Source organism: Python bivittatus, unplaced genomic scaffold, assembly GCF_059951505.1.
Source record: "Python bivittatus isolate LINGU-HERP-01145 unplaced genomic scaffold, Pbiv_v1 ctg000700_np1212, whole genome shotgun sequence".
In the NCBI taxonomy this organism is placed as follows: Eukaryota; Metazoa; Chordata; class Lepidosauria; order Squamata; family Pythonidae; genus Python; species Python bivittatus.
In genome coordinates this window covers 83,439,794-83,728,151 of record NW_028277098.1, presented here as the reverse complement: position 1 = coordinate 83,728,151, position 288,358 = coordinate 83,439,794, and the positions used below count along the sequence as shown (strand labels likewise).

General features: G+C 39.3%; 6 protein-coding genes across 8 annotated transcripts; 3 read left to right on the top strand and 3 right to left on the bottom strand.

The window, feature by feature from the left end:
• Positions 1-18,962: 18,962 nt before the first annotated feature.
• Positions 18,963-47,270, top strand: LOC103058737 (thyrotropin-releasing hormone receptor-like). Its single transcript, XM_025167738.1, has 2 exons — positions 18,963-19,772; positions 46,890-47,270. The coding sequence occupies exons 1-2, from the start codon at positions 18,963-18,965 to the stop codon at positions 47,268-47,270; spliced, it is 1,191 nt and encodes a 396-aa protein (XP_025023506.1).
• A 49,718-nt stretch (positions 47,271-96,988) lies between these two features.
• Positions 96,989-168,782, bottom strand: JPH2 (junctophilin 2). 2 transcript variants are annotated; one of them, XM_007420825.3, is made up of 6 exons: positions 167,628-168,782; positions 158,561-159,344; positions 113,765-113,883; positions 104,192-105,069; positions 103,043-103,140; positions 96,989-100,766 (listed from the first exon to the last, which is right to left on the bottom strand). In XM_007420825.3, exons 1-5 carry the CDS (start codon positions 168,004-168,006, stop codon positions 103,060-103,062), a joined length of 2,241 nt encoding a protein of 746 aa, XP_007420887.1. In that variant the 5' UTR covers positions 168,007-168,782; the 3' UTR covers positions 96,989-100,766; positions 103,043-103,059. The 2 variants fall into 2 exon arrangements, with proteins under 2 accessions (XP_007420887.1, XP_088009421.1); XM_088153295.1 differs by lacking the exon at positions 167,628-168,782 and adding an exon at positions 163,809-164,195.
• Positions 168,783-171,690: 2,908 nt separating this feature from the next.
• On the bottom strand, positions 171,691-189,981 carry LOC103055968 (oxidative stress-responsive serine-rich protein 1). 2 transcript variants are annotated; one of them, XM_025167762.2, is made up of 5 exons: positions 189,837-189,981; positions 189,504-189,711; positions 177,385-177,477; positions 175,072-175,182; positions 171,694-173,082 (listed from the first exon to the last, which is right to left on the bottom strand). In XM_025167762.2, the coding sequence occupies exons 3-5, from the start codon at positions 177,444-177,446 to the stop codon at positions 172,404-172,406; spliced, it is 852 nt and encodes a 283-aa protein (XP_025023530.1). In that variant the 5' UTR covers positions 177,447-177,477; positions 189,504-189,711; positions 189,837-189,981; the 3' UTR covers positions 171,694-172,403. The 2 variants fall into 2 exon arrangements, with proteins under 2 accessions (XP_007420888.1, XP_025023530.1); XM_007420826.3 differs by lacking the exon at positions 189,504-189,711 and having other exon boundaries at positions 171,691-173,082; positions 189,837-189,949.
• LOC103056357 (oxidative stress-responsive serine-rich protein 1-like) lies at positions 189,951-204,375 on the top strand. The gene is made up of 4 exons (XM_007420828.4): positions 189,951-190,061; positions 197,821-197,941; positions 200,105-200,203; positions 200,642-204,375. Exons 2-4 carry the CDS (start codon positions 197,865-197,867, stop codon positions 201,327-201,329), a joined length of 864 nt encoding a protein of 287 aa, XP_007420890.1. The 5' UTR covers positions 189,951-190,061; positions 197,821-197,864; the 3' UTR covers positions 201,330-204,375.
• Positions 204,376-209,253: 4,878 nt separating this feature from the next.
• Positions 209,254-268,299, top strand: GDAP1L1 (ganglioside induced differentiation associated protein 1 like 1). Its single transcript, XM_025167785.2, has 8 exons — positions 209,254-214,682; positions 215,796-215,951; positions 218,355-218,496; positions 241,042-241,234; positions 246,402-246,575; positions 254,536-254,633; positions 256,050-256,164; positions 264,560-268,299. Exons 2-8 carry the CDS (start codon positions 215,860-215,862, stop codon positions 264,901-264,903), a joined length of 1,158 nt encoding a protein of 385 aa, XP_025023553.1. The 5' UTR covers positions 209,254-214,682; positions 215,796-215,859; the 3' UTR covers positions 264,904-268,299.
• Positions 268,300-278,878: 10,579 nt separating this feature from the next.
• On the bottom strand, positions 278,879-282,926 carry FITM2 (fat storage inducing transmembrane protein 2). The gene is made up of 2 exons (XM_025167789.2): positions 282,676-282,926; positions 278,879-280,826 (listed from the first exon to the last, which is right to left on the bottom strand). Exons 1-2 carry the CDS (start codon positions 282,831-282,833, stop codon positions 280,214-280,216), a joined length of 771 nt encoding a protein of 256 aa, XP_025023557.1. The 5' UTR covers positions 282,834-282,926; the 3' UTR covers positions 278,879-280,213.
• Between the last annotated feature and the right edge of the window lie 5,432 nt (positions 282,927-288,358).

Genomic DNA, 288,358 nt, shown 5'->3' with positions numbered 1-288,358 from the left:
CTTCTCCACTCTTAATATTCTAAGCTATCTAAAAAAATAGAATGTTAATAATCTTCAATCTTATTATATAAACATCAATGTACTGAAACAACACAATGTATTAAGATTTATAACAACATAATAAAAAGAAAAAATATTTTAGGAATGTAATTTAACCTCACCTTTATGTTTTTATTATTTTTATTTCCAAAACTGTATTAACATATGCTGTGATTTGAAACCAGAATGAAGCTGTGGCTGGACAAGACCAAATCATATGAGTTAAAGAGACCTCAATTTTTTTCATTTATTATGTCTCTTCCAGTGGTGACACAAGCATAGAAGGGGCAGGACTTGCATGTCTGCCATCTTGCCAATGTTGAGCCCCTCCCCCCTATATAGACACTGTTGTAGAGTAAGGAAGGCAGTGACCATGATATTTGACTTCGCTTTGTGTGTTGATAGTGAGACGTCCTCAAAGTCACAAAACAAAAACAATACTTTGACCAGGTCATGCTTTGGCTGAAGCCAGATACATTTTTAATCCAAGAGCACTATGATTTTGCCAGGGATTATTTTGGACTGGGCTTTGATTTTATGGCTCCTAGTGATAAAGACTCTTATTTGGAGATGTCTGTTGGGAATTAACATTCAGACTTCTTGAAAAACATCAGTGTCTTTTTTTTAAAAAATGCATAAAGTATAATGATAATATTGAGTTTATACCAGCCTTTGATTGGGTCCCAGAGAAGGATTTTGCCATGGGGAGTCATGCATTTCTAGCAGCTTTGAATTCCATGCCTGTGTGATCCTAAGTTACAAATGACAAAGAGGGAATCATTGGAACAAGCATAGGGGTATCTTCTGGGTGTGGTCAAAAAAGTCAACACTGGAACTACAATGATGCAATCAAAGCTCTGCTTGAAGTGCCAGAGCTTTAATTGCACCACCATGGCCCCCATCTTGACTTTTCTGACTACACCCTCAGATATCCCTGAACACATATATAGTTTCTGTTGGTTTTATTTTTATAAGTGTGGTATGACAAATAAACTGTTGAAGGTGCTTAACGGTAAGAAGAAATGGCATGTTAAGTAAGAGGTGAATCATACAGGAAATGAGAAGAATATACATAATGCACAACAATTTCTCAGTTTATGGTACCTTTAGTGTCTCAATGATTTTTTTCATGGCACTCCTAGGCCAAAACTGTGAACTACCTCAAGCTAGTAATTCTGCAATCCCGCGGCATCCCTGTGAGTTCACTGTGGCACCAGGGGGTGATGTGGATCACAGTTTGGGAACCACAGTTCTGAAATGTTATGAAATATTTATTTTTCTTTTATTTGCATAGGTATAGTTTGTGACTGGCAGCTACCCAACTTTTAAATGGGATAAATGATGTCGGATTGTTGTAAAGGCCTGTGCCACAGCTTTTCTAAATATAAAAGGGCAAAAGGCCTGTGCCACAGCTTTTCTAAATATAAAAGGGCAACTGCGATGCAAATAATCTTTTTCTCCCTAATGTTATGTTATTATGTGGTTTCTTTTATAAGCAGCAAAATCAGGTCTGGTAATATGAAACAATGTCTCAGATAGATAGAAATTTCATCACTCTCATGTGATTTGTGTATCCTTTGTTCAGAACTGTTAATTATTTCTAACCCATGGGTCCCACAGTAGGTGGCCACACTTTGCCAACCATGGCTGACCTCAGAGAACCTAAGGATGGTCAGACCTAGTTAAAACTTGGATGAGAAATTGCCAGTAAGTTGAAGATCTGGAGCCTAGACTGAGAAGTAATAGCAGAACAAAAATTTTTAAAAAAAACCCTATAGAAGGTGTAGCAAACCGCCTCATTATTGCTGCCAAGATAGATGGTACAGGTGTGTCTATGAAGACACCAGGAGTCAAGCTGGATGTAAGAGAATCTTTACCCTGAACCCTTCTGCAGAATCAGACCATATACATTTGTTGCCCTGGTCATCCTGTCTTAATGTATCTTCTTATTTCTTCAAAGGGTAACTGACCTATAAGGCTCTTTCACAAATAAAGATATCCCCCTCAAACTTTGTACAGCTTTTAAACCCACATATATCCTTATCTTAGTCCCTAATTCATTTTACCAAAATAAACAAACAAAAAATAAACAAGGTAGGAGAAACACGCAGAGCATGGCTTCCGGAATTTTTTTCAACCTCTTTACCTGCAGTGGCCATAAGGAAGTGCCTGTATTTTATTCTGGGTAAAGAAGCAACATCTTTTCTGTGGGTAGTGGTTTCTGCTCTCTCCTTATGTTGCATTTACACAGAAGTGTGCTTGTATGCACTGGGAAACATGGGGGGAATACATTGACTCTGCTCCGGATGGTGCGACTGGGGGAATTTACAATGAAGCACCACCGGTCTCTCACATACAAATACAATAGGAAAATTTCCAAGATTTCCCTCCCCACATCCCCTGCTCTGATCCAGCCCATTTTTTAACATTATCTTTTCTTTCTGGCTTCCTCTCAATCTCCTGCTCCTTCCAAATTTGTTTCCATTCTGCTCAGTTTGGAGACAATTTCATTCTGACAGACTGATAAATGGGCACATGCACAGAGTTCAAAACTCCTTTACCTAATTTCCTATCAACATTCTGTTGGGCTGGAAAGGATAAAAATGATGTGGAGGTGACATATTTATCACATATTTCCAGACCTATCCTATGACAAATTAAAATATGTCACTAATGAAAATAAATGATACAATTCTGCTTTATAAGGCTGTGGTTTTACAGGTAGTCCTTGACTTACAACCACAATTGGGACTGGAACCTCTGTTATTAAGCAGTGCGGTCATTAAGTGAGATGTGCCCAATTTTACCTTTTTTGCTGCAGTCATTAAGCAAATTCAGCTCCCCCGTTGACTTCGCTTGTTGGAAGCCCCCTAGGAAGGTGGAAAATGGCACTTACATGACTCTAGGACACTGCAACCATTGTAAATACATGCCGCTTGCCAAGTGCCTGAATTTTGATCATGTGACCACAGGGATGCTGTGATGGTTGTAAGTGTGAGGACCGGTTGCAGGTCACTTTTTTCAGCAACATCATAACTTTGAACAGTCGTTAAACGAATGGTCATATGTCAAGGACTACCTGTATACTAACTGAATTCTACTTTTCCTTATCTTACAGCATAATACTGAACAACTTTCAACCCTTCAGTTTAGATGCTTGGTTAGGGTAATACCTGATTTTTATGAAAGTTGTATTTTCTATATAACAACAGTATGTAAGAAAGCTGATGTGGCGAATACCAGTCTGCATCCACAATGCTCTAGAGATTATCAGCTTCGTGTCAGATAATCAATCAACATTCACTTCAATGAGACATGGCTTTGGGTCACATATAGAGACAGATTGCAGGTAATTGTGGCTTTTTAAAAAAGTGATGATGGAGGGAAATCAATTCTACTCTCAAAGTAACATTGTGAGCCCTCCTCCCCCCATTCAAGCTGATGCTATTGGACTGGCAACCAACAACAATTAAACCAATTTAGGACCTCTGTCCTCCACGGGCACACCAACCACAGAAGGCAGCACAATGCCTTTCAACAATAGGGTTAAGGATTCAATTGCCCTTTAATACACTTCTCAGCACCAACTGCCCAGTGAGAGCCACAGTTGATCCCACTGCTTTTTCAGGGGGGTAATATCAAGCCCCATGTAGCTGGCAAAACAAAGAAGTGAGAACCACACAGACTTCAGAAAGGCATCTTTAACACTAATCAGAGGTAAAAGCGTGTCACAAGTTCATTTAATATCCAAGGGTGGATTACCCAGACTCACCAAGATCTTCCCAAGGAGATGCTGCACACACAGACTCTCCTCTCCCCTTTTTATATTGGGGTTTCTTTACTTATAAAACCAATATTCACAGTACAAAAGTGTTCTTTTTTTTCTACCCAGGTATCCCACTAATACAGCTTTCACCTAACCTATATTTCTATTGCTCAACTTATTATTATACTACTCTAACTATTAAACACTACTGCTAACCCTAGAATATCTATTACTATTCCCAGGTACCAATGCTCCTTTATAAGGACAATGCTCCTGGCCTTTCCACAAACCTTGACTGCTGCTTTCTCCCTTGCTTCTTTCTGCCTCTCCTCTACACACCCAGCACACACTACCTCACCACCACACCCAGCTGTTCCAAACACGGGGCTTTTCAAACAATCTCTCCCCCATCTGGACACTGAGGTGCTTTAGAAAAAAAGGGGAAGGTACGCACTTTCAGTTGCCTACACTCTTGTTACAACCCATCCTTCCACAAAGCGTAACTTCGAAAACTGTAAGAATAAATTCTCAGGCAGACTTAGAGTGAACCAGTTAAAATGGAGTCTCTTTGAAATGCTTTCTTCCCGTTGCCTCCCCATCAGGGCTGTGTGGCCTGTTCTCCCATAAACTGAACTCCTCCACGCATTCTCTCACAAATAAAGAGGGAGGCACCTGTGTCCTAATTAGGGCTACCAGCAATGTGTTGTACTGTCCCCCAGTTCTAGGGAGCTGCATATTCAAGTTAGCAAATGTTAATGCAGGAGAAAATCAACTCAGCATGAGGAATGGAACAGAGTTATTCAATCTCACCAATCTTCATCCATTCATGCCTTTCCTCCAGCAGTGTTCCTATTCCTGTGGTACTTGAGTGAATATGGTTTGCCACAGAAGGATGGGCCACAAGACCATTCTTCCTTTGGTTTATTACACAGCCAACATAGGTAAATCACCATTGATATCTGAGCAGAATTCTCTGATAAGAAGCATGTCCTTCTCCACCCTAGCACTGGGATCCTTAGATCCAGAGCTTATAGAGACCTTTGGCTCATTCATCAGTGTAAGGACTGTGGTTCTCACCCCTTCTCTAGTTCTTCTTTGAGCATCAAATGCATCACTCACACCAGCAAAACACAATTTACTTTCTTTTACTTAGGGATTGTTCAGTTAAAGTTTACCTGTATAAGGAAAAACAAAATCAAATTTGATGGAATTTGAATTGGATGGAAATGTTTTGAGTTTTGGAAGCAAATTTAGGATTGGTAGCCAAAAAAAAAAAAAAAAAACCCACCCTGCAAAAAACTAACAAAGAAATAATACCGGGATAGATTTTCTGCACAGTACTAGTAACGTTGGGAGAAAGCTTTTAATAGTAAAAATTCAGAAAGAAAAAGAAGTCCTCTCCCTTCTAAGGCCTCTCCCTTCCAGAAAGTCTACAGAGATGGCCAGCTATCTATATATTGAAGGTATTCTAGCTCTGGTGTTCCTGTGTTTACCTGAATTGTCATGGCAAATGCTCATGGCAAATCACAACATGATGAGAAGCTTGCTGAGTCCAATCCTGAAAGTCAGGCTCTTGCACAGAACTCATGGCAGAAGCAACTCCTGCCAGCTTTCATGTGGCTTTGGACTACTATCCTGACAAGCCTACCCATCTGCCAAGCCTGTAAAAATGTTGACTGCACTGAGTTGAGAGTCCAAGGGCAGGGAGAGGGTGGAGTGCCAGACTTCAAGGAAAAGAATTGTGAAAGTAAGAACCAGTTACTTCCTCCTAAGTAGAAAGCTCTGCATGTTAATTCAGGATCTATTTCAGTGTTTCAAAACCTTGGCAACTTGAAGATATGTGGACTTCAACTCCCCGGCTGGCTGGGAAGTTCTGGGAGTTGAAGCCTACACATCTTCAAGTCGCCAAGGTTGAGAAATGCTGATCTATTTAGTACTGGGCATGGTTGGAAGTTATGAAGCTTTTTTTATAACAGCCTTATTTATGATGAATAAGTCCCTGGAACAAACTTAGCAACAACCTTTCGTTATATCCCTTGAGTGCTGAACCTGAAACTTGTAACTTGACTTCTTGGAGAAGTGAATGTTGCTATTGCTGGGACCATACCTTTCTCCTGGAGAAAGCTACTCCTTTGTGTAGCTCAAACCATGGGTCGTTTATTGGCCACATCTTGCCCCATCGGTTCCATAGTGAATGAAATTGGTAATTCAATTCATAGGTTGCTTGCATATGCTGTACCTTGACACCATATTGTTGGAAGCTTAAACTAGAACAGCAGGATGGCTTACAAAACCCCTCTAACTCCATCATTCTCTGATTCCAAATGCATGCCATTTTCTTGCACACTTGTCACCACTTTCTTCCTGGATCAAATTCTGGAGTGTTAGCTTATCAGATCAGATCCCTGGTCTCTGGTCTTTTTAAATACAGCTACCAGATCTTGGCTGTTTAGTGGACAAAAAAACAGATGTCCACTAAACAGTAGCAAAGACATCCAGCCAGCTCCAACTATTTGCCATCTGGTTTTGAAACTATTCACCATCAAACAACTATTTGCCACCTAAGTTTTGAAAACATCATGATGATGCTTAATAATAAAATCACTGCCATAGAATCTCTTCTGAATAAACTCACATGCAGTCAATCCTATGAATGTTTACTCTAAAATCTGTCTCCATTCAGTATGATAAATTCCTAGTGCATAGATTTGCAGCCATTTATTGTTGGCAGCTCTTTCCTTCTTTGTCTTAATAAAATAATCTTGCCACTTTTAAGCACACAGTACTGAATCTGTAAACATAGTTAATATTTTTGGAGTTATATAACCACTCAGTTAAATAACGCATTCCTAAAAATCCTCTCAAACATCTCACTGAAATCAGTCTAGTTTTCCTCCTTTATCTGTTTTTGATAGGTTCTTATTGGAGTCCTTTTTTAAACCGAGGATGTGCCTGGAAAAATTTGGGGCTGGGGGGGGGGGGATATAAAATCATCTTCTGAGATACGCTTTCTCTCTTCACTCCCTTTCAGTGCAGAGAGTTGCTATAAGCAGCAAATTGCCATAAGGATCCACAGGGTGGAAAGCAAGTGCTAAGGTCATTCTTTTCAAATGTTACTGCAGTTTTCTTTCACGTGAGTGAATGGCTGGCTTTTGCACTCTCTGGCAAGGTGTTAGGGACCTGATTTCTCAAGGCATGATTTATATTTGGTGACTCCCTCTCTTTCCACAAACACAGACATACACACATAAATCCAGAAGAGGGAACAAAACTAGCTAAAAGTTAGACATTTCTGGGGGATGTTCACTTAATGCATCTTCCCAAAAAGGACACATATTTGCATATAATCTGCATAAAATTATATGATAGATGGAAGTTTATAGAGGCACATTAATTTTTCCTTTTAGGGTAGGTCCAGCTATTCTGGTTCTCTAAACGCCAGTTTGGTGTTGTGGCTCTACTCCAGCCTTAGGCACAAAGCCAGCTGGGTGACCTTGGGCCAGTCACTCTCTCAGCCCTAGGCAGGAGGCAATGGCAAACCACTTCCAAAAAAACCTTGCCAGGAAAACTGCAGGGACTTGTCCAGACAGTCACCAGGAGTCAACAGTCACTCGAAGGCACACACACAGAAAAGACAGAGGGGCTGTAGATATTCTGATGCTAATACACATGCATTCAGTTAAATTAAGAATGGTGAAATGCAAAATGCACAAGTGTTTTTTAAGAGAGCCTCCTGAATAAAACAGACATTTCCTCTTCTTTTTAGCAAAGGATTTTGTGACCCAGCATATCTAGACAAGGAACTCCATAGAGGGCTTGGGAATACAACTCCTAAAATTCCTAGCCAGTGTGGGGAAAAGCATTAAGGGAATTGCCATCTGAATGCATCTGAATAATGCTAGGTTGGGAAAGGCTTGCCTTATTTTTTAGGTTCATCTGAATCTAGATATAGGCATGATGAATGGAGCTGACTCCAAATGTGGTTTGCAGCCTTATTAACATCAGTATTCGGTCTGTGGAGTCAGGGAGTTGGCCAGAAATGTAATTGCTGTTGAGGGATTTTTACCATCACAATCTGAAACACACTGTAGACATTGTAGACAAGAAGGGAGTAGGGACTACAACTATGTCCTATGAGTGTACCTGATCCCTTCTCATCTACAGTGTGTTTCACTTAATCCTTTTACTAAGTTATATCATTCCCAGATCAGTATTTCATAAAAAGAGAGCTGGGGAGGAGTCAGGCATATCTATTGTACCTTCCCCACCACCATGGCTAATAGCAGTTGTGGGGAAAGTGGATGGGGCAATTCCTTACTCCTTTGTCCTCTTGCTCCAAAATGTAGGCTATCTTATAGCTACTTTAGCAAAGTAAAGGATGTTGAGAGGTTGATTCCCAAATTTGCCACGTCTATAAATGCATAACCCAGAGTATCTAGTCTAACATTCTAGTGTTGGGTTTTCTTTTTTGGTTTTGCATGCATATCTATCATGTTCTCCTCTATAGTTTTTTTCTAAGCTTAAAAACCCAGCATATCATATCACTTTGAAGCTGGAGTTATTTTTGACAGAGACCAGTCATTATTTTTGTTTCTACTTGTCCATAAAAACTAAAGTCTCCTTCATGTCCAGCTTCACTCTTGGTGAATTCCTATAGATGACTTGGCAGAAATGCTTCAGTGGTTTACTGACGTTCTAGGCAGACCACCTTTATGAATATTACACCATGTTCTGAGAAAGGCAGATTTTTCTGTGAGCTACTAGAGGAAAAACAGAAAAGATAGGGAAAGACAAGCATTCATATAATTAGATTTACAAATACATTTAGATAAACTTTTGGGGGAAAGTGAAACCAGTTATGGTTCATAAACACTTTAAGTCATGGAAATAAAACAGCTTTTCAAAGAACAACATATGCTTCATCCTTGGGAAAGAAGCAGCACAATATACTCAATCTGTGAGATTTTACATTTTAATTTCTTTTGATGCAGATAATGCAATGCTGTGTTTAAACTGAATTACACATATATTTTGTTTCAACAACAACAGTAAAAAGCATAAACTGCTTTTAAACGGATCCTTTGTTTGTGGTTTAATGCTGCATTTAGTAACCAAACATAATAGCTATTTTGCCTTTTCAGCAGAATAAAGACAGCTAGTTAATTGCTTCCTAAAGAATATAGTAATGTTATGTGAACTCTTCAACAAAAAGGAAAAATGCAAGTATTGAAACTAAGCATAGTTTATACTTCTTGAACTATGTGGATTAATTCTCTACTTTTTAATGTACTTTATGAGCCAATGGCTTCTCCTTCAGATGATCAAAACCTCAGTGCTGCACAGGATGTTACCCTACATACATGCCTGAAACACACAGAGGGAGAGCAGAATTACACCCATGAGGTCTGTCACTAATGTGGGCGTCCACACTGTCCTCACCTCCAACCACTGTGCAGTCTGTACTAATGTAAAAAGAACTCTCCCAAGGTGAGAGCTAATAAAGCAACTGTACTGAATTTGTGAGGCTTCATTCCTGATGTAGAGAAATGGCTGACATGTTGGAACCATGACTAAATATTGAGAAAGTATCTCCTGATTGATTTCTGAATTAGTAGGATAATAATAATAATAATAATAATCAAAAAATAAATAATAATAATAATAATTATTATTATTATTATTTACTTAATAATAAATTAAACTTGTATGCCGCTGGAATTAATAGGAATCCAGAGATAAATGAAGAGCTGGCAACAATGGAACTTAATGAAAAGAAGAGGGGATAGTTGCTGGATATGGAAAGATGTGAAGGTAAAAATGGGATCCATTGGTTTTATGAAAGTGATAACTGAAAAACTGCAACAACTTTAGTCCTATGCTATAGGAGGAACTTCTGCTTTCACATACCTCTTTTTAAGATGTTCCGTATTCTTTGTATAATTAGTTTAAAGTTGCACAATGCTACAGTAAAATCATCAGTTGCCTTTAATGGGAAAGGAGAAGCGTGAGAACATCATTTATAAAAGGAGTAGGTGGGATCAATGTTGTGAAGAGTCAAGACAGGGTTAAGCAAAGGAATTAATGAGAACCAAGCAATACTATCAGTTTCAGTTCAGTCACTTTATTTATTAATATTTATTGAGAGTTTTACATAAAGTAAAAGACAAATCTAAAAAGAAAGAAAGAAAAGAAAGAAAGTTATGAAACATAATGACTTCTGACCTTCTCATCAACAGATTATAAGATTACAACCTTATAATCCCCCCTCCCTCTTAGATACACTTTCCGTTCAGTCACAGTGAAGATCTCGAAGACTAGATCTCAAGACGGTTATCCTGAACTGCCTAGCAAAAGTCCAGATTGTTTATGTTAGTAAGGGTAATAACAACAGCAACAACAATAATAATAAGTTAAACTTGTATGTCACCCAACTCCCAGCGACTCTGGACCCTTTCTGACACAACAGGCATAATTTCACTAGGATTGTCTGTCACTGTTTCTTTGAGTTCTTGTAAGGTCAAGTTTGTGTCCTGTGTGATCATACTGAGCTCCCTCTCAGCTGCCTTCAATTTTCTGAAGCATCAGGGTCTTCTTCCATGGTTCTTGCTTTTATATTGTGTCCAAAATTGCTTTAGATTAAATAATAGTGTTGTAAGGGTTTCAGACAGCCATTTTTGTTCAGTAATAATTGTATTCCCTGATTGTTTTTCACCTTGTGGGGCAAGGTCTGATCAACTTAGAAGCAATTCATTATAAGGCAGCCTTGAAGAGCAATGCACTCTACAGTACCTGAAACCAATAAAGTTGTTTCCTGTTATTTTTTTTTATTATATGGTCAAAAACTCACAAATATTGTTTCCTGCTATCACCTGCATGCCAGTTTTTAAGTGCACAGATTATGGATCATGGGTAGATCCACTTTCCTGGAATTTAGGAACTTCAGATCTAGCTTTTTTAAAAAAAATTGCGTTACAGAGCTAGAATGCAGAGTGACAGATTAGAATCACCTATCCTACCATGCCTGGTGCCTTGAACCATCTAGAAGAAAAGGTTATAAATGGAATAAGCAAGGAGATAAATGTACTCAGCTGGCACAGGAGAGAGACAAACAGTGTCTACAACACTACCACAAAACAGTGGATTGTTAAAAGACAACTGGGGAAGGCAGCCCCACCAATTGTAGATAACACTGGCTAGAAACTCTAGATCAGTTTTCCCAAGCCTAGTGTCCTCCAGATGTGTGGGATTACATGAAGCTAGGATGATGAAATTGTAGGCCAAAATACTTGAAGGGCACCAGGTTAAGAACATTCCCAGAGTGGTCAAAATCAAGTACAATTCCTGGTGACTGTGTGGGCACATCTGTGTAGTTTTCTTGGAAGTGTTTTGCCATTGTCTTTCAAGAGAATGTTTTTTCAATCTCCTAGGCTAGCTTATGGCACAAGAATTCTCAGGGGGTCTCCTGTCCGAAGTGCTAAGCAGCCAGATACTGCTTAGCATCTAAATCGAGACAAGGTTATTGTACTCTGTTTCAGCCAAACATAACCAAACGAAACCCCAAGGCTTTAGACCAATACATTCCTGAATTATTAATTAATTAATTAATTAATTTACAGGACTTGTATGGCCACCTATCTCATACAATGACTCTAGACAGCTCTCAACAATCCATAAAACATAGTTAAAAACATATCCTTTCCCCTAGTTGCTAGACCAAGCACCCTCACAGCTCAATCCCCCCATCCAAGAACTAATCACTTCTTGTATCATTCAAAAGTGACAAACATCTGGCTCTTTTTTCCCCACTGTCTTTCCCTCCCTCCCTTATACACAAGCCCTCATACACACTTCCATCTCAACTCAGCTGAAAGCCTATTGTAAGCTTTCTTCTCATGAACATAAAGATACCTGCCTTGTCAGAGATCATTCTCTAACTCAGTGTTTCTCAACCTCAGCAACTGTAAGATGGGCGGACTTCGACTCCCAGAATTCCCCAGCCAGCATGGGAGCATGGGAGTTGAAATCTGCCCATCTTAAAGTTGCTGAGGTTGAGAAACACTGCTCTAATTATTGCCTCCTGAAGAGCAACAGAAATCGTCCCTGGAAACACTCTCTGCCAGCAAAGGAAAGGTTTGGTTGTACATCTGTCAAAGCCATGAAGATAGATGCATCCATGGGCTTATGGCAAGCTTAACTCAGTAGAGGAAAGCAGGAGCAGGGAAGGGAAGGCATAGAGTGAAGCACTTCTTCTATCATTATTAGTGACATCTTCTGAATCTCATCCCAGAGCCTTGAAAACTTCTCTGGGATGCAGGCCATTTCCTCCCTAATGATGTCTAGCATTATCCAAACATTATGTTGATATAACAATAATAAAGACAGGCTTTATACAACATTGCACAGTCTCTGCTGTAGTGATATAAAACTTGGTTTCATTGTGATTTGTAGACAACATTATAAGATGCTACAAATGAGAGTAGAAATGGTCTCAGTCCCAGGAGACCTGAAGCATGAATTCTGCATTGGCAGCTAAAAGAATATTACAAAACCACTACTATGGAAGAATCACAGCTGCTGCTGCTGCTGCTATTATTGTTATAATTCCATATAATTCATGATGATGATGATGATGATGATGAGGAGGAGGAGGAGGAGGAGGAGGAGGAGTGGCATTGAGTCTGGCAGTCCTGCATGGACAATAGTTCCCCATTTTGCTTGGCTTTAATCCAGGGTCCCCAAACTCTTCAGCTCATCGACCCCTTCATGAAGTTTCAGATTGCTCATCGACACCCAGTATTTATTATATTAAAATAATTTAATAAATACTACTTTAACTAATAGTACTATGAATAATAACAACAACAACAACAACAATGGATAGTCCCATCAACCCTTGGGGGTCAATACTGACCACTTTGGAGAACCTGCTGTAATCATACACTAAAGCTTTTTAAAGGACTTTTCTGTTCATTTCCTTGATCCCATTCCTCTACTTATCCATTGTTTTCTTTCCTTTCTTCAAGTTTCCTCAATTTTGTCAAGCATAATTGTTTTTTCTAGTGCATTCACGTGCCTAAAATATGTGAATTTGCAGTCACTTGGCTGAACGATTGGTCCATAATTGAATGGCATCTACCTATTTTTAGCTGCCCTTTCTCAAGGACCAACTTTCACAACTGTACTGTACTGTCAGAAAGACCACTGCTTTTGTTACTGTCATCTTTGCTGTCATTGAAATGTCCTTTTCCTCATGATCTTGTCTGGGTTTTTCACTTCCTTCTTCCCTGAGATAAATCTCTTCCAGAACAGTTCCATCATGACCTCTCCTTAAGCCCTAGAAAGAAAATTACCTACCACCTTCATTTCTTTGCCATTAGTTGTAAGTTCATCATATTAGCTGACCTTACTTTTGTCTTCTTAAGATTTAACATTAACCCGGATTTTTTACTTACTATTTTTTATTTTCATAATAAATATTCTTTATTTTTAGTGAACAAAGTAATAGTCTAATAACTCAGATTGTTAATGTTTGGGTTTCTAATTTTGATTTCAGATGTCATCTTTTCCAGTTTTGTTCTTCTTGTAATATATTCCATGTATAAGCTAAAAAGACAGGAAGACAATATGCATTCTTGTCACATTCCCTTCCCTATTTCTTTTTTCTCCACATTCCCTTCCCTATTCTTTTTTCTCTAAACTCCAAGCTTTCTCTAACAATGTTCATTGTAAATGTTCCTCAAATGAAAATCAGGTGTTTTGACAGCCTTTATATATTCCACATTAGGACACGAGTTACACAGTCAAAGGCCTTATTGCCCTCAATAAAACGGATGCAACTTTTCTCAAATGCTCTTGTTCTTTCATCTGGCTTCCCTCTCCCATCTCTGAAATCTATCTCTTCCTTTGGCATTTCTCTTCCTAAGTATAACTTTATTCTTCTTGTAAGAACTCAAGGAAAACTTTGCTTGAGTAAAGAATTAATGCAATGGATTAGTAATTTGCACAATCTCTTACATTTCCCAGCTTCAGTACAGATCCATATGCTGACCTTTTCCAATATCCAGGCCACAGCAATCCACATTTTCCATATTTTGTTTCATATTTTTTGACAAAGAGCTGTTACCACTTTTATTTCTCTTCTTTTGCAGTTTTAAATAGTTCAGAGAGTATTTCATCTGTACCTGGGACTTCCCTATTTGACAGCCAATCTATTGCCTGTTGTGCTTCACTTTTTAGTAGAGGTGATTTATATTCTGCAAATGTTTCTGTTATTTAAAAATCCTATTTGTAAATGGTTCAGCATAATATTTCCATCTTCCTTTAACTTCCTTTGTCTTTATTAGAACTCTTCCATGATCACTGTATTCCTACCTTAGCTATGCATTTTCCTGTAATTTCTCGGATCTTCTTAAAGATAGGGTTACCATACCACAGATGGGTTGCAAATGTCCAAATCACCACTAGGAGACAGCAATGAGATACTGAAAACTTAGTAGTTGCTGCCATCTAGTATTCAACTGGATTTTTGTAGCCTAGGTATGATAACCTTAATAGAAACATGCCTCATTTTCTCTGTTTTTAACATTCTTGACTGAGATCTTTCCTTGTCCTTTTTTACTTGACAAGACTTTCATCCTTCATCTTCCTTTGGCTGTTGTCAAAACCATTTGGATCTTTTCCTCCTTCAGTTTTGAATATTCAGTAATCACAATATCTCTTATCTCTTCCCATAATTTATCATGTTCTGTTTCACATATGTTAAGCATATTGAATCTATTATTTCCATTGTTGTTCAAGTCAAATCTTGTACAGTACACCTACTGTTAGGTTCCTAAATTTTATCTTAAGTTTGACATGGAATCTGCACTTGAAATTATCCTGGATTGCATTTCTCCATCTCCTGGTTTTTGTTTTTACTATATTTTCAACTGAATTCTGATTTTCTCTACCCAGTGATATCCATGTATAGAGTCTGCATTTATATTGCCTGGAATTGTTGTTGACAATTATCAAAGAATTCCCTTTGTAAAACTCTATTAACCTATTTTCTGCTTACCTTATTGCATTCATCCAGTTCAAATCTTCCTGAAATTGCAGGTTCCTCAATTTCTCCAATGTTTGCATCCCAATTATCCATTAATAGTTATGCCTCCATTCTTGCTGCTTCATTTAGCACCCCACGCAATTTGCCACAGAATAACTCCATGTCTTCCACTATTGCATCTGTGGTAAGTGCATATACTTGTCTAAAATCATTGGATATCCATTAATTCTAATGGGCTGGATCTAATTTGGGGGTTATTACTGAACACATATTTTGCTATGTCTATTCTGAGTATCATTGCCACTCCATTCCTTTATATGGTGTTATCATGCCCCAAAGAAAGTTTCAAGTAACATCTGATTTAGTGGCCCATTCTGGTCCACCTAACTAAACTTTTTCCTAAAACATCCAGTGTAGTGTGCTTCAAGTGTGCTTTGACATTTTTCAAGTTTCTTTGGTTCATGCATCTCATATTTCATGTTCCAGTTACAAGTGCCTGGCTCTATCAATGAACAGATTCTGTTGTGGCTTAGCTCAGTGTTCTTCCCCAGGAACTAGAGGAATGCCTTCTGACCTGAGTGGGAGGGCTATCTCATCATCTGGACCCCAAACTTGCTTAAACATTTCAGGCACATCAATACAATTTTCTTGGCAACAGTACCAAAGTGATTTTCCATTGCCTTCTTCTGGAGTTGATTTCATGCCTGAAGGACCACATTTGTTTGCATCCCCTTTGTGGGTTACTTCTCTTCTTTTGACTGCATGGGCATCAATGGTGCTAACAGGATGCTCCTATCACTCCCAGGGTCCCTGAAGCGCTTTCCTTAAAGGCAAGGCGGAAGTCCCTTGAAACATATTTAATATTACATTTATTGATACTTTTCTCTTAAAGATGCTCCAAACAGTCCATAGTACCAAAACGATTTAATAATACAAAGAAGCATCACAGTCATTTAGCACTGTAATAATTATCCCATTTCTCCTCCCACCAGCTGAAGTGAGAATGCTGGAGTTTGTGGTTTCCCATCAGGGCACAGTAGCTAATCACAGCCAGTCCACCATTGCTACACGCTTCCATAAGCAGCCTGAAACTGAGTATGTCCATTCCTGGCATTAGGGCAGCTACATCTTTGTGTGCTGGGAAATAGGCATACATTCAACAGGTGATGCTTTTGCTGGCAAGAAGTCACAGCAAAGTGGGAAGGGAAGGGAGCTGTCCCTCACCCGCCAGCTTTGCCTGTCTGTTTGGCAGGTGATTGTTCGAGCCTTGCCAGAGAAGAGATGTCCCAAGGTAATCAGGTTAGTGGACTGAAAAAAAACTGTTGCATGAACATTAAACGATTTTGTTCCAAAGGGCATTTTCCTTCTAGAGTCATCCAGCCATCCTCCTGCCAGAGCCTTGTAGCACCTTGAAGGCTAACCAGATTTATTAGGAGGAGACTTGGGACCTCTTTAAGGCTAATCAATTAAAAACGACGACGACTTAGGGGGCATCCTGCAAGCTAATTTGATGGGGCGTAAAGTTAGGGCGTAGGATCGGACCCCACTCAGGAGCCGTGGAATCGCGCACCAAGTCCTGGCCGGGGCGGGAGTGGGGAGGCAGCCCAGGGAGACCCGAGGAGCTCCCGGACTCCTCCCGGAGTGCCCTACCCTGTCGCAAGGCGGCAGGGAGCGCTAGGACCCCGCTGCTGCTGGCTACCTACCCGTGGACGGCAAGCGGAGGCGGGACAGACTGCAGCAGCGCCGGCTCCCTGAAATAAATAAGCGAAGAGAGGGAAAGGCGGCTGGCAGGCGCGCCACGAGGCTGGGTGGAGAACGTGCCGGCTCGGCGTCCGCAGCTCCGCGCTTTCTCGTTCCTCTCGGCTGTGCGATGGTAAACTTTCTGGCTTCTTTCCCCGCTTCTCCTCCCTGTCCCATTTTATCCCCTCCGTTTGTTAACCCTCAGAGGAGAGCCTCTGCAGCCGTTTCCGACGCTCCTTCCTTCCTTCCTTCCTTCCTTCCTTCCTTCCTTCCTTCTTTACCCCCAATCCCACCCGGTTGGCTTCCGCAGCCAGAATCAAGACGCGCGCCTTCCAAAGTGAATTTCCGTAGAGATCAAAGAAGCAACGGCGGGGAAGGGGCTAACGTGGGCGCGCGAAAATCCCCGCAACTGCGACTCTCGGCTTTGATTCGAGACCTGCAGCAACTTCGGGCTGAGGAGGGCCCGTGCCCTGAGCTTCTAAGGGTCCGGTGAAGTCAGTCCGTTGTCTCTCGAAGCCCGCCCTACCCGTCCTGGCTAGTGTCCGCTCTAGCAGGTGTCGGTCGGAGCTTGTCCTCTCCAGCTCCTGCCTGCTAAGCCGGTGTTTTGCCTCTTCGCCTAGTCTTTATGCTAAGTCCTTCTACTAGTAAGGAAAGGGGTTGAGGAAGGCTTTTGACAGCATCTTTCCTTCAGCATCTGATGCGAGGAGACCGAAGACCTCCAGAATGGTGCTGGCGCTTTAGGGCTTTGCCACACGCACTTCTTGAAGGTGTGACAAGCCGTTTTAAATCGGCTCAGCTGGGCTGCCTGCAGATGAGCAAAGGCTTGCTCAGAAGGAGGGCGTCCAACTGCAACAGTCATTTGGAACAGGCTGGTGCTGCTGGTAATGTGGCGCTATCGTTTCCTCATGAGATTTCTGCAAACTGGCATCTCCCAGAGAGATTCGACTTCAATTCCTATAATCCCCAGCCACCATCACCCTGTTGGGTGGAATTTCAAGGCGTTATAGTTCCAACTCATTTGGAGAACACTGGATTGGGAGAGACCACTGTACCCAGGAGGCTTGTGCAAGGAGGCATGATCCATCTCAGCTTGAAGACAACACTGGCTGTTCCAGTGGTTAATGTGAAGTGTCAGAGGCTGTATTCTTCACCTCACCAAGGGTCTGCCTCAACCACCCGCTTTGTTTTACATGCACAGAAGATCACTGAAGGGCCACAGAAATTACTTAATTGGCTCAATTGCTCTGATCTAAGGCGTGGAAGAACCATGATGCTTAGTGGAGCTGCTTCGGTGGGGTGATTTAATCAAACCATCATTGAATCAAATTAGTTCTTGAAGCTTTGAACAGTCCTGGTGACCAGTAGATATTAAGAGATACCAGGGCTCACTTCATAGTATCACCCATTTTCATATGAAATATGTTATTTTAGGTACGGGTAAGCTATATTTACCCTGTAGCAAGTATTAAGTTGATCTCTTGAGTCCAACTCTTGGATCAACTTAATCTGTAGTTGCAGTATCTGCAAGCGTTCCTGTTTCTTGAGCTTTGGAACTGATAAATACCCTTGTTTTCTTCTTGTGGTTGAATGCATCACCCACACCTTGCTGGGTCATTAAAAGAATTGCCTCCATAAACTGAATTGTGGCCCCCGATCTATGTTTCAGTATGGATTGCATGTCAAGATTTTCAGGTCAGTGATCAGTCAACCTCTGTTTAGTGGTGTAGCTGGTATATCCTACTAGCATATCCTGCCATTAAATGATGTATGGTGGGAGGTATGATTGTATCTTTCCACATGCCCAAAACATGTGGTCATACTTCACATTGGGTCATCTGAAAAGGGATGGTGAAATGCTAGGTTTGTTTGCCCATAGTTGTAGCTATGATTGTCAGTGTAAGCAAGGAAAACTTAATCCAGAAGGTGACGTAACAGCAGAAGCCTGGTGGAATGATGGAATAAGGCCAGCATTGTGTGATCAAGGGCAACATGAATTTAGACCACTTAATTAGTTTATCGTTCAATTTATTGTTCAAATGAAAAAAAATGTTAATTCAGTAACCAGGTTAAATTCGTTGTGCAAATAGAATAAAAGAGATTTATATAAATCATTTAATGATATATGCAGCAATCCTGAAAGATAGGTTGCCATTATTCCCATATAGTGGTAGGATTGTGAAATAGTAGCCTGCCTAAGATTTGAATCCAGTCTCCCTGCTCAACAGTGACACTCTTATAAAACAGATTATGTGGGCTTTAATCTAACAATCTGAATTTTCTCTTTCTTTCTGCTGGCTTAGGGTACCTATTGAAGTAGTTCTTGGCTTGGAAACTATCAGTGTTGAGGAAGAAAAATCCACGTGAGAGCCACAAATGGAGAATCAGTCTTGGGACTTCTTCGGAGCCCCCATGAGCAATGTCAGCACCAATCAGACTCTTCTGAACAAGATGCCGCAGTTGCCCCTGGAGGTGCAGGTGGTTACCATCTTGCTGGTTCTGCTGATCTGTGGGGTAGGCATTGCAGGCAATGTCATGGTGGTCCTGGTGGTCCTTCGCACCAAGCACATGGTGACTCCCACAAACTGCTACCTGGTGAGCCTGGCTGTTGCCGACCTGATTGTGCTGCTGGCAGCAGGGCTGCCCAACATCTCTGAGGTGGTGGCCTCCTGGGTGTACGGCTATGCTGGTTGCCTGTGCATTACTTACCTGCAGTACTTGGGCATCAACATCTCAGCATGCTCCATCACAGCCTTCACAGTGGAGCGCTACATTGCCATCTGCCACTCCATTAAGGCACAACTGCTTTGCACCGTAGCCCGGGCCAAGCGCATCATTGCTGCCCTGTGGTTCTGCACTTCGCTGTATTGTCTCATGTGGTTCTTTTTGGTGGACACCTCAAAAGCCATGTTTGCTGATGGCACTCAAGTCAGCTGTGGCTACCGTGTCTCCAGGAACCTCTACATGCCCATCTACTTCTTAGACTTCACCATCTTCTATGTCATCCCCCTGGGCTTGGCCACTGTCCTCTATGGTCTCATTGCCCGCATTCTCTTCATGAACCCACTGCCTGCCACACCACAGCATGCAAGCCGGCTGAGCAAACGCAGCAGCTCCATCACTATCTCCAACTCCATGAAGCTGTCTTGCCGGGGGACCAAGAGTGCTTTGAGCTCCAGGAAACAGGTTCTTCTTTTTGCTTATTTTCAGGGCAGGGATGCAGATTAGGTATGTAGATGCATAGGAGTTTAGGAAGCCTTTGTCCAACTAGTCCAGTTTTTTCTCCTCTTAGGAACACTAACTCTCTAGGATTTCAGGCAGAGCTGTCAACACATCCCATCTGATTCTTCTATGTGATGACGATGATGATGATGATTGAAAAGGAAGCCTCTGCTGCTCTTGAGCTATGGTCCTTCCCAAACTGTCTTAGGTTAAGAGATTTTGGAGTCAGAGACAGAAAACTCCAGTATCATCCACTACCATGACTATTTTCCTCAAAGGTGAGGAAAGTGAGGTGATTCACCCCAGGCACCAATAACTGATCATTTCGTGCTGTTTAATATTTCCTCAAGTGCAGCCTCACCTTGATGAACTGTGTTGCTGCCCTAGTGAAAAGGAAAAGGAGAAGGAAAAGAGAAGTTACTATGAAATGTGTTGTGCTGTGCCCTAGCTGTGAATATTGACCCAGAGCAATAATAAAAGGAAGTATTAACATACAAATGTATTGATCCATCTCCCTTTCTTCCACTATTTAGTGCAAGCCCCATGTGCTGTACAAATCACTCCCCATTTAAAGACCCAACCAAATGTCCAGTGTTTTCTGAACCTATTGCGAGTACAATATCGAGTAAATAGGTACTTGTTTTACACCAAGAATCAGGACAAGCTCTTTGCCTATCTACTTTGGTCCAGCAACTTTTCTTGAGTGTCTGAGCCAAAGAAGGTCTTCCCCATTATCTGAATCTTTTAACTGGAGTCACCAGCAATGAAGTTGGGACCTTTTCACCTACTCTGCTATTGAGTTTACCCTTAGTGAAAGATAGGAGATTACGGAGCATTTAATTAAGATATCGGTAGAGTGGGAAATATTATTTATGGGTACTGCCACATAAGTAACAAGGAAAGAACAAATAAAGATAAGTGCTGGAATAATACAGTGTTGGTATGATGGGAAAGAAAAGTGAGTACAAGAACAAATATGGAACATTTGGAAGTTCTAGATTTGAAGTGAAGATAAAAACTGGGCTCTATCAGGCAGAATGAACATTACACATCAATTTAACTTTAGTAAATTAAACCTTTCATTTCATTCTAGGATTCCTTGGACATTCACAGATATAACTTAATATATGTTATCTTTCTATTCTTTTCAAATTATTTTATATACTATAAGAAGCTCAAGCAGACAAGGGTAGTTCTTTTCCTTTCCCCAGTTTAATCCTCCCCACATATCTGGATGATAGGCAAGGCTGAAAGTAAGAATAACAGGTTCAGAGTCACCCAGTGAAAAGGATTTGTCTGTGGATTTTCCCAGCATTACTCTGACACTAACTAGTAGAAATCACTGGATCAGTATGTTCAATAATATATTCGGGGGTGTTTTTGGAACATACTATATTATATTTAATATCTCATGCTAAAAGCAGCAATGCAGCATTACAGACAAATGGCTTAATATATCCATCAAGCTTGTGTATTTAAGAAAAGTCTCTGGCATTAGAAAGCTAATACAATATCAGTTTTGGTTTCCTGGGAAAGGTGGAGGGGAAGATAGGAAAGAGTGGTTTTAAATGGACATGGACATGCAATATTACAGAGCCTTCTCCAACCTGGACCCCTTTAGAAGGGTTAGATTACTATTCTTATCAATCCCAACCATTGGTCATGTTGGATAGCGCTGGTGGGAGAAATTTTCCAAGGCATCTTGGATGATGAACTTTGCATTAGAAGTTCACAAATATGAACAAGAACAGTTCCTTTATCTTTCTCTCTCTTGGGTAACATCTGCAAATCGGGGAAGAAAAGGTGGAATTTCAAAGGCCTATTCATGTGAACATCTTGGCATGTAGAAGAGTGGAGCCGAAACAAAATTATTGGAAAATACGATATAAGCAAAATTATTGGAAAACATATTTCCAATAAATACAATATAGGGAAGCCCCTAGGCTGTGCCAAGCTAATTGTAGGCATGGGCCACTAAGTGTAGAATTGAATTCCAGTTTCAGCTGGCACCAGCAACTGAATGGAGTGCCCCTTTCCTATTTATTGATAGGCTTTTGTTGTTGTTCTCGACCTTGATATACTAAGTCTCTGTTCTGAGGCTTTGGACAACAGAGTATTTCTTCCTTGTCACTGGCTTCAAAGCATTCACTTCTCAGTCATGTCGTTATCGAATAATGGTTAATATGGCCCCTCCCAGACAATCTATTTATTTATTTCATTTATTTATTTCAAGTATTTATAAGGCCATCCAACTCAGTCAATATGACTCTAGGCAGCATACAATAAAAATAAACAATTCAGGAAAAAATACCCCAACATACATCATTGAAAAACAATCCAATATATAAAAGGATGGACTGAACAACCAAAACAACCAAAAGAGGACTCCATTTAACTGGACCCAAATGCTTGGAGGAAAAGCCAGGATGAAAATCAGGAGGCTCTGAATATGCTCTTTCCTCACTGTGATCAGAAGGACAATTTGCAACCCTCTTGCAAATTGCATGCAGGTGGAGAGAGCCCAAAAGGAAGGAAGGAGATGGGAGTTGAATGGGAGGAGCCTGCGGGAGTCTATAGACTCATGGCAAGAGTTACCTATCTCTCACCCACACCAGGGAGGAAGAGGGAGAGCAAGAGTGAATGTGGAGAAAATGGACTTTGAGAAAGAGTTCTGCCTTGTCCACCTCTAGCAAGCCAAATTTTCAAGGCAGGGTGAACAGTCTTCAGTCCATGCGAGTTATGCAGCTCCCAACTGCCTTTTTGAAGCCCATGGAGACTGCCCCCTCCCCCAATCACATTGCCAAAATGTTCCACAAATGATCAAGTATTGGAGACATGACTCCCAACTGAATTCTCATGGGAGATAAGCAAAAAATAAAATGCATTATAGTTGTGAGATGTTATGACATCACTGCTCAGTTCTCTGTACCCTTTCCTGCTACGAAAAATTATAGTAAAAATGTCTATTCTTAGTTATGAAAATGTTGCCTGTCCTGGTTCCAAAGGAATTCAACACTTCACAATAGCCAGAACTCTGCTGTTCTGTTTAGTCATTGTGAGATGATGGTTGTGATCCTAATCCTGTTTACTGAGGCTCGAAAGTCCATTGCTCATGGTGTGATATATGTCTGCAATACGTGACTAGAATTAAATTCTGAGACTGCAATTTTATACACACTTCCTTGAGAATCAAGCTCCTTGACTTGATTGGACTAAGACAGTGTTGTCCAAACTTGGCCACCTTAAGATGAGTGGACTTCAACTCCAATGGCTGGCTGGGGAATTATGGGAGTTGAAGTCCACTGATCTTAAAGTGGCCAAGTTTGGACAACACTGGACTAAGAGAATCACAATTAATGATGAATGTTAAGAGAGGATACATCCAGACTGTGATCTTCATATAATCTACTTCTATTCAGTAAACAGAGAAGGGGCACAGCTATCAAACCTTTCAAGATCTGTTACTATTTGTATCTTCATCTTCACCTGTATTAGTTTATTGGCCTACCGTGCACCGCATACAAAAGGGAAAATGCAATGGATGAATGTTTTCCGATTTTCTTCTGCAGTAAAAATAATTTGCATTACATTTTACTGAGAAAAAAGTGTTTTATTTTTTTCCAAAGATGAAGAAAAAACAATGGAATTTCCATAGGATTCAGCACAGGGTTCTTGCATTCCTTAGTGGGCAGGTAGCAAGGTGCAGGAAGTCGGGACTGGCATTGCTTTTCATCTTTCAGAGAGCCATCTTCTCAATATTGTGAAACCTCCCTGATTCTCACATATTCTAATTAAATACAAATTTAAGACACCATGAGAAAATTCCTCCACTGAGGATTTTGTAGATCATGAAGATGAATAAGCAGAGAGGCTACAGGATGCTGACGAAATGTAGCAAGAACAACAGAGTGTACAACTGACCAATATCCTTCACAACCTTGCAGTAAAAAAGTAAGCTCAAAAACCACCACATAAGTGATTTTCCAATGAAATTCTAAAACAGTCTAAGAAAACATTCTGGAAATTTTCAGCATAGGATAGAGATGTGATATAGAGAAGATGTAGACATGGTTACCAGCCTTAGTCCTATCCATGCCATACATAGCTTTTCCTATTAATGTGACCAGACAGTCTGGGAACATTTCTGACAGCATGCCATAAACACAATCAACATTCAGTTTTATCCTAAGAAGGTTCATGCTATTCTATTCCATGTAAACTAGAATTTGTTATGTAGACACTACCTTGCAAGCCAACATACTGTTGCCTGCATTCCAGAAACTAGGCAGTATATGCTGTATAACAGCTTGCACTCAGGATGGTATAAATACCAAGAAAAAAAATGGATGGAAATGTTCTGAGAATGTAGTAGACAGTGAGACTGCAGTTATAGTTGGTGTAATTGGAGAAAAGTTAAACTATGAATGTGGTTTGGTTATGGGGTAGTTGCACAACTTAATGTAATGTGTGTGAAGAGTAGATCTGTGCCTGATGATTGCAAGAATACCCTTATTGTTCCTTTATCACAGGGAAAGGTAGCAAGACTGAATGCAAAAACTACAGAGAGAATTTAGTTTGTTTAGTGTGCCTGGGAACACGTTAGGCAGAATTCTGTCTCAAACAATGTAAGAGGTGACAATGAGCAACATTTATGAAGTGCAGTGCAGCTTTATACCAGGAGGAGGCATACAGATCAGGTTTTTGCTACTGGGGAAGTTGCTGAGAAGTTATGAACAAGAATATCTAAGTATGAGTTTTTCTTAAGAAATACTGTAGGGAGTGGCAAGGCTCCAAATGCCACTTTCCTCTGTGATCTGCCTATCTCTGTAACTACCATGCCAACCCGCTTCTGCCACTCTCCTGACAAAAATAGAGTATATGTAAACCACAACCCTGACTTAGGGGTTGATGAAGAGGCCCTATGACTAGAAGAAGAATTGTGTTGGCCAACCTGCTTTACAAGCGCTCCTGGCACCCCAGATCAGAGGCAGCAAAGGGCAAAGCAGGGGTCATTCTTTAGTGTCATGCCAAGCTTGGCACCCCAGAAAACCAAATGGGAAACTGGGTGGATGTTTACAACAATGTACACTACTCCATCTCTCCTTTGTATGCCACTCCACCCCTCCTTTGTGTGCCATCCCAGCTTTCTCAATTCTCTCCCACTGTTTCTCCCTTTCTTCCCCATTTGCACCTTATGGAAGAATGCTTTCCCACTAGGACTGTGTCTCTTCTTCTATCTCTTGTACGGACCCAAACCACTGAAGGAAACGATTCCCTAGCAACATATGTATTCCTCCCACCTTTCCAGCAGAAATTTTGCACAGATTGACTGCCTCGTGAGCACCTAACTTCACTCTGAAAATAATTTGATTTTCTCCAGTTCAAGATTAAAGAGAAAAACTGCTTTCCCCACAAAACAAGAAAGAAAAAAGAAGAAAGTTGCCAGCAAAGAGAAGTGTTGTTACTCTGTAATTGCCAATTATTGTATCCCGATGTGGAGAATGTTACGCTGCCACGGCTTGTAAAATATCTCTTACTTATATCCAGTTTTATTAATTCCTCTAATTTAGAATGATGGTAAAGGTTCACATGGACCTGCACCCAAGCATAACCAAAGAACTACAGCATGCAGTTACCAGCTGTATCCTTCAAAAGCCTTTCTGATTATGAGTGTATGGTACAGTAGATGCATTCCTTGTAGGGGGTCCTCAAATCTTTCTCAAAAGAAATAGTTTTATTATTATGTTTTCTGACCAGCCAAAAGGGAAACATTTAGGATTTAGAGAGTTTAAAATAAGAACACCAAATTCTCTGTTTTATATGCCTTGTGTCCAAAGCATCTATAAAGAAAATATAATTGATAGTGGCCCTCTCTCTCTATGGCTTATGCAGTCCCATCTTAGAAGGTGTGCAGTTAGGCTGGGCATTAGGTGTGACACCTACAGGTAGAAACCATATGGATATAAATCACCATACCCATAGAGCCCTCTGGGATCTGAGAACCTCTAGGGGTAGGTTTCTGGATTCCAGAGAAGCCATGTCATATAGGCTTGTGACTGGCAAATCTTGACATCTAATTTGTGGAAGCAGAGTAGAGCTAATTGCTTGATAAGGTTTAATCTATCCAACTACAGTGCCTCTTAATCATACAAATGCCTCCTTCCTATGAGTAAAGCAGAAAGGAGGCAAGAGTCAAATATGGGTCTATGTGTATTTCTATGTGTGTGTAATTATATACACAACACACCCGCATCAGATCAGTAAATTTTGATACAGCTAAAGTTACCATACATAATTCAACTGCAATCAAATCCAAAATCAAGCGGGAGAAGAAAAAAAAAGATAAATAAATGCAACATATACAAGGCCAAAATGATCATGTCCTTTTTTAACTAGGTAAAAGCATATCTTGCAAAAATATTTGCTTCTGGCAGTGGTTGGTGAGATGTTTCTGGCAGCATGAGCAAGGGAGGGAGGCCAAAAGACACAGATTAGTACAAGGATTAAAACATATATTACAAGATGCTTTTGTGGACTGTCTCACGCACACCTGATGTGGACATTATTATAGTGGAGATCTCCCTGTAGGATGAACGTGCTGCTATTATAATTGCATTGTATAGAAGTATCCTGGAAAAAAATGGTTGAGGCTCATTTTAATCATGGGGGGAAAAAAATCCTATTTTCATTTAGTAGAATATATGCATGTGTTTGTGAGTGGAAACGATGGCATTTTTTAACCAGTAGAGGGAGGCCTCCCACTTTTTCTTAGCACCTTGGTTATGGTTCTAAATTCCCCATTCTCACACCACACCCTGACATTTCTAATGGATTAGGTACATTTGGAGAAAGTAAAACATGTTCTGTTTGAGCAAAAGTGACGGAAAGAGTTCCAGTATTTTTTAGCGCCATTAATTAAAACAATTCTTTTCTTCTACTAGTAGAAGCATCATTTTATAAAGGTCTATTGTGTTCTTCTCCTTGAGCTATATAAAGAGATCTATAGCTTTATGCAACTAACAAACAAACAAACCCAATGAACTAACTTCCTGTGTGCAATACTGTAGTCTCTGAGGTATACACATAGGATTTTTTTCTTTAAAATCAAGGACTGAATCAGAAGGCTAAAATATTCATTTACTATATGATCTATAACTACCTTTGATTTACCTAACGCAGTTAAAAAGATATAACATATTGCATTAAATCTCCCACATTGTTTATTGTCCTCTGTAGAGCCTTCCATGTTTAAGATGGCAATATGATTAAGCTTTCTAATTCTTAGTTTGGAGGTAGGAAAGTTGAGATACAGTAATGATACTTGACTCACCTAACACAGTAGGCTTAGATATTATTCCTATCTACAGAGTGGCCATCTGTCCAGCATGACAGAGGTCCGGGCTATAACAGAACAAAAATCTACTTGAAACTTTCTGTTTTGTTTCAAGGATAGTTTTACTCAATTCTGGTTTAAAGATAATCTGGATTTGTATAACATCGTCAACTACAGTAACACAGGGCTGTGTTGTTTATGTTTCCACATGATGTACGTACTCAGACAGTTTTAAGATATTGTGTATCCTACTTTACAGAATAAACTAGGCCATTGCATCTAGCCATAATATAGTTTAGGGGAAGCGTATAGGATACTGTGTGAACACAGCACTTGTGTTTTCTTAACCTTAGTTAAGGCCAGGAGGTATGTGGCTTCCGTTTGCTTAGTGGCCAAACCTGGCTTTGTGAAACATGTTGAAAGCCACATTTCAAAAGTGGACAAGGACATGGCCCATTTTGGGGAGGAGATTTAAGAGGTGAGATGGGTGTCCTTAGTACCTGTTAATGCATAAGGCACCTCTATATTAAGTCAAATCATTGTTACAATAAGTGCATAGGTAGTACTTTCTCTTTTAAAAAGTAAACATAATTCAATAAAAAATGCAGAGGCATCCGAGAGGCAAGTCTTCTGATTGGGCTGGAGTTTTCTGGCATTTTTATGACATTATTTCACAGATGTCTCATGTGGTAGGATAAGCAAGCCCTGCCTTTGGAGGGTGCACTCTTCCCCAGAGTTCATCTGTTTTGAAGTGTATAAGCCAGATTCAGTGGGCTTGGAGGGCTTGCTACTTATTCTGCTGAAAACAGGCTTGCACTGTTGCCTCAAAGACCTGCTCAATGACCCTGCTCCTTGCACTGAGCAGGATGACATGATGAGACATTCCTACCTACCAGAGACACAGTGGAATTCTCTGCTTTCACCAGAGTGGCCAGCCTGCCTGCCTTCCATATCAATGAATTATTTAGAGTTATAGCAAGCAATCTTCCCCATGAATGAGTATTTCAAGAGATTATGGGGACAGTCTAAACACTGCAACCCATTAACATTAATGAGTTTTAAGTTCATGTAACATAAGCCCCCTGATTACATTAGATCTGCACTATGAGTGTAAGCAAGAGTGGATCCAACCTTGTAACTTTTCAAGAAATATCAGTGGCAGAATGTCTGCAAAATTCCTATGTTCAGTCCTGAGCTTGGAAGGTAGGGCTTGGAAGGAGCCCCCTCTGAAGCTATGGAGATGGAATACACAATAGGTAAGATGGACCTATAAACCTGACCCAATATAAACCAGCTTCCCATGTCCTGAGTTTATTAATTGTATCACATTAGGAGTTCCCTGGCCATTCATAGCCTAGGAATTCCTCCCTTAGAGAATGATTTTCTAATGTTGTCTGATACACACTTGTGCAAATTAAGAGCTGTCATCCTGAGAATAAGCTTGGATAGAATGGGGCATAAAGCACAATATAACCCACCATGTTCAAGAAAGAGTAAAAGTTCAATTTCTTAGTGAACCTCATTTAACCCTGTCATATCTATTCCAAAGTCAGCTTCCTTGAATATCATGAGATGTCCTCCCAGATGTGCGTAGGATTGCAGTCCCTGTTGCTTTTCTGAAATTGTTTTAAACCAGTGTTTCTCAACCTTAGCAACTTTAAGATATGTGGACTTCAACTCCTAGAATTCCTCAATCAGCCATGTTGTCTAGGGAATTTTGGGAGTTGAAGTCCACATATCTTAAAGTTGTTAAGGTTGAGAAACACTGCTTTAAACAGTACTATAATTCTTTGTTTCAATACTTTGTTCATTAGGCTCTCCTATGAACCTCTAGACCTCAGAAATGAATGATTACCATAGATACTTAATCAGGGAGAGTGGCTCTGAAGATAAATTAGTTAAATCAGTGTTCAATGCCCTTCTATTTGGAAGGAAATGGAAGGAAGTGCATTTATGAGGCTCAGAATTTAAAGCTAAATAATACTTCCCAGCTTTATTGCCACTACAAAAAGGTAGGAATTTAGATCAATCCACTTGTGTTTCAGTAAAAAATCTTGTTGGATATTTTTCTCTCTTGCCACCAGCTTAATTTTAGTACAGTAATTATTGATTTGCTGAGAGTGAGGAAGTCATCTGGATATTCTCTTTCACATTCATACTTGACTATCACTCTTATCTATCTTTCCCAATTTAATTCTGACCAAAAATAAAATCTTATATACTGTATCCAGCATTTATAACAAGGACTTGTGGAGCATTCTCCAAATACAATAGTCAACCCCTTCCCAAAATGTTAAGTGCCACCAACAAAAGGCAAACTGTGTTTGACTTAAAATCTAAGGTTTCAATTATTGATTTTGGTTGGAGGTTTCTGAGGGAACACACACACACACACACACACACACAATATGAAGATCTTTGATAATTTATTATGAATAGTAACTTTATTCTCCATTTGTCCAAGTCATATAAAATGGTGCAACTTTCCATTTTATTGTAAGGTGCCAGATTTACTATAGCAAAACACTAGACAAGTAAAATATGTCTTTCTTTGGATGAATGGTATTTAAAATTGTGAGAAATACTCTTGGCTGAAATATTAGCAGCAAAGAATCATGAAGATTCCTTTAACTGAAGATTGCTTTATTCACACTGGGTTTCAGTTTTTAAATTTTATCAACAAAGCAAATCCTAGTCCTTGCCTTAACCTGTAAAATTCATCCTTTGTGATCTTAAAGTATATGTGTATGTGAGCACACACACACCTATGTTCCCAAATCAGGTACTTATATATTTTGACATGTGTATTTTGTTTTTCTGCTTTTTTGTTGTTGTGTTTCTGTTTCAGCATTTTCTTGATCAGTAAACCTTTAACTGAAGTTTAAAAAGAAAAAAGAAAATCAGGAATGAGAAACAAAAAACGTAGTGTAAGCCCTAAGCTGAACTAAACAGAATTATAAAAATACTCCTTCCAAAATTAATCCCCTGGAAAATACTGCTGCTGCTTCTTCCCCCAAACTATTCACCTTCTCTTTCTTCCTGTGAGAAACTTTCTGAGAATCTGTTACACTTTGTTACAGAAGGGAAAATATCTCTGAATTATGAATGGGAGGGGCTACTAGATCTGGCTGCAGAAACCTGAGTGACCATTAGATGGCAGGAAAGATACAGTTTTTAAGTGTCTCTTTGATAGCCATTTGTGAGCATTAGATGGCCAGAAAGACCATTACATGATTGGGTGACCATTAAATGGGTGCCCATTAGATGGCAGGAAAAATATAGCTTTAAGTGTCTCTTTGCTACCATCTAGGGATCATCTGGATTTTTGCGACCCAGATCTGATAGCCAGCCCAATGAGGGATAACTCTGCATCCAGTTTATTGTTTGTGAAAAAATATCAGGATCATTAAGCTATGCATGGGGAAATGAGTGACTCCCCTCCTCCCCAGTGTTGAATAAGGAGATGCCTGCTCCAATGAGTCGATGTTTGCCAATGTTTTCCAAAAGGAAATATACAAATGCATCCTTCCAGGTTTGCTGGTAAGGGTGGGCGTGTTTCTTTTTTTGGTTCCTTTGAATCTAAGCTGATGAAGGGGCAATTTCCAGGAAAAGGGTTTGAAAAAGCATATGGTAGTTCAACTACATATGGTAGTTCACAATTCTGAATGGCTGCAAATAACCATTCTTCAAGACAGATTATGGAATAGTGGCTATCTTCCTGAGCAGGAGGGGGGATGGCTGATATTCATGTGTGAATAAGCTTGCTAAGAGATTTAAAGGCATTTACGGTATAATCACCAAGTGAAGATTCTGTTGTAGACTTTTTCTGAGCAAAGCAATCCTGAAGCCCCCATATTTTTCTATTGTTTCAAAGACGCAGTGGCCTAATGTGCATTTAGCTGTTTTCAAAATGCATAGATACTGTGTCAGTAACGCAAGAAGAACCAATAACTTGGAACTGCCATTGTCAATAACCATGTCTTTGTGCCGCTCAGTAGCAGTTCTATCAAGAACATCATCACTTCTGTGTTCTAGAGGTCAGTGAGACTGCCAGCAGGGCTATCCTGATTTCTGGGAAACTTCCCAAGCACCATTTGGAAACCAGATGAATCTTTCCGATAGCTAAGGTAGACTGTCCAAATTGAAGAATAGGCAAGAAGAACTGGTATCAGGCCACTGTGATATATTAACTGAGCACCTTGTGGATATAATCAGGTGTTAGCAAGAGTCACCTTGTTACCTCACTGTAGCAATTACTGGCACTGGTTAACCCCATGGCCACCAATAAGTGACAAAGGAATAATTGCTATCTTCCCCAACACCAGATTATGTCACAACTGCTCTAAGATATAAACATACCTAAGTTTGGCCTTGTACATTGGGCCCATGATGTCCTCATTGTCATCATGGTTGACAACCCATCATTGTCATGGCTGTCATGAAATCCAACCCCCCTCAGATCCCACTCCCAGGGATGGAAGATTGAAATCCTTTAGTATCATCAGCCTGTGTATCCACCACTAGCTCCAAGGTAAGATCGAGCAGCTTGGACAGGAATGTCACTGTGCGTTTGGGAGGACAGTGCAACTGAAGCACCGCTAGTTTGTCCCTCTGGCCCAACTGCACAAATAAGGCTTCACACACAGCCACCTGAACAGCAGAGCTTTTGGTAATCTTCAGGGTCTCCTGATGGACATGCCATATTTACCCCCTCCAACCTTGGGATTGAGCTTAATACATTACCTGAAATCTAGGTGAGCATAATCTGTCAAAGGCACCCTCTTGTCCTCAGCCACCCAGGTTTCAGTGATGCATGCCTAATCTGCTTGAGTGGATCATGTGATCTTATTACAGCTACTTCTGACATTTAGGAGCATCAGTCAAAGACCAAAGTCTCCAAAAACCCAGCTGCTTGGCTGTCAAGGTGAGATCAATGGCCCTGAAGAGGGGATTGATCACAGTTTTGCATCCCCTTTATCCTGAGATGGCCTACCCTCTGTTTCACACCATACCCTTCTCTGCTTGTCTTCCCTGCTCCATACGCCCACCACTATCCCTGCTCCACCTAAGCAAACCCAAGAGTTGATTCTCACAGAATCTCCAATAAAAGCCTTTACCACACACTCCCTCAGAGAATCACCCACTTTTCCTCACCCTACTTCACATTCTCTCTCCCTGCTACTCCTCACCCCAGTCTCATCCTATCCAGGCAAGATACTTAGACAACTTCCTGTTCAATCGATCCTTCAGACCCCACTCCCCACAAGTACCTTCACTCAATCACCCTCCATTTCTCAAACCATTTGTCCAATCTCTCCCCTTCAGCCCTCTACTCTCTTTGATCCACATTATAAAGCAAAAAAAAAAAAAGGCTTCTTATTCCAACAATGAGAAAATTGCCTATATTCCAGGATATATCAGGATGATTATTCATGCTTATGAGGGCAAATGAAGGCGGACATTTTCTGCTGCTTCTTGGTTTTCTTAAAGCCAGACAAAGCCTGCTTGGAATACTGTGAAAACAGACCTTAGGACATATTTCCTTCTGTTTTAGAAACTGATGTCTTATTCCTCATTCTGGATGCTGTTCTGAGGCTCACTGTGAGGGGAAAGTCAGTAAATGAAGGCATGAATGATGAGATGGAAGAAAACAATTTTTCTCTCATAAAAGAACAGAGCTTATTTAATCATATATCATCCAGAAGACACACTGAAAGAGGGCAGGTGATTGTTCAGCTCAGTGATTGGTACCAATGGAAGAATGAAGCCATTCTTGGTCATGGCTCATGATAGCATAATCAAGCTATATCAGTAGTGAATACAAAGTACCAGTGCTAGTGACTCCAAGCCTTTCATATAATGCATGAGGTTTTTTTATGTCATTTCTAATATTGCCAAGATCTGTCCTTTGTTCTGATATTCATGTTTTGAAGACCACCCTCCAGTTTTTGATTTCCACATTTAAATATACATCTCAGCCTGGGAAAGAAGTAGTACAGAATATGCTCAACAGGAGTGAGGAATTTATTGCCACAGAACAACTTTTCTATGATGAAGTGTTGATTACCAGAAATAGGTGGTACCCTTTTTTATTTCGAGAAAAGATCTCTTCTTCCTTTTAATGAAGAAGACTTCGACCAAATGACTTCAGTGGTTTCTTAGTCTGCTAGTCAAGAGGTAACTATGGATGGATCTCTATTCTCCCTTTGAACAATTCTTTATCTTTAGACTAGTGATTCTCAACCTCATGCTGGCTGGGGAATTCTGGGAGTTGAAGTCCACACATCTTAAAGTTGCCAGCGTTGAGAAACACTGCTTTAGATTATACTTGGAATAAACTGTTGTGCAAAGGGAGGTGGTTCTAATAGGGGATTGTCGTCTATCAAGCTTTAAAATATAGGTCTGTCATCTGACAGCGATTTAAATAGACGACTGTAATTTACAAAGGAGAATCCAAGCAAGCTTGTGGCAGAGATTTCTGTCATTTCATGTAAGAGTGAAGTGCTTGAGGCATTATTTGACCAGTCCTCTTTGGAAAACTGAACTTTTTTTTCAATTTAAAAGTTCAGGGACTGATCCTACTGCCCTGAAGAAGTTTAATGCAAACTCTGCACTGGGAGCCTAATTCTTCTTTGTTTTTAGGCAAAAAAATTATTTATTTATTTATTTATTTATTTATTTATTGTCATTGTTGTTGTGTTGTTATTATTACAAGAAAAAAAGAAAAAGAAATAATGCTGATACGAATACACACTGAAAGGGATACAGAAAACATAGTAAGGAAAGAAAAATAAAAAAGCAGTATTAGCAATAAAATATGACTAACAAATATCTAACAGCCAGCAGATAGCTAATATATTCTAATAGAGCATCAACAACTTAGATACTATAAGACATTTCACATTCAATTTCTAGCGAAAACATGTCTCTATTGAACTGTAAAATTACTTGGTTGGCAGAAATGCAATTGATAAGAGGAAAAAGAAAAGCTATACATAATAAACAATGCATTAAAATGCTGTAAATAATGTGTAAGCTATATATCAGATTGAGAGCCAGTTTGGTGTAGTGTTTAAGGCATCAAGCTAGAAAGCTGGAGACTGTGAGTTCTAGTCCTGCTTTAGGCACAAAGCCAGCTGGGTGACCTTGGGCCAATCGTTCTCTCTCAGCCCTAGGAAGCAGGCAAAGGCAAACCACTTCCAAAATCTTGCCAAGAAAACTGTCCAGGCAGTCACCAGGAATCAAAAACTAACTTGAAGGAACAAAAAAAAAAAATAATCATATCATATTAAAATACAAATTCTAGAACTCAAACTTGGGATATGGCAGAATTCCATATGCAGAATTATACTCCAGAAAAGGTTTCCAAACAGGACTGAACTGTACATCAGATTTACTTTTTAGATATGAATTTGTTTTAGACATCCAGGCATATTCCACAGCTGCTGTAACCATTCTTCCATATGCGAAGAATGAAAACAGGTGGAGTTTCAGTTGTACCATCACGGCTTCCATCTTGAATTTCTTGCTGTGCTCTGTGGATGCCCTTGTTCCTATAAAAGAAGTTCTTATCTTCATCACAATTTCTATAGTTTTTTAGCAGTATCCTGCAGTTAGAAAATATCCTGACTCCAGTACCACTCGTCCAGCAGTTCAAATGCTCCTTAAAAAATGTAATATTTACAAAAATCCTTTCTTTCAATACTTTGGATACTTTGCTTGGTTTCTGACTTCACCAATTTCTAATTCCATTTAGAAATGTATAGATTGTTTATAATCTTATTATTTACTGGAAGACAGTTAATTTCATTACTTTACTCTTAGTAGTAGTTGAGAGATAAGACCAATTTTTTTCACTTTGTAACTATCCTTCAGAAATGCCTTCTGAGTTCTCAGCCAGAGATTAGAACATTATGTTATCTTTTACAGTTGAAATAAAAATGTAGCTTTAAACCAAGCGTTCAGAATTTTTACAATCTTCGATATTTGAGCACAAACGTATTATTCATAACCATGGTTAGAAGTATAGCTTTTCTTCTCAGAAACAGGGAAAAAATAGGAAAGTTTTTCTTTGATCATCGATCCAGAGTGCCCATTGTTAAAACAGGAGGAGCTTTGATCGCACCATGACTTTTTTGACGACGCTCTGGTTGAGATGGTACTGGGCAAAAAAGTGTGTACTTCAGCCATTGGCAACTGCTGCCCTCCAGATGTATTCAGCTGCAGTTCCCAGACCTCCCAGCCAGCAAGCCCAAACACCTGAAATTCTGGGAGTTATTGTTCCAATATACAGTATCTGGCAGGCGCTAGCTGGTGTATACACAGAAGTTCTCCCTCTTTGAAACTGCTTTCATTCCTGTTGGAAATGGTCTACCTTCCTCTCAGAAGCTGAACTGGCTTTGTTCTGTTTTATTCCTGAATATACTGAAAGTTGGGGGAATCAGTTCAAACAGTCTTTAATGCTCACTCTAAAAGCGGGAAGTGAAGCTGCTTCTTCTTGAGGATTTCATTCGACTGCAGTGTCATTTCCCCCACCCCACTCAGCCTCTTGGCATTCTCAAAGAAATGAGAATCAACGTTCTCAGTCAGCAATAAGCCACAAAATGAAGCCCCTTTCTGAGTCAATTCAGTAGGCAAAGAGCAATACTTTCCAAATGCTCAAAGGGAACATTGCTCAATAGCCAGAGGAGGGCTAGATTCCTATGAAGCTGTTTCAGAGTATCACCATTGGAATACCTTTAGTCTTTACAAACAGTTTTAAAATAGGTTCTGGTTGAGGATTGCAACAGAATAGCTAAATTCTCTTTGTCCATGCAGGACTGTGTGTTATTCTTTGTCTTCCTGTGTGGCTGAAGGCCCACCTACATCTGACATTATTCATAGTTTTCAGAAAGTATACTTGGTGTGTTTCTGTTTGTTGTTGTTTTTTTGGGTTGGGGGGAAGATAACAGGAGTATAGCATAGTGGTGGCCACCATCTTTTGACTCCTCCCTGCAGTCACCCCTGGAGGATAAGCAGCTGTGGAGCCCTGAGCACAAGTGACTCCCTAATCCAGATGTGGGACCTACCTGACTTGGATACTGAAACATTGCCTCTCCCTGACCGTTAAGACAGCAATGCCAGAAAAAGAAGGGGAAAAATATGAAGTACTAAAGTAGATGGCAAAAACGTATGTAGATTTGCTCTTCCCTCTATATAGGGAGAGAGAGAGAGAATAAGGCTGGATGAAGAAAAATTGAAGTCTTTGAACTGTAATGCTGGAGCAAATGGTTGAAAAAACCTTGGACTGCAAGAAGACCAATACTGGATACTTGATGTGTTAAAACCAGAACTGCTGATTGGAAGCATTAATAAAGAAATTAAATCTTAGATTGTTTTGTTACAAAATGCAGCAGCAGGCATCATTGGAAATACCAGCCTGCTTGGAAAAATCATAGGCAGTCGAAAAAGTGGCCCACAGAAGCCTAGACGGCTAAATTCTGTTAATGATGACATAAGCATGGGCTTCCAAAAACTCAGAGAAGCAGTTACTGGCACATAATCCTGGTGAAATGATGTTCATTGGGTTATTGATTTATTTATTACAATTATATCCCACTGCAATCATATATAGATTCGTAGCTGCTCACGGCATAAGAAAACAGTAAATCACCACAACAAATTAAAAATGCAAAAACCTGCAATAAAAAATACAACAATGTACATCCCAGGCGGCATCTGGTGTTAGCCTCCAAATGCCTTCTGGAAAAGCTCTGTTTTCGGTAGCCTTCAGAAGGCAACTAAATTTGTGGCCAAACATACTTCTCATGGAAGGCCATTACAGAGAGCCAACCCCATGACAGAAAAACAACCCTGACCTCTCAAAAATGGGGGACAACAGCTGCTTCTCCTGGCATGATTGAAGTGTCAGGATGATTCCTGTGGACAGATGCAGTTTGGAAGGTCATCATCCAGTGCCAAGCCATAAAGGCTTTATGGGTTAAAAACGGCACTTTAAATTGCAGTTGGAAGCTAATAGGAAGGCAGCGCAGGTCCTGCAAAATAGGTGTGCTATGTGTCTGCTGACAAACACCCGTGAGCACCTGGGCCACTGCATTTTGCACGGGCTGAAGTTTCCAGGTGGTCTTTAAATGCAGCCCCATGTACGGCATGTAGTAGTAGTCTATGAGCATGGTGATGAGGGCATGAACCACCGTGGTCAGGTCCTCCTGTCCCAAGTCAGGCCGCAACTGGCCCCCCTCGTCACCTTCTGCCATAAATCCAGAAGAACCTCTAAATCATAGACCTGCTTCTTCAGGGACAGTGCAACCCCATCCAGAGACAATAGAGGGACATAGAGGAGCCTCAATGTACAAAGAGCTGGAAATAACTGAATGATTGAACAACTCATATATCTATTTCTGTGTCTAAAGTGGGAGAGATAGAAAGACAGATTCAAAATTAGAGACAATTATTATAATGAAAAGAAAAATAAAAAAAAAACAATAGAAGGCATCAAATATGTACTGAAAATTGAGGGAGAAAGAATATATACTCATGATTTTCCTTCAAAACATCATTAACCTAATCTCCATTGTTAGCAACATTATCTTGTCTGCAATGAACACCTTTCTGTTAAGCAAGAAACTCAATTTTTTTTAATGTCTTTAGGCCCCCCACCATGTTAAAACAAATATTGTAGGTAAAGTAAAGCTGCAATTCTATACCTAGCAGTAAGCCCAGTTGAATTCTCTGAGTATTTTAAGTGTGCCTAGATATGTATTGACAGTATCCTATGTATAAAATTCTAACCTTTGCTAGCCCTATTCTTCAAGAAATAATATTTGAGCATTCAGTTGGAAGTACAACAAATTCTTGTCCTCTCTTGTGGACGATTACATTTGTTGGAAAGTGGAAGAAGGAATAAGGGTATCTCCTATCCTGGACCTAGTCCTTGTTAATCAGGAGGAATTGGTTGAAGAAGTGAAGGTGAGAGGAACCTTGGGGGAAAATGACCATATTACCCTTGAGTTGATGGTATTAAGGAGAAAAGGAATAGAGAAGAGTCAGAGACATATTGGATTTCAGAACAGCGGGTTCTGATGAGCTGAGATAGAAAGTAGTTCAGATGCAATAGCTTGAAATCCTGAAATAGAAAAAGGTCCAGGAAAGTTGGGAAATTTTGCAAAAGAAGATACCAAAGGCCCACTCATAAACAATTCCTAGGAGGAGGAAGAATGGGAGACATCTAAACAACAAATAGTTGTTGTTGTTGTTCAGTCGTTAAGTCATGTCCGACTCTTCATGACCTCATGAACCATATCATGCCAGGCCTTCCTGTCCTTCACTGCCTCCCTGAGTTTGCTCAGTTTCATGCTCATTGCTTCAGTGATGCTATCTAACCATCTCATCCTCTGCCGTCCTCTTCTCCTTTTGCCTTCCATCTTTCCCAGCATTAGGGTCTTTTCCAAAGACTCCTCTCTTCGCATTAGGTGACCAAAGTATCTGAGCTTGAGCTTCATTATCAATCTTTCCAATGAGCAATCAGAGTTGATTTCCTTTAAGATTGACTGGTTTGACCTCCTAGCAGTCCAGGGGACTCTTAAGAGTCTTCTCCAGCAGTGGATACATAGAGAGGTCTTTAAAATCCTGAAAAGGGCCATGTATGGGAAATGGAAGGAGAGGCATATAATCAAAGAAGGATAAGAAGCAATTGCCAGAAACTTTAGGAGTGTTTGTGAGGAAAACTAAAGTTCAGAATGAGGTGAGGCTTGCAGAAAAATGCCCCAAACCATAAAAAGGCTTTTTGAAGTAATTTAAGTGAATTCAACTCTCCGGGGATAAATGAATGATATCCTAGGGTACTGAAAGAACTAGAAGTGATTGCACTATCACTAACTGTAATATTTGAAAACTCCTGGAGAACTGGCAAGGTCCCAGCAGATTGGAGGAGAGCAAATGTTTTCTCTCTCTTCAAAAAATGGGAAAAAGGACTAGAAAATTACACACCTGTTAGCTTTGTTGGGCAAGACCCTCAAGCAGTTTATTAAAGAGAATGTTTGTATTTGGGTAGAAATGCAACAATTAAAAAGAGCCAGCATGGGTTTGCCACAAAGAAGTCATGATAGATTAACTATCTTTTTTTTAAAAATAGAATTACTTGTGTAACATATGAGGAGAATGCATGGAGATAGTGTACCTTGTTTTCAGGAATGCATTCAGCAAAGTTTTTAATGATATCCTCCTTAATAAAATGATGCAATATTATTTTCCCTTCACCATCTTGGTAGTCCTCTCTAAACTTTGATCATTCAGCCAATTACAAGTCCATATAACAATTGCATCAGTTATAGAACTCATAATTGGCTGAATGATCAAAGTTTAGAGGAGGACTACCAAGGTGGTGAAGGGATTGGAAATCAAATCCTCTGAGGAACAATTAAAAGAACTGGATATGTTTAACCTGCAGAAGTGAAGACTGAGGGGTAATATGATAGTAGTCAACAGCTATCTAAAGGGGTAACATAGAGAGGATAAAGTATACTTGCTCTCTGTTGCTCCAGATAGTAGGACCAGAACCCAAGCTAAGGTGAGCTTGTGACACCAATGCTCTGGGCTCTGCACTGTCTATTAGTTTCCATGTGCAAGTCAAAATGTGGGTTTTTATCCTTGGTCCTACAAGGCTTGGTACTAAGGCATCTCCAGAATTCTCCCCTTATCTGGTTTTAGGTCAACTTTTTAGCAACTCCCCACTTTTATGAAGTAAGAAGGGAGACCCATAGGTCTTGTTTCTCTGTCATGGTACCTATACTTTGAAAACTCTCCTTTTGTGAGATTTGAATAATCCCCTACCTTATTAGGTTTTAGGAATGATTAAAAACAGAATTGTTCAAGAGGGCTTTTGACGTCTGAATGTGACCATCTAGTTATTTATCATTTTAGTTTGTTCCTGATATGCTTTAGCAGATCCTGCACCAAAAGAGATGTGTATGGTGTGGGTGTGAGTGTGTGTAATAGATGATCCTTCCAACCCTATGATTCCAAATATTTACATGTTACCATAAAGGAAGATACATTAAATGCTTCAGTGGAGGCAAACAACTCTTAGATCCTTTTCAAATTCAGATGAAAGTGCCAGAAACAAAAAAAATAAGTAGGAAAGCTTTTTTTTTTTTTTTTTAATCTGCGCTCAGTCATTGCTGACCCTGCAGTGACTGCTTGGACGAGTCCTTGCAGTTTTCAAGGCAATTGTTTCTGAAGTGGTTTGCCAGAGCCTCCTTCCTAGAGCAGAGCCCAGCTGGCGAATGCAGGAGGCAGGGTTTCCGTTGCTTCGCGCCCTTTTTTTGGGTGTGCACGGTTTAGGAAAGTCTAAAGAGGATTTTTTCCTATCAGTTAAGGAAATTCAAGGAGTAGAATGGCCTCCCTTTTCATCTTGGAAGGACAGTTGACCTCTGGAAACCTTAGCATTGCCTTCCACTGCTTGGTGCCTCTAGATGTGTTGGACTTCCAAGATTTTCAAGCAGCAACCTCAGCCAAGGTCATTTAGAAGGCCATTCTAAATGAAATTCTGGGAGCTGATCCAATACATCTGCGGGGATCTAGGTTTTCCTGAACATATATTTCCTACTACAATGGTTGGAAATGGGATAAACATTAGAGGATGCCAGCTTTTATTGTGGGCAAATCCAGTTTTTTATATTCCCTTCCACTGTCACGTAGAAAAAGGATTTTTGTTGTTGTTATAGCATTGTGAGGCAGTTTGTTTACTTCTAAAACTATTTCGTTATGGATTTTACAGGCTTTTCCATTCTATACAGTATCAAGGAGGAAACTAGCACAGCAGGAAGACAGATGTGTAGAACAGAAAGGGACATTTTGTAAACAATTTGCAAAGTGTAGCTACCAGTCATTTCTACACCTCATCCTTGGCTTTCCACAAAAGCTCCTAGTGAGTGATTTATTGCAGTGACCGTGGTGAAAGCTTGACAACAATTATTGCTGAAATAAACATATCTTTTAATGATTAATTTCAAGCCTTTCTAGACTCCAGCATGGATTCAGATCTGGTTTCATAAAATAAATTTCTACTCCAACAGTTTTAAAAATATACAATGCAGGAATTGAACAATATGTATATCAAGACTTCATTAACACTCTGAGAACAGTGGAGTATTAAGAATGGAGAGTTAAAATATTGTTCAGAGCAGCTATGCACTGGATCCTCCCACCTTTAAAAAAATGAATTTCATGGTACTGAAGACTCCTAATCACTGTTATATCTACAAAAAGCTGTAGCTGAATGGGTGATTATCACCCAGAGCATTTGTGTTTAATTCAAAACAATGCCCTCAGTTTGCTCAAAAAATACTGTTAGTGCATCATACAGACAAATTAAGTGTAAAATGTTTGTGTATGTGTGTGTGTGTGTGAACACATTTGGCAGAAAAAAACACTTTGGGAGTTATAAAGAAAACACATTAAGGATTAAATTTGATTAAACTCAGTGAGATCTATTTCCAAGTGAACACGCAAAGAGCAATCGAGATGCTGTTCTTAATTTAAGCTCATATTCTCTTGTTGTGCTATGGTTTAAGGCAGATGTAAGGAGCTCAACAGTATTGTTACCTACAAATATTGAAATTCAGGATATTCAGATATTTTGCTTAATAGCCTGGAGCAAGAAAAGGATTGTCTGTCAACCAAACAGCAGATTATCAAAGCACTGTACAGTAGTTCAGTGCAGAGACAAGACCACTTAATTTCTATTGTGGAGGTTTCCATTTACACTGTGAATTCTAATTAAGTCATTGCTAAAATAAAGTAAGCCAGAGTCTTGGATTATGCACGTCAGAATCTCTAGCAATGAGGAATTAATACTAGACAGACTAAAGATCTTCATTCAAATCCGGGTTTATTCATGGAGGCAGTCTGTAGTCTTTGACTAGTCGCATCTCATGATTTGGAATTCCCCAGACTAGAGGCAGAACAGCTTTAGATTTAAATTAAGGAGATTCTGGAAACAAAAAGGAGAGCTGATTAAGACTTTGCTCTTGTTTTATCCTCCAGGAAGGTTGGAGCAGAAATATCCTAGTTTACATAATATACTAAGCCAGGGCTAAGGTACTCTTTCCAGCTGGGGGGTGGACATGCATTTTATGTGTTTATTTATTATAAATGGTTTCAATCAAATGACGCTAAGTGAGTTACAACATAGCATGCAATATGTATACTACATCAAAGTAGAATAAAAATTATCAGAATTATTAGATAATCTATCAACATAGAATCGGCATAATTATAGTGTAACCTTTGCACTCTGCTTGGGGATTGCAAGATTGATGCCTAATTATATAATATTATCACTGGAAAGGGTAGGCCTAAACCTCTTGCCCCCTTTTTAGCCTTAGAAAGGTTAAGGGTAAATGGATGTCTTAAGTCCTGGAGAATAGGAACAATTGGTGTGAAAGAGTTAAGAAGTGGAGTGTTAGCCTTAACTTCTGGAAAGCTTAGGGCATCTGTATGGTCTTTTAAAATCCTCCCACTCACCAACCCAAGACAAAAAAGGTTCCAAAATTGTTGGCACTGCTGATCCCAATGGGCTGGCTGCCCATCCTTGCACTCAGGTGTATGACTGAAGCACCATTGCTCACTTGTAAATGAAGAGCATGGGACGCAAATAGGGCTGGGTGAGGTGTGGTTCAAATGAAGCCTAAGCTTTGTTTGAACTCAATTTGACATTTTAAAGTTGCCATAAACAAAGGATCAAGAATACTGGATGGCAAGACCTGTTAGGACCTGAATCAAATGAAGCCTGAACTGAGCCAACTCTGGATTAGAAAGGGTTGCTTGGAAGGATTGCATAAAAGAAACTTATTGGCCTTCTCTCTAATCAACTGAAAGATGGAGTTGGCAGGCAATTTTAGTTCACTGAAAGGTCTGATGGACAATAAATCATAGTGAAAGCCTACTTTGAAGTCTGAGAGGTGATGATAAAGCACCTGCAATTCCACATGATTAGAATGGCCAATTAAAACCATGAAATGCAGCTTTGATTATAGCAACCCCATTTGATAAAGGAAGACTATAGAATTTCTTAGAATCTTTCTGAAATTATAAAACTAAGAGGTAGAAATAATAAGAAATTCTATTATTGCAACTGAAATACATTTAATCTGTGTAATTGTGATATTAGTATTTTTTGAATATAGTCCTCTTATAATGTAGTATTCAGAGAGAAGCAAGTCTGATTGGATCTGATTTAACTTTGAAAAATGGCTTTAACTTTCATTAGCTGTGGTATACATCAATGACAATATATCAATATATATTTTGCTTTATTAGTATATTGGTATCAGCCTCACTGAAGGAGAGCGGAACCTCCTGCCTTTAAAGAGGCTGTGGTGTGCCCCTTTCTCAAGAGGCCATCCTTGGATTGAATGGTTTTCTATAACTATTGACCAGTGTCCAATTTTCTGTTTCTGGGAAAGGTTGTTGAGAAGGTGGTCAGTCTGCAGGTGGTGAGAACTCTGAAAGAATATCTAGACCCATTTCAGTCAGGTTTCAGGCCAGGATTTAGTGCTGAGACAGCTTTGGTTGTACTTGTAGATGACCTATGATAGAGCCAGAATAGAGGTAGTAATCCAAAAGCCTCTCAGTGGCTTTTGACACCATCAACCATGGTACCCTTCTGAGCCAGCTATATTGGCTGGAGACTGGGGACACTGTTCTGTGGTAGTTCTCTTCCTTTCTCTGGGGCTGGTTCCTTTCTTTCTTTCTTTCTTTCTTTCTTTCTTTCTTTCTTTCTTTCTTTCTTTCTTTCTTTCTTTCAATAAGGAGCAGCCTATGGCTTCTATATATTGCTGGACAAATTTCCATCAACTCCATCCATCATAGTCAATTATTAGAACTGATATACAGTAAGTTGCAGCCTAAAATAAATCTGGAAGTCAGCAGATACTTCATATCTGTTTTAAACTCTACTCACTTCTCAGCTTAATTTCTTTCTGATATTTTCTCCATCTCCTGCCTCCAACTGTTACACCTACTACCTCTTTTATTTTTGTATTTTTCAGATTTCCAATTTATTTGATTTTTGTTCTTGAATGCTTCATCCCGATGGTGTCCTAAATAGACCACTAGGTATATTTTGACCTTTGCCTCCTTGCCCTCCTGCAGATGCCTATGGAGGAGGGTTGTTGTTGAGTATCATTTAAGATTGTTCTTCCTTCTTGATTTAAATGTGGTGTTTAATCTCATTCCCAGAGACAATATTGGTGAGTCTGGCTACCTCCTCTATGACTTCTGTTGTTTTTATGCTATTTTTATTTTATTTGAAGTAAATGTTAGACTAAACATTTGTAATAGGAATGCTTCCTTATCAACTCTAAAACATACTTGTGTGCAATGTTCATCACTGTTTCATATGAGGTAGAAGGTGGCAAACACAAGGCCACAGAAATGATGTCAAATCTAACATCTTGATCATTAAGCAGCTTCAGAGAATGCTTATTCTCTTTGACACTGAGTCCTGACTATTCAAATAAGGGAGGGATATATGCATCCATTCCTAACCAAACTGATACCAGTGTTCATGTGTTGTGAATTATGATGCAAGTTCTACTATTTTAAACTTGCATGACATTATGGGTGGAGTTCATGTCACTAGGTATATTTTGACCTTTGCCTCCTTGCCCTCCTGCAGATGCCTATGGAGGAGGGTTGTTGTTGAGTATCATTTAAGATTGTTCTTCCTTCTTGATTTAAATGTGTTTAATTTCATTCCCAGAGACAATATTGGTGAGTTTGGCTACCTCCTCTATTGATCAGTGCCTTCTTTTCTTGCTCATGTTACTCAATAATGTTTTTATGCACATCTGTTTATGACCCTGCTAGCCTTTTCCCCTTTGAATTCCCATCCAAAGGGAGCTATTGATAGACTAATTTGTCAAAAAATGAGGTGGTAGAGCTGCGGTGGCGCAGTGGCTTAATGACGCTGAAAGTTGCCGGCCAGAAATGGTTGACGCTTCAGCGGTTCGAGTCCAGCCTTCGCGTTAGCAGGGTGAGCTCCTGTTTCCTCCCCAGTTCCTGTAAACCCAACAGTTCGAAAACTCACGTGAGTAGATAAATGGGTACTCTCACTCCGGTGGGAGGAAAAATGCTGGCGGCGCCTTGCAAAAAAGGAGTCGGGAGCAGTTGCCGGTAAGCGCGAAAAACCACGTGCGCCCAAAAAGGGCGCGAAGCAACGGAAACCCCGCCTCCTGCGCTCGCCAGCTGGGCTCTGCTCTAGGAAGGAGGCTCTGGCAAACCACTTTTGAAACAATTGCCTTGAAAACTGCAAGGACTCGTCCAAGCAGTCACTGCAGAGTCGGTAACGACTGAGCGCAGATTAAAAAAAAAAAAGAGCCACATACAAGCTTCTGTAGAGATTATTGCAATCTCCAGGTACAATAAAGTGTTGGAAAGACACAACTTCTTGAATTTTAGTCCCTCCCCCCAAATTTACTCAACAACCTATTTTAGTTCTGCTTTATATTGATGCAGCTATCCTGCCTATAACTCAAGTGAGCCTCAGGTGGAGCCCCCGAGCCTTTGCCTTTTATTGAGGAGAGAAATGACTTACCATTAATTATGATAAAACAAAAGTAGCATTTTTCTCAAAAAGTCATCTACCATCACTCATCCAGTCATCCAACTTCACTCTTGGAAAATTAATGGGTTCTCTATTAAACATATTAAGATATTGAAATACTTTTGCATTTCCTTTCAGTTGTTGGCAATCTGGAAAGAAGCACTAAGAGTAATTTCTCTCTGGGCCCACAGATTTGCAAATGCCATTTTGAAACTTTAATGGTAGCAATTATACACCTGCTGCAATGAAGATCTTCAGATGAAATGTAATTAACCATCTGTTAAACACTAAGCAGTTTTGTAATCCCCATGATTCAAACTTTCTAGCAGTAGTGCAGTACCTTTTTAAGAACTTTGATGTGAGTCTCTAGGTATCTTTCCAATACTTTATTGTACCTGGAGACTGGAATAATCTCTACAGAGTCTTGCATTTGGCTCTGCCACCTCAATTTTTGACAAATTAGTCTTTATCAATAGCTCCCTAGCTTTCCTGACCTTACAGGATAATTACATATCAGTATGGCATAGATTTAGATATAAAATCATGCTCATCCTTGAGAGGGCCTCACTGGAACTGAAGCAGCAGATCTTTGATAATGATTTCAAGAGAAACCTAGGCACGAGTCCATTCTTGCCTGGAACAGTTTGACCGGAAGACCATTCTCCAATGCCAATTTTTGTTAACATTTTATATCCATCCCATAGATGAGCTTTCCCCATTGCCAGACCCAGTATTCTGACCTCCAAATTATTGGAGGAAATTTTTAGTACTCACCTACGCAAGAACATGTATGCCTTTGTTCAGCAGGTGAAATCGAATGCTTCACACCTGCTTCTGTACATGCTGTTTTCGTTAGGTCTGGTGGGCAGATCTAACATTACTGCTTCTAGACAATAGCTATGACAGTTTGGAAGAAAATAATTTTGTCCCCCTTTTAGATGATTGATCTCCAGAATGGTAGCCGAATGTTGTTCAGTCACTATTTCTAGTCATTTTTAAAATTGAAGCTACTTTATTTATGTTTTATTCATGTGTCCATTTATATGTGTGTGTGTGTGTTCTCTCTACTATAATAAGAAAATCTTGAAACTGCTAGAGAAGATGTAAAATCACTTTTTTTTTGTCTTTTTGTCACTCAAAGGTGACCAAGATGCTGGCTGTGGTGGTGATCCTTTTTGCCCTTCTGTGGATGCCATACCGTACCTTAGTGGTGGTCAACTCCTTCATGGACCCTCCTTACCTGAACAGCTGGTTTGTCCTCTTCTGTAGACTCTGCATCTATCTGAACAGTGCTATCAATCCAGTCATTTATAACTTGATGTCCCAAAAATTTAGAGCTGCCTTCAGAAAGTTATGCAAGTGCGAGCAGAAGAGAACTGAAACTGCCACACACTACAATACCCCCGTCTTCTATAGCACCATGAAAGACTATTCTCATGACAGTTCTGAGCACAATGTAACAGAACAAGAAGATCTCAATGGCTGCCCCCCAATAGCCAGAAAAGGTAATCTTTCCAAATAAACATGGCACATAATCACTGACTTTGGATGCAGAAACCACCAATGTAGATAGTTTCAGGAATACCTGATCAGCATGCTAAAGATCTAATATTTCTTTTCTGCATTTGGATGTAATAATTCCATAAAGTTATCTAAATTGCTGTATTTAATGCTAACTTGGGCTCAAGTGTGGCTAATATTAGTTGTGGCCAAGATTTGTTGTGGTACAATGGGATCTCTCACTTTGTATCAATAGCCTTTTCTGAGCATTCCTCTCTCAGAATATGCAGTCACTGGCTACACTCTGTCCATGGTATTCCCACCAGCCCAAACTTACTGTTGTCCATGCTTTGAAAGAAGAGGATCAGGAAATGCGAAGCTTCTTTATCTGAAACTTTTCCCCTGGATCAGGAAGAGGAGGACTCATGGGATGAAAGTCTAGACAGAAGAAGCCTCTTTTATCTTTCTTTGGGGCCTGATGGAAATAATTGGACTGGACCGGACCTATGGGCTTCAAATTTCCCATGTCTGTTCTAAAGGCTGGTTGAAGTATCTCATTGATGGAAGTGGCAGATACTCCTGGAGAAGAAACGGAGACGAAGAAAATTTCCATGAATAAGTTTATCTCTTCTGAAATGAGATCCTAAGTTTTATGCCCTTGATTAAGCATAAAACTTTGTATCTTGCTGACTCAAGGGAAATGTAGTATATTGGGCCTTTCTAGGACTTTTCACAGTGTCTAACTGTTGGCTAATACGGATGTTTTTATTGAGCATGCTCTAGAGATACAGGACAGGCTTCCCTGCGGTTAGAACAGAGTCAGTGGAAAGAATGCTGTCTTTTCATTCATTAGGATTAGGGTCATCTGGTTTGATACTTCTGTACTGACAGTTGTTCTCCAGTTCTTCAGGACAGAGATTATTCCTGGAAATATTGAGGATTGAACCTGGAGCCTTTTTCATACCAGTATGTGCTTTGCCACTGAGCTAGTTACTTCCCATCTGGTTTATTATGAATATGAAGAGGCATCTGAAAGTGTATTATTAATTTTAAGTATGTAAAAGTGAAGTCCGTGCAGGCTGGGAAATCTGGAAACTGATGTTCAACACTCTGGGAATTCCTGGTTAGGAAACCCTGTAATAGAAAAGCCCACCCCCTGGAGATATGATGCAGATAACACATCCAAGGTGCTGGAAGTAACTGAAGTAATGTCTCACATGATGATCTGGTTATACCTCTTTTTGTTTTTTCAATTAACACAAATCTAAGTCTTCAGTAGCTGAGCAACACTATTTACACATTCCAAGTTACGCTTTCAAGTTAATTGTGACTCTATTTTTTTTTATAAAAGGGCCCAAAAATTTCAGTTGAACAATAACTTTGTTCAATTACAGTACAAAATAGATAAAACATAATCCTTAATATGATTTTCCTAGTAGAAGGCCATAGTCCTAGATAAGTCCTGCTTCAGTTCTATTCCTTTTCATTAATATCAAATTTCACTGTATTTCCCCATTTCATATAAACTATAGGAATCTGTAAGTACATAATAAAGAATATCAACATTTTTAATTTCCATACTCTGAGATGATACATCTCTAATAGTACCTGTTCAGCAATGGTGATTAGATGTTACACTCCTTTGGTGGTACTCACTCAGTTCCAGTTTAGGTCTTCTGACAAGTTGATTTTGCTTGACCTTGTTTCTGATTTTTTCTCTTTCAGAATGCGAGGACTGCTACTTCTCTGGAATTCCAAATATCTTCCATTCTTCATGGTGTTTCTGTTAGTCTTAATTTCTGATGTGGAGCTGTTTGGGTCCAAAGTGGGAAAGGTACTTCAGATCTGGTGTGGCTATGTTAGCAGCACTTCCTAATTCCTCAAAGTAGCCATACAAGACCAGGAAAAAGTGCACTTCAGCAAAAGAGATGCTGATAGGGTCCACAAGGTCACTGTAACTCAAACATGTATTTTCTTGGGCTCATGCAGCTAGTGTGGAGGCTATGAAAAGGTGCAACTTCTTAAAGGAGGAACACCAAGTTCACACTGGATCATAAACACCTTTCCCACTTTGGATCCAAATAGCTCTATACCAGTAGTTTAATAATACAGGATTGAGGTGTCAGATGTTGTTCCTGTTCGTCTGAACATCTCTTCTGAATACCTAATTTAATATGCAGTTCTAGGAAAGCCTGAACTGTATGATGGTTATCAGTGGAATTTGTAGTCTCTTCTGCATTTGATGTACATGTCCTTGAAATCAGATCAGTGAGGGTTCAAGTTTGTTTGCAAGATCATTGACCTATTAGTAGCGCTGATCATAGATGGGAGTTCCGCTATAACTTAATAAACATAAACGTCAATCTTCCTGTGGTAGATTTCAAGGTGCAGTTTCAGTTTCTCTTTCTGCTTCTCCATTGGCTTGTGGATGATGGGGAAGAGCAGGCTGTAATATGACTGAAGGTTTCCTTGTGACTTAGGGATCATTAACTGTAACAAGTTCATGGCACTATCCCTATCAAACCATTATGTATATTTTTAAAGCAATTAGTGGCAGTAGGTCTTGCAAGACTGTGACTGTATTTGAAATCTGTAGATACCTGAAAAAACAGTCTGTAACAACTAAGTTATTATGACCTGTAATTTCACAATTATTAGCTCCCATAATTTTCATTTATTTATCTGGCAATGGTGTAACCATCAGTACTTCTTTTTGGCTAATAATGGTAATAATAATAATAACAATAATAATAATAATAATAATAATAATAATAATACACTGCTGGTTGCTAACAGTGCTTTAAGATTTTGATTCCGTCATGGTAATTGAACAGATAGTTTTGCCTAGCCTCTGCATTTAGTGATGCTATCATGATTTTTTTTAGTATGTGTTGTATCTCAGCTGAATACTAATTGCATCATAAAAAAATCATCCTCGTAATATTACATGTCTTCCTCTTTGCAAGCTGCATGCATGTGATGGCCACCTATTTTACATAAAGATCACCATTCTCCACAGCTCTGAATCAGACATAGTGATGCACTATGTATGCCAAAGAGACCAACCAGAAATGGGGCCTGAGGCTTGCTTTGAAAGTAGAGATTTCTTCTAAAAGTTGAGCCTGGATCGGAGGATTTTGATGAGTGCCTACAAGTTTTTTATCTAGACAGTATTTATTATATTTATTATATCTATTAAACTTACTAAGATATTGAAATCTTAGCATTTCCTTTCAGCTGTTGGCAATCTGGAAAGAAGCACTAAGAGTAATTTCTCTCTGGGCCCACAGACTCGCAAATGCCTAATAATAATAACAATAACAACAATAATAATGGCGGTTTGGTGCATTGTTTAAGGTGCTGGCCTACAAATCGGGAGACTCTGAGTTCTAGTCCTCCCTTAGGCATGAAAAACCAGCTGGGTGACTTGGAGCCAGTCACTCTCTCTCTGCCCAACCCACCTCACAGGATTGTTGTTGTGGGGAAAATAGGAGGCGGGAGTATAGGTATGTTTGCTGCCTGGGTTATATATAAAAAAGATGGGATATAAATATAATAGTTATAATAATAATCTTACGATTCACATTCAGCTTGAGAGTTATATCATGTGATCTCTGGTATCTCATTGGTACTCAGTTCAGATTTATATCCTTTGGAATATAAAGGGGCAAGCAATGATTTGTGGTCTCTACAGCTGGGAAGATTCCAGACTAGAAAGCTACTTTGAAAAGCACAGACATGCTCATACTGCTATGAGGCTCTTTGGGTTGACTTTCTGGAACAATATGCTATTGGCTTCTGCTCTTTATCATAGTCTTGAGGCAATGCTCTGTTTCAGTGTTTCTCCACCTTAGCAACTTTCAGTTGTGTGGACTTCAACTCCCAGAATTCCCCAGCCAGCATGGCTGGCTGGGGAATTCTGGGAGTTGAAGTCCACATATCTGAAAGTTGCTAAGGTGGAGAAACGCTGCTCTCTATCTGTTCCATAGCTGCTAGATATCATAGAATGCAGCACTGAGGCTTCAGCTAAGGATGATCTGATTTTCCTAAAAGCTTCCTCTGACAAATGTCCTGAAAGCTTCCATCATATTGGATTGCCAAGTGATACACAATCTCTTTAAAGGACACAGGACTTCTGCTAATTGTGGTCAAACCTTCCAAAGTATTGCACCACGCCCCCAAATTTAACTATGGATTCAGGAAGACTAGTTAGTAAAGTAGCTTCCAATGTCTTCACCTTTGGACTTATGCCATTTATGTGTTATGGGTTAATACCTATGAGCGTTTTCTGACATAGGGTGCATTCAATCTTCTTTTGGCAGGACTGTAGGCAGTCCTTGGCCATGATTATCTGCAGTAAGACTGGAAACCAAAAATTTGTCGATAAATGCTGAAAAGCCCTCCAGATGTTGTTGCAGTTATTTCCATTTGGAACTATTACGCTTCTTTTTGTGCCTATTTTCCTTGTAAAAGGTTATTTGGGTGGTTGGGGCTTTTAGCAACTTCCTCCATCTCTACTTTGATCCTTAATCCTGGCTCTGGCCCTTGATCATCTTTGCAACTCCTTCTAAGATTACAGAAGTTTCCATCTGTGGCTTTTCAGACGGAGCTCTGTCAAAATGCCCAGAACCATCTGTCCTACACATTTATTTCTGCTGTCTGCAAACTCAGTTACCTTTTTTCTGATGCAGCCACCTGATATAGATCTCAAGATAATTCCCAGGTTACTGTGATCTTTGGTGAAAGTAAGCCCTCTCATTGAACAAATTTCCTTTGGGCACAAAATATTCATTGTATGTTTGGAAGGAAAACAGTCATCTTTATGTGCAGCAGGAGCAAAGATGGAAGATCCATCTTTTGCATTTAGTCCAAAAGCAGATCCATGCCAGAAAAACCTCTGCTTTCAAGCAGGATATCCAGCAGACCTCATAAAATCAAATCAAAGGCTTCTAGTGAAGATCTTTATCCATCAGCCTGCAGGGCACACATTTCATTCAAGAACCCCCAAAGCTGATGGGGGGTTTAGAATTCTAGCATCCTGTTTATTCTTTATAAAATGGCCTGAGGCTTTCAGAATAACTACATAATAGTCATTAAGTTTATTTACAACAACAATGTGTCTTACAGCTTGTTTTTCCTAGTAGAAACCACCCTCTTTCCTTCCCAAGTCCTCCTCCTCTTCTTTTGGGGTCCTTGCCTGCCACTTAAGATGGGGGCTCCTCCTTCTTGTGAGAGATCTCATTTCTCTCAGGTGGCTGCTGTGTTTGCTTTTGCTGTGCTTTGCAGCTGGAGTCTTTTCACATTTTCTCCAAGAAGGAGTGTAACTTGGCTTCCTTCTCACTGCCTGTCACGTGGTTCCGGCTGCCATCCTCTTCTGCACCAGCAGCTTTTTCAGTAGTGGATAAAGTGCGTTGCCTTGACCTTCATTCTGTAAATGGCTTATATATAGTAACAATCTTGGCATGCTGGGGGTGGGGGATAGGGAAGCTGAGCAGTGTTTACTTCTTACTTCAGTGAGTGCATCTGATGTGAACCTTTGCAAAGCTGCATTCCCCACCAGTGAAATGGAAGGAAAGCACATTTGCTATTTGCAAATGTTATTTATTTATATTTATTACATTTATTCATTTCTGCCGCCCCTTCAGAAGATCCTAAAGACCTGGTTCTTCCCTCAGGGGCTGGGCCAGGAAGTGAGATGAGTTTGCTGCATGATATGAATTGTGTGTGTCTGATCTGCGGAGCGACATATTCTATCTTATTATGTTTTATTATTTTACTATTTATCTCTTTGGGATGTTTTTAATCCTTCTTAGCCACCCAGAGTCACTTGGTGAGTGGGCAGCCATATAAACTGATTAAATAAATAAATTCATTTCTATACTGCTTTTCCTAAATGGCTCGGGGCAGTTCACATTAAAATGGAAATCATTTACATATTTTAAATAAAATAAGATTACAGGCAACACAAACCCATTGAAACTCATTTAAAATCACTAAAAGTTATATCCTGTCCTTCGTCTGATTCAAACCTATGGTGACTCCCTGCTGTCTTTTTTCTTCTCATAACAGCCAGTGAGGTAGAATGCTGTAGGTTACAATACCAGCTTCTGTTGGCCAAGGATGATGGAAACCGCAGTCCAACAGCTTCCCCCCGAAGATCAGTAAAGAGATCAGAGATACGTTTAGGCAAAGTAGATGAATCCATTCAAGAAAGACAGTGCTTTTGGGCCACTGTTGGTCCTACAATATCAATATATTTATAGAGTGAAAAAATGGATGCCAGTTCTCCAAACCTTTTGTAGGGCACAAATGCAATTTTGATAGTAGGCTGTGGGTGCACTCAGAAAAGGGATGTGGTGGCCAGATTGTGACCACTCATACAGTGGCTGTTGTGTGTGAGAGAAGCACTTACAGCAGTGTTGTCCATACTTGGCCACTTTAAGATGAGTGGAGTTGAACTCCCAGAATTCCCCAGCCAGCCATGCTGGCTGGGGAATTCTGGGAGTTGAAGTCCACTCATCTTAAAGTGGCCAAGTTCGGACAACACTGACTTACACACAGGAGTCTGCAGAGTATAGTCAAAAAAGTCAAGATGGCAGCCATGACAATGCAATCATAGCTCTGCTTGGTTTGTTTGTTTGTTTTTGGTGCATTGCAGAGGAGCTCTGATTGCACTGACATGGCCACTACCTTGACTCCTTTTACCATACCTTGCTTACAAAGCATCGATTTTTCAGAATGAGACTGTCCTTTCCCTGCATACAGCATCCTTGCTGACTACTCCTTTTTCTGACCGCATTAATGAGCAATTCCCTGGGCTGCGCCCACTCATCTTATTTGGGAGTCCAGAGCATTCTGGAAATAAAGATAGTACTTTAGCTTGGCACTTTACAATGTGCCAGCTTCCCATTAAAAAAAAAAAAAATCATTATCTTTTGTGTTAAACGGCCAGGTGGAGCCAAGGAAATTATCTGGAAGCAGATTGGCACCCATGGACACAATCTTAAGAAGCCAAGTCCTAAGGCCAGTTCTGAAATTCTACGGAGTTTTGTAATATGTATTGAGAAGCAAGGAAAATAAAAAGCAGTTGTCTGCAATTCTCTCTCTATGTATCTGAGATTTTGAGCAGATTTGCACATTTGCACCCATTTATGGATGGTTCTTGCACTCTGTTGACAAGTTGAAGAAAATGAAGGAAGTCACAAGGAGAGGAAATAATAAATCTTTAAGCCAAGCTGCACTAAATTATAACTCATTCAGCCCCCCAAAAGTAGAAAGTCATTATGCAACAGAGCACGTGGAAAACATTAGATTGTTTTTGTTTTTAAATATCCTAAGTAAGTTTTGATCCTTGAATAGTTTCATTGAAATCAGTGGGAATTAAATCAGAGATGATTAAATCAGGCAGATTTCAATTGAGCTACTAACAGAAAGACCAAATTGTATTTGCCTATGTCTGCTCAATAAACTATCATTTAATATGCCTTTTATAACAGGAGTGGGAGACTGATGGAGACTTCCAGATTTTTAGGCTGAGAATATAATTCCTGGCCATTGATATGATGATTGAGGCTGAAGGGAACTGGAGACTCCTTTCCTGTTTTAGAGGGGCTCTCACACTTTCATGTTGATTAGTGCAAACACGGCTTGCATGTGACAATTCTTATCTAACCATTGTGCATGTTTTAAATGTGATGTTCCATTTATGGCTTTTGCCCAGTACCTGTGTAATTTATATCAGTAAGGCAAACAAAATTATAGATTGTGTTTTTTGCTCACACTGACTCTTCTTTCTTGTTCTGCAACTGTTTCCAAAGATTTAAACCATTATTATGATATTCTGGTTGTAGGGCACATTGCCTGTGGCAACTTTGTCAGCATTAATAAGAGGGAAAATATCACCTAGAGGGGCCTAATCTGATTTCGAGGTTGGGGTGGGACCTTGTTACTACAGGAGATATGATGTGGCTCTTTAACATTACAATGTGAAACAGACTGAATTCTAACTACAGTAAATGGTTTAACTGTTAACTTTCTACTTACAAACTATTTTTCTTGACACCTAGCCACTAAAGCAAAATGAAGTTCTAAATAACCACAATACCACTGACATTTCTGCTCACTTATCTGAAATTACCTTTAAATTGGATGCTGTCATCAATTATTAAATATGGGGGCTGGGGCGGGGGAGAAATAACATGGCTGAAACATCTGCTGAAGCCCTGGGGGCCACGGTAGCACCATGCAAAGGGGTGGGTTGCTTTTGCCCCCACCCATATTGTCTCTGATTTGGAATTTATTAATTCAATTCAATTCAATTCAAACCTTTATTGGCATTACGGAATTTATTAATAGGCAGAACAGTACATCTCAACATCAAATGCATAAAATGTTCAAGTAGAATGGAAGTGATCGAGATGATGAGAATGCCTGGAAACTGCTGGGCAGACCAAACTGATATGCCTACAAAACTGCTGTCTTCCAAAAGCAGAAAAGCCATTTCTGCAGCTTGCTATTGCTATTATCCTTCTCAGAAGCAAAATACAGATATGCCTTAACAAGTATACGTTGCTTAACTTTACCACTTCAGAGTGGAAATAGCTGTGTGGGACTATAATACATTAAGGACTTCTCCTGCAAAACACATTTATTAAACACATTTCCTGATTTTTTAAAATTGATGGAGGGGGCAGGCTAGAATACTGTATCTACTCTACAGGGAGCTTCCTATATAAGAAACATTTTGTTTGCAGCTTCTCCCATCTAAAGGCATGACCCTGAAACTGTGGAACAGACGTACTATGGCTTTTAGATCAAAAGAAAGAAGTATTGTGATCATTTTCATCATTTCAGCAACTACAGGGAGACTTCTGTGAAAAGGCATGGTTGTGTCTGCCTATTGAGAAGCATTACCCAGAGTTACTATTAAATCTAAAAACTCTTTAGTCTTAAAGATGATTCCACATCTGATCCTTGGTTCACTGGGAATACTCTATGAAGAAGTACTAACTAGTGAACAAATTTGCAGAGAAAAAATATATATATATATATATTCACAGTAATGAGCGGAGGGGGATATTTCACTCAGTTTCCCAGTTGTTGTTGTTTTTTTAATCCCCCAAAATGCAGTGGCAAAATAGTGGTTGCAATTTTAGTAAATCAAATATCATGATGCAAGGAAATCCATGGGTGGGAGGGGGAAGAGTGAGAAATGCCAAGGCAGTTGCCACAGCCACACAACCTAAGCTACATCTTGACTTTTTTTTAAGCCCCTCCCCCTGCATTGCTGATTGCAAAGAGGAGCTCATATTAATATTATTGCATTCCATTTTAACTTAAAGCCATGGGAATGCTAGTTTGTGGAATAGCTTTAATTTCCTTAGGGAAGATATAACAGACCGATTGTATTCGGACATTATTTATGCATGGCTTTGTTAATACAAACTGAACATCCAAGCCCATCTGATGTGATGCTAAATCCACTTGGAACATCAAATTTACAGCAGGTTTGCCATGGTCATGTCGGAAATCTGCCAAACAGATCTAATTATGATAAATACACATCGTTACTTTTTGGAGAAAAGCTAAGGGAAAACAGCTGTTTAAATGTAAATAGGCACAGGGTACTAACAGCTTGGAGCTAATGCAATGTTACATTTTGGAGACCATGCTCTGATGCTGGCAGCTAATGGCCATCTGTAGTTGCAAAGATAGAAATGCTCGGGCAGGTGGGTTACTTGGGACGCTGGGTGGGTCACAGGATTAAAGAGGAAGTCACATGATTAATGTCAGCAGGAAAAAATGAAAAGATGTTGGCCCCAAATGTAGCTTCCTAAAGCTGTTTTGTTGGGCTGATATTAACAATATTAGTAAAAGAGAGTTTTCAGTGTTTGCTTTTAATGAGCTTTTGAGAGCTTTTAAAGGCAATCTGCTTTTAGCAGAAAATACAAAAATGAGTTAAACTAGATATCATTTGAAATAGCTATATTGATAATCAATTAGCTGTCCATTATTATCCATGGTTGCCCAGAAGACTTTCTAAAAAGCAAATAGTCACAGGGATACTACAAACATGTCTTTTTAAAGTTAATAGTTATATATATTTTTTCATCTTAAAAATATGATTGAAAACAAATTATTAGGGGAAGTGACTAATGTCATAGTCTAAACACTGATGGAAAACTCCTTGATGCCCACTCAGCTTAATACTTTAGGAGGCTACAAAATTCTGTGTTCTGACTGGCTTTGGAGCAGCCACTTAAGGTGAATAAGGGGAAATGACAAAGCAGTCCTTCAGGATGTTCATGGAGGCACAGATTTTATTTCCTTTTCTTTTCTGGAAATAATGAGCACACAATGAAGACATCACAAAAATGCCCGTACAGGAGTAATCTTTCACACTGGCCAAAGCAGGCAGGTCAAGTGAATCAGTGAAGAATGATTGCTCCAGTGGGAGATGGAGAAGAATGAAACAGAGCTGGAAATGTCATTGAGACGCCAACTGGCAGAGCAGTGCCCTTCTGCCCTAAACTTGAGTCTCCTTGCTCTAGCTGGCAATTTCAGCTAGATGGAAAAAGATATTGATAAGACCATTAGCAAGTGATTTTAGAGGTAATATAGTGTGATACAAGGTTAGCTGCTTTGTTCCAAAGCTACTAAGGGCTTTAAAGGTAAGTCTCAGTACTTTGAAGTGGTCTCAGAAGCAAATAGCTGGCAAGTGAAACTCTTTCTTATCAGATAGTACTATACAAAACACCCTACAGAAGTCCTAAAGGAAGATTATCAAAATGATGTGTCCAGATTAACTCCATCTTAATTTAAAATACAATGGAATTATGGAACCAGAAATTGTTAGCATTTGGCTGTCACTGGAGTTACTAAGGACTACCATATCTGGACTGCAGAAATCTGGATGACCACTAGATGGTATCAAAGAGACATAGAAAAGTCTAATTCTCTTCGGTCAGATAGTGGTTATTTGGTTTCTTGCCTGAAGAGATATGGTAGCCTTGCATTATTTATGCATTGGATCCATACTTGCCACAATTGAAACACTCTCAATGATTAGCAATACAACCATATGGTAAACAACAATTCAATAAAATGTTCATAGTACAAAATTAAAAATTGGTAAATAATAAAATCAACAGCAATACAAAAAAGTCATCCACAAAACTAAAACCAGTGGAATCAAATAATCTTCCACAAGCTTTCTGAAACAGTTCTAGTTTATATAATTTACAGAAAACCAACAGTGTGGGGGCTAATCTAATTTCCTGAGGGGTGTGTTACTGAGAAGCAGAACCCATGAACTTCAGCCCCTCTTACCTTGCAAAAATGGGGAACCAGCAGCAATTTTTCCTGGGATGTATGAATCCTGTGGAAAAAGGCAGTTCTGCAAGTACCTCAGTGCCAAGCCATACAGGACTTTCTAGATTAAAACCAGCACTTTCAATTGCACCTGTAGGATCGTAGGAAGCTTCTATAGGAAGCTTATTTATTTATTTAATGGGCCACCCAACTCCTACATGATTCTGTGTGACTTTCAACCAAAAAAACCCAACATATAACAAATAAAACCAACCAGGAAAGCAAAATATCAAAACAAAAACAAAACAGATCAGGCCAAAGTAAACCAACAAAGGGATCCAAATCACCCTGTCCCCAAGGCTGGCACGCCAATCAGGTCTTCAATAATTTCCTGAATTAGCTAAGGGTAGGAGCAATGCATATCTCGGGGGGTGGGGGGGGAGGGGAAATAATTAAAGATAACCAGCAGCTTGAATTGCACCTGGAAGCCAACTTGTAACCAATGCAGTTCTCAAAGCAGTAGAGTCACACCCACATAACTCGGTGCCCAGTCACTGCCCATACCACTGCATTCTGGACCAGGTATAGCTTCTGGATGGTCTTCAAGGGCAGCCCCATGTAGAATGCATTACAATAATCCAATTGTGAGGTAACTAGGGCATGAGTTATCCTCTCAAGGGCTTCCTGGTCCAGAAAAGAGTCAACTGGTGCACTAGATGTATCTGTGCAAAGGTCCTCTTGGCCACAGATTCCGCCTGCTCTTCAAACAAGATCTGAGAGTCCAAGAAAACTCCCAGATTGTGTACAAGTCTTGAATGTGGAAATGCAATTGCATTGAAGGTCAGCCACTTCTGGACCTAGTGGGTGACCAAACAGACATAGCCACTTGGTTTTGTCAGGACTGAACCTAACTCTGTTCCTTCCCATCCTGGCCCACATATCCTCCAGGCACTGGGATAGGACTTTGACCACATTGCTCAGACAGTCAGGAGCTGAGATGCATAGCTGGGTATCATTTGCATATTGACCATACAAGACCCCAAACTGAAGGATGACCTCACACAGTGGTTTCATATAGACATTAAACAGAAGTAGAGAGAATATCAAACATCATAGCACCCCCTGAGTGAGGGGATATGGGCACAATTTCTTCCAATCTGTCAACAGCAATTGAAATCAGCCACAGAGAAAGGAAGAAAGTCACTGTAAATTAGTGCCTCTCATCCCAGCCCCTGAAGTTGGTCCAAAAAGATACTGTGGTTGATGATATCAAAAGTCACTGAGAGATCAAGGAGCAAAAGGATGGATGCAACTCCCCCATTCCAGCCACAGGTCATCAAGAAGCACATACAATACTGTCTTCATACTAAACTCTGGCTGAAAATCCAACTGCAGTGAGACCAATTAATCTTCCTCCAGAGTCATCTGGAGGTGCAGCCTGGCCACTCTTTCCACCACCTTCCCAAGAAAGGGAAGTTTGGAGATTGGGCAATAATTGTCCAGGATTGTTGAGGCCAGTGATGTCTTCTTGAGGATAAGTTGCACCACAGCCTCCTTCAAGGCTGAAAATACCACCTGCTCCCTCAAAGAAGCTGATACCACCTCATGGACCCAGCCATAGGTCACATCCCAGGAGTCTTTAATCATCCAAGGGGGGCCTGATTCTAACAAATAAGTGGCTGAGCTAACAGACTGGATAACCTTGTGTACTTCCTTGTGAATTACAGAATTGAAGTTGCTCTAGGTAACTACAGAAGGCCTTGCCCCTCTGTAGTTGTTTATTATCCCTGATTTCATCTCAACTGGATCCATCCAGTCAGAGTCCAACTCTGAGTGAATCTGAGTGACTTTATCTGCCAAACAGCAAAAATATTCCTTACAGCAGATGGTCCTGTGGTTGGCTGATCTAACAGCACTGGGGCCAGGATGCTAATGGAGCTCTGGCATGATTGTATGTGCGGGAACGAGGTGTTTGTGTGTGGTGTTTTTTTTTTAACTGGGGCCTGATCCTTGTATTATGTTATTATTTTCTTTCTTTAAATTGATTTGATTTGATAACTGTAGTGTGTTTGTGTCCTTGTTCGCCACCCAGAGTTTCTCTGGAAGATGGGCAGCCATATATAAATGTGAGAGAGAGAGATGATAGATAGATGATAGATAGATGTATGTATGTGTGTGTGTGTGTGTGAGAGAGAGAGAGAGAGAGAGAATCTTTTAACGGCTCTCTGGGTGATTTATAGTAGATTTGCAGGGATTTCTGACTCTCTGTCATCTAACATCAACCAAATTGCTTCTTTTCTACCTATCAAGAAATTAGGGATAATAAAGTGGGATTTTTGTTGGAAGAATGAATGCCACTCAGCTCTGCTACTGAACTCAGATCTCTGTGTCTATTCAGAGCTGCTACGATGCAGAACTCAATTGTTTTCACGAAGGCTAAGAACTGCCTAAGCATTAAATCCTCCCATCCCTGATCTCACTGTGTTATCGGATGTAATAGTCAGGACTGCACAGTGCATTAAGCCATAGTGTGTTTGATTTTGGCTTTGTGTGCAGTGTGTAATCTGAGCTTTGGTGGTTTAGAAACCATAGTTTATACCTTAGCACTATGTGCAAACTGGTCCACAATGATTTCTTCAACAAACTATGTTAAAACCAACCATTGCTTGATGTGAGGTGTATGAACCCAGCCACTGAATTGTCATTCATGAATCCCTTTATTACATACATGTGTTTTTTCTTGTATGTTTCCACAGAGTCTCTGCTGCAAAATAACAAGTGAATCCCTTCTGCTGTAACACTTGTGACAACCCCACTGACACTCCTTTGAATGTGCACTTTCCTCTCTCTTTCAGCAGCAACAAACAAAACAACCCCACAAAGAGTGTTACTTACCATACAGCCCATATAGCTGCCATAGCAATTGATTCTTGGCACTGTCCATCATCTACAAGTCTGGCTTTCGGATCAGCATCTATCAGGGACCTCAGCACAGAAACACTGCAATGGAACTATCTTGTAGAGCTGCTGATACAGCTTTCTACCCATTCCAGCCTCCTCATCCAGCAAAAACACAAATAGATACGATATTAGATTTAAAACTGGACCGTTCCATTATAGGCCTCTTTCCTTTCAAAATGTGTAGAAGGCATTATGAACGAACACTCGATATTGTAAATTATATTGCTACGCACATGCAACTCACATCCAAGCAGTAGGTTTCAGGTGTGCCTGTGTTTTTTGAATGTTCAGCTGCTATGGCAGGAGGACTTTAAATAAAAATATACGCAGGCTGGACATAAATGCAGCTTAAGGTGCCTTAGCGCTCCTGACAGATTCCATCAGATCTGAAATGGAATCCAGAATGGCAATGGATGTGCTACAGAGAGTGAAGCCACCCCTGCCTTGATTTAGATCTAGTTCCTGCACAGACTGCCTTTCTGCTGCACACCTATCCCTCACCCATCTCTTCCCCTTGATTAGTAGGAAATGAAAGATGAGTCATCTCTGCTCATCACTGGCCCTCCCACTCCTTATTGAAAACATACTTCCAAAATTAGTGGCTATCAATGTTCCTTTGTCATCTATTGTCATCTATCTTTACCGTTCACCTCACCCCCGGAAAACAGCATAAAAATAGGCAAAGTCGAAACCGATTATGTGAAATCATCTTGATCAACCTCAAACCGATAACTTTGTTTACCTACACAAACCAATCTATAATGCAGGTGACACCACTTTATAGCCAAAAGTAAAAAAAAAATAAAAGACCTCATGATGAAAGTGAAAGTGAGAAAAACTGGGTCAAACAACCACTTAATCACATGTATACTGCACGCAGACAGCAAACACAATAGTACCCTGGTTAAGAATGCCTGGTTTAAGGATGACCCATAGTTAAGAACAAAGCCTACTGTAGCAACATTCAAGTTAAATACACAATGGTTCGAGTTAATTACACAATACTACTTATACAGTATTACACAATAATACTGCTCTGGTTTATGTACAAATTCGACTTACGGACAGATCTTGGGAATGGAATTCAACGACTTAAACTGGTGACTACCTGTACTGTAAATTAAGAAGGCAAAGATAAGGTCAGCCTCCATGGTTAGTGAATTTAGCATTTGTAGCAAAGCTACACTTTCATCATGAGGTCTTTTATTTTTTTTTTGCTTTTGGCTATAAAGTGGTGTCACCTGCATTATAGATTGGTTTGTGTAGGTAAACAAAGTGACAGTGAAGTTATATTTCTTTTCTTGGGCTCCTCTCAAGAGGAGATAAACACAGGGGAGGAATGACCAGCTTAACATGAGCATGTAAGACAATTTTATCTCAGTGATGGCAAAGATCAGAATAGTAAAAGCAAAGGTCTTCCCAGTGATCATGTAAGGATGTGAAAGCTGAACATTGAGAAAAAGTGAGAAAAAGAAAAAAGATGCCTTTTTAAAATTCTTTATTTTTTATTATAAGATTACAAAAAATAAACAGAGTATCAGACTACAAAAGATAACAAATAGAAAAGGGCCATGCAACAAAAGTTAACAACTATAAGCAGTTAATAAACAACAGCTAAATAAAAACTGAACCAAGACAAGAAAAAAAAAAAAGACTCCCTCAAAAACTTTTAAAGACCCTAACAAAACTTAGCCAACTGCAATTCTAAACATCTAAAATATATACATTTAACATATAGATGTCACTGGTTTACAAAAGAGACCTTATAATACTATATTATTATCAAATACATATTACATGGAAAATATCATGAAATCTATACCAAAGAAGAACATATTGCTTCGTTCTTTGATTAGTTGAAAATATTGCCTTTTCCAACATAGATAAATTATACATTTCCAAGAGCCAATCTGTCTGGATTGGTCTCTAACAGCTTAGAAGTAGTTAATTTCCGAAAGTGTTTAGAAAATGAGATTTACAAACTTCTTGTTGTTGTTGTTTAGTCGTTAAGTCGTGTCCGACTCTTCGTGACCCCATGAACCATATTGCGCCAGGCCTTCCTGTCCTTCACTGCCTCCCTGAGTTTGCTCAGTTTCATGCTCATTGCTTCAGTGATGCTATCTAACCATCTCATCCTCTGCCGTCCTCTTCTCCTTTTGCCTTCAATCTTTCCCAGCATCAGGGTCTTCTCCAAAGAGATCTCTCTTCGCATTAGGTGACCAAAGTATCTGAGCTTAAGCTTCATTATTGATCCTTCCAATGAGCAATCAGGGTTGATTTCCTTTAGGATTGACTGGTTTGACCTAGCAGTCCAGGGGACTCTCAAGAGTCTTCTCCAGCACCACAGTTCAAAGGCATCAATTCTTCGGTGCTCAGCCTTCTTTATGGTCCAGCTCTCACAGCCATACATTACTACTGGAAAAACCATAGCTTTGACTATGCGGATCTTTGTCGGCAAGGTGACGTCTCTGCTTTTTAATATGCTATCTAGGCTTGCCATAGCTTTCCTCCCAAGGAGCAAGCGTCTTTTAATTTCATGGCTGCAGTCTCCGTCTGCGGTGATCTTGGAGCCCAAATAAATGAAGTCTGTTACTGCTTCCATTTCTACCCCTTCTATTTGCCAGGAATTGATGGGTCCAGATGCCATGATCTTAGTTTTTTTAATGTTGAGTTTCAAGCCAGCTTTCGCACTCTCCTCTTTCACCCTCATCAAGAGGCTCTTTAGTTCTTCTTCACTTTCTGCCATTAGAGTGGTATCGTCTGCATATCTGAGGTTGTTGATGATTCTCCCTGCAATCTTAATTCCGGCTTGTGATTCTTCCAGCCTGGCATTTCTCATGATGTACTCTGCATATAGGTTAAATAAGCAGGGTGACAGTATACAGCCTTGTTGTACACCTTTCCCTATTTTGAACCAATCGGTTGTTCCATGACTGGTTCTAACTGTTGCTTCTTGGCCCGGATACAGATTTCTCAGGAGACAGGTAAGGTGGTCTGGTACTCCCATCTCTTTAAGAATTTGCCACAGTTTGTTGTGATCCACACAATCAAAGGCTTTTGCATAGTCAATGAAGCAGAAGTAGATATTTTTCTGGAACTCTCGTGCTTTCTCCATGATCCAGCGAATGTTGGCGATTTGATCTCTAGTTCCTCTGCCTCTTCGAAACCCAGCTTGTACATCTGGTAGTTCTCGGTTCATGTATTGCTGAAGCCTAGCTTGTAGGATTTTGAGCATAACCTTGCTAGCATGTGAAATGAGTGCAATTGTGCGATAGTTTGAGCATTCTTTGGCATTGCCCTTCTTTGGAATTGGAACATAAACTGACCTTTTCCAATCCCGTGGCCACTGTTGCGTTTTCCAAACTTGCTGGCATATTGAGTGCAGCACTTTAACACCATCGTCTTTTAGTATTTTAAATAACTCAGCTGGAATACTGTCATCTCCACTAGCTTTGTTGTTAGCAATGCTTCCTAAGGCCCACTTGACTTCACTCTCTAGGATGTCTGGCTCAAGGTCAGTGATCACACCAGCGTAGACATCAGGGACATTAAGATCTTTCTTGTATAGTTCTTCTGTGTATTCTTGCCACCTCTTCTTAATCTCTTCTGCTTCTGTTAGGTCCCTGCCTTTTTTGTCCTTTATCATGCCCATCTTTGCACTAAACATTCCTTTCATATCTCCAATTTTCTTGTAGAGATCTCTAGTCTTCCCCATTCTATTGTTTTCCTCGATTTTTTTGCATTGTTCTAGAAAGGGTGAAGAGTTACTAAATTGGTTTATACTGGTTGTGATGAAAGTTGGAAGCCACTTCTTTATATATTTCTTTTCTCTTTATTATATTCTTACTTTTTTCTTTCTTCTCTTTCTTTTTTCTTTTGCACTTTTTACTCCTTTCTATTCTCTTTTCTTTTTTTTAGCTTGTCTTAGATTTTACTATTATGATAAAAAATCTTAATAATTAAGAATGTGTGTGTGAAATCTGCCTGAAATTCTGCTAGTCAGATAATCATGGGTTAGAACAGCTTTCTCTAACTATTGGCCATGGTAGGAGGGAGTTCTAAGAGTTGTGCCCTCCATGTCTCGAGGGCATCAGATTGATGAAGAGAAACAATATGAGCTGGAGTAAGCAAGCTTCTAATGTTTTCTGTGTTTTTACATTATGCTAGTTCTCACTGTAACCTATTAGCTTTGTTTAGCAAACTTTGATATGATTACATCTTAAATTGCACCTGGTTGCACTACTTATGAAATACTGTAGATGGAATTTTAAAAAAGCATCATTTGCTATTTGGAAATACCTTCAGAACTTTATGTTTTTTCCTCCAGTTTTAAAACCACGCTCATCTTCTTCCAGTCCAGCTTCCCTTAATATATATTCCGTATATAGGTTGAATAAATAAGGGGTGACTATACAGCCTTGTTGCACTCCTTTGCCAGCCTGGAGCCAGTCTGTTTCACTATGTTCTGTCAGAACTGGGCTTCCTGACCTGTATGTAAGTTTATCATGAAGACAATAAGAAGTTCTGGGATTCCCTCTTACTGGAAGGCAAAACAGTGTAAATGTAATCAGGATCAGGAACCTGAAATTTGGAATTCCTCCACAATCAACTCTAGGTCTGTGCGATCTTATGCTGTGCTCTGTATTTGGCAGCTGGGCCAATTTATTTTCAGCTCTGTTAAGGTATAACTAAAATTGCACTCACAATGATATTTTCGTTTATCATTTTATAGGTCTGCAAAGTCTGGAGGTCAACCATTTTCCCATTGATGGGAACTCATGCCTTACCTTATCTCACCTCCCACTTCCTAGGCTTCAGGTACTTCCTCCTTCCTGTAGAAGTTCAGCTGCCCTACCATTAAATCAAGAAACTCTTATTCCACAGAGCTTTTAAATGCAACAGAAGGGACAGTGTCTTGTCAGTTTTGTAGCTTCCCCTTATAGCAGCCAGTCAGATAGACAGGCAGGCAGACAGACGTATTTTTTTGCAGATCAGAAAATGCAAAAGGCATGAACTAAAACATGGACCAGTGTGGGATACTGACTAAATGACACTCTAAGGATTCTCCTGTTAGGTGGAGAGAACACTAAGTATTTCAAGGTCAGCAGCAGCTAAAATTATTGTGGGTCAGCTTCAAATTGCTTTTGAAATGGTGGTATCATGACAGTGACCTAAGAGAAAAGAAGGACTCTGCTAGATCAATCCAAAGGTCCATCTACTTCAGCATTCTGGTTCCACAGTGGACAACCAGATACTAATCATAAATCCATGAGGGCATATTAGATTGACCATTTCTTTACTTTCTCTCTCTCTCAGCCTTCACTGACACTCTTTGTTTGCTTTCCCTGGTTTACAGAGGCTTCGGGCTACAGCTCCATCACTCCTCTGTGGGGCATGATGGCTATGGGATAATAGGACTTGTAATGCAATACCACTGGAGGCCACTAGACTGGAGAAGGGTGTTCTTGTTTATATTTCAGCACCAAAGCAATAATTCTCCATTATGGCAAGGCTCTGTGTGTGTGCATGTGTCTGTGTGTGTGTGTGTGTGTGTGTGTTTTACTGCTTGGATATGTTTTATTCATGCTCAATTTTTTCCCATCTTTCTTCTAATCAAGTCAGTTAGGTACCAAAGATATAAGAAATGAGGGTCCAAGACAGCATACATTATCGTTAATTGAAAGATTCTAGCTTAGCTGAGCAGGTGCTAAATTATTTCCAGCTTCATAGAAAAATGAAATTGTTAATTAAGCCATGAAGGTTGAACACGATCCCTTAATTTCTATAATAAACATCCTCAGATTTAGCAACTACTAAATCTGCAACAAGCATAACTTATGAGATTCAGAGATGTTGGAAAATTACTGAGTAATTTCCAGGTTAGTTTGCACTGAGCATCACTCCCAGTCAATCCCTATATCCAGATCGGACCAAGCGCAAACGCCATTCAGCAGAGCTAGCAAAAATATAGTTTCTTGTTTATTTATTAAACATCAAAGCAGTTAACTGACAAAATGGATAAAAGGCAGGGAAAGAAGAGAAACGTGAACAGGTAAGAATTTTCTCTCTCTCTCTCTCTCTCTCTCTCTATCAAAAAGACATAGAACTTTCCAGAGCCATTGGAAACAATATTGTGGGTAATTAACATGGACAATCCCAAAGGGGGTGGCCTTTGGCTCTTCCAGCTTTAAGTACATAGCAGCAGCAGAGCAGAGATTGGAAATAGAACACCAGTGATCCCACCTTTATTCTGCACCTTGCAAGAAACAATTTAGTGGGTGGGGATAATATAACTAATAAGAAAAAGGCATGCTTGCTTTTTTAAAAAAAAAAAAATCTATCTTTTTCAAATTATAGCAAATTCAGTTGGGGTTTTTAATAAATGATAAATGAAAAAGAATAACAGCACTTAGAGGAACCCTAAACGTTGCATAAGTAACACAATTCTAATACAAGATCTAGAAAAATAGTCCCTTAATGATTAGGATAATCAGTTGTCATGGGCTGGTGCTGCTTGAGAAAAGAATATACTTGGTTGCAATGCTAGCATCGAAAACCCAGAAGGAGTTCATGATACAGAAAAGGATCACTTCTGTTTATTTACATACTTACTTGGGCTTCTATGCCATTAATTATGATAGGCTCAAAGTGGCTTACAGAATGCAAAACATAGAATTAAAATATTTTATCACTCTGATCAACATCTAATGACAGCATCATCTCTGAACTATCATAATTTCTGAGGAGAAAGGACTTTACAGTAGTCCTATCTTAGGCAAGAAGCCCGCTAGGTGACCTTGGGCCAGTCCCTCTCTCTCAGCCCTAGGAAGGAGGCAGTGGGAAACCCAAAAATCTTGCCGAGAAAAGTGCAGAGACTTGTCCAGGCAATTATCAGGAATCAATACGAATGTGAAGTCACACCAAAATCGATCAGTCAATCAATCATGGGCTTCGATAAGAAACGTAAGCGCCATCAGTTTCACTGGAGTTCTCTAAATGCTTCAAGATACTCCCAGCAACTGGAATGATGTTAACAGAGGACTTATTAGGTCAATTTCCTTATGAAGAGAGAAAGTACAGGATTTTGGGGGAAAATATATATTCCTACATACTTATGTATGAATAAATATAGAAGAAGAAGAGAGAGAGGACACAAAGAGGCATACCACAACATCCAAAGCTCCCAAGATGCTAAAAAGCCAGCAGAAACTACATAATATGATAGATCTCTAAATGTAAAATTCTTTCCCTGCTCAGTCGCAAATGAGCCTATGTGTCTTGGTTCCTAGGTACCTTAAGAACTCTCTCGACCAGACTAAGTTTGCTCAGCCCCTGTGCTCATGCAGAGAATGGATGCTGAGGGCCTATATGTTCATGTGGGGTGAGGGCCTTCCTGATCACAGCCTCCATCTGCCCATAAAGCAGTGGCTATGACTCCACGAGGACAATCAAGTCACAGATCTCCTTTTTCAGAGGAAGTGCTACTCTATTTAGAATTATGATAATAACAGAAAGCCAGATGGATGACCAGCATCTTGTTGGTGTTCAGTTTCAGCTTATTTCATTGCATCCAAGCCTCTGCACCCTCCAGATGCTGGGCTAAGACTTTCATAGTATCTCCAACTTGGTCTGGGGTGGCAACATGTATGTTCATATGTATGCATGTATATATGTGTTATTTATTTATTTATTTATTTATTTAACATTTTTCTATCTTGGTGCAGTTCAAAAAAAGACTCTGTATGGCTTACATAGCCTGAGGTCCTCAGGATACTGATAGTATGTGACTCTGAACTAATAGATAAATTCCCCCAATGGGCTTATGTAGATATTGAAAATTAAAGGGGGAGAGAATTGAATCCTGCAGGATTCCAAAAGGAAGCATCTATAAAATGACCTCTCCTCCCCCACCCTCAATGACAATGCCTCCAATCCCCAAACCTCACAGGCAATCCCAAAGGTTACCTTGATTTTTGCATGCTACTAAGAGGTCCAGGAGGACCAGGAGGGGTGCACTCCCCACACCCAGGTCCCCACACAGATAATTTATCAGAGTGGCCAATACTGTTTCAATCCCATGCCCCTGCCAGACCTATGACAGAAAGTGATCCAGATAATCTATCTCCTCAAGGGCACTGTGCAATTGAAGCTCCACCAACAAAGGGAAAGGTGAACTAGGACAGTCCAGGGAAGTCCTCTTCAAGAAATAGCACAGCAGCACCTCCCTAAAGGCATCTGGCACACACCCCTCCCCCAGGTAGGAATTGATTACCTCCTGGCCCAGGTAATTGCCAACTTCAGGCAGCCTGAAGGTTATGAAGATTCAAGTGGCAGAGCTCATGCTGGAGCACACTGTCCATATCATCAGAGCCCACATGCCAAATGAATCCCAGATCAACAGCTCTTGGAGTCCAGGTTCAACAGCAATCCAGCCTCTTGGAGCCACAACTGAAGATGCAAGGTCAGAAAAAGACCTCTTCTCCTGTAATGGACCACCCAAACTCCCCACCATATCTCCCCCTCCCCATTAATATAAACCTCTCATTCTGTCTTCTCCCCAACAATCCCAGAGTCTCCTTATAGCATCTGACTACAATTACAGTTAAGGGAGCCCTCTGCAGCCCTCTGCAGCTGCCTCGATCCATGCTTTCTTTCTCACTTCCAAAACCCACCACACCCTACAGTAAATCCACTGACACCTCAGTGTGCCATCAATTTGGCTAAGATACTCAAGCTGGCCACCTAGTTCCAATCTAACTTCTGCCTCTCATACTACATCCCTGTTCTCCTCTCCAACTTCCTATCCCTTCTTAGTGCAGGATAACATAATATAAAACATAACATTTTCCTCCAACATTTCTCCATTGTCTGTTCACCACAGTTCCTGCCCCTCAACAACCGCCACCAATCCACCAACTTCCTCCACTCCTTTCCCAGCTAAGTGATCTGCTGCTGCAGTCTGGGATATCAGTCAACGTTAACTCCCCAATCCTACTCACTCTTCACTCTTCTTCAGCACCCCTCAACTATAACCAATGACTCCCACACCCATGTAAAAACTGAATGGCTCAAGAATGTCATGCCAGCCTGGTGCATTTTTTATAAAAAGCAATACAGTTGTGAAGAATAACACTGCAGCTATGCATATCATTTTAGAAATGTCTGGTTTTTTTAAAAAAAATCATGACATTTCATTACATGAATGAAAATTATGCCTCTGAAAGAAAACAGAATAATATATCTATGGCAGAAGTGAGCAATTTGCAGCCCCATGGCCACCTGCAATCTTCAAGCCTTTTATTTTGCCCTCAGATTTCTTTGTAACCATGATTTCTGAAAACTAATGGCATCGTTTCTCATTACTCCACAGTAGAAATCCCATGACAACTGTAGTGGAAGCCCTAAAATAGGCCCCACCTGCTTTGTAACTTTCAGCTACCTAGAAATGTTACATGTGGTTTTGTCCACCAGAGGTTTTCCATCCTTCCTCTCTGGTGATTTAAGTATGATTCTGTTTCTTTGCCAAAAAGTATGAGCTTTTCACACAACGGGAGAAGAAAACTCAAATGATGACAGATGCCACATTTTCAAACCTCATGTATGGAGCTTGACTTCTGAGCCAGTTCAATGAGACTGAAGGTGTAAGTAAGCTACTCTGCAAAGAACATGATAACAGCTTCAGCTCTTTAAAAGAAATACGTAGCCCACACGGGATTGCTACATTTCTCAGTCTCAGAAATAGAACAAATAACTAGGACAGCCGCTCACAACATTATACTCCCCTTACCAAATGTCTGCCTGTATTCCAGCTTGCAGAAAGGACATGGCCCTTTTGGAGGAATTGATTTGTCAGCTCTAGACATTTGCTGTGGGGTTTTACTTTATGCCTGAAACGTATATGCATACGTGCATGTCAGCTCTATGCACAGGGCAGAGCTATAACTAGAAATAGCCACTAGGAAGAGTTTGATGGCCACTGGAGCCAGAAAGACTGCCCACATAGCACAAGGCCCTCCTTCCACTTGCCCATTCTTGCTCACTGTTATAAGAATTGGGAAAAGACAAAAGAAAAAGGTTGAATGACACTGATTATTAGCATATTTTCTATGTGTGTTGAAATTCTGGCTTCTTTCACAGGAGAACACCTTCTTCAGCTAATTTGCATAGAGGTGAACACATATCACCTGTGTTTCTTAAAAGTTTCTCTCCTCTGTTGCTCCTTCCTGCCCTCCAGGATCAAGCATTCTTGATGATATATGCAAGCATTTCTTTGTAAAACTATTAAGGAAAACGTTTTTCAGATGTCAAGATGAGCAAGGATGCCCAATATGACAACAAACGGTATGATGCAGCTCCTCTGTGTTAGATTCTCCCACGCTCAGTTCAACCTCACGAAAGTTCATTTTTCTCAAGTTGCTTTCCATCATCCAGGGAGTATAAAGGCTACAGGGCTATTTTAAGCCATTACTGAAGCTGTTCCTATCTCCACATGATGGGAGAGGGGAGCAGAGGTGCTCCAACGGCCCTGCCATTCTATATATCCCTGCTGCCCCAGACTTATCATCCTGCCTTCCATGCATTGGTGGTTAAAGCTCTAGAGTGGAAAGCATGCTTTGGTCATCAAGACTTTCAACCCTTCTAAATTGGGGAGGGGGCGTATATAAGTACAGCAATCTCTTTACCCTCTAATACATGGAGGTTGGTAGGCCTGGTGACCTGGATGGGACTGAGGTAGTAAGTGTATTTAGTGTGTTCTTGTTCTCCCTGTGTGGAAGTCTTGTGTGAAGCTTTAAATACCTTCAGTGGGTTAACCTCTATTCCTTCCCATTCATTCTCTGTGACATAAGACACTCTTCATCTTGTTTTGAGGACATGGAATCAGGGTGAGAAGCAGAGGCTAGAAATAGGCTGCCCAGGGAACCTCTCTCTCACGGGTGATGGAAATAATTTCCACAGCAGCAAAAGGGGGAGATTATGGATCCAAGGTTCTGGAAGGGAAGAGACCAACCTTTCTTCTCTAGTATTTTTTTTTTCTTTATAAATTTTATTAAGTTTTCCACAAAAGTTAAAATACAGAAAAATCAAGAAAAAAAGAAGGGAGAAAGAAGGGAGAAAGAAAAAAAAAAGGGGGGGAGGAAAAGGGACCCAAGAAAGAGAGAGTAGCTTCTGACTTTCCTTGGTATAGATAGAAAATATACTCACCTCACCTCTTACTCTAATATCTAAAAATTTACATAGTAAGAAATAGTTTTTAATCTAGTATTCAGAAAGATTCCTAAAATTAATCTATTTGAATAATACATATTATTTGTACAAGATATTTCTATAAGTATAACATCAATCAACAAATCCCAAAGTCAAGGATGCTTTTTTTGAGTATCAAGCAAAAAATCTAAGAGTGGTTTCCAATTAGAGGCAAAGTTAGACAGTGCCTGGTCTTTGAGCAAACCAATAAGTTTTGCCATCTCAGCCAATTCCATTAATCTCAATATCCATTCTTCACCAGTAGTATTTGTCTATCTTTCCATTTTTGCACATATAGAAGTCTCACTGCAGTTATCATAAAAAGAAATAAATGTCCGTGTTGTCTTTCCATTTGTTTATCCATCATACCTAAAAGAAAAGCCTCTGGTTTCAATTGCAAATCTGTTTTTGAAATCTTTTGAATCAAAATACGTATCATATTCCAGTATTTCTTTGCCTTTTCACAAGTCCACTGTAAGTGATAGAATGTACCTTCACACTGATTACATTTCCAACAGACATTTGAGATACCTTTGTACATCTTTGACAATTTATCTGGTGTCAAATACCAATAGTACATCATTTTATAAACATTTTCTTTTAACGTATAATTAAGAGTAAACTTTAACCCTTTGTTCCACATATTTTCCACTAGAGCTGTAGTATTGATTCCCGAGCTTCTCTTTCTCTTACCCACTATCTCTCACCATTGTCCATACTGCTGGAAATGCTGGGTGTTGTCAATTCAATGCAACTCAATTCAATTCCACGCTAGGGCTATGCAGCACTTTGATGGAGTGATTCAGGTTGATGATTATTCTACTGTGTCCCACCCTTGAAGCAACTCCATGAATGTACAACATGTTGTGCAACTCATGTATGGTAGTCACTTCCAGTGATTAAAAGTGCTAGTTGATCCTTGAGTATAGCTACAGTGACCATATCCTTTATTATAAAGGACAGTCCTTTATTTCAGAAAGCTGTCCTTTGGGTTTATTTAATTTAATTATTTATTTTCTTGGTTTTGCTCTTGAATTTTCCTTTGTAAGGCAAAGTTATAAACATAAACAATTAATTTTTATGAACCTCTTTCAGATTTGCCCCTTTTTCACGTTTGTCCTTTATTTTTTCCAAGAAAATACGATCACTGTAAGTATAGCCCATTATATGGGGTGTCATGCAGTTCAGGGATATTGTATATATGTTTGTACATTTATTTGTCTACTTCCTTTAGACCTGCAAACATATATCTGCTAGATCGCTGTACTGTACTGGAAAGGGTCTCATAGTATTACCAATCCATTTTTCATGTAGCATTATTTACTGCTTTATTTATATAATTTATATTAATAATTATTTATACTATTTTAGGCTGCCTGACTCCCAATGGATCTGGAGGACTTACAATTAAAATGTAAAAAAAAAAAATCACGAAAGACAAAAGTAATAACTTCAATGTATTGTCGAAGGCTTTCACGGCCGGAATACGATGGCTGGTGTGGGTCTTCCGGGCTGTGTGGCCGTGTTCTGGAAGCTTTGTTTCCTAACGTTTCGCCAGCATCTGTGACCAGCATCTTCAGAGGGCAGGAGCACAGACAGGAGCAGTTCTCTCTGTGCCCAGGATGATGTGACCCTTTGTGGGTATTTAAAGAGATCTGAAGGGGCGGGGGATTGGGGGTGTGTGGTGGGGGAGGTTAGGGGCTGTGTGGGGGGTGCGGGGTATGTGGTTTGGTTTAACGAGTGGCTGCTTGTTTTGATGTCAGAATACGTGTGTATCTTCCTGGGGATTAGGCAGGGTTTTTTCTTCTATTGAGTTGTTAACGAGTGGCTGCTGGGGGTGATTAGTATGTTCATTGTGTGAACTGTTCACACGTCCTGGTGGTTGAGCTGAGTTCGTTGACCTTTTGCAGGTTGTATTTTTCAGGATTGGTAGCCAGGTTTTGTTGATTTTTAGACTCTCCTCTTTTTTACTGAGCTGTGCTGGTGTTTGTGAATCTCAATGGCTTCCCGGTATAGCCTGGTATAGTGGCTGTTGGTGTTGTCCAGTATCTCTGTGTTTTCAAATAGGATTTTGTGTCCAGTGTGCTTGAGAGCATGTTCAGCTACCGCAGATTTTTCTGGTTGCTGTAGTCTGCAGTGTCTTTCATGTTCTTTTATCCTGGTCTGGATGCTGCGTTTTGGGGTCCCAATGTATACTTGCCCGCAGCTGCATGGTATGCGGTATACTCCTGCGGCGGTGAGGGGATCCCTTTTGTCTTTTGCTGATTTTAGCACTTCTTGTACTTTTCTGGTGGGCCTGCAGATTGTTTGGAAATTGTGTTTTTCCATCAGTTTTCCCATGTGGTCTGTGACCCCTTTGATGTAGGGCAGAAATACTTTGTTGGTGGGTGGCTGTTTTTCTTCTTCAGTTGCATGTTGTTTTCTTGGTTTGATGGCTCTTTTTATTTCATTCTTGGAGTAGCCATTCGCTTGTAGGACCCAGTTAAGATGCTGGCGAAACGTTAGGAAACAAAACTTCCAGAACACGGCCACACAGCCCGGAAGACCCACACCAGCCATAATAACTTCAATCTTACAGAACAAATTGTATAGCAGTCATTTCACAGTTACTGAGGCCTTTATCTGTCAGTTAAAAGTACAGTCAGTCTTCCAAGTAATTTCAACTTTATAGAACCGAAGACATCCTAGACTCTGTTGGGGATCCTATAATCAAAGTGTCATCGCCTCCAGCTGTTACACATGTAATAAGCTATCACAAAGTTTTGACCCTCCCTGAAAGAAAATCAATACAAATATTGGCCTTAGATAGTGGATCAAGTGTTCTGTGCAGGCAAAACTCCCAGTGTTTCCCCAGTTCATGCAATCAATCAAAAGCAAAGTTGGATCAATATTCTCTGTTTGCAACTATGGTTTAATTTGTATTTTTAAATAAGTAATGCTGAAAAACTCTCCTGCACTATATAGGAAGATAGGCCATCTTTCAGAATAAAGAATACTCTTAAAAATAATGAATATTAGACAATCCAAGTGAAGTCGCTGAGGAGAGGATCTTGCTACTAAGGTGCCAGAGTCCAGATGGAAAATATCTCAGGATGGATAATTTTGATTTGGTATCGTAGGGTAAATGTGATGCATTTAAAAGACTGGGTCAAAGCCATGGCTAGACCAGGGGGAGGGGGGGTGCTTTGTCCAGCTGTGGCTGGTGCATCAATTGCAACCCTACCTGGTGCAGAGGGACATTGCTACAGGAATTTATGCCCTCACCACCACCCAGCTGGACTACTGCAGTGCACTTTACATGGGGTTGCCCCCAAAGACTATTCAGAAACTGCAATTGTTCCGATATTGATTGTGTGGGCCCTGGACTGGTTGCCAGTAGGTTTCCAGATAGAATTTAAGGTGCTGGTACTAACGGACAAAGCTGTTCATGGTTTGACACCTGGGTATTTAAGGGACTGCTTGCTCTAACCATAATTGGCTCATCCCATTAGATCTTGAAGGGAACTGTTGCTAGTTGTCCCACACTTCTGGGAGGTGAGGGGTGAAGTTAGAAAGCACTGCTTTTCTGTGGTAGCCTTGTTGTTTTAGGATGGTTTTGCCTTGGAGATCAGACTTGCCCCCTCTTTGCTGGCTTTCAGGAAGCTACTGAAAACAAGATTATTTCAGAGGACCTTTTCTTGATTGACTGCATGGTGCCATTTTTATTATTTTTATTTACTTTTATTTTTCTTCTCATTTATGTTGGTACTTCTATCATGGATATTTTAATTGTTATTGCACTATTGTTATTGTGTTGAATAACTTGTAAGTTGTTGGGAGTCACTTGTTTGTGGTAGAGTATGCATCAAATACATAAATAAAATTTCTGTATGCCATTGTGTTGTTAAAGACATTGGAATGGGACATGTACAAATTCGGAAGGCTAAGATGATGACCTTGCTGGCTGGGGATGCTGAGAGCTGTGATTTGACACATCTGGAAGCCACTGATTGGAGAAAATATGAATCTGACTCTCAGAAGGTTTGTTCTTTAATTTTGTCAGTTTTATTTGCCAGAGAAAGAAAACAATAACAAGATTATAGCAGGAGGGTGAACCTGTGTGCGCTGTCTAGAAACAGTTGAATGCCAAACCCCAGTAGCTCCAACTTACATGGTCGATATTTTAAATGTTTTTTAACAATTTGTAAACCTCCCAGAGTCACTGGGAGTTGGGAGGCATATAAATTATTATTGTTGGTCGCGCAGTCAGCCAGATGTTTAGACTGGATTTGGCATTTTTATCCACCTATCGAGTTCTTCCCAAGGACCTGAGATAGGCAGATGTTGTTTGATGGTGTTAAAGGTATCGTTGCAGGATGCAAGCTGTTCTAAGTAAAGCTGCCTTTTGCAATTGATTGATGGTGATTTTGTCAATGCCGATGGTCTTCAAGTGGTACTCCAGATGTTTTGGGATTGCACCTAAGGCACCTATAACTATTGGTACTATCTTTGTTTCTTTTGCCACAGATAGTACCAATAGTTATAAGTGCCTTATAACTATATTCGTTCTATTTTTATTTGCAGGTCTTTGTATTTTGTGACTTTCTCCACTTCTTTCTCTTCTCTTCTGCTGTCTCCAGCTATTGCAATGTCTACTAACCAGACTTTTTTGCCTTACTTATCAACAGTTGTTAAGTCTGAGGTGCTTGTCTGTCTGGATTCTAAAGTCCCAGAGCACTTCAGCTTCTTCATTTTCTATTACTTTATCTGTTTTGTGGTCCCACCAGTTCTTGCTTGCAGGCAAATGGCATTTCTTGCAGATATTCCAGTGCACCAATGTTGCTAATTTATCATGCCATTGTTTGTAGTCCCTCTCTGTGATCTTCTTGCAGCAGCTGAGTAGGTGGTCCACTGCTTCTTCAGCTTCTTTGCAGAGGCGGTATTTGCTGTCTGTTGCTATCTTCTCGATTCTGGCTTTGTATGCATTTTTTCTTAAGGCTTGGTCTTGTGCAGCCAGAATTAGCCCCTCTGCCTCTTTCTTCAACTTTCCTGTTCTTAGCTATTGCCAGGTCTTGTTATCTGCTTTGCCTGCTAGTTTTTTTGTTTACTGGCCATGTAATCTTTTGACTTGCCATGTCTTTTTTCTATCCTTCATTTGGTCTTTCTTGTAGGCCAGTTTGGTCTCTTCAGTATTCAGTAAGTCTTCATGGTGTACTAGCTTCAGTGCATCCTCTTCACTGTCCTTCAGATATTCTTCTAATGCCCTTTTTTCTTCTTCAACTGTCTGGTGTACTTGCAACATTCCACGCCCACCTATGCTCCTTGGTAAGTAGAGTCTGTTGAGATCGCTGTGTGGATGAAGGGCATGATTCATGTCATTATTTTTCTGGTCTTCCTATCCAGGGCTTCTAGTTCTGCTTGAGTCCAGTTCAGTCCACTATTAGGTCCAGCTGTGTACCTAATGACTGGAATTGCCCAGGTGTTAATTGCCTTGATGGTATTTCCTCCACTGAGTTTGGACTTTAAGAACTTCTTCACTCTCATGATGTATTGACTACTAACCTTCTTGACTTCAGTGTGCTTGATGTTGTCAGCTTGAAGGGTGCCCAGGTATTTGTAGCGATGTTCTTCATCCAGACTCTAGATGTTATTTCCATAGGGCATCTTGATTGTTTCAGTTTTCACTATTTTTTCCCTGGTGATGATAAGGATGGGACATTTGTCCAGTCCAAACTCCATTGAAATATCTTGGCTGTATATTTGGACAGTGTTGAGCAGCAATTCCTTTTCAGATAGTGTTTTTCCATACAGCTTCAGATCGTCCATGTAAAGGGGGTGGGATAGCCTGGCAGATGTTTTTGATGTTTGATAGCCATGGCCTGACTTGTTCAACATTGTTGACAGAGAAATCAGTGCAATGACAAACAGTAGTGGTGATAGTGAGTCTCCTTGAAAGACTCCTCTCTTGATATTAACCTCTCCCAGTCTATCATTATTGACCAGCAACTGTGTCTTCCATTGTGTCATTGATCTTTGCACAAAGCTTCTGATGTTTCTACTGACTCCTGTTATTTCTAGGCACTTGATTATTGATTGTTGATTGATTGAAATAACTTGATTGTTTATTATTATTATTATTATTATTATTACTATTTAAAATTATATTGTGGGGTGCTAGGAGCTGTAGCTCAATAAATATATAATGGGTCTGATTCTCTGCACATGGCCTAGAAGTTAAATAAAGGAGAAAGATGGGTCCTTCAATGTGCCACTTCATACCTGAAAGGAGTGTGCTGCAATTGCAGTGAAAGCTAAACTAATTTCACAGCTTCATTAAACAGAGGAAAAATAAGACAATGGGGGTAGGGGGAATACTTGAATAGCTTGGGATTAATATATCCTGAAATGGAAGAGTATCAATACCAGAGTGGACTTACTGTTCAATCTGTCTTTCAGAAGAGTTGATATTCCAGCAAAGCTTACCCCTTCCCTAAGCAGTTTGTTATGAATGCTAGGTTTGCACAATTATGCTGGGTAATCAAGATCTCTGCATCTTTAATTTATCTCTGCCTGGGGATTTTCACCCTCTGGCTGCATGGCAGGACTCTGCTTTCCACAAGGGCCTGATTCAGCATGATTCTGAGAACTCTGAACAGTTGTTCAATAAAAACAAGATGTGCTCAGCATCTGAAAAAGAATCCTGCATGTCTTGCAAATTAAATCCCAGTTCCTTTATGGGAAAATTTGCAATTTAACTTTATAAGACCAATATTATATTTATATAGCCGCCCAGAATCACCTTGTGTGAGATGGGCGGCTACATAAATATGGTAAATAAATAAATAAAATTATACTGAACCAGTTTAAGATGGGGCAATACTTCAGTTTTTTTTCAGAAGGGAAAGATAGGCAGTCTGCTGTCCCAGCACCTAATCTGGATGCAAAAAAAATGTGGGCCTGGAAGTACAGAGAAATCTGTCAACTTTTTCCAGCAGATCAGTTGTAGTCAGCATTATCAGGTGTCAGATACCTTGTGAGAAATGAAATACTATTCCTTGTCAACAAGCGATCAACTTCATGGATGTATCCATGGTTTGCGTGTGCATAAGAGAGATGGACAGACAATGAGGTTTGTCAGTGATGTTATCTGCAACCACAGCTGGAGATATTTTGCTTCCTGAGGCAAAAAACAGGATGGTACTCTTCTCTGCTGAATGAGTAGAAGTAAACCATTAAAGCTTACTTCAGTGTTGCCAACAGTTTTTTTTAAACATACCTGAAGACAGCACATTAGTTGAAGCAGAAGATAGACTGTGTGGCACATATGGTTTTGACCTCTAGGAGAGGAGAACAGCAAAAAAGCTCAGATGAAACTGAGTTGGGAGACGTCCATTACTGTCCTGAGACGGTTGCTTCACTTTTTCTAATGGAAGGGCTAAGTCCATGTATCTATGGACTTGTATGTACAGGTGAGGCCTCCAACCCAACCCAACAATCTAATGTGATCATGAGGGCCAAAAGAGAGGCTGATTCATTCATTCACTATATTATACCTGATGCGTATCTTTTTCAATTACAGTGGCAGCCTGGAGTTGGAGAAATGTTACAAAGAGCAGTTGGCACATTTTCTCGAGCTGTACAACACTTCTTAGTTCCTAATATATCCACTTTCTAGTGTAAATTAATCAGCACACAGTTCTGTTGATAGTGTCAACAACTGTGTTTACAACCACTTGTTCACTAAAAAGAGAACATTTTTCTCTGGACCATAATAACAATCTCCATTCTTAAATAGTTGGGGATCGATCTACTAAATCAAAAACCTATTTAATACTTAAGATTTCCCACAAAGAAGTCTGGAAATGCTAGTTTGATGTGTCTGTTGGAACTCTCTTTTTGAAGTCTTTCATCTGCTCTTCCCGAAATATAGTTCCTGCAATTAATTGAGAGAGAGAGGAATAACTACTAAACCACTTTGCAGCTATAGTATAACTCAGTATTTCTCAATCTTGGCAACATTAAGATTTGTGGACTTCAACACCCAACACCATCTGCACACAGGATTAAGAATGCTTTCATAACCTCAAAGTACCAGCAAAGTGGGCAGTGATGACATTTTTTGGTCTGATTTGTGGGTGAAGAAACTGAAATGCAAGGCATCTGTTTATCCATTAAAAGATTTTTCCCCCCAAATCAGGTCATTTTTTTCTTGGTTTGGGAGGAATTAAATGGAAAAAGGGGTACCTTCAGTCTCTGTAAGGCTTAAAACACCCCTCCCCACAAAACACTTCCAAAACCTGAGGTGAAAAGAGTGGCACCACTCATTCCAGTGATACTGAGGCCATTGGCTTTGCTTTCTGCAGCTCTCAGAAGCCAAGGAGTGTACGTGTATGTGCATGTGTGTGTAAGTGCAGCTCCCAGCCATAAGAAAATTGCCCACTTCTCTTATATAATGTCTGTTCTTAAAGCTTCTGAACATCCTGCCTGGCAAATAACATTGACTTGCAGGTGCTGTTCTTTGTCACAATGTGAGTGCAGACCTGACCAAAAATCTGAAGTGGGAAAAGCTTGAATATACCGCAAATCTGGACTTATCACCACAGTCTTCATTTCCACTGGCTTTTAGTTATGCAGTTAAGTGGGTCTTTTCATTGTAGGACAATCCAAGAGTTATTGATAAAGCAATTCGTCTAATGGCTTGATGAATCTTCTGGGAAGTAAATGGAGATAGAAAAGGGTTCTTTTGGGAAATGCTTCCCTCCCTTTTTTTGTCTATGTGTGATGGCACTACATTTAAAAAATATCAAAGTGTTTTGCTGAGGAACAAAGAAAGGGTTCCATAGATGGAATTAAATCTTATTCTCCTGGCAGGAATGGAGAAACCTTGGATATTGGCAAGGGTAGGCAATTGGTGTGGACTGAGGATGATCTGGGGGTGGGCAATGATATAACTGCCACTCATGGTCAGTTCAGCATCCTGCAAATGTTTTATTACAAAGGCACTTTAAGCAGTTCAATGTATGGGGGGACATCTCATAGGTTTGGTAGTGAATACAGCTCACATGTGTATGGAGGGATATCTTTTACCACAACAGGTAGCAGGGGTATCCATGAGGGGTGTGTGTGTCAACAACATCAAAATTACAGGCACAACCAGGCCATCTAAGACTCACCCCTTTTTAATATGTCATCTGCTTTGCACACATAAACAATGGCCAGGACTTCAATTTCCTGGTTGTGCATCCCAGTTTATTGTCATTAACCTCCTCCTCCAGATGCTCCTGTAAAATAGTGCAACAGAAAGCAGTTGTTTAAAATCATTCTCTCTAATTCCAGGTCCAGGTCCAAATATCACTGCATGGTGTACATGCATTTTTCTCATACAATGTCTCAAAGAATTTACGGTGTTAATAAATTGCATGCATTAATGTGTCTTGTTCCTTGGCCTTTTCTAAAGCCAGCTTGAACATATGGCATCTCCCTTTTCATTTGGGTTTTAATGTGCATTGGATGATCTTAAGCATTATTTTGTTTATGTGGGAAATTAAGGATATTGTATTATTGTTTGCGCATTCTGTTGTTTCCTTCTTTTTGTTTTTTGTTTTGATATTGGTATGTAGGTTGACCTTTCCCAATCTGTTGGCCACTGTGTCCTTCTTCAGATTTGCTGGCATAGCTTGGTTAGAATCTTTAGTGATTCTTCTTCTGTTGCTTGTTATATTACTATAGATATTCCATTAATTTCTGTTGCTTTCTGACTTGGTAATGACTGGAGTGCTGATCCAGTCATTTCATTTTCTAGTACTAGAGGTTCTTGTAAGTAGGGAATATCTTTAAAGTATCTTGGATGTTGACATCTCTACATCCTGTACAGAATTTCAGGATACTCCTTCCATCTTCCTTTGATTTTCTTTGGATCAGTTACTATCTGTCAATTGGCATCTTTCAATGTACCAGTCTGACGCTGGAACCTCTTTGTGAGTTCAGAGATCTTTTGGAGACGTTTCCTTGTTTGTTTGTTTGTTTTTTTAATGTCTGTTTCCCTCTTTGATGTTTTTACAGATGTCATTGTAATACTGCTTATTGCCTCTTCTAACAACTCTCTGAGATTCTTTGTTAAGTTCTTTCTTGAGTTCTTGTCTTTCTTGGATTTGGCTTCTCTTCTGTTCTGTTTGCTTTCTTCTGTTTCTTGACCTTTGGCAATTTCTTTTCACATTCATCCTTAGCAACTTATTTTATTTCATTCCATAGTTCCTCTGGTTCCTGATCAATGCGGTGTAAGGACTTCAAAGTGATTCCTGATGTTGTCCTTGAAATTGGTGGAAAATCATATTGTGGAAATTGGTTGGCTTTCTTCTTCAGCTTAACCTGAAATTTGCACATAAGCAGTTAATGATCTGTTCCACAGTCAGCTCCTGGCCATATCTTTGCTGTTATAAGTGAGCTCTTCCACCCCCTTCTATCAATGATACTGTGAATTTAATTTCTGTGTACTCTATCTGGTGAAGTCCATGTATATAGGCGTAGTTTTGATTGTCTGAAGACTGTGTTAGCAATGAAAAAATAATTGGATTGGCAGAAATTGATAAGTTGTTCTCCTGCTTCATTTTTGTTACCTAGGTCATACAGTCCACCTGTATTTTCCTTCTTAATATTTCTAACTTTAGCATTCTAAACTCCAACCACAAGTAAGCACATCTTGCTTGCATGTTCTGTTGTTTTCAAACTGAACTTCATCATAAAACTGAACAACCTTCTCTTCTGCATCAGTGGTTGGAGCATAAACTTGGATAATCGTCATATTAAAAGTTGTCCATAAAGTCTAATTGATATTATTTGATCATTGATTGCATTGTAGTCAAGTACTATTCTTGCTATACCCTTCCTAACTATGAAAGCAATGCGGTTCCTTCTTTGTTTTTCATGTTCTGAATAATAAATAGTATGATCCTCTGACTTAAAGTATCCAGTTCTACTCTATTTCAATTCACTGATGCCTAAGATGTCAGTGTGTAGTGAATTCATTTCATCTTTCACTGTGTTGAGCTTCCTCATGTTCATGCTTCTTATGTTCCATGTTGCCACTGTAATTTTGTCTTTGCAGCTTCAGATTTTCTTTTCCTATATGGTAACATCAGCAACAAATGTCCCAAAGCCTTTAATCTAGCCACATCATAAATACCACTAGTACGCCAAAAGATCCTCAGCTCTTCCTTGGTAGCATATTGAGAACCATCCAACCCAAGGGGTCCACATCTGGCAGTATACCATTGCCTTCTCCCACACAGTATGAATCAATGCCCTTGCCTTTGTCACTAAAGTGATCATCTGCCTCCAGCATCTTCCTATATTGCTGCTACCCAATATAGGTGCCTGCTTGTTCTAGCTGGGCAGCTAGGTGACTTTCACACTTTGGCTGACCTGCTGGGAATATATATTCTTGGCATACACTCCTGGTGTTCTTCCCTCATCCCTCCCAGGAACACCCCATTCACCACAAGGAGGCAGCAGAGCAGGACTTGCAGGGGGGAATGTAGGTGCTTGCCTTTATTAAAATGTTAAAATATTCAAATTAGATTTTATTTTTTGTGTGTCTTATTTTGTTTTCTTGTGTCATTTTTATTATGGCAAGGAGGCTCAAAGGCTGGATTTCAGAGGGCCTGCCCAACCCTGCCCCAAAGGACTCAGTGACCTTTTGGAGCAGTAATTATGGATGCTGCTATGGAAAAAGAGAATGGGTAAAAGATCATCTTTGCCCATTTCTGCTAGTGGAAATATACGGAGGGGAATATTGTTTGGTACTTACCCTCCTCCACCTTCCACTGGATAGGACCTGTTGATTGGCCCACTCCAGGTGACTGATGGACCCAACTGTTTTCCATTGGGAGCTCGGGCTCAGTGGCTGAAGCCTTAGTCACAGGTTGGAATGACCAGATGACAATGGCCTTAGAGTAGATTGTCCTTAGGTGGGCTCACTGCCTGCACTGATCCTGGTGTGATCCTTGGTTCTCTGCGGAGCTCTGGGACATGAAGTGTAAGAAGAGATGCCTGGAGGAAAGGAAGATGAAGAGTGAATCTGAGCAGGCATGAGTAAAAACCCATATTAGAGGTTACACTGTGGTGATAAGGGTGGCAAAACATTGCTATTGTATCTGCTGACAGCAGCCTGGAAGCTCTGTTTAAGGCAATCTGGCCCTGTTGGGGAGGGACAGGCAGCAGTGAGAAATATTCTTGCATTTGACAGATAAAGTTGCTTAGATTCGTTCAGAGATGGATTCTGACTGGACAGGTCCAGTGAAGGTGCCTGTGGCAAGTCTTATGGGATTATATGGAGTAAGTTTGTGACTCCCAAAGAAGTGGACAGAGTTCTCCAGTCTGTTAGCTTGGCCACCTACCTGTTAGATCCAGGACCCTTCTGGATGGATAAAGCCACGTAGGAGTTCACCTGTGATTAGGTCCATACAGTGGTGTTGGCTTTTTTGAGTGAGGGGGTGATCCTTTGACCTTGAAGGAAGCTGTGGTGCACCTTCTGCTCAAGCTCATCTGATCCCACTGCTTCGTGAGCTGTGCTTGTTACCAGTCAGCTTCTGGGTTCAATTCAAGATGCTGGATATCACCTTCAAACCCCTTCGAGGCTTAGGGCCTGGCTAACTGAGGGATCATCTATCTCCAATAGTTTCTGCCATCCCGTATGATCAGGCAGTGTGGGTGCAGTCCAGGTCCTGTCAATTAAACATTGTCAGCCTGCAGGACCCAGGAAATGCATCTTCTCTTTTGCAGCGCCTGCCCTCTGGAATGACATCCCCCCCGAGATTGGTGCAGCTTCCATCCTTGTGATGTTTAGGAAACTGTTAAAAACCTGGTTGTTCTCTTAGGCCCTGAGACAAGGTGGTTGGGGCCTCCTCTTTCATAACATTTGTTACATCTGCAGAATGGCTGGATATATCGCTGTTCTGGTTGGCCAGAGTCCTTTTTTCACCTGTATCTATATATATTCTTCTTTTTATTTGTAAGCCCTCCAAGAGTTGCTAGAGTTGGGCAGCCTCCAAATGTGGATAAATAATAATAATAAATAATGGTTGGGGAAAAAAATCTGGATCCAATCCAATAGATGTCTTGTCCTGCATCATCTTTTCAGCAGAATAAACCTCATGGAGTTAACATCATATACAAAAGGGAATAAGTAAATAGATAAGATACAACCCAAAAATATGAAAAGCTAAAAAAAATCCTATCAGCCTACTGCACAAAGTTTTAAATTCAATACATAAGGGTAAAAAAAAAATACAAAGTTCATAAACATTAAATCAAGAAACAAAGGGATAATCTGCCTTGCATATTTTAGCAAAAAAGAAAAAAAGTTTATACTCCCAGGCCAACTGTCAATATAATGCACTATTGGGACATTATATTCAAGCCAACAAATCCACCTCAAAGCAGTGGGAAAAATATCAGGCACAGTCCAATTAATATAGTAAAAGCAAAGAATAAAGAGAGCAATCATGCCTGGGTAAAATTTCATATAACACCTGTTCTACCACTGTGGATTAATTAAGTAAAAAAGGGGGGCAATTGTGTTAACTCGACATTGATATGTTTTAACATAGAAATACAATATAGACCAATGTTTCTCAACCTTGGCCGCTTGAAGTTATGTGGACTTCAACTCCCAGAATTCCCCAGCCAGCCATGTTGGAGGAATATTCACTTTCTAAATCCTGCTAAGCTCTGACTAAACAGAGTAGAAGGTAGCAAATGGCATGAGTTTTTCTCCTTTCCCTTTTTAATTTTTTTTTTTAATTTCAATTTTTTTTCTCCCCACTGATTCCATTGGGAGTAAAATTAATGTTGCTTTCTTCAGGGCTGACCCAGTATCCTCATTCCCTAATCTGTCCCAACATACTCCATTTTTGCCTTTTTATTGATAGAGATGGAACCTTGCTGGTGGTTCCAGCCCTAGCATCAACATCTTCTGCTGGTGGTCAAGGGAAGACCTCTCCCTGTCTACCTTGATAAGGAGAAGTCCACAAGATCCCAAGCCCTAGAATTGCCTTCTGAAGTACCAAAGTATCATACCTTCAACATGAAAATGAGTTTTGATCAATACAATATTTGAGTTTGTCATATGGTTTTCCCATCCCCAAATCCACCACTAACAATGCTGTACTATTTGTTTTTTATTTATTCTACAATGAAAATGATTTTTTAAAAAAGAATAGCTCAACGAGCACTCTGATACAGTTCTCTACTATGCATGTTACTTCTACCCTTTGCTGTCCTTCCATTATATCTCCCAGAATTTTCTGACATAGATGGTATTATTCCTGCCTCATGTTTTTTGCTCCTCAATCCCCTGCTGTGCTGTTGGCTTTTGGAGAACTGGAGATTAAAACTACAAAGCAAACATAGCACACTCTCATAGATATGTTGCCTTAGCAACATTTTATAAAGCAATATTCTTTCACATAGCTTCAGCACGAACGTGACAAGTTCGTTATGAAAATGCTAGATGATTCATTCCCTCAATACTTTTTAGGGGACTACTCTATGGCATGAAGTAAAAGCATAACAAGTATACTTTATAACCAATTTCACAAGTCATTCATTAACTAGGGGCAGCACTAGAGAGTTTTCAAAGAATCCTTAAAAGTGCTTGAAAATATAATCTGATGAATTTTCTCATGCACTTTTATCAGAATCCATTACATTCCTTGAATCCTTTCACAGTAATGTTGGAATAACTCCTATTATTATGGCTTACACCCTATTTTGTTAATTTTGCAGATGTTAATGCTATAAGGTAGTATTACAAAGCTGCAAGATGTGATGGTTGAATACAAAAGCTATTAAAGGTATTGTTAATTCTATAAGTTCCATAATGGATGCAGCTGAGAACAGAATATCTCATCTGGAAGATTGTGGGAAGTCAGTTAATACATTCTGTAATAGATTTACTAAAGGTGATTAACATTCTTCAGGACAAAACATCTCTGAAAATCTCACTTTTGCTGAGCTAATCTATGTGTCCTCAGAAATCTGGAGGAAGCTGTTAGAAGTCAGGAAATTTGGGCTTACTAAATTCCAGCTTCTCTTTTTTGTCCAGCTGATAAACCACAGCCATTTATTGTGAGGTTTCATTCCACAAAGAACAATATCCTCGCCAAAGTCCACTTGAAATGGGGACCCAGAAAATCTCACAGTAAATTTTCCCCTGATTTTGCAAAGTTAATAGAAAAATATTTAATAATGCAGGAATTATCTTTCATGAAAAGAGATTTTGATACTATTCCAATTATCTTTGTTTTGAATCCATCAAATGGTACTCAGAAATCATTACAAAGTCATAAAGAAGCTGAGCATATCTTACTTCCTAAAAGCTCTTGTTAAAAAGGTGAAGATGGTTTATTTTCTTTTTTTCTGATAGACTTCCCTAGCTTAATCACACATTTATGTTTACTTCTGTATGAATTACAGAAGTAATTACTCTCTTATTTCTTTTTCTTCCTCCTCCTTGTTTTTCCCTCTTTCTAAAATTGGCCTTTATTACAGATTGTCCTCTTTATTAAACTATATATTTTTTCCCCATTGGGTCTGTATAATATTAAGACTAACAAAAATCCTGAATAGTTTATTAGTTTGTTAGTGAGAAGGGGGGATGCAATGTTTTACTACTACTAATTGAGGCTTAGAGATTTTACTTTTAATTTTATCAGGCTTTTTCCCTCTTAATTGGGGGGGTGGGGGGAGGGATTTTGAATGCAATTCAGGTGTGGTATGAAAGGATATGGTAAATTCCTTTGTTCCCTGCTTTTAATATTATCAAACAGCTTTTTTATAGAATGTTAAAGAATTGGAGTGTCTTGCCAACTTAGATAAATCTTAGCTAAGTTTTAAAAGATGTGAACTGAAATTGATGTTGTGCAAGAGAACTATATTCATCCTCAAGATAAACAAGCTTTATAAAAAAACTTAGGTGGAAGTTTTACATAAGTAATAATTTACACACCTATGCAAGAGGTGTTGCTATTTTAATTAGTAGATTTTCTAAGCTGATGGTTATGACATACAGATTGCTTCTAGAATTTCTTTGGATGCCAAGAAAGCCTTTGATATGGATTCCTGGCAATTTTTGAAGTGAGATTTGATTTATTTTGGGTTTCTTCAAAGTTCTATATTTTGGACTGATGTAATTTATTCAGCTCCTAAATCATTGATGATTATTAATAGCATTTTGGCCTGTTTTCCCATGAAAAGCTTACACTACAAGAATTACAATTTAAAAATAACTTCTGAATCTGGTTTGGGAGTAAACAGAGCCTCTTGCAATATTACTTTTGGAATAGCTGAGTTCTGCAGAATCCATATGGTTTCGTCTTGTCCTGTTTGGTTTTCGTTAACATCAACAGAATTGTTAACATGAGTCTGGATCAATCACTGAATTTTTAAAATGGATGTGTATGATAGAATGTGCAAATTGTTTCCAATCTGAACTGCTTAAAATTTGAACATCCCATTCCAAGTGTGAAACAGCATTCACAAATTCAAATAGAATATTTTGAGTTGAAGATTATTCAAATTGGAAACAATTTGCACAGCTTCAGGAGGGGTTACACCCATTGTGGCAGCTATTTCTTGAAACTGAGTGTATTATAACCCATGTGTGGCAATGCCCTAGGAGTAAAAAAAGCATTTTTTTAAAGAATAGTTTTTATTAAAAGATTTTACATAGATAATAAGAGATGCATTCAAAGAAAGAAAAAATAGTAAAGTAAACATGAAAAAGGGAAAAAAGAAAAGAAAAAACAAAGAGAAAAGAAGATAGAAAAAAGAAAAAGAAAAGAAAAGAAGAGGAAACATTAAAATATATGTATATCTTCCTCTCGGCAGTTATACATACAATTCTAATCAAACCTCTCTAAGTTTTCATCATAATTCCCTTCTTTCTATAACCTATTCTTTCTTATCATCAAAACTGTGACAAAATCATTTTCTTTCTTAAGCAAATATCCATAAGAGGTTTCCAGTCATTAATGAATGTCAATAATGACCTTTCTCTAATCAAAGAAGTCTGTTTGTCCATCTCAGCAAATTATGCCAATTTCACCAACCATTCCTCCATGGTGGATAATGATGAATCTTTCCATCTTTGTGCATATAGTAATCTCACCGCAGTAATCATATACTGAAATAATCTTCCATGGCTTTTTTCAAGCTGTTTATCCATCAGTCCTAAAAGGAAAAGTTCTGGCTTCAACTGAATATTAATCTTTAAAATCCTCTGTATCAATGTATGTATTTGAATCCAATTTTTTTCAGCTTTTTTACATGTCCACCAAGCATGATAAAATGTCCCTTCATGTTGTTCACATTTCCAACATACTTTTGAAATGCCTTTATACATTCTAAATAAATTCTCTGGCATTATGTACCAACAATACATCATTTTATAAAAATTCTCTTTAAAATCATAATATAATGTAAATTTCAACCCTTTTAACCACATATTTTCCCATTGATCCATCTGAATATTACAACTGAAATTCTTAGCCCACTTTATCATGCATTCTTTAACCTTGCTCTTTCTCCATTTCAAATTTCAAAAGTTAATACATTTTAGCAATTAGATGTTCAACATTGGTACACAGCTGCACTTCAAATTCTGTATTACTTTGCTCCCTAGCATAAGTCTTTTTATCCATTTTAAATCTTTCAGATAACTGTAAATGGGGAAACCATTGACAACTACAGTATATCCTTCTGCCATTAGTTGTTATCTTGATTTAATTTTCTTGGTGATATTCCAATAACTCCTGGTATGTTAACTATTTGTCTTCGCCTGTTGTTTCTCTTCTATAAAATGCTTTCTGTGCTGAGATCCATAGAGATGTTTTCAGGCACAGCCTGGATTTATATCTATTCCATATTCTCAATATGGCATGTCTAATAAAATGGTTTTTAAAATCCGCATTAACTTTATCGTACCATAATATCCATGCCATCCAAACCTAGCATGGATGGCATTGAGGTCATAGTTTTCCAAGAGTCTTTTGTTTCTCAGAAACACCCATTCTTTCATTCAAATCAAACAGCAAGCTGCAAAATACAATTTCAAATCCGGTAAACCCAATCCTCCTCTTTCCTTTGCATCTTGTAATGCTTTATACTTAACCTGTGTTTTTTTCCCTTGCCATACACATTTAGATATATCTTTTTGCCATTGCTCAAATGGTACACCAGTTGTCAAAACAGGTATTGTCTGAAACAAAAACTTCATTCTAGGCAAAACATTCATTTTTATCACACAAATTCTCCTTAACAGTGACAATTTTAATTTCACCCATCTTAACATGTCCTTCTTAATTTCATTCCATGTCTTAACATAATTATTTTGAAATAACATACAAATGATATTCATCATTTTAATACCCAAATATTTTACTTTTTTCTCAGTCTTAAAACCAGTTTTCTCCATCAGTTCTATCTGATCTTCTATTTTCATATTTTTTGTTAACATCTTCATCTTCTGATTATTAACCTTAAAACCTGCTAGCATACCAAAGTCCTTTAATTTTCCCATTAATATTTCTACTCCTTGTGGTAATGCCCTCGGAGTAAAAAAACATTTTTTGTAATGGAAGAATCGAAATCTTATCTTCACATACAGTATACACTAATGGTGTTTGACCTGATAATGAATGGCCAGGAAACTAAGGGCACTTCAGCTTATGATGGGATATTCAACAACAATTCTGACCAGGAGTGCAGTGGCTATGAAAAATTAAGTCTCTATTATTTTCTGTAACTAAAGAATAAATAAAATAATTTCAATGTGTAACTCAGCTTTCTACCCAGAAGGCAGTCACATTTATAGCTATACAGTGGGATAAGGATCTGCTGAAATGCATATTCTTTGTCCTGATACATATATTCCAAACATTGTTCATACAATGCAACTAGATTGCCTCAGAGATTTAAATATGTATTTATGATATATGTAGTGTTATAAGCTTGCTGTATGTGATTCCATTACATTAAAAAATGCATTGCCGAAAACATGAGCAGTTCTCTACTTTATTAAATTCAACCATTTATAGATGATTCTCATTTTGTTTTCAGTAAAGCAATTTAAAAGGCCAAATCTTAAACTTCATCAGTAGAATTGCTGTGCTATATCTACAGATGTCCCAGACCACCCATTATACTCTCTGCATTTTTGTACCTTTAGATAAAATTAATTACAGGAGAAGATTGTGACTTTTTAAAACTGCCTGTATTCTCCAAATGAGGTTTAAAACAGCAGGAATAACCCAGAAATAATAAACTAAATTATGGAACTTTGAGGCTGCCAAAGTTCATCTTGACTACATTCTAGCATATGAATAATTAAATTCCAGGTAATTAATTCTATTATTTTCAACATAAACCTTGAATAATTTCAATCCAAGAAAGTGTTTTTCAAGTAATATGCAACACTGAACCTATAGGGGGCATGGGGGGAACAGACCGTTAAATATTGATTATAATAACACCATTATTTTTATAATAAAAATTAGTAAGAGTGAAAGTAATTTAGCTGGAGATTAATTAGAAAAACAAGAGTTACTACTCCCTGAAAATACAGGCATTTCTATTCCAATTTCCTTCAAAGAATCTCAAGTTTCATAATGGCAAGTAAATACAGATATTTTAGGCATATATATTCAACTTCCAAAACCACAATTGCATAATCTAGTATGGGGCTGCAGTATCTCCTGCTTTTTCCGTGCATTTTCCCAATTTCACCCAAACCTAGTAACCTATATCCTCAGTTCTAATTATCTTTATGTTGGAATTCAATTTTACATGCATCAGCTTTCTGTGTTTATAAACCTATGGACCACCAGGAATAATAGCTTTAAGAATAGTTAGCAGAAGGACTCTGCATCTTTATCTTTCCTTGTCTAATAGACTTCGCATGTCTCTGCGTGACATGCCTCCCATTAGGTAGAGAGATAATATCAGGGTTTTCATCCCTTCTTTCCTCTCTCCATTCACTGATGTTTCCCTTCTGACTCTAACATGTGTGAGACACGCAGCTCTGCTCACTCCCTTTGCATAATGGAGGAGAACACGCTACAGGTTCTTGGCTGTTAAAAGACTTGCATAACACAGGCCTTCCTATTAACATGCCATTTTTAAAATAAAGCTTATTGTTCTTTTATTTCATGCAAACACCATATTTAAAAATACTTTCTTATAAAAGTTATGCTCTTCACTTTAGCTTTTCTCTCTCTGTTCATTCTTTCAGCTGTGTAATCTACTATCCAGCTGTTCATCAGAAGGAAAATAGATGTCCCAAAGGGGTAACAGTGTTTTATGTTATTTAAATGCATTGTTATTTAACAAGAAAAAATGACATGCAAGCTGAAGGAAAACAAATCCTGTTGTTAAACATCAAAACGTGCCTTTGAGATGCATGTCATAAACAATTTCTTGTGTTGCTTAAATTGTGTTGCAGATTGTACTGACAAGATCCAAAGTTCATTTTCAACAAAGCATCCAAGCCACATTACTCAATCTCTGCATCTGATTCTAAATCAACTTAATGAAGATCTGGGTATGATCCTGTAGCCTCTACACCATCAGATCTTCTGTTTTACCTTGTGTCTCCAAAACCCTAACCTCAATTAGTCCCAAAGGAAGCTTTAACAGAGCTTGACCAAGACTAAAGAGAATCTTTGACCTCATGAAGCATGAATTTAAATAATCCATTTTCATGCAATGTGGGGAAAAGGGTTTTTTATAAAGACAGAGAGGAGGTTCTAGAACCAACTGGACAATGTGTGAGAGAAGAACACTTCATTACTGGAGCACTCCAGCTAGAGAACAAGGTGCATTTTGTAATGCATATGGTTCCAAAGTGGAAATAAAATGGGGTAGCTAATTTCTGGGTTGGTTTTGCCCTTCTTCTCCCAGGGAAGAGGAAGAGATCCAAAGCCAAGCATCCTGAGATGAAAGATTCAAGCCAGCAGGGGGAAAGAATGATACATCTGACCATGGTCTAGAGGTCTATATCAGGCAAAAACTGAATATCCACTTTTCCTGGTCTCTAAGATTTACCACAATCAAACAAAAACAGTGTTAGATAGAGCATAATTAATACTGGGGCAGAGCTTTTCCAGAAGACAGACTCTTAACTTGGGATTGGAGATTGTCAGTATCCATCCTGCTATTATTCTCTGATATCAGTGGCCTTAGACTTCTCATTCTTGGAATTTTGCTGATTGGGTTCCATCCATCCCTGTACTGATTAAAATATTTCAGTAAATTAAGAGTTTGGGAGGAAACATGCTCATTTGTTGCTTCTTTTGTCTCTTTGCTGACTGACTGTTTTGGGCTTCTGACTTATAACTTCTTTCCCAGCATCTGCATGTTGTTCTTTAGGGTTAGGAATAGACTTCCAAAATTTTCCAAATTCATGGACAAACTATGTGGATTTTTTTTTTCATGGAAAAGAAATATTTCTCCACAACAGGACTCCCCCTTAATTCTGACAGTAGCATCACTACTGAAAAAGTCCCTTGAGAAGAGTACCTTTGTGATATTTTTCTTAGAGATTATGGTGACAGGAATCAAATGTCCTTTCTTTTGCGGTCTGATCAATGGCTGGATTCAGGTCTCAGGATATGATACTTGCTGGAATGTAAATCAACTCCTTCTGCAAGTGAAGGCAGATGCTTTTTTTTTTTTTTTTGCCTAGCAGAATTCATGTAGAGAAAGTTGAAGTGGTGGCATTTGTACTTTTTCCCACAAGCCACTGCAGCGATTGGAGCTGGTGGATCTCAAAGTTTGTGACCCTTTTCATCACAGCTTTTTATTTCCAGCAGAGGGTTCCACAGCACAAACTATTAGATAGCTAAGAAAAGTGAAAGCTGTCTGTGGGGTGATCCATCTTCTCACTGGAGTTATTTTATAACCCCTCCACATTCCACTGCAACTGGTATTTCTGGACTGGAATTTTTCTACGGCATTAACCATGGAATCTTATCCTTGCTGTATCATCTTACAGCGATCAGACATGTCGGTGGATGGAAGGATGTCCTGTGTTCCTCCATTAGCTTCGAAATGTAATATGAAATGGCCATATTACACTGTCCAACTGTTATTCTTTGCGAGAAAACTTGTTGGAAGTTACCACCTTGCCAGTGCTGAGCTGGCCTGTCAAGCTTATTGAAAAAGACCTACCATAAGCTGTCATGTAGTTACTTATTTTAATACCGCAATTTTTCTTTCAATGGCCATGATATATGATAGCAATAAATTAACTCCTATATTGGAAGCAATAGCCGTTCAATACCAGTTGTTGAGCAATAAGACCGGGGAGGATATTACTATGTTCATCTTCTTCTTGGGGGTCTCAATATGTGGTAGCACGTACCCAATTTTTTTTGGGGGGGAGACACATAAACTAAGCAGGGGTAGGCTGCTTAGTACTTAGATTAGAAACTTCCAGGGTTATAGACTAGACTAGAAAGTTGAAAAGAAAATATCCTGGAAAAAGTCAACAGCAAATCACTTCTGTATTCCATGGAACAACATCGATATGCCCATGAAGTCAATTGGATGGAGACTTTGCTCCTCTTGCTTCAACTTGTGGCTACAATAAAAAGAGAATGCTGGAATAGACAAAATTGGTTCATCCATACTGAAGTATTTAAAAGGTTGGCTGTTGTTAGGAGTCATTTAATAACATATGATGAACAACTGGGATTCTGGCATTGAAGCTGGGAAGAGGCGCCAATTTAATTTGTTTCTTTTATATATTAGAACACCAAAAATTGACAAGCCTTCAAGAAATAGGAAAACATTTGACTAAAAAAAAGAAATAAAAATTAAATAGGGATTAACATTTCTTTCTTTCTTTCTTTCTTTCTTTCTTTCTTTCTTTCTTTCTTTCTTTCTTTCTTTCTTTCTTTCTTTCTCCAATTGATATGGTCACTCATCTATCCAAGAAACTGGGTGGTGAACAAGATAAAAAGATTAAAGCAAAGAATTCCATTATCCTAAAAAACCCTCTATTGAGGCTCAATAAAACCACAACACCACTTATTACATACACCCATGCCAGAGTCCTCATGGTACACCAATGCCTGTGGGAAGAGCCAAGTCTTCATGGTCTTGCAAAAGGACAACAGAAGGAAGGCTATCACAGGTCATAAAGAGAAGACATGAAGATGACAGTGTTTTATTGATGGTACCTGCTAGATCTGGTGGGGAAGGCAGAAACCACTGGGGAGAGGCTGTTCTACAAGTTACCTGGTCCCATACCATGTTAGGTTTAATCGTGACAAAAAGCACCTTGGGAGCCAATGCAGCTGTTATAGCAGCTGTGTTACATCAGCATACAATGGTGCACCCAAAACTGCATGTGCTGCTGCATTCTGGACCAGATGAAGCTTCCAAATATTCTTGAAGGGCAGCCCCATGTACAGCACATTGCAATAGTCTAATATTGAGGTGACCATAAGCAGTGCCTTCTGATCTAGGAATGGATGCAACTGGCACATAAGATGCATTTGTGTAAAAACTCTCCTGGTCATGGCTGCCACCTGATCTTCTGTCAGGGGCCAAAAGGACCCTCAAATAGCATTTCAGTTCTATCTGGTGGAGTATTACCCCATCCAGAACTAAAAGTGGAAAATCCGCATATACAAGGGGCTCTAAGTCCTACACCCGGTCGGTCTTGACAGGGTCAAGCCAAAGCCTGTTCTTCCTCATCTAGGCCCCCCACAAACACTGGGAAAGGACCTTGATAGTATCGTTTGGCTGGCCTGAAGTAGAGATGTATAACTGAGTATCATCACCATACTGATGATACTTCATCCCATGCTGTAAAAAGATGCTTAGGTCACAATCCAGATTGGCCACTTTTTATTAGTAATTGTATAACAACCTGACATAGCTGACAAAATCAAAATTTCTTGGAGATGATCCAAAAGATGTTTAAGTTCACTAATGGGTGAATAACATATACTTAATGTATGCCCCACTGAAAGCTGTGTGGCTTAAAATAGCTTAACTTTGGCTAGACTTTGCACCTTGTAGTTTGCACATGATACACCTTTGGTTTATTAAACATGTCAGATATGAAAATTTCCCCCACTTGCATCTAAAATAAATCAGAATTGGTAATGTGAACAAAATAACCTTTTATTATTGCACATAATCCAGAAGAACAACAAATAAAAAGTCCTGGATAGCATTGCACAAATTGTCATATATTTTTTATTTTTAAAACTTGTGATTTCAAAAGGTGTGCTTCTGGTGGTAATACATCTGTCATTTTGAAAGCCCTGAACATTTTAAGAATACCATTCTGTTTGAAGGCATGCAAATTGAGGTAAACCCATTCCCGCTCACCCTAGGAAGCAAAACTCCACAAGGCTTGTGCACACATTAGTCCCAGTCCAGCAGTTCCTTGGGAGAGGTAAGCAGTAGGATCCAGATGTTCTTCCTGCAGGACCTTTCCATTCACCTTAAAAGAGGCCTCTTGCGCATGAATGGAAAAACCTCACACCTACAGGAACTTCCACATGAGGCTCTGGATTTTATTTGTGCCATCTTGTTCAAACTGATGTTTGGAACAAGGAGTAAAGAAGATCCTTTGAACAATACTAAAAGTTAAGGTTCTCAGGACTGTAGAAAGAACTGCTATCATTTGAGATCCAAAACGCCATATGCAATTCATTCCTGTTCTACTGAATTACTTACATTTATTTCTTGGGAGAAGGCTTGTGGTTATTTTAACGTAAACACAACAGTTACTAGTGACCCAGGGGATACCAATGTATGCACAAGCCCCAAGAAGCTCCTTCTCTTTAAAGATATATATCTTTATATAAAAACATACAACGTACATGGCAAGGACAGTAAAAAATGTTCTGCACTCCAAATGGGAGCCTGAACATTTTGCACTGTAGTCATCAGCCGTATTACATTTGAAACGGACACATTTCAAAATCAGTTTGCAATTTGGCATGGAGATCCAGCTGTCCAAAGGAAAATAACATCATAATAATTTAAAAAACAACAGATGAACACATGCTTCTGGATGGGTAGTCTGTGGATCCTGGCTTGTATATGCCACAGACAGCAAACGTATCTATCCTTGTCATTACACTCCAAGGAACAAAGCATAACAAAGAAAATAACCACACAGTATTTCTGCAAAAGAGAGTTCAGAGGTGGATGGGAGCGACGCTTCATGATCCATAAAGGACACTGACATCTCTCAAAGAAAATCACTTCCACTGTTATAAAGCTGCTGACGTACTGAACTGTACACCTGGGCAGCCAGGAAAGAGGCTGTCAGGTTTCAAAAGCAAATAACAGCTTGGTTATATTTAGGAGGATATATTTAGGAGAAAAGGAAAAATAGCAATACAAGCTTCAAAACTGCCTGTATTGCTATTACTCCTTGTTCAGAAGTTATTCCTTGAGATAATCTTACACCATTTTCTGAGCAGTGTTGTAATACTTCGTTCCTTGGTGAAAATAATATTTTTCTCCTCCTTCAGTGTAGAATATAATTTCAGTAAAATGTTTTTTAAAAAAAGCTGGGGGGGGAGGGGGAGAGACAGAAAATAGCAACGCTCCTGTTTTCCAAATTCATTTTCAGCCGTTCATGAGTTGTAAGTCATCTGCTCTGAAAACACGAGCCCTCAGTCTACCTGCTGCATTTAAAAGCCTGTCACCTTTTGGCACCTACAATTACAGTTTCTTATAACCTATTAATTTTCCTCTCTATTTTACTTGCACACTTAACCCACTGCTGCAACTCCAAGGACTGTCACTACACATAACAAATCATCGTCGGTTTTAAAGAAGGCACTTTTTAAAAAGCTTTGGAAACTGACACAAGAATCCTTGTCTTTTTTTCCCCCAAAAAAAGAAGGTTGGGAGAGGGAGCATTCACAAACTTTAAAGACAGATATACATATTACATTTTTTAATGTCAAGCCATGTGTGCATCTGAATAATGAGAGAAAAGGACAGTGTGTAAAGTGGATCTTGCCACAGGTCTAATTTTAGAGTGGGATGGGGGTAAACAAAACTAGCAACAAAAATACTCAAGGAAGGCACTGCATAATTATTAAATGAGCATAGATTTCATCTATTAACATTTATAGCAAACCACATTAAAATGCAGCCTATAGTTAGTAAGCTTAAGTTCTAAACACGTTTCATGGTATCTAATTGCTGCTAGTCAGCATTGCAAAGAAAATTGCTTACGGTAAGACCAGATTTCAGCACCCTTACCCTGAAATCCATGAAAGAAGATAGGATTTATTTTCATTTTTTTTCATTGTGGCTTTACTTACATCCTAGAATGGGATCTGCTATTCAGAAAAAAAGAGAAAAACTTCACTCATCTTAGAAGATGGACTCCTAAACAGAATTAGCAGCAGGTGAAATCACCTACTGGATTCATTTGGTTTGTATGGGGAAACTACATCCAGAATTAATTAGGAGATATGCTGCCACTTGGTTATCAAGAGGATTGCTTGCCCATATTCAGAGGGACAGGGGAGTTCTTTCACTCTTGTCCCAGCACTCCAGCCACTTCCTTCTGGATCCTTGGCTTTGCTGGTTGAGGCTCCACTTGTGTCGCTGGCACTATGATGTGTGCCGCTTATCCTGGAGGCTTTGTGACACTTGTGGTTAGGAGAGTCCTCTTTTGCTTAGAGCCTCCAACTTCTTAGGTGAACTTCTTTTAAGTTATTGCTATGAGGGGCATTAAACTGGGCTAATCTCTAAAGAAAATAGCTCCAAGTATGACTGACAAAAACAACCACTTAGGATTATACACAATATCGACAAGTTGGTATAGCAACTCCTCAGAGTCTCTCAACTGCTACTGGCCCAGGACAAGTGCTAAGGAAGGAGGACATCTAAATGGAAACTTTAAGAAGGAGAGACTCTGAAAGAGCTACCAGCCTGGCCCTCTCCCACCAGTGCCAGCTAGCCAGATTGAAGAAAAGCTGCATAGTCTATAAATAAGGAAAGTGTGGGAAATGACACACCAAAGGGATAAAAGAAGCTGCAGAAGCCCTCATGTAGCCTGCTAGATGCCTAAATGAATCCAACTGAGCCAATTCTTCATTAATAGATGCTTTGCTCCACTTCTATATTAGCTAAAGAAGTTGCTGACAAATTCTACATATCCAAATCCTAAACTCAGTTTGAAGCTGAAAAGGTGTAAGAATAAATGAACATGCTGCTTCGGTAATGGAGAGAAGCATCAAATTGGACAATGGGGGAAAAGAAAAAACCAAATGCCCAAACACCTTGGCTCTCCTAATGGAGCTAAGAAATAAAAAACCACAGCTTCTAGAATGCAGTATGTAAGATGGGGGGCGGGGGGGGGGGAGTGTCCCTCACGAGACAGGAAGAAGTTTTAAGCCCTGATTTCTAATTTTTAAATCTTTCCCATTGGCTCCATCTTTAGTGACTCAAGAGAAGGCCATGATTACAGATTTTAGCAAACTATTTTTTTCAAGGGACTTGGATAATTTCTCAAAATTCAACAGGGGGCTTGCATGAAAGCCCCCCAGCCGCCTTCAGCACACTCTTGGGGTTAACCATGATTCAGAGATGCAGCATAATTAGGAAATATGGGGCTGGAAGAGTTGTACCACTAAGTCTGATGTTTTCACAGTGAAATTCAAAGAAGACTTTTTAGTTTGTGTTTCCATTCCACAATTAAGATGAATCCTTGTTTCTTCAACAAGTGGCAGTGTAGTTCATCAAAATTATAAATCTTTAAACAATGCAGATTCAAAACAAAAGGAGGAATAAAAGGAGTTTCAAAATTTGAGACCTTTTCCTGCTATGGTTGGAGCAAAACAGTTCGCCAGAAGCATTGCATGAAAGTTTATGACCACTGTGCACTCACTGGGTGCTTCTATGCATCTTCCTTTTAACATAGCTCTGAATGGCTGATGTTCTCTCTGATCAGGATTGTTGTTTAGACCAGCATAAAATTCTGTGAAGATATAAAATTTTAAAAATTAGGGAGGTACAAATGGGGAGGTTGCAGAATTCATAAATATGTTTAACATTTCTGATACTACCCTAGGAAAATGTGAAATGGAGAAGGTTCCATAAGTAGGATAGGAGGGTTTTCCATTAGGATTAGAAACTAATAGCTAACATTCTAGTTTGCTTACCTATGTATATAAACAAACCCTATCACTGGACAATAAAACAATGCTGTCCCTATTCCATCTCCCATGCTTGTCTTTTATTTCCCACATTCTTGCTTATCTTTGCCTGGTTAATAATTCGATGGTATCAGCAGCCATCCTGTGGTAGAAAATAGAATAGATCATGCACAGTAGAGAACAGAAGACCGTCAGTAGTTACTCTGCACGCAATGTTGTTCGTATGACTCCCAGACCCCAAGCCACAGAATGAGATTGCCTGAATAGGAGTTGTTGGGGAGAAGCTCTCAGCAAAGCAGAGGCAACCCCAATATATGAATTGGCTTTAGTCTTTCCAATCCTTCTCTCACCCATCTTTATTTCTATTTATCTTTTTTTTAAAAAAAAAATAACAGTGGCCTGAGGACAATTCCATCAGGGAGTTCAGTTAGATTATTGTTAAAAACAAACATCTCACCCTCCCAGTTTGACTGAAACCAAATGGTACAAAAAGTGGCTGGCTTTTCTTTTGACTTTTCCTACCAACTCTGGAATGCTTATTGCACCCGTTTCCATAACTGGACCAGTGAGCATAGGATTCAGGTATGTGGAGGAAGGATCAGTCAGCGGTGAAGGCCAAGAGAACAAGGAGGACGTCTGGTGGATGGGTAGAAGTATAGAGAATTGTGGAGATGATGAAGGTGAGAGAAGGAAAAAGAGTACATGCAAAACAAAAGTGTGAGAAGGAACAGAGTATGGAAAAGGTGAAAAATATGAAAGTGGAGGAGAAGAAAGAAAGTTTAGAATATCAGAGGAGCTAAGGAGGACAGAGAAGTAATATGCAGAGAGGTTAAAATGCATGAAGAGGACTCAAATGGGATAATTAATAGGTCTTGAAGAAGAGAGTCAAGATAGATTGATTATTTATTTATTTATTTATTTATTTATTTAAATTTATTATAGCTGCCACTCCCATAGACCTGGGTGGCTTACAAATACAAAAAACAATAAAAGCAGTTAAAAACATGTTAACATCACAGGCAGCTTGGACTAAAACAATCATAACAATAACAAATTGAACCAAACCAGGGGCCCCAAAAACACATTAACCCCAGGCCTGAGACCAAAACCAAGTCTTAAGGGCTTTTTGGAATCCTAGGAGAAAGGGCGCTGTTTGTATCTGGGGGGGGGAGGGGGGAGATGCTACAGAGAAGGCACGCAAACTAACATTTAATAGAATGGAACGGGAGCATACCCATTCTGGAGCATACCCTCTCTTCTGGAATGTTCCAAGTGGGCAGAAACAGTTGGAGATAGGTGGTCTCTCAGGGATCAAGGCCCTATGACAGAAGGCTTTATAGGTAACAAGCAGCACCTTGAAATGCACCTGGAAACTGACTGGGAAACAATGCAGCTTGCATAGCAGCGGTGACACATGGGCATACTGAGAGGCACACATTACTGCTTGTGCCACCACATTTTGTACCAGCTGTAGTTTCCAGATGATCTTCAAGGGCAGCCCCATGTAGAGTGCATTGCAATAATCCAGTCATAAGGTGACCAGGGCATGAGTAGTAACTGTCTGAAGGGCCTCCTGGTCAAGCAAGGGATGCAACTAGTACTTTACATTCTAGTTTAATTTGCTGGTGTGTTGCATTTTAACTGGAATTTAACATTTGTATTGTTATTACCGTACATGGCTTTTATTATGTTTTAAAATTATATGTTGTGAACCAACTAGAATTCCTATAATTATGACACCTATATTTTGTGTTATACAAACAAATATTGCAAGTTTCTGAAAAATGCATGAATCAGGGCTCTGTGCCACTTAAGAAATGACTGGTGGGAAGAATCAGTGAGCATGTTGATGTTTTTGGAAACAATTCTCATTGAACGCAATGGATATGAATTGGAATAAACATGAAGAGAATTGTACTGCCTGATCTCATCAGTTCTTTTCTTTGCAATGCTTTTTATTACAATCAAATAAGAAATAACAGTTTTGCCCAGATAAGTCACTGAATAGCAATGGTATTCATGTATAAAAGCCATAGGAAGGGAGGGCAATAAAAAAAAATACTGCACCTTAAGTCACAGCAAGTGTTGTTACTCTTACCTTGTTTCTGTATCTCATCATGTCAGAAAATGTACAAATAAGATGGACAGGCCAATGTTCAATAAGATGACCATGCATATGATTATTGTGTTAGGTCCCTAAGGGGGAAAAATTCAAGAACATTATATTATCTACCATGGATTAAAACAAATACTTAGACTGAAAATATCCTCAAAACATGAAATGAAACAAACAGAATTTTTAAAAAATAGACTATCCATCTATATAAACAAAGATCCTGTTGAACTATAACCCCCAGGGTCCCTAGGAAGTATCTCCAATTGTGAGAGGTGCTGGAGTTATAGTTCAGCAACATTTGGAGCACCACACATTGCTGCTTATCCCATCTTATACCATACTTTAGCATTATAAGGAACTTTTCATGATAACCGAACAACTGATTATGAAGCTCTCTTGTTTTCACTATTAAACCTATGAACCACAGTCATTGCCTCCTTCGTAGGGCCAAGAGAAAGTGATTGGCTCAAGGTCACCCAGCTGGCTTTGTGCCTAGGTGGGACTAGAACTCACAGTCTCCCAGTTTCTAACCTGATGCCTTAACCACTACACCAAACTGGCTCTTTTCCTACTTCCTAGTCTGCCCAATGTCTCTCTGGAATATATCCCATCTTTCCCTTTATTCTAGCACTGCATAATCCAGTGCATCTACTTTTATTTTAGATTAGCCAAAAATGAACATGGAGTACGGAACCCCATCTTATGCTCATGTATACCCTATCAGCACAAAAGTGTGGTAAATCTCCACAACTTCCATTTAAGGAAACTGAATCTTGCGCCTGTCTAGTTCTCAGGATTCTTCTTAGAACTATTTATTACCAAACAGTATCTAATGGGTTTATTTTATTTAAGATAAAATGCTGATTCCCCTATTCTCAGTTGCAATCTCATAAAGCTCAAATCACACTGAAATATTGGAATTTTGAAGCTTTTTTTTTATCAAGATAAAGTACCAACCTAGTTTTTCAGAAAAGAGGTACAAAATGTTCATGTACTGACCTCTTTTCACACAACTATCAACAATAAAATAAATAGAAAATTTAGAAAATGGTCATCATATTATTGCTTCTCTCTCCAGTCAAACCTGCTAAATCAACAACTACCCCTGCTGTGAAGACAAAATCAGATTACCTCTTCTTGTTCTTCCACCTCTTTTGCTGCTGCTTCTGGTGGAGAAACCTTTTTCACTACAGCCTTGGGCTCAGTTTTAGCTACCACCTTGGCTTCAGGCTTCTGTTCAGGCTTGGTTTCACGCACAGCTTCTACTTTCTCTTCTACTTTAGGCTCAGGTGGATGTTGTTTGGGCTCCAGCTTAGATTCTGTCTTGGTTATTTTTTTCTCTTTGTGACCTGGTTCATGTTGTGTGACAGGTGTACTTCCCCTCTTTTGTGGCTCTAATTTGTGATCACCTGCTTTCACATCAGCTTCTGGCTCCAGGGACCTTGGCTTGGTAGGAAGTCTGGAGTCCGAGAATGGCTCTTCCTCATTATCCACTGGGGGAGTAACTGGAGAGGTCCGCACAGCATAACTGTGATAGCCCTCAAATAATGTAACTTCACCTTCTTTCTGTATCCTTTCAAGGGGCTTGATCTCCATCTGGTCAGTAGCAAGTTTCATGTGGCTAGGACGGCTGATGCTCTGAGAAGCAGGTCTGCTGTTACTTCCTGACTTCTCCACTGGTGCCAGTAGAGCATTAGAAGATGTGTTGGGCCTATTTCCTGTGTAATTCCCATCCTTGGTATGATCTCCATTCCAGTTCCCAGGGCTGAGAAAACTACCTTTCTGGGAACCCTGCTTAGCACGCTTGGCCTCGGGTGGCGTTCCGGATGGTGATGGAGTCGGAGCTGGACTCTCCTTAGGTTTCATGAAATCTTGCTCATCAGCCTGAGGACTTTCTGGAGATGTTGCTGGAGATGTCTCCTCAACAGGGGGTGTTTCTTGTATATGCTCTATATTCTCTTCATTTTCCATGAGTTCCTGGAGTAGCCTCCTCTTCAAGTATTCAGGGCCTAAGAAAAAAAAGAAATTCTAAATATTATCAATAGACCATTAAATATCTCCTACACATGTCAGTTTGTGGCTATCAAAAAAGACTGGCAGTTAGTCAAGCTTAGCCTTGTCACCTCTAGATCTATGAATGAGAGACCTCACCCCATCAGGAAGTGGGTTAATTAAAGGAAGGATGACTCATCATTTTTGTTATGCTGTGCCAAAGAGGAATGGGGTAGGGTAAGTTAGCCTGCTGTTGTTCAGTGAGTTATTATTTATTTAAATTATTTCTATATCACTAACTTCATATAGACTCCTGGAGATTTGCAAGCAATATAAAATCCATAAAATCACAGGAAACAATGCCATCTCTAGAGAAAAAGACTGGCATTGAAAATGACTTCTTCGTTTAACTCAGAATCAGTCATGATTGAAGCAGCCTGTAACCCTGTTACACAAACAAACAAAAAATCTCAATAATCAAATGCTCTATGGAAAAGCTCAATCTTTACTGCCCTCAGGCTGCCCCCAGCAAAAAACAAAACAAAAAAAACCCCAAAAAACAAAACAAAACAAAAAAACACTGTAAGGGAATACTGCATGTGCTGGAGAGAGTGAAAGAGAGTTATGAGTTTTTCTAAAACAAGATGAAATCCATTGAAAAGTAAGATTCTCTTCCCTGATCACTACTTCTCAGCAAGAAATTGGTGTTTGATCTTGAAATTGATCTTGGGATCAAGGCTTTATGGTAGCCCTACTAATAAACAAGCTTTCCCTAGCTGTTTATCTGCACATGGAGATACATCACTTGTATATCTTCTCAGGGATATAAGTTCTATATAAAGACTGGATGGGGAAGAAAATCAGCAGAGATTTTTCATTAATGTAAAGTGAGCTGTCATATGGAGTCCATTGCTTACTAATAAGATCATCCACCTGTGACACCAAGATCTTGTTGGAAGCCCTGGAGCAGGTGACCTGACTTAGTTAAAGAAGGTGACTTCTGGGTTCAGGTTGCACTCTGTCTTCCTCTCACTGGATTCTATAGTATCTCCCAGCACCATTGCCATGGGCTACATTATTATTTATAGGCTGGCCAAAATCAGTCTGGTTTTCTCCACTGCCCCTATGTCTCCCCCTCCCAACTCTGAAATAAACATGCTTATAAAGTGAACAGGGTAATCAGTTTTAATCAGCAAGGAAAGATGCGTGAGTATAGCTAAGGTAGCAGGAAGCTTCGTGTCTTAAACCTTCACACATAACTTTTAAATCAGTCTATATTACAAATGTAAATTCTACCCCAATCATCATTTTTTCTGCATTTCCTCCAACATTTGGAAATCCATTACATAACATTTATAACTGGCACAGTTAACCTACCAGAGATTGAATACATATTTTTACATCTTGCTTGGAAATTGCTTTCAGTTGTATAAATTGCAGTTGAATATGATTTACACTTCAGAAAAGTTCCCTATCATAACTAGGTCTGAATGTATGTTACAGATTTTTTTAAAAATCCTAGCATGAATTAGTATAAATGATAGAACATGTAATTTTTGTTTGGGTACAATATCTTCCCCTGAAATTCCACTTCAATTGCAGTAGTATGTGTGTATGTGTGTGTGTGTGTATTTAATGTCAATAAATAAGTAATTACTGTCAAATGCCTCATATCCCAATTGAAAACTTTAGAACAGAATACTTGCATTTGGAGAACCTTTTCTCATCTAATTAAACCAAGATATACTGTAAACAACTGAATATATTAAATAAACTTTGAACAATGGTTTAACATCCTAACTTATATTGAAGTCATTAACCCATAACCAGATAAAACACCAATCTATGGTTGATAGATGACATTTTCATTTTCCAACTCATATGAAGAAAGGAGTAAAGTGGCTGCAAGATTCCTTGCCTTAATAAATTGATACATGATTGTCTGACTGTGGTTACTGTGAGACTAGGCTGAAGCTGCCATAACTAAAAGATGAAGCAGGCACGTAAGCAGAGAGGGCAAAAGACCAGGAATCTTGTCTAAAAGATCCTTTCGAGGAGGTAGATAAGAAGGAAACAAGTCATTAAGGAAACAAAGAAAAAAAAAGTCACCTGAACCAGACAAAGGAAGTTGGGCCTGAGCACATGGAAACCTCTCCCCAATCCCATCAACAGCTACCAGATTTGTAAATCAACAAAGCAAGAACTCTGGGGATAAAAGGGGTTCCGGAAACCCACCCACTCCTTGAGTCATCTTTGGATCCAGACTTGGCAGCTTCTGTCCCTCTAGCTAGAGCCTGACAGCCTAGTTGAGAAGGATGTGGGTAAGTGTGGATGAGTGTGTGTGTGTGTGTGTGTGTGTGATAAAGAGCAAATGTACATTGTAACCAATAAAGTTTTGCTATTACTTTAAATTCACTGGGTCTCCATGTATTCCAAAGAACCTGTTGTGTCTCAACGTTCAGTTGGAAGTGATTTGTGTGTGTCCCTAATTATTTCCTGGCTGTTGACCAGGGCTGTGTGTCTTGTCTGCTCTAGCTGCGTCTATCTGGAAAACCCAGGTAGAAAGCAAGGGAGGCTTACAAGATCCGTGTGCTTCAACAGGGTGTGAGTGTGTGTGTGAGTGACTGCAAGCCAAACCTGGGAGCGCCTGTAACGCTACCACCTTTGTAATTTTGCTTATTTGTACAAAGATAATTATGCATCAGCCTGGCCCACTAAATACTGTGGAATTATGTAGCAAACACTGCTGTTATATAAGCGTTGCACTATTATTCTCTTTTTTAAAATAATACAGCTACAACAAAAAAGAAAACAGAATGTATAAATACAAAAAAAACAAAAGGCAAACATTAACAGTAAATAACATATAATTGCATATATGTATGCACATACACACACACACACACAAATACCATTCAGTTTTTAAACACAAACTAAACCTTGACAACAAAGACACATACCATCCAGTCTTTCCACTGTGTCAATGAAGAGCCAGTTCAAAGACTGACAGGTTTCATCAAACTAACTGATGCTGATACAAAAATGTCTTTTAAAAAACATAAAAATGGAGGGTTGCAGCACTCCAAGCTTGATAAATCCAACTTCTTCATATCTACGTACATTCCAAATTTTTGAAATATAGTTTAGCAACCCATTAACATACTTATATGTTAAGCCCTTTCTAGAACCTGGCTTATCATATTCTGATACACAATCAACCCGGAACAATCAGAGGGCATGACTAAATCATGTATGTTAACATACCTTCACATTTATTGCATCTCCAGCATAGGAAAGTAGATAAATCAACTCCCTTTAAACATCCACCCAGGGATCCAAAAAAGGGTTTTTTTTAATTAATTGCTTTTTGCCTTCCTTTCCAAAATCAATGCTGAAAAAGTTTTGAGAATCTAAAACAATTCAGATTCTTACAGGGGTAACAAATTCAAACATTTGGAACATGAAGGAGCAAATCTCTTCCAATGGGTTCAGTTAGAGAGCAGATATTGTCGCACTTCTTCTTTATGTGTGCACATACACAGTATTAGGTATCGATAATAACCATGATAAGCTGCTGTTGCTGCTACTTTATTAAGAGAATGAATTTGAGAAATGATTATGAATTTGTCTCCCAGATTTCCTAGAAATGAAAAAAGAGTGGCCTTCATCAAGTAGTCAACAATTGTGCATCTGGATCCTGTGATATCAGTCACTGCTTATAATACTGAAAAATTCTGCTGAAGCAGAACAAAATTTTTATGGAAGTTAAGATCTATTTGGCATAGCCTGTGCTGTGTCAGGAAAGGTTAATTGATGCAATTAGGGAAATCAAATTGTAGAGCTTTTCCTGGATATATCTGACTCTGCAAATATATCCCTGAATTCATGAAATTGCATATCAGAACCTTCCCTTGTAGAGTAGAATAATTCCCTGTGCATATCAAGCAAACATCTCAGGAAAAAGAATTCAATATAACCTTTTTAATATGTTGGTGCTAAAATGGGCATAATAATGAAACTTCTAAAATGCAGGTCTGCCTCCATCTTGGTGTAAAGCGGTGTTGTCCAAACTTGGCCACTTTAAGATGAGTGGACTTCAACTCCCAGAATTCCCCAGCCAGCAAACTGAGCTAAACATCCTGCTTTAAAATGTCAGCAACAAAAAGATAATTGAAATAGTTCTGCAGAAGCTACCCCTCCATTGCCTCACTGCCCAAAACCCACTTTTTAAATTCTCCATGAAAAATGGCAGCAATTCATTTTCTCCACCCCCATCTTCCTTGGAATAACACTATGTTTTAGTTTAACACAGCTGAAAAGAAGAGTGGTGGAAATTAAGGACATTGGCAGCTAGAGGTAGGTAGAAAGACCATAGCTGCCAGCATTAGTGAGTTTCTAAGTGGGGTAGCTAAGACCAGATCTAAAGGCCCATGTCCAGGGCCACAATGCTCCAGGAGACCCAAATCACTAGAGGCCACAGTATGATGAGGCAGCATCAATATCACCTTCATCAGCACCTCCACAGGTACGTTCAGTGCATCTCAGAAGCTTTGTGGCTTCTTGATTACAATTTTTATGCAAAATTCTTGTTCTTTTAAAATACAGGTCTGTTACTTTCAGAAGAGTGGTGAATCTGGATTTATAAGGAGACCACCTAACATCTGGCAAGCACTCCAGAAAGCACTAGTTGGGCATTATGCGGGCAGATGCTTCCACAGAAGCCAGGTGTCCAGTCTTTTCTACAGCCTAAGTGAAAGTGGCCATGGAGGGCAGTGCTCAGTCAGTGGACAGGAGGCAGGAGCTTAAACAGGCTGATAAGAGTTGGACAGATCCCAGCCATCATTAACATCATACTGTAGATGAATTCTTATAGCAAATGGCAAATGTTGTGTTAAAGGAAGAGGAAAAAACATTACTTTTGAACTGGAGCAGCTAAAAGCCAATGTAAGGTGTCCCTGCTGTGGGCTGGGGATGAAACAAAGGCAGCATCATGAGGACATGTCCTTTTAGAATGACTAGTGAGGTATGTTCGTGCTGCAGTGGGAGGGACACGAGAATGAATCTATAATTAAATTACAGAATTTGCTACTGCAAGTGAGGGCCCTAGATTCTAGTGATAGAAATGCATAGATTAGTATCAATAGTTAATAATCATGATGAGTAAGCTTTTACTTCAATATCAGGGTAGGCAATCTTGGATCAATTCCCACTAGCCTCATTCAACGTGGTCAATGAGAATCTGTGGGAGATGTACTCCAAAACACTTAGAGGACACTGGGTTGTTTGCCCTTGCCCTGTTACACCTGTTGAAGAAGAATACTTTTGAAGAGAGATTGCTGGAGGGCAAGCAGGGAAGAGAAGGCTGTTGCCTTGAAGTCTTACTTCAGCATTTCAGTATTTGGTTACTCAACTGTGGGAACTAGAAGAACCTTGATTCTGATCCAGCAAGGTTGTTCTGATCATTTATGTTCTCAAAACTCTGCTTGGGATGCAGCCATAAATGTATATCATTGCGATCAAGACCCAGCTGAAGCTCCCTATAGTGTCAATAAATGAAGCATTCATATAGTTAAAGCCAAAACAAAGAAAAAAGCTTTGCAGATGCAGAGAACATTAAAAGTTCAGGCAATGTGCATAGTCACAAGTTCTTGTGCACTTTTATTGGGAGCATGACCATTTGATGCTACAGGAGCTAATTCCTAAGTAAACCTGCACCATATCAGGCTACACATCTATTCATTCTGGAAAGCTTGATTTCAATATTGCTGGCTGATACCAAAGGGGGGCAGGAAGAAGAGGCACCTAAGATCTTTATTTTAGCCAGCCTGCCTTGCCTGCAGGCACATGTCAGTCATAAAAAGACCCATTCAGGGCTATTTATTTCTGGATTCAAGCAGGCTGTTTGGAAGCTATTTTACCAGTTGCTCAGAGTCCTCAAAATAGCCCTCAGCAGACTAACCATCTGTGGTCTTTGCAGTGAAGGTTATAACATCTACCTCTGAATGAATGACAAAAATGCACACAAACAATAGCTTTCCCCTTTGATAGATCAATTAAAACATAGACCATTAATTTGCTGATTAAATCCCAAAGGCTTCCTTATGTATGTGCACATACACACTGGTTAGGACAAGGAATACATATCAATTTGTGAACGTAATTCAGACTGTACATTTAAGACTATTTCAGAGAAGGGGTTAAGCTAAAGTCTTAACATCTGAAAATACAAACATTAACTAGAAAGATGGATGTGGTATCCGAGTCAATATCTATTTTCTTTTACTGCAAAGTCTGTTATCTTTGTGGGTTTTGTTTATCTGATAAAACTGCATTGTAGCATTTTCATTAAAAAATATATACTTTAGTCATATTCATACAGAACAATAACCACTCTGCGAGTTGGCAGAGAGGTGTGCTCGGTGATCATTATCTGCTATTTTACTCCTCCTTTAGACAGCAGATAAAGTAGTACATTAACAGTACAAATGTGCTGCTGATTATTCAAAAGTAATCTTGGCTTTCTTCAGTGACCTTATCCCCAGACAAGTGCAAATAGGATTGCAGCTTCACAGACCATTGGCAATCAATTTTGGAAGGACTGCTATGGTCCTGAATGAGCACAATACATTGTAGGGAAAAAATGAATACAAATAAATGGCATGAATATTTAAAAGTATAAATGTAAGAAACTGGATCTAGGCTAAAGCAACCAAAGATGCATAAATATTAGGGAATGTTTATCTATTTAGTTATACTGCAGAAAAGAATCACAGAAACAAACCAATAAAAATGACCCAACACTGCATGATAAAATATAACACAAAAAAAGAAAATAGTAGCAAAATGTTGATATGCCCTTTCTACCCCAATTTTCTGAGTACTGAAAATTCCAGGGCTGTGAATATTTTATCCAGAGTTTGATTTCTTTGGAATGAATTCTGAAGGACTGAATAACATTATTTTGCACAAACACAAAATAAGCATAAGATTAGAGGCTCCCACCATTATTAACTTGATTTCTCCTCCTTTTTCTAGTAGAGCTGACGCTCAGTGTCTTCAGAATTCCAAAGTAATCCTCAGCTGTGACCTTTCTTCTGACTTAGTGATGCAGCTAGTTAATTTTAGACTCTATTTGGACATTATGTGTAATACTTGGGAATACATGGTTAATAATAATAATAATAAAATAAAACTGATGAATTAATGTAGTATAAAAATAATAAAATAGGCATCTGTAACAATATCTCTATCCAAGCAAGTTTTTGATTATTGTGATTTTCTCTTTAAATTTAAGAAGAGAAGGATGCTATGGAAAAGGATGCTAATATCTTGTCCAGGTTAGCCCAGGAACTAATGCTGGTTGTGTTTGCTGCTGACCTCTTGACTTGCCACTCCATTAGATCAGGGGCACACGTCTGTCAGCTCAAGGACCACCCTGTGTTTTGTGCAGCATATCAAGGCCCACTGACATGTCCTGTTATTGTTTGGGTTTTTTTTTAATGGATTCTTCTTTAATCTTATTATAGGGGGGATCAAGAAGCCTCAAGTGAAGTTCAACTCCAGGCCACTGCATGGACCCATCCATGTAATTTTCTTAGCAACAATACGGAACATTGTTTTTGCCTTCTTCTGTGATGCTTTTTCAACTTCCAGTTCAGCCTACAACCTGTGGATTTTCTAACCATGGTCCCCTATCCAAGAACTAACCATGTTTGTTGGTATTTAGCTTTTCTCTCTCTCTCTCTCCAAGATGAACCATGGACTGTTAAGGATTGCCACTTGTTGTGATGGAGGGCAAATGAGAGGGAGAAGGACGTATTTTCATCTGCAGTAGAGGGTATTATGAGGTTGTTTCATAGAGCCCTCTACTGATGAGAAAACGGGGGGTGGGGGGGGGAGAAGGGAACAGAAGCAAATTGTTTCTTCTGTCCGTCCCAGAACGGAGGTGGGAAGATACAGCTTTTTTCCCCCACTACTACAGTCTAGAAGCTATGGAAGCATAGTTTCCAGACACATCCCTCTATTGAAGGAAAAAATGGTGCAGCCCCTTGGTTTTTCTTCTGGATGGGAAGTAGATGAGTGAGGGAACAGTAGGGAAGTAGATGGGACAGGGGGCGTGAGGAGATAGGCTGGAAAAGGTCAGGAAGGATCTGGCAGAGTAGAGGGATGCAGTACTAAGGGCTGGGGAGAAATAGTGGGAGTTGGGGAAGGTGGTGGGCAGAGGCTGGACAGAGCAGATGGACTGGGAGGCCTGAATGAAGGTTGGGGAAAAGCAGCATCTGGAGTGGCAAAAATGTGTTGAATGTTTCTGTAACTGCACAATTCCTTCTTCAAGTAGGGCTTATTTTCAAAATTATGGTTCTCTGGCATAGGGTAAGACTTCAGCAGAAAACCATATGAGATAGAGGTCCATATTGATCTCAACCATGCTGAGCTTTTAATATGTCTTTCTCTATATATGCTTTATAGTAAGCCTGCTCAAATCTGATGCTTTCCTAAAGTTTTAGGACTCAATTTCTAGAATTCTGAGCAGCATCATAAAGGTTATGGAGACAACTGCTTTTTATAAAATCTTCACATCCCATATGGTCACATATGGTAAAGGTGAACTTGATCATTGGTTTTACTCAATGTCTATCATTGTACTAAATACTTCAGTGTAGATTAGAGTCAGTAATTAAGAACTAGGATGTAGGACTCTCCATTTCTTACCTGGCTGATAGAAGTCTGGAGATAATTCCCTGGCCATCGACCTGGCTAACATAGATTCATTGTTAGCTGCTAGCGCTGCTTGCTCTGCACCTTCTGACTTGACTTTGGCGTGGGCAGTCCTGTGAACAGAACACCATTGTGGCATTTAATATAGACAGATGTTGCAGAGTGTGCCTCCCGTTCCTTCTGGAATGGTCATTCTAGCACCCACAGGGCTATTCCATGGTTTCAAGGAATGCACTGATGGCCAATTATATTTTTATAGATTGCTCCCAATCTTTATACCTGTAATTTTTTAATCTCTAAAAGACTTTTTCTACATCCTGTTCACCGTGATCTATTCTTGAACCCAAGGAAAAAAATTACCTACCATCTTCCTATCAATGGCCTAAACATACTGGAGGATGTTATTTGTCTTCTTAATATTCACTTTCCAATTTTACTTTCCCCAGGTACCTTTGAAGTCTTCTTTACTTACAGCTAACAAAGTATGTTGTTTATATATTTGATTGTTAGTGTTTTAACCTCCAATTTTTATTCCAGCTGTCATTTCTTCCTCTCCTGCTATTCTTATAATGACTGTTTTGCAAACATCTTTAGTAAACAAATAAGAGCAATCCACAGTTCTTCTCATTACAAAGTATCTCAATGAAGAGTTATAATATGGAACATAATGCAAGAAGAGTCTTAATAGATCTAATCAGTGGCCAATAAAATCTAGCATTTTGTGTTCATAGTGGCTAAACTGATTCATCTGAGAAGTTCACAAGCAGGACTTGAGGGCAATGGCCCTTGCGCTCTGTTACTCCAACAACTAGTATTCAAAAACATTCTGTTTCTGAACCTGGAGAGCCATCACTGCTAATTACCTTTTAAAGCCATCTGAACAAATGGCTTTCACCACTTCTTGTGACAGTGAATTCCACAAGTCAGATTTACACTACAGTATGTGAAGAAGTAAAACCTTCAGAAACATTTCTATGCCTACATCCCAATTAAAGTTTTTTTTAAAATGTCACATTAATTTGTGTGCTAATGGGATTTCTAGACCAGAAATGCTCCTACATAACCAGGATGATGTTTTTTATTGATGCACAAATGCCAGCATGCTGTCTGTTTCCTTTGAACTAAAATCATGAGCTTTTGGGTTAACCCACTGAGAGATACACAATATCCTTTGAAGGCAAGCCCATGTGGAAATATTTTCAGCATCCTGGTGTCTTGTTCAAAGCACTCCATCTCCTTAAGTATTTGGAGACACTTCACTGATGAGGTAGAAATTGGCAATTTTAAGCCTTGACAGCTCACAGAAGGCCTCCAAGAAGTTGTAAGCAGACAGAGCATCTCCTTTTTTGGAAGCATATAATCAGTGTGATTAATTCCACTGTAATCTGTGGGAGGCCTGGTGGCATATTTATGTCTTTTTGTGCTTGAAGAACTGGTGTTGGATATAAAGTGTCCAGAATATGCAGCATAAGATAGAAAACTTTCTTTGCCTTTTATTTCTTCAAAGGAAGGCAGTGGAAATGAACATAACATGACAAAATCAGCTAGAGCTGTCACTAACCTAGGAGCAACTGAGCAAAAGCATATGGAATTTTAAACTTCTAAATGCCAGCACTATGAAATTCTGGTTGCAAACTAAGAGTACTTAGATCATTAAGAGGCAGGAATGCAATTTTATTTTTCATTTTATTTTTATTACAGCATGTTTATTTGGCTTTGTAAATAATAACTGAGAATATAGGAAGCTCTTTAACCATTGCTCTGTTCAGCTCAGAATTGTCTTTATAGTATATTCTGACAGTGATAGTCCACCATTTCAGAATGTCTTTCCCAGTCCTCCCTGGAGATGCTAGGAACCAAACTGGTGGTTTTTATATGCAGAGCTGCAGACCTATTCCCATTTCAAAGGTAGAGTGCTAACATGTACAGTATATTCCCAAATATGCAAGAAAAACACCCCAACTGTGTTACAACTGTATTACAACTCATTTCTGTCATTTCACCTATCAAAAAGATGACAAAGATAAACATGAAACATCATGTTGTTGTTGAAAAGCCACTACCTTTTATCAGATCAGATCTTAATCTCTTTAATCAGATCGGCAGAACTTAAAATATCACATATTGCTTCATTAAAATGATCCCAGTGAAGATGCTGTGCCATGGCTGTATGAATTCTGGAACAAATCTGTAGAACTTTCTTTTATTCTCTTAGTAGCTGTCAATGGCACATAGTGGAATACGGAGTGCATTGAGTAGCAGTGATTCATGCTGGCTTGAAATGTCTTTGGATACTAGACTGTATAGCGATATTGTAGATGGGGAAATCAATTAATCTGGGTAAAAAGTGTTCAGGACACTCTCATCCATTTATGAAATATAAAGTTCAGGGCTTGGGGTCCTCATTCCTATTTTAAGGTTATTGTCTTTGGTAGCTGAGGATGGTTTGCTAGCTATGACCCTCTAGGAGTGACAGATTGTCTTAGTTACTCATACGGAGGTTCCATTCAGGCTACACCATTGAAATGTATTTGACATAGACCTCTTTTTAATGATGGTTCAGAAGCTTCAGCTGGTACAGAATGCAGCTGCTTAGACATTCGTTACTGGGCATTTATTATTCATTTGGGAACCAGGTGAAATAATATTTTAATTAAGGTGTGGCATATACATCAGTATGCACTGATGGTTTTGCTATTTAAGAAATAAGTATTTTTCATTCATAAATTTGTGGGAAATTGCCAACAGTCCTGATCCACATAGGTGGAGTTAGTCAACACTAGTTAGGGCAATTTCCTCTTCCTGCTAATCCCATAAACTAAATATATTGTGGCAGGGAGAACATAACCAGTTTTTGCCAAATCAGTTAAAAAAAAGAAAGCCACAAAAAAAACCTCCTTTAACACCTACTCATCTTTTTGTGCTACTAGAAAGTAAGTTTGCTTACGGTGCCTTAAATGTGATATTACCCAGGATCAAGTGACAAGCAGAGTAAGGGCAGACAGCTTGGGAGCTAGGATAAACTTAGAAGTAGGTCTACAGCCAGATATATTACATTTGGAATTGAAAAAAGAGGCATGGGCAAAAAGGGACAATGGTGTGTGGTACAGAAGCAGACATTCTGAGGGACATAGATTCAGGTTTCAGACTTCCCTACTATGCTGCTCTTCCTAGGCATCTAGGATAGACTTTATAGGCAGAACAATCTCTCTTGAATGAAAGCAAAGGTGAGCTATATCCATGCTGAGAAACATTTGTGTTAGATAAAATCAGCATCTAGCCAATACTAAAAGTAACATGCAGTGTTCTATGATCTAGTCTCTAAATAAATACTTAACATGAGCTTCCAAATCTATTTCTATCTTACTCTTGGGGATCAAAACAGTTTTTTGAAAATCATTTGGAGAATGTTCTGCAGGGACTAAATATGTGAGTCCCTGGATTTGAAATTGAGCTCTAATTAAATTCCAGCAAAATGGAGTGACTGTTCCCAAATCACCTAGTTCCATGGTAGCTCGAACAATGGCTCCTGACAAGGTTGCATTCTCCCAAATCTAAGGGTTTTCCTGGACTTATGGCTCCTACTTGAGTAGCTGTGGCCAGGAGAAACCTTGCCCTGATGCAAACGTTTCTGGAACAGAATATTCTGACAACGGTTACTAATCACCTTGCATTCAAATTACTGTAATGTGCTCTGTTTGGTGCTGTCTCTGAAAATTATTTGGAAATGGCAATTGCTGTGTCATGCAATGCTCCCTTGTGGCAGTAGATACCTATTTCAGCAGTGTCTTGTGGGCACTGCGTTTCTTTCCCAAAAGTGTTGAGTACAATTCTGGTAATGACCTCTAAAGTACTCTATGGCTTAGGTCAATGATGGCAATCCTATGACACACGTGTCAAGGGTGAAATGCCATGAGATTTTGGGTGACACGCAAGCGTTCACCAACACCCAACAATAACTATTCTCCCTGTTTGAGTTACCAAAGAAACTGAGTTGTACTAATATTTCATTTTTGTAATTATTTGACGTTTCTTTATATAATACATAGCACCACACATGATTGGACTGTATTTTTTTAAAATAAATGAATATGTAAAGATTTTTTTCTCTTTTGTTCAGTGTGTGTGTGTGTGTGTGACACACACACAAGCAGGGTCAAGTTAGGCATTTTCCGAATTTTTGACATGCCGAGCCCAAAAGGTTCGCCATCACTGGCTTAGGTTGTGATCTTTGGAATCATCTTCTTTGAATAGAGCCTGCCCATCCTGTGCTTTCAGTCCAGGAGGATGCGCTTCTAATTCCCTCTCCCCTGGCATTTAGGGAGATGGGAGCTTGAAAGCAGACCTTCTCAGTAGCCACTCCAATTCTATAGAATATCCTTCCCTCCTGTGGTTAAGATGGCCCTATCCTTGTTCTCTTTTTAGAAGAAGGCTAAGAGAGTCCTCTTCCACCTGGCTATTGGAATGTCAGGTTGCTGCTAGGTTTTGTGTCCGGCTTTTGTGTTTTTACATATTATGACTTTAGCTTGGTTGTATATTTTAAAATGTTTTTATGGTATTATTTCCAAGATTGCAAGCTGGCCAGAGCCTATGACTGAGGCAGCATATACATTTGTGAAATAAACAAATAAACAAACAAATAAATAAAATGTCCTTAAAATTAGAAATCTGGCTTCTATTTTCCTGTAATTTAATGAAGAGACAGCCACAGAATGATGGCTGTTTTAAAGGATCAAAGTCTCACTACATAGAAACCCTTGGATAATTAACATTAGATCAAATGTTCCAATTTAGGCAAGGCTTTATTTTTTAACATTAAACATGAATCGAGCCTACAAGAACTTTAATACTATGAAATTCCACAGATCATTAAGTGCAGAAGAGACTGAATAATTATTCACTTTTTTTAAGTACCCAGAAATGAGAAATTGTACTATAGGATAGATTGAGAAATTGATAAACGTCCCAGAAGAAGGCCTTGGCAAACCACTTCTGTTCTTTTTTCCCCAAAACTGCATAGGCATGTTCATGAAGGTACTCAACTTGAGACTTTATGTTTTTCACTCAACATCAGGCACTGTTGACTTAGCAAGAAAGAATATACCCGATAGAAGTCTCCGATCTAAAAGAGGGAGGCCTGAAATTATTTGCTGAGAAGAAGGCAAACTTGTGGAACCACATAATAATGGACCCAGAGAATGGAAAGCAACAATATATACAGATCATGCTATAAATGTAATTTTCTTATATGTATGAAGGAAGTTATAGTGCAGTGCAGTGAACCTTAAAGTGCAGGCTATGTTGAGAAAATGTCTGGGGGATATGAAGAGATTGAGGAAGGCAAGGGAAGTACAGTGGCAATGAAGGAGAGGCAGAACAGCCGATCAGGAAAGGATTTTTTGAACAGGTGAAGCAGTCTGGCAATATGTCTACACGAAGGAAAGATGGCTCAGGTATAAAAGCATTATGTGCTTCTTCTAGTTCTTCAATAGGAACAGGGTTGCTTCCCACATCTCCAGTACCTGTTTTGTCCTGACAACAACCCTATAAAATTGGTTAGGCTAAGATTGAAAAATACCAATAGAAGAGAATATATGAGCCTATGAATATAGGCTAAGGTTGAAAGAGATCACACATTGCGCCAAACTAGGATTTGGTTGATAGATAGGTAAACAGTAGTTTAATGATAAACATATTGCAAAACCTAGCCAATGGTCAACAAACCACCGTTAAACAACCTATGGTTTAACATGAACCTTATCCATAATTATTGGTTGGTTGTCTTAACCAGGTTATTTGTGTAGATATGCCACCCAGTTTTAAAAATTTGTGTTTGAACCCCTAATCTATATTGACTTGAATATAGCATTACGTTAATATGTGCACATTATCCTTTCACAATCCATTGTTTAGATTAGAATATTAGCTCCATCCTCTAAGTCATTTTTCTCCCTTTGGCTACATCTTAAAGTCCCATTGTTTTCTTAGGCTCTAGCTGGTGAACCTTGTGAAAGGCAAAGTACATCTTATAACTGAATTCTGCTCTTTCTTGCCCTAGACCAGGCATGTTTCAGATGTCCTGGGCAGATGAGAGTTGTAGTCCACAACATCTGATAGGTCCCCTGTTGGGGAGATTTGTCTAAAGCAGTGTTTCTCAACCTTGGCAGCTTGAAGATATGTGGACTTCAACTCCCAGAATGCCCCAGCCAGCATGCTGGCTGGAGAATTCTGGGAGTTGAAGTCTACACATCTTCAAGCTGCCAAGATTGAGAAACACTGGTCTAAAGAATAATTGCTCAACATTGTTGGCTGGAATCTTTCCTTGGCTATATAAAAGATAATATCTCACTATAGTTTAACAGAAAACTTTAGCACCCAGATCTCCTACAGACTTTCGGTATGAACTGTCTTTAATGACAAAAAACAAACCGCCCTGACAGCCTACTGTAGTATATCTCCTACAGAGCTAGAGATTAATTCATAGCTATAAAATACACTACAGCCTTCCCTAACCTGAGCATTCTCCAGATGTACAGTACAGTATGCATGAAAAATACCAGAGTTCTCATCCAAGGCTATGTTGACTGGGAGTTCTGGGAGTTGAAGTCCTCTTCTCTACATGGCACCTAGGCTGAGGAAGGCTGATTTGCTATGGGTTGGATGGGATTTATATGTGAAAGGCCCATATCATTAAATATACCCCGTATCACATTTGGGAAATGAATGGGCTTCTCTGTCTCACTCTTGGCTGGAGGAAAATCCAGTGTAGCTGTAACTGGAAAACAACAAGCATGCCCCTCTCATATTCTTTACAGGTTTTTCTGTAACAACATTTTTAATACTGTAAATGAGATTTGGATTAACAATAACTTCTGAAACACTGCTTGGACATCAACTAAGAGTTATTCACAGTAAATTGAAGTCAGACAAATCTTGCAGCCAGACCAAGCAAAATATACAAGTTTCTTCAGAAGTAGTTTTAAAAGTTCAAGCCTGCAAACCTTGAACCAGTTTGTTGATACTCTTTCTCCCCATTTTTCTGTGCTGCGGGAATGCACAGTGTTGGTTATTTTCTCATTTTTCTAACATTGAGTTCATTTTGGTCTGTTTCTGTACCAATTTTCCATTATTTTCCATGTCTGTTAATGGTCTTCATCAAATGTATCTCAGGTTCAACCACTAGTGAGGGATAATTTCTGGTTTTGGAGAAGAAGGGGATAAAACCAGATTAGCATACCAGATGTACAAAAACCAGATTTACAAATACAAATTTTGGATGGGGAAGGATAACTCATGCACTCTGAACTATTGATATACATACAAAAACACACACACATATGAATTTTTATTGTAATAGTAAAATCTATACAAACTAAACTTAAAGAAAGAAAAGAAAATAGAGGGAAAAAAAGTGCAAGGATAAAGAAAAGGAAAGGGAAAAGAAGAGGAGAGAAAAGTAAGAATATAATAAAGAGAAAAGAAATATATAAAGAAATGACTTCCAACTTTCATCACAACAAGTATAAACACATTTAGTAACTTTTCACCCTCTGTAAAGTTACAAACATTTATTTTTTCACCCCATATCCCATCGCTTATCTATAAATAAATCCATAAAACATCGTCTTTTCAGTCCTGGTGTCAGCAGAAAGTCCTAAAAAGGTAGCCAAAGGTAACAACATATTTTATTTTAACCTTGATCAAATAAACCAACTTTATATTCCTTCTTTTTACTTCTAACAGTCTTAATCTTTAGTTCATTCACATATAAGATTTGATTTCTCTTCATTTCTTCTTTGTTCCATTGCACAGAGTTCTTCAAGGCTTAAACAAGCCTCTTTTGTAAATGCAGTAGGAAAAAATTATCCAGGTCACGCTCTTGGTTTGTCATTTGTATTTCCTTTTTAAATTTTAAAACCTCAGCCAGTTTCTTTTACAGATCCAGTGAAACATCCTTTTGTAAATCATTCTCTTGGCCTTTCAGTTGTTAATCCACTTTTGATACCATCTCTATCTTGTCAGATAAAATTTGTTCTATATCTGACATTTCTTCAGTAATATCTTTTGGACATAATCTATCCATAGAAGCAGACATAATTACAGACATTGCTGATATTGTGGCTATTTTCTGATTCCATTCTTCAAAAGTCTCCTTCAATATTTTTATTGTCATAACCATCTTGCAGACCTGTATATCTTTCCTCTACCTAAAATCTTTAGTCCCCTCTAGTGTCCAGTTTTTGAAATCATGAAATTATTTATCTATGTTGTATCTTGTAAAAAATGAAACAGGATCTATTTCCCATAAGAAGCTGTTTGTACTTTATAATTAATTCCAAAATTTTATTGTAAAAGTTTCAATATTCCAATTTTATCTGGATCCTTAGTCCATCGTCATCTGATGCTCAAACCCACAGAAATCCACTGTCCTGTGGTCTCCTCAGGAGGAGCAGCCATCCAGAGTACATATGGGCAAACTCACGTCCTCTCCTTATCTGGAAAGTTTCCAAAGAAACGGCCTACTCACCAGTTCCTTGGTCTTTGCTGCAGTCATCCACTTTCTTTCTTGTACGTATGAAGGAAGTTATATGCACAGTGCAGTGAATGCTAAAGTGCAGGCTATGTTGAGAAAATGTCTGGGGAAATGAAGAGATTGAGGAAGGCAAAGGAAGTATAGTGAAGAAAGAAAGAAAGAAAGAAAAGAAAAGAAAAGAAAGAAAGAAAGAAAGAAAGAAAGAAAGAAAGAAAGAAAGAAAGAAAGAAAGAAAGAAAGAAAGAAAGAAAGAAAGAAAGAAAGAGTACGGATGGACGAGCAGGCTCCACTTTCAGAGTTGTCTTCAATTCGCTGAACTATTGATTTTCCCATATAAATTCTCCCAAATCAAAATTTGAATTATGACACCAGAGATCTTTAGCTCTCTTAATGCCATAGCATGTGATGCAGTCCCTTTTTTTCCTCCCAAATAGCATGGCTAGCAAAAAGCCCATCCTGATTAACTTAAATTTTACTATGCCACCCAGAAAAAGAGATACATTATTTCCAAATTAATCAGAGAACTTAGCTATGGTTTCTGAAGGTTTGTTTGCAGCTATCTTTTCTGGTTCATTGTAGCTCAAAACAGCATGTGTCCTGCATTTGGACAACTTCCTAATCAATGAGAATTGTTTGTTAGCCATAACTCTTGTGGAAGAGAAACTAAAATGAACAAGAGACATGCTGCCTATTAAGCCTTTAATCTGATTTAGTGTACTATCCAAGCAATCCAAAAGTGATTAGAATGGATAGATGTGAGTGCAAACTGTGTGTACTGATGTTGCATGTACACACTCTGTCACACACTCTATCAAGTCTTCCAAATTATTGCGCAATTGTTTTGGCTTATTCATTTTATGGGAGTGAAGTTCTGGGCATTATTGTCTCCCCGTGTTTTCTCTCTACTTCTTCCAATATTTCGCTTTCCAGAGAAAATTACTTATGCAGGGGGAAAAAAAAACATAATGCATTTTGACTGATTGTGGTAGGTCTCCTCTGTCTGAAAATGCTCCATGCACAGTAAAAAAGAGAAAGTATGAAGTAAATTCTGACTCTATTCACTTTTGGCTCTGTCTGTTAGATTTTTTCTGGAAGAAAAGGAATCCTATTCTGTGCTCTAGAAGAGCTGTGACAGTATGGGCAGTACTAGGTCAGAGAGAAAAATAATCTGGCAGTATCTTCTATATTGATCATGGATACAACCAAAGCTGTAGCTTTTCCAAGTCCATATGTTACATTTTTAATTGAGCAATGAAGTGTCTACATATGGCCAGCAACAGATTGAAACAATTTATACACAAGCATAATATTTTATATGAACTAGTGCTATGAAAATATTCAATATGGAGATTCAATTCCAAGGTGACTAAATTGAATCTCTGAAGCTAATCAACTTTTGGAATAAAATCAGAAAATTGACTTGAATCATTTAATCAAATTAGTTGCCTCCAAATTGATTTGGACTATTTGGGCATTTCTGCACACGCAGAAAATGTTTTTTCTCAAAAGTTTGAAAATCCAAATCTGATGGGCTCTGAGGATTTGATTTCATTCAAAGTCCAATTCAAGTTGAATTTTGCCTGAGGCACATAGGCTTAATATAAATGTTCTCAGTCTTCGCCATGAAACTAAAAGCCATGAAACTAAAAGTCAAATATTGCCTTTGCTAAAATGCGGGGAAATCTGACCCTGCATATAAAACTTTTATTAAGACAGTGATAGTTTATTCTTGCCTCCCAGGGATGGTTTGAATATTCAATTTATTTCCAGCTCACAAGCAAAGATACCATTCTTAATTCCATTGCTAATACAATATAAAAATATAGCAATAGCCAGGCACAGCCCTATTAGCATAGTTTGGTCTTTATCCAATTTACACTGTAAATTCCTCACCTCATGATTATCGTTTATAATTCTCTGGAACTGAACACACTTCACCAATTATGCTATGACATCAGATGTTTTCAAATTTCACTTTTGCCTCCCAGCAAGCTGTATAGAAAACTAGTCCATTGTGTCCTTATGATGTCATCTCTTTATTCCTGGCCCTTGTTCAGGCATTCTTTCTATCTCTTGCTAACAGTCACAGATCAAGTCCAAGGACATTTCTACACACACTTGAATGCTGTCCCAGAATGCATCCTAGGGAGAGGAGGAACAACCTGCATATTTCCAGTTTGAGGTTACTTCATGTGTTGTATCAGACCTGTTTGGGGAAGGAGGGAAGAAATCTTTGGGATATTCCAGTGCCCTTTTTCTTTACCATCCTGTCCCATAGTATATTCTTAGGACTGCAGACATGCCTCAGAACTTATCAGAAATTCCTCAAAAAAAAAAAAATTAGCTTCCCTGTTACTTTCTCCATCAAAAAAGCACTGGGCATATTCAACAGTAGATTCCTGGCTGTTGTAATTCAACTTTGCATGCACCAGCTTTCTGCATCTGTAGACTTACAGTGAGCAATTGATGTAAAGATGGTTAGCAGAAGGACTTTCATCTCTTTTCCTTGTCTAAAAGACTTCCTTTCTCTCCCTCTCTCTCTCCCACTCTCTCTCTTTCTCCCCCAAAACATGCCTCCTTTAGTTAGACTAATATTCTCAGAGTCTGCATCCTTTTCTTCCTCTTTCAGGTCAGCTCTCTTTCTCCCCTGACTCTGCCCTGTGCATTTCAGATTCTTTCTCTTTCTTGCCTCTTTCCACAATACAGAAGAGCACATTACTGGCTCTCAACTATAGTTAGACTGAAGTAACTTAGATTTTCCTATTGCCATTTCCCCCCTTAAATAAAGCTTATATTTATTTTCTTTCATACAATCACCAGCTTTAAGATTACATTCTTACACAAAATTCCATTCTTAACTTCAGTGTTTCTCTCTCCACAAATTATTTCCACTGTAGAAAGCTATCTATGTAACCTAACACATTCTGCAACACACATGAAATTCCTCTGTAATAAAGAAGTTGGTGGAAAAATTATTCAAAAAAGACTAAGTTTGAAAAGTACAATATTGAGAGGAATATTCTCTGTTCCACCAAGGGGATCATTTTCTGTTGGCTGGGTATGATCATCAGGGGTCTCTAAGCTCTATTGAGGTCAACAGTATCTTAGCCTTCATGATTACTTGGTGGATTTTTAAAATAGTGAAACATTATCCCTGGCCCTAAATAGCTCAAGGCCCACTTGCATCCTTCCCTGAAGGATTCTTCCTCATAGAGCCAAACGGCCTGCAGCTGTCGTTATCAAGACATCTCTCTACCTAAGGAAGCAAAATGCTAATCAAAAACACTTAGAAGTGTCATACTAAACGCACTATAGAATGAGCTTCACGGGACATCATGGGATTTGTGTCTGAGTAAATATTTGTTTGAAGGATTTTTCTCCTGCACTTCAACAGAAAAATTGTGGGGCACATGCCATGTAGGCAAAAGGTCCTATATTCAACTGCTGACATTATTGGGCATGGTGAAAACTATGTCTGCTTGAATCCCCAGAGAGTGGCTGTCACATAACATATAATGGCAAACTAATTGAATTAATGGTCCATTTAGCATAAGGCAGCTTCTTATGTTCTTATCCATAGATTACTCATAAGACTATCTAAGTCAGAAGAACAAGGTGTAAATGTAGCTTCAGTGTTCACTGCCAGTTGCTGAGAAATATACGGCCTAAATATTGCATGGGATCTAAAAAGATTAGCATTCCTAAAACCAACGAAATAACACTCAGTGAGTCTTTCCACATCCTTTGGTCCAAGATCCTTATGAGGTATGAAAATATAAGCCCCCTTCACTTGTGCCTAATCCAATTTTGTCATTATATGCATTAGGTTTTGGTGTACACTTAATTTCTAACTTAATTATCTACCTTGATTAGTTAGCTATATACACTTGAATATTTAGATTTTTCTTCCAGTTTATTTTACTTTCTACTTTGGAAGTATTGAGCCTGAGATATCTAAAATTTATGAATCCATGGAGTCATTCAACACACACAGTATAACGAGTTTCCCCTAACAAATCTTGGAGAACAGCTTTAATTATAGCAAATAGAACCAAACCTAAATGCTCCTTTTTCTACAAAGAAATCCAGATGCCAGAATTTCATATTCCAACAGGCATATGTTACTCCTGAGCTGCTTGACACAATCCAATGAATCTCCATACTAAGAAAAAGAACATAACATAGCAATAGTGGCATTATACCATTTCAGAGTGCAGATGGAAAATGACAGGACTGAATGCTAAAAATAGCTACATTAGAGCCCTTCTCTTTGGCATAATAGAATCCTTCAGGCAAGTAGTATTTGAGATGGGAAGACTTCAGCCATGTAGTCTGAACAAGAACATTGCCAAAGGACCTGGATCTACCCTTTACTCAAATATGTTGACTGTTCTAAGCATTACAAATAGCATTTAGGGCTTTGCAGCCCTCAAGTGGCACACACAGTAAAGATGGGCAGGCAACTCAGTGCAACCACTTAGCCCTTGGAAAGTGTAGTCCGTAAAAGATCTAAAAATATATGAGGATTGGGCTCAAAGAATTTAGGAAATGTGCCTCGCTAGTCTGGCTTTACTCAACAGATTAAGGTTTATGTCCTTGGAAAGAACAAATAGCTTAGAACAGTCCACATTTAGGCTTTTTCCTCAAAAGGCCAATTGGAGTTTGAAGAAACAAAATTATGATGCTTTCATGATTAGCAGCAAAAAAAAAACAACTATTTTTTTTCACATCCAGAACATTTCAAAAACAATGAGTTTGCGATCAGGAGCAAATGCTTAACAACAGCATTCAGAGAGGCAGAGCCTGGAATGTGAATTAAGAAAAAATTAAAATCCAAAGTAACCTAGATAATTATTTCATAGACCTAACTTTATATACATAAAAGGAATCTGTCTGTCTGTCTATCCATCCATCCATTCATCCATCCATTTTGGATGACCAACAGTCCTGCAAAGAATATTTATCAGGAATTGGCAGCCTTTTAAAATGGCAACGTGTGGTTTCTTGAATGATTAGGGATTAATCATTAGAATAAGCACAACTGCATGCAAGGTAAGATGCATTCATTCTATGTTACACAGGATAGCCTTATATTAAGGGTTCAAGGTCACCTTTCTTTAAATCCGTCCTTTATTTGGGCCATTTGCATCCAAATAAAAAGCTTGTAGGATCAGAAATCAAAAGGCATTGATCTTTTCCTCCTCAATTTTTTTCTAGGATAAGAAAAAGGTGAAAAACTATGAGGAATCATTTGGAAGACCACAAGTCTGATTAGAAATGAAGCCTGACAAGTTGAACATCTCTTATTGGATAGCTGATATGGGTGGGCAGGTCTCTAGTATGTATTTATATCTACTTACACACTATTTGTAAATAGACACACAAATTAGAAAATACCATAAGTCTTCACATTCTAAAGGATGATAAAGCCCAGTAAGCATTATTTCTGGAACTTATCATCTAGCGAAGCATTTAACAGTAGGTAGAAACTCACAGTTCAAAAAAAATGTTGTACAGACCAACTCAAATGACACAGAAAATGCAGGATGTTAAAGTTCTTAATATCCCAGTAAGTTCATGCCTATTCTGATCTGATCAAGGGATAAATATCCTTGATCCATATTTATCCCAAGGAATGGAGGGATGCTTGTGGGCTCAGGGCAACATTCTCTGGCAACTTCTGGAAATGTCAGTTTCTCTACATGTTGAGATAAAAACAAAGGTACACTCAACTTCCTTCAATATGGTCTTGCTCACTGCAGCCCTCACTTCTCTTTACATATGGGTTAACCCTGGCTGTCAGAAGGTTGTACAACCTCACTGCTGAGTATAGCTTGAAGAATAGCAGTGGGATGGGAAGGAGAGTAACAGGTGCAAGAGGGACTTTTTGTGACAAAAAAAACAAATTACTAAACTCAAGAGAAATCTTTTTAGAATTGCTGATGAACTAAATCAGCTTCTCCAAGTGAAAGAGTATTTGGTGAACTCATTTTAAGTTCAGTGACTTCGAGGTCAGCCACAGATTCCATCAAATGCTTGATTTATTCCCACTACATTTATCCTGTAAGTGCTGTTGGAGAAGAGCTATTGGAAGCTCCCCATGTCACAGTAAGAAGTTGCTATCCCTCCTAGTCAGACAACCGCATCTCCTGCTAGATAGGAAACGAAAGGATTTATGTAAGAAGGCAAACCATGGTTAAGCTATCAGAACTGAATAACTGTTTCTCAACCTTAAAGCAGTCTTCAGTTTGATACTCTGAAAAAGACTATGGAAGAAACCAGAGGGAGTTCTGTAAATAAATGTCTAATTTTATTCATCCTGAGATTGTAAAGTAACAATTCATTATGGGTTAGATATAGACTAGTATACTGTAAGCTTCAGAAATGATTTGGAAGAATTGCTTTGGAACTCACGGGAGTGCAAGGACAGCATCTCTCTGCTCTTCATTAAGGTAGCCAGATCTTATTTCTGGCTTCTGAGCAAGGCTGAAAAATGATGTGGCTGCTTTAAAAGTCAACTCCTTAAGTTGCTAAACTCAGGATACAAGAAATAGAAATAAAACCTGCAATGTTTGCTTTTTGTGTGTGGGGGGGGGGGGGGAAGGAAACCAAAGAAATACTAGAGCTAGACTAATTTAGGAAGCCAAGGTTAAGGTGAGCAAGCTTGCAACAACACTAGATATAATCTATGGTTAAGGCTTCCACTTATAAATAATCTAAATAAACCACATACTAGGTCTATTTATAAACTAGCTTAACATGTACTGTAGTGAGGAAATGGCTTATGGCTTCTGAAATCCAGAGTTAGTGTAGTATGATAGTTAAGGAGGACAAGACAATTGCTTAGACTTGGGGATGTTTCCTTGTATTTCTTGTTAGACAATGGTGAAAAAAGTCCCAATCACATAGCATGATAGCATTATTAACACATTTTGAAAGTAAAAGTGTTCTGCCCCTTTTAAAAACTATTACAAAACACTGCATTCTGCACCTCAGCAAAGCAGACAGAAATGTAGTAAACTTCAAAGAGAATAAGTTTCACTCTCTCCTAAAAGAGAGCCAGTTTGGTCCAGTGGTTAAGGCTCCAGGCTAGAAAGCATGAGACTGTGAGTTCTAGTCCTGCCTTAGGCATGAAACCAGCTGGGTGACTTTGGGCCAGTCACTCTCTCGCAGCCCTACTCATCTCACAGGGTTATTGTTGTGAGGTAAATAGGAGGAGGAAGGAGTGTTAGGTACATTTGCTACCTTGAGTTATTTATAAACATAAATAAAGGCAGGGTAAAAAATCTAAAAAAAAAACACTTCCTAAACATTTTTTCTCTGAAAACACGTATTTACTACCATCATAATGTACTTGTCTCTAACTTAATTAAGGCTGTGGAGTCCTTGGTGCTCTCTGAGCTTGGTTGTTTGATTGCAGACATTTCATTACCCGACTAGGTAACATCATCAGTGCTAGTGAGTATGGAGTTTGCTCCCTGTTTATATACAGTAGCTTGCACTGCCAGTGTTGGTGGGGGTGTGGTTTTCTCCTTGGTAGTTCCTTGATTAGGGTATTGTTTTCTGCTTGGTTGTCTGCTTGATTGTCTTCTTGGTGGTTTCTTGATTAGAGTATTATTTTCTGCTTGATTGTTTGTCTGGTGTTAATCTCTGCTTATCTGAGTGTTGGCTGCTGGAGAGGATGTGTTCTGGTCTTTTTGTTTCCTTCTTAGCTTTCTTATTGTCTCTTTTTTCTTCTTGGGCTACTGGATTTTTTGGTTTACTTAAGAAGTTTTGGAGGGCTTTAGTTGGTTTGTGTGCTATGGTGATGCCGTATGGTTGTAATAGTCTGTTGGTTGTTTCTGAGATGTTTCTGATGTACAGCAGCATTATCCTTTTCACAGCTTGTATTGGTTGTGCTGTTGTGGGTTGAATGGTCTGGCACTTTTTGTTAAAGATGTGTGGGTATCTATTTTGTTGGAAGATGTTGTATAGGCAATCTGTTTCCTTTTTCTGATGTTATGGGTTGCTGCAGTGTGTTTGTGCTCATCTGAATAATGTTCTTATGCAGCTCCTCTTGTGGGAGTTGGGTTGTTATTTTGGTAATGGAGCACTTGGTTAGTGTAGGTTGTTTTTCAATAGACTTATGTTTCTAATATGCCGTCATTTCCTCTGCTGATGAGGATACCCAGGAAGGGTAGTATGTTGTTGTCTTCTTCTTCCCTGGTGAATTTTATTCCTCTGAAGATGTTGATAGTTTCATGTGTCTTCTCTAGTTGTGTCTTTTTTATGATGATGAAGGTGTTTCCTACATACCAGATCCATACTTTTGGTTGTACGTGTGGGAATACTATAGTTTCTAGATGCTGCATTATAGTTTCTGCTATGAGTCCTGAGAGTGGTGGTGCCATGGGTGTTCCTCTGATTTGTTGGTATATTTGGCCTTCAATCTGAAAGTAGGTAGTGAGGCAGAGGTTGATGAGGTCCATGATTCTGGGGATTTTGATCTTAGTGTATTTGGTTAGGTTGGGTGTGTTGTGTAGTACTGCTGCCATGGATTCTTTCTCTAGTTCTGGGTCTATGGATGTAAAGAGTGTTGTGATATTGAATGAAACCATAATTTCATGTTCATCTATTTTTAGGTCTTTGATTTTCTGGAGGCACTGTAGTGGGGTGTTGATAGAATACTCATTCCCCTCTGTGAGATGTCCAAGCTTTTTTGTAAGTTCTTTCACTATGTTGTATGTTGGGCTCCTTGGTAACGATACAATTGGAAGAAGAGGTATGTCGGGCTTTTGTATTTTTGGGCGTCCATAGAAGTGTGGGATGATGGGTCCACTGCTTTTCATCCACCACAGTTCCTCTTTTGTGATTTGACCTTTCTTGGGTAGATCATTGAGGGTTCTCTTGATCAGATTGCCTAGTTTTTGTATAGGGTTGGTGTTTACTGGGATGTAGGCTTCTTTGTCCTCCAATAATTCTTTGGCTTTTTGTATGTATTGTGATCTGTCCATAATAACCATGGTTTGGCCTTTGTCTGCTGGGAGGATGATAATGGTTTGGTCCTTATTTAGGTTTTTGAGGGCTGCTCTGTCCTCTGCTTTGAGTTGGCCGTGATTCTGTGTTAGTCTGGTCTGTGGTATGGTTGTCTGCCTTATGTTTTCTTGGGTCTCTATGGCAAGTCCTGTGGTTTTAAATGCTGCTTCTAAGGCTGCAAAGAATTCTAATTAGCATCATCTATGTTATAGCTGAGGCCTTTCTGAAGGATTCTAAGTTCTGCAGTGGATAGTGAGTGGCCGGACACATTGACTACCCACTCTGGTTCAAATACCTCTTTGCTTCTGGGGTTTAGCTTGAGCAGTTTGGTTTGGAGTTTTGTTTTCCTTTTTTCAGCTTGTCTTAGAGATGTAGTCTTGATGGTGGTTTCAGAATTTTTGTGTGTTCTGGGGTCATGGTTTGTTCCAGTTCCAGTATGGTGTGCTGGTATTTGTTTAGTCTGAGGTGAGCATCCATGATCATTAAGGTTTCCTATTTCTAAGTTAAAACACCCACCTGCTTTATCCTATGCAACAATTCGAGATAAAAGTATTCTGTTCCCCCCCCCTCATCTCTTCTGTAATTACAACCCCAAAAGAGGTCATGAAAAAAGTGGAAGTAAGTTTGTGCAACCCATCTTGAATCAGACATGATTGAGATTCCTGACTCACCACTTGAAGACAAATGGCTTATACAAATATGTATTCACAGATCACCGCTTTGTTCACCCTGGAAAGACAAAACTATAGCAAATGGTAAGTGTTGAAAATACCTGGTAATTGTATTGTTACTTGTCATTATATTTTTTTGTTGGGCTTGGATAAACTAGTGACAGATAAGACATTCAGGCAGGTTAACAAATGTTGTGAAGACACACAAGAAAATAGCAACCTGGCTACATATTCTGGCCATAAGTACTGCCTACGCTGTCTCAAAGCTAGCAAGGCTGACCTTTGTTGGGAAAATGACATTCACATCCATTCAAAAATACAAGAGGCTAGAAAAACAGGATCAAGATGTAAGCAGCTGTACACTTCCTGCCAAGAGACATCACGTGGAACAAAGAAAGCGTGTGCTAATTCTAGCAAAAAATCAAAGTTGGCTGCGGTACCAGGAAAGTTCTTTGTTTTTCTTGGCATCTGTAGGCAGGGATGAGAAAGACACCTGTTGGAAACCCTGGTGTACCTCTAGCATTATCAACAGTACTAAGCTCTACAAACAAATAAGTTGATTTGCTATAAATCAGCTTCCTTCCTAACACTTATTGTCACTGGCAGACTTTACTTTTTTTAAAAAAGAGAATGAATGGTTTTATCTTTAACTTGTAAGGAAGGAAATATACTTTCCTTTTATGAGAGGTGCAAAAGAAGTAAGATGATTCAGAGAAATATAATTCCTTATTTATGACGTTGCACATCATAATATCTTCCATGGGACCCCCCTCGCTCTCATCTGCATGTTCTCTTCCACACATGGAACACCCGTATACACCAATATACACCACTTATGTAAGCCCTGTACAGAGAACAAGTTCTGTACAGGGTGCAGGATCATATTCATTTCCACCACATCTTTCCCATAATTAATTGGAATTGCTTGATGTACGCACAACACTTATGTTGAAATGGGGTGCCTGTGCATGGCTGCCCAGGATGTGGTGGCCTGGATCCTGCTGATTCCCATGAGGGGTCTGCAAGACTTTCTCCTATGAAGAAGGTAAGAGGTAGGAGCGCCCCTCTTCCTTCTACCTGGCCCAACTGGATCTCTTTCCCAGAGTGACCACTGCTGGCTCTCTAAGAATTTTAAATCATGAATATATATAGCAAAGGAAGTAGGAGAGGGGAAAAAATAAACATCTCCTTTCCCCTACTTACCTGATCCTGTGAACAGGGTTCAGGGATTGAACATTAAATTTTTGCATGCAAAACCTGTATCCCATCATGTAGCTAGAGTCTCTCCCCACAGAGTCACAAATGATAGTCCATGTTTGCACATGCAATTACCTTGAGTTTATTTCATTTGGGACTAGATCGCCCACATATCCTTTTCCCTTCCTACGAAGTGGTATGTTGTGGGCTTTAATGTTATTTCTTTAAACAGTCAAAAGAAGCATCCAAATTTGGCTTTGCCTTTATAAACAGACTGCACTAGAGAAATAGTGAAGAACCAGCACAAAAAGTTAAATAAACCTCAGTTATTCAGTATTTGCAGACTATGCTTAGTTATCACATTCCGGATCACTTTGAATTGGCAGTAACAAAATATGTGCCACCTCACTGCTTGTATGATAAGCAACTTTAAAAATAACTAGAAAAAGGGTTATACAGATGCACAAATGGAATAAAGATTCCTAATACAATTTCAAGCCAGGCATATAGAGATGGCTTATGGTTATATATGGAAATAGTTAGATAGCTTTTATTTACCCTTGGATGTTTAACTTAAAAGTGATAGTTTCACTGATTTTCTGCAACAGGATATGCCTAGAAACTATGGACCACAAAATAAATATTCAGAAAAAGAGGAACCACCCACTTAAACATGCCCTTCTTCAGGTCTCTTTAAGAAAAAGGGAAGTTGTGTTTTTTGATCAAGAAATAATTATAGTTGCATTTGGGCATTTCTTCCCATCCCCACCATTTTGAAGGTCTCTTTAAATTTAATTTTATACCTCATAATAATAATGATGATGATAATCCAGCATTAAGTATTTATTTCCTATTTGAGTAATTTCATGAACCCAATGCCATAATAACAGCCATTCTTAACCCACAATTGCTGGTCAAGAATGTTCTTCAACATGGTCTTGGTGCCTCAAACTGTAGCACTGAATAGGGTCAACATGATTTGGCTGACAGGTTCAACCTAGCAAAAAGAGAGTTTCCGCACATGTTCCAGTCTGCCAGAATGGGAAGGAGAAGGCTGTTTCAATTCAGCAAAGACTGCTTTGATCAAAGTTTCATCAAACTGAAATGTCCCTTGGATGTTCTGCACACTCCTATTTAGCATACAGATAGCTATAGTTTTTATTTATTTATTTATTTATTTATTTATTTATTTATTTATTTGCCTGCTTGTCTGCTCACTGACATACTTCCTTACTGAGGCTTATATGGGATCTAGGAAGGGCTTATGGGACCTAGGAAGCATGCCTTTTCAGTGGCTACCCCACTCCCTGTAACAATCTCTCCACAATATTCAATGGGTCCCTACTCTCCTTGCCTTTAGAAAAGCTGTCAAGATCTGGCTTTTACCCCAGGGACATGGATCCAGTTGAGAGAAATCCTCTTTTAGTTGTTTAATTGTTTAATTTTCACATTTTTGGTTCACCATTTTTTAATTTTTTTTTAACAATGTAGGGTTATTTTTGTTACTCTTTATTTTTGTTCTATGCCACCCAGAGTCACTCTGCTTTTGTTGGACAGCCTTATAAATGTGCGAAATAAATAAATGCCTCTCCAATCTAGAAGAATTCTGAGCCACTTACATTCCATTATTTCAGGAAGAAAATTAAAACAATGAAATATCTTGAATGACAACTAACAATAGTAAATCAAATTACAAGAGTATGTATGTATGTATGTATGTAGCCAGAGAGGAACAATAAACACTGAAACACAACCCAGAGTGGGGATTTTCAAGTCATACTTCCAGGGATCTGGCTAAAAATATAGTGCCATTATTGTGCACTAATGTTTGATTAAACAACATAAGCTAAAAAGGTCACTTGCTCAAGGAGTATATCAACTATTTTTTAATGAAACAGCTACAAAGGGAGAGGAAGAAGAGGGAGCATAATGGTTGGAACAGCACTGGGGAGACTTGACATTTGATCCCCACTCTGTTCTGAAGCATACTCAGTGCCTTGGAACAACCACTATTTCTCACCCTAATCTATCTCTGTGACCACCCCTGTTTTCTAGCTAAGTACAAAAACATCCTATAAAGCATCTGGTCTGTTGACCCCATGTTGAGAGGCTTGAATAGACAAAATTCATCCTTCTTTTCCCCAAAAGCCTTTCCCACGTAGTACTTATGTACAGTGCCACAACTGGTAAAAACTGGTCACTATCCTTATCATTCAACAACAAACAGATGATTAGGAAGAATAATCAACTTGCTAGGTACTTTTCTGATTTGGTGGCTAGATCTATGACACCAGAGATGGAATATTTTGATTGGCTGGGTAAACCAGCAGCTAGTTTCCACAAAGAGGCTGGCTTTTATGTATCTTCCACAGTCTATAAAACTGGGAGACTATTGCTCAAGAGAAGAAACATCCAGGAATGTTTCACAACATTCAAACAAGAGCCCATTTATCTCTCTCCAGCCATCCTTTTTGCAGGGAACTGAACATGTGCTAAAATCCAGCAACTTATGGAACTAGTATAAACAGAGTGAGTATATTGAGTTGATTTGAAATTATCCTCCAAAAGCAGTCACTGCAGAGTCGGTAACGACTGAGTGCAGATTAAAAAAAAAAAGTGATTCTTGCCTTTTCTTCCCCCCCCCCCAAATGTATGCCTTTTTCTTTTCTCAATTAACTTTTAAAAAATCTAGAGTTTTGGCTTCATAACAGAATTTCTTACTAAAACCTTCTCTGCTTTCAAGACTGCATGGTTTCATAGTTATCCCATGTTTCACAAGTGCCTCTTCCCACACAAGATTTGTGGCATTAGAAATTTCTGGGCTTTGACAGGAAAATCCAAAGCATGTTCTCTTCTATCATCTCACAGCTGGACTGAATGGAGAAGTCCTTGATAGAAGGGCTAAGACCTCCCTGCCAAATGAGGACATGTCAGGAGATTCAGCCTAATTGGTGGCAACCTCCTATAATTATAATTATTTTACTGGAGAACTTGTAGAAGGTAGGGAGGCCTGCCTTTAGGTTTTCTCCTTTTCAGCTGTGCTACTGCAAAGAGCAACCAGCAGAATTCTGTAATCTTCCTCTAGTTCCTCAGAGAAAGGATAGGATAAAAAAAATCCGATTGATAGAGAGATCGTTTTCTTTTCAGGACAAGAGATGGATTAAGCAATTAAGCCAAGACTGTTAGATATCAACCAAAACAAAAAGGCATCCTTATGGCACTTCAGACTATGCGAAGTTCTGCACAGATCTGTAAAGAAAAGAGTCTGTTCATCACTTCATGGAAGTGAATAACAATTCCAAAATTCTAAGCCCTGATTTAAACTCATCCTCAATGTGCAAAAGTCACATTTATCAACAATATGTAGCTGATTGTACATCAGTTCAATGATTAGTACCTTAGTTTCCTCTTACCATTGCTGTGTGCTGCTGGGTATATAACTGGCTTGCAGGAAGTCTCCCTATTATATATACAATTTTGCTCATTCCATCTCATTTGCTCACCTTACCAACTAAATCATCTGATTATTATAGCAATTATATTTCTTTATGTAAAAACTTATATTTGGATTTTCTTGTTTTCCACTTGACTCTTTATAACATCCTTTCCCCCCACTTCTTTGTAAAACACTTATTTGAATGGGAGCTTGTAGGCAGATCCTCTCTTTAATTTTTTACAGCACCTAGACTATTATGAATGCCTTATAAATTGGCAAATATTTCTGCTATTAATGACAGGCATAGATGAACACATTGTTTTTTTCAAGAGCACAAAATTGCTGCCCTTCCATGGCTGGAGAATAAGAACTTTTCCAAAAGTCATGTTAACTTCAGAAGAACAGGAGAGGGGCTTTCTCCAAGGCTGCACTGAACTTTGGAAATTCTGCAAGCCACTAGTCTTCTTGCTGCTCTCTAAGCCTCTAAGACTAGGAGATTAACTTCTCTCTCCATCCTCAACTGTGGGAGAAAGTTGTGGTTCATCTCTTACACTGAGACACAGAGAGAGAAAGAGAGAGGGGAGGAGACAGACAAAAAGTTGTACTGGATCTTGAGTTCATCTTTATACTAGAAAATTGTGTCCCCACTTTTTGGAGACAGGGATATTTAGGTCATAGTGAGGGCCATTTGGATAGTTAACCAAATGTGTTAGTCCTTCCCAATTGCTCATCTTTTAAAATAACATGTGCATATAATAATTTCCCTTACTTCTGTTTTCTAAGAAGATGCAGAAAGTCAGCACAGACTGACATTCACAGAAATTAGAAATTTCAGTTAGGAATTGACTGAGGGATATAATCCAAAAGTAGACATAGCCGTGGGCCAGAATCTTACTGCTAAAGAATGAATAGCTGGCTCAGCTGGAATATTTTTCCTTGCTGCTGGATTTGCTCACAGTGAGGAGAAACAATAAACTGTCAGCTGTGAGGAAAAAAGAATTGAACAATAGGGAGGAGGGAAGGGAAAATAACCCAGCATCCAGCATTTATCTCTCATTTGCCCAATTCACAAAGCAGAAGTATAGACTTAGGTCCCTGAACAAAGGGCTCGAGAGCTCTGAAATTGCCCAAAATGTGACTTTCCAGGCTTTTACACCTGCATTTTCTTTGTTTTTCATAGAACTTACAATTTATTCTTATTACATTTCTAATTCACTATTCTGAAAAGAGAAAAGTGTCCAGGAAAGATCGGAAACACTGAATGCCCAATCACAAACAATTCTTACATGAAGGAAAAATAGGAAAATCTATGGGTGCCTGTAAAGCTCTTTAAAAGGTAGTGGCATCTAAAGGTTCTTGCTGTCTTTGTCAGAACAGTGAAAACAGCAATGCTGTGTCACACCAGAAGCTCTGCTCTTTGGGTACATGTTTGTAGTGTCACAATGCACAGAGAAAAGGGGTGGTGTTTGTGCCACAATGCTGCAACACTGCTTGCATCACTCTGACTCCCCTTGTCTCCCCTCTCCTCCCATGAATGCCACTAGTAACATAATCAAACAAGAATAGAGGCTGGTCTCCAAAAATTGCAGGAATTCTATCAGATAGGCTACACCTCAGAATGAGCTGACGCTTGTGAGAGATACTAAAAACAACAAAAAAAGTGTTCTTTGAATACATAAAAAAAAGAAGAAGAAAGCCAAAGAACGTGTAGATCCATTGCAAGGACAAAGTGGTGAATTGAGAATGGAAGATGATAAGAAGGCAGTATTTCTTAATTCCAACTGTGCTTCAGTCTTCTCTCCAAAGGGAAATAGAACATTAGTTGATCATGATTATGCCCTTGGGAGAGAGAGACAAGTGCAGCTTAGCATAGAGACGGGAGGTAAGACAGAACAAGCTAGTTTAAACAAATTCAGGTCTCCAGGGTCAGATAGATTGCTTCCAAGTCCTAAAGGAACCAGCAGATGTGATCACATACCAATCTTGGTAATCTTTAAGAACGCTAAGAGGATGGTGAGTTCCCAGAAGACTGGAGGAGAGCAAATGCTCCCCGTTCAAAAAAGGGAGAGAAGGGGGACCTGGGAAACTACAGACTTGACAGCTGAACTGGGCAAGGTCCTCAAACAAATTATTAAATAGCATATTTGAGAGCACAATTAATAAGAGCCAGAATGGGTCTGACACACCAAGTCATGCCAGACTAATCTTACCTCCTTTGATAGAGCTACCAGCTTAGTAGGTCACAGGAACACATAAACATAACGTGTACCGGGACTTCAGCAAAACCTTTGACAAAGTCTGTCATGATATTCTCCTTAAATTGCTAAAATATTAGCTAGATTAGTGTTTCTCACCCTTGGCAACTTTAAGATGGCTAGGGAATTCTGGGAGTTGAAATCCACACATCTTAAAGTTGCTAAGGTTGAGAAACACTGAGCTAGATGATACTTCTGTCAGACGACTCACAATGGACTGAATGATTGCATCAAAAATTGTTCATTATTGTCTGCTCTTCACCCAAGGGTAATATTGTGAGGAATATCACAAGCAGTGTTCTGGACTATGCTGTTCACCATTTTTAACAATGACTTGGATGAGGGAGTTGAATGATGCTTATCAAGTCTGCAGATGACACAAAGCTGGGAGAGATGATAATACAGGTAGACCTTGCTTAACAACTGCCTTGTTTAGTGACCATTTGAGGTTACAGTGGCACTGAAAAAGTAACTCTACAACTAGTCCTCACACTTATGACCGTTTCAGTGTCCCCACAGTCATGTGATTGACATTCTGGCACTTTACAACTAGTGAGCATTTACAACCATTGCAGAATCCTGTGGTCACATGATCACTATTTGTGCTCTTCACAACTGGCTTCCGACAAGCAAAGTCAATGGGGAAGCCAGCAGTAAAATTGCAAGTCGTGGTCACGTGACTTAACCACAATTTTAAATCACATGACTTAAAATTGTTTAATACTTGTGGTGACTTGCTTAATGAGCAGATGGGAAGTGATGTAAGTCCATCGTGGTCACATGATGTTTTGCTTAGCAACAACATCACTTAGTGATGGAGTTGCCGGTCCCAATTGTGGTCACTAAGTGAGGACTATCTGTACTTCAAAGAGAAGATTTTAAAAGATCTAGATAGGCTTGAGATACACCAAAATGAATAGAATGGCATTTAAAAGGGAGAAACGTACTGTAAAGTTCTGCATCTGGATTGCAAAAATGTAAGGTGCAAGTATAGAATGGAAGGCAATACTGTATGGGGAAAGTATCTGGGTGTTTTTGACAACCACAGGCTTACTGTGAGCCAGCAGTGTTATTCAGCTGCTAAAAAGGCAATTGCTATCTTGAGCTATATTAACAGGACCACAAAATCCAAACACAGGAAGAAATTGTTCTACTCAATACTGCCCTTGTCAGACCTCATTTGCAGTACTGTGTCCAGGTCTGGACACCATGGTTAAAATAAATAGTGACAAATTGGGGCAAGTTCAGAGGAGGGCTACGATGGTGAAGGGTCTAGAAACCAAGAAATGATTAAAAGATCAGAGTATATTTAGCCTACAAAAAGACAACTGAGGGGATACATGTTAGCAATTTCAAAATACCTGAATGATTGTCGCATAGTAAAGCGAATGGATTTATTCTCTATTGTCCCAGAGGGCAGGACCAAAACAAATGGGTTTAAATTACAAGGAAGAAGGTCCAGGCTTGATCGCAGGAGGGATTTCCTGGCTGTATGACCTGTCAGCCAGTGGAAAAGGCTGCCACATGAAATGGTGAGATCTCCTTCCCTTTAAGTAGAATATTTTTGAATTGTTATTTTAACTTCTTAATATGTTTTCCTAATCAGAGCTTTGAAAGACTTGTGCTTGGAATTAAATGTTTCCAATAAGACTGCCATCTAAGAAAACTGGGAATGTATACCTGTCTACTTGCCTGGCAGTGGAACTGACTCATGCTGTGGCTAAGCAAGACATCACTAATACAGGGGAGACACCAGAGAGCAAACAAGGCAAAACCAAGGGCCATTTATTGGCTGAAAGTTAGCTACTCTGGTGTAATTAAATGTGAACATGTTTTGAACCAGTGTTGTCCAAACTTGGCCACTTTAAGATGAGTGGACTTCAACTCCCAGAATTCCCTAGCCAGTCCACTCATCTTAAAGTGGCCAAGTTTGGACAACACTGGTTTAAACTAAACCAACTGTTCTTCCAGTCCAGCCCATTGCCCTCTACCCTGAGAATGACTTTGAAGGACTCTCAGCAGTGATGGGAGGGGGTATTCTCAATCCAGCTAAGATCCATTTTACTAGAGACCTGAGGAAACTAACCCATAAGACATGGTACTCAAAGGATGTGCTCTGTCACTAAAGTATGGCTCCCTCCTTCCAATAAAAACACATGCACTATTTAAAACCAAGGAGTTTTGTTCTGTTTCATTTTTCAAGCAGACAGCTGTTTGATGCATGCTAGGAAGGGTTTGACTCAGGCTGACATCAACTTGCCAGTATAACGCAGTGCCAACGGTGAGGCCATTCTTCCTTGGGGTCTTCCATCCATATTCTGCTTTGGACTTACCTTAGAGCCTTCCACTGTCTGAGTTACAGAGGTAGTAATGCAGGAACCCTGCACCATTTCTCTACTCTCCTGAGAAATCGCTCCTGGATCTTGGTGGAATTGAATCCTCTGTACCTATAGAGGTATGCTGTGATGGAATGGAATTATGAAGGCCAGACTCAGGGAGAAAAATGTTTTCTTTCATCTCCTGAGGTGCGAGGGAAAGATAAGAGGATGAGACTGGCACCTCCCTGAGGAATTCACAATGTTGTGGCTGGCATTACTTGGGAGCTGGGGTTTCAGTCTGGGAAGATTCTTGCTAGAGGTTGTAGCTAATAAACATTGCTGGATTGAATTTACATGGTCTCTTGGAGTTCCTTGGGCTAGGCCTGACATATGCCCAGAGAATTCTTTTTTGCAAGAAGTACTGTGATAGGGCATGCTGGATCCTAAGGTGTAGGAATTTCTGATGCATACATCTGTGAGATAGAGAACCAATGCCCACTATGTGTTTGTCAAAGAAAACCAGAGGCAACCCACGTTTCCAGCCTGTATAGACCAGAATTGTGGTCCTAATAATTAGGAGAGTACCAAGTATGGGGAGCTCTGGGTATAGTCACCAGCTTAAAACCTGATTATTTAAGAAGTACTTTAGCTGAGAAAATCTATCTCCTGCGAGCATTGACCTGGACTGCTGTTTGTGCTGCTTGCAGAAATGTTTATTCTTTGGATTCATTGTGTTGTTGCTTATTTTATTGCTGTCTTGCATGAGATTGTTGGGAAAAAAAGGGTAAGGTAATTATTTTAAAAATAAAGTCTTACAGTGCATGAAGGGCTAACGTGCTACAATTGTTCTTTAAAACATAACAACTCATATGCTGCATCCTGAGCTGACTCCCATTTGAAGCTTCCTCCCTGCATATTAAAGCTATGTAGCAAACTCAGTTTACCCTTCTTCAAGCTGCTATAATTGGCAATGCAGCTGCTACGAATATCTGAAACCTCCAAGTATTAATCATGCTTCCTATGTATCACCAGTAGTGCACAATACAAGGAAAATTAGGATATTTTTCTCATCTAACATTCCTTGAACGTTTCAGAAATTCTCTCTTGAAATCCTCTCTCCATCATTAATGTAGAATCATTTATTATTTCTCCTTTTCTTAATTCTTAAATCGCCACACTATACATACATCTTTGTTGTAAATTTGTTTGCACATTTCCTCTATTTGCATCTTCAAACATTCTGCTCGGGCTGGAACTGGGACTTTTAGATTGGGGTTCATCTTCCCCCTGAACTGGGCTGTTGGTAGTTTGGACCAACTTCCTGGCAGTGAGGTGTTCTTAGGATTGGCCCCATGTGCCACGTAGGCCAATGGGCTCTCCTGGGCAGGAAGGGCTATATCAGATTTCCAATCTGGCCTAGGATTTTGCCAAAGCTCAAGGATTTCTAAGCGTGTCTTTCTGTTTCCTTTGGCTTCTGTCATCTTGGCTAAACTTCTTATTTCTAGCTCTGCGTTGATAGCTGTACGCAGCTTTGCCTTGACAAGATCCACAGTGAAAAAACTGAAAGAAGGAGAAGCAACAGCAACATAAAGAGAAAAATATATGATGTTGACTGAAGGGATTGAGAGCTGTGGCAAACGACACATGCTTCAAATTTGAAATTAATTTTAGAAATGTGTGGGTGTCAAGTTAACCTAAAACTAAGATGAAGTGGAAGGGACAGCAGAACAGAACACTGGGGAAATAATGGAATGGCACTCTACTCATCCTTAAAACCCCATGGTGAACTGAAGAATGAAGCCACATAGGCCACTCTGCCCACACTTATGCAGGCAGGTGGCACCTGTTCCTGCCAACCATACATTCTAGTAGGGACCAGCATGGGTTGAAGCAATCTATACACATCTGCCTACATCAAGAGTCCTATGAATGAGTCCACTAAGTCATCAAAAGCCTAATGTACATTCCATGAGTGTCATATCACCACTGGCCCAGATTAAAATCCTTGAGCAGACACAGCTTTCCTTTGTTACCTAATTTCTCACCTAACTAAAATAACCTCTTCGAAACTACATATCAAAGATGAAAGGAACTGATGAATGCAAGAGTGACTGGACATTCCAACCCACAAATCAGTTCCAGCTGAGCCCACTTGTCTTGGCCATTTTGAAATTAGAACATTTGTAGTTAGTTATAGCTTTGAGTAACTTCAGATCATTCTGTACTGAATAAAAAGATAGTGTCTTCCTTGAATCAATCTCAACCCTTGTGGACTGCATGTACACATCCTTATTGTTTTCTTGGCAACAATATGGAAGTAGTTTGCCACTGCCATCTTCTAGAACATTTTTTATGTCCCAGTCTAGCCTGCTGTCCTGTGTTTACTGTCGTTCTCCCATCCAAGTACTGCCCAGGTCCAAGTCGACACCCAGAGTTGCTTTGTGAGGTGGGTGGCTATATAAATGTGATGTATAAATAAATAAACAAATGTCTGCCTGTTCTGGGGTTCGATTAAGTCAGCTAGGTGCTGACATGTATTGTGATTTTATGTTTCATATTGTCTACAAATGTCCTCCTCAATAGTTATGTAACAGATGTAGATGATAGACTGGAGTGACAATTTGAGGAACAGTCTACCTCACCCAAATCAATTGCTTTACCAGTAAGGCCCAATACAGAATACAGATTAATGTCATTTGCTTAACTTATTGGGAGTGCAACATTCAGCTTTTCTTAGTAAAATAATCAGTGTCGGTGATTTTTCAAAATAAAATAATGGAAAGAAAAAGGGCATCCAAAAAGAAGCAAAAGTAAGGGAGAAAGGAGAGGGTCAGGCAGCTGTGTAAGTAGTGATATATTCTGGGTAAACATCTATTTTTAATTTTTCAGCGCAAAATTTTCAAATAAAAATAAAATTCCATTTTGCATTTTGTAATGAGGATTGGAAACATCCTTTTTCAAGAAAAATAAACATAAGCCTACTGCCTCAGGCCATAAGCCATCATTTCACATTTTAGTTTCAGCATAGCACAGAATCGGTCTATACATAATATGCCATTCCATTCATAATAGCATAGGGTTAAGATCCACCAACATACATTCCTGTTGTACTGGATAAGAACGTTGGCTCCCAGTCGCTGCATTCTTCTCTCGCTCTGATAAACCAATGCCACGCTTTCCCTTATTTAGTCAGAGACAACTCTGCTGACTCCAGGGCTTTCAATGCGTCATTTACACCATGCTCCACCCGTGTCTCCCGAGGAGACTCCCGTTGCTGTCCATGTCATGGAGATGTGAAATGCTGAGCACACTGGAGATATAAGCTGACAGTGCTTAGGAGTGTGATTGGCCAGAAGTGCCAGGAAAGTGATACCAAAGCTCCAATTCAGGTTTTAGCAGCTCCTTTATTTTAAGGGAGAGCTCAGTGTGCTCCATGACATATGGAGCACAAATGCACAGAAAAATCATTTCACTTAGCCTTTTAGAAGCAAGACAGTAAAAGAGACAAAAAGAAAGCACACAAACTGTGCAGAGCTAAGGTTTCAGTAAGTCTGCTTTTGTTTCCTGAACAGTAGAAAGCGGTAGCTGAACTCAGCTGTACTGTAAAATGGCTTGTACTTGATGCTTCCAAATGGAAGAACTCTGGCTATTTTTTGTTTTTTCTTCTTCAATGGATTTTTTTTAACCAAAAGAAAGGTAGAAGACCCAATGGGATAATGTGGAAGGTTAAAGAAAGATCATGGTTACTCAGAAGTAAGCCTCATTGAATACAATGGGACATACTCCCAGGTAAATGTCAATAAATTTGCTTTTTTTTTTTCCTGAAAAACAGTGCTACACTTGTAAAACCTGTATAGTGTTATGGAGGCTGGAATCCCACTTATAAAAAAAAGAGAGAGAAAACAGGAGTTTCCATCTCCCCTTCAGTGGAGCAGATCTTTCTCTCTATCCTTAAACAGAGGGATCCAAACTATTGTATGGCCCTTTGCATGCCCTCTGAGAAATCAGACAAGTGCATGCCAAATCTGTTATATCTGTGTAGGGTGGGTTTTTTTTTAAAAAAAAATAAAGCAATATTTCAAGCAGCCTTATCTGAGTCAGTGTCCTCCAAGTCTGTTTATTTATGTATGCCTTTGAGTCAGTGTTGACTCCTGGCAACTGCCTGGACAAGTCCCTGCAGTTTTCTTGGCAAGATTTCAGAAGTGGTTTGCTGTTGCCTGCTTCCTAGGGCTGAGAGAGAATGACTGGCCCAAGGTCACCCAGCTGGCTTTGTGCCTAAGATGGGACTATAACTCACGGTCTCCCAGTTTCTAGCCTGATGCCTTAACCACTACAGTAAACTTGGCTCTCCAAGTCTGTTATACAGTACTAAAATTCTTAACAACATCAACCAACATTGTGGCTATAGTTCAACTCATCTGGAAGAGAGATGATAGAAGAAAACTTTTTTTTTTATTATTATTATTATTATTATTATTATTATTGCTTTGGGATTATGCAAATGTACGCCACAAGAGTCCTCACCTCAGAAGAAGCTTCAGTTTCTGTGTAACTATGAAAAAGAAAATCCAACTGTTCAGAGAACAGCAATGTTTAATGAGAATGCATATTGAAACTCATTAATACTGAAAAGAAGCATGTTTATTTATATTTCAAATTTGTTACCGCCCATCTCACTGCAAAGCGACTCTGCAAAGTTGGGATAGATTTAGATATGCATTTTAGTTGCTAAAAATTTTAAGGCATCCTCATTCTCTTCCTCATCATCTTGCCGTGGTGGACATCTTTTTAAAATTATTTGATTGCTTCAGTGCTAATTTTAGTGCTGAGAGCTAGTTTGGTGTAGTGGTTAAGGTGTTAAACTAGAAACTGGGAGACTATGGTTCTAGGCCTGCCTTAAACATGAAAGCCACCTGGGCAACTTTGAGCCAGTTACTCTCTCTCAGCCCAACCCACCTGACAAGGTTGTTATTGTAGGAAAAATAGGAGGTGGGTTATAAATGCAATAGTTTATTCCAAAATGCCTCCAGCAAGTGTTTTGTTTTTATTCCATAAGACAGTTGATGACTTAAGAAAACAAAGATAGAACTTCTGACCAGTGCCCTCCACAGGGAGGGTCAAAATCTGCAACATAGCAGCCATGATGTAGCAATCCAAGCCGTACCTCTTTTATGTATGCCCGACAACTTGCAGATTTTGACCTCCACTCGTTGCCGATGCTTTTGGCTACATTTACAGGGAAGATACCTGGTATTATAACTCAGAACTAATCAAGTGCCAATCTAGTTTAGCTTCTGTTCCCAAAGAGAGCAACTAAGCCAGTCTGGAAAGCCCTCCAGCTGCATAGCACTTGCTTGCTTTTTGCAACCACTGTAACTGAGAAGACAGTAAATTTTAATACAGTTCTATCACCCATATTTTTTTTCTAATTCCACTTTAAACCAATCTAAATTGGTGGTGTTCTCTACCAATGTATTAAATGGCATGGTTCATTTCTGGAACCTTCTAGGAATAGATTACGCAGTTTTGCACATTAATAGCTTTCACTATATCTTGCTTTTTTTTTTTTTTTTTTGTCTGCGCTCAGTCATTGCTGACCCTGCAGTGACTGCTTGGACGAGGCCTTGCAGTTTTCAAGGCAACTGTTTTTTCGGAAGTGGTTTGCCACAGCCTCCTTCCTAGAGCAGAGTCCAGCTGGCGAGCGCAGGAGGCGGGGTTTCTGTTGCTTTGCGCCCTTTTCGGGCGCGCGCGGTTTTTCACGCTTACCGGCAACTGCTCCCAACTCCTTTTTGCAAGGCGCCGCCAGCATTTTTCCTCCCACCGGAGTGAGAGTACCCATTTATCTACTCACGTGAGTTTTCGACCTGTTGGGTTGACAGGAACTGGGGAGGAAACAGGAGCTCACCCTGCTAACGTGAAGGCTGGACTCGAACCGCTGAAGCGTCGACCATTTCTGGCTGGCAACTTTCAGCGTCATTAAGCCGCATATCTTGCTTTAATGAGTTGCAAATGCTGAGTGAATTAGAAATCTCAGCTTTGTTAGATTAATGCATGTTCTAACATTAACAAACAAAAGCTGTTCCACATCATTCATTATTTTATACAGCTGTAACGTACTCCTTCTAACTCATGTTAACATTGCTCCACAGCTTTATCATTCTGGTTCTTTTCTGACTCTTCTTCAGTACTAAAATATCCTTTTTATAGCAAAGTGACCAGAACTATATACAGTATTCCAACAGTAGTTGCATCATGAATTTATATTATACTGGCAGTTTTATTTTCAATTCTTTTTCTCATGGTCACCAACATAAAGGAATTTGTCTTTTTCACAATAAACATACTGGGTCAACATTTTCATCAAACTATAAACCACAACTCTAAGATCCATGTTCTCAGCAGCAGCAGCAGCAATTCAGATCCCCATCAATGCATGGGTAAAATCAGAATTTCTCACTTTCTACTTTGTTACACTGAACAACTTTTTCTATTTCTATTTTCATTTCCCAGGCTTGGAGATTTTTGATGCTCTCTAGCCAGCTCTTTCTGTTTTAAGCATTCTAAATGATTTGGTGTCATTAGCAAACTTGATAACTTCATTGCTCACTCCTAGTCATGTATGAAAAAATGAATAAAGACCTGATCTTGTGAATATATGGAGTATCTCTGCAATGCCTCAGGCAGCTACATTTGTGCAAGACCTATGGAGGAAGAAAATGGCTCTATGTATCACTTTCCTCTTGCTCAAAAGTTTCCTTAATAGGGAATTATGTCCAAGTCCTGCTAACAGAGAGAAGCATTCCAATCCCTGATGTAAACCACTCAGAGTTCCCCTTTGATTTGAAGTGTAAATAGTGCCTTTTATAAAAAGGGCCTTTTATAAATGGCCCAGTGCCACTCCAACACCATTATTCATAGCCTTGTAGCTGCTCTTCTTGCCCAAAAGAAAGCACATGGAAATAATTCACAACAGCAGAGCATCCCCTGGAATAGTATTGTGAGAAGGCAGGGAGAAGTGAGGGCCTCAAACGAACCATGTTTGCTAGGGGAGAGCGCTGTGCACCATGGGGCAGCCTTGGGGGGACGGCAGGAGGGAGGATGGGCAGAAGGCACACTCGCACCAGAGTGGAGAGGGACGGCAGGAGGGAGGAAAGACTGCAGGCAAGAGGCACGTTCGCACCAGAGTGAAGAGAAACGGCAGGGGGCGGCTGTCGGGTCAAGTGGGGATTGGAATGTGTATTGCGCTGATTGGATTCGGAAAGTGGAATGTCTGCGGTTTTGCGGTTAATTAGCGGCGCTCCGGGGCGGTAAAAAGGTGAGATTGTGAGCCAAGCCCTCGTAGGAGGGGGAGGACAGATAGGGGGTATAAAAACCTGTCAGACCTTGCTTCGGGGTTCCTCCATTGCTGCGGGAGGGACCCACCTTTGCAAACGTGCCCAATAAAAACTTCTGTCTACTGGATAACCGAACCCGTGTCTGTCGTTTTCTGACAAAATTGGCGAGCCAGCCAGGAGTCCTCGACGTGGACCGGACTGTGGGGAACCGGTGAGTAATCGGCCGTAACACCCCGTTGAGGTGTCTCCCGTTTTCCCCGGAGTCGGGTCCAGGACGGGACTCCAATCGCCAGTCAGACAGAAGTAAAGAGGAAGTCGGCCGACGAGGAGACCTCCGGGAGGTCTGGTGAGTACAGCCTACCCATAATCTCGGGGAGATTAGCGTGGTTACGAGGCGTTGGACGCCGCAAGGGGACAGAAGAGTCCGGGACCTTCTGTAAGGTGGGAAACGTAGTCAGGAAGGATGGGTAAGGCGCAGAGTAAGAGTGTAAGGCCAGGGGCCAGTGGGAAAAACGCAGTAGGGGGAATCCCCACGGATTCTCCATTAGGACAATTGTTGCAACAATGGGAGACACCCTGGTTGTGTCCATTCACCAGGGGTCTGGAAAAACCGACCATGATAACTTTGTGCACTAAAGAATGGCGAAAATATCCACTAGTGGACCCCGAATTCCCCTACCATTGGAATCCCCAGTAATTACTGGGTGACCCAACTAAAAAACTACATTGTGGAACATAAAATGTTAACACAGGAACCCTATGTGGAAGTCTGGTTCCATGTTCATTGGGAGGGGCCTCGACCCAAGTTAGCCAAAATTTTTGTCCAAAAAGAACAGGAGGATGAGGAGGACCTCTGGCTGACTAGACCTCAATGGGAGCCGCCACCTCCTCCTCCTCCTCCTCTTCCTATCGCTCCCCCTCCGGCGCCCCCACCCTATCCCGGGCTGCGGAAAGAGCTGGACCAGCTGAACCAAGACATTCAGAACGTGCCCTTTATTCTAAGGTTGGCCAGTGCCTTCCCCGTCCGGGAAGTCCCGAACGGAACGAACGCACAGGGGGTGGCCGTCACCAGTTACGTAACGGTTCCCATCAAACCCAGTGAGTTGAGGGAATTAAAAAAAAGACCCTCCCTCGTATGCAAGAGAACGCCCATACCGCCGCCGAACAATTGGAACTTTTTCTCGGCCCGGTGGAATACTCCTGGGGGAACTGAATTACATTTTAGCCCACCTCTATACGCCAGAAGAGAGGGGCCAGATTCGGCGAGCTGCGCTCGGGGCTTGGGAGCAAAGGAATGCAAATGTCCCAAATGCCCCAGCCGCAGATACTAAATTCCCTCTGGCAGACCCAAATTGGGATCCCAATAATGCTGAACATCGGGAGAACATGAGAGGAGTTTCCCCCTGTACGACTAGAGGGGTCATGGTTCCCCAACCGGGACCCACGGGGAACCCTTGGTAAACATCACGGTGGGTCCCACTGGCGAGGAACAGCAGTTCCTCGTGGACACCGGAGCCTCTCGAACATCGCTGTGCCAACCGATCCCAGGGATTGCGAAATCCCGGGGCACGTCGGTATCGGTGATGGGGGTGGGAGGCTCTCCGGTCAAGGCAGACGTACTGGAGGGAGTGAGACTGGAGTGGAATGGGAAGGAGGTAACTGCAGATGTGTTACTGATCCCACAGGCGAGAGTGAACTTGCTGGGAAGGGATCTAATGGGTAGTCTAGTAGTGGAGCTGTGGAATGTGGAACAGGCAGAAAGGATGTGTTTGTTGCGGGAGGCGGACGTGGAGGTTGTGAACCCTGAGGTATGGGCAGGAGAAGGGGGGGCGGGGCGGTTTCGCATAGCCCCAATTAGCATCCCCTTGAAACCAGGGGTGACGGGTTTGCGGCAAGCCCAATACCCGCTGTCCCGGGATGGGAGGCGCGGGCTGAAGCAACAACTGAGATGGACGGTGCTGCCCCAGGGGTACACCGAGAGCCCCCTCTTGTTTGGACAGGCATTGGAAGAGAAACTCCAGGGGTTCCGGGCCCCTGGGGGTTCTCAGGTGCTGCAGTATGTGGATGATTTGTTGGTGTCTGGAGAGAAGGAAGTAAAGGTGAGAGAAGACTCAGTGGCTTTATTGAACTGGTTGGCTGAGGAAGGATTGAAGGTGTCAAAAGGGAAGGTCCAATTTGTGGAAAGGGAGGTCAAGTATTTAGGACATGTACTCCGGAAGGGCGAGAAGTTGATTGATCCTTCTCCCATACAGGGGATAATGCAGTTGAAGCCCCCTCATACTAAAACAGAGGTGCGGCGGTTTCTGGGTCTAGTAGGATATTGCAGGCTATGGATAGATGAGTACATGAGCAAGGCTCAGTTTCTGTATGAGAAGTTGAAAGGATCATCTGACAGGGTAGAATGGACAGACAGGGACACAGAGAAGTGGGGGGAATTACGAAGGAGCCTGGTGACGGCCCCGGCTCTGGCTCTACCGAACCTGGCCCCCCCTTTCACCTATACGTTACAGCCCATGGGGGAACTGCCATTGGAGTGCTGACTCAGAGACGGGCTGGGAAATATCAACCAGTGGCCTTCCTGAGCAAAGCCCTAGAACCAGTGGTGAGGGGATGGCCGACTTGTGTGCAGGCAGTGGCTGCCGCTGCTGTGCTAGTGACAGAAGGGAAAAAACTCACTTTTGGGAGCCCCGTGATTGTCCGTTCGCCCCATCAGATCTTAAGTGTGCTTAGTCAGCAGGCGGCTGCTTGGATGACAGAAGGGAGGATGTTGAAATATGAGACAGTTCTCCGGATAAGTCCTGATGTGGTGGTAGGAACAGACAGAAATTTGAACCCAGCGAAGTTTCTTGCCGGGGAGCGGAAAGAATGGGAGCCGGCGGAGCATGAGTGCTCCACCCTGTTGCAGCTGCAAACAAAGACCCGGGAGGACCTGCAGGCGGTCCCGCTGGAGGAGGGTGAGGTCTGGTTTGTGGATGGGTCTAGCCGAGTAGAGCAGGGACAAAGGAAGTCAGGATATGCGATAGTGACGGCGGAGGGAGAGACAATAGAGAAGGGGGCACTACCAGGGGATTGGTCGGCTCAGCTGTGTGAAGTGCACGCTTTGAAACGGGCACTAGAGTTGGGAAAGGGAGTGTCCCTCACCGTCTACACAGACTCGCGATATGCCTGGGGAGTAGTGCACACTTTCGGGAAAATTTGGCTGGAACGGGGTTTACTCACAGCTGCTGGAAAGGGAAGGTTGCAGGGAGGAAGCAGGTCATTGGGTTACAATTGAGGGGACCCCAGTAGTGAGCCGTGCTGGCATGAGGGGGATGGTGGAGAAACTGCACGAAGGGTCTCACGGGGGGTGCAGGCTTTGGTAGACACTGTAAAGCTGTGGAAAGGGCCAACGGGGTGTTGAAGCAACATCTCACCAAACTGGGGCTGGAAACAGGGCTACCTTGGACAAAGACACTTCCGGTTGCCCTGCTTCGAATGCGGACAGCCCCTCGCAAGGATGTGGGGGTCTCCCCATTCGAGCTGATGATGGGAAGACCTTTCCTGGCTCCAATGGGAGAGCCTATCCCCGAGCTAAAGGATGCCTTCCTGAGAAAGTATCTCTTGGTACTGTCACAATCTCTCTTGTCTCTAAGAAAACAGGGACTCCTCACTCAACGGCCCCCCTTGCTGAAAGACCAACACCCCCACAAGCCAGAGGATTGGGTCCTGATAAAGACGTAGAAGGATGAGAAACTGAAGCCGTCTTGGGAGGGACCATACCAAGTTCTCCTGACAACTGAATCGGCGGTTCGGACCTGACAGGGGGGTTGGACCCACTACCATCGGGTTAAGCGAGCTCCCGACCCCTGACCATGGACTGCCCAACCGGGAGACGGACTCAAAGTAAAACTTAAAAGGAACTGAACTAAGGCAGGGGAGGAGATGACCAACATAAAGGCGTAGAATTGGCACAGACAGCTTTGATCACTGGGGATGATCCCCGTGGGGGGATGTTCTATCATTTTGGGTCTTCTCCCATACCAAGACCCTGGACTAATCAAAGGCAAATGGCTCTAAATCTCTTGGGGATAACCAATGCAACTCAATGTGTATATTTCAACAATACCCAGAACCGTACCCCCCATTGCCCTCAAAAGGTCCTGCTTTCACTTGTGGAGGGGTCTATAATATCCCTTACGCCTCAACCCCTCTATACCTACCTAAAGGTTTCTTTTTGTTATGTGGACATGAAGCTTACACCTATGTTCCAGCCTATAGTTCAGGGAGCCCTTGTGCCATAGGGCGCCTGACCTCTCTATATGCCCTGCCTCCAATGCAAGCGCACCCATCAAAAGAAAAAGAAAAAGGGAGCTGCCATCTGATTGTGAGAGTGATGTGACACTCTTGTCCAAAACAGAAGCCATGGCTCTGGCCCTCTCCTTAGTAGGGGTTCCTGCACTAAGCGGAAGAACTTATCTGGACCTAAGGAAGGTGGCCTGCCTCCTGGCTAAAAGTGTCAACCTTACATCCTCTCTCATTGCAGCCCTCACTGAAGAAGTCACTGAGATCAGGAGGGTGGTCATTCAAAATCGGATAGCTATAGACTATCTCCTATTAAGGGCAGGACAAGGCTGTGAATCTTTTCAAGGTCTTTGTTGCTTTAACCTAACCAACAATGAGAATTATATTGAAGCAAAACTAGCCAAGTTGAAGACCTTAGCCTCTTGCATATCCGAGGATCCAGAGGGATGGAATTGGTCGTGGCTCACTAGTTGGTTACCTAACTTTGCTTGGTTAAAACAACTTTCTGTACTAGCCATTGGCTTCATTGCCTTACTGGTCCTAGTATGTTGCTTAATGCAATGCCTCCCTGCTTGTGGGAATTACCTGTCCCAGTGTGTGAAGCCCCGGGTCCGGGACGAGGGAGCAATCCTGTTAGCCAGGTTTGAGGCCCAACAGAGGCGTGAAAAGAAAAAGGGGGATTGTGAGAAGGCAGGGAGAAGTGAGGGCCTCAAACGAACCATGTTTGCTAGGGGAGAGCGCTGTGCACCATGGGGCAGCCTTGGGGGGCCGGCAGGAGGGAGGATGGGCAGAAGGCACACTCGCACCAGAGTGGAGAGGGACGGCAGGAGGGAGGAAAGACTGCAGGCAAGAGGCACGTTCGCACCAGAGTGAAGAGAAACGGCAGGGGGCGGCTGTCGGGTCAAGTGGGGATTGGAATGTGTATTGCGCTGATTGGATTCGGAAAGTGGAATGTCTGCGGTTTTGCGGTTAATTAGCGGCGCTCCGGGGCGGTAAAAAAGGTGAGATTGTGAGCCAAGCCCTCGTAGGAGGGGGAGGACAGATAGGGGGTATAAAAACCTGTCAGACCTTGCTTCGGGGTTCCTCCATTGCTGCGGGAGGGACCCACCTTTGCAAACGTGCCCAATAAAAACTTCTGTCTACTGGATAACCGAACCCGTGTCTGTCGTTTTCTGACAGTATGGATGCAGTTTTTCTCTTTCCACAAACATGCTCTGCTCTTAAGTATTTTTTTAAACTCAGACCATCTTTACATAATGGTGTTGTTTCAATATAGATCTATACCAAGCCCATATAAAGCAGGCACTGGAGGCCCAATTTCAAGGACAAAAAACAGGTGGGGCAAAGACATCTTCCTGTGGTTCTCTTTAAATGGGTCTTGTGTAAAAGAAGCATTTTTTCTGCTTATAAAACTAGATTTGTTTTGTTTGATCAATAAAAAAAATGTCAATCATTTTTTGTTTAAAGCAAACTATACTCTGTGTTAGAAACAGAGACTCTATGCCAATGCTGTAAATATGATACCATGGGGTAGGGGGTGGGAGAATGCTCTGCATGAATCTCCTTTAAGCTGCTGGTCCAGGCAGCCCAGTGTGTCTGTGGTTCCACTGACTTGTTGCACCAATCTGGCCAAACTCTTTCACAGACTTGTTCCTGCAGTTGTTTTAACAAAAGAGGCCTGGGATGTGCTAGTTAATCAACATGGGATTTGCCATCAATGTTGCAGCCCCAGTAGCTCACCATGAGACATGCAATGCCGTCTGCATGGTCCAGTTGATCTCTCGGCAAATACATTGACTCCTGTGGTAGTTGAACGATCCATGTGTTGGATTTAATCCAGGTATGAATTAAAAAGAATTCTATTATGGATTCTGCTGAGAACAAATTTGGAAGCTCTATCCCTAGCAGATCCATGGTAAAATTAATGCTAGTAGAAATGAAGGTGCCATTTTATTGTCTTAGTTGGTTTTTTATGTTACATATGTTTATGTCTTCAACGGCCAAGTCAGTCACCTGATCTCAACCCAATAGAGTATGCTTTTCACTTACTGAAGACAAGACTGAAGGCAGAAAGACCCACAAACAAGCAGCAGCTGAAGGCAGCTGCAGTAAAGGCCTGGCTAAGCATCTTGAGGGAGGAAACTCAGCATTTGGTCATGTCCATGGGTTCCAGGCTTTAGGCAGTCATTGCTGCAAAGGATTTTCATCCAGGTATTAAAGGTGATCCTTATGTTTGTAATGATGTTGGTTTGTTCCATTACTTATGTGTTGTTGTTGTTTTGCATTTATTACCAGATCTTTTTTGTGTGTGTGTGTGCTGTCTAGGGACACATTGTCCAAATTGAGCAGTTATATAAATGTTCGAAATAAAGACAATATTTGTTCTTCCCCAGAAAAACATATATGATAGGCATAGATAGAGATTATACTTGCTTTATAATACAGAGTAGCTATGAGTCTCTTCTATTTTTCTTTAACCTTTAAGATGTTTTGGTGTATTTAAAACTGTGCCAGCCCTTTGCAAACTGTAGGCATCTTCCCTAGCCCATGTTGGATCACCCATGTGATCATTCAATACTGTGTTCGCATGGCTACTCCAAGAATTTGGAGGGAAATGGGGACAGCCCACTGGAAGCAAATTAAGCTCTTTAAAGTTAAAGATGGAAGATATACCTTGACTACATCATACATTTTTTAAAAACGTAAATGCGATCCCATCCCATCTTTATCCAATTTAGGGGATATTTCTGCAGATCTGTTTTAAAAATCCTTAGAAAAATATACCAAAGCAAAATTCTGATCTCAGAAGTGAACCGATGAAGAAAGCAGACCTACACCAATCTATCCAGGCCTAACTTTAAGGTAGGTAACATGGCTAAATATAATGCTAGTAATTAATGACGGGTAAGTGCCTACCTAACAAACACTAAATGTATTTCAACCATATTCAAATTTATCTCAGAGAAGGCTATCCTTGAATACTTGTTCTGTATGAAATTGTTCATCTCCATATCTTTTTGAATGGTCAATGGGCTGTTCTTTCATTTTAAAAATTGTTATATGAATATCTAATGTGATTGCATACTCTGTAGTTGTTTGCTCTTTAATATCTCAACTTGTTCATTCAGTTTTTTTCTTTGCAGTGTTGATCCTGCTTCCTTTTATATGTTATGCATTGTATACAGCAGTGTTTCTCAACCTTGGCAACTTTAAGATGTGTGGACTTCAACTTCCCCATGCTGGCTGGGGAATCCTGGGAGTTGAAGTCCACACATCTTAAAGTTGCCAAGGTTGAGAAACACTGGTATACAGTACACAACTGGTACCATCTGTCCCACTGGAGGCATATCACTATGATACTATAATTGGTGTACAAATGTCTTACTTCCATGAAAAAAATTGTTCCTCTGATGGGATCAGCACTAACCATAAAAACTGCCTTCCTGGAAGAGAGTAAAGAAATAGAGTAAAAAGAAATAGGTGGATTTACTCTATTTTTTTTACTCTAAGATCAGAAATACTTAGGTGAAGCCCCAGTGGTGCTTGCAGCACCCCCCCCCCCACAACTTGTGTATGTAACTTGGGGTTGGCTTTAATTTTAAAGTAAGAGAAAGCAGAAAGCATTAAAATACAGCTCTCAATCATATTAACAGTATTAAATTAGTTTAATTTACAGTAATTTTACTTAAATGCAAATCAATTTAAATTTTGGTTTTGTCATAGTACCCCTCTCTTCCTTCCTTGTATAGGTCCCTACTAATTCCCAAGCATATTTGGTCTGTGATCATGGTGGGATATAGCCATTGATCAAAAGGAGTTCGCTCCTGTTAAATTTGAGCAGTACTGCCATTGCGTTCTGTTCTAATGGCTGCAAGCTAATTACCTGAGCCTATAGAGTGGTGGACATTAAAATGCCTAAGCCTTCACAAAGTGTCCCTTGACCTGATCCAGGCACAGCTTTTAAACCCCTCTAGGAACAGTTCACCTGCGTACCATGTTTCTGTTCTGTCCTTGTCTAGTTCTTGAAATGTGGACAAGGGCAAGTGAACCATTGGCCTAAAAGGACTTGGACACTTTTGATTTTAGCATCATGCTGGCTTTAACAGCTATTATCCACATTCCTTTGAAATCTTACAAGTGCAGCCTAAAATCTTCTTTATAGTCTTCTGAACTGTTGATCCCCATAAATGGTGGTAAAACATAAACTTCAGTTTCAGCTCCTGACATATCCTATTAAAGGACTGCAATAACAGCTGAAAAAGATCCACTAACAAGACAATAACGTACAGTTCCAGAAACATTTATGTCCAGTTCAAAGTTCAAATTACAAAAACAAAATGATTTATATCAATTTGAAAAATAAATTGAATAGACTAGACCTTCTCTAGAAACTTGCATCTTTTTTATTTATTTTATTAGATTTAGGCACCTAACTCCAAAATGACTCTGGGAAGCTCACAATTTAAAACAAGCAAGAATATAAGAAATACACAATACAATATAAATAAAAAAGAGAGCATCCATCCAAACAATGCACTATAGATACAAAAACACGTCTAACAAAGGGGCCAAATGCACCCTACCCCAAGGCTGGAAGAAGAGCCAGGTTTTCTGGAACACCACCAGGGTGGGAACCACATGAATCTCTGGAAGGATCTCATTCCAGAAGGCAGGCATTGTAACAGAGAAGGCATGCTCCCTATGTCCTAATAGATGGCATTGTTTAATCAAGGGATTCACCATCTCTGCCAGCTCTTACTGGATGGGCAGAAACCATGGGAGATAGGCCATCACTCAAATAACCTGGCCCTAGCCATGTTGGGCTTTATAGGTGATAACCAGCACCATGAAGTGCACCTCCAAGCCTCCAGATCCATGAAGGAGTGCAACTGGCACACAGGATAGGGCTGTGCAAAGGGCTTCTTGGCCACAGCTGCCACTTACTCTTCAGGCAGGAGCTGTGAATTCAAGAAGACTCCAGACTGTGAACCAATCTTGAATGGAGAAGTGCAACCCCATCCGCAATTAAAGATGGAAAATCCCCAGATCTGGAGGACTGTAATAACCACAGCCCCTCAGTCTTCCTAGGATTAAATCAAAGATGGTTTCTCTCCATCCAGACCTGCCCATGCTGGTTGGGGAATTCTGCAGTTGAAGTCTATGCATCTTAAAAGTTGCCAAGGTTGAGAAACACTGATCTAGACTGATGCTGTGAAGATTACAATTGCATACCACTGTTTAGTTTGAAATTTTATTTGAAACAAATCTTGAAAGATCTTTGCTTAAAACATTGGAAAAATGCTGCCAGTCAAATGGGACAATAAGGAGTCAGATTTGCCTTGGCAGAAAACTAAATAATTTGAAGTGTTGGCTTGTTTTCCCCCAAAGCCCTGTTCCTCTATATTAAATACTTCTTGAGCTGGATGTAGGCAGCAATGGCATGAAGCCGAGTTATAATACAAATCATACAAATTCCCCCTCATTATATTTCCAACCTTTCTCTATCACTACTTAATGAGAGACATATTAAACATCCTGGATGCAAAATGTTTTCTCTCCTAAGTGTAAATATTTAATTTCTGGGAATTTTGCTGAATGTCTCTAAGTTGGAGCCACTACAGGTGGAAGTTCAGTTTAATCAGTATTTTATATTTGATCAACAATTGCAAATAGAATTCAATTAAAAAGGGGAGCTGGGTGGTAGTTTCTACATCACAGCCACACAAAAATTCCAAGTTCATGGTCCTTACCTAGAAGCTGCAATCTCAGATTTCTGCCTGGCGATGGCTGCTGCTCTCTGAGCGCCTTCTATGCTCCGGTCCACTTTCTGCCTTATCTTTGCACTTTTTAGAGGTATCACCCGCTTCTTCATGCCTTTGATCAGTATGTTCATGCGGTATTTTCCTTCTTCCTTCTTCCCATCAGGCAATGTGGTACAACCATATCCATGCCGCACATTATCCAGCCATTCGCCCTCATATTTCAGGCCACTTGATCTCTCACTTATGCCAAACCCTGAACGCTTGTCATTCTTCCACTCCCCCATGTAGGATTCTGTAGTGGTGGCATCTATGTCAGCATCAAAAGGTGGGAAGTCCTCTCCTTCCACTCCTTCTCCAAGACTGGCAGTGGAGGTAGCATCACTGCCTGTAGAGCTCATGCCACTCTCACTCTTAAGGAAGCTGAGTCGGCTCCTTTGGCTGGACAAAGAGGTCTTGGAGTCAGATTTCTTCAGTTTCCCAAACAAGGAGCTCCGTCTGAAAAGTCCCCCCTTCTTTAATTTGCCAGCATCAGCATCTGCATACAAGCTGAGAGCAAAGCCACCCCGGGTTATGGTAGGTGTCATGGGAACATGTTCCTGGTTTGCTGATGGCAAATCATGTTGTAGCAGTGTGCCATTGCTGTGCTCACTACGCAGGGACGTAAGGGAGGTTCTTAGAGGGTTGCGGACTACAGCTGCAATACCATATGGGACACTTTGCCGGACGCCATAACCATGGCGCATGCCATTGGTGAACTGGCCTTGATAGGTACCTGGAATCAAAAGCAAGAACTAAGTCTAATACACCAAATTTCTCTGGGAATGCATATGAAATCATAGTTATTCAGGCAGCCACAGCCTCTTCTCCGTCTTCTCATACAATGGTTCCTTATGGCAGAATAACAAGAAGAGAGCTGGACCTTCTCCCCAGTCAGCAAATACAATTTTTCCATCCCCTCTGAGATTAAAGTTAGCATCTGTACACTGATTTTGCTGAGGGTGATATTCACTGGTGGCATACATAAAAGCACATCACTCATCAGGGAAAGATTTGCAAGTCTGGGAGAGAGATGACTATTGTCCTAATATCTTCTGCTCCTTTTTAAAGAATATAAGCATAAACAGATCATCTCTAATTCTGATGTCCTACTAAGCAATGAGATTGTCTAACTAGATTCAATATTAAAAATAGACAATACTTCTTACTATTTGACATGGCATATATGGGTAATGGGGAGAATAGAGTGTATTGGCAATTTTTCTTCATATGATAATTTCTTCATAATGCTGTGGCCCCAGCGGCCTCTTGGATTTCTTAGCTTTTTTATTTTTTAATATTTGGTTTTATAACTTTTAACTGTATTTATGTTTTTTAGTATGTTGTAAGCTGCCCAGAGGCTCCCATTGTGGGGAGATGGGCGGGGACAAATTAAATAAATAAATAAAAATAAATATGTGTACATATGTTCAAGCATATACACTAGGACTAAAATAGAGTTGTACCCAACTTAGATAATATGTTTCTAAAGCCCAGAAAAAAAGGATTTTATCCTGAAATATCACCATTGAACATTAATTTTTTTAAAGGAAATCATCTCAAAATAAAATAATATTTTACCATGGACAGATATCAGAAAATTCAGACTGCCCCTGCCATATTATTCTCTAAGTAAAAGAGGAACTGATAGGCTATATCATATGACCTATCTATCTATCTATCCATACATACATACACACACACACACATACACACACACACACAATATTATTTGTTCTTCATCTGCAATATTACATGGAAGGATAGGGAAAAGTTGGAAGTCTTTGGTCATCATTTCATTGGTTTGCTGTCTGAATCCAAGTAATGAATTTCACCAAAACCCCGTGTCATCACATGGGATTCTAAAGTTCATTTCTGATGTCACAAAGAAAACAGTGCTGGCTCTAACAGAATGCCCATTTATTGTTTCCACATATTGTTTCCATGTATGGCAAACTAGAGCTTTCAAGAAGCCCACAAGTAGAACATTAAGGCAGCATGTATTGTATGCTATCCAAAACTAATATTCAGAAATATGGTGGTGTCTCTGAACCTGAAGTTTCCATTTACCCACAGGAGCTAATGGTCTAATCCATCACCACACCTTAGGGCAGTAAATTCCACAATTTAAATAAACATTAGTGGATAGAAGACATGAGGGAAGCATGGGGAGATGGGAACCATGGAGAGCAATCTTCTTAGTTTGTGAAATTTCAGGAGTCACAGTTGAAGCAGGTGGCTCAGCGTTGCCATCCAGACTGCAGAATGGGCTTTATATTTCTGGAGCAACAAATACATCTTAAGCTTAGTGGAGGACAACTGTCTCACAGTACTACTCACCAATTCTGGCACAATCTACAGTATCTCCAAGGGACTCTTGGAGTAAGATGAAGAGCACTAGCTGTCTATGTCTTTTTTCATACCTCTGTCCATGCAAGACAAGGCTGGAAGCCAGTTCCTTCCACATTACAACTAATGGAGAAAAGCACTATATGAGAGCTATGCTCTCTACTTTGTCCTGCACAGATAACTGAGGTATCAGGGACAGGCATTTAATCATGAAATGATATCTCCCTCCCATAAACCTTCTCCTGACATAATCTGGCCCACCTGGCTAAGTGGTGCTGGATCTAGCCCTTAGAATAAATCCACTTCTTCATCACTACTATATATTTAGAACAAATTTACTCTCTAAGGACATATACACATTTAAACTGTTCCTATTCTGTACTCATGCCAGTTTAACCTAAGCCTGTCTAGATTGAGACACTTTGGAAACAGGTTGCAAGATATTCAGACCAGAATATGAGTTACAGTGTCCTTCCATTAGACAATTCCCTTGCTGCTATGCCTTTCTACCTTTCTCTTCCAGGAAAATAATTGCCATCCTTCCTATGGGTGGGTTTTCCTAAGTAGATGATTGATTGATTGATTGATACTTTTAATGTGTGTATGGGTGCTTGAGAGTGTGTATATAGATGTATACATTCACACACACTGAATTGAAATAATATAAACAAATGTAAAACATCACAATGCACATAAAGACACAAAAACAGCTTTAAAATTACCTTCTTTGCACCTTGTTCCATTATAATGGTTTCTGTACCTCCCTTTGCTAGCACTGCTGAAATAGCAGATTGATTAAGATTTCTGCTTAGTAGAAAGAAGGTTGCTGGTTCAAAACTTGGCAGATTTCTTAAGATCATTGTTTTTATTTTATATTAATTATTATTTTTCTTGTGTAGCTCGTTTTCCCCTTGGGCTTTTTTTTTTTAAATAAGTCCAGGAGCAAACTAGCTGCTCAAAGAAAATTATAATTAAAAATATTCTGTGGACTTTTAAATCAGCAACTTTCTCTAAGTTAAATGAAGATCTTAACCACTGTACTATTTAACTACACAGGAAAAAGGAGATACAAAATTGCAAGCATTCATTTGGTTGAAAGAGCTAATCTTCTTCTGCAAAGTAGTCAATTAATAGCTGAATTTATCCTGCAACCAGGTGAAGCGCTCTAGCTCAAATGAACAGGAGAACTCAAGGGAACAAAACATGGAAAAGGGTACCTTGGAAGCGGAGCAGAGAAACATGCCCTGAAGTTAATTTGAAGGTGAATGGGAGATTATAAGAGAGCAGCAGCATCCATTTCTGCCTTTCAGAAACAGTCGCTTTTTTGTTCTGGTGATGGGGCAACAGGCAGTGCAGATAAGCCCTAAGAGTCTAGTCCTATATACAGTAAGCAAAATCACACAATTTCTATATAAGAATTTGCTGATTCAGAGAACCTCCAAAGTTTGCAGGTATCAAACATCTTTTAAACAACTAATGGCGGGCAGGGCAGAACAATCAAATTTAATCCCAATATTTGCAAAAGTTTTCCACATTTGAATAGGGTGGCTGGCTAGCATGCTGCATCATTCTTTTGCTGCATGTATTCTCAGTTGAAAACGATTTAAATATAACAAAAACCTTCTTTTCCATAGTGAATTTGAACTTTTCACAGAAAAGGGTTGGTCCTTTTCCCACCAATTAGCACAAAACATTAATTTTCCTCACATCAGAGATTCTGTCTTGCTTCATTGTCCACCTTTTGTTGACATGGTTACCTCAGCAACGAACAACACTACTCCCCCACCCCGAAACTTTTCTTCTATCCCTCACACACTGTTTCAAATTCCATTCCAAAATTAGTAAGCCACCCTCCTTTAACTCTCCATTCAGCTTGGGTATCCTGGGATGAAATATGCTAAAGAAATACAAATATTTATTCCCAGTAAAGAGACAGTAGCTCCCCCAAGGATTTGCATTCTCATAGGCAAAGGGCCAAGAACACAAGAAGAATTTTTATAGACTCTGACCTCCATAGCTCACCAATGAGGTCTATCATGTCAACAAGGACAATAATCTTTAAGGATGCTACAAAAACTAGGAAGACAAGGAAGAACCCAGAAAAAAATACATAAAATATAATGGGCACTTTGAATGAACTAGAACTGTGTGTAAACCTAGTAAGCACCTCATAGACAAGACTAAGCTAAATGAAACACTGATCAGCTTCTTCCATCTTAATTTTCACTGCCTTCTATTATGCTGTAATATTAAGATAAGCTCCAGAAGGAGACAAAAATCCCTCACAAGTTTTTTTTTCCTCTCTCTCAAATATGTGTAGATTTAACATTTAAGCTAAATTGCAAATGAATGCTATAACTCTTGTTAAAAGGTTAATGTACAAAAAAAATATGAGAACAGGGCAAGGAAGTTAGGTCAGAAGTAATTATTTGGTCAATTAAAAGAAAATGGAAATAGAAATGTTGAAATGTTGAAATGTCAGTTCAGATTTTTTAAAAGAGAAAAAGAAAATAAAGTCGGGAAGCAATTCTGCAGAATAGATATGTATAGGATTATATCGTAAAACTGAATTTAATATTACTGTAGAGTATGAGAGGGGGAGGGAAGTCAGCTTCTGAAGAACAGACAAGGAAAAAGAATTCTTTTCCTACCTTCTCCCACCAAGTATGACTTAAATAGGAGCTTCAAAGCTCCTATTCTAGGCTGTATCTCTGAATAAAAACATTAATACAATTTGTTTAAAGTTCCCTTTTCTCTGTGTGTGTGTGTATGCACGCATACATGTGTGCACAAAGATGTATATATAAGTAGTTTTGCAAACTATCCAAGAATGGACAATTGTTTAATTCACCTTTCTCCAGTGCATTCCAGATACAGTGGTACTTCTGAAATTGTGGTGTCAATAGATCTGCACAGAACCACATGTTGGAGGACTACATGACATATCAGATGCCATTAGGTTTTGTACTGGGTGGAAAAACTGTTCTACTTATGATCTGTTACTGTAATATCCTCTTTTCCAGAGATGAATGTAAAGCAACATCCAAAGGCAGCAGGTATCTTTTGAGAGACTGGGAGATGAGGTGGTCTTGGTGGATCACAAGCTGAATATAAGCCATCAGGATGATACAGCTTAAAAAAAAAAGCAAATTCAGTCATAGCCTTCATCAAAATAAATGCAGTGTCCAGATCAAGTGAAATACAGTTCTTCTCTACTCTGCATTGGTAAGACCACATATAGAATCCAGTTCTGGCCCCATATTTTACGAAGGGCTTTAACCAACAGAAGCAGGTCAGGGAGAGCAACCAAGATGATAAGGGGCCTGGAAGGAAAAAAATTATGAGAAACATCTGGAGATTTGGGGAATGTTTAAAAGAAAACTGTAGAAGGACTTGATAACTGTCCAAGTATCTAAATGGCTGTCATAGACCAGAATTGTTCAGAGATGTTCCAGAAAACAGGTCAAGAAACAGTAGGTTTAAATTACAAAGTAGTCGACTTTGGGTGGACATCGGAAAAAAGTCTTAATGATAAGAGCTATTTAACAATGGAACAGACTACCTAAGGATACTTTTCTTTGCTGGATGTGTTTAAACAGAGGCTGGATGGCCATTTATTGTGGATGCTATAGCAAGAGATTCCTGCACTGGACAGGATGCTGGACTGGATGATCTCCAAGGACCCCTCCAACCCTTAATTCTATTATTATATATGCATCAGGCCCTCATGGAGGGGAACATCCCTAATTAGAAGCCCAACACATACAAAGAAAGGAATGGCAAATGTGTAAAACAAATCCTACACACTTGACATCAGGGAGCATCCAGAGGAGATCAGGACGGTGCCTGCTATCAAATCAGACCACTGGTCCGGTTTACTTAGCCTTGTACATGTAATACTCTGAGTACATATAGTATGGACAGCAGCATGCTTCTTTCCCTTTTGTAGACATGAACCTTTCCTGATCCAGTTCAGAGATGCTAACAAGTGGGCTTGGGAACCATATGCATGTAGTGCTTGGATTTGAATGGAGAATCTATGGTCCTCCTGATACTGTTGGACTACAGCTCTCATCACTCCTGATCCTTTGTAGCATCTGGGATGGGGGATAGCTAGGCACTTCATTCCAGTTTTTTCCCTAGATTTTCTTACTAACAGAACTAATATGAGTAATGAGCTCCTGTAAAATCTTGCTGCTGAATCCGTATCATATTTTAATGCTATTTGAGGAAACAATCTTTGGCTGGGCTTACATACTGTACTATGGTATGTTTCTGTTCATTTTGATTTGTTGAATAAGCCATAATCATCTTTGTCTACAGAATAAGCTAAGCCAAAACCAAGCAAACTTGACCATGCTAAACTGTAATGTAGTTTCCTTGGGTCTAATTCAACATCCTGTGTGGACCTACTTTGATTTGTTTAAGGTTTAGTGTAACGTATGAAATCCAGCCATTGTGGAAAGTGTCTTACAATTCTTTCTTTCTTTCTTTCTTTCTTTCTTTCTTTCTTTCTTTATTTATTTATTTAATTTTTCAAATTTAGACACCACCCATCTCATGAGGAAGACCTCTGGAAGAAATGTTTTCATATAAAAGAAAGAAAAGAAAAAGATATCGATATTTGTGCAACTAAAATTGTAAGTGTACAATGGGTAAACATTCAGAAGTTGGTACCTTTTTTCAAAGTTAAGTCTATTAGTTTATTTCATCACGATCTATGAATTAAAACATAAGAAACTGCCCTCCTGACTCTCCCTGGAAAGGAACAGAAAAAGGAATGATGCAACTGAAGCACTCATGTGTGAAGACAAGCATATTCATAATCATATTTTGACAAACTTTCAAAAGTATATAGCATATGAATTTTCTTGTACTTGCTAAGGACACCTGGGAATATCCTGCAAACTGCAACCAGCTGTGCACATAAACTCATGTTCTGATTTCTTGGTGGCACAACAGGGACATACCCTATTAACGCAATCTCCGTCACAAATAACCCATGCCTTGAAAATGTTTAATGTGAGTCAGGAGGCAGTGACATAATTTAACACCAGACAGCCTATTGTGAGTGTCAGTAATTTTATAGGAAGTTTCTCCAAGTTTTTTTCAGTCACCAATAATGTAGTCCTATATGTATTCCATATAAGTCAGTCTCATGAAATTCAGTAGCACTTATTGCTAGATGAGTATGTATAAGATTACAATCTATCTAATCCTAGCTATCACACAGATCTTCAAATAAGAACAAAAATTATTCACCTTTCACTTATAAATCTATTTCTCTTGTTTTCAGTGAAAAGTTAGCATAACCTGCTCACCCCAGTGATATCTACATATATGAAGTCAAACAGGCCTAGAATCTCAGGTAAACTTACATGGAAAAAATGTACCAATAAGAACATTTTGACACCTGCTGGTGAACGTCTTTTTCCCCACTTGTTTCTAATGTCTGAGCATTTATCCAAGCAGGGCCTCACTCTTTCTCATTGCTTGTCTGTTTTTTTGTTTTTTTGTTTTTTTATGCACCTCAACTCTCCACAGAATTATTTTGCTGGACACAACTAAGCACTGATGAATTATTTTGCTAAGCACAAAAAAATTATTAGGTCCAACTGTCCATAATCCTTGTCAGACTATATACTGAATATCTTAAAATGTAAATAAATATGTAAACATGTTGCAGTTTAGTTTAGAACAGCTGAAAAAATCCATTATTAAACAGCCTCCTTCCTTATCAGGAATCTTGCACCAGATTATGAAATATGCCTAACTTCTTGAAGTTTGCCTTGAACTTTCCAGAAAGGAAGTGCAAATATCCGTGGTTTCCTAATGAGCTAGTTAAATGATGGCATCATGTCTAGTTACAAATTGTTTAACCGCAACGTTGGGTTGATAAAATATTCCAAACAAGCCACATCATGGCACATCAAAGATTATCTTGGACCAGTGCAAATTTTACAACTGGTTATGCGCAGAAACATATTTGGCACATTTGGGTCTCATTAAATTGTCCTCAAAGTTTCTGATTTTGTAGCAAGCAGCTCCTTGTCCACCACCTCTGCTGGATAAGAGCTGCTACCTACTTCTGGATATTTCGTGAGTTGTTTGGTGGGTGTTCAACCAATCAGCAAAGGCTGACCCATACTATGGAATGAACACCCATCCAATGAGCATCTGGCTGATGCATCTTGCACTGCAAAAGAAGGTGATCAGTGATGCAATTGTAATTTCAAAAGAGGAACTATCAGGTGTCAAACTGAAATTGGGCAGCTGACACAATTAACCAGTAAAATACACGTAAGATGCAGATACAGAGATTAATTCAGAAATGGTGATCAGAAAGCAAAACATCTGTGTGTGGAACATGTATATGACATAGACATAAAATGCAGACAAAGTTTGCGTACACACACACACACTTATATACAGAGGGAGAGTATGTGCATGTTCAGCTGCAATTTAATAAACAGGACACACATCTGGAGCGATTAAATATTACATTCTACTCCAGGGCCTTAATATGACCTGTTTACATCAACTGTTCAGGAATCAGAACTGAATTATTTTCCCTCAGGTCTGCAGCTTTGGGACTCACAGCCCACGTAGCACCTTCCCATGCCCCATCTGGGGAGGAACTGGCAGCCAACCACATCTTAGCCAGTCTTACCTCCATCAGCATAGGTCTCCGTACCATATCCATCCTGCAGCCCGTTATTCCAGGTGCCTTCGTACTTTGCTCCATTGCTGACATTCTGTCTTATCCCATACCTTCCCTTGAAACCATGGGTCCATTCACCTTTGTAAAGCCACCGTCCTTTGGTTTCAATCCCTAAGCCATGTCGCTTTCCTTGAGACCAGTAGCCCTCGTAGGTATTGCCACTGGGCCATGTGTACACCCCCACCACTTCAAAACCGTAGTTCCAAGAACCGGAGTACTCGCCCTGACCCTTGGGGCCAGTGCAGATGCCATGCCCATGGGCTTTGCCCCCTTCCCAGCCCCCACAGTAGGCTCCTCCATCATCAAAGTCAAACCTTCCACCACTCATGATACACAACCAAAGTCAGAAAGCCAGAGATTTCCACTCTTCTCTTTTCCTTTCTCTTCCCTTCTTCACTCTTGCCTATTTAGTCAGATTATGGCTCCATTAATGGAAGTACGATAGCTTGATTCGCTGCTGCATAGCCAGCTCGGCTGAGCCACTTTCCAAGAGCCCAAGAACAGGAAATTGCTGTGGGATAGAAGTCCCTGTTGCTGGAGGATCAGGGCCAGGGAACTTAGAAAGTTGCTCTGCTTGGTTCTGTGGAACCAGTTACACAAGAAGGCATGGGGGTGTTAGAGATATAAACGACTCACTGGTCTTGGGAACTAAGAGTGGGACTGAAATTCCCCCTCAGATGCACAGTTCTAGCCTTTACATCCTTTGGCTTCCTGCAAGCACCTTGATCAGGCCCCAGGCAAGGGCTGTAATTTTTTTTCCTCAACTATAGTAGTTATATCGGCTTTACATCATCCCTGCAGTCTCCTCAGAAATGCTCCGATGATCCATCGCTTTAAGAGCTCGCGCGGGTCGTTAGGAGCGCGCTCTCTTTAACCTTCTCCCCGAGGCTGTACCTATCCGACGTCTTGCTTCCTCGTTGCTTCTCCTCCTTCCCTTGCTTACTATGCCCTCCGCGAGCTCCCGGCCCGGACGATGCCAGCCTCTTTACCGCCCCATAGGATGTGCACGGCGCCGATTCTCCTCCAGAGCCTCTTCCTACTTTCCGCCGCCTCCTCCGCCAACGAAAAGGTCAAAGCTGTCCTAACAAGGCCATCTGCTCCCTAGAGCTGCTCCTAAAATAGACCCCCTCGCCCAGCCCCCTTTCTAGGACCCTTTTATGGAGGAGAGAGGGCCCACCCCTTTGGGGCCGGAATAAAAATTAATAATCCTCGAGAAGCAGGAGAGGCACCGAAGGACCAAGTGCGCGCTTTAAAAATAGCACCCTGGGAAGCTCTGGGAACGACGGAGCGGGGTTGGGGGGAGGGGGCCGCGGTTTCTGCCGGCTGTTTGCGCCGAAGTCTTCGGTAGGGATGTGCAAGAAGCACCTCCTAAGCACGAGGGTGGGGACCAGGAGGGCACGAATGGATCCATGAATGAAGAGGTTAAGAGGCAGGACTGGCAGGGGCACAACAAGGCAATCCGGGTTTTGCGAGCGCGTGGCCCTGTCGGCGAAGCCGTCTCGGCTGGGCATATTTTGATGGGCGGAAGGAACGGGCTCGCTTCGGAAGAGTCGGTCATCGGTGGAGCCGGCCGGGCAGAAGCTTTCTTCAAAGTTTTCGGAAAAAGCGTGACTATTTTTTGCTCTCCCCCGTTGGCCATTAAGACAACCGTTCGGTTTTGCCGCCGGAGGAAGTCGGTTTCCCTTCGTAAGCGCCGCGGCCACAAGGCGTGCTTCCTCCCCACTGACCGCCCCTGTGCTGTGGGGAGCACGGCCGGGTGCAACCGGCCATCGGCTTTGAAAAGGCGTCCCGCAGACGGTCCTTTGCCTTCAGCCGCAGAAGGTTTTGCTAACTGTAGCAACTCCGTATGTGATTTTTTAATTCGCTGCGCGGTATTAGCGCTTCGTATGTATTGGTTACTTCCGAGACCTCAGAAAACCACTCTGCTCCTTGCTCTTATTTAAGATCTCTTCCTTTGCCACTGTCGCTGCAATCACAGGACATGTTTAATCAGCATTAAAATGTTGGACTGGGGGACAGCTAATTCTTTCCTTAACGATTGGGCTCATCCGTGACTTTGGGCCAGTCACTGCTGTACATTTCCTTGAAGAGTGACTATGTAGAGCAGTGTTTTTCAAGCGTGACAACTTTAAGATGCGTGGGCTTCAACTTCCGGAATTCCCCAGCTAGCCTGAAGCCCATACATCTTAAAAGTTGCCAAGTTTGAAAAACACTGATGTAGAGTTAAGGACAGCAGCTACAAAGTGACAGAATTTCTGAGTTCACACAACACATTATGATCAAGAGATGGCACTTTGAGCCAAGATACTTTGGGGTTAGAATGGTCTCTTTTCTGACCCTAAACAATAATTATGGCAAGAGTACCAAACTCTTTGGGACAGAGAACACATTTGAATTTTAAAAGCATCGAAGTTATCATCACAAAATGACTATTACAAAATTTCTAGTGATGGATACAGCCAGTCCAAAAATACCTGCAGTATTTCACAGTAAGACAAATGGTTAACACTAAAAGACAAGTAATTTGCCCAATGTCTTATGTGGCAGAGGCGAGTTTGAGCTCCCAAACCCCAAATCACTATTTTTAATCCACAGTTCCTTTTGAAGCCTCGTTGTGGGTTCAGTATTTTACACATGATGTAGACTGCCAGTTTTGAATACAGACCAATTTGACCGTTCGCTTAGAAGTACTTTTAATGGAAAGTGGGCTAACGCTGATATATGATCAATTTATATTGAGGGATTTCAGTATCAAATACCAACACACATTTGCCAAAGTATTCCCTTTGCTAGTTATATTTCTGAAATTTATAAGGCTAAACTAACCTTATAAACCTTTGGTAGCAGGCATATCTTTGTAACCAATCTCTGAAACTTTCTACCCAGAGAACATCTTCCATGTTATGAAAACTAAAAAGCATGTTTATTTCCTGAGAACATACAGGAAACAGATGCTCTTTATACAGGAGCAGAGGAAAATGTGGAGATGTTACTTCTGACACTTTGTATAGCCATTTCAATAGTTAGCGCCAAGAATTCCACATTACATTAGCCTCCATGCTGTAATTGCTTGCATGGTGCATGCAGAAAATGCTTACAGCACTTCATACATTCCTATGTCTGCAAACCATGTTTGTTTCAGAGTTGTGAAAGAAAATCATTTCAAGCACCATCCAGTCACCCACTATCAGTGATTTGCTATTGCTTTTTTACTTAATCCAAACTAGAGTGTTCAAGCTACACAGAAATGCAGCTCAATAGCGTTCATATAACAGAGAAGCAATAAACTTCCCTGCATCATGAACAGGATACCAACCTTGGATAACTCAGTGCAGTTGCAAATAAAAGTGTATCTCAAAAGTAGCATCTTCCTAGGGAGCTTTTGGATCCCTGCTTAGTTGGTAGTGTGAAACACTGGGAGTTCTCGGCCAGAAAACAAGAGACCTCAGAACAAAGTAACGGCTGCCTTCTCCAAAATTTACAATTCCCAGAATCTCTAGCTAGCATGCTGACTGTAAATTCTGGGAGCTTTAGCTCCAACACATTTGGATGGCACTAAGCTGAATTATGAGAAAATATCATGCAAACATTAGCCATTGCCACACTAGCTGTAAGAAATTGGATAGGTTACTTGCATGGCATAAAGCTTTTAAGATAGGTTTCACGAGGATGGTTATATCAAGGGAGAACTGGGTTCTTTCATCTTTCAGAGTGAATTTCCAGTTTCAACTTATAAACATATTTGTGAATTGAAGTAGAGGGTTAATATAGCAAAGAACAAACAAACCAAGACTCCCAAGTATTGCCTTGGGAGTACAGTTTTCTTAGTTTAAGCCTGCCAAAATAGACTGGTTTATGTCATACAGATTACACATAGCTTGAACGTATTATCTGTCTCTAGCACAACACTGTCATAGAAATAAGTATAAAAATTAACTTTGAAGCCATATTTGAGAGATAAATTGCAAGCAAAATGAACAGAACAGTCTCTGCATAAATATGAAATCTAGCAAAAGATGTGCTATTCTGATATGGAGCAAAGCTGACATCTAATGGTCACAGATGTGATTGAATACTAATGTCTACCCACTATTCACTAGCCACAAAACCCAAATATTGATGCTTCGGAAAGATTCCCTTTATTGTAAAAGAAACTGCATAAACATGGTATTTTAGGTTGCATTTAAAGCAATACTGAGAAGGAAAACATTGACTTCTACAATTACAGATAATGTATTCAACTCAGCAGCAGCAGATTTCGTGCATTAGAAACAAAGGTCAAATCGAAGAACTCAGCTGCTATGCTTCTGATAATTTACAATGTGTGTTTGCGTATGAGATCACACACATAATATATATACATACCTACACATACAGTCATTAGAACATACAACAATATGCGGTACTTGGCCCCAAATGTGGAAAGTGCTCGATTTCCTCTAGACTGTTGTTTTATAATTCAATGCCCTTAAAAAAATAAGCCAGTTAATCCAAACTACCGATTGAGGTTATGCCCTACATAAAATTGTATAATTCCCTAGGCTTGCTATTTGCTTTGCAGTCTTCTGATTTAGAATTTATGTAAATTGCTAATCTATGAAAAACAAGAAGTCTGCCAGAAATGCAAAGTGGTTTTATTACAAGCACAGAGAGCAAACTGCTTCTGGGATGGAGCATGATTCAGGGCAGATATCAAAGCCCTTTGTTCACTAAGGTTGACTGTTGTCAGGTGTACATCATTTCTGCCATGTGGGACATTTCCTTAGGGATATGCAGGAAGTATTCCATATAACCTGAAAGGTCTTCAATAGTCACATCATCTACATGAGCTCTGGCTTGCTCAGAGCAAGATCTGAGAGAACTGGAGGAAATTCTTGATGGTAACAGCTGTGAGTTGTCCTGCATGTGTGCTGTTCTTTCAGATGCACACTGGGGGGAGTTCTGTATGTCAGAAAACGTATACACGTTCATGTCTTGCCATTGCTTACACTGGCATTCATTCTCTACGTATGCACAAAAATTCCCTTTATTTTGTTCAGACACAGACTGGAAATCAGAAAGATCTGTGACCTTTAGAATTTCTGTGGGGAGAACACCACCACCAGAGCAATTTTCAGTAACACTCTTTGGTATTCCAATCATGGATGCCTCAGAATCTTTGAAATGTGTTTGCGTTTTGTCGAATTCAAGAGTATGACTGGCCTGTTCATTTTCAAAAAATTTCTTTGGCATATCCAAATCTTTGTTGCTTTCAGAAACATCTGTTGGATTCTTGTTCACTGACTGGCTACAGGAAGGCATCTGTTTAGCACAGTGGATGAATTTAGGAGGACGGAGTACTGGAGACTTTGATCGCCGGCGACGTTGGGTTCTAACTGCGCCTCTCAAAGGTTTTCTCAAACACCTACAAGATGAAAATGGAAAGAGATAGTAGTAGTTCACTCTGCCCAGGGAACAGCTAGACATTTAAAAGTGTGCAAAATGTGCCATCAAAGAATGTTCCAACCTTGAAACTCCTTCTGAAGAGCTCAGAGAGAACTATTCCAACCCATTTCAAATCCAGAAGTGGCCCAATCTGTAAAAGGATCTCAGATCACTTCAGGGCATTTAGAACAGCCTACATGTGATTGGAACATTCTATGATGGAACATTTTCCATATGGCTATTAGACACTCACTACTGCAATTCACAGAGAAAGTACGTTATTTTTAAAAATGCGTTGTATTCTCAGACATTGGATAGTAATAATTTTTCTTGCCACTGACAAAAATAAAATATTGAACAACTGCTGAGATAACTCATATGATTAGCTCTTTCCAATTATATAGCAAAAACAGTATAAAAACTGAAAATAATTCATTTTAGTGAATACAGTGCAACACTTCCATACTATCTATTCAAGATGCTAAGCATTAATGTAAGAACGCAGAGCACAAAACATTTTGATTTAGCGAGGTACCACTATAGTGCTTAAAATATTCTTCATACGGTCTAAAATATATGCTTATTTTAAAAGCAGTGGTTTTTTAGTACAAAAATATAGTATAGAATTTTTTAGAAAGTTAGGAATGTGTTTATCATTTGAAAGAACCACCATCTAAAAGGTAATGATCATACAGAAAATCCTTTTGAAACAAGAAGCTGTATGAACAAACTCACGAAGAATGTGAACATTCAGACTGTATGTATGCCAGATTTCCATCTCTGGCATATATACAGAGATGGAAATCTGGCATATGAATTTGACGTTCATACAGTCTGGAGCTATACCTGTTAATTTCTAAACAATCTGTCCAAAAAATTGAGGGATACAGATCATATAGAATATGGCCTTTATAAATGCTCATCTCCACAACACTTTACTATTTTTTTGAGCACTGCTCTGGACTCTTTTAAGAGGAACTGTGTTAAAATTAATGACAAAATTAATTGGGTTGGCATAATCCCAATGCCATACCATTTAATCTTAACATCTCAGAAGGTTTTTCTATCCTAGAAAAACTAGAAAATTCATTTATAAGCAGCTCCCAATCTAAATTCAACACATGGAATTCATGAAGAAAATTGTGGCACGTCCAAACTATGGAAGACCATCCAACTGCAATATTGTTCCTAGATGCCAATTAAAGGAGCCTATAGAATGTCTTTCATCTCCTCTTTTTATTTGATCGGCTGTTGCTTTTTCTGATTTAAATCACTACTTAATCTGTTGTTAATTTTCATTGATGTTCTTTTTATTGTAAAGTGCTCTGGTTTCTTTTGAAGACGATATACACACCAGGTTTATTAATTATGTACCATCAAGCTGGTGTCGAGCCTTAGCAGCCACATAGACAGATTTTCTTCATGAACACTAGGTTGGGTCAAGACACAACTTCATTAATTTGGTTTTAATAGGACTCAAGTCTGGCTAACTTAAGAGTATGCCCAACTCTTTTAATTATATATCTGGCAATAAACTTGCATTACAACAAGTTTAGTTAAATAGCTTGTGTCATAAGACCCCAACCTTCCATTTCTAGGATTTGAATACATGACGTGGTCCTATAGTTTCCTTCCCTATGCAACTAAGCAGTGATGTGTTACTTAAAGAGGTATGCTTCAGTTTTGTAGGAGAAAGATTCCCTTTAACAGCATCTTCTCTTCCTTTTGCCACATCTGGAAAGCAAAAAACTGACAACTTGTTCTGCCTTGCACAGCAACTGAATATACCTCAGCTGCAACAGTCATAAAAACACAATAATCCTACTAAATCAAACTATCACATCTTTCCTCACCTTCTTTGTCTTTTTTTCTAACTGACCATTCTAAGAAGTTATGTAGACCAGGATATTTAACAAAACACTTCAGCACTTCTTCATCTTAATTATTATTCAAAATCAATTCCTCTTACCAGTGCCAACTTTCTTTAGATCCAAATGTCATTTTTACTTTGGATTCATCTGTAGTTTCTATAAATGATCTTGGAGATGCCCCCTCATTCACAGGGAGAGAAGCAGTGGATCTGAAATATGAGAAAAATATGTCAAAATAAGTTTAGAATTTATAATCTAACCTCAGTCAATTAAATTGCTTAGCATAGTTCACAATAAGACTGTCATTGCAAATATACAACATTTACAACCAGCTCTCCCACTACTGTTCTTTATGTCAATAGCACTCTTAGTTATTCTGAATTTTACTGGAGTAATGATATTGAGGGATAGCAGGCTTACATTTTTATACAGAAAAATAGTATGATCATGCTACCCCATATAGTGGTGCATCTGACTGATTGGTTATAATTATATTAACTGATTTTTGCTTTTAACCTTCTGATATTAATACTATGAGCTACTCAGAGTCTCCAGACATGGACCACCATGAAAGTTTCAGGAATAAATGAATGGTATTGCCTGAAATCTTTCTTTAAATTTTTCTAGATGGAAAAACCAGTTTTTCACAGCCTGATAAATATAGTGGAAATCCTTGAGTAGTTTTTAAACTTCTTACTTTTCATACTGGCTGCTTTTTCAAAAACAGTGCATGCTATTGAAAATGTTCTGGATTATACACAGCGTTGATGATGCCTGCAGAATCTGTTTTTCTGCATGAATAAAGGATATTGTATAACACTTATAGCTGCATTTATTTTAGAAAATGTATATGGCTGCCCATCTTACATATGAACTCTTGGCAGCTAACAATAGTCAACAAAAACATAATAAAACCTGTATAAATCATGCAAAAAAAAAAAAAACCCTTAACACCATTAAAATAATTGTAATACAATAACCAAGGAACAAAACCACACCTATATTGGGCTCATCTAACATCCCGTCCCAGCACCTGGGGAAAAAGCCAGATACTCTCAGCCTTCCAGAAGGCCAAGTGGGTTTGGACCCTTCATATCTTGAGGAGTAGGAGGCTGCCTCATAGGGCAAGCACCACAAAAAAGAAGGCATGGCTCCTCAGTTCCACAAGATGTTTAATAGAGAGGAACTGGAGTACACCTGCCCTGCCAGGTCTAATCTGCCCTGACAGGTAGATACTCTTGGAGACCGGCAGCCTGGCCCTGGGCCACACAAGGCTTTAAAGGTAATAACCAGGACCTTGAACTGCACCTGGAAGCACACTGGGAGACAATGCAGCTCGCATAACAGCAGCGCTACTCTGCATTTAAAAGTGGCCTAGTAATATCACTGAGTATTCCCTTTTAAGCTTCCCAATTTGCAATCTACTTATGAGAAGAAAAGAGTAATGGGATGAAGAAACAAGTATATGAGATCCCCAACCTTGTGGGTCTGGCTTGTTTGGCATTTTATGAAGGATTGTGGAAACAACAGTAAAATAGCTGTTTTAGGGAAAGGGCCAGAGAAGCCAGGCAAAAAAAATTATGACACCACTGTTTACTTTATTTATGTATTCATTTTATTCTGACTCCAATTGACTCTGGCCAGCTCACAGTATAAAAGTATTACTGTTGTTGTTATTAACAAATAAACAATAAAAAAAGCATATAACAAGTATATAAGATGGCAGATCTGGGTAACAACAAAACATATAATATACCTACAAAGGGCTCCAACCATCCTAGCCCAAAGCCTGGGAGAACAGCCAGGTCTTTAAGGCCCTCTGGAATGCCATCAGGGTGGGAGCCACTCGGTGGGGAACCTCATTCAAAAGGCCAGGCACCACACAGAAAAGTCATGTTTCAAGAGTCCTGACAGAAGCACTGGTTAATCAAAGGAACCTGGAGCATGCCAACTCTGTTGGAGTGAACCAGCTGGGCCAACACCATAGGAAACAGGCGGTCTCTCAAACACAAGCAATAAAAAACAGCCCCATTTTGATAAACAGGGAGTCAGAGGGGGGTGGATATCCATATGAAAAACAGGAGAGAAGGGAAAAAACCACTACATAAAGGACCTTATAACTTTAAGGTAAATATAAACCAGTAAGAACATGCATTTACTAGGAAAAGTGTTCTAAACACTCAAAAGGCATATTATGCTTTATCCTTGGTTTCTTACATATAAGGTGGACTGGGAGGAGGCACAATAGAAATGGTATAGTTTTGAGTAGTAGATGTAGAGAACAACCTGATCACATATATTTAACTTCTCTTCAGAATCAAGTAACGAAAGTGACAAAACTAGTTCTCCTTTTATATATCATACTGCACAAATATGCTCAGTTCTTACTGATTAATTACATTGTTACTTACTGTTCTGAATCAACTCTTAGCTTTTTGAATGCTGCCTGGAGGTTCTCCTCATTCTCCAACATTGTTAGAGAACAATCCACTGCGCTCTCTCCCCTTTGCACATAAATAGAAAAATAAACTGAGATGAAAATACAGGCAACTTGTTTGTTTGTTTATTTATTTTTCAAATTTAGATACCACCCATCTCACAAAAAAGTGACTCTGGGTGGTTCACAATAAAACAGCAATAAATATTAATTAAAATACAATACAAACAATACAAAATACGATAAAAATAGAATAAAAACCAAACACATATGCAAATAATATCTTCCAAGATGCTGATGATCAGTAAGATGTTAACATATGGGAGCATCTTCAAGATGCTAGCCACGCCCAGGGTTGGTTGACCCTTGTTTTCACCCCATGCCAGTTGGCAGAGCCAGGTCTTAATTGCTTTCTGGAAGGACAAGAGAGTTGGGGCCTGCCTCACCTCTAGGGGGAGAGTATTCCATAGGATAGGGGCCACGGCAGAGAAGGTTCTCTTTCTGGACCCTGCCAGTCAACATTCTTTCATCGATGGGGACCGCAGCATACCCTCCCTGCCTGGCCAGGTGGGATGGGTGGATATAATGGGGGTGAGACGGTCCCTCAGGTAACCCGGTCCCATGCCATGTAGGGCTTTAAAGGTGATAACCAACACCTTGAATTGGACCTGGAAGCAAACTGGGACCCAATGCAGCTCACGTAGCAAAGGTTGGAGCACCTAAAATTGCCTGCGTGGCTGCGTTTTGAACCAGCTGAAACTTCTGGATACTTTTCAAGGGTAGCCCCATGTAGAGCGCATTGCAATAGTCTATAGAGGAGATGACTACGGCCTGAGTGACTAATGCAGGAAAAGTCATATTGGACTTGAATAATTGTAAATTAGTGCATCCATAAGTTTTAGATGAAAATGTAACAAGGTCTTTTGGTAGGATTGCCATTTAACTCCCGCTGCAGAATTGGAATTTGGCAGAATATATGCTACAAAAGAAAATTTAAGCCTTACTTATAGTCCACCAAATTTAAAATCTTGAAGTTCCCCTCCACATTAAAGAAATCAGCAGCTGAACATGTAAAGAGCCTTTCAAAGGAGCACCGAAGCCGCCTTTTCCCACTTGTTATACAGAGAAGCTAATAATGATTAGAAATGTATACGTAATGTAGGGGGTTGTGGTGTGGGTGTGTGTGTGTGTGTACACTTATCTAAGCCATGAGGTACAATATATGAATGGCCTATGGGCTATTGCTTTAGCTGAACACTATATGTAATTCAAATATATAGCTGAACATGCTACTGAATTCAGTATGATTTGCAAGATTAGGTTATACTTATTATTACATAAATGACAGAAAAGACCCACTATCCTTAACTGGTTTTCCCAAAGAACTTTTTTTTAAACAATTATTATATTTTTATTAGATTTTAACAATATCAGGTAACTACATTAACATAAATCCAAGATATAGAGAAAAAGAAAAAAGAAAAATTATACAAAATACAAAAGAGATCTACTGCAATGAGAATAGACAGGTACTGTACATATGAAAATTTGCCATATATATAAAATATACCAGATTGCTATAAAATATGCCAGTCTATTGCTATTGAGATAAACCATAAAATCCAATCAGATTTGATAGAATTGTGGTTCCTGCCTCTGATGTTTCATTAATTTATCTTTGTGATTTTTTTCTAATGTAGCAATTGAAGAAGCCTTGTTAATCCACAACTCAACTGTTATATTATCTCAAGTTTTCCTACATTGTGCAATTATTATTTTGGCTGCTAAAATTAAATAAACTCTTTATTTTTAAGCTTATGGTTTGGTCCTATATATAAATGCAGTTAGCTCTGGGGAGCATTCAATTCTTTTTTTTTTTTGACAACCTCTCCAACATTTGGAAGAATAATTTTGATATATATTGATTGATTGATTGATTGATTGATAGATACGCGCCAATCTAACAGGAGTCAAGTGCCAATGATGTAGAATCTTCCACTGCAGTTCTTGCATTAAAGCTGAAGTGAATCCACCCAGTTTCCATAACTTCTGCCACTTTATCTCCTGTATGGGATTACCAAGATCTGTATACCAACCTTCCTTTAAACCATATGGTCGATCTCCTATTTCTGATTGCAATAACAACCTATAAATTTTTGAAATTGTTCCTTTTGGTTGTTCTAAATAATGAAGTATGCTGATATATGCTATTAGAGGAGTTAAAGGGCAAGTATCCTTTATCAAAACTGTGTACTTACTCTTCCAAATTTGAAACACTGTTTTCGTAAAAACATTTTCAATCTGTTTTATTCTAGAAAAATATTTTGGGTGAAAAACCATTGATTTATAAACATATCTGGCTCTAACATAGTTTCAATTTGAATCCATAGTTCAGAAGTCTTTCATAATAAATGGAATCATATATACTAACTGTGCTGTTTGATAATATATTAACAAACTGGACATACCCCAGCCTCCCTGTTTCTGAGGTCTACATAAAATCCTTTATGTAGGATTTTACATAAAAGGATTTGTAAATCCTTTCTAGTTTTGTTTTGCTTTCTAGTTTTGTTTTGTTTTGTTTTGCCAATATCTTAAAGCCTGTTCTAGAATTACCACTGGGAAGCATTGAAATAAAAAGTTAAGCCATGCAAGAATTTTCATTTTTACCACTGCAATTCACCCTAAAATACTGAAATGTTTTGAAGTCCATTTTTCCATTTCTTTAATTTTTTCCATGTTGGTACATATTTGTAAAAAAATTATTAATATTTTCAGTAACAGTGATGCCTAAATATTTTAAAGATTTATATACTATTGGAATCCCTAGAACTGTAAAAATTTCCTTTTGAGTTTTTCTATGAAAAAAAAACCAAATGTGATTTATGAAAATTAACTGATGGTCTTGACACCTCTGCAAATTCCTCTAGCTCCTCCTTAATATAGCTAGCTGAATAAGCAGCATTTGAGAGTCAAGATCATATCTGCAAATAAATTTAAAAGATACGTCTTATCTCCCATATTTATCCTGTTAATCTGATTATTGGATCTAAGGGCTATTGCCAGCACTTCTATAGTTAGGTTGAATAGTAAAGGTGATAAAAGACAACCCTGCTTGGTACCTCTTAAAATCATGATGGGATCTGAATCATATCATACCTTATTTGAGCTTTAGTCGGTCTGTAAATATGTTCGATCATCTTACAAAAGCCTGCCCCAAATTTAAATTTAATATTTGTTTTAAAAATTGTATTTCTAGAGAATCAAAGGCTTTAAATATATCTAAAGAACATATGGCTAATGAAGATTTATTTTACTAATTTGTATAATATTTAATAATTTCCTGATAGGGGTATATACATTTCAGTTTGGGATAAAGTCAGATTGGTCCATATGAATAATTTTACCTATAATCACTTTTAATCAGTTAGCTAACAGTTTAGTATACAGCTTATAATCTGTATTGAGAGGTGAGATGGGCCTATAAAATGCCAAATCCTGGGAATGTTTACCCGATTTAAGGATCAAAATTATCTCAGACTGTTTCCAAGATCTTGGTAAAGGTTTCCCCTGGTGCAAAGTATTGCATAAAAATAGAAATTCAGGTATTAAGATCTCTTTAAATTCTTTATAAAATTCCCCTGAAAATCCATCAGGGCCAGGAGATTTTCCATTTTGAATAGTGTTAAAGATTTCAGTGATTTCTGAAATAGAAAAGGGAGATTCCATAAATTGTATATCTTCTGGAGCAAATTCTGGGAATGTTAATCTATTTAAACATTGATTAATTTTTACTGGTGATTATTTGAGGAATTTAATTGTTGAAAAAAAGTTTGAATTGTTCACTTAAACCTTCAATTTTGGTCACAATTTGACCATTGCTACTTTTAATTGCACTAATACACTTTTTCTTCTTCACTTTTTTCAATTTGTTTGCCAGTATTTTAGAATTTTTATTATCGTATTCATTGCTTAGTAAAAATAAGCTGAGAGGAGATTTTATCTGTCTCCAAATCATCTAAATCTCTCCTTTTATTTATTATCTTTGTAAATACTATCTAAACCAGTTCTGTTATAGTTTGCTAATAAATTGTTAATTTCTAAATAAAGCTTACTTGCCTTTTGTGCTGATATTTTTAAAATTATGTTTATCTAGTTTATACACATTCCTCTTAATACTGCCTTCATAGCATCTCATCTTGTTCTTACTGATGTTTCATTTGTATGATTTTCTTGAAAAAAGTTTCTCAAAGTTTGAGTTAGTCTTTGCTTTGCTGCTACATTATACAGTATTATAGGATTAAAACGCCAATTATAAGTAAATGGAATGATTTCTTCTAATTTGAGAACAATAATGACTGGAGTGTGATCTAAGTATTGGTACAATTTTAACTTGTTGCAAAAAAATTGAAAAAGTTTTAGATATCCATATATAGTTTATCCAGGAATGTGATTTATGTCTACCTGAATAAAACGTATGTGCTTTTGTTGCAGGGTTCATAATTGTCCATGTATCTATGAGTCCAAGACTATGCATTAAGTTTTGAAATCTCTTGTGCATTTTAATCTGAGGTTTTAATGCACTAATATTGAAGTCCCCTTCTATTATACAGTTATCTCTATTACTTTTTTTTCTGTTCATAACTTTTATAGGTAACCGATCTGACCCTGGTTAGGAATATAAATAGATGCTAAAGTTAGTGTTTTATTAACAAATTCCCCTTCTATAAATATGTATCTTCCCTATCTTTCAAAATCTTCTGAACCTTGAAATTTATGCCATCTTTGAAAAAAATAACTATTCCCCTTCATTTGTTGGATCCTTGTGCAAAAAATTGTTTATCAAAATACCTAACATTCAACCTATTTCTTGTATATGTTTCTTGTAACGTATTTACTTGAGGTTTAAATGATTTGACGTAATTAACAATCCTTTTCCTATTAATAGGATCTCCCAGACTTCTAACATTTAATTTTTAAAGAAATTATTTTATACTGTTCTTCCATTGCCTACATTTTTTAGAATGTCTCTAATTTCTCTATGCAGTTAAGATTATCTCGCATCCAGAAAATTAAAAGCTTATTGGTCACAAAATCTATCAAAACGTTGCCTGATATTACAAAGAGCATGTATAACATTAGAATTCTTTTCCCTGCATTAATACCCTCCTCCCATTCTCCCTCCCCACACTGAAAATCACCCTCCTCCATTATCCCTCCCCCTGCCCCATCTCCCACATTGTACAATGCCTCCATATCCAATCTCCCTTCCTTCCAATCCCACTCAGACCGATAGTGGAAAAAATCACAGATGTCTAAGTGTGTGTGTGACCTACTGAAATTCCTTCTCCCCTTCACCAGCCAATAAACTCCCAAATTTAATTACTATAGTTCCTTAGCCATAGTTTTATCTATATTGTTATTTTATTTAATTCTTTACTCTTATTTAACTCCCTCCTTTTTCCTATTGCTCTAAACCTAAAAATTAAAAAAAAAAGTAATATAATTTCTTTTACTCCACAGCTCAGTGCAGAATTCTTATCTAATCTTCAGCTTGTAGTTGAGCCTGCTTTCCGCGGTTCCAAGGACAAATCATAGATTGCTTCCTTCATCCCTTGTTAGAGAACTCTGCCAACAAGTTGTGCATCTCAATCAAAGTAGAAATAACTTTTTGTCCATGTCACATAAAAACAATCAACTTGAAAGGGAATCCCCAGCTATATTTAATCTCGTTCTGCCTAAGTTTTTCTGTTAGTGGTTTGAATTCCTTTCTTCGCTGCAATGTAGTTACGCTGATATCTTGGAAAAAGAATATTCTCTCCCGTCCCATTTAATCTCCTCCAGTTCACGTGATTTTCTTATAATTTTGTCTTTTATATTTGAATTTACAAATCTGACCGAAATGTCTCTAGGTTTCTGTGTGTTCCTAGGACAGTAAATCCACTGAGCACGTTCAATATCTTTATCCGTTAAATTCAAATCAGAGCTCAGGTCATTAATTTTAGAGATAAGTAGTTGGATTGTTGTTCCAGTTTTCTCTGACACTCCTTTGATCCTTAAATTATTTCTCCTGCTACGATCCTGTAAATCTGCCAGCTCAATCTTTATTTCAGCAATACTCTTTTGAGCCTTGCCTATCTCCAAAGTATTGTTTGTAGCCATACATAAGCTTTGCTGGCAACCTGAGCTATATCTGCTATTTGCTATGACATTTCCTTAAATTGTTTATTCATTTGCTCAAACATACCTGCCAAGTCTTTAGTTACTCCTAAAGCATGTTCTCATTCTGTCTTCAATTCTTTTTTAAGTTGTTTTATTAATTGTCCAATTACCTCCATATCAGATGTCTGTGTCTGCGGGCAGAGCTTTCTTCCTCCATTGCTTTTTCTTCATTGCTGGAAATAGGTACTTTCTCAATCTCCTTCGGGTCTTCCAAATAAGCTTTGATCCCCTTTCCTTTTTGCAGAGTCTCCTTCCTTAACATTCTTTAAATTATTTTACTATTTGATATTTAATGAAGTAAACTGGCTGTATTAAAGAAAATAGCTAGATTGGGGGAAGAACTCAGCACATCCTTGTCTGTGGCTAGACACACCCCTCCCCAAACAACTTTTAAAAACTGTAAGCATATCTATACCTATTTATATCTACCCACCTACTCATATCCATCTTAGTAAGTGTGTGTGTGTGTAAAATCAATAATTCAGAGTGCATTTTACCCTTCCCCATCCCAAATTTGTATTTGTAAATGCTTCTGGGTATGCTAATCTGGTTTTATCCCCTTCTTCTCCAAAACCAGAAGTAATTCCTCCCTAGTGGTTGAACCTGAGATACATCTAATGAAGGCCATTAGCAGACACGGTAAATAATGGAAAATTAGTACAGAAACAGGCCAAAATGAATTCAGTGTTAGAAAAATGAGAAAATAACCAACACTGTGCATTCCTGCAGCACAGAAAAATGGGGAGAAAGAGTATCAACACACTGGTTCAAGGTTTGCAGACTTGAACTTTTAAAACTACTTCTGAAGAAACTTGTATATTTTGCTTGGTCTGGCTGCAAGATTAGCCTGACCTCAATTTACTGTGAATAACTGTTAGATGGTGTCTAAGCAGTGTTTCAGAAGTTATTGTTAATCCAAATCTCATTTACAGTATTAAAAATGTTACAGAAAAACCTATAAAGAATATAAGAGGGACATGCTTGCTGTTTTCCAGTTACAGCTACAGCTTTTCTCTTTAATATATTCTTATTTTTCTTTCTTCTTTTCTTTTTTCTTGCACTTTTTACTCTTTCAATCTATTCTTTTTTAAGTTTAGTTCGTATTAGACTTTACTATTATAATAAAAATTCTTAATGCATATGTATGGGTGTGTGTGTATATAGATATAGTTTGAACAGAATGCTGTAGTGTTAAACTATTTTAGTTTTCTCTAAGCTGGTGCTTTCCAGATGTGCTAGGTTCCAGTCCCAGAATTAGTAAGTCCCAGAATTCCCAGCTAAGATTAGGAAAGCCTTCCAATGAATGAGCTTACCGAGACTTTGCATTCAAATGTTGCCAAGTCTTCTAATGCATACCAAGTGAAGATAGAAGTGAATGCTTCCTATCTGAGAGCTAACCACATTTATATCTAAATCAGGTATCTGGAGTATATACCAGTAATGGGGTATATATCTCCTAGTTGATGGAATGTGGGCAATAGTATGTTATCTTGCAAGGTAGTCTTTAGATTAAAGATCCTAGTTTGCACAGAATAGTATAAGCATTCTTGGGATAAAACTGGCCTTTGGATACACTTGTAGCTTATTGGCCAAAGTGTGCCAAAATTGACTGGTACTTCCTTGTTAGCAAGGAAGGCTGCATGAGAGAGATAACCTAGACTCTATCTTACTAAAACACATTATGCAAAAGCCTCAACTGACCAAAGATATGATGTGTGGCAGAGGTCAATATCTAAGGACCAATCAGATAATGACCACTGTTCAAGACAGAATAGAGGTACTCCTTGGCTGCGGTCACATGATTGCCATTTGCAACCTTCCCTGCCAGCTTCCAACAAGTGAAGTCAATGGGGGAGCTGGCAGGGAAGGTTACAAGTCACTCTGGTTAAGTCGCTCCCACTTTTTCTCCCACCCACAGCACCCCTTCACCTGCACGCAACCTCCACTGGCCCTCCCAGACCCTCCCCCGGCCTCTTCCAACTAGAGTGCGGCCTGCTCCAGCCCTCCCCTGGTCTCCCCCACCCCTCCACAGCAACCCCGCGCTCCTTACCTGGGACTCCCACCTCTTCCCGCTTACAACCCACGTGTCTTGGGGTTATGACAACAACCAGGACTGACATTACTAAGCAATGCGGTTATGTGATGTCATACTTTACAACCACATCACTTAGCGATGGCAATCTCGGTCCCAATTGCTGTCATAACCCAAGAACTACCCATATATACAAAAGCTCGTGAAAACATTTTAAGTATTTAGGTTAACAAAGTTAATTCCCTAAAAAATAAAAATTAACGTTTTAAGTGTTTATAGCCCTCAAACTGGCAAGAAAAGAAGAAAACTGCAAGAAAAATGCTCACTTGGACACAACTCCCACCCTGCTCCACTCTGTTGATATTCGTTTGCTCAAATGGTTTAACTGACACATGTTTCTTAGTTGCTTGTTTGATGTCATTGTGACTCGTCTAGGATGGATGTGTCATAATGTATTTGAAGTACATACTAGGTGTTGAATCAAAGCACAAAGAAAGCACAAAAGGAAGTGATACACCAAAACTGCTTCCTGGGATGCTCATCTATCAAATGGATGATTAACAGAAGGTACATAAAACAACCTGTCTTCAGAAAACTTAACTGAATGTTGGATCCACAGTTCTGAAAACAAGGCAAGTCCTCAGAGTTTATTTTTTATACTGCACACATAAAAAAACCTGATACATATACTTGTGCAAAGCCCAGAACATTTATGTTATTTTAATACTAAGGAAATAAGAACCAATTTATTTCCCCAACAGAACTGCTTAATAGTGCTTATGTAACCTGGCTGTAATGATTTGTCTATTGATCTCAATAGGTGAGTAGTTCAGTCTCCTGAATGCCTGGTTTATTTCTATTAGTTAAGCATCTCTGTCAAGTGGGGCAGAATACAATTGTAGCATAGTCTGATTAAAAGCAATATATTTGGTGGTGTGTTCTTGGTGGAATCTGGAAACACGTAGATATGCATGGTGATATGTTGATTTCTTGTATAATGTGGTGTTTATGTATCCATTACATAATTTTATTGTGACTCAAATAGTAGACTTGTTTTATAGGTAGGTGAGGCCAAGGTTGATGGTGATGTAGCAGTTGTGAGGCCTTGATGGAACCTGATAAGAAATTCTTATCCATGGTTTCAGATTAATCAATGAATCTCAAGTAAAGGGGGTAAGTTGAGAAAGTATTATTCTAGTTCAGCCATTAATATGTTGGCATATTGTGGAGCCATGTGTGTGCCCATGGTTGTGCCACTGATTTACAGATATGCTTTTGGCAAAGGTAAAGTAATTGTCATATAGCTAGTGATAAGGCATGATATATTGATCTTTTCCTGAAGCATGAATCACAGATTCCTTGTTAAAATGAAAAGGGCAGAATTACAAAAAACAATTTACCAACTGAACTATTTCCTATTGAAAACCAATTTCTTGTAAGGATGTTACTATTTCTATAATTTAATTTCTATAAATTTTGTGTGTGTGTGTGTGTATATTTCATACATTTCTATAATTTCTTTTTAATGGTTTTTCTGTGAACTGTTAAGGAGGAGTTCTTTTTATTGATAATCAATAAGCTTGCAAGTGTCCATTTACAAAATTTACAAAACTGTCCCCTGAATCCTTATCAGCTGAGAACCAACCCTTACGTGATGGGTCCGAAGGCTGGAAATTGAAAGAATTATGGATCTGGAGACAGTTATTAAGCGCACCATGGAGTGGATGGTGAACTAACTAAGCCTGGACAAAATAAAATAATCATCAAAATAAGGTGATGATTACTAAGCAAAAACACAAATATTTTGGATACATGGCATAGATATGATCAGCTAGAAAACAAAAGTGGTAAGGTTGAAAAAAGTAGAAGGGGAAGACTGGACCAGGGGGATGGATGAGATATAAGAGATTACAGGATTGTTCTTGAAAGAGTTATAGAATATTACTGGAAACAGGTCAAATTGGTGAGCATCTGTCCATGCAGTCATCAAGGGTGAAGCTCCCAGGACAAGATAGATTACATTCCAAAGTAGTAACGGAACTAGTGGAGGTGATTGCAGAAAAATCTTGGTAATCTTTGAAAAATACAGGAGAGCTGGCCAGGTCCCAGAAGACTAGAGGAGAATAAATGACACTGAAAACCATAGACCTGTCAGCTTGACATTTTAGACAAGGTACTCAAAAAGATGATCATGCAGCACGTTTTGACTTAGGTATGCTACAATTAAAAGCAGCCAGCACAGATCTGCTACAAACAAATCATGTCATATTAACCCTATCTTCTTCCTTGATAGAGTTACTAGCTTAATAGTTCTATTACTGATCTTTGATTGTAACAATCTGATTTCAGCTTAAAAGATTGGGGAATGCACAGACCTCAGAATCTCAGAAAAATCTTTGACAAAGTCTGTCATGATATTCTCCTTAATAAAGTGTTAAAATATGGGCTAGATGATACCTTGGTTTGATGGACTTACAATTGGATGAATGATTGCACCCAAAGAGTGCATATCAATGCTCCACTTAAGCATGGAAGTGTCAAAATGAGCAGTAGATGGCTCTGTTATACATCCTGTTATTCACCATTTTTATCAATGACTTGGATGAGGGAGTTGAAGGATGCTTATCAAGTCTACAGACGACACAAAGCTGAGAAGGGTGGCAATACTTCAAATAGAGAGAAGATGCAAAAAGACCTAGACAGGCTTACTGAAATGCATGCACTGGAATTTAACAGAAAGAAATGTAAAGTTCTGTATCTGGATTGGAAAAATGTAAGGTATAAGAATAGGATGACTTGACAATAGTCTGAGTCATTTCCTTATTGTTGCCATCAAATATGGCAAATATTTCAAAACGTTTAGTTGGACAACAAATGAAACATACATATTGTCAAGCAAAAACATATTCTACCTTCTTTACTATCCTTACATTTGGTCAGAACATCTTGTAATTTTGGATGACTACCAGCCTGCATTCCTCCCCCCATCCTCTGAGCCTGAAAACAAGCCCAGCAGCAGTGGTATCACCTAGTTGACTTAAAAGACATGTACAACTGCTGAGTACTTGGTTGGGAGACCACCAGGAATCCCAGGCTGGGGAAAAAATCCCAGAAGAAAGCAAGAGTAAAGGACTCCAACATTGTGGGCAAGGAAACTATGTAGACTATCAATGTAGCTACTAAGAATGGGACTCGAAATGAGGGTACCATTCCCTTTTAGGGCAACTACATGAGTAACATAATTCAGCAGGGTGCAAAGACATCCGTAACAAAAAACAACTAAATTGTTGTTGTTCAGTCGTTAAGTCGTGTCCGACTCTTCATGACCCCATGAACCATATCGCGCCAGGCCTTCCTGTCCTTCACTGCCTCCCTGAGTTTGCTCAGTTTCATGCTCATTGCTTCAGTGATGCTATCTAACCATCTCATCCTCTGCTGTCCTCTTCTCCTTTTGCCTTCCATCTTTCCCAGCATCAGGGTCTTTTCCAAAGAGTCCTCTCTTCGCATTAGGTGACCAAAGTATCTGAGCTTGAGCTTCATTATCAATCCTTCCAATGAGCAGTCATCCTTCCTCCTGCTTTACATCACAGGCTACTGCATCAAATGAAGTCGATGGAGCCGCGCTAAAACTTAGGTTAGTGTTTTTCAACCTTGGCAACTTTAAGATATGTGGTGGCTGGGGAATTCTGGAAGTCGAAGTCCACACATCTTAAAGCTGCCAAGGTTGAAAAACACTTACTTAGGTTATTAACAATCTGTTAGTTTCAAAGTGCCACAAGTCTTTTTGCTACAACAGAAAAACCTGCCCCTCCAATAAACGAAGTTGAGAAAAGCTTCACCTGTGGAGTTTCTGCCTGCGACTGAAGCCCAGAATGCGAAAGAGCCGAGATGACCGAAAAGGAACGGAAGGGATGCTTCGTAGAGCAGCGGGAATAAGACGCCCAGCGCGGTGACTCAGCAGAAGACAACCGCTTTGGCGGGAAGAACCAGCCAGTCTGGTGACAATGAGCGGACGAGGAACCTGGCCAGCTCCGCACTTAGGCGGTTCTGCGCAAAAGGAGCGGCGGAAAGAAAATTTCAAACATTCCGTTTGCCCCCACACAAATCCCCCAACCTCCCCTTAAGCGTGTGAGCGAAAATAAAGGAGTGACCCGGATGTTTAAGCGACTTACCAAGGCCGATTCCTGATGGGGAAGGTTTGGTATTCGTGCGCGTGCGCCAGCCTGTGTCTTCTCGTTTGGCTACGCGCGCAAAACATGAGTGGATGGAATTGTGAGGAGCGGCCACAGAGAACTCTCGGTCCTTCAACGCATGCGCAACGGTACCGTCACTTCCTGTTGTTTCTATGTTCACTTCCGGCCGTGGCTCGTTTGACTGATTGGGTGCGTTTTGTCGGGGTAAGTTGGTTCGTTCAACCTGAGGGAGAGGAATGGAGGCTTTTATTTTCGTTGGGATGAATTGGGTTGCCTTCTATTTTGGGACCCCAGTTATGTCTTAGTTCTCTCTCGCCTTCCCCGTCAAGGCAGTTGCGTACCGAAGAGGCGAAAGTAAGGTCTGGGCCTCTTCTTCTTCAGCTACGTCATTTGTACTAATTTGTGCACTGTCGGATTTCTTATTTAATACATAGCCCGACTTCTGGGTCGTCCGGAACCGCGGAAACATTCCCTGCTTGGGTCGCCGAAACGGGTCTCCTTGCTGCTAAAAAGTGACCGGGAGTTTCATGGCGCCTTAAAGGCGAACACGTTTTCACCCTTATCTTCTGTAGTGACTCAACATTAAAAGCCTTGGTCACATTACACGTACAGAATTTCCCAACGCCGAAATTATCCTGGAAGTCACACAGTAATTAGGCTGTATAATGTTAGTGTTTTTTAATAGTGCATTTATTTCATTTCCAATCTGCCCTTCCTATGAACATATAGATTATACATACCCACATCATATTGTATCTTCACAGCACACATACACCCCCCCCCCCGCAGAGAGTGTTACAGTTGTTTAATGAGTATTAAAAGATTTGAAGCTGGTTCTCCCTGCCCTTAATGAAGGACTCTGACAGGTCCACCACACAGGAAGGAATTCAGACAGAAGTCTTAGTTCTGAATACAGGTAGTCCTCGTTTAACAACTGCCTTGGATAATAACCATTTGCAAATACAACAGTAATAAATGGTAATAAGCGGTAGTAAAAAAATCATTTTCTGAGCAATGTGCACACTTACTGCATCTGACAAGGCACACCAGAGTGCAAGTAACGTTGGCATTGTTGCATGAGAGAACTTTATCTAAATGAGACAGCAGCAACCAGTGATCTTTGCAGTATCTCTCTCTGTCACATGGTTTGCTTAGCGACCATTTTACTGGAACCAATTGCAGTGGCTAAACGAGGACTACCTGTACATATTTATAGGTGCTGCTGCTGCTTTTTTGTCAAACTGAATTTCCAATGTATGCTGGCTCCATGCAGAAATAGATTCTTATCAAATGTATACTGAAATTCATTATTTTAGACACATCAGATAAAGTAGACCAGTTGTTTTTGACATTATGCTGTCAAATATATGCACATAGTTTGTTTACCTTGCCCTGTTTCAAGTGGTCTTCTCATGTATGTTGACCAGAATTACTTGTCTTTGTCTAACAAATGCTGTGAATCTAACTTTATAGTTGAATTCTAACTCACTTGCATATCCAAAGAGGCATTTAAGGAAGATGAAATGTATTTTTGTAACAATGTAGTTCATATGAAGTAACAGGTGCACTTTTTGCAGCTTGAATAATCCATATATCATAGATTTTGAAATCCATAAAAATACAAGTACAGTAGTTAAAAGCTGCTTTAAGTACTTAATCTTAATCTGTTTAAAGTACTTAATTTTTGTCTAAGAGGCATTCTCCAGATTATAGGCCTGAAGTAAAGGCACGCATACTTTAAGTTGAGGAAGTTGTGTTCTCATTAGTCAGTGGTAAGTTTGCTGCCTAAAGGAGTGAAATCCCTGAAACAGAATGTTGATCCTTGAAGAAGTTACCGAAAAGATGATGTGTGTTGAAAGGTGACATGAATTGGTGCCTATAGTTATCTCCTTTTTTCTAAGTATAAAGGTTGTTTTGAAATGGGCCCCAGAATTAATATCTTCCTTATGAAATGTTATAATTTTCTTCTGCCAGATATTCAGTAAGATTTTTTCTGATCCTGTAAAGCAAGGTTCTTCTATTGCTCTGAGCTTTCAGATAATATTCTGCATTGTTATGATAATTCAGTTCAGTCCTTTTCAGATCCTCAGTCTTATTAGCCTTATTTATTATTTGCGTATATCACAGAAATTCTAAAAAACATATGATGTTTATCAGCAAAAATATAGTAGTATTATAGCAGTAGCCCTACCAGGTAAACCAGACAGGAAACATGACCAGATGAGCTACTTCTACTACATTGATAGGCTCCATTAACAGAATCTTGCAAGTCTGAAAGCACAAATCTCCTGCTGTCCCTGTTTACTGCCTGATCAATTAGGGCGGGTCCTTTCTAAGTTTCTTTCTGTCCCCATTACTCAGTTGGGGGCTCCTCCCCCTTTTATCAGATTATTCCCTAGGTAGCATCTCTCCTTCGCCCCCTCCCCTGTCTTCCAAGGTCATTCTCACATTCCATTACACAATCATTATGTTTACTTTCAAATTGCATGAACTAATTGCTTGATTTCTGCGATGCTTGTGAACTCTATTTGTGAATTTACATCCATAGTTTTATATAAGACAATTCACTTTGTGCTATGGTATTTGATACTAATAGTTGTATACAGTATGTATAAATAGTGTATTTCTTGCAAAGAAGATTTAAAATTAGAATAAATTGGATAGAGCAGAGTTAAACTGAAATGATAGAACGTGATAAATCTTATTGATTTCCTGTAGTAACCTTATAGTTACTTTATTATTACATAATGGAATATACATCTTTGGATGGAAGTACTAAATAAATAAATCATAGATATATGTGCCCTTATCAGTTCAGCAGATTAAATACGGATTTTGATATACTCCTTTCTGGAATCATTGCCATTTAAAAAAATGTACCAAAAGTACTGTGTGGATGCCATTTTGTATGGGTGGATTTCACTGTACTTTGTTGAAGCCTCTCAATCAAATGAATTTTATTCTGTCCCACTTATGCTGTTAATATGACATAGACAGGTTCAGTTTCCTGTGATGTATCCAATCTGTTGTTCATAACTACTCTCATCATAGGAAGTATCTGTCCTATGTGTATAGTATGATATTTCAGTTTTAGTTGAAAGACATTTGTTACAGAGGAATGTTAAATAAAGCACACTTAGTTGTGATCATGCACTGAATCTAAAAGTTCTAATAGCTTAAATAAGAGGAGTCTCTTGGATTGGCTAGAATTTGCCTTAGTTATATCTAGATTGGATTACAGTAGTATTATTTTGGAAGCCTCCTTTAATAGAATTTGGAGGCTTCAGCTGATTCCAAATATAGCCACTAGGCTATTGGCAGAAGGAAAATGAAATGTTAATGTAACATGTACCCTACATTATTTGCACTGGTTAACCAAGTGTTTTTCAGATTCAGTGTAAAGATAATTGGACAATTTTAGATCTGTTTTTAGAAAAAAAATATTCAGGGGAGCCCTTTATTATTACTCTTTAATTTTGTTGGTATAATTTTAAGGGTTTTTTTTTTCTAGTATGTTGTTTGACATTTGTCTGTGCCAGACTTCTCCAACTTGTATTTATATGTTTATTTTATTTATTTATTTAAATGATTTGTATGGCTGCCCATCTTAAAGCATAATTCTGAGCAGCTGTAATGGACTGTGAGAATAACCTTGGGAGAAAAGAGGAGGAGGAGCTGCAGCCTAGATAGTGGTCAGACAAAAGATACCTGTAATGGAAGACATAGACAAGGAGGAGACTGGTATGAGAGATCAAGGCTGTCAGGAGGGAGGGGTGCATTCCAGCGGAAGGGGCAAGGCAAGCACTTTCTCAGCCCCCAGCAGGACCATGAGAAGAAGAAGAGGCTGAGGTTAGCCCCTCCCTAGACTCTCACAGGGTATATCCACTAGTAGTTTTAGGATAGGTTTAGTCTGGCAAGATTCTGTCTATAGTGTGTAAGCAATAAAAGAACTACATTGGACTGTACTGTTTCATTGTTGTTCTTGGGCTGAACCTGACAGTACCTCAGCCCAGAGAAGGAATGGGGGCAGAGAAAGCATCTCAGAAGGGACCCTCCCTAGTTCTCCGGAATGTAAAGGCAAGGAAGGGGAGAAGTGCTTTCAGACTTGCAAGATTCTGTTACTGTAATCTTACAATGAAGGTAGTATTAGTACTCATGGTTTTGGTTTGTTGTCTGGACTACCTCAAATGACTGACAGTGGCTCACAATAACAATAAAACCCAGAACTATAAAAAATCATAAAACCAAGACAAAACCCAGTGCCTCAGTCATCCCCTTGGGATGCCCCACAGCCAACTCCAGACATCCTCACTGTGCTCCAATACACATCAAAAAGTAAAAAGCCAGTTCTTGATGGCCTTCTGAAAGGCTGAGAGAGTGGGAGCCTGCTGGATAACCAGCAGGAAGGAGTTCCATAAGGCAGGGGCAGCCATGGAAAAGGCATGGTTTCAAGGTCCCACTAGATGGCAATATTTCAGGGAAGGGAGCTGGAGCATGCCTACCCTATCCAATCTGGTAGGATGGGCAGATATTCTCAGGGAGAGGTGGTCCCACAAATAACCTGGACCTGTGCCATGTAGGGCTTAAAGGTGATAACCAGTACCTTAAATTGCACTGGGAAGGAAACTGGGAGCCAGTGCAGCTCACACAACAGAGATGTAATGTGGGCAAACCTAGAAACACCAAATGCTGTGGGCGCTGCTTCGTTCTGGACAACTTGTAGCTTCTGAGTGGTCTTCGGGGCAGCCTCACGTAAAGTGTATTGCAATAATCCAAATGGGAAGTGACTAAGGCATGAGTGACTGAGCAATACCTCCCGGTCCAGGAAAGGGTGCAGTTGTCACGCAAGTTGAATCTGTACAAAGACCCCACTAGCCACAGCTGCCACCTGCTCATTGAGCAGGAGCTGTGAGTCCAGGAGAACCCCCAAATCGTGCACCAGCTCAGTCTGGGGAAGTGCAAGTCTGTGGGGGGTGGGGAAAAACCCAAAGCCACTCTCTCGCCAGGGTTGAGTCAAAGTCACTTCCTCCCCATCCAGACCCTCACAGCCTCCAGACAGTCAGCACCGCAACAGCATCACCTGCCCAGCCAGGGGTTATGATGTATAGCTAGGTATCATCAGCATACTGATGATATCGTACCCTGTCCTGTCAAATGACCTTACCCAGTTGTTTCATGTAGATGTTAAAAGAGGAAAGGCAAGAGACCTGAGACCTGAGGCACCCCATACTGCAGGGGCCTAGGGCTCAACCTCTCCCCCCCCCGCAAGTACTGACTGAAACCGGCCACAGAGAAGGGAGGAGAACCACTGCAAAACAGTGGTTCCAACTCCCAGCCCCCAAAGCTGGTCCAGAAGGATACCATGGTTGATGATATCAAAAGCTGCTGAGAGATACCTGAAAGGTATCAACAAGCATGACATGAACAATGCCGTCTCAGTACTATACCCCTGCCTGAATCCAGACTGAAAATGGTCCAGATGATCTGTTTCATCCAGGGTCCTCTGAAGCTGAGCACCAACCTCTCTCTCTCAACAACCTTTCCCAAAAAGGGAAGTTTGGAAACTGAAGAAAACTTGTTTAACACATTGGGTCCAAGGATGGCCTCTTGAAAAGGAGGCATACCACCACTTCCTTCAAGGCAGGTGATCCCCCCCCCCCCAAAGAGGCATTAGCTGCTGTTTGGACCAAGCCACATTCCACCTCCTAGGAGGCCTTAACTAACCATGAGGGCCATGGGTCCAGAACACAGGTAGCAGAACTCACAGCCACGAGGACCCTGTCTACTTCCTAAGGATCAGCTGGCTCAAACTCCTCCAAGACAACAGGCTCAGACATGTCTCAGTCACTTCCAAAGATCTGCCCAGCCAGAGACCAACTCCGAGTAAAGTCGAGCGACTATCTGACAGATGCCGCAAATATTCCTCATAGTGGCCCTGCAAGATCTCTCCTGGCTCCTCCTTACCCAGGAGGGACCTTGTCACTCGAAACAGGGCTACTGGGTGGCTGTCTGCAGATGCAATAAGGACGGAGAAGTAAGTACACTTTGCTGCCCTTATTGCCACAAGGTAAGCTCTAATATAGGCTCTTACCTGTGCTCGATCGACTTCACTCTTTGTCTTCCTCCAGCGATGGTCTAGGCATCTCTTGTGTCATTTCATCTCCAGAGCTGCTCAGTAAACCATGGTGCTCTAAAGCTCCACAAGCACTGAGAATCTGCACAGGCACAATTCAGCCCAGCTCGTTCCAAGCAGCAGCAAGGGCATCTGCCAAATGACATGCCAGAGCTTTGTGAAAAACACCAAGCTCCCTCTGAAACTGCACTGGGTTCATCAGGCACCTGGGGCAGGCTGATCTAATAAGCCCCACCTCCTTGCAGTGAGGGGCAGCTGCACTGAACTCTAGGGCCAAAAGGGAATGATCTGTCCATGGCAAGGGACTGATGTTAGCATTCCCCAAATCCAGATTACGCTGCTGCCGCCCCAAGGCAAACACCAGATCCAATGTGTGGCCACCCATGAGAGTTGGACCATGAACAAGTTGGACCAGGTCCTTGGCTGCCATGGTGGCCATGAACTCCTGTGCTACCTCATACCCCAGCCCCAGAAATGGCAGGTTGAAGTCCACCACTAACCCAGACACAGAATCTAGGAACACAGGCAGGGATGCTGCTACACTGCAGAGAAGAAGGTAAGTGAGCAGCAGTCCCCATTGATCCCTGCGACCCAGCTCCACAAGTAGGGTCTCACATCCAGTGTGGTCTGGGACTTTGTATGCCTTCAAGATGTGTGAATTTCTCTGAATTCCCAACTTTTTTTTTTTTTTTTTTGGTCTGCGCTCAGTCATTGCTGACCCTGCAGTGACTGCTTGGACGAGTCCTTGCAGTTTTCAAGGCAATCGTTTTTCGGAAGTGGTTTGCCAGAGCCTCCTTCCTAGAGCAGAGCCCAGCTGGCGAGCGCAGGAGGCGGGTTTTCGTTGCTTCGCGCCCTTTTCGGGTGCGTGCGGTTTTTCGCGCTTACCAGCAACTGCTCCCAACTCCTTTTTGCAAGGCACCGCCAGCATTTTTCCTCCCACCGGAGTGAGAGTACCCATTTATCTACTCACGTGAGTTTTCGACCTGTTGGGTTGACAGGAACTGGGGAGGAAACAGGAGCTCACCCTGTTTAACGCGAAGGCTGGACTCGAACCGCTGAAGCGTCGACCATTTCTGGCCGGCAACTTTCAGTGTCATTAAGCCGCTGCGCCACCGTGTCCCCCAATTCCCAACTAGATGGCTGTTATTTTTATTCTGACATTTTGTAAGTCGCCTTATAAAGAGTGAGTCTAAAGCACATTTCTATGTAAATTGATCTATAAAATAGTAATCAGCATTATCAGAGTTATGCAGTAGTGCATATTAATGAATTTCAGTAAGAAGTTTGTGTTTTCATTAAGGCATTCAAGTTTTAAGTCTTATTTCCTAATGATGAATAATGTAGGGTTTTTTTGTTCCATAGGTTCAAACAAACCTTTCTGAGTGGTCACAGATATCATATTTTCAATCATTTACAGTTTTTCATTCTCATTTGATATTAACCAAATGGCTTTGACTATTGATTTGCATGGTAAATACTTTGTTTATGTATAAACTAGGTTAAACTAAGAATGCTGTCTTAATATGCAAGGGATAATTTACTTAGTAAATGCATATTTAACCATTGTTGTCTAGAAAGTAGCTCATGTTGTAAAAAGCTTCAAAGTAATGCAAGAAATGTGTTTCCTGATGACATGGCTATCTCTTAAAATTGACCATGGGACTTTTTGTCAAACAACTAGGAACTTGAAAGGTGACTTTTCACAAATCAGTCAGTCTGTGTTGGAGTTGTATATAGTATGCATTTCTGTTGAATGTATGCCATTCTTATAGGCTTATTGCACTTTCTATTCTCTACAAAAACAAAAACTGTTTTTGTTGTTGTTGGTAGCACTCATTGTATGGCAGGCACAGTGGCCTTCTAACAACCTACAGATGGAATCAGAAGCTAAAGAAGGAGATGAAGACAGCCTGCAAACAGCTTTCAAAAAGTTAAGAGTGGATCCAGCTGGGTAGGTAACAATTGATTAAATTTATTTTTCTTATGGACTTGGTGCTTTTAATGGTGTATTGCTTTATTTTTGTAAGCTTAAAATTAGCAGTGAAGAAAGTCTTCAAGCTCAACATTCATGTTTGTATTACTCCAAATTTATAGCAAATGCTCTGTCTAGTAAGGGAACTGGGAGGTTTCATTCCCTAGCATTGAATTCAGCTCATAAAATCTGTGTAAGATATGCATGGATCACTTAGTTGGTTCAGGATCTTATATTTGTTTTTATATCTAAGTGTTGTTCAACTCTAGCTATAGGTCTGCTGGAAGCAAGGCAGAATTCTATCACTATTTTACTCCTAGATCCTGATACCAAAGACTGTTCTTATATAGATCTGCTGAGCAGTTTCAGATTTAAAAGTTTAAAAGTAGAGTCTTTAAAAGTAGAGTCCTTTCACAGTTATCTAGCATTCAGAAGAATTTAAGATTTTATTTATTTATTTATTTATTTATTTAGCAGATTTTGATGACCACTCATCTTAATCAAATAATTCTGGGCAGCTAACGGAAACATAATAAACACAATAAAGGGACCAACACAAACACACACACACACAACAGTTAAAAACATAATTGAGGCACTGTTAACATTTCTCTAACAGCATATAAAATTGAACACATATACCAGGTTCCACTAGCAACCTGGCCCCAATTCCTTCAGGGCCTTCCAGCAGGAAGTCCAGTAGAGCTGGGGCCATCCAAATCTCAGGGGGAAGGTTGCCTTGACAGGGAAGGCACACCTCCTAGGCCCCACTGTGTGACAGAAAGGTTGCTTTACAGAGGGACCTGGAGCATGCCCTCCCTGCCAGATCTGGTGGGATGGGCAGAAACCACTGTAGAAAGGCGGTCCTGCAAGTAATGAGGCCCATGTGATGTAGATACTTTCTATTTTAACTTTTGGGCCAAGGATTCTTAAGGCAAAGATGCAACATTATTTTCTTTCACTTACTTACCAATTCCTTGAGCAACTGTTCTAGGTTTATTTCCTTTGTCTCAGATTTTTATGTCCACTCTTCAGACAAAGCCTAACTCTCACATAATGCTAAGCCTATTTGGCCTAGCATGATGAACAACCAGACTGTTGGCTTATTCAACAGTGGTTAAATTGAATCCATGTATAATGTTACCTGTAATTTCAGTCTCTGTTTTCACCTATTCTACCCATTGAAACTGTTCTTCACAATTAAGTTTAAATCATGTTGTTCAAATAAATTACGTTTCCCACTCTGCAGAAATAAATTTGATTTTAGTAGCTTTAATATTTTTAAACATGACATATAGAAGCACTTGTTCCAGGCAGTTAGGCTTACATGGTATGTTTACAGTTCCTGGCTAATCAGTTTTAGTAGTAGTTGCTCATTTTATTAAGCCAGAGTCTTATCCACAATTCCTTTTTTATAGATGTAAATGTGAGAATTGATTACAGATAGTCCTCAACTTACAATGGCAATTGGGACTAGAATTTCTGTCACTAAGTGATGCAGTTGTAAAGTGCAACCTCATCGCTTAGTGATGGCAATCTCTGCAGTCCTGGTTGCCATTGTTAACTGAATCCCACAGTTGCTAGGCAAGGCAACTTCCTCCCGGCTTCTCACAACCAAAGTCAGTGGGGAAGCCAGCAAGAAGTTGCAAGTCCCAGGCTCACAGGCAGATAAGTGGCTGCTTCCAGGTGGAGGAGGGGTGCACAACAGGCGTGGGTTGGGGGTGCGAGGGAGTGTGCAAGAGACGTAGGTCAGGGAGAGTGCACAAGTGACTGGTGTGGCGCAAGCACAGAGGGGCTGGGGAGGGTGCTCAGGTGGAGGAGACATACTCCAGCAACTTGTGAACTTCCCTGCCAGCTTTCCCATTGACTTTCTGGGGAAGCCAGCAGGGAAGGTTGCAAATGGCGTTCAGGTGATCATGGGGTGCTTGACAACCAGTTGTAAGTGTGAATGGGTTGCCAAGCACCCAGTTCGTGATCATGTGACCATGGGGGTGCTTGGATGGCTGGATCTCCAAGGACCAGTCCTAACCATCATTCATTCAACACTGTCATAACTTGGAACAGCCACTGACCAAATGGTCATAAGTTGCGAACTGCCTATACAGAATAGAATTTTAATATCCTGTCTGCTCCTTAAATCAGATCTTCTGTTAGTGAAGGAACGGGATTGAGAATTCCAGGCAGAGCAACTATTGATGGAGGCTGGCATCAGATTGTCTGTTCAAGAGAGATTTGGCACAGGTAAGAAAAATCACTAGTAAGTGTATGTTCAAGAACTACTCTTTATTTCAAATTTCTTTTTATCTTCCAGTATTTGGCTAATATGAATATCTAGAAAATAGGGTGAAGCTTACTGTACAGTGATCTGTTTGCATGTTGCTTCTGCCTTCCTCTGATGCTTTGCCTGATTGGGAATTTATTTGGAAGTAATTGGAAGAAATGCAGTGTCTTATTTTAATTGCATCAAATACTCATAATGATATTTCTTTCTGATTAGGTTATAGTTGCAACCCTTAAAATCCCAGTTTTGTCCCAGTTTTTTCAGGGACAAAAGTCACAAGACACATGACATAAAGTTACTTCATCCATAGAACTAGAGCAAATAATTTAATATTCCTATGTTGGAATATATTTTGTTCTAGAGTTAGTTTCTGCTAATGTTGCTGCTTTCTGTTACAGGGGTGCACGGAAGCCCTTGAGAGGGGCAACAAGGCCACAGCGTTGCAGGCGTTCCAAATCTCCTGTTCTGCATCCCCCAAAGTTTACATACTGCAGCATGAAAGCATCTTCTGTAAATAACCAACTGAAACACAAAAGTCAGATTGATGCTTCAAAAAATAAAATTGGTCCAGATCCTAATGTTTCGGAAGAGGTGTACCTAAGTGGAAAGAAATGTCCGCTTTTTGACAGCAGCAACTGCAGAAAAAGCAGAGCAGGACATCAGAAAACATTTACTAGCGTGCAGTCTTCAAAGAATTTGGGAAGAAATTGCCATGCTTTTTCTTTGACCTTTGAAACCCGCCTGGATCCTAGCCAGCCTTCAGATTTCCAGTCTCTCTCCAAGCTGAGTTATGAGAAGCAGTGCCCGTGCATGGACAAAGAATGGCAAGCAATAGAAACATACTCCTTTTCTGGTTTGCGGAGCGTCTTATCAGAGTGTGAAAAAGCAGTCCTGGAAGTGCGTTCACAATCTTTGCCAAACCGATCACCTTCTAGTACAGGTTCGTCAGGCTCTGCCCGGTCTTGTTCTGAGCAAGCTCGAGTCTTTGTGGATGATGTGACTATTGAAGATCTTTCTGGGTACATGGAGTATTACTTATATATTCCCAAGAAAATGTCTCACATGGCAGAGATGATGTACACTTGAGATGAGAATCATGGGTTTGAAATTCAATGGTGGTAGTGAGATGTTTCCTCAGTGCTGTAGATGGAAATGTGTCCATTGTCAATGCTGCGTGTTTGATCAAATGTTTATTTGCACCATATAATGTAGTTTTTTAAATAAAGTTAAAAAGACAATATCATATGTTTAAAGGTGCATTGCATTAAATTAGAGATTTAAGAATGTACCTGGATAAAGTTTTTCTCCTCTTGATACAATCTAAAGTTCTCTCCGTTTTAAGAACCTTAAACAAGAATTTTCTTTAAATAAAAGTTTTCCTAAAATGCAGCAAATTTTGTAGATTTCAAATTAAATTTATTAAGTTAAGTAAAAGATTAATCAGATCTACTGTTGGGTCTCTAGATAAATTTGCAGTAAATTGGCAAGGATTTTCATTTTTGAATTTTTTTTTTCATAAAAGCAGTATTTTCTCATGCTCTGAAGTGAAGAAAGCTTGAGCTAAATAGGAATGGACTTTTTTTGTGACAGAACTTTGAGCTCATATCAGCTCTCATAATGAAAAAAAAATCTTAGGCTCAGGAGGTTGCACAGATATCTTCTTAACTTACTCTGTAAGCATAGGATTTGGTTAACACATTATGCTAAACCAAAATGTTATTTAGTTTGACAAGCATGACTTGCAACTGGCCCTAAATGGTTGGATTTCTTAGGAAGAAAACGAATAGATCCCACAAGCCTAAAGACTACTCAATCCTGCTTTAGTCAGACATTTCAGATGAGTGAAAAGTTAAAATAGTTATGTGCAGCTCCTTGTATAGGATTGAACATGAGTCTGTGTAATTTTCAAAGGAGCAGATAATATATTTTTAGTATAATTGAAATTTTCTCCTGAATAATTTTGCTGATCTGAAAGTCGTCTAACTTTTCTTAATGTCTCAGCTTCTGGCAAAAATTATATGCCCCTAAATTGATTTTAATTAGATCAATATTTCGTTGGTAAATATAAGCATAGGTTTTCTTCTTGAACATCCTACAATAAGCTTCTTATGTAGTTCTCCAGTCCTGGCTTTTCTTTTTTTTTTTAGTAAGCCATAGTGGCTAAATGTAAACATCACACTGTGCCACCAACTAACCAATATATGGAATAGTACAGTATGTGAACCCAGCTTTTGAATAAGCTGGTCTTGGCCTTGTTTGCATAATACAGGCAAATTAGGCATAACTTCTCTCAGTTGATCAGGTGATCTTTGTCCATAGCACATGATCTTGGATGACTTCATCAGTCACCTGATGGCCATATTTTCAGTCCTCTTTGGCACCACAAAGGAGACTGGAGGCTGTCCCTTCCTACTTCACTTCTTACCATTTTTATTGTTCTTACCTGCAAGGAGAAAAGGCATGATGGCTTTATGGGGTTGGGACCACCAAGAGCAGGTTTGGGTAGGTTATACTGTCTCCCACCTAGTTTTCCTCTTTTTTCAAAACCAAGACCCATGTGGCCACAGGGAATGAAATCCAAAGTGATTACATAAACAGTGTTTAGAGAAGCACTGTTTTCATAAGGCCTTTCTAAAACTTTGTTATGGCTGTTGGAAAGGTCAATTAACATTTTAAATTCACATGACATAGGTAAAGTTACTTCACCAAATGAATTAGTTTAGCCCAGATTGGGTCATTTGGGGCTAAATCTAGCACCCTCTAGGATAGTAGCTGTGTCAACCTAAGTTTATGGGTTCACATGACATTCTTGTCCTCCTGCCCACAAGCAAGTGTGTCATGTGAACAGGGCCATTGACTTCCTCCAAGCACCATTGTAACAAGACAAATTCTTCAAAAATGTGTAATATCATATAGCTAGGTCAACTGCATATGCCACACAGATTCAGCTTACCTTATCACTGAGTTCCTGTGAGTCCTGCCCCTCTTTTCATTTACATTAGGGCCCTTCAAAAGAAAAAATATTAATTTACAATTCATATTCTACATGTCGCACGATCTTATAGCTGAGGTCAAGGAAGTGCTACAAATATAGCACTTTTGAATAAGCTGGCCTTGGCCTTGTTTGCATAACAGGCAAATTCATTTTCTTTACTATTTTTAGTATGTATTTAAATTAAATAATGTATTAAAACAAATGTGTGCTAGCTATGAATTTTCTAGTTAATATGTCCCGTCACTGAAATTTGTTACTGAAAGTAGTTAAATCAGCCATAAGCCAGTAGATGGACAAAGGGAATCTCAGAGCTACCTAAGTGCCTCCGTGAGGAGAAAACAAAAAGACTTCCATGATAAAACATCCATCTCTTATTCTCCAGAACTTTGAAGAAAACGATTTGAATAGGCAACGCTTGGCATCCCATGGAATTAAAAAAGCAAGTGAAAATGTTAAGAAATAATTGTGAGTTTATTTTATTTATTTATTTATTTATTTATTTGACTTGTCCCCACCATCTCTCCACAACGGGGGACTCTGGGCAGCTTACAACAAACTAAAATCAGAAATACAATTAAAAGTTATAAAAACCAAACATTACAAAAATAAAAAAGCTAAAAAATCCAAGAGGCCGATGGGGGCCACACCAGGCCGCTAAGGGGCCAGCCAACCCCATTTCTGATATCCTCCCTCCCCGCCCCAGGCCAGATGGCAGAGCCAGGTCTTCAAATCGCTCCGAAAGGCCTGGAGTGAGGGGGCCGGTCTCATCCCCGGGGGCAAGATGTTCCAAAGGGTGGGGGCCAGCAGTTCCTTGCAGCATAGGATGAATACATTACTGTAGTATGGAAATACTGCAAAATAGGCCAGCTTGTTTTGCTTTTTTTTTTTCTCCCCCATATTTGGGGCACAATGCCTTTAAAAGGTGTCCCTTGAAATAAATTGAGCTGCTTCAGAGCATAGTAGCTTACTTCAATTAAACTTTTGTTATAGAGGAGTTTCCCTGCAGATTGGGTCTTTGCAAATTAATGTGTGGGCTGATTCTATTTCCTTACATAAATACTTGTGATTATGAATGTTTAACCCATTGTTCACATACCAGAAATTCCCATTTTATGTTGCAATTATTAAATGATACAGATATACATCATTTCCTATGTATCAGTATTAGGTAGTCTGATTATCTTCAGAGTGTGTGTGTGTGTGTATGCCTTATTTTTTTTTATAAAGAATGCAACTGTTTTTAATTTACTTTTGATTAACAGATTCTCATCGTATTTGAACATCCCCTGCATTGTAGGAAGAATATACAGGTATAATGGAATAGGTGTATTGCTATTGGAACAAACTTGAGTTTGAAACCTTGATAACCATACGTACTTAGGCTGAAAATAAGCATTGTGAAATCAAAGCATGATTTATTTCTTGCTGTTTAAAAGACAAGCAGTGCTACTCAAGTGGAGTTTCTGGAGCACATAATGTTTTAGATTTGTTTTCTTTTCCCCATTCTAGGGTACAAGGAGGACAAGAAAAGTCAGTGCCAGAGTCAAGAATACAGTACAACAAGGAACTCCTTGTATTTTGGATAGTTAAGTCCTTCTCAATGCCAACTTAATATTTACTAGAAACTTGGAGTAAAGGATATTGACAACATTCAGAGGGTCACTGAACTCCTTGTTTAAAAACAACACTTTGCAGAATGCTCAATAAATAGGCCACTAGATGGAGCTTTGGGGAAAATTGTCAATTTTTTTTTTTTTAATCTTAGCAGATAATTTACCCAGAATTGCAGTTAGTACTTTCTTTTCAGGTGTTCTAAATCCAGAGCTTTTAATGGCATTGTTACTAGTATTAAATAATACTATTTGGGGGAAAAAATTCAAAAGACCAATGCCCAGAAGTCTGTTTGACAGATAATGAATTTATCCCATTCTTCCTATAGAGCAGAAAGGAGGATCAAATCTTATACCCAGATTTTTCTAACATTATATACCCTTAAAATGCTTGGCAGAAATGGTTCAAAACAGAAGATTGATGGGCTGTCTTTGAAAAGAGCTGAAAATAGTACTGAAGTGGAAAATTGGAATGCTAATTTTCTATGAGAGCCAGTTTGATCTAGTGGTTATGATACTGGACTAGGAGATTCTGGGTTCTAGTTCTACTATAGGCATGGAAGCCAGCTGAATGATCTTTGGCCAGTCATTCTCTCCCAGTCCTAGGAAGAAGGCAGTGGCAAACCTCTTCTGAAAATAATGCCAAGAAAACTGCATGGATTTGTCTATGTAGTCACCTGGAATCTAGATTAACTAAAAAGGCACACACACACATACACATACACCTAGGAAAATACCAAAATTAGGAGATTTGAAATTATATTTGCTACTATTAAAATCTTGACTTTAAATCTATTTGAGAGTATATTTTATTAAGGGTCCATTTCAAGGAAAATCAGTACATCCTGTTTATGCAGTGGTTTTCTAACACCTGATGGAGTTATAAGTACCAGTCTACTCTCCCTATGGCTGCATAAACTTTACACAGGTAGCTCCTCTTTTTTTTTTACACATTTAGATATTATTTTATTATTTATTTATTTTATTTATAAATCATATTTATATCACCGCCCAACTCTCCCACAAGGAGGGGGAACATTTACATCCTGACTTTTATCTGAGAGCTCAGATCTGCGTATGTGGGAAGCCTCCTTCACATGTGCACACTCACGCTGTCTCTTTTTTAAAATATATATAACTCTCTATATATAACTTTAAAATATATATAAACAATATTGAGAGAAAGAATAAGATGAGAAAGAAAATTGAAAAAGGAGAAAATAGTAGAGATCAAAAGTGAGGAAAAAAAGAGAAAAACAAGAAAAGAAAAAAAAAATGACTTCCGACCCTCCTTGCAACAGATATAAGTAACAGTATACATCAAACTCTTACCCTAAATTTAAACCATAACTTTCATTATTTCTATTAACCCATATTCTAAACATCAAATCCGTACAACATGATTTCATTTTTTTCTGTTTCCCACAAAAAGACCAAAAAAGTTTTCAGTTAGCATTACAATTACACAATGTCTTATCTTGAGTCACACCCATCAATTTCGCCATCTCAGCCAATTCCATCAGCTTCACCATCCATTCCTCCGCTGTAGGTAATGTCTTTCCACCTCTGTGCATATAAAAGCCTTGCTGCTGTGATCATATATGAAAACAAAGTTCCATGAGTTTTTTCCAACTTTATCCATCAAACCCAACAGGAAAGTCTCTGGTTTTAATTGAATATTAATCATTAAAATCTTCTGTATACAGAAGTTTTTTGCTTTTTTACAAGTCCACCAGAGATGATAAAATCTCCCTTCTTGTTCACATTTCCAGCATACATCTGAAGTACGTTTATACATTTTAGACCGTTTATCTGGTGACAAGTACCAACAATACATCATTTTATAAAAATTCTCTTTAAGATTATAACACAATTTAACTTTCAATCCTTTCTGCCACATAGGTTCCCACTGTTCCATCTGTATGTTGTAGCCAAAGTTTTTAGCCCATTTTATCATTGCAGTTCTTGTTCATCTTCTGCCTCTAGTTTCAGTAAAAGTTTATACATCTTTGCAATAACATGTTCATAATTCGTACATAATTCTGCTTCAAATTCAGTCTTACCATATTCAAAACCATAAGCCCTTTTATCTATTTTAAGTCTTGTAATTGTACATAGGAAAACCATTCACACATGTATCTTTCTGATATCAATTCCTCTTTTGTCTTTAACTTAAAATCCCTTTGAGAAAATTCCAATAAGTTACCTTAAGTTAACCATTTATTTTCAGTTATCATTTCTCTTCTATAAAAAGCTTCTTGCGGTGACAACCATAAAGGAACCTTCGAAGACAACGTAGATTTATATCTATTCCATATTCTCAATATGGCATGATTAATAAAATCATTTTTAAAATCTACATTAACTTTAACTTTATTGTACCATAAATAGCTCTGCCACCCAAATCTTAAGTATGCCCTTCTAGTTCCAATAACCTTCTATTTCTCAAAGTGATCCACTTTTTCATCAAAACCAAACAAGCTGCAAAGTACACCTTCAAATTCAGGAAACCCAAACCACCTCTTTCTTTAGCGTCTTGTAAAATTTTGTACCTAATTCTTGGTTTTTTACATTGGCACACAAATTTAGATATATCTTTATGCCATTGTTTAAATGGAACATCAGTTTTCATAACAGGTATTGGTTGAAACAAAAATAATATTCTAAGTAAAACATTCATTTTAATTACTGAAATTCTTCCCAACAACGACAATTGTAATTTTTCCCATCTTAACATATCTTTTTTAATTTCATTCCAAGTCTTAACATAATTATTTTGAAACAACATACAATTGCTACTTGTCAGATTCACCCCCAAATATTTAACCTTTTTTTCTACCTTAAAACCCATTTTGTTCATCAGTTCTCCTTGTTCTTGTATCTTCATATGTTTAACATTTTAGTCTTTTATTTATTAATTTTAAAACCAGCCAAAGCACCAAATCCTTTCAATTTTTTCTTTAAAGCTTCAATCCCCTTCAGGGGGTCCTCTAAAACCAATACCAAATCATCCGCAGACTCTCAACTTATATGAGTCTTTTTTTATTTGTATGTCCTTTATCTTCTCATCTCTCCTTATATCTCTATTCAAAACTTCCAAAACTAAAATAAACAAAAGGGGAGACAGTGGGCAATCTTGTCTTGTTCCCTTTTGTATCTCACATGATTTAGTTAAGTCTCCATTCACAATAATTTGTGCTTTCTGTGATGTGTTTATACATCATTTATTTAGTTATACATCACATTTTATAGCTGCCCATCTCACACAAAGCAACTCTAAGCAGTGTACAACAATTAAAATAAAATAACAAGTGAATAAAAACAGGCACTATAAAAAGATAAGTTATTATTAGTATAAAAAACAGTATCACACATTTTAAAAAAAAAGATTTAAAAAAAGATTTAAAATATACAAACCCCACAGAGAGAGCACAATATCAATTACAGTAGAGCCATCTAAAAATGTCCCCGGTTCCCAAAGATCCTCAGGCCTGATGACACAACCAGATCTTGAGGGACTTCTTAAATGACGGCAGGGAAGGGGTGAGCCTAACTCCTTAGGGAAAATGTTCCACAAGGAGGGAGCCATGGCAAAGAGGAGCTCAGGCAGGGAGGTTGCTATTCGGCAGGGAGGCTGGTCAACAGCAACAATCCCAAATGATCCCTAGAGCCCAACCTAAGGAAGAGAGTCTCACTGTGGGGCAGTGCTCCTGAAAGCCGTAAGGCCGTGATGTATAAATTGATTTTACTCCTTTTATAAAATTCTCTCCAACGTTCATATCTCCCAAAACTTTAAACATAAAAGGCCAATTTAAGTTGTCAAAAGCTTTCTCTGCATCCAAAAAGATTAATGCAGCTTGTTTTTCATTATGCTGTTCCAAATAATCTATAATGTCCAACACCATTCTAACATCATCTTTTCATTGTCTTTTAGGTAAAAATCCACACTGATTTTCATAAATAAATCCTTGTAATATAACTTTCAATCTAGCAGTTAAAATAATTGTGAACAGTTTATGGTCATTATTCAATACTGATATTGGTCTAAAATTTTTAGTTAAAGTCAAATCTTGTCCTTCTTTACGTAATAACACTATACTGACCTCCTTCCAAGACTCTGGCATGGCACTTTCCACCAATATAAAATTCATTATAGATTGGAGCGGTTGTAGAATGTCATCCTCAAAATTTTTATAATATGATCCCAGAAGCCCATCTGGTCCTGGTGCTTTAGTTGGTTTCATCTTTTTAATAGCTTCAGATACTTCCATTATTGTTATAGGTCCATTCATAATCTATCTTTGCTTATCTGAAAGCTTTGGCAAATTTTGTTTAAGTAGTCATCTATTTTTTCCAGAGAGATATCTTGTCTTTTGTATAAATTAGAGTAATACTGATGAAAAACGTTTTGTATAGTCTCATTGTCCATTATTGCAATATCACCCTCTTGAAGTTTTGTAATTTTCTTTCTCCTTTCTTAATTTATATGCCAACTATCTCCCCAGCTTGTTTGCAAATTCATTTTTTTGTTTGTTTGCTTGGCATAGTTCATTTTTTTTCCCCAATTCTCTCACTGTTAACATAGATAGCTATTGCTGTAAAAGCTTAATTTGGTTTGAAATACTTAATTTTTCTGGTGTTAACTTTAATTCATCCTCTTTCTTCTTTATCTCATTCAACATATTTTGCATTTTTTCTTGATTCTTCTTTTTGAACTCAACATTATGCTGTATGAAATATTCTCTAATAAAAGCTTTGCTTGCATCCCAAACCTTTCTTGGATCCATACCTTTATTTAAATTGATCTAAAAAATTATCCATGAATCTTTTTTTACAATCTTTCACTATCTTTTTCTTTTGCAGCAACATTTCATTTAGTCTCCATCTGAATGAATTAGATTTCCTTTTAACAGTCCAATTCACTGGGTTATGATCAGAAAAATTATTTGGTAAAATCTCCACTTTAGAAGTATTAACAGTCAGAGCCTTTGAAATCCAAATCATGTCTATCTTTGAGAATGATCTGTCTTTCTGAAAAATAAGTATATTCTTTACAAGTGCCATTTTTCTGTCTCCATATATCCACTAAAGATAAATTGTCCATCAAATCAAAAAAATGGTAGTTTACCCTGGTTCCTTTTAACTTCCTTCTCTGATGTTCTATCCAATTGTGGGTAAACCACTCCATTCCAATCTCCCATCAGGCACCAATTTTCATAAGAAACATTTGTCAGTTTTTCTATAAGACATTTTAAAAATTTTCCTTTATCTTCATTTGGAGTGTAAAGTCCCAAGATGAATGTTCTAATTCCCCATAGTTTGACTTCTACTTCAACAATCTACCATTTTCATCAGCCAATACTAATTTTGGTTTTAATTGTGGATTGACGTATAACACAACTCCATTAACTTTTTTTGGACCTGCCAAAATAAATACTTGTCCAAATTCTTATAAATCAAGTATTTTATATCCTTTTTTCTAATAAGAGTTTCTTATAAACAAATTACATCTTATTTAAGTTTTTTTAAATAGTGAAACACTTTTCTTCTGTGGAGCATTTGCTCCATTTATGTTCCACATTAGCCATTTATAATCCACAATTAAGCCAGTACTTTAGAAAAGTCTATACCTGTGGCACCCAACTCAGGGTCTCTTTTTTATCTTCTGCCTGGACCTATTTGGCTTTTAAGATGGTCTGCTCATCCTCCTCCACTTGTATCTCCTCCAGGTCTCCTTTAAATTTTTCCAGAAATTCTTTGGCATTATGAACAGAATTCAATCAAAATCTTTTCTATTGGAAAGTAAAAATCACTCCCTCCAGTTTATCCCAATAAAACAAAATATTCTGTTTCAGTACCTCCATCAAAAAAAAAAGGCCTTTCTCTTGCGTAAGATTCTGATGGGAATTTCTTTTAATATGATTAGTTTCATTTTGTCAGTCTTCAATCTGGTAGTAAAATGCCATTGCAGAACTTGATCCCTGGTTCTTTTTTTGTGAAGTGTACAAACACATCTCTTAGTACATGTCTTATTGCTGCATAACATGAATTTACCCAATACACCTTATCAATCTCATTGATCTCTTCCCAATTTAAAAATTCTGCCAATGCTTGAACAACCCTTCTTCTAATAACTTCCCCTGAGATTTCCAGAATAGCTCTGAATCTGTGATGGAATGGACTTATGAAGGCCAGGCTCAGGGAGATAAGCGTGTTCTTAGCTCCCAACAGGAGCGTGGGAAGTTCAAGAAGATGAAGCTGGCACCTCCCTAAGGAATTCATGGTGTTGTGGCTGGCTGGCTTGGGAACTAGGGTAGAGTCTGGTGAGACTGATGTCAGGTTCAGCCCAAAGAACTCCAAGAGACAATGCAAATACAGTTTTGTTGCATTTATTAGCTTCAACCTCAGGACAGAAATTCTGTTTTGCTCCTGTTGTGAAACACACCACAATTAGAATGCTCCTAAGTCTAGCAGCATCCAGGAACATGGACGTTGAACACTTAGATGTTAAAACTGCATTTTTATATGGGGAGATAGAAGAAGAACTTTACATGACACAGCCTCCAGGCTTCACTAATCCCAATACCAAACATCTCGTTTGCAAGCTTCAGAAGGCCTGAAGCAGGCGGCCAGAGCATGGAACAAGAAGTTAAACCAAATACTTCTTGACCAGGGTTTTGTTCAAGGAAAAGCTGATCCCTGCCTATACACAAGACACAGAAATGGGAGGGATGTGTATATACTTTGTTATGTGGATGATTTAATGATTTGCCACAATAACAAGAGGGGTTTTAATGATATTGTTTCTCAACTAAATAGAGAAGTAGAAGTGAAGCATCTGAGCAGTGCCAGCTCCTACTTAGGAATCCAGATCGAGAGAGAAGAAGATGGGAGATTTCTTCTAAGTCAGAACCAAAAGATTCTAGAACTGTTGGAAAGCTTAGGATTGCAAAATGCCAATCCTGCGCCTACACCGATGGAGACAGCTTTCCACAAGTAACAAGAACCCAGCGATCTCCTACCAGAGAACAATGAATATAGACGTGCCATAGGAAAACTCTTGTATCTAGCCACCACCACTAGACCAGACATTGCAGCTGCAGTGGGCATTCTATGCAGAAAGACAAGCATGCCCACACAGAGAGACTGGACTGGTGTCAAGAGGTGGGAAGGTACCTAAAGGGGACCATGCACCTAAAACTAAAACTGCCAGCCACTGAGAATCCCAGACTAGTGGGATTCACAGATGCAGATGGGGCAGAAAACATTGCTGACCGTAAGTCCACTAGTGGCTATGTATTTTTCTATGGGGGTGGAACAGTGAGCTGGAGAAGTCACAAGCAAAGCACAAAAGCACAGTGCTCTGCTGAAGCAGAGTATGTGGCAGCAACAGATGCATGTAATGAGACTGTGTGGCTTAGATTATTGCTTGCAGACATGGGCATAGACGAACCAACCCCTATACAAATCTTTGAAGACCATCAGAGTTGCATCAGACTTTCACAGTCAGAGAAAGTAGGTGGGAGAACTAAGCACATTGATGTAAAGCATCATGTGGTGAGAGAGTTGCAACAACAAGGGTTAATCCAACTAGACTACTGTCCCACAGGAGACATGACAGCAGACATCTTCACGAAGCCGTTGTCGAGAGGTTATCAGAAATTAAGAGAAAAACTAAATATTGTGGGACACAGAGACATGCAAGGTTGAAAAGAAGGGGTATTGGAAAACATGGGGTTTCAACCAAGCCTGTCTCACACGAGCATAAAGGGAGGGGCGGCTTCGCTGCAGCCTAGCTTTGCTGCTTTGTGTGGGAGCGGCTTGTAGCCCTCCTTTTTTCCTGTTTCCCTCATTTTCCTTCTCTTCTCATGGCTCTCCAAGAGGTAGGAATGAATCCTCTCTCCTCCTCAGGGTTTTTGTAGTAACATTTCACAACCCCAACACTTATCAGCTAGCCACTGATAGCACATAAGCATATTATTTCCGTGCCAAGAAAAACTGCATCTATTCAATTTGTTGTTCAGTCGTTAAGTCGTGTCTGACTCTTCGTGACCCCAGGTCTTGCGCCAGGCCTTCCTGTCCTTCACTGCCTCCCTGAGTTTGCTCAGTTTCATGCTCATTGCTTCAGTGATGCTATCTAACCATCTCATCCTCTGCCGTCCTCTTCTCCTTTTGCCTTCAATCTTTCCCAGCATCAGGGTCTTTTCCAAAGAGTCCTCTCTTCGCATTAGGTGACCAAAGTATCTGAGCTTGAGCTTCATTATCAATCCTTCCAATGAGCAGTCAGGGTTGATTTCCTTTAAGATTGACTGGTTTGACCTCCTAGCAGTCCAGGGGACTCTCAAGAGTCTTCTCCAGCACCACAGTTCAAAGGCATCAATTCTTCGGCGCTCAGCCTTCTTTATGGTCCAGCTCTCACAGCCATACATCTATTCAATGCCTGGTATAAAAAGGAAAATTGGGGGACAAAATACATTTCCCCTTATCACATACATAGAAGTAAAACATAGCAGCAAGGTGCTATAAAAGCTGGCCATTCTAAGTGCCGAGAGGACTTCTCAATGGCATTTCCCTGTCCTAAAGGGACTATTGAGAACCACATTGCTACAAATGAAAAGACAGAGTTAATGAAAAGCTCATTCTCAGCCATTTAGGTTGGAAAAGCAAAATGAAAATCTGGGGTGGAATGACTCTAGACTCAGTTTATTTTCTTTACATTCAAAAATTGTGCATTAGGGATCTTCCCAAGCCAAGTGCTTTTAGTATGTTTTAGACCAGCTCCCATCTCCCAGCTATACTGAGATGATGGAAATTGTAGCACAACCCTACTGGAAAAGCTGTATTCTCTGATCTTCCCAGTTACCTCTTCATTTCTTAAATGCCCCTCCAGGCAATTATGTTCCTAGCTACATGCTTGTTCTCAGAACCAGATAATGGCTTTAATTATTTGAAAGCAGTCTGTTCCAGAGAAGCATGCCAAAATTAGTAATTTGTAATAAATTGGACTTCAGGTTTGGGGTTGGGCAGGCAAGGGAGTCACAGGTTTAGGATCTATGTAGGAGATCATAGTCTGTAATCTGTAATCAAGCAAACTTTAATAAAACATAATGTTTGTTTTATGATCTAGCAAGATTCAGAGGTGGGAGGTTGTTACTGTTAACAGAAAGGAAGGTGATGAATTGGAGTGAGTACATGAACATCTTATTTGCATTCTTTCTCAAATGTTTAATGTTCATTTGCTTATTCCACCTTTAATATCTATGTCAGCCTTGGGGAAATGGAAAAGTGGGTATTGGGTGTTAAATTCAGCTCTGTGTCTCAAAGTTTTATTGTTACTATCTGCAGCATTGTCTTGCTAATATTGATTACAGATAGGGTTAGATATTGCTACAGATAGGGGTCAAAGGGTTGGAGGGCAGACAGGTAGTGCATTAGGTTTACTGGAGAGCTTGAAGTTGGGGAGAACAGAAAAGGATTAATTGGGGCTTTGAAGGCAGTGCAAACCTGATACAAGCAAGGATTGTAAAAAATAAAATACCATGTGACTAGAAAACCTCTGTATCTATTTCTACAAATTTTGGATGAGTCATTACATAATAATCTAATGTTCTTGCAAATTACACCCCATTGATAAAACAAAACAAAAAACTTAACAAATTTAAAAAAATTAGGCACTATTAAGTGTTTAACATTTTTTCCCATCCCAGATAATATTCACACTCAAGAATTGGAGGTGAGTTGAGACAAGCAAGTCCTTAGACCTACAGAAAACAAATCAGGCTATCTCCTGAGGAGCTGCATTTGAAATAGATTAAGCCGGGGTTCTCCAAAGTGGTCAGTATCAACCCCTAAGGTGTCAATGTTGTTATTATTATTCATAGTACTATTAGTTAAAGTAGTATTTATTAAATTATTTTCATATAATAAATGGGGGTCAATGAATAATCTGAAACTTCATGAAGCAGCTGACAAGCTGAAGAGTTTGGTGATCCCTGGGTTAGGCAATCCTTACACAGCCTTATTCTGTACAGTTGCATGGATCCTTATGGAAAAGCCTGAGGCATTTATGACTATGCAGCTACTGTATAGTTTGCCATTTTATTAAAGCCACAAAACTTGCTGTGAGTAGCAGGACTTTAAAAATGTTTCTTGATTACAGCTTTTTAAATCTTAGATTGCACCCTGTCCCTGTGCAGGAATTCAAAATAGGATAATCCTATTCCATGCTCATGAACAAGGCTGCATATTTGGAAGAGAAGATTTTCAATATAGTAGATACTGCAGGGGAAAATTTTAGTCTTAAAAATTTTGATTTGATCTTGGAGTTCTTTGCAACTGCCATCTGGAAATGTCATTTTTCTTTTATAGTCACAGAACACATCCTGACTAGTTTCACTCTGTGTGAAATGGTATAGCAGTAGAACAGCATGATTTATTCCTCACAGTAATTTGAGGAACACAGAGGAACCAACACACTGAGTGAAGAGCTATGTCTTGTTCCCCATTACAATTTGTCATTCTGAAACAAACAAAACTGGAGGCATAACATAATGGGGAAGGCTGGAAGTTGAAGTCAGATGTATGGGCTTCAACTTCCAGAATTCCCCAGCCAGCATGACTGTTGCTGAGAATTCTGGGAATTAGCCTATACATCTGAAGGGCATAAAAAATGCTACCTTAGCCTAACCTCTGCCCCCAAAGGTTACTGGGGGAATTACATGTGATTCGGGGGAAGGTGTGCATGATGCTTTGAGTTCTTGGAAGAATTGCAGGATATAAAATCTGGCAGTCTGTGTGCTCAGGACTCAACATCATCTTGAAGACCAGAAAAGAACAGGAATGTCAAATTCACCCATTTGATAGACATTAGGTTTTATGATGCTTTGGAGGAAGGTGCCTTGACTAGTGCCCTTCCACCAATGTGGATCCTTATTCCTCCTACTGCAGAAGAATTCAGTCGACTTGCTGTTTCTGTATTCTTGGACTTGGGAATGTGAAGACTTGGTAAGTGATGGATGAAGAAAAAGACAACACCAGCAAAGAGAAATATCATCAGAGTAAAGAAGCTCTTGGTATGGATCCTGAGACAAGAAATGAGTTTCAGTGAGTAGCTAGTGGGGAGACAGCTATGAACATCCAAATTTTGGGCTTAGGTCTTTGTATGATATTTGGAGTAGATTCTCCTTGTGGCTGATCTTGTTCCCTTTGGATTAAGGGTTTAGCCTCCCAGGTCAGATTTTCTAGCCTTCTCTCCCTTGCCCATATCATTCTTTTGCTTCAAAAAGATTCTGTCCTCAGCAGCAGCGGGCTGCCAACTCTAGAAAGCAACCATTCTGATGCCTGGCAGTGGACAGGGTAGAGTAGATCCAAAGGCTTAGGCTGATCAGTTATCTATTCAAAGCTTTCTATTTGTATGTGTATGTATGTATGTTGGAGTCACACAGAGAAAGTTAGTTTATATTATTTATGTTTTTATCCATTGTGCATACTGGCTGGCAGCAGCTCTTCAGAGTCTTGAGTCTTTCTCATCACAATTTCTTGATTAACCAGGATATCTTTTAACTTGGGATACCTGGCAGTCCACATGAGTATGTGTGAAGCATATACTTTCCCCATAAGCTGTAGGCCCCATTGTAATTCTCCTGGTTTGTGGCCAATAGATGGATGGTAAAGACTAACAATTTCTGAGGATAATGCCAGGTTAGACAATTGTTCTTTAAGAAAAATGCATATCACAAATTAATGTCCTAAACAGAGAGCCAGTTTGGTGGAGTGGTTAAGGCATCAGGCTAGAAACCAGGAGACCATGAGTTCTAGTCCTGCCTTAGGCACAAAGCCAGTTGGGTGACCTTGGGCCAGCCACTTTCTCTCAGCCTCAGAAAGCACGCAATGGCAAGCCACTTCCGAAATCTTGCCAAGAAAACTGCAGGGACTTGTCCAGGCAGTCTCCAGGAGTCAAGACTGATTCAAAAGCACAAACAAACAAACAAACAAATAAATACATAAATAAAAATCCTAAATAACTTGGGATCACCAGGATAATTAAGCAGACTTTAAGATTGGTTGTTGAGACCAGACCCTGAAGGCTTTCCATTCTCCATCTGAAATAAGACATGGATTGATCAGAGAGAGAGAAACACTCAGACTCTTTTTAATACTCAAGCTTTAACTTCATGGAATATTATCCTATGCAATTTTAATGCTGAGCTGTCTTTAATATATTTTATAATGTGATGCTCTACTGTATTGTTTTCATTTTGTTGCTTTGGCTGAGCATAGTAAATAAACATGGTTAAATAAATAAAGCTTGCTGAACATCTCTAAGCCCTGGATTATCTCTCTGATCAGTCCAGCCATATTGGACTACAACTCCCATCCTCCCCAGACAAGTATGATCACTGACAGTATTTCTAGTAATGAGAGGAGCTCTAAGTTAGGAAGTCTCCACTAGCCCAGTATTTGGTGGTGGTGGTGGTGTTTTTTCCCTCCCTTTTAGAAGTTTCCTTACTTGAGAGTGATATGTTTTTTAAAGGCTAGATTGTCAACTTTGATTCATGTATTTAACTATGACTCAAATGCAGTTAGTATTTATCACAATAATATGAATTATTTGGCTTGTTATATAAGATCAAAGTCAGTCTAAAAGCATTGAGTCAGATGGCTCCAGAAGCTTTCAAGCATGATATAAAAGTAATAACTATTCTTAGTTCTTTCTTCTCCTCCTCCAACTCATGATACATTGCATCTAAGCATGGAGATTCCATTTAGCTTTCATGACTGGCAATTGTTGAGAAAATATTGTTGAGAAGTACCTACATATAAGTTCATGCATCTGGAGTCCCCATGTTTCCTACACACAGCTTGAAATCTGAAAATTAAAAAAAATGTTCCAAAATCACATTGCAACTTAGCCAGACAGCATAATCTGCACATTAAGCAGAAAGTATTCATAATCTGAATAATCAGTCTTTAGGACTGGACATCAGAATTCTGGATCTGGTCATAACAGTAGAGCGATATCCTTCATTTCCATCAGTTTCATCTATCTGGACACCTGATTATTCAGACATTTTAACTTATACCCCCCACAAGTCATTCTGATCAAGGAGGCTTACAAAATGCACTCTCTCCAGTTGTGTGCTGACTCCTTCGTCTGTCGCCAGGTGGCACAGAGAGTCTATTGTGTCTGTGATTGGCACAATGCAGCGCATCAGTGTTCTTTCACTGCACCCTTTGCATGGTTGTATAGGAGCTTAGAGAGCCCAGCTATACTCCTTCTTTTCTTGTCAAAGCAGTGCTGCTTTGGATCCTGCTGACCTGGGCTCCCTATGCCAACCCAGACAGAGTAATGAAATTCCACCCTCTTGGCTCCAGCCACAAATGTATTTCTATGAGCCCGTCTGATGCTCTGACTGTACAGCAGCTGCAGCTTTCTTTTTCTTCTCTTCTTCCATAATCTGGGGCTGTCATGGCGACTCCCAACAATGTTACTCCCACCAACTGCAGCTGGTGGCCCATTTCAGCGCTGGAGAATGATGCAGGCAAATCCATGGAGGTTGAGGAGAACCAGGATCCGACACACCCTGCCTTCAGGTCCAAGGACAGACTGGTTTTGTATCATTGGACCCAATCGTTCAGCTCACAGAAGGTAAAATGCTTCATTGGACTCCAAAGAAGGGGTTGCTAGCCAATATGATTTCCTGCACATTCTGGGATGTTAAGATTATGAGGCTGGGGGCAGGGGGGAAGCTGGCTGCTTTTCCTGGGGGAACAGTTGGAGAGAGGGAGTCGAAGCAAATGTGTATGTTTGGTCTCTGCATTTCTGCCATTGCAACAATATTTGCCAAACACGGGAGGAAAGGAGCAAATCTGTCTCTGTCTGGTTTGGGGGTCAGATTTGCATGATGTATATGGAGAGGCCTTTGTTTTACAGCTTGTTTCTTTAGGCTCCTGAATGAATGGGGAGAGAGAGAGAGCAGCATAGAAAAATGAATCGTTTGCAGGTAAAGGAATAGAGGCAGGCATGTTAGGACCCGAGTTCCTGTATATACTTGTGAAAAGGTCTAACTGTCCCCAACCAACCCTTTATTTCTGACACTGCAGCACTCGTAGGTGCCAGGCTATTTCTTGGACCCAAAAATCTGTTCTTGGTGCTGTTCGGTTCAGGGATTTTGTTACAAATGTCGAAGGCAGAGGCACTTCCCTTTGGGTATCCTGCATGCTTCATGCCTGACCTTTGTTTTGCACAGCCATACATATGCAGCATACACCAGCCACTGCCCTGGGATTCGTAATATATGGGAGCTGAGTTATGCATAGGGTCAGTTGCCTCCCATGATAGGATCATCCTTTGGGGGGAAGGGGCCAGCGGGCACGAGAGAAACCTTTAGACCCGTGATTCATAAGGGCTGTTTTGCATTTCCTGAGCTTCCAAAACCACCTCAGTCTTTCTCTTCCTTTCATTCAGAGTGCCTTTGTCTCTTTTTCTTCCATTATAAGACACCTCAGTTCAAAGGTTTTCTTTATGTCTTTGTCTCTGTGTCTGGGAAGGAAACAGTTAAGGAGCTACTCATACATGCTTTTCTACAACTAATCCAGAATTAGCCCCACCTCTGTCAGAATTCATGGGGCTCCACAGACAACAGATTGAAGAATTAAAGAGACAGTACATAACATGCACCACTGCCTTCTGACAGACCCTCCCCCCTCCGCACACACATTGGTAGGGATGACGTGTGTGTGTGTGTGTATTTCTTTGAATTGCTTAGCAAGAATTCTGTCTGTCCTGAAAAACAGATGTTGAGTTCCTGATGCACTTTTGGATTATGCTGCATAAACATGACATATATAGCACATAATATGGATTCAAAGTGTGTTTCAGATCAGAGTTCTCTTTATTTAATTACATTAGCAGCATTAGAACTTCGCCCACAATATTTACAAAGTCTCCCTCTTTCAGCACCCTGTTAGAGTGCAAAAGTTATACCCGGGCAGAATCAGAATATTTGAAGATGTTGCTTCTTTTTCATTCCTCTCCCCCCCCACACACACACACCCCATGGTGTCTGCTAATAAATACAACAGATTATGTACAAGGGCTGTGGACAGACTTCTGAAAAAAGCTACCAAAATAATAAATCCCACGAAACTCCTTCTTTCAGTACCATGGCCAGGGCATAAAATGAATTTGTTCGTACATAAACCAATGTTCTCTAACAAATAGAGAAGAAAATAGTTCTTTCAGTAGAAACAATCAAATCCCCCCCCCCTCGCTCTCTCTCTCTGTTTATAGCCAATTCTCCATAGATTATTCCCACATAAGGCAGCTGAATTTTTGTCTCAAAAACGATTGGCTTCTACAACCACCAAACCCAATGCTTGCAACAGAAATAAACTATTCCAATTATTTTAGAACCATAACATGTGTTTAAATATTTTGTACAATCTTCATGGTTGTACTATCTAGCTTGAGGAATATATACTTTGGGGATCAAGAACTTGGAAAGAAATATGGCTACCAATGATGAGTGAAAGTAGTTTTATATGTACAAGAATTATAAGAAAGATTTGAAAGCCATGTCAGCTGAAAAGGCCCACCACTGGTATTTGTTTTCTAACTTACCAGAAACTTGCAGCAAGCTTTCAGGGAATTCCAGGAAATCAAGATTCTGGGCTTCAAAGCGAGAAATGTAAATTTCTCACAGTTTCAAATGTTTCACATTAAATGCCCCATTCATAAGTAAGCAAGAAGGGATATGCTGTGTTCAGGTACATAGTGCAAAGCTATAGAGAAAATGGCCAAGAATTATTTCCCATGTCCACAGAAACTAGGACAAGAAATAATAGATATAAGTTACAGTTACCTAGATTTTCTTTAAATATAAGGAAAACTTCCTGACAGTAAGATCTTTATAACAGTGGAATAGTCGGCTATGGAGGCTGTGGTTCTCCATCTCTGGAGATTTTAAAGAACAGCTTGGACAGTCACCTCTCTTGGCTGGTTTAGTTGGTTTTCCTGCACACTCCAAAGCAGTGTTTCTCGACCTTGACCACTTTAAGCTGTGTGGACCAACTCCCAGAATTCCCCAGCCAGCTTTGGACATGTCCTGGGGATCCCAGTACTAGTATCCTTCCATTGCAAAAACTGGCCATTTGTTTGAACTCTCTGTTCTGTAATCAGCTAGTCATCCATAAGAGAATCTCTTCTTTTACTCCATGAAGTTAAGTTTGTTTAGATGAAGCCTATGAACACATTGGTTGAAACACTCAAAGTACCATCTAAAAGAGTAGTGAGAAAAGGCTTACTTTTGCAGAAATCATGTTAATTTTTCTTTGGCAAGATCTATCTAATAATTTTATTTTGAATAATGCTTTACCAAACCACCCAGGGCAGATATTAAGCTGTATTTTCCTGAATCTCCCAGAGATCTTTTAAAATAATTGTGTTATAATATTTGAGTCTTCTGATATAGCACCATGTAGTTTTTTTATTATTGTTAGAAGATCAGCAATTTCACACTGGAGTTCTTTTAGAACTCTTAAATAGTTCGAGTATAAAATAGTCTCATCTGGACTTGCTATTTACTTGTTTTCAGTGGTGAATAGGCACTGAGTATAGCTGTACAACCTGGTGCTTCACAGGTTACAGCACCTCTTTTGCCAGAACACACAGATCACCCTGGAGTGAGTAGGATCAATGTTTCTGGTTCTTTTCTGGGTTTTTTTAAAAAAAATTTTCTCCCAAACACCTGGAAAACAGAGTAATTTTCTTCATGGTGGGAAATTAAGGTTTAAAACAGTTTTTCCCTTAAAACCTGCCAACCCAATAAAATAGAGCCCAAAATTATGGATCACCCTACTCTAGTGATGTCATTATATCAGCTGCCACACTTCCAATCATCATGACAGGCCACTTAAAAAAAAAAACAGTTTGTAGTCATAAGAAAGTTTCTAGAACTTTGTCTCTACTATAAAGCTCAGATTCCCTAAGATTATCAATTCAGGCAGTAGATTTGCCTTACACTTTCTATGACAATGAAGTTACCTTATACCTTCTATGACAAAAAGAGACAAATAATTATTTTAGTTTCTTTGAAATCTCCTTATCCTCCTTTTCTTCTCATTCAGTGTTCCAACTGTTCTAAATCTTTTGAAGTTTTAACCATGTTTTATTGTCGATACTCATTAAACCAGCAATACGCTTCTCATTGCAATGCTTTTCTTTGGTGAATGTTTAGATTCCTTTATACTACCCTGAGTCAACAAAAGCCTTTCTCTTTTCTCTAACACTTTTCTTGTTAATGTTTATTTACCATGATGGAAACCTCTTGGAGTTGGTGATATAGTTTCTGACCTGTAGTGGATATCCTAGCTGAGCTTCTGCATTTTCAAGCCTCACACATTCAGACTTCTCTCCTTTTGATATCTCCCTCATTTCTTTCTCTCTCTTAAGATTGAATATTTTGTTCATGTGATATGTATATTAAGATACACACACACACATACACACACATACATACACACATACATACATACATACATACAGTACTACCTTGGTGGTAGTGATAACATATATAATGTTACCCATAACAATTCTGTGTTGAAGTCTAACACTTTTGAAGTTTCTAGTTTGCTTGACACTTATGTCCTTGATGTACACAGCCACAAAATTTCCATATGCCCTTACCTGTATCAAATTAATTTTACATCCTGTCTTTCCTCCAGGAGCTGAAGGTGGCATACAGAGCACTCCCTTTACCATTTTTTCCCCAAATGTGTTTGGGCTGAGAAACTGACCCAATGAATTTTCTTGGTTGAGGATGGTCTTGAACATGGATCTCCTTGGCCCCAGTACAACACCTTAGCCAGTACATTATAGTGACTCCACAGAATTTGTATCCAGAGGTGACTGTGAGTGCTTTCACACAGCCATTGGTCTTGACCTCCCCTGCAAATACATGCTGCTATGTGAGTTGCATCACTGATGGCACTTTCTTTGCCTATGTGGCCAGTTGTGCTCCATCCATTTGGTCAGTGGGACGGGCAAAACAAGAGAGCCAACCACTGTCCCCCCATCCCACACTCATTATTTCCACTCCATATTCTGCTGTGAGAATATTGTGCCCCCACCCCAACAGTGAGTTCCTGCATGGGAAGGCAGCAAAACCATCCCTTGGAGCAGCTGGAAGGATGGGGGAACAGGGGTAAACTGGCTCATGGGGGAGCCAACAGTGCCAAAGTAGTGGACGTTACTGGGTGATCAAAGCATGCCCTTTTTTATATGTATGCAATATGTGTGACCCACATTAAAAAAAGGACAGGGCTTCATCACCCAGTCGTGCTCACCATTTTACAACTGGTGAAATACCACAGCCTTTGGCTGCAGGAAGGAGAAGACAGCTCCCTAGAGGCAGGATGAAACAGAAGTTCCCAACAATAAGAAACTCAGCTGCGTGCCCTGAAGCTTCAGACGAAAAACTGCAAAAGTATCTTGGCCACCTTTCCCTTGAAGCTAGAGCTGAGTCGATAATTAATTGCCTCAGTTTCCCAAGTTGCACCCAAGCCCCACAGTATTGTGAGACCCTATAGGAGGGGAGTAGGGCACTGATCCCCAACTGACACATTTCCTTCATATGGCCACATTTAGAGGCTGTCTCCTCTAAACCACTTTTCCATTATGCTACCGCTCCTATACAAAATTCCCTGTTTGCTTTGTCTGTTCACTCACTCTGGATTTTATATTATTGTACCTATTGATAACAGTCTGGATTTTCAGGTCGCAAGTAAAGCCATGCCCATTCTTCATTTCTCTGCTCTATTTCCCCCCCAGAATTTCTAATTAGCCTGAACAAAAAATATGAGATTAAAGTCCCTGAGGAAATTTTATCAGAGCTCTTTTGTCTAGAGTGTAATCTAATATTCTTCCTGCATATTATTAGCTAATTTGAGATACCCAAATTAACATGTATTGGACAATTATTTTACTTATTAACTAGTTTAGTTTGGAAGCAAATTAGCATGTGCTACTTTTTCTTTGATTTGGATGTTCTTCCACCTCCACAGCTCCTCCCTTCCCTTCCTACCTTGATGCCACCAACACCATGAGGTTCTAAGAATTAGAGAGAATTGTAAAAGTATTTGGATAACGAAAAGCTGAATAAAATGAAATTATGATAATAGCATTAATGACAGTCTCATTCATAGCAGTTTGCACGAAGCTGTGTTGTGAACATGTAAATGCTTTCCTTGTAACCAGCAGAGAAACTGCAGATCTGATCTGGTTGCAAACACTTCTCCCTCTGGAGGAAATTTTAGTAATGGGTTGAATTAGGCCAGGGAAGGGATTTGTTTATTTATTTATCAAATTTAAATAGCCATCCATTGATCCCTCAAAACTCTGGGCAGTGAATAAATAAAAATATCATCAATCCAAAAGGAAAAAAGGAAGAAATCATTGGAGGCCCCTAGAAAAATCTCAGTTGCCCCATATCACTTATACCCATGCCAGAACTCGAGTAACTAACTTCCTGGCCCCAGTGCCTGGGGGATGTCTATGACATTTTCAGATGACCCAAAATAGGGTTGGGTAGTACCTCAGTTACTACCTGGCTAATGCCCCAGTTGAAAATGTTATTGATGGATAAAAGATGGAATAGATAACCAGCAGCCTGACAGTAGCAGGCAGACTCAGAATCCCCAGTTTGTGGCCTTGGAAACCATGAGTGCTGAAAACTGAAGGTTTAGTTTCCTTCCCTTTGGAGATGGGAAATAAATTGGAAGCTGTAATGCATAGTCTAAATAAGCATAACTTTGTTAAAACAAAAGTTATGCTTAAAAACAATCCTCTAACCCAGCCCTGCCTCCTTGTGTGTTTGTTGTCCCATGCACTTCATTGCCCTCAGCTCCTTTCCCTCCATGTTAAATGCGACCCTTGGCTACCAAAAGGCTGCCTAACTCTGGCTTAGAGAAATAGGCTAAAAATAACATCATCATCATCATCACCACCACCACCATCACCATCATTGAAATGTAGAGGCAAAGGCCTTCACTTAGGAAAAAAAAAATCATACCCAGCTATAGGATGGATGTTCCTGGCTTAGTAACAGTATTTATAAAAAGATCTTGGAATAGTAACTAATTGCAAACTTTATGAGTCAGCAGTGTGAAAAAAGTCAAAGGCAGTGCCAGCCTGCAGCAACAGAAGTATGGTTTTCAAATCATAGGAAGTACATGTTCCACTGCATACTTTATTGGTCAACCCGTACCTCAAGCATTGCATCCACTTCTAGGCATGACACTGTAAGGTTTCAGAGAAAGTGGGGAGGTTCAGGGAAGGGCAATGAGGCTGATGAGGGACTAAAATATAAATCCTATGAAAGAGGAGGGAAGAAAGGAAGGGGGATATGGTAGCCTCCTTCAAATACCTGAAAGAATGTCTCAGAGAAGGTCAAGTCAAGTTCTGTATCATCTCAGTGTGCCAGACAAAGAATAATGGATTTAAGTTTCAGGAAGTCAAATTCTGGCTGAATGTCAGGAAAGTCTTCCTCACAGAGTGGTTCAACAATGGAGCTACTTACTCCAAGGTGGGCTCCCCTTCAATGCAAGTGGGCATCCATCTGTCAGAGATGCTTCTGGCACTGGACAGGAGGCCCCTTCCAGTTCTACATTTGTTCTATGATTCTAAAATTTAGTTTACCACTGTTCACATTTTCTGATGGCATATTCCATTTAATTTGAGTAAAGGTAGTGAGTGAGAACTGGCCGTTTCATGAAGTGCTGTCAGTTTTTTGTGAAAACAAGTTGCTGGGATCTAAATGTCATACATGTAAAATTAAAAACAATCAGGAGGAATGTGGATGAAGGTTGAAATGAACTGAGGAAAGGGTTCAAAGGCATTTGCATCAGCTTAAGAAATTCAGAAGATTCCTGCCAGATCCAATCAAGGCACCATCTAGTCCACAATTCTATTTATGGCTGGTAAATATTTCCAAAAAGCCCTCAAACAAATAACAGGTTTCTCCCATTGTCCTACAGGTCACCAAGCAACTAGCTATACTTTTTGGGGGACCATGAAGTCTATTTATCTATCATGAACAATAACTGCTGCTAAGGCTCTACTCTTCCACAATTTGGCTAAGACCCTTTCAAAGCAGCACATTTCCATAATTTAACTATGTGCTAGAAATCCTTTCTTTCATTTGAATTTCATGCCAGCCATGTTATGGTATAGAAGTATTGCTAAAGGAAGCTGAATGAAGTTCTGCTTGGAAAATGCACCTCAACATCTGCTTTGGTATAGAGGAATACAGGGAGGTAGGATGGAATAAATTCTAAAATAAAATAATTGGAACAAACATTTTAATGAATGTCACTGGTGTTCATTTTTGATGCTGTAATTTGGAATTCTACAAGTCCACACTATTCTTCATTACCTTTATTCTTCATTATCAAGTATAAGATACATTGAAATAGGTTTAACTGATATGAAGGGAGATTTGAATTGAGCATCAAGAAAACATCACAACAGTAAAAGCTGTAGATAGTGGAACCAGTTCCCACCCTCATCCCATATGCTAAAATAGAGGCTGAACAGCTGGCCATCAGGGATGCTTTAAAGTAGATGGGTTTAGACCCAATAGCCTAAAGGTCCCTTTCAATTTTATAATTCTCTTATTAGGTATGCATGACAAACATCTCTATTCAATATATAATTAATCTCAATATCAGTTCTTCAGGGAAATTGTCACCTCTCAGTAAGGGAAATAAAAATACAAGGAGGAAAGTGCTTAATTAGTTTCAATGCCTTATCCTTAATTATATCCTAAATTTACAGCTCTGTGTATAAATTAACAGCTAATTTTATATGCCTAATTTAGTTTTAGCTTTCTAGTAAACCAATCCCTTATTTCACATTAGGCAAGCTATCATTTTAAGAACATTTGATAATAATGTGTTGTAATCTATACCTTGATATTTGTTAACGCTTGGGACTGAAATAGTCAATGTTACTTATGATTTGCATTCAATGGGATTTTATTGCTTATCATGGAAATTTTTTAAAAAAATGTTTATATGTGTGTGCAAGCTAATGGCTGGTTTGATCTGGAGGGGTTTTTTTTTTTACCCAATACTGTTGCGGGCGGTTGCTATGACTGCTTAATGCAAATAGAAAATGTGAAGCATTGGAGATATGCTTTATTTCACTTTCTTTTGCTTCTGCAAATGCTTCTAGTGTTTTTTGTACTGTGTTACAAGGCATAGGTGTATTACAATTTTTTAGGATTTTGAAGCCTTGAGAAACCACTTCTAATTCTACTGGCCAAAATACTGTTAACATATCATCTATTTACGGCCATATCAAGATCAAGAAAATCAGGGTCTACAATAGATAGGAATCAGAACCTGAATGCATAATTAGCAAAGCATATGTTGTTTATTTATAGCAGCACTGATTGTACTCCTTAGAATAGATTTCCAGGAATGTGTGAAACCCACAACTCCCAGAATTCCTAGTTAGCATCTGTCCTAGAAATTTTGGGATTTGCCGGCTTGACATATCTGGAAGGTGCTAGGCGCTGTAGAATGAATATTTATTTATTTATTTATTTATTTAAATGTGGACATTGCCCAACTCCAATTGACTCTGAGTGGTTCACAAATAACTTAAAAGCCAATGCAAAGCAAAAACAAGATAGGATCCAGGCACAATATACAAACAGAAAACAAAAATAACAAACTTACCTAAAGGGCCCCATCTGTCTCACCCTAGGACCTGGGAAAACAGCGATGTCTTCAAGGCTTCATGGAACACAAACAGGGTGGAGCCACATAGATTTCCAAAGGGATTTCATTTTAAAAAGCAGGCACCATGACAGGGAAGGTGTGCTTCCTGGGTCCAGATAGATGACATTGGTTAATTGAAGGGACTTGGAGCATGCCAACTCTGCCAGCACCAGGAAGAAACCATAGGAGATAGGGGGTCCCTCAATTAACCTGGCCCTATGCCTTGTAGGGCTTTATAGGTAATAATCAGCACCTTGAATTGTATACAGAAGCAGACTGGCAGCTCATGGAGCAGAGGTCTCACATGGGCATACCAAGGCATGCCCATCACTGCCTGTACTGCTGCATTCTGAACCTGCTGAAGCTTCTGTGTGGTTTTCAAGGGCACTTAAAAGACATTATAGTAGTCGAGCCTTCAGGTAACTAGAGCATGAGTGACCATATGAAGGGCCTCCCAACCCAGGAAAGGGTGCAACTGGTGCACCAGAATGGAGCTGACCAAAGGCCCCCTTCGCCACAGCTGCCACTTGCTGTTCAAGCAGGAACTGTTAGTCCAAGAGGACCCCCAGATTGCACACCACTCTGAGTGGGGAAGTGCTACCCCATCCAAGAGTATGGATGGAAAATCCTCAGATCCTGGGGGGCCTAATATCCACAGCCACTCAGTTTTGGCAGGATTGAGTTGGAGATAGTTCCTCCCCATCCAACCCCACACAGCCTCCAGGAACTGGGACAGGACCTCAACGGCCCCACTCAGACCAAAATCAGTTGGTTAAAATTACAAGGAAGCCGACTCAGGATCATCATCAGGAGGAACTTCCTGACTGTATGAGTTGTAAGCCCATGGAACAGGCTGCCACATTAAGTGGTTAGTTCTTTCTCATCTGACATCTTCAAACAAGCTGGATGGTAATCTGTCAGAGATGCTGGAGTGGATCTCGAGTAGAGAGTTAACTATATGATCTTTAAGATCCCTTCCAACTGTACAATTGTATGAATCTGTGAGGCTATTACTCTTATTCTTCTATCTTTATTTCTCAAAATTCTCCTGGACTAGGCTCCAAACTAGATAATAACTGCAGTTTCAAAACTGTACCATGGATCTTTCAGTCCCCTAAAATGGTTTGCTAATCAAACATTTATCCAACATTTACTTTTCTAATTTAGAGTTCACTTTTAAAGTAAATGGGGCTTCATGACAGAAACAAAGGCCATCAGATCAAGGATAGCCCTGCTGTGAAAGAAAAGCCTTGGATTTAGTGATTGGCACAATGGCTGACCAATAATACTACCCAATTTCAGTTTGCATCAGCAGGGTTCCCTGAACTTGATCTGGAAGGAAAAGTGACATACATAAGAGCTCTTCCACAAGGGGCTGTGGCACTCCTATGCTCCAACACTCAAATGACACCATCCTCCTTAGAAAGTTCAGTTCTCCTGCCCTAAATCTCAGAAAGCAGAATTTCCTCTTGTGATTATAGATGTTAAGTGTCTTGCATCATTTGAGCTTATTGACAGGGAGCTCTCCTATTTCCAGGAATTCCAGTTGGGGCTGCCTCCTGGCCCCATGGGCTTCTCCCCATCCTCAGCTAAGATGGCTACAGAGCATGCCATGGTGCACTCATGCTGAGCATTAAGCCTTTTGCAAACAAGCATAACAAGTCAAGGAGAGGGGAAGGGCACTGGCTGGAGAGCTATTTCTATGCTCTCTTTTTGGTTGGGAGTGTTTTGAGTGGGTGATTCTGGTGGCCACATGGAAACCTCCCTTTTCAAACTGTACAGGGTGCTCTTCCATCTTATTATGATTATATATTTCTGTCCATGCTGAATACGTGTTAAAACTAGCATCTTGTGATGTGGAGATGGCTAAGCTTCTCCTTCCTTGCCTTGCTTGCAGAGTTAGCCAAGTGTGCATTTCACAATGAATTTCATGATATCCTCAGCCGGTCTTTTTGTGAGATTTTTATCATGTTAGAATGGTAAGAAAGCTAATCTTGCACTATTTCCAAACACCTTGTAACCAATAGGAGTTTGAAGCCAGCAATGCTGGGGTCACCGTATAAATAACACTTAGCCCAGATAATATGCGTAGAGTCATTTATTTCATCTCATTACCTTTAATCCAAATTCTCACAACTGGATTGTATTCAAAGTGCCTTGGAAGCTCTGAGAAATAAACAGCACTGAAAAACATCTTCTGGAAATGAGGGGGTGGAATGACATTGGGTCCTAAAGCATTTTAAACAGCCCATTTCATTTGCTATATTACCTGGCAATAAGCTATGTTGCACAATCACAGGATTTTCACTCTTGGATGTTTTAAACCAGAATACACAGACACATGGCAACTTTTTGCCAAGGAAGCTTTACCTGAATGTTGCTTCAGGTAGCTGGAATTGGTTTTGAGTTTACAGATATATTTTGAATAAAACCATATATGATATTGGCTCTAAACCACTTTAGGAACAGTTTGGGACACCACGGGGGATGAAATGCTTTAAATATCAATGGCAGAATACATACTCCGCATACAAAATATTCCAAATTCAGTTCTTGGGATCTTCAATTAAAGATGATCAGTTCAGTTGACAAAGACCAACTGTTTGAGAGTTCATAGCAAGGTCACATTCCTTCTGCTTTTTCTTGCCAGTTATGGACTGGCAGGACTGACCCTCATGTTTGGGCCAGAGCCAAACTGAATAGAGTCACCTATTGTCTGACTCAATGAGACCCTTTTTTCTCTTTCTACCAAGGGATATCTGGAGGGAGGTTCAAAAAAGTCAAGAAGATGGCCACAACTGTGTAATCAAAGGACTGCTTCTTTTTTACATGCATCACACGTTAAAAAGGGGGAGGGCTTAGATTGCATGGTTGCAACCACCACCTTGATTTTTACCCCACCCCCATGCCCCTCTTTCTATATCTCTCTTTCTCTGTGATATCCTTTTCTTCTGCTAAGCAGCGGGCTATCAAAAAACAAACAAACAAAGGAATAGGAATAAGAATAGGAATAAGAATAGGAATAAGAATAGGAAAAGGAACAGATAGCACCAGAAGTCCAAACTAATTAACTGCCAATGGCTTTAGAAACTGGGCCAAAAACACATAAAATTAGACCAGGGCTGTGTCGTGCAGAGTGATAATCACAAACACCCCTGTTTGTGCAGAGCGCAGCAAAAACTCCAGGAAAATATTAGCCATGAAAGCAAACACATCAGTGCAGCTATTCACAATGCAATGTCCATTTCTTGTTTCCCAAAGAAATCCAGTCAGAAAATATATACTAACTGGTGTTTATTGATAAAAATGTAAAAACTCCATAAAATGCAAATATCATACAAAATATAAAGAAAAACACATCTTCTCATTATATTGTAGCATACAAGACTTATTAGCAACACAAACTTAACAAAATCTCTTGCTACAAACTCTTAGAGAAGAGGTACACTACTTGGTAATTTGTTACAACTATGTAGCCCATAAAACCTACATAGTGGCTAACACTAAAACAACTAACAACTACTCTGAGAGGCTAAACATTTTCCTCTCCTTGTATTATAGCTGTATGCCACCCCCACTGGGTACCTAGCATACCCACGCCAATAGGTGGCAGTAAATAGCACAATACACAACACACAATAACAGGTGTTTTTCACATGATCTCTGTAGCCAAAATATTATTTGTTATTGTTGTAAAGATAATGGGATGAATCCTTTCCCATGAGAATGAAAATCCTGACAGGCTGCAGGTTGCTTACCACTGATTTAGAGAATCACTAACATTCAAATAAAAAAGCTGGCCTGGTTTATTCATAAGTAATTCCATAAATAAATAGTTTCTCTATAATTCAGTATGGGCACTGGAATTTCAACAGCAATTGAGAACAGCCAACTTTGTTAAGGTAATGATTAAGATTTGGAGGCACTGAGGAAAGTTCAGAAGTTTCAAGACATTTGAGAATAGATGCTTCCTTCTGGTGGTGTTCTCTTAAAGGCAGCAATACATAATTACTGTTGAGTGGGGGCAAATGGGTTGCTGCCAATCCTGTCCCAGGAATTCCAATAGTTTATGTATGAAAGAAGTCCAAGTTACTCACTTGTAGGCTTCTTTCCTGAAAACAGTCAAGTTAATTGCTTTTTCATAGAATTCTTCTTTGTTGATGACCATGTTAACATCTGAATATCTGTTGGTAACATTAGGAACTGTGTCAAGGACAAAGTCAAGGTCCAGATTTTGTTCCTGCTCCTCAGTATTTTTGTGATACCTTCCATCACACAAATGATATGCAACATGTGCTAGATTCAATGACCTAGGGATTTATTATTATTTCTGATGCAAGAGTTACAGTTTATTTAGTAGCAAGGCAATGCATCTTCTTTAAAGCATTAAAAGAATTGCCTGTGTGATACAAGCCATTACTGCTTCTTCTGTGGCTCTGCCTCATAGAATCATAGAGTTAGAAGGGACCTTGGGGGACTTCTAATCCAACCCTCTGCCTAGGGCAGGAACCTTTATACCATCTGGACCAGTGTTTCTCAACCTTAGCAACTTTAAGAGGCTGCCTGGGGAATTCTGGGAGTTGAAGTCCACACATCTAAAGTTGCCAAGGTTGAGAAATACTGATCTGGACAAATCTTTTCCTGAAAACCTCCAGTGATTAAGCACCCATAACTTTAGGATGCAGGTTGTTCCACTGTTTAATAGCTCTCACAATCAGGACATTCCGCCTTATTTCATGTCTGGATCTCCCTCTATAAAGCTTCCATCCACAAGTTCTTGTTTTACCCTCAGTGCTATGGAGAATAGGTCCATCTCCCCTGCTCTGTATTGTATTGGAATATGTATTGGAAGACTACTATCATGTCTCCTGTCAGCCTTCTCTTCTATCGGCTAAACATACCAAATTCCCTTAACCATTTTTCATAGGATTTAACCTCCAAGGCCCTTACCATCTTCAGTTGCTCTTGTTTGTATTGTTAAGTAGTATAATTTCTTAAATTTATATGGACATCAATCAGTAAATATTTAGGTGAGTTACAGATCAAAACAACATACTATATTACCTATAAAACCAAACAATAAAAATAATTTGTAGTGGTTGAGCCTGTAAGGTGGAAGGCTGGAGAACTCAACCCTTCTCACAGAAGCTCTGTGGGTCTTCACCCTCTGGCCTCACTTCCTATTTTGGATTAGTTCCCACTGCCATTATTTCTGCACAGAACTGCAGTTCCCAGAATTACTTTGGAAAAGGCACTATTAGCAACCTGGTTTAAATCAGCCACACCATTTATTTTCCGTAATTCAGTGAAACCTGGAATGAAGAATATGGCAAGTTTTCAAGACATGTAAGCTGCTATAGTATAATAGCTTGGAATGAAGAAAGGAAGCCCTGAATTCAAATACAATATCTCAGAAAGAAAAGGAAAGCTGCCAGTACAAAAGGGCCTCTTGGAAAATATTAATTTGTTTTATCTCGGAAAGAATTAGTATGGATTAATTAGCAGCTCTTATGGATATACTTGTGGCTTATGATTGTCTGGTTCTTATGGACAAGTTGCAATTTATATCGCCTAAGGATGTGCACTGGATTCTTGATAGAATGGTCTCCAGATACAGGCATACTGAACTCTTGCCCTTTCTGGCTAAGTAAAGTAATGGATGAGATCTTATTAAATAACAATACTTTGATCTAAATGTGCCTTTCATCCTAATTCCTACTCAAGTGATTGCAGAGGCAGCAATCAGAAAGATAACCTAGTAGCTCCAATGATGAGCTGGGGATTATTCAGGTGAACTGGTGTCATGAGATTCAGTAATATTGTTAGGTCTTGAGAGTTAGGCAAAAGAACCCCATAAGATCTTTCCCAACATTTCAATTCTAGACTCTAAAATTTCTGTGAGGAAAGCTGTGTATTGAGTGCCTGGAGGCAAAGCCTCTTAAGACCTAACAAAGGGCTAGTCAGTCGCTGGTATCAGAAGATACTACTGAATTACAGCAATCAGCCTTCCTCATCATTGACCAGATCAGCCTGGAGCTTCTGGGAATTGGCCTTTAACATCTTGCAAGACCGTTGCCCTACTGAGTAATGTCATTCACCCATCCTTTATTTAAAAAAAAAAAAAAAAAAACAATTCCAGCATAACAGTTGCTATCTCCATCGCCAATCCCTATCCTGCCTCTACTGCTTCTGTTCTCAGCCACTGCAGAGTGATGTGCCACTCTTCACAGGCAATGTAATCAGCTTTCTCTTCCAGCCTTGCTACCACCCCCTTTCAGCACAGCAAACAGGGAAAAGATCTACAGTAGGACTGAGATGAATCTCATTTCAGGAATCTGATTGCCCTCTCTAGGCTGATTTGTCTGGCCTCATTCCCATGCCCCATTTCAGCATCTCCCAGGTTAAAATAATATGAAATAAAGAAACATATAGGACGTAGCCAGGACAGAAACAGTCCCGAGGAGGAGGGAGACATGATAGTACAACTAGGCTTGTCCCACAGAGTGTGAGAACTGAAAATGACTAACTGCTAGGCAAGGAGGTCACTTACTTTAGAGTGGGGGGTGGGTGGGAGGTGATGGAAAAAGTAACCTTTAAGGAAACTGTATAATAAGCAACAGCCTTCATTTTCCGGACACAGCAACGAGGAAAAGGGAAGCTGCTGCATCTTTAGATGGAGATACATTTCAGAATACTTGGAAAACATATTAGCACAAACATGTCCCTGTTTCTTTCCAAATAAAAGAGCAGAGATCTGCTTTTTTCTCCTCTATCTTATTGGAAGCTGGAAGAAAGCTAAAATGATCTGCCCAAGGCATAAACTGTACTAGATTCACTGTTTTCAGAGATCTCTTGAAGATCTCTTGAAGAGTTTTATGACAATTTGGTGGACAGTCGCATCTTGTCCCTAGTTAATGGAGACAACCAGAGAGCTGGAGGAGATTGCTCCTGCGTGGCCTCTCCCCAGTCCCTGATCCTGGCAGCTCCTTAGTTTACTGAGGATTCTGGAGGATGAAGCGTGTGTAGCAAGACTATGTGCTGCAGATCTGGAAGTGAGCCTAAAAAGGAGGTGGAGCTGGTTTTGTTCTCTGCCAGAAAACTTACAACACTTGGTTTTCCCTTGCAGATTGTTAGAACACAGGAAGCTCTAGGAGTGCTCACGCTGGGATCTCACCTTCTGTTCATACTGATTATCTTTAATACACAGAATGCCTTCAGTCTTCAGTAACAGCCTTCTAAGGAATAAGCTCTGGGAAAGCCTTGTTACCTTTGAAATTTCTCATCACTCTGGGGGCTCTCCACACTGCTCCCAGACTCGCATTATTTCTGCATTGGTCAGCAGAGCTAATGAGTTCTGGTTCTCCCATGGGACACACACAGTTTGAAGCGTGAGCACTGCAGCTTGGAGGCAGACAGTTTCCCATTAGAAGACCCATCTCACTCTACCTTCCTGATCTTTGGCCCACCTTTCTGCCTTTATCTGGAAACCACATAGCATTACGGTTTACTAGAATTGAGCAGAGGGCACTGCTACCTACCCTCATAGCTAATTGGGATCTTCCTCTCAAATGTTATGGGAAAAGTGCAGCCTAAAAGAAAGATGGGGAGAGTGCTGGTGGGATGCTGACGTACACTCTCTGAAAGGTCAGTCAGAGGGAGGCCTGGCTGGTTCATCTAAAGTTCCAGGCATTGGCAGTGAGAACAATTGCAAACCTTCCAAAAATGATTCTGAGGGTTATAGAGCAAAAACAATGGCTGTGTGGAAGGGCTCTGTGTCTGTGCATCATTACAGTTCAGAAAGCCTGAGCAGTGATTGCTCTTGCTAGATATTATTATTATTATTATTATTATTATTAAAAATTTCAAAGAGTAAAAAACAAATCAAAAGAAAAAAAGGAAAGAAAGAAAGAAATGCAAGAAATGAAAAAAAGAGAAGGGAAAAAAACCTCAAGAAATATAATGACTTCCAACCTTCTTTTCTACAGATAGGTACAATTTTATGGTCCCTGCTCCCTCTTAGATATTATACAAGTCCCTTCAGCCCCTCATTTAATCCACATCTTCTTAATCTAAATCATCATGTCATTTTTTTTCTTCTTTCAGCAAAAAGTACATATAAGGTTTCCAGTCTTCCAGAAAAGTCTTGGTTGTTTTTTCCCTGACCAGAACCTTACTAGATTCTTCATGAGGTTACTCTGAGCACAGAGCTTCAGGACTCTATTCCACCAGTCCTTGAGTCAGCAGAAAAGTATGTCAACATAAATTATGCTGCCCCAAAGGACAAGTCCTCTTCTACCTCAGAAATAAAGCTGACAAGTGGTGCTGTCCTTACAGTTTTAATGTGGGACAATTTAATGTCAGTGATTGCTGGATTCCCCTGGCTTCATTTTCCCTCCCACTGAGTATCCTCTGCTAACAGGAAGAATGACTATTTGTTCTCCTTAACATGGAGTGGAGCAGGCTTGAGTGAGTACAAGTTTGTGCCTGAGATGCAAGGTTTAGCACACTTTCAAGTTGCCTGAATGGGAAGCCAGAGGTATGGAGGCACTCAACACATGTGAGTTATTGCACAGGCTATTTTTGGCCATGGGTCTAGTGCTCTTTCGAAAGAGTAGTAAATCTGTTTCCAAAAAAACAGCCTGAGAATTTCCATGTTGAAAAGTGGAAGAGAGCTCCTTCTCACTTCCTTACTCCTCCTCCTTTACTGGAGATCACAGTAGTAAGCCTCTTGAAGGATTCTATCAAAGGAAGAAAGGGGGAGAAAGTTCCTGATGGCATTTTCATCTCTCCAAAGGTCAAGCAAGACATACATCCAGAGAGAGAGATCCATGTGGAGGGCAGAGGGGGGAGGTAAGAAAAAAGAAGGGAGAAATAAGAAACACAGAATAAAAAATGGAGGCAAGCAGAGGCAATTTGAGTAGAAGGTTGTATGTTGACCATAAGGAGTTACTGAGAACACCCTCATCTATCCAGAAATTGAGCAAGAGACACATGCATGCGGTCACACATCCAAGGACTACTATTCCATCAAAGGAGTGCTAGTCTTATTTTTTCAACACAGGTCTATTTCCTTTTCAAAAAAACAGCAAAACCCTGTTACAAGGAGCCCAAGTAACCCCCAACAAATGCTTTGGAAAGCGCCAGTCAGGCATTAATGCCTCTGCAGAAACCAGGTCTCTAGTCCCTGCAGTCCAAGGCAAAAGAGCTTGGAAGGGAAGGAGCACCCCAACAGCAGCCAGTAGCCAGTGGGAGCCGAACAGCATGGTAGATCATATCTCTGGCCAAAACAGAGTCAGGAGAAGAGGGGAAATATTACTTTTAAGCTGGAACAGCTAAAAAGAAACGTCAGCTCTGCAGTGGGCTGGAGGTGAGATGAAGACAGCATCAAGCGGACATGTCCTTTAAAACCAGTTGGAGGGGCATCTTCATGCAGCAATTAGGGGACACAAGGATGAACCCTCATCTTAGACACTATAGGAAGAGAGGCTTGTTAAGGCAGTTGGACTGTATTCCCCACCCCCACCCCAAAACACTCTCAAGCCGCGTGGGCGGTGAAAGAATGCACGCTATATCTTTCTTGTCTCAGCAGATCCGAGCCCCAGTAGAAGGAATGAGGGAGCTGTGCTCTGGCAAAGCCAACTCAAATGCAACCCAAAGGTAGATAATGTGGAGATGAAACATCAATCCAGTGAAATGGAAATTTAAGGGTTTTGTCCATATCCACTGCTTTTGCTGGCTAAAGGCAACAAACCTGATAACTGGAGTTTTTTTTTTTTTTTTTTGAAGAAAATGCACAGTTTGGGGAATTGGCAACCCACCTCTTTGGTTGATGGAAGTATTTAAACAAAATAGATCTCAACAGTTTTCTACAACATGCACGTCTCCATCTGCAAAAAAACCTGGATGGAACTGCCTTTCTCCTCTTTAGCTACACTATGTATTACCAACTTTCTGCTTCTTAAGGCATAGAAATCTCACCAGTGTCTGCTCTGGAGGCTCCAGTGCACAGTTTGCAGCATGACTGAAATGTTCTCCTGATTTTTTGGGAGGGGGTGTGGGTTATTGAACTTACAAAATAACAATTACGACAAACATAAAAGTAGCCATAAATTAATAAATATCAGATGAGTTCCAAACTGATAAAAGCTCACCAAATCATATTGTTTATAATAGCAGGAAAATAAATAGAAACACTATTTATTTATATTATAATGGTATTTTTAAAGGGGAGGGAAGGAAAGCAAGCAAGCAAGCTTGGAGATTTACATTACAGACAGGTGAACTGTGATCAGGCCTGGGGCTCCCAGGGAACCAGAGACCTGCTTAGATGGCTCCATTGCTGAGGGGGCCATTTTTATTCTCCTTTCCCCTATGGTTTGTATTTTTGGTTTTTTACGGTATTTATTAATGTGGTTTTTTTATATCTTTTCTATTGTTTTTATCTGTCTCTTTATCTGGTTGTTGTATGCCGCCCAGAGTCGCTTTGGTGAGATGGGTGGCTATATATATATATTATATTATTATATTATATTATATTATATTATATTATATTATATTATATTTATTATTTTATATATATTATATTATATTATATTATATTATATTATATTATATTATATTATATTATATTATATTATATTATATTATATTATATTGCACACACCCTAACCCTCTGGGGGAGATGGGCAGCATATAAATTTAATAATAAATAAACAAATTTGCTTAATAATAAATAAACTCAAAGAAGTTTGTCCCCTTCCATGCCCATCTGTCGAAAAGGACTAATTCAAACACTGCCAAAAAGCGAATCAAGGGTGTATTTCTTCCTTCAGTGCTGCATCCTGATTGTCTTGCTGAGTTCCATGCATGAAGTAGTAGTTACCTTGCTAAGTTCTAAATGCTGGGGCCTTAGCCAAGAAGAACATCAGCATCTTCTCTGAAGCTAGAAAGAATCTTGCCTGGAAAGTCTACCCTATTAAGAAAGGAAGGCTCAAGTTTAACCTTTTCCTTGATATATTGACTTTCTGTACTAGAAGTTTTGGAATTGGAAGAACACTCAGATTTAGAATTTTTCACTTGCATTTTAAAATGCAATAATTTGAGACTGGCTAAATTCTCACTAGAGCAGAAAGCTGGAGTATAAATCAAATAAGTAAGTACTGCAAGTAAGAATAGATTTTCACATACAGGGTGTCTTCCAGTACATGATGAAGATGATCAGAATTTATATTAGTTGTTTTATTGAATTAAATGCAAAGGAGCTTTAGGGTCGCTTTTTGAAGGATAGTATAAAATATATATGCCATATTTCTGTAATGCTACAGTAGTACTGGGCATAAGAAAAACATGATTCCTACTTTCATTCAGCTATCTTCATTAATAGGTAGAACAGAGAATACTACTGATTAATAAAGCATGAATGGTTGATAGATGGTGGTGGAAGAGCAGATACAGTTAATCTCAGTTGGCCGGAAATAACATGTTAAGTAGTGAGCAAGGAGAAGGTTGGGGGAGAGAATGGAGGAAGCTTTTAAAATATATTGTTGCCAAGGTGCTGGTATTCCCTTGGTGATGGCATTCAGGTAGCTAACCTACATGTAGGAAAATACTTAATGCCTACCATATACTTGCTCATTATGAATTGACAGCAACTATCATTCAGCTCTTCTGTCCATGGATGGAGAGTAGGCAATGGGCAGGTATTTCTTTATTTTAGATGTCTATTGTGCTATGTAATTCAGTATTTGCCTATTAAAAGGGCTAGTGTGAAAGCAAAGTGGACTTCAAGTGGGACCTAGCATTGCTGGAATACAAATTAAAGAACATCTTTCAACTCTAGATATCAGAGTAAATCATATCACATGCAAAGCTAATTTATAAATTACACATGTATTAAAATTCACTACAAATGAACTACTGTATTTATATACATAATTATAGGAAAATACTATTTTCTTATTTTCTTATAACTGATATTTTTATGTGCCATCAAGTCAGTGTCAACTCTTAACAACCACACAGATAACCCTTTTCCAGAATGATTGGTCTCCAACCTGGCCCTTCAGTCTTCCAACAGTGCACCCATCATTGCTGTAATCAAGACCATCCACCTTGCTGCTAGTCATCCTCTTCTTCTCTTTTCTTTCACCTTTTACCTTTCTCAGCATTATAACACGAGAGCTAAGTCTTTGCATAATTAAGAACTTTTAAAATATGTTATAGTCCAGATTTTATATCCATCCACTTCTTAGTTTACATCTGTTTTCCATTTGTGCGTCTATTAATCCAACTACTATTGTTGTCTCTTTTGTGGAAATTTAGCTAAATATATAATTGGATTTGTAGCTACAATATTAGTACATGAATAAAATAAATTCTCTATGTGTATTATCTGATGTCATTTCTACAATGTCTCCTTTTAAGTAGATGCTATTAAAAACCTTTTGGTTTTTTATGTGTCTTATATTCATAAGAGGGAAAAGGGAGAATGATATATAAATTACAACACAACAAATTGTGTTATGGTATTGTTTTGGCTACATAAAGATTCACATTCAGAGAATCCATTTCTTATTAATATTTCTGACACTTTGTTAGAGAATATCAAAGACCATCTAACTTGTCATTCTTTATGAGAAGCCCAGTGACCCAAGACTCTTAAAAAATCTACTGAGTTCCTGTCATTTAACAACAGTGGCAACAAAATGTCTGTTGTCTCCAAGGACGTCTTCAGGAAGAAATCAATAGCATCAAACTGGCAGGAGTGTCCAGGCAATCAAAACCCTGCTCCTTTTATTATGGGCTGCATCATAAAAGAAATGAGGCTTTGATTGCCTGGTGATACCCACTGTTTTGACAGTGGTGACCTCCTTGGGGTTATTCTCCCCCGCCATAAATTATACTGCTGAAGTGAAAATATTGGAATAACCAGGAGCAGAGTTTTATGTTAAAGGGCTGTGAACCCATCACAATTCTGGGACTGAAAACAAATTTCTGGACTAAGAATACTTTTGTTTTAATTCAGTTTCTTTCCCATCAGATTTTTTTCATGATGGAGTACGCTATATTTATTCATTTTGTTCCCAAAATCAAAACAGATCCCACAAACCAGAAATCTGTTAACCTCACTTATAATTATAAATATTTTTTTAAAAGTTAATTACTCCCAGAATAAATTCACATGAGCTAAGCATTTCAGGAATGTAAAATCCTATGCCCAGATGTAATAGCAACCTTATAAAGGCCATATGAAGTGGAGAACCCTCAGGGCAGGGATGGAACAGTTAGTATGATATTAGATATATATGAACCACATGCAATTGCTTCTTCCAATTTATTTGTGAAAAGCTAGAAAATAGTAGCAGCACTTTGCACGATAGGTACATATCCTTTCCATCTGTTTTTTTTCCAGGTCCGTTTGGTCATTGCAGAAAAAGGATTACCTTGTGAAGAACGAGATGTGAGCATGCCATTGACTGAGCACAAAGAACCTTGGTTTATGCGCCTCAATCTTGGGGAAGAGGTACCTGTCATCATCCATGGAGACAATATCATCAGTGACTACAATCAGATAATTGACTACATGGAGAAAACCTTCACAGGAGGTAAGGTTTTAGAGAGCTTTCCCCAACTCTCCAATTGACAACTTCCATCACCTTGAAATAGCCCAGCCATTGATGGGGTGTGTTCGATCTTATAATCTAGTGTATTAAATATGGAGGATACCAGGTGTGGAAAATTGTTCTAGAAATTCAAAGAAATTGAAAGAATTCTATGAGACTGTCAGTGCATTAAATGCTTGCTATTTGATTAATCATCTTTTTTATAATCAACCTCTTAAATCTTCCTACATCTGTATTGTTGTTGTTGCTGCTGCTAGTTGAGTTTGAATCACTTATAAATTAATAATTATAAAGTAATTAATTAAAACTTATCACTCATCGTGAGAATACCAGCTTTTTTTCCTGGAGCTGGAAATATTTTTTTTCTTTTTAATTTTGTTTATTCTATAGCTTACATTAAAATTTCCATACCTTTCTTACTGAATAAAGGAAACAAGTGAAGTATAAATCAGATAAATAAATAAAATGGGATTAAATGGTATTTTAGAATGGCAATAAAGCTTTCTGCTAATTTTTGGTACTCAAGGTTAGAGGATACTCTGAGGATTGCAAAATGGGTTGAGAGATTTTATTATTATTACTATTATTGTTGGTTGCACAATCAGCCATATTTTAGACTGGATTTGGCATTTTGATCTACCTATCGAGTCCTTCCCAAGGACCTAGGATAGGCAGATGTTTTTTGATGGTGTTAAAGGTATTGTTGCAGGATGTAAGCTGTTCCAAGTAAAGCTGCCTTTTGCAATTGACTGATGGTGATTTTGTCAATGCCGATGGTCTTCAAGTGGTACTCCAGATGTTTTGGGATTGCACCTAAGGCACCTCTTACTATTGGTACTATCCTTGCTTTCTTTTGCCACAGTCGTTCTATTTCTATTTGCAGGTCTTTGTATTTTGTGATTTTCTCCAGTTCTTTCTCTTCTATTCTGCTGTCTCCAGGTATTGCAATGTCCACTATCCAGACTTTTTTGTCTTTCTTATCAACAATTGTTAAGTCTGGAGTATTATGTGGCAAGTGCTTGTCTGTCTGAATTCTAAAGTCCCAGAGCACTTTAGCTTCTTCATTTTCTATTACTTTGTCTGTTTTGTGGTCCCACCAGTTCTTGCTTGCAGGCAAACGGTGTTTCTTGCAGATATTCCAATGCACCATTGTGGCTAGTTTGTCATGCCGTTGTTTGCAGTCAGTCTGTGCAATCTTCTTGCATCAGATAACTCGGTGGTCCACTGTTTCTTCAGCTTCTTTGCAGAGGTGGCATTTGCTGTCTGTTGCTGTCTTCTCAATTCTGGCTTTGTATGCATTTGTTCTTAAGGCTTGGTCTTGCGCAGCCAGAATTAGCCCCTCTGTCTCTTTCTTCAACTTTTCTGCTCTTAGCCATTGCCAGGTCTTGTTGTTATCTGCTTTGTCTGCTATTTGTGTGTGTGTGTGTGCTGGCCATATAATACTTTGCCTTGCCATGTCTCTTCCTCCTCCTCCTCCTCCTCCTCCTCCTCCTCCTCCTCCTCCTCCTCCTCCTCCTCCTCCTCCTCCTCCTCCTCCTCCTCCTCCTCCTCCTCCTCCTCCTTCTTCTTCTTCTTCTTCTTCTTCTTCTTCTTCTTCTTCTTCTTCTTCTTCTTCTTATTATTCTTCTTCTTCTTCTTCTTCTTCTTCTGTGGTTGTGTTCTTGTTTTACCTGTGCTTTGTTATTCACTGCCCAGAGGCTTAATTGATTGGATGATCTATAAATATTGTATGTGAATAAGTAGATAAATCAAGTGTTATACTGTAGAGGGTTAGGAGTGGAGTTGTTACCTCATTTATGCCCTTCACAGTACGTATTCAGTGGACATGTGCTGTTTCAGGGGAAGGTTATAGTAAGTTATTATTGGGCATACAAGCACCCCTTTCCGACTCAGTCAGGGTCTTCCTCCTCTGGTCTGGGGACTATGGCAGGAGAAGAAATCCCAATGTCCATTATTTGTATTTCCTTGATCTGTGGCTATTTATAACAAGCAAGTGTAAATATCACCCTTCATAGAGGATAGGATCTTAACATTAACATTAATTTTGTTATACTGTTATATTGTTAATCAGTACATTGGATTGCAGTGTGTGTGTATGTGCTATTAAGTATATTAATATTCAGCAAACATATATAACTCTCACATCTATTTTCTAAGAGGTTTTTGGCCAAGACCACAGCTGATTGGCAGTTGATCGAGAAACTGTTTAAAATAGTTCCCACAAGGATGATGTGCAAACATAGCCACAGAGAATCTACTATTGTTTTTTGCAATTTCTATTCTCTCCAATCCTCAGGAATAATTTCTAGAATTCCTGAAATACAGACCTTTATTTATTTATTTATTTTTCAAATTAAGTCACCACCCATCTCACTCAAAGAGTGATTCTGGAGAGAGATTAAGGTCCTTTGTGGCCAGCTACCATCCACATTAACCTTAAGGAATTTCCCAGCAGCCCATGTAAGCAAGTTAAAGAACAAGATTCTAATGTTTTGTCATCCTCACCTTTTTCCCCTGTTGGCTGTCCTGGAGCTGCTTGCCACTGAATAAGCTTTCAAATTAGTTGTGTTTCCTAGTGCAAAGCAAAAGCTGCCACTTACAGATTGTCTCCTAGAACATTATTTTATTTACTTTAGCTCAGATTGTTTCAAATGTCCAGAGGAGTTCAGCAGCAATTCTTTCTTTCTTCTCCAGAGGTGCCCAATATACAGTATAGCAGTTGCCCTCAAGCTTTCCGAAGCCAAGACATTATCCCAGCTGTTATACAGAGCCCAGCTAAACCCAGGAATCAGTTACCAGAACTTGGAAAGAGTACAGTTGAAATTCCTAAGAAAGCTATTCCAGGAGGCAAATGTGTGCCTAAAGCTGCCTTGCAGCTGAAGGCAGGACTTACAAAAGTCAAAACAAGGGCATGGTTATGTGCATATTGGATAAATAAAGGTTCACTTTCAGCCCCAAGGTCTGACACAGCTAACATTAATTGATAAATGTGATTCCTCCTGGAAACTCCAAATTGAGAAAAAAATATATGTAAGTTGGGTTTTTCAAGGGAGCTATTTTCCCCTTGAGACAAGATCAGGCAATGGCAGTGTTTAAGCAAAGGATTCTTGATATAGAGTTACAGTCAGAATATAGTAAACTCTCATCTAGGGGACAATTTGGACACAGCAATGCACATTTAAAGCAGCACTGTACCTAGATCAACTCACAAACAATACATTTCAACAAGCATTACTACGGTTCAATAACATACCATCAGCAGAGCTGGAGTGAAAATTCTGTAAAATTCCATACGCGGAAAGACTTTGCCCTTGTAATGATGGTAATATTGAAACACAAACTCATATTGTGTTATACTGTAATTTCTATTGAGACATATGCAATGAATGCAGACTCATTCATTGCTGATAGTAAAATAGTGCAAATATGATTGTAGGTCTTTTATCTTGTATGTTTTATTCTACTCTGTATGTCCTAACTTGTAGCTCTAATTTGTAGGTTTTATTTAATAAGTTTTATTCAGTCTAGGTCGCTGACCCATAATAAAGAATTTGATTTGATATTTATTTTAGATGAAAAAGACTCCAGCTAAGCACTTTAAGCCATAAACCATTTTGGCAGCAAAAAAAAAAAAAAAAGGAAAAAAAATCTTCTAAACCATGCTGCAAATTTATTCCTTGACTGTTAAATGATATTAGTAGAGTTAATAAAAGCAAAAACCTCTGTAAAATGAGAACTAGATATTCAGAAGAAGGATTTTCCCTTCATTCTTCCACATTGTCTTCTCTGGTTTCCAGAAGTAACTGTAATCAAAAGATAGACTTATCTGTCACCATAATGGGGCAATGTAGAAGACTTCTTTTAAAAAGATGGCTTTAGTGAGACCAGAGACAATGCATTTCTTGCAATGAACTGATTCAGGAATAGCACTTGGGAGATCTGGGATGAGAGCCAGGGGGTAGATTCTTACATTTGGACATGGGGACATGTGGACTGAAATTTGTATAGAATCAAATCTGTAAAAAACAAATCAGAAACAATCACTCACATAATTAGTATAAATTCTGGAAAATATGAATCATATGGCTAGGTAATAAATACATGATGGCTGTGTCTTAATATAATGCTAAGTCAGATTTAGTGGCATATGTGTGAGCCACAGCCCCAGGCTCAAACCCATGAGTTCTCCCTTCTCCTTATTCAAATTAAGATCAGCACAATCTCATGATTCTCTTCAGATGTACTTAGTGCAAAGCCTCTCAGGTATCTCCTATCTTATACTTAAAAAAATGCATTTGTTAAATTGAATTCTATTATTCTCTATGCATTTTTCTAACCTATCAAGATCATTCTGAAATGTATCCCTGTCTTCTGAGCTGGTTCAATATGATTAGAAGTACCTATTCTCATCCACTCACCATATTCCTAGTAGTCAGGGATGCTTCCCAAATTATATTCAGTCTCCTTCCAACTCATTCTTCCCTGCAAACACAGATCCCAGATATAGAGTACGGGATTGCCATTATTCTGTGCAATGATCAAAGGCAGCTGGTGCAGAAAGTTTGGGGAAAAAAAGAAAAAGCAAATGCCTTGGCTAAAGACAAATGTCACCTTTATTTTAGTGCTACAAGAGAAATACCCCTGCATCTTTTGCTACCAGTTTTCATTCAACTGCACATATTTAGTTGCTAGGATTCTGTCTTATTACTAAATAAAAATTTGGTGCTAATTTTGGTAAAGTTCTGGGAAGCCCATGAAGTTCTGAGACCTCCACAAGTACATCCTGATTAAGAAATTCTGTCTGCAAGAACCCGTGACTGACTGAGGAGACTTCAGGCCTGTTGGCAGCTCTATATGCTTGCCCAATCATACAAAGATGCTCTTTGAACCTTTATTGGCTGTCCAATTTCTTGTTGCTTGCACTTGTTAATTCTCCTTCACCCTGTATGTTGTTGCCAAAATGCTCATTTCATTGATATTTTAAATCAGGATGCAAAATTACCCTTTAAATCTGAGTCTAATAAATAGGTCCACTATGGAGCATTTATTTATAATAGTTAGCTTTGTAGAAAAAGAAAGGGAACATCAGATAAAAGCATTATATATACACCTAAAGACTGCTTTAACTTTACTGTTTCTTGTTTTGCAGAGCACATCGTCCAGCTAGTTCCTGAGAATGGAAGTCTCCTTCATTCACGAGTGATGCAGTATAGAGAACTCCTAGATTCCTTGCCCATGGACGCCTACACTCATGGGTGTATTCTTCACCCAGAACTCACCACAGACTCCATGATTCCAAAGTATGCTACAGCCGAGATTCGCAGTAAGTGGTCAGTTATGGAGGCCCTTATTGGGAAGATGATTATGGGTATGGATATATGGCATTGCTTGGTCCATTTAAAATGTGTACAATCCCCATTTCTGATAGTCCAAAATGTTTAGGGAGCTATCAGCATAATAAATGGAAGTGATGGACTCAAGGAATAAAGAATTAAATCAGCAGAATTATCTGGAATGTGGCTAGTTCTCGATGCCTGATATTATTTAAAAAAAACAAAAACAGGCATGATCTTGCCATGCGAAGACAGACTACAGCTCTGCTGCAAGAGGTAGTGGCTTAGGGAAAGGTTCCATTCCAGCTCCTAGAGCAACCTTCAGAAAGGTAGCATTTTCCAGAAGTTTTTGGACTATGGCTGGGAATTCTGAGAATATCTAACATCTATTGTCCTGAAATCTTTAGGGGCTTGCAATGTAGGCAATTTCAGTTCAGAACATTTTTTGCTGGTGTCTTTTCTTCTTAGCAGAAGGCCTAAAATTAATTGCATTGTGTGTGCTTTGTATGCAAAAGGGCTCAAGTTCAATTTGTGGTATCTCCACTTAAATGGAGAGCTAGCATTCCTGCCAATTGAACTCACATACATCAAACGACTATCTGAGAAGGTCTCAACAAACACAATGGGTTTTAACGCATTGCAACAGATAAGGTACTGTCATCTATCTCACATGTAACCTGCATCTGTATAACCGTTCTGTCTTCCCCTTCCTCTCCCCCGCCTCACCCCAATTTAAATCCTACATCAGCCAAGCCAGTCTGTGCAGCTGATGAAGTGAGCTGCAGCTCACCAAATATACCTTTTAAAGCATTTGTGAGTCAGAAAAAGTGCTCTCAGACTCCTGATTTTTTGGTATACTATACATATAGTAGCATGGCTGTTCTCGTACAATATCTATAGTGTTCTGCAAACTCAAGGATGTGTGGATAGCACTTCAACTCAGCAGTGGGCAAACACAGATTGCCAGTCACACTCCTCTCCACTGTGGTGAAATACTTTGTATTTCTCTTTAAAGTTTGCATTATTTGTTTAAGTTATCATACCGCTCTTTTATTCCAAAATTCTTTCATCTCTCTCTCTCTCTCTCTCTCTCTCTCTCTCTCTCTCTCTCTCTCTCTCTCTCATGATGCCTTTCTTCTCCTTTTGTTGAGGCATAAATGACTATTTTTATCCAAAGACATAATATGGGTTGGTTGAATTAATGACAGGATTTAGCATAAGGCAATTTCATACAGCACCATACAATAGGTACAACTTCAACCTGCAGGCCAAGTCTGTTTTTAAAGATGCTGTGCTGCTCCCATCCATTGGCTCTAGCGTACAGATTCCTAGCTGCTAGCCTGGCCATTCAGCCAGTCCATGTTGCTGGCTGTGACCCTTGCCTTGCCTCACTCTTTCCTTGCTTCTGCCCCTGGTCCTAATTTCACATTATGCAAGCAGCAAGCAAGGCCACTGGAAATGAAGCCTTCTTAAGTCTGCCCTGTAAGGGAAAATAGTGGGTGCAGCCATTTTTGCTCTGTCACTTTAACTCATCCTGCCCCTTTTGGCTTGATTTGTTCTGGCAATGATAAAACTATGTTTCCCTGACAAATCAAGACATTTGAATAGCTTGCTTTACAAGAGAGTCTCCCCCCTCCCCCTCAATAGCTGCTTGTTTCTGTGAACCAAGCCTTACTTCGCAGTTGGGATGAACAACATTTTGTCCTCTAGATATTTTTGGACTGTAGCTTCCTCAAGCCTTCACCAGTGGCCGTCTCCCCACTGCCTTTCCCCCCCACTACCTGGGATTTTCATATCAGAAGGGCAATGCATTGCATATCTTTGATTCTGATTAAGTAGGTTTTAGTCTACTTCTTTTGAAGTTCCATGACTGTTGGGAAGTGAGGTTCAGCTTCAGAGAGGACAATTGGACATTTAGAAAATTCTTAGTGATATGTAGCTCGGCTCTAAGCATTTCACTTAATGCAATTCAGCACAAAACCCATTTTCTCTTCACCTTCTGCTCCCTGTTGAGCTATTTATTATGTATTTAATATTATACATTCCTTGATAACTAACTTTCAAATAATACTAGTTTTTTTAAAAAGCCATAATACAATGATAATAACTTCTGTGGCATATTGGAAATCCAACTATGTACAATCAATGGAGCTTTGAAGCTTTCAATTTGGCTCAAACAGGAACTAGGCTGGCGGGGGCCTTCTAGATTTCTCTTGGGTACCAAAATGCCCAAGGGCAGCCCTGATGTGTGTATATTAGGTTACAGAGACAAGGATAAGTTGATAATAGGCTGTGTGCTTCATGAAACATTGACAATGCCTAATATAACTCTTCCACAAGGACATCTCATGAAAGGCAGTCCTGCTGTGTGAACAGTGACTTTGTCACAAGAATACCACGGGTGGTTGCAGTTTAATGACTCTGGATAATTTATAATCAAGCTGCTCAATTTACAACTGCAGAGATCTTTTTTTTTATCTCTCTAAACTTGACATGGAATTAGAAACTCAGGCTAGGTTTTCCTTATCTTTAAATATATACATATTTACATGAGGATGTCTTTCTTCACCATTTTTTTGGTCAGGTTTGTGCTTGGCTGCAAATTCTCTCTCTAGTGCTTGCAAATTATTTGAGAGCACCACATGATCCCATGGGAATATGGGCATAAGAGCTACATAGAATGTCCATGTTCAGAGGCAATATAGTGCAGGATAATAAAAATGAGAGTAGCAAAGGAGTATAGACATTATTATCTTCAAGCCTTGTCTATGTGTTACAGCAGGTGGCAGCACCTAGCCATCCACGACTGATCTAGAAGCTAAACTAAGCTGGCTTGGATGGGAGATCACCTGGAAATCTCAGAGCTATAGATAGATTGGGAAATTTTTAAAAAAAAAAAAAAAATCAGGATTTTTTCCAGTAGCAAACCAATTCCAGATGCCAAACAGACTTACTGGAATTCTCCATGTAGTCCACAGAAATCTGAGACTTTATCTATTTCCTATCTTGATTATGTGCTTATCATCTGACTTCTTATTGTAGGAGGCTAAAATGAATGGTCCTTTGACCTCTTCTTCTTGTTATGGTCTCCTCTGAGGCAGACCCAGAGAGATTGTTAGCCTGGGGAGCCAGCAGGCAATCAGGCCCCAGAAGCAGCTCCCAGAGCCAATGAACTGATCAAGTGGAGACAGAGTCAGATAATGTATTGGGCCTTTCCCACTCTGGAGAGCTAGTCTGTTGCAGGGGCTAAAGTGCTGGGTTGGAAACCAGGACACTGAGTTCTAGTCTTCCCTTAGGCATGAAAGCCAGCTGGGTGACTTTGGGCCAGTCCCTCTCTCTCAGCCAAGTCTACTTCATAGGGTTGTTGTTATGGGGAAAAAAGGAACATTATGTATGCAGGCCACCTTGGGTTGACCAAAAATAAGGGTGGGATAAAAATCTTATAATAAAAAAGTAATAATGGCAGGGTGCCTAACCTAAGAACATACCAGCAGCTATGAAGGGGCAAAGTAGAGATCTTGAGAGGAGAGACTGCATATTCCCTCAATTAAGCCATGCTTAACTGGAGCTACATAACAGCAACTCCCAGGATCTCTCTCTCCTGGGCTGGAATCTATTCTCCTATTTACAAATCTTCCTTTGGTTTCTTGTTCCTGCCTCCTGGCCCTGTAGGAAAGCAAGAATCCATCTTCTTCACAGATCTCCTGGTTCTTGATTTACTACAGTTGGTTTATAGTCCCACTTGAAACTGCTGTTATTGTTTGAAAATAAACACTATTCCCTAACTTGTACAGTGAAATCAAAGACAAAAAGGAAAATTCTAAAGCAAATTTCTGACTATACTGAGTGCTTATTTCTATTGAAATAGCAATTTTTCCAAAACAAAAGTTCATTTATCTAGACTTCCTCCAGTCTTTGAGTGAAATTCTACCTTAATCAGAGGCTGCTGAGGAGAATGATAAACACCACGCTTGCCTAACCTTGCTCCACAGACTTTGTTTTTAAAAGGACCACCTTTTTTCTCTCTCCAACAGAGGAAGGCCCTGGAATACTCTGACTTTGAAGGTGACCTAGAACCATCCATTTATCAGGATTCTGAGATGAGGGGATGTGTATTGGAATGTTTGAGTTATGTAGGCTGCTAAGGGGACTGCATTCCAAACTCATTATAAAGAGCATGACAAATAATTAAAGAAAAAGAACTGGATTTCCACCTATATTGTATATCCTTTCCCAAATCTACCTTTCCATCATGGAGATAAATCTACACCTACACCTATACCATCTAACTATGAGTACTTGCAAGCTTAGAGGAGACTTCCATGCTTTCTATAACTGCTTATTGAAATCAGGCTCAGTAAAACATTTGTGGGTGGAGTTACCTGATGACTTTGCATCAACTTAGTGTTTCATTTTAAATAATCACTGATAGCCAATAAGTCAAAATCAAAGCATATTGTAACTTTTGTTAATGATACCACTGACTAGACACTATCTGAGGTCAGAATTGTCTTTTCTTATCCAAAGATCACTGAAGTTTAAAAGGCTGCCAGAACCAGTTGGGCAGAAAGAAGAGAAAGACAGATGGTCTGTGCATGATCCATTCCTCTAAGATTTAAGTAATTTATGTTCATTTCCAGTGCATTACTCTCATTTTTTCTTTACCTTTCCTTATGTTACATATTTGCCTTTGTTCTCAGTCCAGTGACTAAGTGTCTCAGTTAAACACAAATCCCATCTTTGAACTAACTGGCTACTTTATTAAACAGATACAAGAGCCTCACTTTCTAATCCACTATTTTATTTGGTGATTTGAGATAATCTGATGCACTGCAGCATTTCACTAGATGCTAGTTGAGAGATCTACAACTGCATCACCCAGTAGTAGATCATTTCTCTTCTATCCTTTAGTCTCTAGCATCTTCAAATTCAGCAACTGATTTCAGAACAAGAAGAAAAAGCTTATTCATGTTGAGCAACTTCAACTTCTTCCCCTTCTTCTGATGCTAATTGTTTTTGGATTGTGTGAATCTATTCTCAGTTATTTTGCTGACAATATCCATTCATAAAGAACAGCTGAGGACAACTGTGAAAGCCACAGCACCAGAAGTTTCTCAGAAAATAGCCTCAGTTCTAATCCAGTCTCACAGATCAATAGAAACTGAAGAGAAGAGGAGCATATACTTAGCATCAAAACTACTGGGACATTGTTCTGCAAATAGTCTACTTCAGTCAGCATTAAGGGAGAATCAGACAATAGGAGATGTAAAGAACTTTTAATTAAAGCAATGAATTACTACCCATTCAGATTCTGAATTACAAAGGATGTGGTATTAGTATGAAGCCATCTATTCAATCCTGGCTGAGCATAAATTTCCTTCATTTGTAGGCATGGATATTTGTACAGTAGAATTTGCAATTACTAAAATTTTTGTTCTTGCGCACAACATAAATTGAAAGAGGGAAAGCCCTGTTTAGACTATTGATTTGCTGTGGGTAAAATTGCAATCAGATATGCTATAGGAAATGTTCAGGAAAGTTAAAAAAAGCTATTGTGAAGCATTCCATCAGTAATCTGGGCAGGAAATGAATAGAAGAACATAATTTGAAACCTTAAATGTGAGATGAATGAAGGTCATATTCTGATTGCATTTTGTTTGTTGCAGTGACATCTACCGCACACAACTGAATGTAAATTCCCACTTTTAATACTGCAAGTGGATTCTTCAACAAAATGTTGCAGGGTAGAGACAGCCCTCTTCCAGCTGACTCTATTTCATCCTCATCCCCAGTTTTCTGTTTCTTCCTCCTCCAATAATTACCGAGCATTCTCAGTTTGTTCAGTTCTCACTGAACTGTTTTTGGCTCCCCCTTTTCTTAGGATTTATCTGAAATTCTGCAAGCATCAGGATTCATTTAAGTCTGCCACTTCTTTTGGTTACAGAAAAATTCATAGAAAATAAGTTGTATGCTTTCAAAATGGTCAAGGAACGTATGTGGGTACCTGTACAGGAACAAATTTAACCATGGTTTATCTTGCAATTGTATCCACATTTCTGCATGCAAATTGGATTTTCCTGACACTACTTATCAAAAGTATAAGTGCCGTTTGGTAACTAAAATCCATCATCCCAATCTCAAGAGCCATGATACATCACTTTTTTTCATTTTTTATTTTTCACCAGTAACAGAGTCTGTTTCCAGGCCAAATAATGTCAGATGTAGTGGAGGAGGAGTAGCTCTTAGTTCTTCAAACCAAATGATCAGATGATCAAGATTTCAACCATGGACCTCTGAAACCTCTCAATCCAAATGTTGTTCTCAAACTGTAGCCTCAAACATTTCAAGAAAGTGAAGCTGCCATTTATAAAAATAATATTCCCCTTTTCTCTTTCTAATGTGACCTTTCTGACCATAGATAATGTAAGGCTACACTGGAAAACATTGAATTATGGCCCCACTTGCCCAGCAAAATCTTCCATAGAAGAAAAGAAGCAATAACCAAGCTGCTACAGGAGCTTAATTACTTTGGCTGTGCTAGATATAAAGAGCAACTAAGAGATTGATTTATTGTGCAGGCATTGCTTATGCTGAGCCCAGGATGCTGTGATAATTAAAAGTGATTACCTATGGGAGGTGAAATGACAAGATGGGGAAAGAATGAACACAGGTCATTATTATAATTTATCCACTATTTAACCTAGATTGAGAAGATTCCTGTTAATGCATTCACTCAAAACTGCCCTTTTGCTTGAAGTAGGCATTCTCATTTATATGTTGATAAATCTGCCAGTTCGTATGTCCTCTTGAAGCAGCTTTCTCCACCCTGGCAATTTCTATATGTTCTGAGACTCCAAATATAGCCTCACTCCTAATTTTATCTACCTTAGATAGGCTGCCTCAACCTAGTGTCTGTAAAAGTGTCAGGACCACAACTCCCAAGAATTACAGGGTGGCTTTTCTCATGCTAGCTTGGAGCTCTGGGAGTCCCAATACCGTACAGCTGGAAGGTACAAGGTGGAGAAGGTTGGCTTGAAGGTGTCCAGGAATGACAATTAGTTCAAAATATACCTTCCAGGTTTTCTGGTTGGAGCATTCAGCCATGGTCCTGTGAAGTTATTTCTTAATGCATTTTAAGCATTAGCTCCCTGTGGGTGTATGGGCAAGCTTTGGGATATTGATTATTATCTGTATGGCCTGCATACAGAGGGGGGACCATAACTGCTTTTTCCTCTCCTTTAAGAAACAAGTCTGAAGTATGATGTAACATGAGCACTCTCACCCACAGAGAATCAAAATTGAAAGGACCCAGAAATCAGCAAATTATGATCTGGAACAGGGATATACAACCTGAACACCCTGATATAATTCTCAAAGCCCCTTCAGACATTTCCATCAAGTTTTGTTCTCTAATGTAATAGAAGGAAAACGATTAATTACGTGGGAACAATCACATAAATATATATTTAAGTTAATTTTAATAAAATGTGAAATAAAGGAAACTTATTTGGTTTTTGGCCTGACACCACTGATTTTCATTGTCTGAGTCCCACATTGTCTGGAGGACAGCCTATAATGGCTGTGTATTCCTGTAATCTCCTAGAACAGCCTTTTGAGATGGAAAGCCCTCGCACATCTGAGGTCCACATTTTGAAAAGGCTTTTCAAGCACCTGTGTGCAAGACATGTATCCTCCCATTCTGCTCTGCGTCTGCTCTTTGAAAGGTCCAGCCACAGAATGTGGGCAGAAAATGATACCTTGGACTTTAAAGGAAACCTGCTACACTCCTTGGTCTTTCATTCATCCTATTGCTGTCAATTCTTTAGTGCAGTTAATACATAGTTTCTTATAAGAATGAGACTTCTACTACAAATGAGATATCACTCTGCTGGGATAAAAGCTGTGCCACAGGTCTAACCGCAACCCATTTATATTTCCCTCTTTTTTTAGGACATTTAGTTAACGCCAGCTCAGATCTGATGAAGTTGGATCATGATGATGATGCACAATTAACAGAACCATATCTTTCCAAACAGAAGAAACTTATGGTGAGAATAAGCACAAGGGAGGGTTTTATTATTAGGTATGGAAACACTACAGAACCTTGGAATAGATATTGATCAGTGTTACTCAACCTGGGCAACTTTACGATGTGGGGACTTCAGCTCCCAGAATTCCCCAGCCATGCTGGCTGGGGAATTCTGGGAGTTGAAGTCCACTCATCGTAAAGTTGCTAAGGTTGAGAAACAGTGATATAGATATTGGCTTCAGCCTAATTCCTACTAACTCTTGGGCATTTTCCAAGAACTCCCCCCACCCTCCAAGGAGAGGGGCCTAATTCATGGTGCTCCAAGACTGAAAAAAGAGAGTGAAGAATAGGGAAAACAATGGTCCCCTGGGGCCCAATTTAATTGAGGAAGTAGCCAGGCTGCCTATTGATTCATCTGCAATAGGCAGAATTCATCAAATTCAGTTAAGAACCTGTAATAGAATGAATTGATGCAATTATCACCGCTCATGAATAATTGTGTGTGACTCTCACTGCTTTTTCCCCCTGATTAAGAATATATAATCAAATTAATTGATGTAGTTGACATAATTGATTCATACTTCAGCCTGATCCCTGTTTCTTTTATCTTTTAACTTTCTGATCAGCACCTCTTAGTAGAAAACAATGTTCCCACCTGATCCTGACTGATCTGGAAAGAACTAAGATAAATAAATGGGGATAATGGTTGAATGCCAAGGTGACAATGGCTTCTGCAGCTTTAACAGTTATCCAGAAAAGAGAAAGTGATAGAAAGAATGAAAGAAGTGGCCCTGTTGAAATTGCTTTAGGGTTGTTGTTCTTTACATTTATTCTTTATATTCTTTATATATAATATTCTTTATATTCATCCTATACTGACAGAGATTGGGAGCAATGATTATTTTAAGAAATCCATACAATCATACATAGAGGAAACTCCACTCCAGAAATACCCTCTGGACTTTAATGCAGTGGCTTGTTGGAAGAAAGCAAAACATCAGATATTCAGCATAAACCAAAAACGAGGTTTGAGGGTCCTGCCTTTGGGAGGAAAGCACTTTTCCATTTGCATCCCCCAATCTTTGTTTCGTAGTGGGAAAATGGATCTCCATTCTACTCCAGCCTTCCGGCCCACAGATTACAAACTGCAACAGTGAGAGCAAGAATCAGCAGGCCAAATCTCCTTTCATTGGTGGATAATTTGCAAACCTAACAGGCTGTGTCTGCATCTCTCTCCATTACAGAATCCCCAAAATAATAATATTTTAATATCATATTTGCTGGGTTGTTTTTTTTTTTCAAATCTGCTATATCCAATTGTATAATAATTGGTTTGTAACTAATTTTTTGTGGTAAAAATGTATGTAAAAATGTAAAATGTAAAAAAATTTAAAAATGTAAAAAATAAAATAAAATCTTTGCTACTTTCATTTAGGCCAAAATTCTGGAGCATGACAATGTGAACTATCTGAAGAAAATCCTGGGTGAGCTGGGAATGGTGCTAGATCAGATTGAGGCTGAACTGGAGAAGAGAAAAATTGAATATCAAGGTATGCATTGTGTTAATCTGAGCATTATTTCCTAGTCTGCTGAGAGAGACTGCTGAGAAGCATATCTTTTGCAGAAGAAAAGTCTAGTGTGATGTATAACACTTGGCTACCATTGAACTCTCCTGTAGGTATGGCTAGAGTAGATTTTGTTAACTGAGAAAGCAGCTGTATATTTGCTATGCTGCTATTGCATGGATTCATCATGTTTGATTAGTCCCATCTGGTCACAGCAGGTGACTGAGTGAAGACACTTGTAGAAGAAACTACGGTTACATCTAAAAGGTATTTAAGATACAGGGACCTCCTCACAATGAGCAGGTGGCAACCATAATGGCAAACACTGTAGTGATGGCATTCATTTCACAGCTGACCTTCCAAAGCTGGGGTAGAAAACCTCCAGACATTTCATCCAGTTAGGGAGTCAGCTTGATCAGGTAATAATAATATATTATTATTTAATAATATATTAAATATATTATTATTTAAACTTGTATGATGCCCGACTCCCAATGACTCTGGGTGGTTCACCACAATCAAGCAAAGAAATTACAATAAAATCAATAAAAGATAAAATATGGCAAGTGCAACAGACCAGATAGAATAAAGTGAGTGGTCAATAAAGCGACAATGGCCTGGGTGAAGAGCCAGGTCTTCATGGCTCTTCTGAATAACAGCAGAGTGGGGCTGTCTAGGTCTTGGGAAGAAAATAATTCTGGCTTTTCTAGATGAGACTGAACCTAGATGATTTTGATAGTACTAAGTGGATTTAAGCTGCTATTGCTTACTTGCTAGGGGTATGCAAATGGAAGGTGCTCTAAACAACAGAGACAACATGTTTTGTGCCAATGCTCCACCTTGCAAAGGATTAAAGAGAGGCTAGTTCTTAGCTGGTAGCCTCACCTTGAAAGAGTGGTTTCTGAGCATGCCAGGAAGCTAGTTACTTAACTTGGGAATCATTTTGCTCAAAGGCTTCATCAAAGTCAAGTATCCCTTCAAATAGCATGCGCCTGCTTATGACCTGGCTGTTCATTGCAGGAGGTGACAGGAATAGGATAGCAACACCAAGGAGTTCTGCAGTCAAGAGCCCAAGGACATCAACATTACTAGCTTAATTATACCAATCTAATTCCCAATGTATGCACAATGGAAACAGGGATGGCATGTTCATGAATTCACAAAGCATCAACAGTTAAGTTCTTACAGATTCTTCCACAAAATTTCAGCTTTGACTTTGCTCCGAGTTACATTAAATAAGAAGATCCTGTTGCTATTTCACAGGATGAGGTTGAGAAATCCAATGGGACAAATCTCCTTGTTCAAATCCATAAATGTATTTGAAATAGTGTAAGTTGGGAAAGCTTTTTTCCCCCCTATAAAGTACTCTATTGATAGAAGGAGGGAGAAGGTTAAAAACAGGTTTGGATCTCCCCATAATGAAATCCTAGCCCTGCTTTAACCCTTTATAGAATAATGCTATCCTATCTTTGCTCTAGACCATGCAGTGGTGGTTATAGAGAAGCAGCTTTTAATATCACAAGCTTATTAACATATTCTGTCACTACATCATGAGTCCTAATAGCAGCTCTATCATAGATCTTACTTGTTTTACTATAGCCTACATCAGGGTCAATGCTTTTTCAGGCAATGGTTACCACCATCTAAAAAACTGAAACATAAAGAATGGTCCAAATCTTGCAAAATTTCATGAACTCATGAAATCTCAGTGTTGTTACATGAGATCCTGTGAGAGGAGAGATGCCATAAAATGCCATAAAATGTTGGTCTTTTTATTACTTGCATGTGTAAAAAAGGTAGGGATGTGGGTGCCATGTTGCTAATTTATTATTTACACTTTATTTATTAAACATATTTTTATCCTGCCAGTCAAAAACTCTTGGCAGCTTACTATTATCATTAAAACATCTGCGGAACAGAAGTAAAACCCAAAAGTTTGAATAGAGCAATCTAAAATATTTAAGCGTGACAACAATAATACCATAAAAATAAAAGAAAGAAGGCAACATCAAATCAGGGGAATCAGGTTCAGAGAGTTCATCTTTAAAATCCTCATCAAGAGACCTCTGCTATTTCTTAAATAGATAGACCTACTCTCTAGGAAAAGACTTCAATCTTTGAAATTCTTAATAGCTGAAGGCCTGATCATCTGAGGAACTATCTGTTTCATCCAGCTTAGTTATTTAGATCTGCAGACAGATTTTCCTGAGGTCACATTAATTTATATAGGTTTACTAGTTGAGCAGGGAGAAAGAATTTGCCCCTTCCAAATTTTAGAATACGGAATTAATTATCTAACACCTCCAACCATTCCTCATAAGTTTATCCTTCCAAATATCTTATGATGTTGGCTGCTCTACTCTAGACATACTCCAGTTTGTCAATGTCCTTCTTAAAATGAGATACCTAAAACCGGACACATTATTCTAGGTGTGGTCTGAACAATGCAGAGAGAGAAATGAGAACTTGTCATAATCTTGACATTGTATTTCTGTTGAGGGAAACTAGGATTTTTCTTCTTTTTTTGCAGATGCATCACACTGTTGGCTCAGTGTGTGATCCACCAGAACACTTAGGTTCTTTTTGCTTGTGCTGCTGCCCAATATCTTATATTCATGTCTATGATTTTTCCTACCCAGATATGGGACTTTCCATTAGTTTCTGTTAAAAATAATGAGTAAAGTTTCTACTCATCATTCCATTTTGTCAAGATACTTCTGAATCTTGATAGCATCCTCTGAAGTGTTTCTTATTCCAATATCTTTGTGTTGTCTGCAAATTTAATAAACTTATTTTCTAACCCCTCATCTAAGTAATTTATAAATATGCTCAACAATACAGAGCCTAGGAAAGAGCCCACCGTATGTCATTCATCACTTCCTTCCCATTTTACACAAAGCCATTGATGTACACATTGATACAATTGTTCCATCAGCTCTATATCCACAGTAGAATAGCTAAGCCCATGCTTTCCTATCTTCTCTACTAGAATCTCATGGGAAACTTTGTCAGATGCTTTGCTTGGAACACTGTGTCCTCTAAACTGGTCATTCAATTTAATTTGGCATGACTTGTTCTTAATAAAATCATGCAGAGTCCTGCCAAACAATGCATTCTTTTCTAAATTATCATAAACCAACTATTTAATGATCTGCTGCAGAGTTTTGCCTGGTGTTGACATCAAGTTGCCCAGATCTCCTTTTCTCCCTTTTTGAACATAAGTATAAGCAGGTTAGCTGCCAATTATTTTGTTGAAGGGATCTGGGCAAGAAAAATGGAACATTAGGTTTAGACGATGTCTAATAAAAGCTAATTAATTACTTGATGGAAGGGTTAACACTTTGGATAAGATCTCTGTGCATTTTTGGGTAGACTGTTTGCTTTCCATCTAATCTCAGTTTTATACCTGTGTACTTTAGCCTTCCTATTTTAAAAGCAGTGTATGTTCCATGCTTATTTCCAGAAAGAGGTGATTAAACTATTTGCAGCTTTGATTTTTTACTCAAAAGCCCAAATCATAAATGCAAATCAAAGTTGCTTATAAAACTTGATTAGTCTAATTTTTCTGAGAACAATTGTTCCTAAGTTTCCAAAGTTTTCTGTGACATCACAGAAGTGTCATGGCTGTGATGTCATGGCAGCTGAACAAATTGCAGCTAGTGATGTCATGTCACCTTAGGGTAGCATTTAGGGGTAGGCAGCTGATTCATTGGTAACAGTAAGAAGAGTCCAGTTATAACACCAGTGCAGATATCAAAGGAAGCAAACAAGGAAAACAAAAGAGAATGAGAAAGGAAAAGGTAGGAGATTCAAGGCTAGAATAGAAAATCATAAAAACAAGAATAAAAGTTCTTAAAAATCTAGAAATATCACAAACCTAATTACAGATTAAGATGAACAAAGTGTCTTAAAATCAGTGGAATAATACAGTATATCATTCCAAAAAGTTAGGTTTAGGTTAAGGATATCCTGGGGTCAAGCTCAACTCCTAGCGAGTGCATCCATGGAGTTTTCTTAGAAGTGTTATGGAATGGATGTATCATTGTCTTCTGGGGTGGTATTTTACTTCACAGATAGTCCTCCATTCCCAAGTCCTAACTAGGACAGACTGCTGAGCTTCTGAGATAGCCAAGGTCATCTAGGGTTGCCACCTGCTGAGGCTTAATATGCCCTAATTTGGCAACAAATACCTGGAGCTCTGTGAAAACAAAAAACCCAAGATGCTGTACTTTGAAGAAATTAAGCCAAGAAGGAAACAGGATTCTTATCCTTCTCTTTTTTCAAAATGTTTTCTGCTAAAAGTCAAAACTCTCTTCCTGAACTAGGAAGAACAACTGGATACTTGTTTCATTTGGGAATTTGCAGATCTTTTTAAACCTCTGAGAGTCCCATGAGCAAAATGTTCATTTGATCATCCACATTTTCATCTCATAGCATCCTACTTGACTGTATTTTCTTTCTCTTCACTGAAATCAGTGGTCCAGGAACTCAAAATATTAAAGTAATGCCTGGGATTTTGTCTTAACTGATTAGTTTTACTCCCTTAAATGAAAATTACTGATCCAGCCAATCCTTTTTCAAAACCCAACCACACTTTAAATGTCCCCCTTCCTATGTGGGCCTGGGACGACTGCTCCCATTCTTCTCCCATGGAAGAAAACCCCCAATATTAGTTAAATAAATCACTACTCATACAACAGGGGAGTCATGCCCTTGAGGCTTTTAACAGCCTTCTTGAAAAGGAAAGTGGCTCCTTATGGTTGCCTTTTCTTCTCTACTTAAATATGACATTTCTAATATCTGCACCTGTCAGTGCTGGCAGGCAGAAAGAGTATTTGCGTTACTTTGAAAGTCATCCGAGTTTGTAGAGCTCAAACTGCTTCTATTTCTTTCACAGTGAGATGCCTGCAAATTCCAATCAGACTTAGAGCAGCTGCATGTCCAAGTGTCAGCCATCATAATGAGAGGCAACCAACCAACTATTATAATGGATATGGTGTGGTATAGGAGGTGGGGAAAGGGATAAAAGCATGGTCTCAAAAGCTATTTTGGCATACTACAGTTGTATGCAGTTATACAGTTGTAAAGCAATAACTTCCTTGGCAATACACATTAATTATTATGTCTGAGAGCTGTTGCTGTTTAACGATAGACCAGATTGCATCTGCTAGAGTTCTGTGGAAGGTCAGAAAAGGCATAGAAGGGGTGGAGAGGTATATAGATCCCAAGTGACATAGGCTTCATGCCCCAGAGGGAGCCCCTCCCAAAGCATGGTTCAATATTGGAAATGATCTGATGTATCCATATTTTTCATTCAAGGAACTAGAACTATTCAAGTATTTCAATAGGGTTATTTCAATATTTTGGGTTCCTCTGAATACTTCTGTTTATATTATCCAAATCCAAGGAATAAAAGAGCAAGAATAAAGTCATATTTAAAATACTAACAATTAGATGCAAAGCCAGTGTAAAAAAGGTTAAATAAATGCCAGTCTTTATATCAATCAGTTAAGCTGCAGTCTTCAAGACTTTGAGATACCAGTACCCTAAGGTATATTGGGTGTGTTTTCACAATACACTGACCTTGGTTACTGAATTAATCCATTCTGAGGGTTGCACAACAAACTGAAGTATAAAGTAACCAAACAGGCTAGCTTCATACATACTAAGCCACAAAAAGGGTAGTCAAGGTTAATGTTAATCAAACTTAACATGTTGGTTTAATACATCTGCTTAACCTGATTAAGCATCCTTCTAATGCTAGAACACTCATAGTTTCTTCAGGCGTTTTCCATGAATATGTGAATGCTTGAAACTGACCATGAGAAGGGTTGAGCAGACGGTCCTGTCCTCCAATTCTCTCCCTCTACCACACATTTTGCTGGAGGTGGAAGGCGAGTATCCTGGATCACAAGAAGAAGAATACTCACAAGCACATGTACAGATCCCCTCCCACTGAAACATGTAGAGGTTGGGTGAATAGGAAGGGAGGCTGCTACCATGCATGGTTTTCCACTCTACCCAATTTCAAGCTACCATGTGTCCAGATGAAAAGCCCAAAAAGGCTAAAGTCTGAGAGAGCAAAGCAGAAGCTTCTGAAGCAGAGGATTTACAGGTTTTCCATTCCTCAGATACGTTCTTGATCCAACATCTCCCCATGTCTGTGATAAGAGAGAACACCTTCTAGGTTTAGAAATGAGTTGGTATAATAGATAGATTGAAGATCATGCTTTTATTGTAGAAATGGAATGACAAAGCCCATGCTGAACTAAATCCATGCAAAGATAATACAAACAAGCACATTTCAGGGCACTGGTTGAAAAAAAACAAACACATTGAAGTCTCTCCCTCCAGTAAACTCCATTGGGTGCAGTCTCTTTTCTCTCAACCTAAACAACTTTGCTTTTACAGGGGAAAAGTGAGAAGAGAGAGACTGTTTGGTAACCAATGGACAGCCTATGGACTACCTGCAAAGTTTGGATGCTGAAAGAAAAAACACTAAATTGAGGAATGTGTTTGGCTCCATTCCAAGGAGAAGAGAAATGAAGCTGGTGGTTTGAGTTCTGGTGTGACTCACTTTGCAGGCTTCTGCCCTGCAGCTTGATTGTAGCTTTGACTTGCAGCTGGAAATTGATTTGGAGAAACATAACTGGTTAAAAAAAAGGAGTTGGAGGAATTAACGGATTTTTTATTGTTGTTGTTGTTGTTGGTCACACAGTCAGCCAGATGTTTAAACTGGATTTGGCATTTTTATCCACTTGTCAAGTCCTTCCCAAGGACCTGGGATAGGCAGATGTTGTTGTTTGATGGTGCTAAAGGTATCGTTGCAGGATGTAAGCTGTTCCAAGTAAAGCTGCCTTTTGCAATTGACTGATGGTGATTTTGTCAATGCTGATGGTCTTCAAGTGGTACTCCAGATGTTTTGAGATTGTACCTAAGGCACCTATAACTATTGGTACTATCTTTGTTTCTTTTGCCACAGATAGTACCAATAGTTATAAGTGCCTTATAACTATATTCGTTCTATTTTTATTTGCAGGTCTTTGTATTTTGTGATTTTCTCCAGTTCTTTCTCTTCTACTCTGCTGTCTCCAGATTTTTTTTGTCTGTCTTATCAACAGTTGTTAACTCTGGGGTGTTATGTGGCAGGTGCTTGTCTGTCTGAATTCTAAAGTCTCAGAGCACTTTAGCTGCTGCTGCTGCTGCTGTTTATTCCTCCCTCTTATTGGCCTTCAGCCCATAATGCTCCAGCTAACATTGGCTGTTACAAAGATTTTCATGACAGATGATTTCATGGTTTTTGAAGACTGTAGCAATGGTTGCAGCTTTAGGTTGTTTAATTATAGATGTACCAGCATCTTCGGTTGGAAGTAGCAGAAGAAGCTGAGCAGCTGGAAAGGGAAAACTTGCCTTATCATGTCTTTTTCTTGAGAGTGGCTGTGTCAAGCATGAAATGAGGGAAGATCCTGTCTTGTCACCCTGAGGTCCTATAGATCATGCCAGTGAAATTTGGAAGCAAGCCAAATTTTCCAGGTTTTCAAAATGAAAGAACAACAAATATAGTCTGTAAAGTCTTAATTAGTTTAATTATTTGATTTTACTTTTCAAAAAGGAGGGGAAGGTGAAAAAATAGATATAAAGGTGTCTTCAGGGGAGTCAAAAACATCAAGATGGCAGCTGTGACCACATGATCAAAGCCCTTCCCCTTTCCTACATGTGTTGCAAAGGTCAGGGTTTATTGTGTGATCACAACTCCTGCCTTGATTTCACACACACACACGCATGCACCCCCCCCTTTCAAACACTCCTGTGATTAAACAAATTTGGTACTGCTTTTTGGTAGCATTACTGTGTCAGACCCTTCCCTTTCTAATGGAAACACAGAATATAAATATCATAATGGCAGCCATTCCCCCTTTATTTATTAATATGTCTGAGACTGAAGAGATGACTGTGATAAAAGATGCACAGTTGGGACAGCACTAGCATTAAGCAGATAATTACCGCAAGCTGCTGATTTTAGTGTCATTGAAAAGGTAGCAAACTGTTAGTTAATTAATATATTATATCATACTTAAATTACCATGGTTGGAGAGGAAGGTTTATGGAATTTTCTACCTCAGCTATCAAAATACTTTTACTGCAGTTGCATGCTCTTCAGGCAGCAAAATATGTCCCACAAGCTTATTTGGCTTTTTTCCCCCTTATCTGTGAAAAAGAATGATAGAATTTGGGAAGTGTAGAGCCAGGTGGTTGCCAGAGATCTGTCACTAGAAGACACTTTCATTGGTCCCCCCAAAAAGTCAATGAAGTAAGGGTCAGTGGCAGCATTTGTTTCCATCTCCCAGTGCAACATAATGATTGTGGCTTCATTCTCTAGGGCAGAAGTGTGACCTCTGGCTTTGCGGATGCGTGTTCACCTTGGCCGATGTTTTGCTGGGAGCCACACTACATCGCCTTAAGTTTCTAGGACTCTCTAAGAAATACTGGGAAGATGGCAGCAGACCCAACCTACAGAACTTCTTTGAAAGGATACAAAAACGTTTTGCCTTCAGGAAAGTCCTGGGGGACATCCATACTACCCTCCTCTCAGCAGTGGTACCCAATGCATTCAGGCTGGTCAAACGGAAACCTCCATCCTTTTTTGGGGCCTCCTTCCTCATGGGATCTCTTGGGGGAATGGGATATTTTGCTTATTGGTATCTGAAGAAAAAATACATCTAGTGCTGACTGTTCTGATATTTAGTTTGATGTCTCTGTGCTGTGTGAAACTATGATGAATCTTCAATAACTATAATGAAATTTGAAACCAATAACTATATTGTTAATGTAACATTCCATAGTTTAGAAGTAGGAAACCTATACTGCAAGGAAGCAAGTCTACAGAAATATTCAACTTGTACAATGCCTTTTTTAGGTGTCAGTATTATAAATCTATAAATGGCAGGGTGTGTTTATACCCCCTATGGAACAAAATAGCCTTTTAGCACAGTCAAGCACCACCAGGAAATAACTAGCAAATGAATTACAAAATTAAGAGATGGCATTCTCTGTGGCACTTCTAAAGTTTTCCCCAAGTTTTTCAGTCACATAGCACGTGTATTTCCCTTATAGATGCAAATAACAAGGACTTTTCTAAGAGCTGTTGTTGTGTGGTGATTTTAAAAAAAGGATTAAAAAACAGAAATAGAACGGATGCAGTCAGTTCGATCACAATAGTTTGTGAAGTTTGGGCATAAGGTGATAATGAGTTATTTGTCTTTCTCTTTGTATTTTCAATTTGATTGAATCAAGTTTTTTTTAATTAACTTGTGTTTAGAATATAATTCACTTAATTTTTTTTTACAATTTTTAATTGTATCTTATAGCTTTCTCTGATTACAGCACTTAATTTCACAGATGAAATTCTGACTTATCAACGTCTTTGTCTCCAGCTTGTTTCCATGAATTTGCCAAGTGTCTTTCATCAACGGAATCTTTCTGGACTCTTAAAAATATAATGTTTTCATTAGTTCTAAGTCATTTTCATGTAATTTTATTCTCCCCCCCCCTCCTTTTTTGGGGACTTTTTCTCAGTTACTTTTCTTGCTGTGTATTTTTATTAGAAAACACTTTGCGCACACAAAAAAAATCATATTTCTCACTTTCTTGTGCCTTTTGCATGTTGGAAAGAATAATGAGCATCAATGCTATTCATGCTTAAAGCACTTCTGAGAACTCAAATAAATCATATGGGAAGAGTAACCGCTTTACATTTCTAAATGTGGTCTACATCAGTTGATTCATTTCCAAAAATAAATTGTGTATGCATGTGCAGTCATGACTTTCTGCATTTCGTCAGAAGAGTTCATTCTTCTGAAATAAGTAATACAGAGTAGAGTTTATTTTATTCTAGAAAGAGACAGTTTAAAAGATAGTCAAAATAGAAGTAGCAGAGTAAATGAACAATCATGAGCCCAGAATTAAATGTATAGTTTCATTCATGGTCAGTAATTCAGTAAACACATTATGGGAATACAAAATATAATTCTAGATCAAATAGCTTACTCAATCGTCCAAATTGCTTTTTGGGTTGTTATGTCTGACCTCAACAAAGTCAGACTTGACCCGAATAACTGACCAAGGCAGCCTCTGCATATGCAGGTGGTGTGCATCTAATATGGTGCATATCAAATTAAAGGCCATAAGATTTGAGTATCACATTAGCTCTTCCCATATAGCTTTCAGTGGCTTTTACTCATGACAGCTATTTGTTATTTCCAGAATCAAAGTCAACATATTCTCTGAACGTCAGAAACTGGGGAGTTTGCTATGCTCTCATATCCTGCTTGCAGGCTTCCCATCAGTATCTGGTTAGTCACTATGGGCAACAAGAAGTGAGACTCTCTGGATTTTCATCTGATCCAACAAGATTTTTCTTATGTTTATGTAGGCATTTTAGCCTATCAAATGCTTGGCAAAATGCATCTATCTATCTATCTATCTATCTATCTATCTATCTATCTATCTATCTATCTATCTATCTATCATCTATCAACAGGTAATTGAAAACATATGCTATGTATCAGATGACATGATTGTGGTGCTAGATAAGACAAACGTGTTGAAATCCATCCATACAGAGCGTTTGAAGGCATTTTGTTCTCCTTTGTATCTACTTAATATTTAGGTGGGAAAATTAAAATTTACTATTCCCCTATTTATTTATTAAAATTATTTATATGGCCACCCATATCACAACACTGACTTTGGGCAGTGCACAAGGATTAAAACACAACCACAACATATAACACACAGTGCCCATGGTTAAACCAATAACCCCAATCACGGAAAAGCACATCAACAACAACAGAGGTTGCCTAATCTCCTGACCCAAACACATGAATTTAGGCATATTAACTGAGCTGAATTAGGTGAGTTTCTGAAAATACTTCAATAAATGAAGATACAACAGTTCTTAAATTTTCCTGAATTCTGTTCAATATCTAGATACTTAATACAACAAGTTTAATGGGCAAGCTTTAGCTGTCCCAGAGTGTGCAACATAATATGTGCCTAGAGAATCTGCTGTTGGCATCTGCTATATTGCTGGCCCTCTGCAAAGCTCTTTGACTTCATCTTTATTTATGTCAGAATACTTCTGGACCCTTCCTAGCCCCTTAGCCTTTGAAAATAAAATAATTAAAATAAAAATATAGATGGTTGCATCCCAATATTTCATTTAAAATGTGCCCACCCACAGAAGTGAGATGATAAAGACCATCCTGGGGAAATAAATTGGCCATGCCCATGTGACAGCTGTACTGTCCAGTGACAATTCCTCCCAAAGCAACCATTACAAGGCAATGCCCACGACATATTCTGAAAACTCAAACAATACTCCTTATCCCCCAAAATGTACCTGTCCCATGGGAAGAAATGTTGAACACAGGGAATGTTGTGAAAGCTGTTCTGGATTACCTTTAATAAAACACTGCAATTATGCCAGCACAATTCTGCACATTGTACAGGTACAAGTGGCCCCAACTGAACCTCATCTACAGTTAATCTGGTTTTGTCAAAAAGCACCACCTTTCTTTCATTGCAGTCTTAAAATAGAAAGGCCAACAGCTGCTACCAGAACTTTCTGGATAATCTGTTCCCTTCCAGAAATACTTCCCAAGGGTAGGGAGATCTCAAGGTAGTGCCAGGATACTTATTACAGTACCAACAAAGGGTGTGTAAATAACTATTTACATCATCACCAGCAGGAAAACTGCATGCCTTTACACGTCAGCCTTATTGCTGATGTAGACCAGCATTCCTCAGCCTTTATATTCCCCAAATTTTGAATAATATTAGATTAGGAAAGGGTTGCCTAAGCTGTATCTGAAAGCCGCGTGACTTATAAGGGTCTGATGGAAACGAAGAGCAATATTATGCCTGGGTCTGGGTTTATATCTACAGCTAAGTCAACGTATTTTATTTCTTTTAATTTACAAAATAAAACAATATAACATATGTGTATCATGTAAAAGCCCTCTTTCCAAAAAATATATATCTACAAAGAGCAGGCACCACCAATATTTAGTAAAGGGAAAATGTGATAAACGAAATATCAATAAATCTGTTAAGTGTGTTCTGGACTGTAATTTTCTAATATGATGAGTTTGTTTTTTACTGTCCATTTTTTGCCATGTAAGAATAGCAGCTATCTTTTCTCTGGATAATGAACAACAAAGCAAACAACATAATAATGCACCCATCAACATTAATCAAACAATAGTAATCATCAATACTATACTCAGACGGCTGTCCACAATCATCCAAGGAATCCATGGGTCACTGGAATAAAATGATTTTAATGGCCTTTTGACATGCAAGAAGAGTTGAGCCCTTCTTCTTCTAGCAGCATATTACTAATTAAGGGGGAGGCACTACCAAGAAGGCTTGCCTTCTAGCCCAGACCCTCTTACCAGCCTTTTCCTGATGCTTGGCAAGGTGGTCCCTGATTCAGACTGCATCTAAAATATTTCTTACTTTATTTATTCATATCAATTCTTATTCTACTTTCCACCGAGAGTGATGTTTGCTATGCAACATTTGCATTGTTGCTTCCACAAAATAGATATAAGAATAACTTCCCACAAGGACTTAGATCTGGACGTATCATTTCAGAAATTGTATACAATATGAGATGCCAAAATGGAGGCATTTTAGGATAAAGCCGCTAAAGAAACCACACACTTACCTTTCTGCCAACAGCATACAGTGACCAAGTGACACTGTCCAGCCCTGTTCAGAGTAACCTAATCTCTTTTAGGAAAATATTTTCTTCTAAAATGCCTGCAGGTATATTGGATGAATGTGCAGGTTTCTTAGAGGATAAAGTTGCTCTTATCTACTTGGGTTGGATGCCAGTTGGGCAGAGTTCACTGTGATGGGCGAGGAAGAATCTTGTGCGTTCATCTGGGATTTTGATCTTGTAGGGCAGCCTGAGGAAGTGAAGAGAGTTCTCTGTGATAGGAATTCTGCCACCAATTATCCATACCCCACCAGGTTTCTTTGGGCCGCTAGGTAAGGGTGACTGGCTAGCTCAGGTAATCAATGCTTTTGATGGAGGCATAACACCACCTGCTCTCAAGGAGGCAGTGGTACGTTTTCTCTTAAACAAGACTTCCTTAATCAGTCACCTTTGCTAACTTCTGCCCAGTCTCCAATCTTTTTTAGAAAAGTTCATTGATTAGGTGGTGGGGAACTAACTTCAGAGGATCCTACAGAAAATAGATTATCTGGATTCCTGCCAGTCAAGATTCAGGGCTGGTCATGGAATGGAAATGGCATTGGTCACTCAGGTTGATGAGCTTCCTTGGGACCTAGATGGAGGGACCCCTCTTGGTCCTGTTAAACCTTTCAGCCATATTCAGTACCATCAACCATGGTTTTGGTATCTGGTATCTAGACTGCCTATAAGAGCTGGGATTTGGGGGCACAGTTCTACTGTGGTTCCACTGTACCTGAATCTGCTGTACTACCTGAAATTTCAGTAGTATGGAGAAGGGGAAGCACTGTAGCCCTTAATTATCAGTGTGGTGTTTCCCCAGTGCTGACCACCCAGTTATAGATTGCCATCTCAGAGATGCTGTGGAAAACCTGAATCGCATGAAATTTGTCAGGCTGTGGATGGTGCAAAACAATCTCAGATTAAGTCCTACCAAGAGAGTTGTATGTCAATAAACATTGGAGTAATCCAGTAACATTGATCCCAGTGGCTATTCAGGATGGGGTCATGCTTTCCCTAAAGTTGGTTTGTGACTTAGGGGTTTTCCTGGATTCATGACTCCTGTTCAGAGTGCACATCTAAGCCACAGCCAGGAAGAATTTCACCAGCTTTGGTTGGTGTGCCAGTTGGGATTCTATCTAGATGAAGATGCCCTAGCAACAGTCACTCCTGTCCTGATCACCACTTAGTTAGATTACTGCAATGCCCTTGATGCAAGGCTGCCTTTTGAAACAACTCAAAAGCTGAAGCAGGTCCAGAATGGCCAGACTTCTGGCAGGACAACCAGAATGCATTGCAGAATGTTAAGAACAGTGCAAGGTCCTAAGCATTGTTAAGAATGTTTAGGACATTGCACTGGCTCCCTAGGAGGGTTCTGGGCCAAATTCAAAGTGCTGGTCATCACCCTGAAATCTCTTAATGGTGGACCACTGGCTTACACCAAAGATCTATTGGCCAGTTTTAAACCTTTCTGTCCAGTCCAAAAATCTAGACAGCTTGCTCCCTATCCCCACAAAAATAAACATTGGGGTTGGGGTGGGGGGGCTAAGCAATAGGCCTTTTCATGTTTGTGGCCCCCATGTACACACTGTCCCAAAGGCAATTCAAACCACATTATTATGATGAACATTCAGCTGGAACTGATTGATTGTGGGTGCTTATCTTGGGCATATATGATAATGTTGTTCATATTTGGACAACTGACTTATTTCACTTTGTTATTAGCTGCCTAGAGTCTCAGTTGATTGAAGCAGCTTACAAATACTGAAAAGAAAATTAAAGTAATAAATGTGGGGGTGGTGGGGTGGTGGAGATCTTGCATCAAACCAAGACTGCAATGCCCTGGCTCCACCTCTGCCTCTGATCCACCTCTCTGACTGCAGATGTTGCTTGCTCTGTTGCAGGCACTACAGCAAGTTAGGAAAATCAGGGAGGAGTAAACTGAGAAGCAGATAATTTGGGAGCATTGCCAGCAGGATATATGATAGGGGTGTTGGCTGGGAGCTTGAGAAGTTGTACTCCATTCCAGGATTGGGATAGTGGTTGCAAAGAAGTGAAGTTACTCCATACTAGGGCTCATTACTCCCTGCTAGGGTTTTGTTTGTTTGTTTGTTTGTTTATTTATAAATATTTTATTTTCAGTTTTATTGTTCCACTATGCCTAAACATAAATGAAAATGAAATTATCAGTCATTGCTCTTCAGCATACATATGTGTTTGAGACTTCTCAATATCCCATGGTAGGATTTATGATGCAAAGGACATATGGAGCAAAGTGGAAAGTCAAAAGAACCTGACTCCGATGAGTTCTTGGTCCAGTTCATAGAACCACTGAAGGCTAACCTACTTTTCAAGATTTTTTTACTGCAGTTAATTTCCTCATTACAATAAATTAGCTTTTTAATAAATATAATAGGTAGTAGGTTCTTATGAATAATTGTCACATAATTTTGGTGTGATCTTAGGGCAAGATTGTTCCTACAATGGCAAACATGGCTTTAGCTCCAGATTCTACAATCTTCTTGTTTTATCCCTTTAGATCTGGAACTAAAATATAATGTGATGGTGGTGGGAAGGAACAATAAAAAAAAAAAAGTTTTGTGCACCGTGCTACTCATGAAGCATTAAGGAAACTGGTTCCCCATTTTGGACAGGTATGAGTTTACATTTACTGCACACTTTCACCCTCAGAAAATATTAAGTATGGCACCTGACCACCAAAAGTATGGCCCACTTTTCTCTTAGTTTCTACAGAAAAATATGATAGCTACATGATAACCCAAATCTAGCTTTAAAGATTTTGGACAAACTGATCTTGAAGGATCCCGTCGCATGATCTAGACTACTTAGGTGTGGGGATGAAGTAAATGTATTCTGGAATGCTTTGAGCCTCCTTATAAAATGGATAGCACAATAAACTAGCTATCTGCATATGCCTTTTCTCTGGGTTTAGAAGACCCACTTCCAAGCTGTTATCTTCCAGATACGCCAGAGTACAACTCCCAGAATTTCCACCCAGATATTTATTTTGCTGCTTGTGAATGTAATAGTAAACCCTTGACATATGGGGAGCATCAGTTTGAGATCTGGCTTCATATTTATCCCATACATTTTCTTTCTGGATATACAAGGCTATAGAGATATTTTTTCCTTTCCTTTCCTTTCCTTTCTCTTTTTTGAATTTTGAAAGAGTATAGATTGTGAAGTCCTTGGGGTTCTCTGAGCTTGGTTCTTTTCTTGCAAACATTTCAATACCCGGCTAGGTAACATCTTCAGTGCTAAAATGGGATGGGGTTTGCTCTCTATTTATATACTGTGGCCTGCCTTGCCAGTGCTGGTGGGGGTGGGGGTTTGGTTTTGCTCCTCTGGTACTTCCTTGATTAGCATATGCACTGCTTGATTGTGTGCCTGGTGGTAACCTCTGGTTATCTGGGTGATGATTGCTGGATAGAGCTGGATAGGGAGCAAACCCCATTCTACTTTAGCACTGAAGATGTTACCTAGCTGGGTAATGAAACATTTGCAAGAAAAGAACCGAGCTCAGAGAACCCCAAGGACTCCACAGTTCAACCCTGAGCTACACATATTCGCCTCTAGAGTATAGATTCATTTTACTTATGGCGATTTTTTTGTTTTCAGTGATGAACAGACAGAGAATACGCTTAAATGCTTTTAAAAATTCAAGCAGTTTTCTTTCAGAGTTAAATGCCACCATTGGCAAAGTTTAAAGATTATATTAAAGAGAAATAAATGTTTGTTAAACAGTTGCTGTAGGGATGACTGGGAAGATATATTACTCAGTGACAAAGTATGTTTTTCATATTCAGAAAGTATAAATTCACTCCAAGGGATCTTCAAGAGAAATTGGGGAAGACCTTCATCTGCATTTCTGAGGAATTGTAAGCACTTAGCACAGATCAGCTTTCCCATACAACTTAACCTTCCAGATAGAATAAATTAGCTCCCATTATCCTGAAGCGGGAAGGGGCAAATCATACGGACTGGAATATTATGGGAGATGAAGTCCAATACATCTGGGGGCACCAGGATGAAGGTTGGTATATACAGATCTGAGCTAGACTAACAATGACATAGTATAGATAACTTAGGTGCATTAAATCTTTAATATACTTGTTATCATAAATAAATAGTATGTATTATTACAGCTGCATGAGATCATGTTAATTTAGCACTTTATACTTTGCTGTATAGTGACATGCCTGTGTTTCAGTTATAGATGACAGCCATAAACAATAACTTCAAAAACACTGAACTAAATCCATCTGCAGTTGCGCCATATTGCAAGTGTTATTAAAAATTGCACAATTATGATCATTCAATGGGATGCCTTTTCCTGCCCATGCTAAGTCACTCCCAGCTGAGGAGAAAGATTTCAAATATGGAAATCAAACAATTCTACACATATAATAATTTTCAAACTGACCACAATGAGCATTTAAAGAAATCTTTGAACTAATGGGAAGTTTATGCAACAATACAAGGGACTCATATGAATGTTCTAATGCCAATTTGTACTCTTTTGGCTATTGGGTTTCATGACTTATTTTTGAAAAATGATATGGAGATAGAGCTTTTCTTTTTTTCTATCAGAAATTCATTTAATATAAGGATATACAAAAACTTTTGATGCCATAACCAGAGCACCTTCAAAGAATGCCACCAACTTACAACTTTTAACATGCTGGAAAACAGAAATTATTAAATCCATGACAAATCACGCATATTAACTTTACTGTTTTGTTATACTTAAGTTAAATCTACATTAGTTTTTATTCTGATTTGTATTTTTTGGGAGTGTGGCCACTGCCATACCACTTAGGCCAAGGGTAACTCTTGGTCCCCCAAAGGCTCTACAGTATATCCTGCTTTAAAACAAAACTCAGTAGTAGTTCTGCACAAATGGGCAGGGCTGTAGTGTAGACTGAATAGGATGCATGCTGGTACACAGCTGCTTTGACATGTAGATGCTCATTAAAACATAGCCTATAAATATTTATCACATCCCCAGCCAACTAGAGATCAGACAAAGTTTTCCAATTCACAAATGTCTCCCCTTTGCTCATGGTCAAAGAAGGCATTTCAATAGCACAAAGGGACAAGGTGTAGCTTGCCCGTGACGATCCATTGTTCTTGAATCCTCCTGGTTAAATCACTCCAGCATCAGTTGAAGCTTGTGCAAAATGTAGCCATGCTGTTCGCTTTGGCAGGGATGAAGTTGTAGCAGCTCAAATATTGATGAACCTCCAGTATTCCTCACCACTAGTTATGCTGATTTGATCCACTTCAGTTTTAGTTAAGCAAAATGTGAAGACATACGTAGATTCCAGGCAATCACTAGGAAACCCCAGTTCTTAAGCTTCCCCAAAGTGAAATCAATTCAAAATGCTATTTTGGTATATAGTGTAGTAAATAGTTTTGGACTTGGTTACCTAATGGATCACTACTTGTGACCTTGCTTTTAACTTGAGATCTACTAAAGATCTTCTTTCACTCCACACCACTGTATTTTTGAATAAGGCTTCCTTGAGAGTTACAACCCAGTTGTGTAAAACCTCCTTCTGTTGCATCAAAACAATGACTTTGCATCAGCTGGGCCTTTGTATTAGAACAGGAGTTGCAGGTACAATCAGTTGAATCTATATGGTGACCCACTTGCCAAGTGACTCACCAATTTGACACTGACTGCTATGTATTTTTATTTGGTTTTAAAACAATGATGTAAAGTATATTCCCTGTGTCCAATGCTGCCTATTCTAATATTAAAAGGATCTTTTAACCACCAGTTCCAACTAAACACTTAAAAACAAAAGGTACAGCCCCATAATATGCACACTTTACTCAGAATTTTCCTTCAACTGGAGTTATTCCTTAATAGGTATCTGCTACGGCCCTGCTGGACATGTCTTTAGACGAAGAGGAAGTGGTTATCTAAATCTTGAGTCTTAAAAATAATTCATATGATCAATGTGAGCTAAAAGGGTGTATTAGAAGAAAAGCAGTGAGACCTGTAATAAAATATAGGAATTTTAGTACTCTTTAGCTATTCCTTCTTCTTCAAATGGGTTGCTTTTTCTAGCAATTCTTCTACAATTTTGTGCACCTTCAGTTTTTCTCATATTTTTTGTTACCTCCTCTCCAAAGTATGGATGGTATTCTTCTGACTAAATAAATTTGCTAATATTTTTCAGGATTGTCTTGTGCAGGAATCTGCACAAATGCAAGTGGTGCAAAGTTGCAAAAAGTTCATTTTAATGAGAAAATTATTCCATTCAATACTGTCATAATTTTTCCTATCAGCATTCATTAATATAAAACAGTATTACTTTTTAAACTACACTTTTAAAAAATCAGATGTTTTCAAGACTGGCAAATCCAACATTTCTGCTTTGTTAAAATGGTCGCACTATTCTATTCTTGAGGCGAATTAAGTTGTACAGTACTTTACTGGTAAAAAGACAGTATAAATAACTCCCATACAACAAAGAAATAAGAGAACCTTGGGCTTGAACCGAAGACTCACTACTCTGCATTTCACAAATTGTGGTTACTGTATGTAGTACAATAAATAAGTTAGCTGGCTTTATCCAATGCAAAGCAATCAGACACAGGAAAAAAATAACCCAGTATTTGAACAGCTTACTAATATGGCCCGCTCTATAGCAAAACTAAATAATGTTTTAGTTTGTTCATAAAGTGGGTGGTTGCTCCAAAGCTTACTGTTCTTTCTTGAGAAAGCAATTGTATGGAATCTGTGTTAAGTGTATACTGTATATTTATTTCAAATGAAAGCAGAAAGATAAACGTTCTGGCCAAAATTGTGTACTATCAAAAATAACCAGAAAACCAGATATTTATTCATTCATTTATTTAACATATTTCTATGCCACTGTAATTGAAACGATCCTGGCAGTTCACATAGGAAAAAAAATAATAAAACAAGTCCTAAACAAAAATAAAAACCCAACAACACTGCAAGAATACAAGCAAAATGAAAAGATGGCAACTTCAAATCAGATCAGATCAGGGGAATGATCTCCCAAATAGCTTGGTGTTTAAAAACTTTTCAAAGAGCCAACCTGATCTCCACAGTGAGGCTATTCCACAACGTCAGCACCGCAACAGCCCCCCAAATTTCCAAAAGTATGGGACTTGCAGTAGTTTCCCCTGCTAGGTCTGACTGATTGGGCCAAAGATGGCTGGAGAAGATAATCCTGAAGGTGCCCAACCATGAAGGGCTCATAGATCAGAATCAGCACCTTAGATTGGACCCGGAAACCCATTAACAACCAATGCAGGGTCTGCAAAACCAGTGTTACATGCTTACCCCAATGTTACACATTCACCAGAGCTTTCTTGTCATTAATACTTTCCTACTTTTGGATTCCTACAATCTTTTCACCCAAATATTTACTATGAGACTTCCCTGTAACTCTAAAAGAAAGTCAAATGGAAGTATTTCCAACTTACTATAATTAGGATCTTGCTCAAGTAAGCATGACAGATTAAGTATACTACATTCTTTCCAAGGTTTGTACTGGAAATCAACTCAATACTTTCCTAAGAAATCATCTATATTAATTTAAAAGTATTTATTCTGGTATAGAGTACTATTTTGAGCATTTCTAGAATCCCTGCTGCTAAAATAACAAAGCATGACCTACATTTTAAATAAATAAAATATGTTAATGTGATTACTAAAAAAACAACAAAAACAAAAAAACCAGGCTAGAGTTGTCATTCCTGAAATATCGGTGGCAAATCTGAAACTGATTTTCATGGCCAAGTCTACACAACAGAAGTTCTCCCTTATGCTTTGGAAGTCACACTAACATGCAGCTTTATTAACATAGGAAAGACAGCTTAAAATGAAGTTTGACACTCATGAGATATCCAGGGCTTTACTTTGTTTGCCCACCTCAGGAAGAACAGGTTAAACTGTCCTCCATTACAGTTAGCAAAACACAACAAAAATAGCACCATGGCACAAATTACTTTAGAAGTAGGGGAGGAAAATAATCATTTGGGAAAAGCAGCGCTCCTTAAAGTTTAGGCCATATACCTCTCATCATTTATTTATGACAAAATACTACAGAAATAAATAAGATTTAGTAAATATATGTTTTGGATTAGGGTATAAATGTAACGCAATTGGCAACGTAAGCAATTTAGCCAAAAGGAACCAAAACCACTGGAGAAACAATCTGTTATTGCATCGATTGAAGGTGAATTTGATTTGTTCATTCATGGACAACAAAACTGACATCAAGTGATTATTATACAAAAAAACTGTGTTACATAGAGTCAGAAGAATTTTTTATATAACATTTTCCTCTACAGTAACAATGTTGATGTATCATACTCAACTCACAAAATGTACCCATCCGTAAAATGTATGCATGTATAGACAGAGGATTTCACTGCCTTCTTTAAACAACAATAAAAAAACAGTGCTTAAGTAACAGGAAAAACATTATAGCAAATATACTTTATGTAAACTTACTGGGTATAGAACTGCTGAGAAAAATCTCAGCTAACGGAAACATATAATACTTAGGAATTGCTTAAGAATTCACCAATACTTCACTACATTCCTATGTCATGGAGCCAATTTGCGTATCGGAATACTCAGTGTGACTTTGGCTGTGAAAGAATTAAAGGAGCCACGAATGTAATCTGACTGATTGGAAGAGGTGTTGCCAGTCATAAAGGCTGCTCCTCATATACCTACGTGGCTCAGTTCATGAAGGTCTGATGTTTATCTTCATAGCAGAAAGAGCCCCAAAAGAGCTTACAACAAAAACAATAATGGTAATTTAAACTAAGTCTGCTTCCAATCCCACTGATATATACCACTGGTCTTGGACTTCTACCTCCATAAAACTCTTTCATTTGACAGTGTGGTTATTCTTATACCTTTTCATCTCATTACAATCACCCAACTGCATATATATGGACAGATGCTTATCTGCTCTTTCTTCTTGGTTTATGGATAGGCATAAAGCTGAGTTTGAGATAAAACTTTTTCTCCCATGTTGGAAACAGTGTTATATGAACCAATTGTCATGTACAATACAGAAGTTTAAATGTGGCATAGGCACAAGCTGTTGTAATTCTACAGGGCACAAGTAGCATAATCCTGAATATGAGGGCTATGATTCACCAAGGCATTTTATATACCTCTAATGTGTACCTTTTTTTTTTTTTTTACAGGTCTTTTCCTTAAGCAACCATTTAAGTAGAGAGAATGTTAAAAATTACATTGGAGGTTTAAACCAGGGGAAGTGTTAAAAGAATATTGTCCTTAAACAGAGGGCACACATAAACCCCACTGGATTACTCTGTAAATAACTGTCTTATAGCATACTTAGAGGTACCATGCAATTCAAAGGCACTTCAAACGGCATGCCCGTCAAATTAAATACAAAATCCTGAAATCAAACAGTTTGTGGGTAAAACAATCAAGATGAAGACTTCAAACTATTTAGTGTTATATTCTGATCACATCCATAACTGAAAGCTCTGGAGCTGAGTTAGCAAGTTTTGTTAAGACATTTACAAGACTGAAAAGTTAGCACAAAGGTGAACAAATCAGAACACACACAACCACATTTTTACAGCTCCAGAGACCCCCAAGATGGCTGAAATTCAGCAACAAATTGTTGATTTTTAGCTATTTCTGGGGGAAGTAAACATGGGATAAGTGTGCTAGGCCTCCACAAGACTCTAACACACCTACTTCCCATCTAAATATGCCCCCAAATCTTAAAAACAAAACACACAGACACTAAGACAGCAACAGTTTTCTGAGCCAGTGCCTCCTGTGGTATCAGTACATGTCTATTGTGCCCCTGGAGACCAAAAATAAAAATAAAAAACAAAGCGCTGTCTGAGCCAAAAAAGGTGCCCACTTCAGCTTAGTAGCTGCAAACTATGCAGCTTTATTAAATGTATAGTAGGAACATACAAAAATAAAGTAGGCTGAATATAACATATAAAGCAGCAACATTCAATAAAACAATTATTTTTCAATTAGATTAAAAATAATTGCACTTATAGTGTAATACTGTTAGTCAAAATGCAAAACTGTAGAAAGTACAATTAACACAAATATATTAACATTTTAAGCTTGTGTTGTAGAGAAAAAAGTCAAAGTATCGAAGGAAGCTAAACAAAATAAAAAAGTCCTTAAATAAGATTCTTTATGAATTATGTTTTTCCTGTTGTGAAGGATGGCTGTAGGAACCAATATAAATAGCATTTTCTAGATGACTCCCATAAACAATAAACGAACATTGCTGTAGATTTCCTAACTGCCATATTTAATTAATTGAAAAGCAGAGAATGTGGAAGCTGCAATCCTGCAAGCAACAGCCTGCTGTAACAGGACAGCTCTGATTACAAATATAAAGCATTTTGCAACATTCAGAGATACCATGTTGCCAAAGATATGACATATTAAGATATGCTAAAGAAGTCAAATAAATTTGAGAACAAAGGTTGGATGAGGCAAGCCATTTCATCTGAACAAAGTTGAATGTTGAAATAAACAGAATGGTGGGGATAGTTATTTTAAACCGCCCAGAGTCACTTTTTGTGGGATGGGTGGTATTTAAATCTGAAATATAAATTAAATAAATAAATCCAAAATTACCTATGGCACTAAATACCGTAAGACTAATATAGCTATCCTTTTTTGTAATAATATATGGATTTAAATCAAACTCAAAGAAAACTTTGTTCTACATCAAGCTCCATCCTTGACTTCAAGCAAGATAATTTGAGACAAAATGTTTAAGTATCTATCACTGTGTTAATTATTAGAACCTCAAATAAAGTACGATCTCGGTCAATTTATCTAACCAAACCAGAAATGCGTCCATTTATTGAATCCTACATTTTTGTAATAAAAATGTATTATGAGTGTTGTATCTAAGTGTATTTTTGTCTATGAAATTTGCCTCTTCATAGTTAAAAGTAGAGTTTTAAAGAGGAATATTTTCCTCTCAAGTTATTCTAATACCAATCCAGTCAACAGTTTCCATTCAGTTAGCCAAGATTAACAATTACTTGATATTACTAAGATATCAATCACTTTCAAGGACTATACCACAAACTCATCATGCAAACAGTATTTGGTCTTTTGCCACTCACTTTAAATATATACTTTAAATAACTATTATTAATAGTTGTCTTAAAATCTAGATAATTACAAATGAATATTCTTTAAAATAGAATCTGATCCACAAACTGATTTTATAGCCTACGATTAGACTTCGGGAAATAAAGGGTTCTTTTGGGGGGAAGCCCAGGAGATAAAGGTGACAGGTACCAAAACCTGTATGTTCCATACCAAGCAGAGAGGCCCACCAAAGTGCCAAAAATCTTGTCCCAAAAATCATGGAAATATACAGCAGTAGTAAAAAGCATGAAAAGCCAGATAAAGGTCAAACAAGTCAATGCTAAGAATAAGCTGTTCACCACCATGTGCAGTGTGGAGCCCTGAAAGGTTTTCACACTGGGCATCACAGCCAACTCTTCTAGAATCATTAGAACACAATATGAAAGGAGGAAGGAATGTCCTGAGATATCAAAATTTTGCCATATCCCACCAGCTTGTAGGCACCGCAGCTTGTTGGAATGTTCTTGAGTCACTACATCAAGGGATGATGATTTGTAACAACTGCCTGTGAAGTCCTGAATGAGCCAAAATATACTTGTGCATGTATACCAAATGATAGTACCAACCAACAGTGAGAACAGGCGAAAAAGTACAGGTAAAATCTTCTGGATGACATGGTAGTTGGTTATAGAGATGAATGGCAACAGCAGACAGAATGTCCAGGCCCAAGCAAATTTCACAAAATAGCTGCCAGAGAGAAATTGAAGAAAAATACAGTGAGCGCCAGGCAATATAAGTTACAAAATCATGTACTCCACATCCATCATGATTAATATCTGTTAGGGAGAATCTTCCCATATTTACAAACCCCATAATGGGAAAGTCAACATTTGATTTCATCTAAAGCAATGTCCAGGATCTGAGGAAAAATGTAAAATGTAAAGGTCCAATTACAGTTCCTATTACTCTCAGCTACAGAAGTATATTGGCTGAGGGTAACTATGGTAACCAGAAAACAATAGCTGTAATCAGACTGGCAGAAGAATGATTTAACCTTTTAAGTAACTACCATGGAGGAATTAAAAACTTTCCCCAAAAATTTCAGAAGAAAATATTCCTCAAAAGGAGTTAAGAAAGAAGCAGAGAGATATTTATAAACATCAAGCAGACAGGCTGAGCTTCCATGAAGATTAAGAGTTTCATATCATAAACAATACAAAAATGGATTCTCAGATCAGCTATATTTACTTCCTCCCTTTTTAATGTATTTTTTTAAATTGTTTTTCTTGATGAACAGTTCTAAGAAACAAGTTTGCCATTATTATAAAATTTCACATGCCCCAATAAAGTGGTTAACTGTGGATTACTGGCCTATCCCCCCATCCCTAGGCAACATAGCTATTACTACTTTTTTTGTACATCATAGTTAAAACAACTCAATGTTAAACAGAGTTGCAGCTCCATGTAAGCATATGGTTTGCAAATAATAATTCTAACTCAGTCCTGTTCATCCCCAGATAGAAATGGGAAAACCTGCTGGATGAACCTCTAGAAAGCTGCATTTCTTAAATTCATGTATGTGACCAGTGGAAAACCCACTATTTTTGTTTTATGACATTCTTCTATACTGTTTTTAAAGGTAGAAACTCTCTTAAGGAAGCTTGCAGCGATAAAAAAAAATTAACCAATTAGTATCCTTGCTACACTTACAAACTTAACAAAGTTATATGGCTTACTTTTGGTTGAGTTAAATAGATTAGTATTTAGTAAAAGTAAAATCTCCTTTGAGTTGAACTTAAGGCTTGGTGATTTTGTAGCTATACGCCTGTACTTTTCTTAGTATCAATACTCTCTTTTAAAATGTTTTTCAACTTCCTAATCTTACCTAAACCATGGGATTTTTCTGATGTTCTCCCTTTTAAGTACTAACCAGATATTACCCCACTTAAATTTGAGAGACAACAATCTAGTTTTTACTGGATTTCAATTCAGTATTAGATTATTACTCTCTGGACTAGTAATTAACCTTACTCTATTAAATTAGTACACTTGTTACAACATATTCTTCCCAAAGTTTAGAAAAAGTGAAGATCAGTTAGCCAGTGGAACTAATTGCCCAGTAAGGACAACGAGGTCCTCTTTACTGGATGTATTCAGGCAGAGGCTAAACAATTATATGTTGGGGTATCTCAATTTGGATTCCTTCACTTAGCAGGATTTAGTTAATGCACTAATGAACGTAGGCGCCATAGCCTTACTGGCCCTTTCCCAAACTACAAACTTGGGAAGCAGGATAGAAATGTGGCTCAGGTATAAAGAGATATGAGGGATCCCTCTCAGAGAGAGAGAGAGACCCTCACCCCGATTTACACGAGAGCAAGCCTCTTCTGGCCCACAGACCCCCATTCAAAGTCCTCACACTCCGTCCACGACCTTCAGCAAGCCCTCTACTCGTTCCCCCGCTGCCAGCCGCTTCCTGCTGTCCAGGTGTCCCCGCTACAAGCGAGGCCCTGCCTCCCAGATCCCCCTTCCTCCTCCTCCTCCTCCTCCTCCCTCCTCCAGCAACACCCAGCACCGGTCAGAGCAAGCCCCTCACACGTTGAGCACGTTGCGCTTGTTACTCAGGTAAGTAGCATCCAGCGGCACCAATTCTTTAACGAGGGATCCGGTCACCATTAAGCCCATCAATGCCCACGGCATCATCAAGGTCAAGTAAGGCAGCAAGAAGCGCGCGGCCCGGTCCACAAACTCCATGGCAGGGAGTCAGCGCGGCGAAGGAGAAAGCGGCGATCCCCCGGCACAGAACACCCGGCCGCCGTATTGCGTCGGCGCTTACGTCGGCCAGCTCCGCCTCCATCCCAGGCCGCTGCCCCTCCTTCGACGAAAGCTACTGTAACGGTCCAGAAGGGGGCGAGACGACATGGATGGAATGCGCATGCGTGTCTGTGCAGCCTTCGCGAGGCTTGTCCGTTGCTCCCAGGCGGCAGGGTTTAACGTTCGTCGCCTTCCGACTGCGACTGCGTGGTAGAAGTTACGTGGCGCGCCCTTTGTTTTGCGTTAGATTGACCTTTCTGGTGTGGGACCTTTCAATGCTTTGTATTACAACTCCTAGCATCCCCAGCGCGCTCGGACTTATACAAGGAAGCTTAAATAAAAAAATGAGGGGTCCTTTAAAATTGCATCCTGTTAATCTCAGCTATATGATTCTTGAAGGATTTTGGAACAGGCTAATCATGTTTGTGTTTACTTGGAAGGAAGTCCCACTGTGTTCAGTGGCTTTTGTTTTTTAAAAAACTGCATGTAGGTTTGAAGCTGTTCCGAAACTAAAACCTGATATTGGCCGTTAAGGAAGGCTGACAGTTAGCTCTAGAAGGGAGTATAGCATGCTTCATTAGAAGTTATTTGCTTCTTTTTTTAGGTATTCCTGTTTTTTCCACATCAGATATAGTGGTGGTGCTTAAAAGTTTGTGAAACCTTTTGAATTTTCAATATTTCTGCATAAATTTGACCTAAAATGTGATCTGCTCTCCACTTATGCCCTAAAACAGCCCAATTAAATGAGTCAAAAACATCATACTTGTTCGTTGATTTATTGAGGAAAATGATCCACAGCTACCTATTTGTGTGTGGCAAAAGTATGTGAACCTTTGCTTTCAGTAACTAGTGTGCCCCCCTCGGGCAGCAGTAACTGCAACTAAATGTTTCTGATAACTGTTCATCAGTCCTGTACACTGGCTTGGAGGAATTTGAGCCTGTTCCTCCTTCCAGAACAGCTTCAACTCACGAATGTTGGTGTGCTTCCTCGCATGAACTGCCCGCTTCAAGTCCTTCCACAACGTTTCTATAGGATCAAGACTTTGACTTGGCCATTCCAAAACATTCACTTTCTTCTGCTTTAACTATTCTTCGGTTGTACATGTGTTTCGGATCGTTGTCTTCCTTCATGACCCACTTTCTCTTGAGCTTCAGTTCACAGACAGATACCCTGACACTTTCCTGTAGAATTTGCTGGTATAATTCAGAATTCATAGTTTCATCAATGATGGCAAAGCAGGCCCAACCCATGATACTGCCACTATTATGTTTCACTGACGGGATAAGGTTTCTGTGCTGGAGTGTAGCATTTGCCTTTGGCCAAACTTAACACTTTTTATTGAAGCCAAAAAGTTCTATTTTGGTCTTACCAGTCTACAGAATATTCTTCCAATAGCCTTCTGGCTTATCCACATGGTATTTCACAAACTGTAAATGAGCAGCAATGTTCTTTTTGGGGAGTAGTGGCTTTCTCTTTTCAACCCTGCCATGCACATCACTGTTGTTTGGTTTTCTCCTGATGACCACCAGGTTTTCTCCTGATGACCACTCATGAACACTGACATTCGGCAATGCAAGAGAGGACTCTAGTTCCTTAGATGTTACCCTGGGCTTCTTTGAGACCCCTTAGAGTATTACACACTTTGCTCTTGGTGTGATCTTGGTTAGTCGACCATTCCTGGGGAGGGTAACAATGGTGCTGAATTGCCTCCATTTGTACATAATCTACCTGATAGTGTCCTGGTGAAGTCCAAACTCTTTGGAAATACTATTGTAACCTTCTCCAGCCTGGTGAGTATCAACAACTGTTTTTTGGAGGTCCTCTAGAATCTTCTTTGTTCTTTGATAGAAAAGCAATTATGCACAATTTACTTTGTCTTCATTGACCTGACAAAAGCATTTGACACTGTAAACAGGGAGGCTCTCTAGATTATCCTGAGATGTTATGGATGCCCGAGGAAATTCATGAAGTTGATTCAACTACTCCATGATGGAATGACAGGACAGATTCTTTACAACAGTGATACATCAGCTGCATTTGCCATTTCCAATGGGGTAAAACAATCTGTTCTTTGCTTGCATGTTGTCATGTGCTGCCCAGGGTTTGAAGGAAGGAGTGTACATCAGGTACCTATTGGCGGCTCTTTTACCTTCACCCCCTGAATGCACAGATGAAGTGCCTTCAAACAGTCATCCAAGAAACCCTCTTTGCTGATAACTGTGCACTTCTGGCGCACACAGACAGTGATCTATAGTTGATGCTGAACAAATTCTCAGATGCTGCTGTGTTCTTTGGCCTGACTATCAACCTGAATAAGACAGAAGTACTTTACCAGCCTGTGCCAAATACCAATCCATAGAACCAAAAATCACTGTTGACGACACCTAGCTAACAAATGTAAAAAGCTTCAAATACTCAGGAAGCATCATCTCGAGCAATCGGTCTTTGGACAGAGAAATTAACTCCAGGATCAGCAAGGCCAGCCAGACACTGGGGTGGCTGCGTACTAGAGTCTTAATTAACACAACATCCATACCTCCACAAAGCTGAAAATCTACAGAGCTGGGGTTATCCCTTCTCTCCTATATGGATGTGAATCCTGGATTCTGTACCAAAGACACATCAAAGAACTGGAGAAATTGCATAGGCCTGTTCTCCACTCCATCCTGGGCATTTGTTGGCAAGGCTGTATCTCCAACCTGGAGATCTTGGATTGCACAGAGTCCACCAGTATTGAGTCCCTGATTACCAGAGCCCAGATGCAGTGAGTTGGACACGTCATCAGAATGAATGACCACTGTATGCCTCGCCAGTTGCTCTATGGTGTACTGGAGTCTGGGAAGAGACCTTGAGGTCGACCACACAAGCGCTACAAAGATGCTGTGAAAGAAACCCTATGCCAATGTGACATCCAGCCAAGAGAACTAGAAGCTGTGGCTGCTGACAGAACCCACTGGTGAGCCCTGTGCTATGAAGCCTCCACCAGCTTTGAAGACAGGTACTGCCAAAAACTGATAGAAAACCATGAGCAGTGTCACAGAATAACACCCACTGGATTTCCAGTGCCCCCATTGTGCTAGACTCTGCACTTCCAGACTGGGACTGCAGAGTCAAATGCCCACAGATGAACTGCACAACAGCATGTCTTCTTTGAACCCGAAGGACTACCATATATATTTGGGACTGTTTCCAAACCAATCTGGTTTATTGAGGAGTAAATAGGTACTGAACTGATTAAATTACTGTGTAGAAGACATGACAGTGTTGGCCACTGATCTTGACTTGTGAAGTTCTCATGGACAGTTTCATCAAAGTATTCATTCAGTGAGTACCTCAGAAACAGAATACCACTGAAATGTATTAGGAGGAAGATAGAAATATCACTATGTAAAGTATTTGCAAACTATTTAAACAATGGTAAAAGCCAAGCTGAAAAGGAATCTAACAAAATAACAAAAGATTGGCATACAGAATTTAGTGATCTGCATTTATGTTAATTTCCACAAAGTGGCAGCACAAGTGTTTGAAAAACCAGGTCTTTTCATTGTAATCTGCAGTGGTGGATTTAGCAGATGCAAATACAGTTACTATTTTAAAATCAAAGGGCAGATTGTGAGCAACATTGCCCCAGTCTCTTTCTACCCTCCAAGGGGATTGTGCACCCAAAGTTTGGAAACTCCCTCCCCAAGTTATGCATCCAAACTTCTGTCACAAATAATTGTTTTTACCTGCTCTGTTTTTTACCTGTCTATCAGGTGTACTATGTCTTGAATAATATACTCCTTTTACCTTTAAAACTATCATCCCAGATCTCCTAAAACACTTCAAAGCCCATACTTGCACAGTTCAATCCTGTAACCCTTCATCAGCAACATCCACCCATACTGAAAATACATCTAGTTTTTCATCATTTCCTTCTGACCTTTGACTCTTCTCCTCTTCCTCCTCTTTTGTACCTCTCTCTGCCTTACCATCACCACTCCCATCTCAATGGTGAGGAGGAGGTGAGGTGGAATGTATTTTGGCTTCCACGAGCAGAGAAGGACAAACTAGAACATTTAATTCATTAGAAGGGTGCTACCCAGAGACAGAGAAATCCCGAGAAGCGGTAACTAACACACATCTCCCCGTTCCTCCTTTAGAAGTTCCATTTGCAATTCCTTTACAAATGACGTGCCCATGTTTCAGCTCTGACACTGGCCAGTAGTTCTGAGAGGAAAAGGGACTGGTTTGGGATGGGGTAGGGGATCTTAGTGAATACCTCATTTAGAGGGGGGATGGAGTTCTGCAGTAAGGGGAGCCCTGTCTTTGTGAAAACTGTAATTTGTAAAGCCTTCTTCAGTCTTCGTTCTGAACTTTCCTACTTGCTGCATAAATTGAAATCTTCTTGAGCAAATATTTGAGTGAACCTCACATATTCCATCTTTCAGACATGTCCATCCACACAAATACATGGCATAAACCTACCTTGACATTATATGCCAATATATGATTCATTACATAATGTTCATAATGTTGACACATACTACTTTTGAAATATTGGTATTCACATGAATTCCTAAGGCAAGCAAATCCCATATGTGCAGGGCAAGTGCCGAAAAAGCTCTGCTCTGTCATCTAACCCTCTTTTTCTACAAAGCCAGAAATCAGGCTTGATCTTTGAAACTGATCTCAGTGCATTTTCCTAAGTACAGTCTGTCAGATGACCTAGTCCCTTTCTTAGTCTATGCAATATTATTTCTTTAATTTGTATAGCTGCCCATCTCACAAGTGTGATTCTGAGCAGCTCACAACAATTAAAACAACAGAGACAGTAAAAATATAAATGAACACTACAACTATCCTAAAATCACAATTAAAAAAATCAGTAAAACATAAAACATGTTTCCAGGCAATTTTCCCAAACCTGGTTTCTCTAAGACTAAGACTTCTCTAATATCTCTAAGACTAAAACTCCCAGAATTACTGGCTAATAAATAAACACTGGAGTAGGTTTTAAAGCTGATAGGAACACGTCAAATTAGAGCTGTCATTTTAGTTATGCAATGTAGTTGAGCAGGATTGGGAAATAATAGATGAAAGATCTCTAGCTTCACAATTATGTTAATGTACATTAGAAACCAGTAGGTGGTGCTATTTTACAACTACTGTACATTCATTTTTTTAGTTTTTTCTAGAATTACTGATTCAAGCCAAATTTGGAAGAATCTTATTCAGAGGAACATCTCTGTGTTGTGTCCCTATCCATACTGCTATAACTCATTCACAAACAAAAATCACCTCATCTCCACTCAAAAATTAAGCAGCTGGGTGCTTGTGATGTACCTCCCTTATTCAATTTCTTTAGGCATTTTAAATCCCTGTGTGCTAAGTGTGGTAATATATAACAAAGACTATGAAGGCCCAACTCATTACATAACAAATCCTGATGTTTTAGGTCAGCGGTTGTTAATCTGCAGTCCCC

Excerpts from the sequence above, each read along its gene's own strand:
- LOC103058737 (XM_025167738.1), top strand. The coding sequence starts at position 18,963 with ATGGAGAATCAGTCTTGGGACTTCTTCGGAGCCCCCATGAGCAATGTC. Across the intron at positions 19,773-46,889 it reads CTTTGAGCTCCAGGAAACAG|GTGACCAAGATGCTGGCTGT; the intron begins GTTCTTCTTTTT and ends TGTCACTCAAAG.
- GDAP1L1 (XM_025167785.2), top strand. The coding sequence starts at position 215,860 with ATGGATGAAGAAAAAGACAACACCAGCAAAGAGAAATATCATCAGAGT. Across the intron at positions 215,952-218,354 it reads GAGACAAGAAATGAGTTTCA|CTGGTGGCCCATTTCAGCGC; the intron begins GTGAGTAGCTAG and ends CACCAACTGCAG. Across the intron at positions 218,497-241,041 it reads AATCGTTCAGCTCACAGAAG|GTCCGTTTGGTCATTGCAGA; the intron begins GTAAAATGCTTC and ends TTTTTTTTCCAG.
- LOC103055968 (XM_007420826.3), bottom strand. The coding sequence starts at position 189,922 with ATGTTTTGCGCGCGTAGCCAAACGAGAAGACACAGGCTGGCGCACGCG. Across the intron at positions 177,478-189,836 it reads CCCATCAGGAATCGGCCTTG|GGGAGAGAGCGCAGTGGATT; the intron begins GTAAGTCGCTTA and ends TTATGTGCAAAG. Across the intron at positions 175,183-177,384 it reads CTAAGAGTTGATTCAGAACA|ATCCACTGCTTCTCTCCCTG; the intron begins GTAAGTAACAAT and ends CTCATATTTCAG.
- LOC103056357 (XM_007420828.4), top strand. The coding sequence starts at position 197,865 with ATGGAATCAGAAGCTAAAGAAGGAGATGAAGACAGCCTGCAAACAGCT. Across the intron at positions 197,942-200,104 it reads TTAAGAGTGGATCCAGCTGG|ATCTTCTGTTAGTGAAGGAA; the intron begins GTAGGTAACAAT and ends TCCTTAAATCAG. Across the intron at positions 200,204-200,641 it reads TCAAGAGAGATTTGGCACAG|GGGTGCACGGAAGCCCTTGA; the intron begins GTAAGAAAAATC and ends TTTCTGTTACAG.
- FITM2 (XM_025167789.2), bottom strand. The coding sequence starts at position 282,833 with ATGGAGTTTGTGGACCGGGCCGCGCGCTTCTTGCTGCCTTACTTGACC. Across the intron at positions 280,827-282,675 it reads AAGCGCAACGTGCTCAACGT|CTATTTTGTGAAATTTGCTT; the intron begins GTGAGGGGCTTG and ends TCTCTCTGGCAG.
- JPH2 (XM_007420825.3), bottom strand. The coding sequence starts at position 168,006 with ATGAGTGGTGGAAGGTTTGACTTTGATGATGGAGGAGCCTACTGTGGG. Across the intron at positions 113,884-158,560 it reads TCTGAGATTGCAGCTTCTAG|GACTGCCCACGCCAAAGTCA; the intron begins GTAAGGACCATG and ends TTCTGTTCACAG. Across the intron at positions 103,141-104,191 it reads AGGTGGAAGAACAAGAAGAG|GGACCTAACACAATAATCAT; the intron begins GTAATCTGATTT and ends TTTCCCCCTTAG.